The sequence below is a fragment of the Podarcis gaigeae genome (genome assembly GCF_964106915.1).
Source record: "Podarcis gaigeae genome assembly, chromosome: 14".
In the NCBI taxonomy this organism is placed as follows: Eukaryota; Metazoa; Chordata; class Lepidosauria; order Squamata; family Lacertidae; genus Podarcis; species Podarcis gaigeae.
The window spans coordinates 37,555,993-37,842,068 of NC_139690.1; the positions used below are offsets into that span (position 1 = coordinate 37,555,993).

General features: G+C 43.8%; 9 protein-coding genes and 1 long non-coding RNA gene across 46 annotated transcripts in view; 6 read left to right on the forward strand and 4 right to left on the reverse strand.

Moving 5' to 3' along the window:
• Positions 1–3,077: 3,077 nt before the first annotated feature.
• Positions 3,078–12,614, forward strand: RNPS1 (RNA binding protein with serine rich domain 1). 5 transcript variants are annotated; one of them, XM_083711164.1, is made up of 8 exons: positions 3,078–3,188; positions 6,805–6,999; positions 7,280–7,435; positions 8,283–8,474; positions 9,006–9,108; positions 9,640–9,793; positions 10,743–10,884; positions 11,659–12,614. In XM_083711164.1, the coding sequence occupies exons 2-8, from the start codon at positions 6,929–6,931 to the stop codon at positions 11,762–11,764; spliced, it is 924 nt and encodes a 307-aa protein (XP_083567290.1). In that variant the 5' UTR covers positions 3,078–3,188; positions 6,805–6,928; the 3' UTR covers positions 11,765–12,614. The 5 variants fall into 5 exon arrangements, with proteins under 5 accessions (XP_083567290.1, XP_083567293.1, XP_083567294.1 ...); XM_083711165.1 differs by having other exon boundaries at positions 3,088–3,188; positions 8,319–8,474; XM_083711166.1 differs by lacking the exon at positions 3,078–3,188 and adding an exon at positions 3,200–3,278 and having other exon boundaries at positions 8,319–8,474.
• A 1,284-nt stretch (positions 12,615–13,898) lies between these two features.
• On the forward strand, positions 13,899–37,241 carry TELO2 (telomere maintenance 2). Of its 4 annotated transcripts, none has more exons than XM_083711187.1 (22): positions 13,899–14,047; positions 14,621–14,698; positions 15,172–15,518; positions 17,233–17,510; positions 19,124–19,192; positions 20,588–20,735; positions 21,600–21,702; positions 22,254–22,322; positions 23,835–23,976; positions 24,668–24,804; positions 25,521–25,609; positions 26,208–26,315; positions 26,431–26,519; positions 28,080–28,171; positions 28,833–28,949; positions 29,257–29,328; positions 29,622–29,792; positions 30,570–30,661; positions 31,618–31,717; positions 32,972–33,036; positions 33,928–34,043; positions 36,285–37,241. In XM_083711187.1, exons 3-22 carry the CDS (start codon positions 15,187–15,189, stop codon positions 36,380–36,382), a joined length of 2,487 nt encoding a protein of 828 aa, XP_083567313.1. In that variant the 5' UTR covers positions 13,899–14,047; positions 14,621–14,698; positions 15,172–15,186; the 3' UTR covers positions 36,383–37,241. The 4 variants fall into 4 exon arrangements, with proteins under 4 accessions (XP_083567313.1, XP_083567312.1, XP_083567314.1 ...); XM_083711188.1 differs by lacking the exon at positions 13,899–14,047 and adding an exon at positions 14,183–14,424; XM_083711186.1 differs by lacking the exon at positions 14,621–14,698 and having other exon boundaries at positions 13,902–14,237.
• On the reverse strand, positions 32,459–119,264 carry IFT140 (intraflagellar transport 140). Of its 2 annotated transcripts, none has more exons than XM_083711170.1 (31): positions 119,147–119,264; positions 117,337–117,492; positions 116,277–116,498; positions 114,387–114,508; positions 112,997–113,139; positions 108,504–108,676; positions 107,413–107,504; positions 106,033–106,139; positions 104,665–104,813; positions 102,987–103,190; positions 101,475–101,547; positions 99,450–99,541; positions 98,351–98,478; positions 97,284–97,401; positions 96,221–96,351; positions 92,532–92,682; positions 91,515–91,646; positions 88,818–89,011; positions 48,707–48,884; positions 46,805–46,995; positions 46,215–46,310; positions 45,472–45,604; positions 45,160–45,303; positions 43,891–44,019; positions 41,820–42,002; positions 40,655–40,861; positions 39,849–40,061; positions 39,604–39,770; positions 38,922–39,063; positions 37,460–37,691; positions 32,459–33,201 (listed from the first exon to the last, which is right to left on the reverse strand). In XM_083711170.1, exons 2-30 carry the CDS (start codon positions 117,481–117,483, stop codon positions 37,488–37,490), a joined length of 4,365 nt encoding a protein of 1,454 aa, XP_083567296.1. In that variant the 5' UTR covers positions 117,484–117,492; positions 119,147–119,264; the 3' UTR covers positions 32,459–33,201; positions 37,460–37,487. The 2 variants fall into 2 exon arrangements, with proteins under 2 accessions (XP_083567296.1, XP_083567295.1); XM_083711169.1 differs by lacking the exon at positions 32,459–33,201 and adding an exon at positions 36,160–36,355.
• On the forward strand, positions 55,370–88,506 carry TMEM204 (transmembrane protein 204). Its single transcript, XM_083711190.1, has 3 exons — positions 55,370–56,561; positions 69,408–69,563; positions 85,395–88,506. The coding sequence occupies exons 1-3, from the start codon at positions 56,282–56,284 to the stop codon at positions 85,637–85,639; spliced, it is 681 nt and encodes a 226-aa protein (XP_083567316.1). The 5' UTR covers positions 55,370–56,281; the 3' UTR covers positions 85,640–88,506.
• Positions 84,871–85,617, reverse strand: LOC310831080. Its single transcript, XR_014557750.1, has 2 exons — positions 85,363–85,617; positions 84,871–85,068 (listed from the first exon to the last, which is right to left on the reverse strand). It is a non-coding gene; the product is annotated as an uncharacterized lncRNA (long non-coding RNA).
• A 1,312-nt stretch (positions 119,265–120,576) lies between the features above and the next one.
• Positions 120,577–161,786, forward strand: CRAMP1 (cramped chromatin regulator homolog 1). 5 transcript variants are annotated; one of them, XM_083711173.1, is made up of 21 exons: positions 120,577–120,826; positions 123,841–124,271; positions 132,210–132,403; positions 133,213–133,366; positions 134,888–134,971; positions 137,196–137,244; positions 138,613–138,698; positions 139,957–140,080; positions 140,750–140,831; positions 141,473–142,753; positions 144,146–144,320; positions 145,287–145,468; positions 146,168–146,242; positions 146,987–147,068; positions 147,867–147,971; positions 149,125–149,297; positions 150,520–150,600; positions 152,284–152,518; positions 153,090–153,254; positions 155,409–155,557; positions 157,094–161,786. In XM_083711173.1, the coding sequence occupies exons 2-21, from the start codon at positions 123,842–123,844 to the stop codon at positions 157,256–157,258; spliced, it is 4,071 nt and encodes a 1,356-aa protein (XP_083567299.1). In that variant the 5' UTR covers positions 120,577–120,826; position 123,841; the 3' UTR covers positions 157,259–161,786. The 5 variants fall into 5 exon arrangements, with proteins under 5 accessions (XP_083567299.1, XP_083567297.1, XP_083567301.1 ...); XM_083711171.1 differs by lacking the exon at positions 120,577–120,826 and adding an exon at positions 122,987–123,231; XM_083711175.1 differs by lacking the exon at positions 120,577–120,826 and adding an exon at positions 123,091–123,184.
• Positions 161,787–164,105: 2,319 nt separating this feature from the next.
• Positions 164,106–185,183, forward strand: JPT2 (Jupiter microtubule associated homolog 2). The gene is made up of 5 exons (XM_083711878.1): positions 164,106–164,264; positions 171,946–172,094; positions 173,265–173,407; positions 174,284–174,341; positions 183,157–185,183. The coding sequence occupies exons 1-5, from the start codon at positions 164,221–164,223 to the stop codon at positions 183,333–183,335; spliced, it is 573 nt and encodes a 190-aa protein (XP_083568004.1). The 5' UTR covers positions 164,106–164,220; the 3' UTR covers positions 183,336–185,183.
• Positions 185,184–185,912: 729 nt separating this feature from the next.
• Positions 185,913–202,781, reverse strand: LOC310831213 (lysosomal dipeptide transporter MFSD1-like). Its single transcript, XM_083711647.1, has 13 exons — positions 202,496–202,781; positions 200,842–200,942; positions 199,669–199,790; positions 198,523–198,578; positions 196,955–197,098; positions 196,437–196,595; positions 195,391–195,506; positions 193,851–193,951; positions 191,587–191,698; positions 190,840–190,977; positions 190,460–190,599; positions 189,872–189,983; positions 185,913–188,922 (listed from the first exon to the last, which is right to left on the reverse strand). Exons 1-13 carry the CDS (start codon positions 202,518–202,520, stop codon positions 188,809–188,811), a joined length of 1,440 nt encoding a protein of 479 aa, XP_083567773.1. The 5' UTR covers positions 202,521–202,781; the 3' UTR covers positions 185,913–188,808.
• Positions 202,782–213,450: 10,669 nt separating this feature from the next.
• Positions 213,451–283,845, forward strand: MAPK8IP3 (mitogen-activated protein kinase 8 interacting protein 3). Of its 25 annotated transcripts, none has more exons than XM_083711306.1 (33): positions 213,451–214,032; positions 224,660–224,780; positions 226,103–226,173; positions 226,495–226,586; positions 229,924–229,947; positions 233,785–233,926; positions 237,122–237,365; positions 237,717–237,816; positions 237,933–238,051; positions 242,643–242,654; positions 245,301–245,318; positions 251,526–251,583; positions 253,235–253,387; positions 254,340–254,421; positions 256,792–256,922; positions 257,769–257,825; positions 259,190–259,360; positions 260,347–260,506; positions 261,088–261,183; positions 263,407–263,568; positions 264,635–264,800; positions 266,190–266,375; positions 268,099–268,285; positions 269,054–269,176; positions 270,051–270,131; positions 271,102–271,169; positions 272,007–272,155; positions 272,730–272,901; positions 273,037–273,150; positions 275,051–275,089; positions 276,914–277,096; positions 277,534–277,677; positions 279,146–283,845. In XM_083711306.1, exons 1-33 carry the CDS (start codon positions 213,715–213,717, stop codon positions 279,265–279,267), a joined length of 4,065 nt encoding a protein of 1,354 aa, XP_083567432.1. In that variant the 5' UTR covers positions 213,451–213,714; the 3' UTR covers positions 279,268–283,845. The 25 variants fall into 25 exon arrangements, with proteins under 25 accessions (XP_083567432.1, XP_083567414.1, XP_083567436.1 ...); XM_083711288.1 differs by having other exon boundaries at positions 254,340–254,394; XM_083711310.1 differs by having other exon boundaries at positions 213,452–214,032; positions 256,771–256,922; positions 260,380–260,506.
• A 230-nt stretch (positions 283,846–284,075) lies between these two features.
• The window catches only part of NME3 (NME/NM23 nucleoside diphosphate kinase 3), a 7,537-nt gene continuing 5,536 nt past the window's right edge, over positions 284,076–286,076 (reverse strand). The window contains exon 5 of the mRNA XM_083711894.1: positions 284,076–285,618. Coding sequence (XP_083568020.1) covers positions 285,501–285,618 — 118 coding nt within the window. The 3' untranslated portion in view covers positions 284,076–285,500. The remainder of the gene's footprint in view (positions 285,619–286,076) is intronic.

The window sequence follows — 286,076 nt, forward strand, 5'->3', positions numbered from 1 at the left end:
GGAAGGAAATAGGTGCTCAGTTTAAAAGCTGAACCAGGTGTGGATCACCTTTGACCCTCCAGGTGCTGATCAACTACAAGTCCCATCAGTGCCAGCAGGCATGGCCCATGGCCAAGGACGATAGGAGTTGTAGTTCAGCAACATCGGGGGGGGGGCAAAGGTTCCTCACACCCGTTGCATGTGCCTGAGCTTTCTGTAGAAACGCCACAGGTTGCTGCTCTTGCATAACATGGCATTTCACCTGCGCTGCTTACAGTCTTACTGTTCCAGTATGTTTGTGGGGAACATTTGTTTATCCAGGTGTTGCTGCAACTACAATTGCCATCCCCCTTGGCCATGTTTAACTGGCCCTCACATAAGTTGTAATCCAGCAACCGATGGAGGGCAAAAGGCTCCCCACACCTTGTTTAGATGAAGTTATGTTACTAAAGATAAACCAATATGCTGTTATCACCCCAATCTCTTCAGCAGTGAGTTACTCCAGGGGTTCCAAGCACTTTTCCAGGGTTTGGACTCTTGAGAATGAAGGTCACTGGACACTGGTGTCTTTAGAATATGTGGCTTTATTTGCACATATATACAACCTGAGCATAATATGGAGGGGCTCACAGCATTAGTACTCCAAAATACCTTGCTCCTCGTCTAGTCACTGCTTTAGACCCACAACAGAGCAAGGTATGTATCAGTCTTCAGCTTCCAACTAACACAAATCACTCTTGACTATTGTTCGTCTAGTAGCAGCTAGGTGAGGGGATTCACAAGAAAGCTCACCTATTTGCTTCTATGGCACAAAGCAGCCTCTTTTTGCCTGTGCTAAATCATAGTACTTAGTCAGCCAAAGCCATTATATTGACAAAGGAACTAGGTTGTCAGCTTCCCCTCATAGATACAGGATCATGGTTTCAGAGGGAGAAGTTTGTGTACAGTGAGGAGTAACCCTGTGGGGGGGGGGGAAGTGGTTGTCATAAACAATGGTAAAAGTTTAGTAAAGTGGGAGTAGAAGGACACTGAGAGGGAAATGACACTTTTACATTTGAGTAAAGCAGGGATGGAAAGATACTGAGAACAAGAGTGTTGATTTTAAACAATGGCAGATGTTTCAATAGAGCGAGCAAGGGGCACCACTGTAGGCTGTGTGTGTGTGTGTGGCAGTTTAAAACAAAATTAAAGTACAGTACATTGGCTATGATAGAATGCTTCCTTCAAACCTATTTTCAGCTGGTGGGGGTACCCTATGGGCACAAATGTGCCTGCAGCTGAGACATTGGTGACCTTTAAAGTGATTATAACATTTTACATTTAATAAATAAATAAGGTCGGTTCCAAACGAATTAGCTGAACTTGGGTCCCACTGAAATTTGTCAAACAAGTTCGTCATGATTTAACTCAATTCCCACTGAAATCTCTGGGAATTTAGACTGCAATGAGGTGTGTGATGGTTGCTTGGAGGTGGCGCTGTGGGTTAAAGCCTCAGCGCCTAGGACTTGCCGATCGAAAGGTCGGCGGTTCGAATCCCTGCGGCGGGGTGCGCTCCCGCTGCTCAGTCCCAGCGCCTGCCAACCTAGCAGTTCGAAAGCACCTCCGGGTGCAAGTAGATAAATAGGGACCGCTTACCAGCGGGAAGGTAAACGGCGTTTCCGTGTGCGGCTCTGGCTCGCCAGAGCAGCGATGTCACGCTGGCCACATGACCCGGAAGTGTCTCCGGACAGCGCTGGCCCCTGGCCTCTTAAGTGAGATGGGCGCACAACCCCAGAGTCTGTCAAGACTGGCCCGTACGGGCAGGGGTACCTTTACCTTTACCTTTTAAGTAGGTTTGGTTTGTTGTACTGGACATTAGTTATGTCATGTCATTAAATTGTAACATATTCACAGGTAGCTGTGTTGGTTAGCTACCTATAAAGGGGGAAAACCCCCGAAATAACAGTGGTGTAATAACTTTTTTGGAACAAACTAAAAGTCACAAATAAGATTTTTGACTAATTCTCAGGCATGTGTGCTATGACAGAAAAAACGTAGAATCCACATGTAACAAAATACATAAATAGGTTTTAAGCAAAGACACAAAATAAAAATGTATCTGTCTGTACAATCTGCCAACTAAAGATAGCATTTCATGTATTTTATGAAGTTGACCCTACTCCATGAAAGTTCACACCAGAGTAAACACTGTTTGCCACATGCCTCTTTTATTCTGCTGTTTTAATCCCTGCCTGCTTGCCATACAGCTGCTTATTGATTACATTTTATCCTAACCTTCCCCCAAGGAATGCAGGACATTTATGAAGTATCCTATTTTATCCATGCAACAGCCTTGTGTGTGGTAGGTTAGACGCTGCCTACCGAAAGTCACAGGGTTGTTGAAAGGATAAAATTAGTAAGGGGGAAGAACAACGCATGCCACCTTGAGCTCCTTGAAGGAAGAATAACAACATTAAAGGGATCTGGGCAGGCTCTATGCATTCTCCCTTAGCCTCCTGTGCCAGGGGTCTTAGCAGGCCTTCCCACTGAGTTTATTAAAATGTTTAATGTCCAGCGAACTGGACTCCTTGGCAGGTTTTGAATAAACATTCACAATTTTTAATTGATAATAATCAGCTAAACAGTTTGAGGATCTATACAACTTTGTAACATGCAGAAAACAGCATTAGAGAAACCAAAGACTGGAACTGAGGGAAGTTGGGGTGGGTGGGGGTGGGGTTCTGTGTGGGAGGGGGGAAGGAGGAAAAAAAGGGGGGAATAAGGATGATATGTTTTTGGATAATATGTCTTGTTATAATTTTGAATTAAAAAAATGAAAAAAAAAGTTTAATGTCCAAAGTGCTAGGCGCTTGGGAAAAAATCCTGCATGAGCCAATAATCCTTTCAACTCCCATTTCCCCTTTCCGTTATCATGTTTTAAGAACAGATAAGTGGGTTGTTGTTGGATTCTCCCCACCCTCCTAAAAAACCTTCTTTTTTATCTCCATGGGGCCTTAAACTACCACAACAAAAAGGGTCGATCTGCCCCTTTAAGTGGGGACGGTAACCATGGAGATAAATGGCTACCCCGCCTCTCCTCTCCGCGCTTCCTTTCATTCGGTGACGCTATCAGCGCGCGTCGCCTAGCGGCTCTTTGCCGCTGTGTGGAAGGCGGCAATCAGTACGTCACCGTGAGCGCGACGAGGGAGCGACGGTCGGGCTCTGAGGATGTAAGTAGAGGGGAGAGACGGTAATCCGCCGCCATCTGCCCCGGTCCGGTTGCAGTTAGTCGTGACTGCGCCCGAGTGTGGCAAGAAAAGGTTCCCGGACGCTGGGGGTGGGTCTGTGAGGGAGGTCGGCCCCGCGGATGAGCTCGAGGAGCGGGGAGGCCTTGGCTGGAGGGGAGAGTTTGGGAGCCCTTAGAGGCGCTGAGTGGGGTCGGTTGACTGAAGCGGCAGAGCCGATTTGCTCCGCCCCTTCCCGTTTCCCTCTTTCTCCGCGTCGGGCGAGGAAAACTCGCCTCGCCAGCTGGGCCCAGTTGAGGAGGGGGTTCGTTTCTCTTCCCACTCCGCTCTTCTCCCTTGAGGGGTCTCCCGAACTTCCTGGAGCCCACTTTGAAAGTCTCCTTCAAGCCCCCTTATTTGCCTGACCAGCACTGTGCACATTCGAGTTGCGTCCTTCTATTATTATATTGATCGTGTTATCTGTTTTATGTTGGAAAAGATAACCCCTTATCCAAGGAAATATACAGGATGGAGTTTATGGTTCTTCTCTCCCTTACCCTCGTTTTAACCTCATAACAGCCCTGTGAGTTAGGCCTGTTGTGATCCCTCGGACTAGCCAAGGCCACTCAGTTGAGCTTTGTGACTGACCAGGGATTTAACCCTCTTGCTTCTGTAATGCTAAGTGTTGCACCACACTGGCCCCATTGGTTACCTCTTAAACCTTGGCTTCCAGCGTAGGGATTCTCAGATATGGCTTTATGTTGCAGCAATATGGTGCTTCTGCTAGTACGATTCTTACTTTTACATGTAACCTGTTGTCTGTTCAGCCAGCTTGCAGAGCTAGTACAGGATATAGCTTGTACCTGGGAAGCTCAAATTCAAATCTCTGGTCCCTCTTGGTCTTAGAGGGTGGTCTTGGTCTTAGAGGGTCTTCTTGGGATGGTGGTAGTGAAGAGCAGTAGTGTGGCAGGTGCTATTATAATTCACTTAAAATTTCATTATCAGTAGCAAAGAAATTGCCTTTCAATAATATCAGTGATTACTTAGACAAATATGCAAGTCCACTGATATGTTAAAAACACTAAGACTAAAAACATTCACTTGATTATGTACCAAGTGGCTTTTCACCACAGTGAAGTAAATGTACTGTATTGCCCAAACATAGTAAGGTATACAGGTAGCCATTCTGCTAGCTTTGTGAACATGCTGATAAGAGTCAGTTTGCAAAGTCAGTGATTCCCACAGAAAGACCTCTAGGCACTATTGAAGTTTGTACACAAAGTTTGTACACAAAGTTTTTGGGCAGCACTGGTAAGCCTGGGCTTGGTGTTCCTGGTTTTAAAGCACTGAGGATGTGATAATACAGCAGGCACAGTTCTCTCTTACTGAGGATTCACTGATTTCTCTTAACCACCAAGTTAATTCAAGACCTCTTTTAACCTGAACAGGTTCTTTCAAATCATTTTTGTACCACTTAGAGAGTGGGTCATGAAGTGTGGATATAGAGGAATAATATCTTTAATCCCATTTAATTTCTTTGTTGATGAAAACATCTGCTGGAGTACGTCCTACTGCTTCTTCTGAAAATGCTCCTGTCTGCTACATAACACAGGGCTACATTCAGCGTTGTCAAAGCAGAACGGCTAAGAAATCTGGGATATCCAGACACAGGTTTTCTGAATTTGAGTTCTTCCCTAGGGCAGGGAATATCATTACACACCTATGTTTCTACAATAGCTGTGAGTGACACAAAAGCAAGAGCTGCCTTCTTGAATGACTCGTGCAGAAACACTTAACCAGAGCTTCAAGTGAAAAGCTAAGCTTGTGGGAATAGTCTTCTGCTATAGCAGAAGCAGAGTGGTATAACAGTATGTGCTTTCCCTTATGTTTGAACTGCTTCAGGCACTTGCAATTTAAGTTACAGACACCAGTAGAATAATGGCCTGTTGGAACTTACTTTGGACCTTCCCAAAGGGTTATTTGCATAAGCACATTATACACAGTTTGTGTGTATAATGTGCCTGAGAGAAGTCTCAGCACATGAAAATGCATCTTTAATTTTAATCCATGCTGCCCTCTGTAAAATAATAGTTCCAAGTGTTAAGATGACAAAACATATTTGTCCTTCGTATGTCAAATGTACATCAAAGCAACCTTGCTCTCTCAGTGCCTGTTGAGTTACTTGAGCATAGCAGTGTACAGGAATTGAACTACAAGGATGAAAACCTTTGTTTTCAGAGTTTCCACCCATTTCCCATAGGTTGCCCTGATGCTGGTTCGCTAGAGAAAAATACATACACTTAATCTGAAATGTACAGTACCCTGTACTCTACCATTCTAAAATAGTCATTGTTTTTAATGTATGACTTTAAAACACCTTGGGTTCTATACTGAGGGGTAGAATTAAAGTACTTTAAATAAGCTATCGCCTTCTCAGTCCAGCCCACGGATTGTCCAGGAATTAGTGTGTTTCTACATCAGTAAAATTTGTCCTTTTATTCGCATCTCTGGGTTATTTGTGGGGCCTGGCTGGTGTTTTTACATGAGTAGAATGTGTGCTTTTATTTAAAATGCATCTCTGGGTTATTTGTGGGGCATAGGAATTAGTTCATTCCCCCCTCCAAATATAGTCCGGCCCACCACATGGTCTGAGGGACAGTGGACCGGCCCACGGCTGAAAAAGGTTGCTGACCCCTGGTGTAACCCATAAGGACTTCCTGTAGCTTATCTGGAATAGCCAGCAGCATTTCCAACTGAGGTTCTTTTATACCACAGATGGGAAATACCCTCCAAATTTTGTTGGCTTGCCAACTCCCATCACCCTGACCATTGGCTATGTTGGCTGGGGCTGATGGGAGTTGGAGTCCAAGAACATCTGGAAGACCACAGGTTTTACCACCCCGTTGTGTGATCTGAGGATAGGGTTTTGCGCTGTGCTTCTGCTCTGTTACATTTAATAGTCTCTGGGGGTGACCCTGGAGCTGAAATTGCAGACTTAACTGCAGCACTCTATATCAATACAAAATAAAGCTTAGCAGTAGTAATGAGAAACTGCATTAAGAATTTAGGAAGAGCAGTAGAAATCCCTATAAACAATTAAAATCTACTATAGTTTTCCTGGGACTTAAAATGCTTTCTTGCTACTACTGTACCACAATGTCCTGTTGAGGTACCTCGCTTTCTATTGCAGAGGTAGCCGACGTGGTGTTCTCCAGATGTTGCTGGACTATAACTCCAATCATCCATGAGAGTTGGCTTTGATGACAGGCCGATGGGAGTTCAATTCATATGGAGGGCACCATGTTGGCTACCACTGTCCTGTTGTAATGCTGCATATCTTAAGGAAAAGTACTAAGAAATTCAGGCTGAAAAACTCTTCTGTGCTTTGCTGTGTGTTCTTCCTCCTTTTGAAGGGTGATTAGAAAGAAAATTCAAATGCTCTGTGTAAACACACTCTTAAGTTGTTCAGCAGATGCTGTTTTCAAATGGGTAATAACAAGCCACACAGAAGATCGTGAACTATAATGCTTTGCATGAAGCTTGTGCCTTTTCTTGTGAAGTGGGTTTTCTTTTCCTCTGCCTATATGTTAACTGTCTCATATCCCTTTTATCTTGTCACTAGGCTGCTCTTTGGAGTTTATTGCATTCGCTTAGGGATCGTTTCTCAGAATCAAGGAGTTAGAAGTAAACTTTCAGATAAGTGAGCCCCCCCAAAAAAGTGCCGCTTTTGGACTCGGAAGGGGAAAATGGAGCTGTCAGGAATGAAAAAGAAGAGTTTGCTAGGAATCAAAGAAAATAATAAAAAGTCCAGCACTAGGTAATAATTGTCTGAATGTTCAAGGCCTCACCCCTCTTGGGGGATCTGTGCAGACTCCTAGGGATTTCCCATCAAGCATGAGGAATTAGAAATGCATCTTCCCTCCTTTTCATAATCTCCATATATTCCACACCATTGGCTTTCTTTCATGAAGCCGCTCCATAGTGTAAACACTGGGGATTTGTCTCTTAGCATCTTTGTAGCAGTGACATTTCTTGCTTTTGTCGCAACTGAAACTGCGGGGTTGGAAATTGAGTTTCTGAACCTTTGTACATTAAAGGGCTCCCTCTCCTACCAAGCGCAAGGACCGTACAGAAGAAAAGTCCAAGGACAGATCCAAAGACAAGCCAGCTACAAAGGAGTCAAGCGAAAAGGATCGTGGGCGCGACAAAACTCGCAAGAGGCGCAGCGCCTCCAGTGGTAGTAGCAGCACCAGGTAAGCAGATTCAGGAATTCTTGGGTTTCTGAAGGCCGTTTCAAGGACCAGGCCTTCCCAAGGATTCTTAATCGGCAGTTAAAAAATGATGCCGCCATGCTCAGACAGAGGAAACCTTTTAACTCTTCAGATGTTGGATACAGGGATGGAGTTGTGGCTGTCTCACCATGCCCTACTTGTGAGATTCCCAGGAATGTAGGGCAGTTAAGCTTGAGAACTTAAAATACGCCCCTTGATGTGAACCAGTAGGTCGGTTGTAAGTTGAGTGAAGCAGTAATGCTAAACACATACTTGACTTCAGGTCCTCTTCTCTGATTGAGATATTGGGGGTTTGTGTGTGGTTTCGTACAGGAGGTCTGTTTGCACCCTAATGATCTGTTTGGAGGGGAGGCCCTTCTTGGTGTTCATCTTTAGAAGATGTGTGTCCTGCATTTACAAAGGGGTGTGTGTGTGTTATGGGCACTTCAACTGTGGAACACCCTCCAAAGGGAGGTAATTTCAGAGACTGTTAAAACATTTTTCTTTGCCTGAGCATTTTAGATGGTGGCATTTTTAGTGGGTTGAATGGTTTTTCTCATTCTTCATTAAATTGGTTTTATAAGGTAATTGTAATTTGAGGTGAATTTTGTATATTGCTCTGAAATCTGTTTTTCGACAAAGGACCATTTATACAATAAGTGAAATGATTTAGAAAGATCATCACCTCTGCATTGGGAAGTGGCCAGGTTTGGGTTGGAACTGCAAAAGACAATGGTGTGTTCTTTCCAACACCTTCAAAAGTTATTGGGGGTTATCGGGAGAACACCCTTGCTGCCATTAGTCTCTTGCATGACACCTTCTCTGCCAGGTCTCGCTCCAGTTCCACATCCAGTTCTGGTTCTAGCTCCAGCACCGGCTCCAGCAGTGGCTCCAGCTCCTCCTCCGCGTCAAGCCGCTCTGGGAGTTCAAGCACATCCCGCAGTTCCAGCTCCAGCAGCTCATCAGGTTCTCCAAGCCCATCTCGACATCGGCACGACAACAGGAGGCGTTCCCGTTCAAAGTGAGTCTAGAGTACCGGAGGCTACTGGCTACTTTATTTCCATTGGCCTTGATAAGTGCTTCCTGTAAGACAAGGGTGGGGAACACTTTTCAGCTCAAAGGCCATGTTTCTTTCTTGGGGAGGGGCACATGCTAGCAGTGGGCCAGAGGCAGAAGTGGGTAAAATAGCAGATTGGCCTGTTCTTTGCCTTTTGAATCTCATCTTTGGGAACCTGTGTTTTATGAAAAGGATGCTTCTAAATTTCAAACTTGGTGGATAGTATCAAATAAAGGTCCCTCCAAGCCCTACTGAATTTAAGTTAAGCCTCAATAGTTACTCACTTTTAGCATAATTATTTCTTGCAAACTATAAATGGCCTGTAGTTGTTGCACAAGCCACTTTTTTTTTTTAGTAACAAATTTAGCAAAGAATACATAATAAGATCATTGGTGTTTTTTTGTCATGCTGCATTGATTGGAGTTAATGAAGAGCTTGAGTTGCAGATCCATACGTTTAAATTTTTGTTTGACACTTTTTGTTTATTTCCACCAGGTCTAAACCACCCAAGAGAGATGAAAAGGAACGGAAGAGAAGGAGTCCATCACCCAAACCTACCAAAGTACATGTTGGGAGACTCACCAGAAATGTGACAAAGGTAACAAATGCCTGTTGTTCACTCGTACCCAGAAAGAAGTAAAAAGGCCAAAGAGGGTAGGGAAACAAAAGTCCCCCAGAACCCATGGTCTGACTCAGTATAAGACAGCTTCCTGTAAGTCCATATTGAATATGAATGCTGGGAATGCTGTTGACCAAGGGTCCCTCCCAGTATTGATACACTAGATCTCTATGGGGAGAGTGCTGTTGTGCTCAGGCCCTGCTTGCGAGAGCCTTGACCCCTGTGAGAACAGTGTGCTGGACTAGATGGGCCACTGTCCTGGTCCAGCAGGCTCTTCTTATTCTCCTATAGATATAGCTGAGTAAAGTTCAGGTAACCTGGGAAGCAAAACTGTTGAAGCATTTCAATATGTAATTGAACGGTCTTCACTCTTTCTGTTCAAATCCAGTTAAAGGGGTGTGTGTGTTGCTGCTGCTTCCGCCGCTGCCCATTCAGTGTTTTGTTGTTATGAAGGTGGAAGGTAATGAACATTTGCCATGAGCGTTAAGGAGCTTGCTTTTCCTCTTCCAGGACCACATAATGGAAATATTTTCCACTTATGGAAAGCTCAAAATGATTGATATGCCAGTCGACAGACTCAACCCTCACCTCTCAAAGGGTTATGCATATGTAGAATTTGAGAATCCAGATGATGCTGAGAAGGCACTGAAGCACATGGATGGAGGTGGGTTTCAGAAGCTGGCTGCATTGTTAAGAGGTTTGACTCCTACATGACTGAAAAATCTGTAATTTGAGATGATCCCCCCATTAAAGCATTTCCCAAAAGTGATATAGGTTCTACCAGCTAGGAGGGCTCTTTGCAGAGCACACCTGAACAAAATAAGGTTCTAGATTCTTCCAAGTTTTACTCTTATAATAATACGAATATATCATTTTACCTGTATGACATCTTTTTAAAAAATCAACCTTGTCTGCCAGGAATATGGGCTGGTGGGACCTCTGCAACCACATCATGTTGGTTTCAGGCCCAAAGTGAGAAGGGTGGATCATCCTGATGAAAATGGCCCCCAAGGTAAACTGCATTCTCCAGAAAGGCAATGGACCTGTGGGCATGAGCAAAAACCTTGGAATAAGTTGGCAGCAATTATTCCTAAAGAAAGCAGAGGCTTGACCCAGGAAAAACTTGTCCCAGGAAAAATTCTCTTCGTCTAGCGATTTTTTCGTCTTGCGAAGCAAGCCCATTGACAGCTTAGCGGATTAGCGCTATTAGCGGTCTAGCGGCTTTTAGCGATCAGCTGAGAAGCGGCTTATCAGCGGAACAGCTGAGGAGCGGCTTAGCGCTTAGGGAAAGGGCAGAAAAAAGCGAGAAAAAAACGCGGGAACTCGCAAGATTTTTTCGTCTTGCGAAGCAACCCCATAGAGAAATTCGTTTAGCGAAGCGCCTCCAAAAACGGAAAACCCTTTCGTCTAGCGGGTTTTTCGTCTTGCGAGGCGTTCGTCTTGCGGGGCACCACTGTATTAATATCTCCCTCTAGGTTCCCTGCTCCCCCACACCATTGCCATAGTTTAACCTTCCCTAGTGAGCAAGAAGGCAGTGGCTACAGGGAGCCTTTGCGTCAATCCCTCACCCTGCTGAAACAAATCAACTTTCTGCTTCTGTGATCTTTAAATAGGGCAGATTGATGGTCAGGAGATCACTGCCACGGCTGTCCTGACTCCTCGGCCCAGGATGCCTCTCAGGCGTTTCTCCCCTCCGCGGAGGATGTTGCCGCCACCTCCCATGTGGCGTCGTTCTCCACCTCGCATGAGGAGAAGGTAGGTTGCCTTTGTGGAGTTGGGTAAGCTGGAGGGGCTTAGTTGTTCACAGCTGGTAGGAGCTCTGTCCGGGGAGGCAAACTCAAAAGAAGACACCTGCGGACTCAAATGGGTCACACCAAGGATGGGCAGTGAGTTACTTCCTGCATTACAGCTGATGGCGAACAAAGACTATCTCTGCACAAAGTATTTGAAGGATAGGCGCCCCCTTCCAGAGCATTAGCATGTTTGTTTGTATGCCACTTTTCCACAGCAGTGCTCAAAGTGACTCACAGCATACCAAACGTACATTAATAAATCCAGCAATTTTATTTTTAAAAATACATTAGGGGAAGGCAGGTGGAAGTACTTGCGCCATAATAGTTCCAGCATTCTCTCCCCTATAGACCTTCTCAAGTGCTCAGGGGGCATGTGTCTAAAATCTCACAACTCATTCTAAGTTTGAACATATGCCTTATATGTTTAAGTCGAGACTGATGGAATATTTTTATTGTTAATATAAGCTGATGATGTGTATTTGCAAAAATAAAACACTGTGATCTAGGAACTGAGAAAATATTTATTTTATTTAGTTATTATTATACAGTTGCTATATTGCTTTCTGCATTTGCAAAATGTTAGCATGCTGAACTGCCTTCACCCTTTAGGATATAATAACTACTCTTGAATGCTGTCGAATAAAAAGGGACTAGATAAGTGTGGATTACTTTCCATTACCATCCATTCTCCTAACTGAAGCTCTGCTCTCTTCCTCGCAACTATATTCCCTTTCAGGTCCAGGTCTCCCAGGCGCAGATCCCCAGTTCGCAGACGGTCACGATCCAGATCTCCAGGCCGCAGGCGTCATCGTAGCCGATCCAGTTCCAACTCTTCCCGATAAAATGTGGGACTTGGCAGCTCCTTGTATTTTTTTGTTCGTTTTGTTTTTTAAACTTAAAAGTGCATTCAGTTTAAAAATTGTACCTTTTAAAAATAAAAGAGGAATGAAAATAAAACGAAGGGAAAGCTGAGAAACTGAAACCTAGCCTAGTGTCTTGGGCCCAGCAGGGTGAACTGTGGACTTTTGTTGGACTTAAAGTCCTTTTTAAAGGGAGCTTTGGTTTGCAAGTTCTCAACAAGAAACATTGTTCTTTAGACATGATACTGTCTTCTTAAGTCCAGTGAAGTCTCGTTTTTAGGATATGTCAAAAATAAATTTATACTGTTGGAAGAAAGAAATGGCAGGTTGCAAGAAAACCCTCAAAAGCAAATTTAGATACGGACTGGTTCCTCTCTCCCCACTGCCACCCTCAGCTCTTAGGGATGTTGGCACACAGAAAAAATTTTCATGTTCCTTGCTGCTGGTGCATTTAACCAGCCTAAGAACTGGGGGACTAGGACTAGTGTTCCTTTTAAGGCACCCCTTCCTTTACTAAAATGTTTTTGGTGCATTGTTGACATGCTCTGTCCTTCCCAAGACCGATGTAAATGCTTTCGCTTTTAGAATATGTGAAACAAATAGGCAGAAAAGCTGTTTCTCTTGCCACCTTCCTCCTGGGGTGGAAGGTGATGTGTCTGAGACCAATTGGGATAACTAGTGTTCAGTTTGCAAAAGGCCAAGAGATTTGCAACCTATTGTACAGTCATTACTATAAAGTTTGATTTTTGTATACCTTTAGCATCTTGTAGTCATGTTGTTGGTACTTGTGTGGAATGGCAAGACTGAATAAACCAATAAGGTTTGGAATAAATGTGTATGGATTCTTTTGTAGTTGAGAAATGTGGTGGTTCTGTGTGCTTAAAATTTTACCATTGAATCCTGCAATGGGTATGCTGGTTTCTCAGCCCACTTTTCAATGAGACATCCAAATACACCATGTCTCCACCTGCTCAGAACAGGTAAATGTGTAGGACAAATAGTGTATACGACGAAGATAGGATTTTAATGTTTCAATATTCATTTAATATTGCTGTATGTTGCCTTGAGGTTTGGTGAGGGAGGTGGTATAGAAATGTTTTTAAAAGTAACAAGATATTACTAAATTTGTTACCTGCCCTGAGTTCATAAGGTGGCTTCAGCGAAAGGGCAGATAATCAGCAAGAGAAAGTCCTTAGCTGTAGACAGCTTTATTGCCTGTGCTTTCCAAGTATTTCCACACCTCTTCTTTCCTAGGTGATCATAGAATTGTAGATTTGGAAAGGGACCACAAGGGTCATCTAGTCCAAAATATGCAGGAATATTTTGCCCAATGTGGGGCTTGAACCCATGACCCTGATATTAAGAGACTCCTGCTCTACAGAATGAGCTACTCTGTGGCTTAGAAGCAGCCATTCCAGAAGCACAACCTGTCATCATGGGAGCCTCTGTTTCCCCCTGAAACAAAATAAGATTGCCAGAGGGGTTCATTTTCCGCCTTTTAGGCCACAATTAAGGGGGAGTGGGCTACACCACTGCAAGATGTAAGAAAGGTTCTGCAGGAGCTTGGTGACTTCAAAGATGAGCTAAATGTTCCACTCTGATTAATTACTTAAAATAATAATAATAATAATAATAATAATAATAATAATAATGCTGCAACTGGCAAGGCCACTTTAGAAGAGCCAGATGAGGGGCTGGTGCTCAAAACAGTCAGCAAGTCTTGGGACAGATTTCATGGTTGGGGGTAGTGGTTAAGAGTATTGGATTGGGTAGGATCCCAGGGAGCAAGATTCACTTTCCTGTTCAGCCAACTCAATAACCTACCTCACAGGATTGTTGTGAGAATAAAACCGGGGAGGGGGACGAACATACATGCCAACCTCCAAAATCCTTGGATAAAGAATGGGGTATGAATACAATAAATAAATAAAATTCAACCCAACAGTGAAACCAGATTCGGGATGTAACACACCACCCAGAGTCTCAAAAACAGGCCCTCTTCCATGCTTTGGGACTATAGAAACTTTATCATTACTGTCTCTTGAAGAAGAAGGGCGGAAGAGAAAGGGGCCGGACCGGGAGAGCGCGAGAGCTGCGAAGGGTCGCAAGAAAGATCAGCAGATTCGACAGGCTCTGCTCGAAGCGGCCGCACATAAGACAGGAGCGTCGAATCGGCTGCTGATGTTTTTAGACCAACGTATTACCCGGAGTGTTGAGGACGGACCGTAGAGAAAAGGCAGCGCAACATACAGATATAAACTTCCGGTAAAAAGCGACGCCGCTGGTGGTTCCGCCGCAATTAGGCGCCATAGAGAGCGCGAAGGAAAACTAGAATGACACGCACACACACACGAACTTCCGGTTGAGGTTCACCGGCTTGATTGGGTTTCCGGTCCACATGCCTGGAGAGTGTCTTGGGAGGTCGCTGTTAGCCGTGGCATCATTTCTGCCCTTGGTGAGGCCTCGCCCGGGGGCGAGGGGAAGGCGAGGAGGTGGGAACTTCTAAAGGCGGGAAGCGAGGGGCTGAGGCGTTTCTCCCTCACGCCGGGCGGTCCTGTTCTACACATCAGCGTGGGGATTAAGTCCCACTGAATTCAGTGAGCCTTACTTCCGAGTAGACGTGTCTTGGGTTCCGCGTTACGGTAATTTCCAGAGCAACAGCCGTGTTAGTCTTTTGCAGCAGCAAAAAGCAAAAGCAAAGCCAAGCGAAGAAATCTTGTGGCTCCTTAAATACTTAACGCGTTTACAGTATTTTGGCTTAAGCTTTTTGTGGTCGGCAGCCCATTTCGTGAGGGGCTTTCTGAGGTTGTGCTATAATAAATTTGTTATGTTTTAAAGGTGCCATGAGACTCATTGTTGCGGTGCTAAACCACTGCGTGTCTACTCAAAACTGAGTTCACTGGGGCTTATTCCTAGGTAAGCAGATAGAGGATTGCAGGCTTAGTCTGAAGTTTCCCTTAGGCCCACACAATACCTACACAGGTGGGAGCATCCTGAAGTTTTGTATTTGCATGTTTATTTAGATTTTTAAAATCCCACTCTCCGCTCCCACAAGGAGGTCAGGATCATGGTGGTTCTTATTACTTACTATGTTTATATCCCACATTTTCCACCAAGTAACTCAAGGGTACCAAGTCAGACCATTTGTCCATCTCGCTCAGTATTCTCTACTGATGGGCAGCAACTCTCCACTGTTTCAGACTTTGAGTCTGTCCCAGCCCTACCTGGAGATTCTGGGGATCGAATCTGGGACCTTCCACATACAGTGCAGAAGTTGTACCCCTGAGCCATGACCCTTCCCACTTCTTCTGTTCAGGGGATAGTAATTACCAGCTCTACTTTCTCCAACCTTGGTGGTATTACTTATCGACTTCCTTGTTGTTTTCCAGACGTGACCAGGATAAATGGATTCTGACTTGCTTCAAGTTCGCCATATAGTACAAGAAGCAATTGGCACCCTATCTGTTTCCAGAGATGGAGCCCAGATCTGTGAGACTTTGCGGACAATTAAGAGCTACCTTGGTGGAACTGAAAATCCACCCTCCGTGAAAGAGAAAGATGAATTTACTCGCAATCATTTTACTACCTTTCTGCAGTGTCTTATCAGTAACCTGAGTCTTGATTGGCTGGACCAGTTCCAATCAGATGAAGATAAGGAGTTATGGGATTGCTTTTTCTTGGAAGGACCAGCAGACCAAACTTTTATGGTTCTTTTGGACACCATCATTTCTACAGCGTAAGCATGGCTACTGTGCTGTGATCTCTAATTCTAAAACTACTTTGTTTTTAGGGTGCTCTCAGTTTAGAGGCCTGAATCCAAAGAGCCCAGTGCTAAAAGCACTTTTGCACATACAGGGAGACTGCTGATTTTTATTTCTGACAGCTGTCTTGTGCTTCATCAGATGCCACTCAACATTTCATAGCAGCTTTTTGGAGTAGGGTGTAATGTTTGAGCTGCAGTGGGAAGGAGGATCCCAAAAAGTCAAAATGCATATGCAAAGGAGTGTGTGTGTGTGTTTTAAATCCCACTTGTAGGCTCAGTTCAGATGTGATTGGAAAATCCATTATTTGGTGCTGTGTAAGTTGGCATGTAATAAGCTTTGTGCTCATAGACTGTGTCTTCTCCCTCCTAGTTTGAGTCTGGCTTGAAACCTAAGATGGGCAAACAATTACAAACTGTAGTTTCTGAGTTTGGATGTAAGGGCTAACTAGTTTGCCACAAGCCATGGAGGGAAGGCAATGCCAAGGGGCTGAGGGTGTGCCTAATCATTCAGCCATGGTTTGCCATAACATCTGAACTGAGTCATTAGCTGCATTCAGGCATAACTCTAGTATGGTTTTGCTTCATGAGAAAGAGCATGGCTAATTCTTGGTCTCGTGTGCCCTCCTCTTCAGCATTCATGAAAAGATTGAAAGCTTCTCCTTTCCCTTTAAAACTAATCGTGGATCCCTGTATGTTCTAACTTAAGAACTGAGGTTTGTCTAACTGTGGTTACTTAAAACAAACAAGATTAAAAACAATGTTTTTTAACTAGCTGCTGTTAGTGCAAACCATAGTTCACATGTTTAGAAATAACAGGTGATTGTGGTTAATTCAAAAATCAAAAGCAAAGGCTTTTGATCTTCTCATACATGCCAAGAAGTAGTGAAGAGGAGAAAGTGCATGATCCCAAGACTCATTTTCCTAATATTGAACTGTAGTTTAGTGTTATTTCTGAACCTGGTAATTGTTTCAATATACAGTACTGCATGGATAGAACCTAAATATGCTTTTATTTTACCTCTCACTTTGCAAAAGTTGCTATCATGATTGATCATAGTTTTATACCAAGAATACAATATCTACACCATAAAAAGTTAAAAATTCCCTTTTAGAAAACAATGTAGACTTGACTATTTTGCCTAATTCACACATTCTTAGGTGCAATATTTTGGGCTTCACAGAATTTTGAATCCCTTAGTAAGGGATATCATCCTGAGGTTCAAAGAAAGGAGATGTGTGGTTGCAGGAGTTATACAAGAGTTATGGGGTGAGTGTGTGGAAATAATTGTGGTGTGGATATGTTAGAGGAAGACTGAACTGCCTTTGGTCAAGGATGCTATAATTCTTTCCTGTAGTTGTGTTAGATGTTCTTTAAAATTCCTTCCAGTTCTAAAGGTGGTAGCTAACAGAAATTGATGTTCCTTAGTTGATTTCAATGGGTGTGCTTTGATTATAACTAATGTTGGATACACCCTAAAATTCTATGATTCTAGAGCAGCTTGATGGACATCTGTGAGTCCTCAATAAACATTGCTTATACATTTTCAAGCCTTTGCCCACAACCAGGAATCATAGAAAAGTGTGGTTTAAAAAACAACCACCAGAATTGCAGGTGATGATGTTATCTGTTGAGTTGCTTTTTCCATATGAATTGAAAATAAAGGCAGAAAAATACATTTCCATGCAGGCCCAGTTTCCGTCTGAATAAAGTCGTCGATGTGCTGGAGCAGTTCCTGCAGAGAGCTGGACTGTCTGCTCTGATGTGGGAAGTCTGCAAACAACAAACACAAGCTGGCCCTTCAGTGCTACAGGAGGCCATCCTCAATAAGGTGGCCTGTCTCCCTGATCACCTAGGCAACAAGCTCCAGGGAGAAAACCGGCCTGTCTTCTTACCCCAAAACTATTTCCTGCTGCTTGGTGTGGAGATGGTCCAGGTGCTGGAGAGGATCTCTGATTCACTGCGAGGTGAGATTTCACAGGATCATCATCTGCTGCTGCTTCTGCTGCTGCTGTTGCACTGACAGGTCATGGCTAAGAATAACAAGTATTTAAAACCAGTTCTGGGAGGGCAGAAGGAAGGGAAGTTAGGGGAGGCCAGAGGGAAGTTAGGGGAGGGCAGAGGGAAGGGAAGAGGACCCTTAATGAAATCTGCAAGACTTGCCCCTGCTTCCTCCCAAGTTTAGCCAAACGACAGGCTTCCCCACAACCTTTTGGAAACAATAGCTATGGAGGTGTCAGAAAATATAAAGGGGCCAGACTTTGCCTCTTGTCTTCCAAATAAAGCCGTTAACACAGGTGAAACTGGATGGCTGGTCTCAACCAAACCAAGCAATGCATAGCTGAAGACCAGATTGCTGTCCTCTGCCAGGTACATAGTTACAGAAACGGGAAGGATCCTAGCTAATGACCGTTGAGTAGAGGTAGAGGACCAAATCATGTCCTCCCTTAGTCTTTTAAAATGGAAGCAAAAGGAACCCAACACAAAAGTTAGGGTGGAGGAAGCCTCTCCCCATTTGGCTGCCTGTAATTTGAGCACTAGACAAAACAATAACTTTGAACCTACATTGGTATAGTAGGAGTATTCAAATACTTTTGAGGTTTTTGTTTTTTTAAGAATTGTTTGTTGTGGATAATTTTTTGTCTAGATACTGCTTGATGAAGAGCTCTGTGAAGACCAAACTTACAAACTGAACTTGGTCCAATAAACTATATTTGTATTTCTTGGTGCCAACACAGTGATCACAGCTATCAAACTACATTGTTACTTAAAATAATAATCTGACACCCGTATATCTTTAGGTGCATGTGAATAATTAAAGGCAGAAGGTTGTGTGTGTGTGTATGCTTGCGTGTGTGTGCAGTCCAACCAAAATAAAGCACATTTAAATCCCATTGTTGTCAGTGTGAGTCTTAGGCCTGGAGAATTCAAAAAATATTTTGCAGGTATACAGTAGTTTATTGATTTATATTGTGCCAGTGATGCAGATGGTGCTTTGCATCTATCTCTGGGTACACTGACCAGCCATGGCTCTCTGGAGTTTTTGATGAGGAACTTTTCCCGCACCCCTGGAGGGGGTGGGCCTTAGTGGTTTGCTGTGTAATCAGCTGGGTCTGTGGTCATTCATGATCTCACAGAAATGGATTAGTTTTCCTAGCCTTGAAAGGAAGGCCAACCTGTTTTGTGCAGAGCTGGCTTCTCTCAAACCTCATAACGAGGCTTTCATTGAGTAGTGAGTTTTATTCTTCTGAAAGGATTTTTCATCCTCACTTGCATGGACCCACTTTTCATTCTTCATGTTTAGCTTACTAACAGTTTGTTCTGGGTGTAAGCTTTATCTGAAGAAGTGTGCATGCACACGAAAGCTTATACCCAGGACAAACTTAGTTGGTCTCTAAGGTGCTACTGGACAATTTTTTATTTTTTTATACATAGCTCCAGGTTATTGACTTCCCCTGAGGACTTCCACTTTTATGCCAGTGCTCTGTTCATCTTTGTGGAAGCTTTGCAGCTGGAGCTTCAGTCTCAGTTCTGTGATCTGACGGATTCATCGACTAATGTGGCTTTTCTTGTATTCCAGGTCGCTTGGATTGCTCAATCTCCTTTGTGTCCCAGGTGCTAGGGAAGGTATGCATGCATGGAAGACAAAGTGAGTGCTCTTTAAAGCTTGCAGTAAGCCATAGCTTCCTTTCAACATGTCTGCTTTCAAAGTTGCTTTCTCTCTGCTCTGTCACTCTGGTTGAATCAAACTGCAGCGATTGATTATCACTTGATGTCATGATGCTTCAAAGAACCCCTATGTAGGCTGGTTAGAGTGTTGCAGTTGGTAGTGTGGTTCATATGAACATTTGAAGCAGCTTTATGGTGAGTCAGACCATTGGTCGATCTAGCTCTGCCTAGCAATCTGTCAGCAGCACTCCAAGGTCTCAAGGCAGATTTCCCTCCCACAGCCCTGTTACCTGAACTGAAGGTGCTGTGGATTGAACTTGGGACCTTATGAGTACAGATCCTGTGCCCTACAACTGCTTTATGCACCGAGTCCCCAAGCTTGGCATATCACAGGAGCTCATTTCACAAAAAACAGTCACACTCATTCTGAAGATTTAAGTGTATGTGCATAATGAAGTGGAAGAAATTACACCGTATCGTAAAAGGTATTTAGCCTCTAGAGTTACAACTCTGTGAAGATTATTGTCTTATGAGGAGGCTGGAGTCTCTGGAACCTGGAAATTTAAGCAACTTGATAATAGTGTTAGTTGATAATAACAACAAATGATGGTTTTGGGCCACTAAGGGGAGAATTCCAAGAGAGCTTTTAGCTTTACCAGATAACTTGATTTATTGTTCCAGCTGACTTGCCCTCTTTTCCCTGCACCCCACCCCATGGCTTATGAAAAGCCATTGGGTGCTCTTGCACATTACAATAAACCACGTGAGGAAGAGACAAGGAAAAACAGCTGGAATACATAATCAAGTTACCTGGTAAAGATAAACCATGGTTTATTGTGGCGTGCATGAGCTGCAGTGAACCTTGGGTTCATGTGATTCCTTCCCCCAGACTGGAGGTTAGCCACCTCTGCTATGATGAATTCTTAGAAACTGTCTAACCTATAAATGACCCAGACAGCCAGGCATGTGGCCTGGAAGAGGAACTGGATGCTAGATAAACAGGGAGCATTGGTTTGATAACCAGTTTTTCTATGATTGATCTCAACAGACATGTTGAACACTTAAGACTGAGCACTGCTTACCCCTTTTTCAGCCACTAGGAGGCAGACTTTTAAAGAACAACGCAATGGAAGGAACATATAATACCATGGTTTACAGTGGCGAGAACAATCTTATATGATGTGCGAAGGGCATTCTTATAAAAATGTTTTTGTAGCTCTCCTTCTTGAAGAACAGCAGGAAAGATCCCCCTCGTCCCACCACCCAAATTATCTTAACTACTGGCCTAAATAAATAAATAAAGAAGTAAAAAGGATGTTTGTTCTTCCCTTTCTGATTTCAAAGCAACTCCTTTTCTTCTTCTTTTGGGATGCAGAAGAAATCCTGAACGTGTTGGTGTCCCACCTGACGGATCGTACCCAGTCTGACTGCATCTGGCAGAGGATATGCTGGCGACTGGTGGAGAGTGTGCCGGATCGCTGGGTGGAACCTGTGGTCTGTGGCTTTGTTCAGGCAGCAGCAGGGTAAGCAGCCAAACCTCTGCGTGGAGCGATGGGCGCATGCCAGGCCTCCTTGTATCCTTGCAGCAGTTGAAAATGGTTCCCCCTGCACTACAAATTAGATTTCCTTTCAGCCTGCTCAGCTGTTGAAGTTTGAAAAGGAGGAAGGCTTATTTATTTCATTTATTTATTTATTTGTATGTATGCCTCCTCATAAAACACAGCCACTTACAATAAATGACTCTTTAAAACAAGCTGAATATAAGACCGTTAAAATATAAACTGAAATAACTGCAAGAAAAACACAGGTCATAGCATCTCCAAGATGTAAAACACAGACTTAAAAACTGGAGAGAACCTGGCAAGATAAGTTGTTTAGGTGGCCTGGGTAACGAGAGAGGTCTCTACCTGCCACTGAAAAGTCCACAGGGATGACACCAGGCAAGCCTTCCTGGGAAGGCAGTTCCATTACTAGGTGCCAGTACCAAAAAGGCCTTCTCTCTGGTGGTTGTCCATCTCTCTTTATTCAGTGGGAGCACCCCAATACAGCACCTGAAAAGAATCTTAAAAGTTTGGTTAGGCAGAGGCTGGTCTTTCAGACATATATGATTTGAGCAGAGAGACATCTCTCTTGCTTTTATCTGCCCTTATAGGAGGGGATAATGCTTGGCGTGCTCTGGTCCATGGGGTCACGAAGAGTTGGACCCGACTAAACGACTAAACAACATAGGAGGGGAACTTGAATTATTGCACATCTTGCTTTGCCAATACATTCCAGACTTCTATTTGTGAATCTTCTAGTGTTGTGATCCAGTTGCGATTTTAAAACAGCACCGATTTAGAAAAAAGACACTCATGGTTGAATTGTTGCTTTGTCTGTATTGCTAGACCTGCCGTGCTGTCACGATTGTTGGGGAATTTGGTTGTCAAAAGCAAGAAGGCTCAATTTGTGATGACCCAGAAGATGCTGCTGCTTCAGTATAGCTATCCGGTGAGAGTCCTTGGATGTCATTAATCAGGAGGCAAGCATGTTTGTTGGGATGGCATTATATGCTGTGTCTAAGATAGCTGACCTGTGTTTTTACAAGTTGTGATGTTGCGGTGCTTGTGCTCTTGGACTTGCAAGTACACGTTTCAGGGTGCCCCTTCTGAGGCAGGTTTGGGGAAACATAGGCCAGCAGCATCAGGAGGACATCACATTGGCTAACCCTGGTTTAAGGAAATAACCCTGCCATCCTGCTTTCTGACCGTAAATCTGTAAATTGCATTTACTGTTTTTCTTTTACAATATCAACACAATGCATATCGTAATGGTATACTGAGCATATTTGTAAATTTTACAATGACAACAAATTGGTCCACTATGAACATTCATGGTCAAGCTCCTATTCCCATATAATGATCTGAATAGTAGGTCACCCGGTTGGTTTATAGTTCATAGCTTACCAGAAGATATTGAGAGAGTTTGTTCCTTTCTCAAAGGATCTGCTGTGATTTCCATTGTTTGTCATGCGTATGAGTTCTGTGGTTTCATTAATACAGACTATGGTGCTCCAGAACCTCCTTGGTTATCTAGCCCTGGACAACATGCGGCGTCTCTTACTGATCAAGGTAAGCAGGGTGATGGTTAGCAAAATGTATTTCTATATATGTGTGAGAGAGATAACATGCAACTTGGTAGAGATCATAGGAGCACCTTCCCAGCCCTGTTATGTGTAATGTAATAAAAACACATCAGAACTACCGGTAACTTAGAATGAAAGAAGAGTGACCCCAGAGCCACTGATCTTGCCAGCCTGTGTTTCACTCCTTTTCAGTGTGCTAACAAATGAAAGGTTTAAAAGTGAGATAAATGGTGGTCATTTCAGAGTGGCCTTTCTCTTGTCAGTGGATGAGATCTTTTCATAAGGTTGGCTCTCCCACTTGTCACAAGATGCTGAATATCCTGTGCGAGAGAGGATTTTCTAGTTCTGGGGAATATTAGATGTTGATGGGGCACCATTCCACTGAAACCAAGTTGGGTTCTCCATCCTCACCTCTTCTAGTTTAGCTTGCTAGGGTGGGAAGAGGAGGCGATAATCACTAACCGACTGAAAAAGTTGGTGGGATTGCAGATGCAGCCATGTGTTCCTTCCAGCAGATTGATGAGAATGTTGTATTTTGGCTGCCCCATCTGGAGGGCAGGGGGGTTGTAGCTGGGACTGTTGCAAAGAAGGAGACACACACACCCCTTTCTCCCAAGACATCCTGAGCCCAAGCAGCAAGCTCTGCACACACTGGTGGGACTGTCTCCCTGGAGCCCAACCCTTGAGAGGAGGCCTCAGATGGCAATTCAGCCCAGATATGCAGGGCAAATATGAGGGACGCAGGTGGCGCTGTGGGTAAAACCTCAGCGCCTAGGACTTGCTGATCGTATGGTCGGCGGTTCGAATCCCCGTGGCGGGGTGAGCTCCCGTCGTTCGGTCCCAGCTCCTGCCCCCCTAGCAGTTTGAAAGCACCCTTAAGTGCAAGTAGATAAATAGGTACTGCTTTATAGCGGGAAGGTAAACGGCGTTTCCGTGTGCATCGCTGGTGCTGGCTCGCCAGAGCAGCTTCGTCACGCTGGCCATGTGACCCGGAAGTGTCTCCGGACAGCGCTGGCCCCCGGCCTCTTAAGTGAGATGGGCGCACAACCCTAGAGTCGGACACGACTGGCCCGTACGGGCAGGGGTACCTTTACCTTTACCTTTATGCAGGGCAAAGCTTTCTTAGTAAAGCACAGGGCAGATGATCCCGAGACATTAAGAGTTACTGCCTTGACTAAGAGGTTCTGTACATCTTACTCCTCCTTGACGCTGCTGGTAATTGGGGAGTCTTTACACCCCCAAATTTTGCTTCTGGATAAAAAGGGGATGATGAGAGATCTTAACCAAGCCTTTAAGAGGCATGGGTCTGGCTCCAGCAGAAGACTCCCTCATACAAAGTGGAATTGGGTTCACTGGCACTTAATGTGAAGGTGCCTCCTCTGGTGAACGAAGGGAGTCGGTCACTGCTGGGTTATCATGCTAAGAGGCCCCAAAAGGAGGCTTGTGGGGACAGGGGCAGAATGACACGTTGAACCCAACACTCAGGTTTCTAACGCAGGTTTTGAAAGAGCTGCTGGAGACCTGGGGAAGCAGCACTGCTGTGAAGCACTCCCCAGTGGAGCAGCAGCTGTACATCAGCAAGGCCATTCTGATCTGCCTCTCTCATCTGAAAGAAGCAGAAATACTGAACGACAGACAAGGTAAGGGAGAGAGAAAAGGACCAAGGATTTTAATTTTGACCCATGGGCAGAAACATGCCTTTATCTGTGGATCATTGTGCAAATCAGCCAGTATGTACCATGGATCAGTACCCAGCTGGGCTCTCCTGTTAACATTAAGGAGGTTGTGGGGTTGTTTTGTGTGGCTTCTGTCTTGTAATGTATTGGTACAAGGTTCAAGAAAAGGTACCATATACATTGTTGAGTCTATGGAAAAGGAGAAAAGAAATGGATCTCATACTATTATGTTGCTTTGTATACTTCTTAAATATACAATGGAAATTCTTTATTTTTCTGTAAAAAGCCAAAAAAGACTAGCACATTTATTATGAGTCTCCCTCATTAGATACATCATTCTTCACAATCCATAAAATCTTTGGAAGTAATACATTTTGTAGCCATTAAAGTGTTTTGTTTCTGTTTTAACCTGTTTAGTCGGCTACTCCTTTGAGTAGTGTACCCCCACCGCTAAAAAAAGAAGAAAAGGAAAGGTCAGCACTGTCTTCTTCTGCTTGCATTGGAAAGCCATAGCAGATGGTTCAAAAGATGCCGAAATATATATTTGCCCCATTGTGGAAAGCACAACACCTGCTTATCAGGTTTTAAATATGTCAGAGTTGGCTATTGTGCTTTTTGCTGAATTTTCCTGGTCGTCTTCTGCTTGTCCTTCCAGAGCTACTCACAGTCATGATGGAAGGGATGAAGTGTCACCTCGACAGCAACTTGCCAAAGATCCGCCATATAGGGATGGTTGTGGCCGAGTGCGTCAGTGCCAGGGTAATGTCTGAAGGCCCCGCTCTGAAATTTCAGGTGAGACAGCCAAGTGAACTTTCTGCCGTGTTCGGTTGTGGCAGGGAAAAAAATCCTTTAAATATGCTAGTGGAATATACCTTTGGTATTGTGTCCCAGCTTCTGCCATTTAAAATTGTTGTGTGTATATGTTTGTGTGTGTGTGACAGAGAGAATGGTTCTGTTTAAATATAATGGGAAATCAGGATTTCCCACCATGTGAACAAGTCTGTAGGAGCCTTTGCCTCTCAGGAGGAGAGCGCAAGCTTTTGCTTCTGCTTCTAGAAAGGCAACTTCTCCTTGTTAGGTCCAAACTTGGGGGACTGGTTTGCAAGACTGTGGCTTCAGATCCTGGCTTTTTTCCCCTGAAACCACAGTTGAAACAAACCATGGTCTTTCAAATCTGGTTGTAATGGGCAACTGTGGATTGTTTCAAAAATATGCAAGTGTGAGGCTTGTTCATTCATTTAGCAGGAAACTGTGGTTTCCTGTTATGTCTGAATCCAACCAACATTTAGTCGAGTCTGGCCTTGCTTTTAAGCCGGCACCTGTCTCTTGTTACAAACCTTGCGGGTCAACCTGTTTCAACCATTTTCTGAGGTGAAACAACAAGCGCCATCCCAAGAATGGACTTAGTAAATCAAATTACGTCTGCCACTTGCCTTTATGCAAGAGCCAACCTGTGTATTAGTCCCCTTATTCTATCTTAATGTTTTGCTTTGTTCTCAATGTGTTAGTATGAAGATGATGATGAGATCAGAGATTTAAAGACCTTGCTGATTCAGAGGCCAGAGCAGATTCCTGACACTGATTCCCAGAGCATTGGGTAAGTTACCTTTAGACTCCTTCAGCTTCAACTTGCACTGGCTGCTTTCTGTCATTGTTTTCTCTGCTGGAGACTTTGGCCTACTTAACACATTAAGCTAAACCATGCTCAAAACTAATCTGTGTTAATTTGTATGGTGCTAAAATACACTTTGTTGAATAAGCCAGGATTATAAACTGGTTTGATCTAACCTTGTTTCAACAAAGCATGGTTTAAGCTAACCACGGTTTGTCCCTTTCAAATGTAATCATAAACTGTGTTTGATTTAAAATAGGAAGCAGGTGTTCCCAGACCTCTCACCATGGCTATGCCAGAGGAGGGCGGTGGGTGGGGGAAGGAAAGATCACATGAGCTGAGAAGCTCACTAAAACATGATGTGGCATTCTGTGCAAATGGGATCTTTTAGTCTACATAACAGTTTTCTTATTTCTTTGTGGAGTTTCAGGACATAACGTCTGACTTTTTAGAACCCAGGCTAATTTGCAGCATGTTTACATAATAGTTATGTTTTCACCTGCTGTTGCAACTCTTTCCTATTATCAGCATAAGCAAGACTTTTCCCTCAGTTGGTAGGAACTTTTTTTTTTTGCTACTGCAGGAACAGCAGACCAGCCATGACACCAGGCACCATTCTGAAACCCAGTGTGAAACCACAGCCAAGTGCTTCTGAAGGACTGGACCAGGGGGATGACTCTGAGCTTGATAGGTATGTGGCAAAATGTTGTTGCCAAGCAAGAAGATAGATACAATGTAGGATCTTCGCACTGTGTGCATGAATCAAATCTCATTTGAGGAAGAATGTAAATTAGTTTCTTTTTCAGCGATGATGACCTCGTTCCGTATGACATGTCAGAGGACAAAGAACTGAAGAAGACCAAGGCTCCCACCTACATCCGAGACTGTATTGAAAGTAAGTGATTAGGGATAAGACGGTATGAAGTCCATAGCATTGGTCACATGACACACTAAACCATAGTTAGCATGACAAGAGCAAGTAAGAATGAGCCGCAGTGAGCTATGGGCTTCAGACTTCCCCTTCTCCTCCTCTCATTTGACCAGGAGAAACAATTTGGAAGTGTTTGTTTCCACTTTTGCTTAACTGCATTGTCCAGACCAGCAAACTGTGACTGACACGAACTGGATAGTTTCAATCAAGCAAACTTCAAACCATAGTTACTGAAGCTGGCTTGTTTAAACTAACCATAGTTAAAACTGACCACTGTTTCTGGTCTGAACAGCATAGCAAGCTGTGGTTAATCAAATACAGAAGCAAAAGCTTTGGAACTCCTTGGAGGAAGAGAGGAAATGTGCCATGCGGCTTTATCATGGTTGTTCAAGTTGTGCAAGCCTATGGTTTAGTGTGACATGTGAACTAGCTTTCTGCGATGTTTTGTTTGTTTCTATCCCACCTTTCATCCAAGAAACTGAGGACATGCTCTCAGCATGTGTTGTGTTTCCTGGTTGAAGTAAACACATTTATTGCCTGTGAAACATCCTGTGGCTTTTCTGTTGGGCTGACACATTCTATGCCTTATTTAGGGCCTCCTGCACTTCTTTACTATCTTCTGTCTCCCAGACTAGGGCAAGTCAACATGGTGCCTAACTGGTGGGGCTGGACTCCAATTCCCATCATCCCCTAACCATCGCTCATGGGCTGATGGGTGTTAGAGTCAAGCAAATTTTGGAAGGCACCTCATTGTCCCAGACCTATCTATGAAAGACTGCCACAATGATTTGCAAACCCAAATCTTTCAGTTTAAAGCATATGATTGCATGAACTTTCTGCGTAACATATCGTATTTTTCGCACCATAGGACGCACCGGACAATAGGACGCACCTTGTTTTAGAGGGGGGAGAACAACAACAAAAAAATCTCCCCCTCTCTGCCCAGCGCCCCTTTAGCAAAGCGGCAGGAGGCGCTGCACAGAGAGGGGGAGAATTTCGCCCCTCTTGTTTTCCCCCTCTAAAACAAGGGGTCGTTTAAGGTGCGTTCAGTCGCCTTCAGGCGGCTACCTTGGAAGCCTGGAGAGCGAGAGGGGTCTGTGCGCACTGACCCCTCTTGCTCTCCAGGCTTCAGGTTCCTTTCGACCTGCTCTTTGGGGCTGGCGGGGGGAATCCCACCACCAGCCCCAAAGAGCAGGTCGGGGAGCAGCGGAAAGTCGCGCAGCGGAAAGGCTGCTGCCATAGTCGCGCATCACCTCTCCAGCTGCCGTAGTCGCGCTGGAGAGGTGGCGCATGACTAAAGAGGCTCCTGCCATAGCCGCGCGTCACCTCTCCAGCCGGGAGAGGGTCGCGGGGCTGTGGCTTCTTTGCTCCATTGGACGCACACACATTTCCCCTTAATTTTTGAAGGGGAAAAAGTGCGTCCTATAGAGGGGAAAATACGGTGTATTCCTGGTACAGCATTAACTTGACTGGAGAACTGGGAAGTCAGATGCAAGCTTCCTTCTCGTCTTTTCTTTATCTCAGTCCTGACTGGTCCCGAAGATCCGGACAAGTATGAAGCCACAATGAGCACTCTGGAGACTTTGATCCGAAGGAACGTGGCAGCTGCACGAGAAGTAAATACGAACTGTGCCTCTCAGTTTGATCTTGATTCGGCTTTAGAAATAACCAGTGAGAACTTGTTGGGGCTCAGGGGCTTGTCCTTGACGAGTGAGAAATACAGGAGGGTGGTCCCTTTGCCACTGGAAGGCAATGACAGTTCTCTGTAGTTCTGGTGGCAGCAGTTGACTTCTTTGCTGTCCAAGGCAAAATAGCGTATTTGGGGTGTGTGTGGGGGGGGAGGCGCAGTTAGGACTTTAGATCATACACCCCCAAACTCGGCCCTCCAGATGTTTTGGGACTACAACTCCCATCATTATCCCTAGCTAACAGAACCAGTGGTCAGGGATGATGGGAGTTGTAGTCCCAAAACATCTGAAGGGCCAAGTTTGGGGGTGTATGCTTTAGATGATTTCCAGTTGCTCTGCACATACGTTGAAGCTCATTGACAGCTTAATCAGTCTAGGCAACCTTGGTGATCTCTTGAACACCCAACTTAGGGTGTCATGGTGGCAGCAAGAGAGGGGGACTGTCATCTGTTCCCTGCCCCCTGCAAACTTTTTATTACACTCAATGAGACCAGCTGACTCTCAACTTGACCTGCCTGAAACATCAAGCCTCTTGAACGGCTGAGACTTCAAAACACACACACATACACTCTTTGGTATTTTTGTGCAGGTGAGTGTGGAACTGGCAAAGGTCCTGCTGCATCTAGACGAGAAGAGCTACATAGAAGACTTTGTGGGGCTTCGTCAAGGTGCTCTGGTGGCCATCGCTGTCACAGACCCAACACCAGTGAGTCCTTGTGCTGTCTTTGGTTCTGACTGCAGGGGCTGAGGAGCTGCAGCTGGCCTTTCTTAGCCAGGCTCAGAGAGGGCCATTTGAGAAGCTAGCTAAGGGGCTGGTAAGACGAGGAGATTGGTAAGGTTGCACTAGGTGGACAGGGAAAGCATCTTGCTAGGAAGAAGGAAAGCCATGGGCAGAAGCACTGGAATATAGCGGTCTGTTCCTCTGCCCCTAGCTTGCCAGATTGATGGGGCAGCTTGTAAGACTAAGGAGCCACAGAACACCTCTAAACTCACCTTTGTTTTCTGTTGCCAAGGTGGCCAAGTTTCTGACCTCTGAGTTCTACTCCCTGAACTATAGTCTCCGCCAGCGCATGGACATCCTGGATGTAAGTGGCCCTTTTCCAGCATATTATAAGCAAGCCTTGCCAGAGGTAGTGTTGCATTGTAGCTAAGAGACTGAGTTACCTGTCGGAAGCTCCCCAGTTCACCCCTCACCTTTGCCATGAAGTTGTGTATATGTGAAGTTCTGACTCCCGCATCCCTTATTTTGCTATTGTAAATGGTTTCTTGTAGTTGGGACGATGCTCTGTGTTTTATATTTGCTGTCCTCGTGAAGTGAGTGGAATGCACTGCACCTCCAGGCTAGAAGCGCCTGACAACTTCTTGTCTATTCACTCAGGTGCTGGCCAGAGCAGCCCAGGAACTCTCTCAGCCCTTTTCTCCTAAAGCAAAGCAGCTTCCTAGTCTGAAACAGCCTAGCATCCAGATCCTGTCTAGCAACAGCTCTTCTCCAGACTGGCAAAAAGTTGTAGATGAAAGGATCCGAAGCAAGACCAGAAGGTTTGCAAAGGTGAAGCCAGGAAATGCAAAACTGCCTTGAGTTGCAGCAGGGGCACATCAGTGCAGACAGACAAGCTGGTCTTGTATATTCAAGGGCTTAAGGGTCTCCCACTCCATCCAAGAAATATGCTTTTCTGTTTAGTTCAGGCTTCCCAAACTTCTGGTAATGGGAGAGGCCATGCATTCACCTACCCATATGGAGTGGAGTTCTCTCTTTGTTCTGAAGGCCTTCATAGAAACTTCCTTTACTCAGCCCAGGAGAGACAGCAATCACATTCCACGAATGGGTCCTGCCCTCCACCACCAAACATCACCCACCCACCCCCCAACATCACTTGCTTTTGAGTTAAGCTGATACCACCTGAAATTCAGAAATAGATGTACTTTCCCTGTGTGGCTGAACTTGGTCATAAGATGTTGCACTGCTAACCACAAAGGTGCTTAAGCATTTCAAAAGAAACTTCCCTTTTCTTACTTACGGGCAGATGGCAACACATTTCATGTTTCAGACACCAGTGCCCTTTAAAACTGATGCTAAGCTGATTAACTATGTTTCCAAGTAATCAAATCATTACCGTGGATCTGGATTGGCATGTCTGAAATTCATAGAATCATAGAATTGAAAGGGACCCTGAGAGTCCTCACAAGGAAAACAGATTGGTCTGTTTAAGGGGGGGGGGGGGGTGGAACAAAATATTGCGTTCATGAAGCCTCTTCTGGGGTCTTCGTCAAGTCTCACTTGCTAGTGACGGTTCTCCAGCCTGACCTTTCACTTTGTTTGGAACAGGGCCAGTCCCAAGCAAAGCCACCATCTGCCCCCAACAGATTTGGTCCAGTTGCTGGTCATTTCTTTTTCCCGCTTCTTCGGAACTTTGACAGGTGAGGCCATTTGCATTTTCATGTCCCTAGGGCTGGGTTGTGTTATCAGAGGCGTGCATGGAATATATTTTGAATATCTCCTGCAACAGCACCCATTATATTCATGGCTGAAATTTAATCATTGCAGAAAAAGTAAGCTAGCAATCAACCAGGTGTGTGATTCAGGTTTGGTAGGTGCTGGGCTGTGTGTCTGTATTCCATGTTAATAAATGCACCAGGCATTTATATTTGAACAAACAAGTAGTTTAATTTAAACAGAGTACATGACTTTTTCTGTCTTTTTATTTTGCCACTCCCAACAGCTCCAAGAGCCAGAACAGTCCAAACTCTTTAAAAAGATTAAACTGTAGTTCACCTTTTCATTTGCAGGAGTGCTGTAGCAAAAATGTCCAAAGGGTGCCTTTGCACCCAGGCCCTTGGCTCCTTTTGGAATTGCTGCATGTCTGTTCTTGCTCAGCTTCTGAAAAAGGCTGTCTTGGCTCCTGGAATTTGGTTCTCTTTAGCAATAGCAGAGGGTGCCTGATGGAGAACAACTGTTCTCAGCTTTTTGTAAACAGCAATTATGATAGGAGTTGGGAGCTGCAGTTAAAGAGCAAGGCTTGCTGCTGCTTCTCCTTCTCTTTCATAATAATAATAATAATAATAATAATATTTTAACAAATAGAACAAATTGCTGTCCCAGGAAAACGTGTATATCAGGTGTCAGAAGTGTGTCTTCACACAAAGGAAACCGATGAAGGTTCTATATATACACCTGTGGGGGGGAGAATTCCCCAACCTAGGAGCTGCCACAGAGAGCGCCCTCTCCCACCTGGGCCAACTCCCTTCCCAAAACTTCTGAGGGCAGTGGAACTACCAAGAGGCTCCCTTTGCTGATCTTAAAACCTAAGGGGGGTTGCAGGGAAGGAGACCATCTTTCAGAGCCAGTTAGAACATTCTCCCTCTCTGCTTTCCAGGCCACTGACCACCTTTGACCTTTTGGGAGATGATCACCTGGTTTTGGCCCGGCTGACACACACCCTGGCAATTCTGATGTACTTCGCTGTCAACACTGTGGTGAGGATACTAGATACTCCCTTCCAAAGTACCTGAGAAGTACACAGTTGCCTGTGTTTGGCTTTTGGCATGCTGTGGCATCCCATCTTTTGCCAAAGGGAGCCAGTGAACACTTGCTTTGGCGGACAGGATGTGAGGGGGTGAAGGATCTACACATGGTGTATGCAGGGAGTTTTTGAAACTGCGTGGTCTGATTCTGGCTCTGAATTAGTAGAGACCCTTTGGTTTCAAGGCAGAAGAAGCTGCTCACCTCTCCATGCTTCACTCTGTAATTACCACTGGCTCTGGGAGTTTGCTTCCCTCTGCCCCTCTAAAATCAGGGTGGGAAAGTTGTGACCTTCCAGATGTTGCTGGACTGTAGCTTCCATCTTCCCCGACCACTAGCCATGCTTGCTGGGGCTGGGAGCATCTGGAGGGCCACAGGGTCCCTGCCCCAACTCCAAAAGCCAGGTGCTCTCAGGATTCTGCATAAGCTGCTTGGTTTCAGCACTGCAGCAATAAACCAGCAGACCTAGCAAATGCAGGTGGGTGGAATGCCCACTCTCGATATAGCTCTCAGTCACTGTTGCCTTCCCACTCTTCAAGCGCTAACATACCCGATGGCTTCCCAAGACTGAGTCCTTTATCTTTGATTGGGTCACTTGTAATTTAAAAAATAAATAAATCTAGATTCCTTGGCCTTGCAAGCAACTCCAACAATGCGTTCAATAGGGAGATATAAATACGTATCCCACAAAATAAAATAAAAAAACAAAAATTTGACAGTTTATTTAAATTTCAAATGTGAAGCTCAGTTTTTAAAATGGATGTCAATATTTCTTAAATCAGTGCATGTTGAGTTTCCCCCACTATGTACCACCTGCAGGATGTGGCGATTCCCCTGCCTCTGCCCCCAGGTACGAAGCAGTAGTGCCTTCAATTGTGGATGAGCCACTGTTTCCATTCCTGGTCTCTTAATGTTTGAATCCAGGGCAGACTTTCTGAGGGAGAGCGGAGGAGGCTGCTGATCTCAAGCAATAGCCAGCAGTACCGTTAACAGATGGCAAATTGGCTTTTCAGTACAATTCTATACCTGCTTACAAAGGAGCAAGTCCCATTGAGTTTGGCGGGGCTTACTCCAAGGAAAAGTGACTATGGGATTGCAGCCTTTGCTTATATCTTTACCATTTGGATTTTCTGCCTCAGAAAGCAAAATACCCAAAGCTAACCGTGCAATGCCTCTTCCATGGATCCCGATTTGTGTGTCTCCTCCAGGTAGCATCTGCGATGGGGAAGGCACTGCTAGAGTTCGTCTGGACCCTGCGCTTCCATGCAGACACGTGAGTTCTTGTGAGCATCGTGGTGGCAGCGGGAGGGTCCCTCTGCACCCAAAGCCAGGGAACCCAATCAAGTGGGGGAAGGAGTTTGTTCTCTTCGTCCCATTCTCACCCTTTGGGCCCCCCAGTAGTACCAAGATGCCAGAGCCAGGTGGGGAAGAGAAACGGCTACAAAAAGGGAAAGTCAGGTTGAGTAAAACTGAGGCTGAGAGAGCATTTCAAGTCACACTGCCCTCAAGTTCCTGAATGAGTCAGCCATTATCATAAGCAACACTTTCCAATGTCTGTAGTTTGAATGTGAAACTGATGCAACCTCAGGCATGAATATGTCATCATCATCATTATTATTATTATTATTATTATTATTATTATTTCATTAATATGCCCCCTATTTATTTAGGTTAAGTGTAGGTTAACTACAGTGACGATCTTGTAATGTTTATAAGTTCTGGGTTTTTAAACTATTTCGTATGGGTGTTAGTTCTTTTTCCCCTTTTTCTTCCCCCACTTTTATGTCTTGTTTTTCCCCTGTGCACTCTCTCTCCCTCCACACACACAAAAAGAATAATTTTTAAGAACCCATGTAGATGCATTAAAACCAAGGAGGGGGGAGGGACATCCCACCCATACTCTAGGAAAGTAGCTTTAGTTACAGCTTTCTTGGTGTTGTTCTTTACACTCCAAATAGCAACTAGAAGATGTGAGTGGGACAGAAATCTCCTGAGTTCAGCTCTGGGTAACTCTCGGTGCAATTCAAGCAATTAAGTTTGGTGACTGCAGCAGAAAAATGAAGCTAGCAAAGCAGAAGGCGGTGTCAAGGCCACCAGCTATCAGTTGGGTAGGGATGAGATTCCTTCCTGCTGGCTTTCACAAGGGCACTCCTTTTCCCTGCAGATATGTGCGCCAAGGGCTTTTGTCATCTGTCTCTTCCACACTCCTGAGTGTCCCTGCTGAGTGCCTTCTGGAGGACATGACGGAGGAGCTTTTAGAGACCCAAGCCTGGCTGGCAGGTGAGAAGTCACTGTGAGAGCAGGCCATTGGCAGGAGTTGTGTTGACGTCAAACCTTCTCTCACTCTCTGATATTGGCGAGAGGCAGAGAAGCTACATCCCAGGCTGGAATTTCTCTGTCCTTTTCCCCGTGTGCCAGTTTGGTCATATGAATGGGTCTATCATCCTGAGGGGTGTATGGAAGTGGGGAATTCCACTGGGCCATTTTTCTCAGCACCCTGCCCCCCACAAGCAAAGGAGAATACAACCAGTCTCCAGTCAGGAGAGGGCAGTTGAGCGTCTCCTGTGTGCCCAGAAATGCAGCCTGACTCAGATTTCATTGCTGAAGGGGCGAGTTGCTAGGAATCAAGTGCCACATATCCTGGATAAGCTCAGAATCCTTCCCATTTCTGCCCTGGGTTGCTTTCCCTCACCATTTGGATCCTGAGAGTGAGCTTCCCACGGGAGCTGGAGAGGACGTGACACCAACACAGCTAGTCTTTGATCCCTGGACTGGCTGCTAGAAATCTGTGCCCTTAAAAGGGAAAAGGGCTGCCATGGAGCCTAAAGATTCCCTCTTTTCCCATGCCATGGTATGTGTGGAGGAATAGGCTTTTGCTGTCCTCGAGCGTAGCCTGCTGAGCAATGAGTTGAGGCTAGCCTGAAGGGAGACGGGATGCATGGTCTTGGACTGATAACGCTCAGGAGGGCAACTGGACAGGTGGAGAGGAGTCTTCCTGGGCTGGTGCTAAAATCCCACATCCTCCTTCGCAGATGGAAATTTTTGTGCAATGTGAATAGGGTAGGATTTGCGTATGCAGTCAAGGTATGGAGGGCAAAGTAATCACATATATAAACATCTCCCCAACCATGATGACTAGAAACTTTGGCCTTGTGGGTAACATGTTGCCTGGCTCATGAAGCGCTATAGGCATATGGAAAGGGAAGGCAAGAGCTAGTGGCTTAGAAAATTGTGATAGCAAAGAGGTTTTGACTTTTATTTCTTCTACTGGGCTAGCCATCTGCTTCCACAGTGCACACTCTCTCGTTAAATGAGCCTTTGTTACATTGGGGCAACTGCTGATGTTAATCATTTTGGACCGCAGGCTGCCCTTAGAACTGTGTTCCATTCTGTCATTTTATAAATAGAGGGGGGCTATCTGAGTGAGTCATGTACCCAGACTGACCTAGTGCTAGGCTTCAAGCGCTTAGCTTGTGCGCACAGGATTTCCTCCCACAGACTCGCCACTCTTTCAGGCTCCCCTCTGCTCTGACATCCTGATTTCCACTTTGCAAGACTGTTAGAAATATAGAGCTGCCAGCCACCCCTCCCTCCCCCTGGTACAGTGCCTATTAGCTGCCTAGCAAGCAAAAATTCAGTAGCTGAAATTTATTCTGTCCTGGCATCTGTGTGTTGGGGGGAGGGAATGAATTGCCTGCTGCATTTAATTCTTAATATATCTGCAGCTGTATAAGGTACAAAAACCTAGCCAGAACAAGACCGACAAGCCGAGTTGATGTGCCGTATAGCACAATGCTTAAGACAAGGAATGATGCAAGTGCCGCACCAGATGCTAAGCTTTCTGTATGGTATGAGGACTATTTGTGCTTCACAGTACAAAGAAGTGCATACCTCGTTTCATAAAGTTGCGAGTTGATAAAAATGCAGCTGTACAAAGTGGCTTATTGTTGCTCATGCATTGTGCAGTTGGAAGCATACCTCTGAGTACGATGGCAGGAATTTATTTCACACACAGGTGCATGCCTGAAATGGCTTTGTGGAAGTCACCAGTTCACATAAAAGTTTTATGCAAAATGTGGATTTGTAAACTTGAGCTGGGTTTGTGTGGGAGTCAGGCTTTAAATTTGTCCTTTAAAACTAGTTTAGAGGTAAAGAATCTGAAATACTGAGCCAAAGAAGACCACGTTCCAGTGTTCCCTCAGTTACTCAGTGTTAAAACTCCTCCCATCTTTACTTGGTCCTGTGGTTAAAGAAAACAGACAGCTGCTGCAACTTTATCTTGCCAGCACCTAGTGCTGAGATGTTTTGGTTACACGGGGTAACTGTGTAAAAAAGAAATGTTGCTAAATAAAGTTTGGTCTAAAATCAAACAAGCTGGATATTTGGAGAGCTGGGGTGGGGATAACTTCCTTTTATTGTTCCTTTACTGAAGCACACTTGACAGTTCAACTAATGCTTTACAGGGATTTCCTCGAGCCATTCTTTCCTCTCCTCTTGTCTGTCTTTTCCTATTTTCTGCAGATGTTGCAGAGAAGGACCCAGATGGTGACTGCAGAAGTTTGGCACTGCAGAATCTGCTACTGATGGAAAACCTGAAGAAAAAAACTCTTGAAACGTGAAGGAGGGCATGATGATGGAGATGCCCTTTGCCTGCCCTCTGTTCAGTTGGTGGCTCAGAATCTGCCCTGTCTCTGCTTGGAGGAAAGGAAAGGAAGGAGGACACTGAGTTGTAAGCCATGGGCTTGGTAGCAGAGGGTAGTTGAGTATGCATTTGTTGTTGGTCTTTTGGTAGAGGTGCGCTGGTACTGCTGCTTTTCTGCAAACACACACTTGTGTGTGCATAGGCTGACACTGTAGCCAGGACAGGAGCAAAGAGACTATTTACTCAGTGTTCTTGAACCAGGTTAATATGAGTATGTTGCAAAGGAAAGGATCTACGCCAGCTCCTAGAACCTGTGTGTTGTTCGTCTCATCTGAGCTCTGGATAAAGCATGGGCTCTTTTTGACTTTGGGTCCTTACTGGGTATCATGCATTAACTTCTGTTTGACTTTTGTGCATGACTACAGCAGGATTCTATTGACTGATCAGGTCTGATAAAATGGCTTGAAAGTGCTGTTAACTCAGCCTAAGATGTTCACTATCAGAAGACTGGTGCACAGGTCATGTGGCTCATCTGCCAGGAGCAGATGAAGTCATTTCTCCTGGCACTATTTCACACACACTGCAAAAAGCGCACTCTCAACTTGCACTAAATGCGATCCAAGAGGAGAAGGGGGTGGGGTGAGGGAAAATGGAAGTCATGTTGGATGCTCTGTTTGATTACATCAGATTTTCAAACAATGTGTTATGAGGTCTGTTTTGGCCCAAACCTCTTGGTCTCTCATCTTTTCTGATATACAAAATTACTCAAGACATTTGTGCTTCCCAAAAATGTAATAAAAGTATTAAAATACCTGAAAGTGGGCTGAAAACAAAAATGGCTTTCTTGAACTATACATATTTTTACCACTACTAACGTGCTAAGAGATGCACAAACCTCAACAATTGGGCAGTGCATTCCAACCATAACATCTTGGAAAAAGCCAAGCATACAATATAGCTTAGAAACTGGCTTCCCACCAGTCTATTTACCCCTAATAAAATGAGGCAAGGCAATCCTCTGGCTCTCCTCTAACAGTGCAGGAATAGAAGTTACCATCTTACAGGGCCCAAGCTCAGACTGCTTAGGAAGCCTCTGCTTCATCAGCCACTTCGTCTTCCACCCCTTTCTCCTCCATGCTGTTGTGGCGAACCCTCTCTGGGGCAGTGTTTCGGCTCAGAGGAATGCCCAGCCCCCTGTGGACAGCCTCCACAGTCTGTTGGCTCACATAGTAATTGAGGTTTACGCAGGGAATCTTTTTCCGCAACTCTTCTAGGTACCGGTAGGCCTAGGGAGAACAAAAGTATGTCCTAGTCAAGGGTTGTTCTCACATGAACAGAATGGTAAAATGAACTAAAAAATCTACCTCCAGGTGACTGTGGCACTGACAAGCTATTTTAAGCTCAGACTGTAATCCGTTATCTGCTTATACCGGAACAGTGCAACAATAACCACAGATCTGAGTTGTCTTTGGGAAACCATATCCACAGGTTTTCAGCATTTGACTAAGGAGTTTTCTAATAGCTATAACCAACAGCAGAAGGGTTGTGAGATGCTGGTTTTCATTAGCTGTATGAGTGATTCCCAAGCCTCCATAATATCTAGAAATTGTATTCCTTCATGTTCATATAGCTAGAACCTGCATTAAAGGGCTGGAAGCCAAGAGACAGACTGTTTAAAGATGTTACAGTGTATAGGTAGATGTTACAGAACTGTTAGCAGTACTAGTTGGGAAACCTGGCATTAGACGGCTAATAGTCGGCGGGATCTGCCTGCAGAACAGATTTGCTGCCAGGCAGTGTCTTTCTTTTGCTTGAATTCCATGTGACTAGAGAGCACCTGGCTGTTCCAGAGCAGCAGTTCCTTTTGCCCACAGCCAGTAATTCTGCCTTCCCTATTTTACACTAGGTCATGTTGACACTTCCTGCTCTTAGCAAATGAATCATTGCATCTCCAGATGGTTCAACACAATTGTTTCCTCTGCTTGTCTGTGGCTCCCCCCTTCCTCCCCGCACACCAGGTGTTGGTAAGAGCAAAGAAAGATCCCCTGATGATAATGTTTATAAATTATATTTGGAACTGCCACCTCCTGCCATCCAACTATATAATATATAGGACTGGTTTAGACATTACACTTCTAGTGAGTTATTTTTCATTTGTGCTTCTGAGAGCTGACCTACACATTCCTAAAAGAATCACTGGAGTAAGTGGAAGATCTGCATGCCTGAATATTCCCCATTCTCACAGGTAGAAAACTAATACTTCAGGGAAGGGCTGCTCCCTGACATTCTAGCTCTCTGTGTGTAGGGAATTCTAAAAATAGATGCAAGAAAGAATTCAGTTATGCTTCTGTCCTTCTTTTCCATGCAAAATTGTATCACCACATATTATCTGTGGTGATACAATCTCACGAGAACAACATTATGTGTGGTGCTGAACATTTTGAATGGGTCTGCCCATTTCTTATCAAGGAGGCTTGTCCTTTTGGAAGACCCTTGAAAGAGCCTAGACCACTCACCATCTGGAATTCTTGGACCTGTAGGTGGTGTTCTACCAGGAAGCCGAGAACATCTCCCAGGCGGATGGCACTGTCAATGTCTGGCTCACCCAGGAGTAGCTCACACTGCCTTACTGCCTCCTTGGGATCCTCTGAATAAAGCCTAGGAAGGGGGAACATCAGACACTAAGCGCTATGGGAGAAAAGCTTTTGTTACATCATTTGCCTCTTAGTGGAAAAACTGTTTGATGCCTATCAGGTATAGAAATCTAAATACATGCATGCTCCAAGCAGTAGTATTTCCTTTCTCCTGGAATATTTTAGAAGGGACTAAGGAAGGAGCAGAAAACATAGATTGCAGGCAAGTTGAAGCACCAAAAAGCACACAAGTTTCCATCCCCACTCACAGACACCAGAGTTTTCATCATACACTGCCAAGACTCTGCCCCCACCCTTCTGTTCTTCACCAGGAATAAGAGCAGGGTTGTGTACAGTTCCGATTGGCTGGCTGCTGTGTCAATCGCAAAGCCAGCCTGATGCAGACATAGTGGGAGGAGGACCCATCCCAAGGGTAGTGAGTGTCCAGCTTATCATTCACAACCTCTTTCCTATTGAGCCCCCTGAACTGCAGACGTTCAGGATGCTTTTGACAAAGATTGTGCAGCATCCCCAATGCACAGAAGTCTTCGCTGTTTCCTCTCACCTCCGGGCCTGAATGAATCTCTTCACCAGGGCCATCTTGCTGTGGAGGAGTGCAAGTTTGCTCTCCTGCTCAACGGGGCTGCGTGTCTTCGCCTTTGACAAGCATTTGTACGCCTCGGTTAGGGCTCCCAGTGCCTTCTCATAGTTCTGGTACTCATCCACCTCCACCTGCAGAGAAAGTAAATGGGATGAACTTCACTTTCTCTTGCGCAACCCAAGCTCTGTATCTGAGGAACACTTACGCACCTGAGCACAAGCATCGTAGAAACCAGCTAAGAGGTCAAGAGCCCTCCCTTTGGTGTAAAAGCTGATGATGTTCTTCATAATCTCCGGGTCCTTGCGCCAGTCCAGGGACTGGAGATAGTTGGCAGCCATGATGTAAATCTCTCTCTGTCTGGAGACTCCAGCAAAGAACACAATCTTCTCTGTGTCTCCCGATTTGAGCAGGGCTCTCATTGCCTGCAAATGAAGGGGCAGAGTTGGTGAGGCTTGCATTTGTCTGTGGCAAACAGCAGCAGCAAGCCAGGCAGAGCTAGGAAAGAAAGATCTGCAGAATTGCATGTTTCAGTCCAAAGTTTAGGACCCCACAAAAAATTCCCATCCCCATACTCTTAGGCTAAAGACAATCAGTACATAGGGTTTTATCAGTGATAACTAGCACCTTAAATCAATATAAGCTAACAGGAAGCAAGTGCAGAAGATCAAGGACTGGGAGTAATATGTTCCTGCCACCTCATTCCTAAAGTGACAAACTGCAACATTCTGCATTATACTGTACATTACAAAAAAACAAAAAAGCTTGGGCGATGGGGAGGAGAGGTTGTCCAAGCTCCAGGTTCAGAAGTAGTAACATTTGCTGGAGAACAACAGACCTCTCTTTTCTTCTTGCCCAGTTTGTGGGCTTCCCAAAGGCATCTTCCTAGGTCCTTCTTTGGTAACTTTACCAGCCAAAGTTAATAAAAGGTGCCCTTGGCCACCAGTGCTCAGACTTCCAGAAACTTTTTACTAGCATCAGCTCCTGCCAGCAGCCACAGCAGTGCAGCACTACTTGCCTTCAGCTTGTTCCCTGACTGCGTGTACTTCTTAGTGGCCATGTGGTAATTGCCCTGCCGCATGCAGCAATCGGCAATTTGCTCCAGAAGTTCCCGTCGCAAGTCCTCTGGGACCTCTTTGGAGTCCTTTGAAATGGTCATCTTCTCAGCCATCTCCTCGGTGATGGTCAGATTCTGTGTCAGACAAAGCTGGAGAGCATCGTGGTACTGCAGGAGAGAACAAACAGAGTAAGATCTTGCAAGGTGAGGGGAGGTGGAGAGGGAGGGAAGGAGGACAATACAACTTGCCAAGCCCAAGCCCTAGGATGAGAGCATCTTTTGAAGAGCACTTTCTAACTCTGAGGGTGAGCTCTTTTTTTGGGGGGGGGAATGTACAGTGCTTCAAAGGTGATTCGTAGCAACACAATGGAAAATAAGACATCACTGAAAGAGTAACCAAAGCCAAGCCATTACAAGCTTCAGGGTGTTAGGGCCGAAAAGAAACATGATAGGAATGCACCAAGGCTCAATGCCGGGGGGGGGGGGGAGTGGAGAGAGGGAGGGAGATGGGAGTCAGATAAACTGTTTTAGCCACAAAATGGGCACTGTAGACTATCCTATATCATGATATCAAAGGTCATCAACTTTGGTTCCTCTGACATTGTTGGATTCTCTCAGCCAGTCAGGGATGATGGGAGCTGCAGTCCAGCAATATCTGGGGAACCAAAGTTGAATAGCACTGTTCTAGGCAACTTGCAATCTGAAGGGGTGTTCAGAGGTTTACTCAACAATTATGAGTTTTCACCTGGCACTTTTTGGACACCTTTTGGGTCCTCAATCTCTTCCCTAAGAAAGTGGAAGACAAATTATTTCCTCTGCCCAGCTACACAAGGCATTCAAAGTGATTCTGTTCTGTGTTGTTGTGATAGGATTCAAGGCTTAAAAGGGTAGCTATCAATTTATGATCCCAAGAAATTTCTAATCTGCCCTCCCCAAATCCTATTATACTTGAACCATTCTGCTTGCCAAATAAAGTTTTGTCCAAAGACCATGCAAAGCTTTAGTCCAGAGGAGATTTTGAGAATGTTTCCTAAAAATGGTGGTTTATGGATTGCAAGGTCGAGAACTGAGGGCATAGAGGACAAGATTGTCATTTGCTGAATGAAATGTCATATATACAGGTTACCTTTTTGGCAGCTAGCAAGAGTTCAACTGCCTTCTCGTACTGGGCATGTTCAATGAAGAAGTCAGAGCAACGAGCCAGCAGGGCTGGGTCCGACTTCTCATCCAAATCGTCAGCAATGAGCTGCAGGGCTCCAAACTGCTCTGTGGCAAAAGCCAGCTCCAGAGCCTTGGATAAGTGTCCTGCCTGTCAAAGGAGACATGAAGTTTTAGCTTCCAGATTTTTGTTATTCTTTATAATCCACTTTTCAGAAAGATTTCTTCACAGCGTGTAAACACAAATATATGCATACTGAGCATACAACAATATAAAGACAAGGTGCTTGGACTGGTCATGGCAACTGCTAGGTATGCCTCTATTATTGTCTCCCTGTGAGATGGGGAGGTGCCTGTCTGCTTGAAGGAAGCAGTGGTAAACCCACTCCTCAAGAATCCATCCCTGGATTTGGAAAATCTAAGTAACTACCAGCCAGTTGCTAATCTCCCCTCCTTCAGCAAGGTTCTTGAGTGGATGGTTGCAGACCAGAGCCAGGTGCTCTTGCAGGAAATTGATTGTCTAGATCCATTGCAATCAGGGTTCAGGCCCAGTTTTGACACATAAAACTGATATGGTATGATGTCCTCTCTTGGGAGAGGCACAGGGGAAATGTGTCTTTGTTAACTGTCCTCAACCTTTTAAACAAGTTTGTGGGAGGGAAATTATTGGTTTGTTTTTGCTTTATTACTTACTTTGTGTTCTCATTTTGTATTTTTATGATGTGAACTGCCCTATGATCTTGAAGTGCAATACACAAATTTAATGAACAACAACACCACACAGTTTTAAAACAGCCATCATCACACAGTGCGACTATGAAAACAGCATATAATTGGAATAAAAACAGCACCACAAAGCTACACACACACACATATATATGAAAACATATGTTTTCAAGGCCCACTTAAAAATGAGCAAGGACAAGTCTGCACAGCCACTGCAGTACAGAAGCCTGCCCATCAGCCACCAGGAAAGAATTATGCCTCCCACAGTACAGTGGTGCCTCGCAAGACAAAATTAATTCGTTCCGCAAGTTTTTTCTTCTTGCGAGTTTTTCGTCTTGCGAAGCACGGTTTCCCATAGGAATGCATTAAAAATCAATTAATGCGTTCCTATGGAGACCGCTTGCCAGGCTGGCGGTGCGGAGAAGGGCTTTTCTCCCCACCGCAAGCCTTCAACACAGGTACGGGAACAGAGGGGAAGGCGCACAACGCTTCTCCTCTGTTCCCGGGGCTTGCGGTGGGAGGAGGGTTTTTCCTCCCCACCGCCAACATTCAGAACAGCATTCTGAATGTTGGTGGTGGGAAGGAAAACCCTCCTCCCACCGCAAGTCTTCAGGACAGCCTTCCGAAGGCTGGCGGCGGGAGGAGGTCTCTCCGCCCCACCGCCAGCCTTCGGACAGGTACGGGAACAGAGGGGAAGGCGCGCAGCGCTTCTCCTCTGTTCCCGGGGCTTGCAGTGGGAGGAGGATTTTTCCTCCCCACCGCCAACATTCAGAACAGCATTCTGAATGTTGGCGGTGGGAAGGAAAACCCTCCTCCCACCGCAAGTCTTCAGGACAGCCATCCAAAGGCTGGCGTGGGGAGAAGGTCTCTCCGCCCCATCACCAGCCTTCGGAGGAGCCTTCCGAAGCCTGGCGGGGGGAGGAGGTCTCTCCGCCCCACCGCCAGCCTTCAAAGCAGCCTTCCGAAGGCTGGCGCGGGGAGAAGGGCTCTCCGCCCCACCGCCAGCCTTCGAAGCAGCCTTCCAAAGCCTGGTGGGGGGAGGAGGTCTCTCCGCCCCACCGCCAGCCTTCGGAGGAGGTCCAAGGACAGTGGGGAAGACGCGCTGCGCTTCCCCGCTGTCCCGGAGATTTCCCTATGGGCTTTCGTCTTGCGAAGGAACCCCTAGGGAAATTCGTTTTGCGAAGCGCCTCCAAAACGGAAAACCCTTTCGTCTAGCGGGTTTTCCGTCTTGCGAGGCGTTCGTCTTGCGGGGCACCACTGTAGTATTCATTTGCTTTGAGAAAGGGACTTCCCACAGAGACAGAAGGGCTTACCTTGTGATAGAGCATCACTGCCCTGTCCATTTGCTCCCCCTTCCCTTCGTAATAGCGGGCTGCTTCTATCATGTCTTCTGGTGAGCTGAGGAGAGCCAGGTTCATCAGCTGGTCATCCAGATTGTTCTCCTACTCCAAAAATATTTACTGTATTAGTTATGGTTGGACCTCCCACGAGGGAGGTTCCCATGAGGCAACCGCCTTAGGCAGCTGATGCTGAGAGATGGCAGCAGCAACAGTGCCTAGCTGTTCCCCCAGAGTTTCCAGCCATTGCCAAATGTTGCCACTTGGCCTCTCCTGGGTCCCTTAATCTGACTTTATAATATCTGGCATGATGAAGGATGCTTTCCTATCACCAGTGGTGAAGTAAGATTCAACTGCTATGCCAACTGGCTTCTGGCAATGCAACTGTGGGGAGGTGCCATCTTGCCCTTCACCTCAGGCAGCCGGTTATGACTCTTCTCTAGAACCTCCCTTCTCTGGGTTCCATTGCTAATGCCCACAGATAAAACTGAGAATACAAGATAAAAACCAGAAACCGAAGCATCTCATAGTTCCCAATGTTATGCAATTCCTTTGAACTGGACAATTAAATTGCTTGTTTACTATCTTAATTTCCATGTATTCAGAGTTCTAAAGAGCCAGGCAGTTAAGAAATTTTACATAATATTTATTCATTCCATTGCTAGCTTTATTCTGTGAAAGGAACCCACAGAGGTTCCTGGGTGGTCTCCTTTCTAGGCACTGACTTGCCCCAGGACTGTTTAGCTTCAAGCAAGTGCCTTCAGACCAGACCCAGGAAATAATAGCAGCAGCTCTATCGGTTTTAGCTCATGCAGATGGAATTCGGTCGTGAGGAGACAAAGCACCCTTGTAACCCTTTTGGTGTAAAGGACACATACATCTTCCTTCCAGGTTGTATCTCCACTGCCGGAAAACCGCCTTTGTTCACTACACAAACCTCAAACTTGGAAAAAGGCGATTCTCTGGCCTGCTGGCACTACTGATACTTTAATCAAAAAAGTATGGAAGAATGTTGATGACATCACATTTCCATGACTTCTCTCTAGAATCCTCAGGTTGAATGTTCTGAATAGCATCCACAACACAGGGACAATAACAACTAGCAGGGATTTGTACCTGAGAATCTGTATGTGTTTTTTGGCCCTTGTGGCTGGCTTTTCCCATTATCGCCACAGCTGTGAGTCAAAGGGCTCTCTACGGTTTCATTTGGAAACTGTTGTGATGGTGTGTGAATGCTGCATGTACCTTGCACAACCGAATAGCATTGTTAAATGCTTGTGCTCTGGTGTAGAAGTGCACAGCCTGGCTGATGTCATCATTGCTCTCATAATGACGGGCGACGTGATATGAAGCTGCCCAGTTCCCTGTTGCATTTGCTATTTCCGCTGCCTGAAATGAAAGGAGGGAGAAGAAAAACCATTATACTTACTGCCCAGGGTAAAGCATCAAATGGCTGTCAGTGCTGGAGAACTCACAGAAAGGAAGCTTAATAGCACTGAAAGAACGTATATACTGCCTTTCCTTTCTAGATGCAATAGTGAAGTGGTTCAAGCTTACCTTCTGGGTGTTACCCAGGAAACAGTGAATACGGACCATGGAAAAATAATCCTGAGCCAGTTCGTAGTATTTTAAAGCTGCATCCATGTCTGCCTGACCTTCCAGATACTGGGCCCACCACTTCCACAAGCCTCTAGAAAACGGAGAAAGGATGACTCAATTAATTGATTAAACAGTGTGCCCTACTAGATGTAAAACACAACACAGCTAGAGCACTAGCTTTGCAACAAAGCAAGCGCTCTGGCTTCTGCACAGAGGGTGCACAATCTAGATGTGAGGGACAAGACGGGGCGGAGATGTCAGAGCCTGAAAATGAGCCCCGAGGATGCTTCACCCAAGATATAGCCACTCTAGAACGCCAGTGCAATAAGGCTGACCAAGTACAAGTGGCTTATGATCACAGCCTCTGAAACAGAAGCTACTGGCATCTCAGGTGGCATGAGAAATCATTGGAGGTTTTTAAGCAGAGGCTGGATGACCATCTGTCATGGATGCTTTAGCTGAGATTCCTGCATTACATGGGGTTGGACTAAATGACCCCCGAGTTTTCTCCCAACTCTACAATTCTATGATTTATATTCACTTGACAGCAGGCCGGGAAGGAGATGGCAGAACTACTAGAAGATCTTTGTCTGGCCAGCAAATAAGACCAGAATGATCTTGCCCTCTCTACTGCAGTCACAGGGCAACTGGCAGCTGGAGCAGAGTTCAGTCTGGCATGGAGGGATCACACAAACACTCACTTATCTTTCATCTTGTTGACGTAAGACTCCAAGGCCTGTAGATCTTCTGAAAGCATTCGAGGAACCTCAAACTTGTGTGTCTCTGACTTCTCATAGCTGTGCAGGGAAACAGCATGTTTTCATTAGGTTTTCAGGGCCTAGATAGGGGCACAGGACTGGGAAAGTGGCACTGCTATGCACTGTCCTACTTATATCAACATATCAACACTGGGTCAATGGCAAGAATATGAAACAGGTGTATTAACTGAAAAAGTTCACTGCTAGGTGTTCATATGCCAACAAAACCGTATCACGACTAGGAATAGGATGCTGATGTAGCTCGGACTGCTCTAACACCAATCCTTTGCAGACACCCATAGGACTGGAGGTTGCATCCAACACGGTCATTTCCCCCTCCATTCCTCTTCCCTGGAGCACCATCGTGCATCCTCAAAATTGTCTTAAGAGGATTTGAGGTATCCTCCAGAGCAGGGGTTTTTTATGGGGGGGTGCAAGGAGAAGAGAAGAATGGGAAGTCCTGTTTTGTGAGCTGAGCCCTCTGTGCACAGAGTTGGATACAACTTTGGGTTGGGACTCAAATTAAGACTTACTAGGTCAGGGCAAGATTGCGCTCGGCTATGGCTTCCAGGTGCTTTGCATAACTGTAGTAGGTGGTGCGCAGGTGGACGCGGTCGTGAACCTCGGCTACTTCTATGGCTTTGTCCCACTGATCTGAGGCCTGGTAGAACTTGTTCAAAAGGTCATAGCGCTTGCATTGCTTATACAGTTGCTCAGCATCTTCCTGGAATGGAGATCAGACAGCTAAAGAATGAAGAGTGCTTTGGAAATTATGCAATTTTTATATGCATGTGCATATGCTTTGTACAAAAAAGAAAATGGGAATACGAAAGACAAAAATGCAACAATGAGAAATCAATTAAACAAAATCTGGATACGCGAGAGGTGAATGATGCAGAACGACAAAAGCAAAAAGTGCATTGCGCAAACAATATAATAATTATCTGATGAAAAGCAAACTAATGTGGGTGATAAAAAAAGAAAAGGAGTATTTGGCCAATAAAAATGTAAGTCCACTAATCATTATCCAAAGTGTTTAGTATAAAATAATACATTTAGTTATGTGTCTTTTTGGAATTTCTAAGTTAAAAAATGGGAATGACAATGTTGCAATTCTGAGCATTTTTGAACTCCCCTGATAGTTAGAAGAATGAAAGGAAGTAAAGTTTCAAATAAATAAATATGATATGGTACCCACACCATAAGTGATGAAAAGTACTCAACTAGCCAACCCCAACCCCCCCAATAAATCTATAATGCAGCTGAACAAGTGAGATGCCACTTGTTAATTACTAATAATTTTTATATTGTGTTTCTCATGAACTGCGGGCAGGTTCAGAGAGCAAAAATACTGATCACATTTTTGCCATTTTCATTTTCCAGTTGGACTGTCCAGGCCCAGGCAGAGGAAAGGAGTTTGTCACACTTCAGATTGCTCTCTGGTGTACAACAAACGTATTCCTTGTGATTCAGTTGGAGGGTAATGGAAATGACCTATCTTTTCAAATTGTGTTAAAGCTAGAAATAATGAGAGAATTTTGCAATGCTGCCCTAAGAAGATTGGACTAAATATATACATAAAAAAATAAGAGCAATAATGTGCAACTTTGAGACAGGCAACAACGCACTTCCAATATTGAGTAGTAGCAAGGGTTAATTAAAAGAGGAATTTGAAGAACTAATTGAGCCCACAAAGCCCAGAATAGAAGCATTATGACTGAGACAGGATGTTTAAATAAAAATAAGGAAAACGCTAAGCAATCCGACCTCTAGGTCACTTGATGAGGGAGGCGGCCTCCGCATGCTCCAGTCCAACAGGCTGAAAAAGTCTTGGCAATCTCTGAAGCAATGCCCCAGTAGAAATAAATGGAGGCTTGGGAAATGCTGCCACTCTAGAGCAGACCTTGGACTTTTAGCAAAGTGTGAAACCTACCCAGCCTTAGATGTTGGCTCATGAATTTGGGTGGGTGTGGGTGAAGTTATCAGACAAAGATCAAAGCAATATAGACAGGACATAGCAAATGTGGAGGAAGAGAGTGGGCAGCATTTGCTCTCAGCTGTCAAATAGAGCTTCTCTTCCAAAGGCAAGTTTAAAGTTTACTTTTTGTATTAAACAAGGGGTGGCTAATGGATTTTAAGCTGGACGGTCACATTTGCTGTTGACCAATTATCCGAGGGTTGCATGCCAGCGGAAGGTCTGGGGAAAGCAAAGCAGGTGCAAGAGGTCCCAATCTGCTTTAACTGCGCAGCCTGTGTTTCCCAGAATGACACAGAATCCTGCCCCAAAATAGTGGCAGTCTGGAAGTGTCTTTAGTCATCTTTTCAAAGTGCCTGTTTTTTTCCTGCTCCGACACAATTTGGGAACCGTTCATGCTCTCCAAATGGCTTAATATGAAATGAAAGAGGGTTGCTTTGAAAAAAGACACCTGACCTACCAGCATACCCAGCTGAATTGCCAACATGGCTACCCTGGCTTCCAGCTCTGGCTCTTGCTCAGCCTCCCGCAGTGCCTTGGCTCCTCTAGCATGGCCCATATTCCCCAGGCAAACTCTGGCAACATCCAGCCTTTGTGTCTTCACACACATGCGGGCCATGTTCTCCCAGACGGATTCACTGCAGGAAATAAGAATGGGTGAGGTGCTGAGAGTTGCATTTTGCAAAGGAGGAACCAATCTTGGGAAGACACCGTAGCAGCTGAACATGCCCTCATACAATACAATTAGAATACATACACACTTGGATTAAACAGTAGAAGATTCCCAAAATATTGTAAAGGCCTACGGAAGCATGGCATGAGAATCTTGCCATAAACCCACACTAGAAAGAGGGAGGTGGCTGTCCTTAAAGCAAGGCAGAGTATGTTGAGTCTTAGGGGAGGGAGCGCTGGGTTAAGTGCTGTCCTGTTGGAAATGTGAGAGCTACCTAACCTTTGAATTTAGGTTTTTAAAATACATTTTTGCCAAGGCATACCAGTAAGGGGGGGGTGGGCTGTGAAATGAGTGATTCCTACAATTTCTATACTTATTTCTGGAATTTCCTGCTTAATTCTCACCTTGCCCATCTTAGTGAAAAATGGCTAAAGCTGGCCATCCTGTTTGCTTAACAAGTGGGTGAAAGACTTTGATAGCAAGCAATTATCTGAACCAAGGCACCTCTGCCTTTAAATCACCTTAGCATTGTGTGGATGGATCATTCTGAGGAGCTGAGTATTCTGTACTCAGCTAAATTTGCGTGTGTTATATCTTTTAAGTCAGATGTGGGTGAACTCAGAATATGCCCAAATGCCTTTCAGCAGGAGTCTGGGATCAGTCTTTTTCCAAAGTCACCGAAGCTAATCATGGAGGGTCTCATGTTATATGAAAGTTATGTCAATCCTATGCAGTGCTCTACAGAGATAAACCATATCATAAATTCAGATTAACACACACCTCCTTACAGCATCCCCTTCCCAGGATTGTGCTCCAAACAGTGACACAGTGACACAGCTCCCCCCCCCCCGTTTTTTTCGCAGGGTGCAGCACCACCCCATGCTGCTGGCGGGGACCCTCCACATGTCCCAGCCCCAGCTTCTGCTCGGCAGCCCAGAAGCCAGGAGGCGGCTTGGACAAGCGTGGAGGGTGATCTCCATGCTTGCTCATCCCAGCCGCAGCTCAGCTCCCTGGCTGTGGCTAGGCTGTGGAAGCACAGAGCCCTTTGCGCGTCCTGCCTCTGCATGGTGCATGCTGGGGCGCATCACATGACAGCGCCCCCTCAATGTGGGGGGCAAGTTGGTGCCCCTGGCTTCAAGCTGGACTGTTGCAGCAACAGTGTGACCACGCCTCCACCTAAAGTTAAGTACCCTTGCCTGACGGAGTGCATGCAAGCAACCTGCAACTTCTCCTATACGGAAGTTATTGCTGTGTCTGCCTCTTCAAGCCCCTCCTGGTCCTTGGAGACAGTGGCAGAGAGGATGGAGGGGATTCTACTGGCCCAGTCATCTCAGGAACAGTCTGCTCCTGGCATGTCCTGCACCTCCTCACCTGTCTCCAACTGCTTGGCCTCTTCCCCTTCCTTCAGCCATGGCTCCTGCCTCATGGGAGGCACAAAACTCCATAAATTGTTGACCCCTTCTCCTGGATCAGTCTCAGAGCCCCCTGCCTCTGCCACACACACCTCAGAGCCCTGCCATCCCTGACACCAGATGGAATTTTGAATCAAGTTGGCAGACCAAAACATCACTTTGGCATGACTTTGCCTGTTTTTTGACATTGCTTTGACCGCCACTCAAGATATCATTGCCAAACTAGGCATGAGGGTTCCCAAGGTTGGGGCCAGGGTCATCTTTGATGTTTGGGTGCCAGACACCATTTTGAATCAAAATGTGTATTGCAAAATTCAAAGGATAATTGGACTGCAGTCTCTGCATTCATCCAGGGAAGTGTAAATCAAGTTGGTTCACTAAAAATGCAGACTGATCCTTAAGCATCTCTGCTCTTCAGAAAATGCAATTAAGATGGCAACCTAAAGGAATTAGAAGGAATGTTAATGGACAGAAGGCACAGACCTATTATCTTTAAAAATGTCTCATGGAATCTCCCTCTTGAAGGCTGCTGTTTTTGTCAGTGCAGTCTATCAAAGGCCGCTTCTTTTCCTGCTGAATATTAAGCTCAGCACCCCAAACAAAACAGAGCAAAAGTCAAATAACAACCAACTCAGCCCCCCACAGCAGACTCTGAGAATTTCCTGAGTTTATCTTTGGAACGCTACCTCACATCTGCACTTCATCAGCTAGAGCAAGAGGTCCTAACAAAGACCAGATGCAGCAAGGGGAGAAGTGATGGATTACAATATTTTCCCCCTCATTTAAAGGGGCACATCCTCAGTTTTCCACCTGTAAAATGGGAATGCAAGCTGCCCGCTTCATAGAGTTGTGAGGATGAAAGCAAAGCATTCATTTTAAAAGTGTTATGAAATAATACATTTAATTATAACAATTCCAGACTCGGATGTTTTCTTGTCATTTGCTCCCCCCCACACACACTTTATTTCTGTTTCATTCATTCAAATCAAAAGGACAGAGCATCAACTAGAAGAAGTGATGTGGGACAATTCTGCTGAAAACAGAAACTGAAGCGAAAATTGATGATGTTTGATTATTTGTCCCAAGTCCAGAATGAAAATTAAACCAGCAAACACAGCCAGTATTGCTACGGTTGCTGCTTTTATCCCACAAATGATACATAATTGATTATGTTTTCCCCTATTTAAACTGTGTTTCCTTTGCATTGAAATGGATGGGGTGGAATAACATAATGGCAACATAATCTATGTCATTAATTAACTAAATTACAGAAGTTTTGCCATAGCAAACAGCATGACAAATAATATGGATTTTGGAGGAAAATGAACTGCAGTGGAATGGAAACAGTGCTGCATGTAAAAAAACAAAGGGTGGAATGGAAAATGATGCCTTCTTACATTCCTACCTAGAAGTATAGGATATATTGCACCTTGTTCACAAAATCTCTCACTGATGTGATTGAGATGCTTTTTAGAATGGCAAATGGACTAAAGACTGAAAAAAGGGGCATCCTGAATTACCTTGTGGAACAGCAGCTCTTATAAGGCTAAAAAGTTATCTAAAACTGAGAACATTGCAGTACCTTAGTGACATATACAAGTCACAAAAACCAAGTATGTAAAAATGGACAATCAACTTCACCACTAGATGTGGGAACTAAAGAATATGACCTAATTTTGCAAGGGCTATGATTGGGCATCCTTTCTTAAAATCAATAAATCTCAACTGTCCAACGGAACGTATGCAGTTGCCTTATGCCAAGTCAGCCCATTGGTCCACCCAGATATACCACTGAGCTACAGCCCTTCTTGTTATGGACCTTACAAGAGAAAGACACCTACTCAACAGAAGGCAGCAATGCCATGTTAACACTGCGAAAGTCACTTCCCATTGAATTAAAATAAATGGGGATAGCTTTGCTGCGGGTGGGGGAAGGGAAAAAATTATCTTTTGTAGGACAAATATGCTCCAACAGATTAGCACAGAAGAACGTAATATTAAACTGTGGGGGAGAGACAACTGGTAACTGATGGGGGATTAAAAAATGATAGGGGTAAAGGGCTGTGTTTGTGACATGCCTGACAGTGATGTAACTGAGCTACCACTCAGCCACACTGATAGAAGTAGGAAGCCAAGGACTGCCATTTACCAGCAAGCTGGGTTAGTGACTTGAATGGTAATAAAATACTGATTCTCCATGCAATAGGAGCATGTGATGGGCTGGCTTTGTCTGGGTGACAGCTGCAAACAACTCCACAAACCCCAGGAAAAACCACAGTATACGTAAATGCCTGATGACTAATTTCTGCTTTCTCATTGGAAAAAAGCAACAACACAACACTAAATGTGAAGAGCCCTAATGTGGAACAGTACAAACAACTTTGTCCCCTCTACCCAGCCCCACCTGCTTCCCTCCCCAGGAGGAGACAGGAACTAGAGAAGGAAAAGTATCATCCTGTCAGGTCCCCATCAGGATGGGAGCCATATTGAAGAACTATATAGCTGAAATGGACCTCAAGATTTCCTGAGTTAAAAAAACACACCCTAGGCCGGGGCCAGGAAGAGGGCAAAGCACTATTCCCAGCTGGCTCATACTTCTCCCTCCCGCTTCCACTTTCAGAAGTAGAAACAGAAGGATGCCCAAGTCCCCAGAAACACCTTCCGCTCTGGGTTCCTCTACGGTTTGCTTCAAGCACACAAATGACAGCTGGAAATTATATGGAAGGGCCACTGTACAGCTTACTTCCATTTCTGGCGCATGTCACCAAGCTCCTGCCATACACTGGCTTCAGTCAACTTAACAGGGTGAAGTTTCTGCACGATACCTATAATAACAGGTAATAATTCCCTTAGGTTGTGCATTTGGAAAAAGCCAGGTTTTATAATTGGTTTATTTGCTGTTCACCCATGTATTTTAGCATTGCAGGAGCAAAAGCAAAGCAGATACCAAGTTATATTGGTTTTAGCTATCATTACATCCTGCAGAGAATCCTCATAGCTGTAGTTTGGTGCTGGTGCAGATCTCTGTTAGAGATCCCAAATGAGGCAGAATTTGCTGATGAAACAAATGACAGTAAAACCAATTCAGTTCTGTTGCGCAGACATCACCCCTTTCCCAGTCCATTCTACCGTCTACATATGTATGCTTATTTTTTATAAAAGAAAAAGATGGATATAAGCATCTGTTGTTTCCCAAAGAAAGCCAAGAACATCTGCAACTTGGGCTTAAAAAGATGTAATCATCACACATGTTTGGATTTAGTGAAGGATACAACTAACACAAAAAAGGAAGAAAGGCACAGAGGGTTGTATCCAATGCTGGCCCTACTATTGAAATTAATGGAAATACCTAACTTAGTTTCATTAATTTCAGTAGGCCTACTCTGAGCATAACTGAGATAGCTACAACCTTGAATATTCAAAAACTTTAAAAAGCAAAACATACTGATTTCAAGCTACAGTTACCTGCTATTCTTATTTTAACATTCTTGTAGTTCGGTGGGGGGTGGGGGAGGCAGGTCTGTGACCCTCCAGATATTGCTCCAGATCTGCCATGGATCTCAAACCCTTAGTAAATTAAGAACTTGCCCTGCATGTGAAAACAGGCTCTGGTAAATTGAGCAGACAAGACCAACATTGTGCCCAATGGTAAAGAAGGTGATTACTGCATGTGCTATAGAGGAAAGTTAGGGGCAGATGGGGCTTATCAACTGGGAAGGTAGCCCATCTGGAAGAAACACTTTGATTCTAAACGTCTGCTGCCTTGAGGGATATCTTCAGGAGAAGAGAAGGCTAAGGAGTAAACCCTACATAAATCCAGAGTTGTGTCCCTAAGACAGTTGGATGGTGCCTTGTACACATCCTTCCGTCAACTCCTGCAGCCCAGCTGGTGTCAAATGCATTGCTCTACTTTCCTCTGGACCACATGAGAGATGCCAAGAAGTGGGTATTGTTGTCTGGGCAGCCCAGGACCTCCATACACACTGCCTAGGCTTGCACTCCAAGAAGGTCACTTCGGTGCTGCTAAGGCAGCATTTTAATTTCACCCCTGTAAGTGTACTCCATTGGCCATTGAGACTGATGAATGCCATCATCTCTAAACATTAAGCCATGCTGACTGGGGACGAAGGGAGTTGGAGTCCAGCAGTATCTGGAGGGCAACAGATTGTGCACCACTGATTTAGTGTTACCACTATATTAGGAACTGTGTATAGATATGATATGAATGAGGAGCACAAGTTGCACCTTTATTTATTTATTGCTCCAATTGCCAGGTGTGTGTTTTTTACTGGATACTTCTGCCACTGTTTCATATTATTCATATACATTTCTGCTTTTGTTCTTTTTACATCTGCTGTCTGTTTTTACAAGCATTTTACTGCTTTTTACTATAGATTTATTTTGATTGAATACTTTCAGGTCATTAGCTGTTTTCAATTTTTTATGTGAAAGGCATATTTTAAAGTAAAATTAGCTTTTGCAAATAAAGGCAAGAGCTGTAGTAACACACACACACACACACACACACACACACACACACACACACACAATGGAGAAAGAGTTGCTTGACTGTCCTTAGCACTCATCAACATGACCAATTTTTGTCCTGCAAATGGAATTACTCTCATAAAGTGCACATCAGCATGATGCGATGCTAAATTTGTCTTTGGAAGACAGATACGGCAAGAGAAACTCCCAAGTGACAATTTCCCCTCACATACTTTTGGTTATTTTTCCTGTCAGTAAGCAATTAAAAAAAATAAAAATCTCCAAACTTCTTGCTTTCATTGCCAGGATCTGAGAGTTTGATTTTTAATTTTGCTTGGGAAGAGGCCCAGATAACTCTAGTCCCTGAAAAGCCTTGATTTTCCCAGTCGGGTTTCATAATTGACTCAAGCCCCAACAGCTGAATCTGGCACAGAAAAGGACCAGTAAAACTAATCCTACTAACACAATATCACTGAACTGGTTACATTTTTCTGGGAAGCAAAGGAAGAGAGAGGGAGGAGAATACTGGAATGAGGGGGGAGGCTTATGGGGGGAGGGCAGGGGAGAGAGAGAGAGAAATTGGAACTTTAGAAGTCTCCCTTAGTCTTTTTCCTTTCAGGAAACACATCCTGTTCACATCTGACTGCTGTGGCAGTGGCTCTGTTTGTTGCAGCCGGCTACGCCCTGAGGCTCACCAAAAACAGCCACAAAAACAACCATTTCCTCTCCATTGAGAGATAGGAGGAAAAAACTTCCTTGCAGCAGAGGTTCTGCTATCCTGCTTCTACCTCACACAGCCCTGACATTCGCAGAAGAACAGGGGCAGCAGAACAGATTTCCTTGGAATACACCAGCTTTCCAGGGCTCCTCGGGGAATAAGTGTTGAATTTTTCCTCAGAATCTGTCTTGGTGTTAAGAATGAATTTCTACTGCGTCTGTGGGATGCTCTGAGTTTGGGGCAGCTGTGAAACGCCTTAAGAGCTCTTGCTGCCTAACTCCTATGCAGATCTTAGTCTCTTCTCACAGCTGTGTTCCAGAAGGTTGAGGCACCCGGCACCGTTTGCAGGCGTTTTAGCCTCGACTGTCCAAGAACGCAGCACTTCCTACATCAACATTTCGCAAGTTGGTTCCAGAAAGAATGCACCTCATCTTTCAGCTCTTCACCAGCTTGGCTCTGCTCAAAGTGCAGGAAGGTGGATAAGGCACCGCTTGGGAAGACAGAACTCTGGAAGCCTCGCTTCTGCTCGTTATATGGATTGCCCCTCTCTGCCTAGTCGCTCTTTGTGCAATCAGAAACCCCCCAGGAGCTGACTTTGAGAATGAATGGTGATGTTCTCTAGCCATTCATAACTTCATCCTGCGCCTGCCTCCCATCTACAGCCCCAATTAAATGTACTGCAGCTGATCGGGACTCTTGGATCTTCTACAAAGAGAGGCTGCCAGCGGTTGATGACAGTCAGATATGACTGTCCAGAAGCTGGTAGCCACAGCTGTGTTGGTAGCTCTGGTCTCACTTATTCTCAACAACGCCGCTGCCTTTACCCCCAACTGGGTGTATCAGACCTTGGAGGATGGGCGAAAGCGCAGTGTGGGGCTGTGGAAGATGTGCTGGCTGGCAGAGAAGGGAAGAGGAGGTGCAGGCACAGGTGCCAGGCATGGGCAAGGGGCAGAGCGTGAATGTGAATCCTTGGGCTGGGGTTCGGAGCCAGCTGGGTTCCAGGAATCCCGTAGCACTGTCAAACGTAAGTCTTGATTTTCGTCATCACTGTCTATCTTGTGTTATGTAGAGAGCACCTCTCAAGTCAGGTGTCGGCACTTGACACATGGGAAGGCACTTGCCATCTCACGGCTCAACCAGAAAAGGGCTGCACACCTAAGAGAGGCTGTGGATTTCCAGCACCTCTTGAGTCTGAGCCCCAGTAAGTAAGAAAGAAAATAGAAGAGAGCGGGAAATAGAAAGCAAGTTAGGGTCATGACAATTGCACACCTGGTCTCTAGCAGGAGGTGCAAACTGGAAGTTTTGAGACACCATAAAAGTCAAACTCAAGTCTGAAACCAGGCCAAAGTGTGCACCTTTGTGGACAGGTACAACTCCAATGGGATGAGAAGCTCTCATTTGTGTCTTTGCTGTTAAATGCTTCATCTAGACCCTGCTGGTATACAATGAAGAAATGGCATAGGTAAAATTATAGCACAGAGGCAAGGAAAAAATGCAGACCTGCAGGCCCTGCGCCCAACCTTGAGTTAGAAATAAGGCCTTAGCAATGCCAAAAAAAAGGACTGAAGACTTCCTGCCAAAGTGGCATACATTTTCCCCTGTTGAGGAAGCTAAGAGGGATTGGAAAGCAATTTTAGTCAGAAGCCTGATGTAAGGGAAAGGGTTAAGCAGCGCTATCCTGTGCCCAGGTCTCATGTTGCAGATTACAGACTCCCTGGTTGTACCTTATTTTATTTTATTTTTAAAAAAGTAAAGAGAAAAACTACACATGACTTAGTGTCATGCATGGTTTTACCCTTTGTTGTGTGATTTCCAGTTCACTAGGTGGCAATACTTTGCTAGGTGTGGAGAGGGACAGTAAGCATTCAGAGATGGTGGCAGGAATATATGACCAATTAAAATACACCATATGAACTAGATACTGGGGCTGAGTGCCATGCCCCCAAATATTGAGGGGGCTGAAGTCCCCTCTGCCCCATATACTCAGCTCCACTGTGCCATTTGACGCTTTTCACTTGCAATGTCAAGGAAGGCACCTGGGATCTTCTGCTTGAAAAGCATGTGTCTACAGCCTCTTTCAGACAGCCTTCTCCAAACTCAGAAGGGGGATTCAGAATGGCTTGAGAAAATGTACTTCTCAGAAGCCGCTCTCTAACTCAGCCTCCTTTGAGGTGCATCCAGGCTGTCAGTATTTTGCGCATACCTGGAAATTTAGGTTTGTGCAATTGAACGCGATTGTAGTGTTCTGTTGCCCTAGCGCAAACTGCCTTTTTGCTGTTCGGAAGATGACTTGAAAATACACTGAAAAGTGTGAGATGAAAGAATGATTAACAGGATGATGTGTAAATGCTTCACAAGCAAATCAGGATGAATGTTTATTTTCATATAACTCCCCGCAAAGAAATCAGAATGAATGTTCAGTGAAGATCAGATCTATCCAAACCTCCTTGTAAGCTTAGTACTAGCAAATCAGGATAAACCTGCAATAAACAGTTCATCTGGACACGCCCTTATCTCAGGCAGGAGTGGGGAACTTTTGGTCCTCCAGTTGTTTCTGAACTACAGCTCTCATCCCTGGTCACACTTGCTAGCACTGATGGGAGTTGTAGTTTGGCAACATCTGGAGGACCAAACGTTCCCCACTCCTGTCTTATCTGACATAACACAATCAATTTGCCCATATTTTGCTCTTGTCAGTTAAGTTCTTATTCAATTGCTGTCACATATTGGTACCCATACGAGTCAGTATTCATTTCAAAATGTAAAATGGGCTTAAAAGTGGGACAAAAACAAGCCAGACACGTCCCCTCCCAAATTGAACCAGTTATACCCACCCAGAAGTGTTATTGAGAAAGTGATGCCACTAAGAATTGCATTCAGTGAATGGAAAGTAAGCAAGTCCAGTGAAGCAGGCTATGAGAGAGAAACAAAATTTTGCGTACTCTGCATTCCTCCCTTTCACAACTCTGCATCCAAAATAACTCAAATACTGCTACAGGTAAAGCTGAATCAGAATATACAAATCTGCATGCATTTGCTTTTTGTGCACACTGCATTCTCTCCATCTCCCTGAGTATTGGAAATCTGGCCCAGTCCTTCCCACTCCTGGCTTTTGAAATTTGATGAGATGTTTCCCACAAATAAGCCATGAAGACTAGAAACTTAAGTTGGGACAGCAGCATGTGAAGGATGTTTGTCCCACCCTAGCGATGATACTGACAAAAATGCCTCACACACTGCAATTAGTGATAGAAAGAAAGCTCTTGTTCTTAAGATGTTGAATTCTGTGCCAAAAAAGCAATTGCTGGTGAGATGTGATTGTGGAATTAATTAAATCATGCAGCCCTGCAACTGACTCATGTTCCATTTCTGTTTTGTTCATGTAAATCTTACTGAATGGTTAAGACAAGATGGGGTGGTGGGGAGGGATAAAACAAGCTTTGTTTCTAATGCTGACACAGTTTGCAGAAGAAGTGGCAGAGGAAAAACGCAAATGGTATGAGAGTCTACCAGCTCCAGAGCTTCCAGAGACTTGTTCTAGGATATCCTCTTTCCCCTCTTGCCTCCTCTGAAGAGGTGCTACCCCAACATCTCAACCTGCTTGTGACTGAGGAATCCACCCTCAGCAGATTCTCACAACAATTTTGCCTGCAGTCGGCTGCTTATTTATTTTTCCTGGCCCAGATTATATCTTAGTCCAAGATGAAGACATCATATGAGATGCTCACAGAGGGACACTCCCCTTGACACTTCATCAAGAGCCAATCAGTTAAATGCCATCAGTTTAGAAGTCCACAGTGCATGTCAGGAGTGGCTGTTGTTGCTCCTGATCACAGGGTCTTGTTACAATACTGAGAAGTCTGCATTTTACTTTTCTAAGAAAGAAAATTTTCTAGCACTCATGCTGGTACCGACAGATACATTACTGTAACATTTGTTTCAGATGTGGTTTCCAGTGTTGAACAAAGCTGTCCAACCCTGACCCAGGCCTTCCTTCAGAAAGATCTGCCTATTAATTCTGTTCTATCCTGTATCCCCTTTGTTTTTGTTTAAACCAATTCACAAACCAATAACTTACACACTAACCTCTAGTAATGCACCATATGTTGTAGACATTACTGCAAATTCATTATGCTATTTTTGTGATATTCCAATGGCATGAGAAGACTTGGTCTATTTATTTGTATCATTTAATATTCCCAATAAAGAACCTAACAAAAAGTTATTCCATAGCAGAAAGATCTGTGGTTGTACTGCTACAAAGATATGCTGTAACTCCTGTGTTAAACTGCTTCTGAAGTATAACGCAGCAATTGTCTTGGGAGGCATCTGTGTCTTTGCCATACAACGTATCTGCAAACAGCCATCCAGCCAACCAACTACACTGGTTGGTTTGCGCTCTTGGACGAAACAGAGAACAAAATGATTTTAAGAACATCTGAGGTACCCTGCTAGATCAGACTAAGGGGCTATATCTAGCCCAGCATCCTCTTTCTCAAAGTGGCAAACCTGATGCCGCTGGGAAGCCCACAAGAAGGATGTGAGGGTTATAACCCTTTCATGCTGTTGTTTTTCCTGCAACCAGCATTTACTGGCAAGTGGCCTTGGAACGTGGGGCTCCATGCAGTTATCATAGCTAACAATTGTCAATAAATCTCCATGCATTTCACTGATCCCCTGTTATGGCCATCACCGTGTTTTTTGGCAGTGAATTCCATGCATCAATGCTGTGCAGATGACCCTTCTTTTTGCATGTTCTGAATCCACAGCCAAGCAATTTCACGGGATAACTACAAGTTCTAGCATCATGTGATTTTCTAAACTTCTATCATAGCCACCCGCTGCACTTTGAGTCACTTTTTTCTAAATTATATAGCCCCAAATGGAAGGAGAAGCTTGGGTCTCCAGAAGATGCTAGACTACAATTCCCATCAGACCCAACAAGACTGGGCAACAGTCGGGGATGACTAGAGTTGCAGTCCAATAGTATATGGATGGTCACAGATTCCCAATTCTTCCTTTCCTCTTTCCTTATTTTAACTGCCTTTTTAATGGGACTGTGGCAGCTATCAATCTTGAGCAGCTCAACTAAGCCAGGTCTGCTACTTAATGCACAAGCATGAAAAGGGAGGACCATAAGGTACATTTTTTACCTCTGAAAACCAGAACAGCATGGCACAAGTAAACCTGGCAGTGACACACCCCAGCACTCTCAGAAGCCTCATGTGTCAAAAAGCAGATGCTGCACAAAAAGTCCAGAACAGTCTAAAAGCTTTGGCACACAGCCAGTGTTCAATGGATTTACACACTGACACAGAGCAAGTGTTAACTAATACACCATGTTTCATATGATACACAGAAACAGAACAGCTGACTTCTAACCTGATCTATGTCCATTTCGTGCTAGAGCACTGGCAGAGGAAGAGGCGTGTGGGAGGAGCACACCGCTCCTTGCAGCGTGATCCCAGTGGGGTGCCATTGTGACTGCTCGCCTACCCGCGCTGGGCGCCATGCCCCCGCAGGTGGCATGCCACGCCCGCAGGACATGCACCAGCCCCATCACTGTGCTAGAGGAGAAGGGGGGGGAAAACTACGCGAGAAGGTAGCCAAATTCTGCAAACTCCAAAAAAATGCAACCCAAATTAGTCTAAGGTGTTTGCACCTTTCAGTTCCACTGTGGAAGAGAATGACAAAGAAGTTTCTAATATAGCTGTACTACTGTTAAGAAGCATACAGAGCTCAAATAGAGTACCCAAAATTAACCAATTTGCATACAGCTGCTTCTTTCCACTAATTTATTCTGCTTCTGCTTTTCACAGTGGAAGATAAAGAGCTCTTCTTTTAGCTCAGGGCAAGGGAGGAAATATACACCACTGCCTCTGATCACTAGAAGGCCTCCAAAACCTCCTACTTGTCTTGTAAGGTCTCATCAGGCCTACATGGTTGTTGTTTTTTTATTAATCTAAACAGTTACATAGGTAACAGCCCTCCTTTAAAAAGAGAGGCGATATAGCATTACTTTTCAGGCACCTAATTCTTACATGTGTGGTGTGACCATATGTAGAATACAGTATACGGTATTCAGTATACAGTATATTTGGCCCTGTGTATAATCTACTTGAAGCAACAGAGACAAAACCTGGTTTATACAAGCAGTAAAATGAAGTGCTAATAAGAGGTCTAAAAGACTACAGAGAGTAGGGAGGATCAAAGCATAGAGGCAGATTTAGGGCAGTGTGACCAGTTCTGCTGCACTGGGCACCAAGCCTTAGGGTTGTTGTAGGACGCTGCAACTATAACATAGTGAATTGAACAGAACAGAAGGTGAGGGGTGCATGTGCAAAATTTTGGCCTTGTACAGGGTGCCACTGAAATTTGAAAAACCAAAGTCCACCCCTGGGATCAGCAGCAAACAGGCCCCATGATCAGCACTGACTGCCTTAGGGATAGGCAAATCTGTCAGCTTGGGTTTATCTAGGTTTCTCTTTTTTCCCATCTCTACATTTCCACATCAGATAACAAGGGGGAAAATCCATACAATTCATCAGCATTTTAGTGCAAATTTCTCCTAATCAACATAGCTACTTTGTTGTTGTTGTTGTTGTTGTTTTAAAATGCATATAGTTTCTGCAAAATTTCAGGGAGTATTTAAAAGTGCTATGCCTCATTTTTGTTTGAAGTCCATTCTATCTCCTTGAGCTTGTACTACCTTGCTGATTCTCTGCATTTGAACGTTATCCAAATACTATAACACATTAGAAGGTCCCCTCACACTGAACAAGTCTCCCATTCCTGGTCTGAAGAATTGCCTAAATCTCTTTAGATTTTTCTTTCTTTCTTTTAGAAAGCACTTGGCACTGGAGATTTTGAATGGGAAGTGGGCTTCTTTGTCAAACAGCAATCATGGTGGTTATGAATGAGCTGTTGTTGCTGCCCAGAGAGCAGGATGCTTAGACGCTATTATGATGAGTGCTGTACTCAGACAGAGAGATCGTGTCTCTGGCTGTACTTGCAAAGGAATACTGTTTAGGCATTGCAGAGTCTAAAACCAATCACGGAAAGGAAATTAAATGAGGGGGGCAGGAACAGGGGACTTGGACGATTCTCAGGGATGTTGAAGACACAGGAAACAGGCAAGTGATATGAAGCTTGTTTCTCAAAGACGCAGAGAGTAATGAAGCTATTTCCTTATTATAGCTCTTAGGGTCAAGCATGTCTAGAGGTGGGGAGTGGCCCAATATTGTGAGTGTCTACGTGACTCCCATGTTCGCTAGATATAAACATCTGTCTGTCCACAGGGTATGATTTATATAAAATACATTTTCACTATGAAATACTGGGGGGGGAGGGGAGTGGCAGCGAGGCCAGAGGTACAGCTTTGTGTGGGAAAAAGAAACTGGAAAATGTTTATAGAGGCATCAAACCAGACAATCCCAGGGATCATTAGCCATGTCTCAGATATTTCTTCTTGGAAAACAGCCAGGCAGAAACCAGAAGATACCAAAAATAGAGTTTAGCTATGATAGGCTATATTACTGAGGCCTCTGTGGTATTTGAGTGCAAACCAAAAGGATGATACAGGCAGGGTCCCAATTACGTAAACCCACATTCTTTGAACAAATCCTATGTATTTTACCACACGATTGTGTCCTAAGACAATCTGAGGCACTTTAAAACGCATCTAGCTGGTATCATCTTCACTGAAAAAGACTGGGATGCTGGTCTGTTCAATAGAAGAGTGATGAGGGAGGATTTTTCAACCATTTCCAGCCTGCTCCTTGCTATTCTTTCCAATATTAGAATATGCAAGTTGGGCAATATTTGCACAGGCCTGTGGTGGGTTTTTTCCCCTGAAGGGTTATGTTCTGATTCAGGATTGTTCTGATTGCATCTGTGGCAAGTGGAGGTTGCAGTATGTGTACAGTGCAGCTTTGTTCTTCCCCATGGAGCAAACTTCAGCAGGCAAACTAGATCAGGGAAATAATCATGCACTGAAGAAAGGCTTACACCCCCTCCCACAATGCTGCTCCTCCTATCTAATTTGGGAGCCCCTATAGATGCTTTGATCTACAAAAACACATCCAGTGTCGCTTCAGGTTTAGCATATGCGCACATGTGCACAAGATGGAAAGATGAAGTCATAATACTCTCTCAGTCACCTATGTAACCCCCCCCCCAACCTCTGCTCTTTCTTTCTGCCAATAATGGCAAAAAGAAACATTCTTAAACATAACAATATGCAAGAAATTCACACATTGCACACACACATTTTTTCATCTAAGAACACATCGCTTGTCCTGCATGGAGAAGGTTTTTAATCTTCTCTGTGAAAAGAGATAAGAAATACCATCTCCCTTTGAAAACACAAAGCTCCTTGCCTGGTGCAGCTTTAGCCAAGCATTTAAAGGCAACTGAAATACTATTTTCCAAACAAACTCTTCTGACCTGAAACTCAGCAAATCTCTTAATCTATCCCTGTAAAAAACTGGATACATGTTTGATTGCCAGGGCAACCTCTCACTGGCATAGAAAGACATAAAAATCTAGCCTTCTCCAATTCATATCACAGAGGCTCAACTTCGGGGGGTGGGGGCGGAACCAAGAGAGAGACATGCCGCAATCAGTCAGGACTGTTGACAATCATGCTACATTTATGTCTGAAACAAATTTTGCTCAACAAATTTTATTTGAAAAGAGTAACAGAATGTACACCAAAATCCCAGCTAGCTCTATCCAAAAGCAACCTTTCAGCAAATAATTCACAGTTCATTTTTCAAGTTTTAAAATAATTTCAGCCACTGAAAGAGCAAACAAGAAGATAGAGATGTATGTTTAAATCCTAAGCAGAATGAGGTTTCTAAATGAGATCATTTTTATTTAATTACACCAGCAAATCACATACTATTGTCTAATCTGACTGTTATGCATTTACAGAGCACTAATGTCCCTGAGGACATCATTTAGCATAACCAAATAAAGCCTGTGTTCATAAGTATGGAAATTAAATTAACTGTACCTGCCTTGGTCTAGTCTGGATAATAGAAATGAAAATCTGAGATGGTTTTGGAACTTGAATGCACTGTCAACTAGACCTAATTGATTTCCACTTGGTGGCTGAAGCTATGTACATTTCCATGGAAGTAAGTCCTGTTAAATTCACTGGTGTTTACTTATGAGTAAACATGCATAGTATCAGACTGCACAAAACTAATTAAAAAACAGCAACATCTGCTGTACAAGGTAAAGGTTTGAATCAGAGCTAGATGTTACAGGAGATGCATGGCTGCCGCCCAAAATATATAATGCTCTTCCCCCTCTGGCAGCATCTAGTAATACAAAAGGCATGGTATGATGTTATTACACTGGACTTTTCCTGATCCCTGCTCTCTACTTCACTGTGGCATCATGTTATCTAGTGTTACCACAAGTTATGGGAGAACTATGAAGAAGAGGTGCAGGGCTGCTGTTTCTGGTGGAAGTCACATAGCTTTCTGTAACTGGAAATAGAGTGATTTGTCTGTTTCCAGTCTGTATCAATTTTGCATGTGTCTGGCCACAAGTTTGTTCTAAACTAAACCATTTCAGGGAGGGACGAAGCTGGGCACAACATGGGCTCCTCCATGTTATGGGGTGTCCCATGCTACCTTGGTGGCACAGAAAGCTTATATACTGCAGCTGCTCCCACATTGCCAGTGTAACTTAAGGTGTTCTAAACTGAGAATACACTCACTTAAATTAAAATTATGGGTAGCCTAATTAGGAAGCAAGCAGAAGACTCTTCAGTCTATTGAGCTTATCTCTTACCTTGGTAGCTAAGCAAGAAGCAACACAATTTCCCCTTATAGCATCAGTGTCAACTTGGCCCCTTGCCTGAAAACAAAGACCACCACAAATGAATAACCACACCATAGGCCAACCCCAACCTCTCTCACCACCAAAGGAACACAAGTGAACAACAAAGAACCTGCACAAGCAACGCTGACACCAAACCCTACATATAGTAAGTAAAATAGAAACATCACCATCCGACCTCACCCCCACCCCCTCCACCTCTTTCCCCCTTTTCTTCCTAATGTCTCAACAAATGAAACAGATTTGTAAAAATGTTATGGGGGGGGGGGAATACGAGAGAGAGACATTGCACACACTTTTGTAAATCAAGAAAATCTTTAATAATAATAATAATAATAATAATAATAATAATAATAATAATAAACTTGGCCCCTTGCCCTCTGCCCTTACCAGCAGTTAGGTGGCGCTTTTAGTGCAGGCCCACTGAAAGAATTGTAGCATCACAATGATTTGTGTGCAGAGCTGAACCAGGAAGAAAGTTGTATGAGATCAGATTTGAAGGGTGGCCAGGGGCCTGGGCCTAGCCCCATAGTAGACCAGTAAGTGTTGTGTAAAAAGATGTATTTATCAATGACACAACTTTTTAGGCTGCATCCAATGGAGTTTTCTTAAACTAGCCTGTCAAGAGTGCATCTTGAGAAATGTTAGGAACAAGATGTTGAAAGAGAACTAATCATGTGGATTTCAGAGAGGAGATGTCCTGACTCTGGAACAATGCCTGGAAGTTTGCCTTACAAGTGTCTCCTTTTCAAAATAAACAAAAGTATTACCCTTCTGATACTGCATTCTCATGCTTTTAAAAGTCGTGGGTGTGACTCCTCCAAGCACAGTTGCATCTTCTAAGAAGTAAAGTGGGAAAGTATACCTTACTGGCTTACCCTTGCTTCTGAATAACAACACCATAGTTGTTGGAAATGAGCTGTTTGATGGGAGTGGTAGGCTGACTCAGAAAGATGGTTTGAAGAACAGATGGAAAGGCCCTGAACACACTGCAGCAGGGAAGACATAAAGTAGTCCAGAAAGGAGGTCTCTAGAGCACAGACAACAGAGCCAGGCTACCCAAGTCCAGGGACAGCTATATCTGGCAAGTCACAAATATTCTCACAATATGAACCTGTTCCTTCAAGGACACTACAATCCTAGTCAGAACAGGCCATTCACCTAGTTCCCAAACCACTCACCTGCAGCACCTGTCTTGTTAGCCTCAGCTTATTGCCCCTACTCAATCATTGCTGCCAGACATCAATCCAACACTTTTGCAGCCTCTTCTGATACAGATGGAATGGAGAGACAGAGCTGTGTGTTACTGGGATATTAGCGCATTGACACTCAGTATCAGAGCTTCTTGTATGGAAATCTTGATGTGGGAGTCAGGGGATCTGACATGGATCTTAAAGGAAGACTTTTCCAAATGGTTGATGCAAGAGGAATCAGGGGCTTATCAACAATGTATCATGACATATGGGAAACCCATCAACAATTAGTTTTTAATGTAGAAGGCACAGCAGATTAAAAAATTCCAAAACAAGAAGGTGGGCCCCCTGAAATACTTTTGTCAGAGTGACAACACTGAACAATAGGTTGAGATACTAATGATTACTGGCAATGCCACTGGTGATTGTGCAGAGCTAGTACAAAGTCACAAGAAAAGAAAAGGAAAAAGAGTGTTTGCAATGGTTACAAGGATGCTGTTTGTTAAGTTCGGGGTTATTATAAAGGTTGCAACAAAGTCAAAAGGAAATCATAAATGGGCAAAACAACCAGCCTTTAATGCAAAAATATTATATAGCAGAAATGTAGATGAGGAGTAAACATGCAAGTTTGCAAGAGACACGTAGCAGTTATAACAATATAACAACAATTGTCTGGGACAAGAGAGAATATATGATAGCCAGCTTCAAATATCTAAAAGGCTAGAGGATGGAGCAAAAAAAATTTCTTCTGCTCCAGAGGGTAGGATCTGAACCAATGGATTTGAGTTACAAGAAATGAGATTCCAACTAAAGATCAGGAATAACTTTCTGATAGTAAGAGCTGTTTGACAGCAGAACAGACTCCCAAGAGTTGGCCATCTGTCATGTACGATCTAGCTGAAATTCCTGCAATTCTATGATTCTATTATTCAAATGCAGTGTGCAGATACAATATCTTTAGAAAACTCAGGAACTTGTCTACTGCAAATAAAAATGGAACTACACTTTAAAGAGTATATTTAATATATAGCTCATTCTTAATCAGCGTTTTTGACTTCTAGAAATACATGTTAGAAGGGATAAATTTTGGCTCTTTTCTGCTTTTTCAATCTCATCACTTGATAGCTTTTTATAAGTGTAAGGGTTTTTGAGAGGTTTTAAAAGGTGAGGGTCCAAAAAAATTGCAGAGCCTTCTAACCCATTGCATCCTAAGATGTACATGTAGATCTATATCAGCTTCCCAGCCTCTAAAACAAGTTTTGCCCATTTTGCCTATATATATATATATTAAATGCCCACCCTAACTGAAGCCCATGCTGGTTTCATCTGTGTGCAGAGCAGATAGCAGAGACTTTAGTTAGAGGTGTGTTTGTTGGAGTGCTGCAATGTAGGGGTTCCCCCACTGCATTATAATATCTTCAAACATAGGGAAGATTACTCACATTCTTATTGTTAATACAGGAAACTGTTTCACTTCAGGTCAGACAAATTGTCCATCCAGGCCAATATTACGTACTCTATCTGCTCGCAGCTCTCCAGGTTGTTGGGATGGAAAGGGCAAATCTGTCCAGTTTGATTTCATAATTTTCTCATCTTTCTAATATTAAGCTCAGTTTTCTGCATGTCCATATCACTTGCATTTTAAAAAAGTTCTCATGAAAATTCATCAGCGAATTTCTATTATGCCCATTTTGCAAGCACTTTTCACTCCTATAATACATCTTTATATGTTATTTTCACTATTATATGAATTTTGATGCACACTTTACCCTGGTATATGCATTTTTACACATATTACTTGGCTGGACAACTACACTGTAAAAAGAAGGAAAGAAAAGTGCAATTTTCTGAAGAATGGCTACATTTTTATTCTTGTATTATCTCAGAAAATGTGAATTGGTTAGGTTCGCTTTTAAATGCAAACTGAACTGAATTTCTACCCCATTCGTAGTCTCAGAGATATTTCCCATTATTTGCTATGTGGTCCCTTTTAAACATATGGGATCAGTTTGACAAAAATAAAATTTGGATGCTTTAAAATTCTAGTTTAAGTGGTTGACCAACAATTCCACTGTACAGGAGCATTTTATAAAACAAAACTCTGATTTTGGTTCTAGAAAGGTTTCCCTTCAACTGCAGCCATTTGTACGGCAAGAAAATTCTACCTCATACCAGCAGGAAGCTAGGATGTTGCGCTGACACAGTGGTGCTTATGAATCCTAGAGGGAGAGGAAGGAAAAGGATGAAAACAGGAAATCTACCAATGAAAAGAAAATAAGGAAAAAATGTAGACCATTTCAGCAAATGCTAATCCAGTGTAAAGTATTTCCTTTTAAATAGCCACCATGGCTACTTGCATAAAAGATAAATGCACAATGTAAATACAAAAGTCAAGTATAAAACACTATAATAATTATAACGGCAACAGCCGTTCTTCTTTAAAAAAAATACCTGCATGTATAGTGGTGATATCCATAAAGATCAAGCGTGGTGGTTTTTCTAACAAATTGCGATACACTACATCAGTCAGTGAGTCTGTTTATTAATGAGGAGCGTTTTAATCCTGATCTTCAACAGGATCTCAGAACACCAGACTCCCTTTCCCATTTTTATCCTCACAGCCCACTTGAGAAGCTGAGAAATTGAAAATAACACACTTTTGTGATATTTATCTTAATCTCTTTGTCCTAACTTGTGAAGAAGTATGAGTTAAGAAATCTGGCAGCACACAAGATTTTTCAGAAGGGACTGGAAATGGTTGGCTTCTGAAGCCTTTCACATTCATGTTAATGAACTAATGCCCTTTTGCCTTTTGTTCCCCACAGTGCAGTTTGACATGATGCGAGCCTGTAACATGATTGCCACGGTGGCTCTGACAGCTGGCCAGCTCCTCTTTGTGTTGGGATTGGTAGAACTGCCCATTATCTCCCAGGATACCCAGTGGTGGGAAGAAGCCATAGCTGCGGTGTTTCAGCTTGCCAGTAAGTAATTTCTTTTTTTCAAGTACTAACTTATTAGAGTGAAATTTAACAATAAAATGTTCACAGTTCCACACTCTTTTATTCCCTGTGCACACTCAGTCCATATAGCTTGAATTTACAAGTACCTTGGCTCAAACCCACACAAAACCCTCCCTCCCACTACGTCTATTGCTGTTTCAAGTGCTCTGTAATATGGCTGAGCAAGTGCTGGTGCCGTGTATGACACTATCAGTGAAAAGCAAAAACACTACCGCCACCCCAGTGCCTGAGCCTGTTTGTGGACTTCTTGTTCATTTCTTTTTAAAAATAGCATTGGTTGTGCACTCAATCCAGTTGCACTAAATCTTCTCTCTGCCCCACATTATAAAGACCAAGTAGGAACGTGTGAAACAGTGTCACTGAACTTTTAAAAATCCTTTAAGAACTCACAGATCTGTGCAAGCATGGTAAATACAACTCAACTCTGATGCTTTCTTGGCCTCTGGAAATCCTAGCTCTAGGCTAGGATTTCTGCATTAAGAGCTACTTGTGAGCCCCCTCTTTGAGTTGGATACAGCTCTTTTCACGTTAACTCTTGCTCAGATCTCTCCTTTAATACTTCTTAGTCTGAAAGCATTGAGTTAATGATTTCGTAGAGGAGTTGAATTTAAAACAGAGATATATAATGAAGATGGTCCCTGAAAACTGTATGATCTATGGGGAATCATGTTAATCACTTGAGTAAAAACTTAATTTGTGTAAGTTTGTGTTGATTAAGGAGGGTTGTTATGCAATCTACTCAGTTTCCCCAGGTAAGCTCAACCAACCGGACTCTCCAGAGCAGATTTTGGGGGCATGCAGGAGAGGGGAGAGAAACTGGATGCCCTGTTGTCCAAGTGCATTTCCATTGTTCAAAGAGGGAGACATCATTGGATGTCGGCCCTAGTCATTTAGGACTCAAGAAAAAGGTGCTTTTCTCACTTACTATAGGCGTTAAATCAGCGATACACAAAGATAGGAAGATAATGTTTATTACTAATTACTGTGTTCATGAATTGTCATTATGATTTTCTCTTATCTATTTAACCTTTACATAGAAATTATATGGGCTGTCTCTTGCAATTTCATAGCCTTTCCACCCTGCTGTTTACAATTTTTTTTCTATGTGTGCGTCTATAAAGCAAAAATAAACATCATGCATCTGGTGAGCTCTAGTTCCCCCTAAAGCAGATACCACAATAAATCTAACCAAAAGATGCCTTCCCTTTTTCCTCTAACAATTCTTCAGGCATTCCTTCCACACTTCAACCACTTCAAATGGTTACAGCCTAGTGTTATCTGTGCTGTGTGTGTGCATTTTAAAATTTGATTTCTGCCCCCTCCCAACTGCAGTAGAACGCAATTGTAGCAGCATTTTCTCCAAGCGGACTACAAACAACCATTTTCAGAACGTGTGTGTTTAATGAAAAAGCATCCTGTTTGCATGTTATAAGGACACAAAAAGTTGCCTTATACCAGGTTAGACTCTCATTTAATCTAGTCCACTACTGTCTGACTGGCAGCAACTCTCCAGGGTCTCAGTCTTTTCTATCACATGCTATCTTGCCCTTATAACTTGAGATATCAGGGGTTGAACCTGGGACCTTCTGCATGCAAAGCAGGATAAATTCTGGATTGTATTTTGGTTTGTGTCTTAAGTAGGTGCTTCATTCATTTGCTTTTGTAAACCACATGGTAAGGAAAGCTTTCCTAACAGGCAGGATATACATTAAATAAAGAAATCCCTGTGCTCATCATATGAGTAATTTATGGGTAATTTATGCTGCCACCAGAGTGCTGGGCTTTTTTGTTGCTGTCACAAAAATCGGTGGGGAGTGGAGAACAGAATAAAAATGCTGGGCGCTGCATCATCGCCATTTCCTAAATTAATTTAATAAAATTTAATAAAATATTTTACCATAAACCAAACAGATAAAACTATATAAGGAAATTAAAATAAACATAATAATTTATTTATTTATTTATTGTTTTGATTCGAGAGTCGCTTTATTTGGTCCATTCCAAACTGATTTACAACCAACTAAACAAATAAGACACCCAACAGCATAACTGAAAAAAGAGAAGCAGCAAAACCAAAATTAAACCTTTCCCAAGGGCCAAACTGATACTCAGTTACAGCCCAAGTCCAAATTATGCTGAAATAACAGCATCTTGAATTGGTGGCAGGCAGGCAGGGAAATGACTAGATATTACAGGGCAAACAATTCCAGAAAGTGAGTACCACCACCAAGAAGACCCTGTTCTGTGTAGCTATCTGCCATATTATTATTATTACAGTGGTACCTCGCAAGACAAATGCCTCGTAAGACGAAAAACTCGCAAGACGAAAGAGTTTTTCGTTTTTTGAGTTGCTTCGCAAGACGAATTTCCCTATGGGCTTGCTTTGCAAGACGAAAACGTCTTGCAAGTTTGTTTCCTTTTTCTTAAAACCGTTAATACCCAGGGAATCCGTGCTTCGCAAGACGAAAAATTCGCAAGATGAAAAAACTCACAGAACGAATTAATTTCGTCTTGCGATGTACCACTGTATTATTATTATTATTATTATTATTATTATTCTTCAAACTGTTAGCCACCTTATAAAAGGCAGCCTCTAGGCAAATTCTCAACTATCTTAACCAGCAGCAGGATACAGAGAAGTGCGTACAATGAAGATTTAAGTGTGAAAATTTGTAGGAGAGAAGGCAGTCCTTAAATATACTCAGGTCCTCAAAACCAGCACTTTGAGCTGGTGTCAGGAAATGACTGGCAGCCAGTGATGGTGATACTATTCATTTTTCTGTGATCAAAATGGTGACGGCTTGTAAATTATATGGGACAGTATGCTTAGCACAATGGTGCACAGAGGACAAGGCAGTGGCAGAGAAAGTTGAGGGCCAGGAGACACCATAAACTGTATACAGGAAGCACAGGACAGCAAAGGATAGATCCAAAACTCAAATTCCATCCCTGAGGTTTAGGATACATTTGAACAGTGGTTCTCCAATCTGTGCAAGCCGCCTACTATTCTGGATAAGTTAAAATGCTTGGAAACCTTTCAGCTTTCCCCAACCTCAACCCCCACACTCCCTTTAAAAGCAGCCTGAAGCTCTCTACCCCACTGCTCCATCCTCCTGCTGTACAAACTACCCTCCTCCTTTTTTTTCCATGAAAAGGAAATGCATTCTGGTCCTGTTTAGATTTGTTGTTTCATTGACAAACAGTACAGAGGACAGCCGTGTGCCTTTCTTCTATCAAGGCTGCTAATTTTAGATTAGGCTGCTTTCCCCCTCTGTGCTACAGTCTGTTTTAAACACAGTCAGAGAGAGACTGAAGGGCGCCAGGATATCCCGGCACAGGAGAAGGAAATGCCTGCTGTTACCTGTTATGCAAGCTGAACCTTGAAATCCTCAGTACTGGGAGGGAAAAGGAGAGAGAGAGAGAAGCCAGAATCAGGATGCTCAATGCAATGCTGCTAAGACAGACTCAAACAAGCACTGCAATTTTGATTCTTGAGCTCAAGGTGTGAAAAGCACAATTTGGCAGCCAATAGAGTTGGGAATATCAAACTGCACTACTCCAATGCCTCTGTTTTGCAAAGATGATGCAATTTGTCCCATGAGAGGATGGAAAGTGGAGGAACATAATGCCTGCCATCAGACGCACCAATCTCCACTAGATGGGCTTCTATATTATCTACCTATTCATGATGCTTAAAAATAAATAAATGTTCCCATTCAGGAAGAAATTGATTTTGTTATTTATAACAATAGCAGAAAGAAGATAAAAGCTACAAGTAGAAAAACTGTAAAATAGTAATAAAAAAGACTTTCCACAATAGTCTTGTAATAGGTTACATGAAATACTTTTAAAAGTCTCATTAGCCTAACATAAGCCTGCACTGAAAATAAATTATTCTAGACATTCAGACGATTTGGCTGACAATTGCTGGTGCAGAACACATTTGGATACAGAGCAAAGGAGGGATGAAACCTCTGGTATGTTCATCTCAAATTCGGCCTCTTGGCATTCATTCTGTTCAGATGGGACAGATGTTGGAGGGTTAGTTTGTTTGTACAGTGGCCATATGCAGGATAGAGTTCCCTGACTGAACAGAGGAAAAACTAATGTGTTCCTTATGCTGGTTAGATTAAATGGATTTTAACAAAAGCTTTAATTGTTAAGTTAAATATCCAGAACTAAAACTTCTGGGTTAGCATATTAGCTTGCTCTTGATCTAAGGGAAGCAATATAAGGCCCACAGTCATGTCTGGCCTACACTGTCCAATGTACCATACACCATGATGCACAACAGACAAGCATATGTGCTGCCTTGGTCTGCAACTTCTATTTCTATTTTGACAGGGGATGGCCATCTGAAATAGCATGCAGTCTAAAAGGCAAACAGTGTAAAGGACTTCTGAGAAATAAGTATTTATGAAGGCTTCAATATTATTCACAGCATTAGCTTATCTTTGTTATTGGACACCAAGCTGGTATTTCATGGAACTCGCCCCACTGATTCTTCAACATTTTCTATCATAATCTCTAGCTTGGAGGGCCAACAATTTGCATGTGAAAAACTGGAGTAACAATTCGGAAGATCCTTTGTGAATTAGCCATTCCCAGTTCTCCATGCTTTAGCTTTTTCTTTTTATTCCACTCTATGGTAATTTTATAGGGATGTGGGTAGCATTGTGGGTTAAACCACAGAGCCTAGGACTTGCCGCTCAGAAGATCGGCAGTTCAAATCCCCGCAATGGGGTGAGCTCCCGTTGTTCGGTCCTAGCTCCTGCCAACCTAGCAGTTCGAAAGCACGTCAAAGTGCAAGTAGATAAATAGGTACCACTCCGGCAGGAAGGTAAACGGCGTTTCCGTGCGCTGCTCTGGTTCGCCAGAAGCGGCTTAGTCATGCTGGCCACATGACCCAGAAGCTGTACGCTGGCTCCCTCGGCCAATAAAGCGAGATGAGCGCTGCAACCCCAAAGTTGGTCACGACTGGACCTTTATGGTAATTTTGATGCCATTCAGGGAGGACTGACAGAGAGGGAGTGTGATTATTCCTCAGGGGCACCTATATTATGCATTATATAAAGTAATCACAAAAATACTCTTAAATGTTATTGCTTTTACCTTTTAAACTTAAATATATCAAAGTGTAATCCTTTGATTTACTTTGACTCTTGTTTGCATCCACCAACTTCCCCATCCACCCCCAAATCATGAAACAGTACCCGTGGGCTGGAGATAAGAGGAAGATCTGGATAGGGGAAGTGCTGTAGTTTAGTAATAGAGGAGTCTTGGACATCTCATGAGAGACCGCTGCCTGAAATCCTGGAGCTCTGCTGCCAATCTACTGAGTTAGATGGATCAATGGTCAAAGTCAGTATCCGATAGCTTCCTATGTTCCTATGACCAAACTGTATTCTGGAACATAGGAAGCTATTTCTGCTTCCCATTCATTCAGCTTGCCATCTTCCATACTAGCCTTGTCAAAAATTCTATGAAAACCTTGATCGTGAAAGCAGACTTCAGTGGAACCTTGTGTTACAGACGGGATCCATTTCAGAGGCCCATCTGTAACACAAAACTGACGCAAGCTGAAGCGCCGCGTTTGCACACACACACTGCACAATTTAGCACTTTTGCGCATGCGTGAGCGGTGAAACCCAGAAGTAACCTGTTCTGGTACTTCTGGGTTGCCGTGGGACGCAACACGAAAACATGTAACCTGAAGTGGATGCAACATGAGGTATGATTCTATACATAAAAATAAATATAGTGGTACCTCGGGTTAAGAACTTAATTCGTTCTGGAGGTCCGTTCTTAACCTGAAACTGTTCTTAACCTGAGGTACCACTTTAGCTAATGGGGCCTCCCACTGCCGCCGCACTGCTGCTATAAGATTTCTGTTCTCATCCTGAAGCAAAGTTCTTAACCTGAGGTACTATTTCTGGGTTAGCGGAGTCTGTAACCTGAAGTGTCTGTAACCCGAGGTACCACTGTACATACATTTATTCTGAAGGCAGAATTAGGGCATGTTTTATGGATGAACACACAAATGGTAGGTCTTCTCTGATAGATTGTGTCCTTATTGATGCCACACTGAAAGGGAAGAGAAGCAGGGTACAGTCTCATAAAAGGCTTGAGAAAAATGTTCACATAAAGCAATAATCTCAAAGCTTCTTCAGACACAGCACCAACACAGAACTACAATTTGAAACATTGGGACCCACTTTTTAAAAACAAAACTAAAAAAAACCCCACCATGCATGTTACCAACTTCTTGTTTCTTTCTTTAGGGTGACCATATGCATCCTGTACCCTTTAGTACTTGTACAGAAGAGAGAACTTTGGAAGGCGTTGCATGTCACGCAGGTGTGTGCCTGCTAAAATTCTTTTATACACAACTATTAAAAGATACAGGAGGCTTCAACTCTGGTCACCCATCTTCTTTAAGAAACCAAGCCAAAAATAAAGGATGGAATTGTGTCAATGCCGCTGCAGCGGTACACCTTAGGTCAGGGCATGACCAACAGTGTAGACTACACAAAATCCAAGCCAGTATCTTATTTTCATCCTGTCTTCATAGTCTGCAAACCATACAGCAGTTTCCCAATCATCACACTGAAGAGAAGTCACACTTCAGAGAGAGTTGAGTATTTCAGTCATACCTCAAATACCCCAAACATAATAATGACCTTGGCAAGCACACAGTCACTTGTCAACACTCACCACACTGACGCTTACGATGGCTCCTAGCCCTGAATCATTTTTACTTCAGCCACCTGCGTGTGTCCTTGATAGAAGTGCATCCTTTTTTCTTTTTCTTTTTAAAAAATCTAACAAAATACAACCTTAGGAAGCAGAGAGGAAGGAAAGAGTAGAGGAAGTGGTATTGCTCTGGCGGCTGCACATGGATTCACACACAGTTCCAGAACTGTGCAGCCTCACACCTTACAGGAAAGAATTGTTTGCTTTGGAAAAGCACTGTGGTGAAAATGGAAGCAGTTTTGTGCACAGAGGGTTTTGAGTAAGAGCTCATACATTTTACTTTAGAGGCTTTTCTTTATAGAGACAGAATTCTGAATAGCTTCTATGTTCTTCAAGTGGACAAGCTTTGCCTTTTACACTTGTTAAAAAAAGCCCCTGCAAATTCTGCTATCATGTACAATCAGCTTTGCTTTATTAAAAATGTTCAGGAAATTTGAAGAAGTCAACCTCACACCACTCAAATAGTCTCCCATCAGCAAACATCCTTCCAATTCCCTCCCCCAAGCAGTTTTGCAATTAAATGAAACTTTGAAAAATTAAATGAGAGCGGGGCAGGAGTCAGGGTCATATTTATGCAGAAACACATTTATATCCATAAATGAGATACACATACAACAACACCCCCCCCCCCACTAGCTGTTTCTATAAACATAAACATATGCATGGTCAGGAGAAAGTAGACCAAGAAAGTTTTTCTCCCTCTCTCAAAATGCACCCTCTACCCTGATCAGGGTCATTCAGTGTAGATAAACGGTGAGAAATCAAGGAGAGGCAGTGGTTTAGGAACCTCAGCAAGAGAGGGCTGTTGTCTTTATATTCTGCTTGTGGGCTTCCCATACGCATCTAGCTGGCCACTGTGGAAAGCAGGGTATCAGATTAGATGGGCCACTGGTCTGATCCAGCATGGCACTTCTTATATTTTATATGTGTTTCTTGAATAATCAAGCTACACTGGAAGAAGGCTTCATTATAAAAAAATATGTTTTGATGTGTTTCCCCCCAAACCAGGGGGGGAAAGAATAACTTAGATATGTTTTAAGCCAGTAATGTGTACAGAGTCCGAGGTCAAGTGAGGTTTCCATTCCAAAGAGTTTGTATTGAGCAGAGCTAATCATTATAGCTAGCCGAATAAGTAAGACCAGGCTTCCTCAACCTCCAGATGCTTTGAGACTACAATTCCCAGCATCCCTGACCACTGGTCCTGCTAGCTAGGGATCATGGGAGTTGTAGGCCAAAAACATCTGGAGGGCCAAGGTTGAGGAAGCCTGAGTAAGACAATCCTGTGTTGCAAGGAGAAAAGGGATTCTGCTTGAGGCAAGGTTGCCAGGATGTTCAACAGTGGAATTTGCTGCCAAGGAGTGTGGTGGAGTCTCCTTCTTTGGAGGTCTTTAAGCAGAGGCTTGACAATCATATGTCTGGAGTGCTCTGATGGTGTTTCCTGCTTGGCAGGGGATTGGACTCGATGGCCCTTGTGGTCTCTTCCAACTCTATGATTCTATGATTCTATGATTTCTATTCCACTTTTCTTCCAAGGAGCTCAAGGTGGCATATATGGTTCTCCCCCTCCCCATTTTACCCTTACAACAATCTGGTAAGGTAGGTGAGACTGGCTCAAGGTCGGACTGTATTAGGATTTGAACCCTGGCCCTCAGGTCCTCATCCAGCACACTGGCTCTCATTTTCAGTCCTTATGTTATACCATGATATCATTTTATTATTTAACACAAGCACGACTCTGTAGAAACAAATGAAGATAAGCTTTGAAACTGAAGTTGGCTTTCTGCCAGAATGATTCAAACAGGAAGCTCATTATTCTGATCCAAAATGTAAGTTCACAGAGCAACGTTCCCCTTCCTACTTTGCCTGCCCAACCATTGACACCATCCCCTGCAGGATTCTTCTTAACAAATGCATTATCTATTTCCTTTCCCAGTAGAAAGGCACCCTCCACCCCCACTTAATGCTGACTCGTTTTCACCAATTAACTCTTTTGGAGACACCAAAACACAAAACAAATAATGGACAATTTTTACTGAACACTGGGACAAAAACTTAGTAGGTTTTTTACACAATAAATATGCACAGATTGATTGGCCACTGTAGGACTTTTTTATAAGTGATTCTGTATTCTTCAAACTTCCCTCCAGCAGACATTTTATCCTGCTGAGAGTCTTTAGAAGAGGTGTTTCAAAAGCTTGATTTTACCCAAGAATGGAAGAACAGGTGGTCAGATGCAAAATTGTCAGCTGGATTATTCTTAGGACAGCAGCCATTCAAAAGAAGACGTTGCTTTAGGTGTCTCCCCCTCTAGGTTCTCCCAGCTGCTCCAATGATGTTGTTGGAAATGAGAAGGAGAAGGATCACATGTAAGCCCAAGCCACAGGGGCCAACTTATGAGGAAGTCTGAGGGGGCAACTGACGTTGTACATGACATCACGTCAGGCAGAGCTAAACGTAGCAGCAATGCGGCTTCAATGGCCAACAGCCCCTCCTCCTTCCCCTCCGTGACAGGAGGAGGAAGACCTGGCCACTGAATCCGTGCCACGTTTGGCTCCATGCTTTGTTTCCCCTGCCCCCTGATGTTTTGGACAGGTGGGAGTTGGTGCTGTTGGCCCAGACACAGGTCAAGTCCACAATGCTGGTTCAGAAGTGACATCATCAAAGTTTCAGATATAAATTAATTCCTAGAATTCCATCCTGGAAACTAGATTGTGAAAAAAGGGAGTTTATGGCTACTGCTGGCCTCCATTAATTTATCTAATCCCCTTTTAAAATCATCAAAACTGTTGACTACGATGTCTTATGGACGTGCATTCCATAAGTTATCATGGCTAATATTTAAATGGGATCTCTGTGTTCATAGTCACACACTCACTCTGAATAAGGGGGATTGAGGAGAAATGAGGTAGCTATCACTTTTGTGCTCTCCATTTGAGCTTCTAGAACCCAATGGATGGCAGCTGTGGGATGGGGAACCTGTGACCCTTGAGTTTTGTTGCTGTCCCATCAGTCACAGCCGGCAGCCCTACCTGTTTCTTAACTTCGATGTTTGTCTAGAACAGTTTTGGCATGCCAAACTGAACCTATATGCATCACTTTAAAATATTCTGGTGACATAAGTAACTTTTAGAGCTTCCCCACCTGCCTGGGACTTGCCATGAAATCTGAAGAGAAGAAAAGGGTGGCGTGTCATTCATTCACTGCTGTTGAGAGTTAGAGTTCAAGCAAAGGTCCTGTGAAGGGAAACAGCCTTGCTAACACAAGTGGTTTTATTTTGAGCAACACAAGGAAGTTTAGTAGCTTTCTGTGATGAATAATTAGTCCCTTACATAAAAGATGAAGAACTTGCAGAGTGCTGGCTTACGTTAGGCCAAACTTTAGTGGCTTATATAGCAAGGGTGGGAATGGGCTAGGATCAGTGGCGTAGCGTGGGGGGTGCAAGGGGTGCCAGCCGCACCGGGCGCAACATTTTTGGGGGCGCACTCGGAGCTCTCTGCCCCTACCTGGTCCTGGCTCACTCTCTCTCACAGTGCTGGCTGTGCGAATCTGATCCGAGCTGCCGGGTCGCCGCCCACTGTGGAGGGGGAGGGTGCCAGGCGTGCGTTGCGGAGCGGAGAGAGAGCGAGGGAGGGACTATCTGGGGGAGGGAAAATGCAGCGGCCGCCCAGCGCAGAGCTGAGCGCGGGAGAGAACTACATCCGACCAGCCCAGTTTTGGAGGGAAGGTGTTAGTTGTGGCGGAGCCCTGGCGCCCCGGGAGGCTGGCCGGGCCGGTAATGGGGCTGGCCGGTGGCGCCGCTGCCATCCTGCGGACAAAAGGGCTGCCGCCCCCGGCCGAGCCCCCCCCCCCCGCGAAACCAGGAGCAGCTCTCTGGTGCTCGAGGGCTTCGCAGGCCCTTCATCCCCCCTCCATTGGCGCCTCAGCCCCCAGCCCTGCCTGCGCGGCTCCTGCGTCTGGGGGCGCGCTCGCGCGGATGGGGTGCCGCTCCCCGCTTGCAAATGGTGCCCGTAAGGCCACATCAGAGACGCCCCCGGGACCCAGTTGCTGCCTTCTTCCCCGCCATGTGATTAAGCCTCGCACTACTTTGTGGCAGTGGTGTAGCGTGGGGGGTGCAGGGGGGGCCGGCCGCACCGGCCACAACATCTGGGGGTTAGGGTTAGGGGGCGCAAATCCACGGGTTAGGGGGCGCAAATTACTTGCCTTGCCCCGGGTGCTGACAACCCACGCTACGCCACTGGCTAGGATGAAAGTGATGGGGGGTGGGGGACAGAAATAGAACACAGGATTTTCATTAGAGATGGACAATTCTGTCATTTTCTGTACCATGACAGTTTTCACACTTACATATGCGTCTCACACAAACACATAGGACAGTAATGCACAAACTACAGTCACTTTTATATGGTATACAAAGAAACTAATAAAAATAATCATTTCTGCCACTTTTCCTCTGCTGATAAAACCTGACACGTGCTTAACCAAACTCCTGACGACTGGTGGAAATGAACCCCCTGCTCGATCTGTTCACTTGGAGTTAGAACTCTTTTTACAGAATTGTATCTGAGCACTTCATCACATACCTCTGCTTCAACATCTTGAGACATTTGAGGCTCATTTCTTTTGCATTTTATTTCCCCTAATTCCTGCAACACAGCTTAGGTCAGGAAAAGGAGACTGGGCTTTGGCCAGTGGAATAAACACAGCCTAGCCCTGTTGCCGCCGCACGTTACCTCTGATAACATTTGTACAGCATACTGCTTTTTGAAAAGGCAAACATAGGCCACTTTACTATCTATATAACTGAAGGTACTCCACTTTGCTTACTGAAGATATAAGTGAAGTATAGCTGTGCCTTCACACTATAATACCAATATGCTTGAATTGCTGCATGATTGCTGCATCTCTAGAAATCATTCATCACCAAATTACTTAAAGATCATAGCAAAGATTACGTCTATTTGTTCTACATTTAGATACAGAAACGTAGGGTTGGAGAGGACCAGTAATTCCAGGTTTCAGAGGAAGGCCTATAGAAATCTAGAACCAGTTCTCTAATCCCTGCACCATTATGTCAGTTGACTAGGAGAGAGAAGTACAAGGGTTCATGCTTGCTGATGAATTGCCAATAGGTGGACATTTCTTGAACTAAGGAGTCAATCAAGACTAGCCATTCTCACAAATCATCTTTGTATCTCAACCCTGGGCCAAGCCAATATCAGACACCATACCCTCCAACATTTCTTCAATGAAAATAGAGACATCCCATTTCATAATGAAAATTTTACTATTTATAATTCACACATCTTACTGGGTTGCCCCAGTCACTCTGAGCAGCTTCCAACATATATAAAAATATAATAAAACATTAAACATAAAAACCCTTCCCTTTATAGGATTGCCTTCAGATGGCTCGGGGGTTGGATAACTCTATACCCTCCACCATTTCTCCAATGAAAATAGGGACATCCTAAGGAAAAGTGGGACATTCCTGGATCAAATCAGAAAATGGGACGGCTCCTCTAAATCAGGGACGTCCCTGGAAAATAGGGACACTTGGAGGGTCTGAGACATTGCTGATGTTCTGGGCTTCTCTTTCTTATTATTACCTCCTTCAACTCCAGTCATCATTTTAACAAAACACTCACGTTTTGCTTCAAGTTAGTAGAATCACACACACCAATTGAAGCCAAAATTGTGGCAGTTGAGCTGTAAGTTGCCTGTTATATGACAGCACTTTAAGCAACACCTAGATACCACTAACAGACAGCCTATGCTTGTTCATGCTTTGTCCTTTTTTACAAGTCCCTGTAATTTTTTAAAAAGCAAAGTAGCAAAAATACTATTGAAATTCTCCAAGTTCTGTGCTTTAATTTGATTCATATCTTGAGTCAGTCTGCATTATGGCTGCAATCCAATACCCAGTGTCCTGGGATTAAACCAAAAAAAACTTAGTGGGACTTATTTCTGAGTGGACATATGTAGGACTGTGTTGCAAGTGCCCTACAATGACATCCCCCAGGGAAGAGTATGTGAAAATGTGAGGAAGGGCTATAGCTCTGAGGCAGAGCATCTATTTCACATGTAGAAGATCACAGACTCATTCCCCCAGTAATACTGAGATAGATGGATTGGATTAGTGGTATAACACAACTTCGTGTGTTCCATTTTTAAAGTACACAGGACAGCACACAAAAATTGTTGTTTCTGCAAGAGCATTTCCAGAAAAACTAGTCTGAGGGAGCAAAAGGCACTGTAAAGGACATTAGATCCAAAGGATTTAACCCATACTATACAGAAACGTGGTAACTGTGAATGAACGCTGGAGGTGGGTGGGAACCTGCTACTCCTCATAACCATCCCTTTATTTCTTGCTGGCCTTTGCAGACATTAATCCCAAGCCAGTGTATTCCAAATATTTACCAAACAAAACCAGAAAGGCTTAAACGATTTTTACAAGGCTCTATAAAAATATGACACAATGGATTTTTTTGAATCTTTCGTGAAAGGATAATTTGTACTGGACGGCACTGAAACTCAGCAAGTTTGCACGTGGAAATCTAGTTCTAGTCATCCCCCCCCCCCCAGCTGTCATATTCAAACGCAAGAATGTCTTGGTGAGCAACTCAATTTACAGGTGGACTAATCTGAGAAGTGAATGAAGGGTGGGGATAAGCTACACCCCGTTCTCCAAAGCCAAGTGCCACCAAGTCCTTATAAGATAATTGCCACATCCTCTAATCAGTTTTCTTGCCTCCAGGGCAGAAGCAGCTGGTATCTTCAGGGTACTGAATTTAGCTGAAGGGCCTCTAGTTGCTGACTCCTTTAGAAGACTCACTATTGAAGAAAACAAATCATCAAGTTCCCTTGTAGCCCTTTTTTAGGATGCAGTCACATACAATGGTCATATTGTAAGAGATGTGCAAGCAAAGCAGAGAGAGATCACCTTCTTCATGTCTGACCTGTCCTTGCCCACAAACCTAACGGAAATGGTATCTGCAGATCTTTATGTCTGTTTACGGGCCTTTGTTTATTCTAGTCTCCCATTGCAAAGGGGCCCTTTTGTCTATGTGAATTCCTTCTGTTATGGTGGTGGTTAAGGAAGTGTTTATGGGAGTAGGGGAAGCTGATTTTTTTCCTATTATGTGAGACACATTTGCCTCTTTGTATATTGTTCTTGTCAGGCTAATTAGATCTATAAATTACTTCCATCAAAAGTTAATAACTAGACCTGCAAGGGTGGAGGAGGGAAAGAGAAACTAGAATGCTGCGGTGAGGTTCATCAAGAAATAGGGCACTGCCTTAAAGGGAAGGAGGTTTTGCGACTGCATACACAACATCTTGGGGTCAGATGTTCTGGGTTCTACTGCTGACCCCATGACAGATTTCCTGCATGGCTAGACAAGTCTCCTCACCTCGGCTTCCTCATCTCTGAAACTATGAATAACCGGATATTTAGGATACATATGAAGTGGGAAGCCGCAGTGGGATTCTTTGTGTTCATAAAGATCTTCAAGAGCAGTGGGATAATGTGCTGCAGAAAGGCAAAATACTGTTGCGCTTTAAGATTAGATGTTTTCCTACCATTTCACAGGAGATTCCTAGATAAAGGAATTTCCCAGACGAAAAAAATTATTTTCCTTCTTCACAATATCCGTGATTATATAACTTCATTGAAAGCATGTGAATCCTTGTTCATGGCCTCTTGAACTAGTACCACATAGAACCAACTCCATATGGAAAGCCACTGGTGTGAATGGCTCTTTCTGTGACTCAGGCGATTTTTAACTCTGTAAGAACAGTTTCCTAGAGAGGATCAGCTGCACTGACATTGTTTAAATTTATGTGCAACACGAAACACCAAGACAGCCTGCACAATCAATCTACTAAGTAGAGATGGGTCCACACATCAAAAGAGGTAACTCATACAGGTGACTGCTTGTATTAATTGGACCCAGTACTGTCCATTGGTTTTAAAAACCTGCATAGCTGAGCTTAGAGTTTGAGGACCTTTCTACACGATTGTTTGCCAATATGTATGGGACATCCTGGATATGTGAGTTTTCAATAGGGGAACATCAGATTTTCTGAGTAGCCAAGACACAGTATTTAGTATGAGTGGGGAAATGCCAGGCTTTGGAGTGCAAAGAAAATCCCGCTGACCTTGCTGCTGATTTCTTATGGCAGTTTTGTACATTTTATTGGTACTTTAAGTGGGGTTCTTATTATTGCCTTTTTTGTATTGCTGTGATGTGGCAACTACTATGCATTCCCGCTGGAAGGAATGGCAGAGTATAAAATGGAAATAAATAAATTAGAGTAATAGCTCAGTTGGTTAGAGTGTGGTGCTGATAATGCAAAGGTTGCAGGTTTGATCCCCATATGGGACAGCTGCATATTCCTGCATTGCAGGGGGCTGGGCAAGGTGATTCTCAGGGTCCCTTCCAATCCTACAATTCTATGATAAAAGCCACAACTGGTGCTAGCTGAGTAACAGAGGCAAAACTCAGAACACAGCTTTTAAATTTAAAAACAAGATTTCATTTGAAAACCAGTGACCGGTACAATATGTGCTAAAGGCTCAGAGAAAGCGAAACTGGTTGAATGGATTTCCTTTGTGCATCTAGAAATGCACAGAGTCAAACTGGTTTCCAGTCTCCTTTTCCTACTCATTTATGTAACCTTGGTTCCAAAGTTTTACGTGTCCCTTGGCTTCCTAGAATTAAACAGAAAATTTACATTGAGTGGTATTCAATGCCAAGTTTTACTCAGAGTACACCTATCAAAATTAATGGGCCTAACTTATTCATGCTCACTAATTTCAATGGGTCTAACTTGTGATTAAAACATGAGTGATATTTAACTACTCTAGTGCCAAAATCTGGAGATATATGTTTGTGCATGCACACTTTTGCGCACATGAACCACTATCAGATGCACATTACTGGGCATGATACAAAGTTCTTTCGCAACAAGTGATTTTTCTAGAATGTCTAGATATATTACTCACATATGGCATTCTATTCTGTACGTTTCTTTCAGGTTTCGTTCTGGTCATTGGGTTGGTGACCTTCTATCGTATTGGACCCTATACCAGCCTGTCCTGGTCTTGCTACCTGAACATTGGGGCTTGTCTTCTGGCCACACTGGCTGCTGCCATTCTCATATGGAACATCCTTCACCGACGGGAGGACTGCATGGCACCCAGAGTCATCGTTATCAGTCGTACCCTGACTGCTCGATTCCGACGTGGGCTGGAGAATGACTATGTTGAGTCACCATGTTGAGAATATGTGGGTAAAAGGGGCAGACTCTTCAGCGAAGACGACATACAAAATGGACTTCTTTCTATGAAATATGCCATGTAATTTAAACATTGAAGGAAATCACTAAGTTCACTTTTCAATTAAAGAAGCCCAACATTATTACTTGGATGGGCTACATCTATATACATGTGTACATTATACACCACCTCTCCTCTCTGATGTACAGTGTAAAATATTAACAGCTTAACTATCCTGATGGAACTTCAGTCAAAAGTCAGGGATATTAAGGGTGGTGGCTTATGTACCCAAACCCAGGAAATGCATCGCAAAAAAGAGGACAAAACAGGACAGAGATTTAAATAATGTGCACCTGCTAATTTAAATGTACTGTTGCAAATTTAGAAACAATTATTATAATTAAATAGAAACACAATATATTTCACCATGGTGGGGAACAAGATGGTAACCTGTGTGTCTGCGCAAACTGCTGTCCAGGTGCTAACTGTTGATGGACAGCAACTTATAAAGCCCTCCCTGTTTTCTTTCCTTATGGTTCTTTAACTTTAAACCAGGCATGAAGTAGAACGCCCTTCAAATGGAGGATGACTTTAAGCAGAAGACTATAATCTGAGAAGTAGGGCACATGGCCATTCTAGGAAGATTCGAAATGTGGCAGATCTACCCAAGATGAGTTTTGTAGGACTGTGGAAAGGGGGAAAGATAACCCAATATTCCAAGCTTGAAACTTGGTTCAGAGAAAGTTATCCCACAATAAAAAACTTAGCTATGGAAAGTATCCTTTTTTGGATCCAATAACATAAAGCACATGAAAGAGGAAAGGAAAACTTGTTCCATGTCACATTTTCATCAACATCATTCAATTAATAATGTTTGTGTAACACATACGTTATATTAAAGAGTCAACCATCCATAATGTTAAGTGCGTTCAATCTGGTAGGAACAATTATTTCTATTTCAAAATTTTCAAACCAAAAAGCTACTGACATAATAGTAGAATTTATAAAGAATGTCAGCATTTTTTTAAGGAATGAAAGTTGAAGGTTTCAAGCTTGTCTTCTTTTAAAGCAAATGTTTCAGAAAACTTCACAAGTTATTAAACCGATGATAAAGAAGTACACCCAAAAAACCCAACACCTTGTAATGTGATCCATTTATATAGTTATGTTAATAACCACAGTCCCTCTTTTCATCACCCTAAATAGTTACCCAGTTCAAATTTTACTACTGGGCATTTTCATATTTGGTGCTGATTTGAAAGATTCACTATTGGGTATGTACGATGCCATGTTAAAAATTTATATCAGAGGTGGATTTAAGACAGTGCAACCAGTTCCACCATACTGGACACCAAGCCTAGGGGACGCTGCAGGGCATCACAACTATGGTGTAGTGAATTAAGAATGGAAGGCAAGAGGCAGGGGGGTGCTGAATTTTGGCCTCGCACAGGGCGCCACTGAAAATTTGAAAGACCAAAGTCCACCCCAGTTGAGAGACAAACTAAAGACGCTACCAGGAGGTGCAGGAGTAGGGTAGAGTTTGAGTTGAGTTTACTAGAGATAAAAGTTACTCCTTATTTATCTAACGGGAGTGCAAAAATATTGCCTTCCAACAAGCCTCATAATTCTGTTTGGCATAGCACTGACATTATTGTAAAATGGCCAGGTCCAAAACACATGGAAGAAAGAAAGGTGGGAAAAGCAGGAAGTGATATGTGTGTCACATAAAACTGAAGATGCTACATTTTTGCTATAGGCATAGCTACTGAGACAGAGAGGTCAGGATGACAGAGCTGTGAACTTATATATTTACTGTCTCTTTCTCAGAGACCTGTGTAGTATATATCTTTAAATCTGTGCTTTGATTTTTGGCGTCACCAACTCATCTTCTCCACTCCACTCCCCATCCCAATTTCATTTTCTTCACAAAGAAAATAATCAAGCTGGCTCTTGAATTTCATTACAATGTAATTTGGATGCCAAATAAGGGAGAAAGCCAAGTTTGTCACTTAAGCCCCAGCACTGCAGGACAAATGTGGACAAATTAGCGCCCATAGCACACATACAGTTATTGAGGAACTATATTTATCAAGTCAACCAATAAAAACTAGAATATCGAGATGATTAGCTTTCGTTTCAAAAATCTATTGAAATACATTTCAATAGATAGTGGTGAAACAGCAAAATGAAGAGACAAATTCATTGCTTTTTCAAAACAATCATGGGTGTAAGCTCACATGTCTGTAGGCTTAATCTGTACATTTAGCAAGTGGAAAACCTATATCAGAGTAAGAATATTAAAAAGTAAGTGCAGAATACACACTAACCATTCTTGTGTGTCTCTAGTACTATGAAACTTCATACATAAAATTATTCAAGACAATTAAAGTTATAGTTCTGTGGACACTTACCTGAACACACTGGGTCTTGCTGTTGAATAGGACTGTACTGTACCTATACTGTTGTATAGGATTGTACTGTAAATAATGCAAGTTGGAACCATGAAATGAAAATTGTGTGGGCAGGCATCTATGTGTTGAAACAAATTGTCCTTTCCTGCTCTTAATTTCCCACCACACTCCACGGCCAGCCTCCAGAATTTAACACAGAATTGTAAGGCCATCTTCCTAAGACTGCACTGAATGATCACATAATCAAAAACTGGATTTTATTTTAAAATTTGCCTGGCTTGCTTTCTGGAAAAGCTCTGTATGCTAAAAATTAAATGTGCTCTAATTAACTACCTTTAATAAAATAAAATAAAATATTGGAATATTTAAGACATGTTATTTCTGCTAATATTGCAATAGCCATACTATAATAATGTGAAATTAAAAACAAATGGTGGCTCTGTGGCCAGTTCTACTGTTATGTTTTTGAGTCATTGTGTTTGTTGTAGAGGGATAAAGTAGCCAATGTGGTTGCCCTCAAGGGAAAAAAATTCCAAGAACTGACCAAGAGGGTTTATGTTCTGCTATAGGAGCAGACAAAGCATTCCAATGACATATCTCAAACTACCTTTGAAACTTCAGAGTTTGAAAAGGATAATAATTGGGGGCTGCATTACAAGAAATATAAGCCCAAAAGTTCAATGGGCATCTGGATTTACTTACACACCTCTTTGGATCCTAGCCAGCACATACACAAATCTTGTAAAAACCAAACCAAGTTAGTGTCCCTACCTTTTGATGAGCTTGATGGATTTGAAGGCCTCATCCATATCCCCAATGGTGAGATAGAAGCTGAAGTTAAGCATAGCATCACATGTGGCCTTGTCACACTCTTCCATCCCAATGAAGTCGCGCAATGGCCGCCTGGCTACCATTTGATAGAGTGTTACCCCACTAGGCTCTGCCTCATCTTTATCAGCTTCAGGCTGAAAGGAAAACACAAGTCATATGATGAGCAGAATATCATTAGTTTTTCCCATGAAAAGAAATTCCTAAATAATTTTTAAGCCTGTGACAGCAGCTATATTCTTATCCAAAACAGTTCTTAGATTTTGAACACAGTAAAAGCCTCATATTAGCACTATACTTATTATTTTTTACCAATCTAAAAAAAGTCTTTAAAAGGAGTGCCACATGACAAAAGGAATAAACAAATCCAAAATATTTTCACAATATTTAAGGAGTACAAATAGCAACTTGCAAACCCAACCACTTTTACTTTCTGAAGATTTCATCCTTTGGGGAAAATTAAGATTGAGCTATTTGGAGCAATCTCTAGGACAAGTGACTATTGTACAACAGCAATGTGGAAGCTTTTTAAATGGTCTTCAACACAGTGACTTTGTAATATGAAAATTCTCCCACTTCCATTCATCTTTACAGCTTACAAGATAATGTAAATTCTACACTGTTTTAGAGGCCTTCGGCAGAAAAATGGCTTGTCATATAAATAAATAATGCAGCTTATGTACTGCCAAATATAAATAAATAGATACAAATGAACTGCAGGAGTTAATAGAAGACACAACACAACACAACACAACACATATTGGGAAATCCTATGGTGACTCCAAATGCAACAAAGTAATTGAGAATTCCAGTGGTGCACACCTTGATTTCACCAGTAAGTATTCTGCTCTTTTCATCAACTGCCATTAGGTAATGTGTTTACATGGGTGAATTAGGGTATGCATCAACTAGTATCAACAAAAAGGCCATGCCATATTAAATGTCACAAAAGATATCACATCATCAGATATGTGGGGGGAAATAGACAGTGAATCTTGAGTTTACTGGGCCATTGCAAGCACTTGTGAGTTGCAATTAAGGGAAGGCACTCGCACATAGACTTTTTCTCTCATGCCGCCCACCTCACTGACATCAAACCTACTTTTCTAAGCCTTCTAGGACTTTGTGCATAATCTTTAAGTAACAGGAACTGAAACAAGGAAATCCGGGTGGGGGATCCAAATTCATTTAATAAAGGCCAGCGAATGATACTTACGTAAGGTTTAAAGACAGAGCCTCTCCAAAACAACAACTATTGGCCAGCAGAAATGAAAAAGAAACAGAATGATAGGAGCAGCATTTTATTTAATAAAAAAAAGTATGTAGACAGAGTGAAGAATAAAACAGACAAAGCAGAAATAGTGACAGAAAATGCAATGAAACAGACAATCTGCCTCTGTTACAATGAGAGTATATAAACCTCAGGCATGGCAAGTATCTAAACTGCAGCTATTGAGGTCTTTCTTCTGTAATCTAGATGTGCCGTTTCACCCCAGTTATGTATAAGGAATATGTTATCACATATATTCTTGCCAAATCAGGATTTAATTTTTCTCCATTTCCAAAATGCCAATGCTCTGGGTCTTGCTCTCAATTGTAATGAAGATGGAGATCAACTGCATATCCAGTATGAGTGGTGCTCTGTGCCTCACTCAAAAATGGCAGCATGGCATTGCTCAATGTCACATCATCACTAAGACTTCCAGTTCAGTGTTAAAAAGGCAAACCAAGAAGATGGGAAGCATGTTGGTGGACTATGAACAGATTATACCATATGGAATTGGGCTGATCATGCTGCTTTTTTCTGCTACTTCCAGAGTGTCATTCTATGCACATTTGAAGAGCCCCAAATGATAGAACAGTGCAAACAAATCAAATCGCTTGTAATTTCTAGTGATTTCTTATTTGCATTGCTACTTATTTACCTCTGCTGCTGTTGGATGGAAGCTCCAAAGGATTTCATCTGCCCCCCCCCCTCCACCTACCTAGTCTAAGGTCCGGAGAGTGGATATTTATATTGTTGTTCTTCCTGGAGCCTTTATCAGTCACCCCTGAAACCAGGGAGTGGCTAGAAATTCAGACTATCCAACTGTCCAGATGGTGAAATGTCTCACTCCTTGGAGGGGGGGGGTAACATCTGGTGCTACCTGGCAGCAGTTGGCAGGTAGCATATTTTGAAGTGGAAGAAGCTATCCTCTCCTACGGTCAACATGAAACCATAAAGGAGAAGTAGCTGGAACAGCCACCACAGAAACATCAATGACTGCACAGTTAAATTACTGTACTGTCCCTCCACAGCCTTCATTAGTCACCACTGTCTTAACAAAAAACAAAACAAAACAGAACTTCATGTTTTATGTAACTTTGAATTGGAGGCTGAATTTGCTTGTTTTCCTATTCTCTTCCTATCTCTTTATACTTTTGTATCATGTGTACAAAACTGCAAGGCTGCAAGTGTATTAGATTGTAAGTCTGCTGTAATATTTGTACAGCACCCAGGAAGACATTAGGCGCTTTATAAATAATAACAGGCAAGTCTCAGTTTACCTTAACCTGGTCCAGAGAACAAAATGTTTCCTGCATGGAGACAAGGGGGAAGCTTTCAAGGATTAACTCTTTATAAACTCTTTGACCACTTACCTTTTTGGCAAAATAATAATGTGGCACCTCCATGCCCAAAAGAGACCGGTAGGCTGATGGCAATGGAAAGCGATCATGAAGCAAAAGCCCATGCTCTTCAGTACAGAAGAAGGATACGATCAAAACATCCACCTGGAAGGGGAAATTGGACACTATTTGGGTTTTATGGAGCAATATCCTTTTTACGGTTTGTTTTTATTTTCCATTTTCACTTGGCAGAGTTCTCAGTTAAACAACAGAACACACACCTGCTACGGATGGCCAAGTTACAGGGATCCTCTCTAAACTGATCATAAAGTCACACCACAAATCAGCAAAGAAAGACAGTAACAAAGCGTCCTGTATTTCAGGAACAAACCACCTCTTCACTCAACAGGGGAAGCCCCTGCAAACATTTATGTTGACATAAGCCAACCACTTTGCTGAAGAGGAGCTACAAAAACAAAACAGAGCTATATATTAGACTGCAGAACAGAGGAAGCGGCTTATACCAAGTTAAACCTCTGTTTATACATGGGATGAGGAACATTATTTCTCCTGAGGGCCACATTCCTTCAGGGGAATTTGCCACAGGCTGAATTTTTGCTGGTGGGAGGGGCTGCAGCTGGCAGTGGGTGGGGCTATAGCCCAAAGTGGGCAAGGCTATCCACAGGCAGCTGTGATCACTCAGAGATAATGGAATTCTACACATGCACAGAGATTATCCCCCTTTTAGACACTCTGCAGGTGAAGAGAAGGTGAAAAATACCTGAATCCTGGAACTGAGGAGAGACTCCTGGCTGAACCCTTCCTTATTATCAAACCCTGACAATTATTTATGCTAAACAACTTGTGAACTGCTACTGTCACAAGATTTCATACAGTCAGCCTTTTTTATTTTAAGTTTCAAGACCTTCAAGAAGGATTCCTCATGGCAACCAACTGAAGCATTCTAGCTAAACCCCTGAGCACAGAGTTAACATCAACAACCAATCCCTACAGTGCAACAAGCCAGAGGAGAATAGGAGAAAGACATACTGAGTTTTCTTCTGATTGCTGATTCTTGTCCAGGGACTGCTGACTTGGGTTCCGATCTGTTTCACACACAAAAAGCCTTGGTTCGCTTTGATCCCAAAAGTGACTAGTAGGAATACGATCACTCAGCTCTGGATATTCAGAGGTGTTTCTCCTACATGAACAACGCAGGTATAAATCCAGACCACAACTACTTGTAAAACACATTCATAATTAGTAATCAAAATATAGGGTGATTTTTTGGGGGGGGGGATGAGGTGGGGGGGAGAAACAAGCAAAAACCAGTATATGCTGGATTTGAAACTGTAACAGAATCAGATACGTGAGCTCCAGCTAATGCTACATGTGATAGATACCATCAAAGACATATTACTTAACCCTTGAGGCTATACTGACAACAGATAGCTGAGTTAGTTTTATTAAGGTAGAATGTACAGCACATTTGCAATCTAACAAAAGAACCAGGACACAGAAAGAACTCTTCTCCCCGGCAAATCCCACCCAGCATGTATCATGTACACAGCATCTTGGGCTCCATTGAGAAAATGTTGGATATAAATGGAATAATGAACAAGCAAATATAATGTCTAGGCCCAATTCACAGTTCACGTCCATTGGATCAGGGGTTCTTGAGCCAGGGATCCCTGAAGCCTGAGCTGGGACCTGCACAATCCATACCCTGAGATTCTGCAGCCACTGGGGATCTGAATCAGGATTTCTGTCCCAGGAACTCACATCCCCATTTCAACCTGTCAAGGCAGGCAATGTGGAGATGTGTCACATCCCCATTTCAACCTGTCAAGGCAGGCAATGTGGAGAGACTTTTGGCCCTATTGCCACTTCTGAAGGAAGGGTGAACTGGTTCTGGTCCTGAAGGAGTAAATGGCTTTAGTTAATTCTTAAGACAGTGGGTGGCGCTGTGGGTAAAACCTCAGTGCCTAGGGCTTGCCGATCGCATGGTCGGCGGTTCGAATCCCCGCGGCGGGGTGAGCTCCTGTCTTCGGTCCCAGCTCCTGCCCACCTAGCGGTTCGAAAGCACCCCTAAGTGCAAGTAGATAAATAGGTACCGCTTTCTAGCGGGAAGGTAAACGGCGTTTCCGTGTGCTGCACTGGTGCCGGCTCGCCAGAGCAGCTTCGTCACGCTGGCCACATGACCGGAAGTGTCTCCGGACAGCGCTGGCCCCCGGCCTCTTAAGTGAGATGGGCGCACAACCCTAGAGTCGGACACAACTGGCCCGTACGGGCAGGGGTACCTTTACCTTTAAGACTCAAGGACTGAAAGCTGCTCACCTGCAGCTCTCCATGGTGCTGCAACTAAAAGCCTCCCTTGCCCCATGGGCATCTTTGTTGAGGACAGGACAGGACAGCCCAATGCTAGCTCATTAAGAGTGCAAACGCTTACAATTAAATGATAGAACCACAGCAATAAATGCATATTCCAGAGGGAGAAAAGAAATAAGCCAACACGTAAAGGTAAAGGTAAAGGTACCCCTGCCCGTACGGGCCAGTCGTGACCGACTCTAGGGTTTGCATGCTCATCTCGCTCTAGAAGCCGGGAGCCGGTGCTGTCCGAAGACACTTCCGGGTCACGTGGCCAGCGTGACTAAGCAGCACTGGCGAGCCAGCACCAGCGCCGCGCACAGAAACGCCGTTTACCTTCCCACTAAGTAAGCGGTCCCTATTTATCTACTTGCACTTAGGGGTGCTTTTGAACCGCTAGGTGGGCAGGACCTGGGACCGAACGGCGGGAGCTCACCCCACCACACGGATTCGAACCGCCAACCTTACGATCAGCAAGTCCTAGGAACTGAGGTTTTACCCACAGCGCCACCCGCGTCCCAGTAAGCCAACACATAGGGCCAAATTATTTAATCAACTCTCTCCAGAATCTCATGAGAACATGAGGCCCACCAAATTTCAGTTAGGGTTAGTGTGTACAGATGAAAACGACTGGATGGGAACAAACCTCCCCTATAAACATTATGAAAATGATGCTGAACATTGGTTAACAGGTGATCCAGTTTTACAGTGACCCCTGGTGGACTGTTTAAATGTTTATAAACTACATTTTCATTTAAAACCATAATCAAAAGCAGCACTGAAAGCAATTCTAAAATCATAGCGATTAATATAAGAGAAAATAAAAACTAAAATTATAGATAAAGCCAACTATCAGCAACAAAACAAGTGCCAATAAAAACTTGACTAGCTGCAGATTTCTGTGCAGTTTTTTTAAAGAACAGAGTAATGTAGAAACAGGACATAATGATCTTATAGGTGAACATATGTGAAAGTGAAACTGATTCATCTATCCCTACATGGCACTACTATATAGGTAATTTATTATGGTCGGATGGCACTACTATCAAACACTATAGCTTGTTGTTTATAGCAGCTTATTCTTGTGTGAGGCAGCTTTAAACTCCCTCCGCTGGGTGAGTATAGCAGCAGTGCTATAATGCAAAACAATAAGCCAAATAAGGCAGACTCCAAATCCAACTAAATAATTAGGAATTTTGGTGGTTCTAGCTGATGATACTTACATAAGGTTTATAGACAGATCCTCTCCCAAACAACAACTACTGGCCAGCAGAAATGAAAACAAACGGAATGACAGGAGCAGCAAAATAAAATTTAGGGAGGGAACCAGCGCACACATTAATACAAGTAAAGTAGAAATAATGACAGAAAATGCAGCATGTCTTGTATGAATGGTACTGTGTACACCACCCTAAAAGAATGGCAGCATGGCATTCTTCCTTGCCACATCATTGCTACTTTATCATGGTGCTTCTTGGAGACTTCCAGTTTAGTATTGCGGTGCTAAGCCAAGAGGAAGGGAAGCATGCCAGTGGACTGGGAACAGAATATAATGCACAGAGCTGGGCTGGTACTGCTGCTTTTTCTTAGAAATGTTAAGTCCCCCTTTGTGGCAGTCACCCCTGCCATTGGGAAGAGGGAAGTGCTACAGTTACCTCTATAAGGTGATGCTCCACCCTTAGCAACCAAAACAACTGGTACCATGGGAAGAAGACATGGAGCTTAGCATTAATTGATAAACTGAAGTGATTATGCCCAGCTGCATAACAGTAAATATTGTGAAGCTTTTCAAAAGACTAGGACCCTTTATCTCTTTTGTGTAAAAAAATATTAGTGCTGTTCTGTGAACTCTTGCACAAGAGCTAGCAGAAGACTTCTCACAGACCCATTCCACAAGGGGTTGTGTATAGTATAGTACGTGAGCGTATGTACGTGTGCACGCGCGCATACACACACACACACACACACTATACCTTGGGTTACATACGCTTCAGGTTACATATGCTTCAGGTTACAGACTCCACTAACCCAGAAATATTACCTCAGGTTAAGAACTTTGCTTCAGAATGAGAACAGAAATCGTGCTCTGGCAGCAGCGGGAGGCCCCATTAGCTAAAGTGGTGCTTCAGGTTAAGAACAGTTTCAGATTAAGAACGGACCTCCGGAACAAATTAAGTACTTAACCCGAGGTACCACTGTAGTATATCAAAGAGTAAATAAGAAATATACAGGCTGTACTGTGTAACTTCTAAGTGGTCAATAAACCAGTCTTCAGGTGAGCTTGTGCAAATAATTAATGTTTTTTCCACTCTCATTAATTAATTCACATCAATAATCTCTCCCTCCACCTCAGGCTCAAAAAGCATTCTCACCCTTCAGCCTCCTGTCCAATGGAGATCATCTCCCTGGCATCCTTCTGTTGCCCAAATTGGAAATCAAACAAAGTGACTGTGTCCATTTCAATGTCATAAAAACAGATCTTGGAGTCAAGACTCCCATCAGCCTACAGAAGTATAAATAAGAGAAGTTGAACAGGAAAAGACAGCCTAATTGTCTCATTCTAGTCACTATGGTTCATAAAACCGAAGATTAATAAAAAACAATCTGGGATGGAAGAAACAGAGCAAGAAGAAAGAAATTTACAAAGCAGTAGGTGTTCTCAAACTTGGTCAAGTAGTTCCTCAAATCACATCGATTCTTGAATTACCATTGTTTTAAGGTGCATAACACACAAATTTATTTGATTTTATTTACCCATTGTAATATATGCTTGTGATATGTGTGTGTGCATATCTATCTATCTACCTAGACAGTGGAGTTTATTTGATAAGTCAAACCCATCTTAACACCAGCTTTTGGTTTCTGCCTGTACCTCCAGCATCTACAGAACTGGCAGAGTTGAAGAAATAATCCAAAGAAACATTGTACTTTGCAATCCAGAAGAGCATGGCATGGGAGAAATCTATTCTATAACATTCTGGACTCCATGTAGAAGCTTGCACTAAAATCACACTAGTAATGGAACCTGTATGGAGGTATGGAACCTGTAGCTGTTTGTCCTGCAGTGTGATACTGGCAATTTAGTGCAGATGGCTGCATTTTGGTAAAGTTGGTTCAGATGTGGTGCCAAGCCATGGCTGAGTGTTATGTGAATGACCTTTTGTGTTTGCCTGCTCCCTCAATCCCTTGTGTGTTCCATTTCTCCTGGTTTAGTGCTAGTCCTGGTTTGCAGGCAAATCATGGTTTCCCAATAAATCAGCTGAGAAATCAGAACACGAATGCACATAGGTAGTTCACAGAGCATCAAGCTATGGCTTGAACGCAGTCTGTAATAAACTGATGACAGATTCGTCCCAACAAGAGATTCATTGTTGGCCTAGCCATTCCATGCCCCATTCAGGTTTTAGTCATAGGCAAGGGACAGTCCAGACTCACCTTGTTGATGAGGATGCTAACTTTGTTGCCACTTGCGTTACACTTTACAGATGCAATCCCACTAGCGCCTGGAACCAGATCACCCAGGGCCTTGCTACTCGAGTGTGCTTTTGCCTCCCTGGGGGGAGATGAGGCAGTTAGGGCAGTCTGCTCAACAACAGCAAGCTCTTCACCAAAATTATGGGAATATGTGCATCATAATAAAATCCTCCTAGTTATCCAATTTGGTCTTAAGATAGCTGCCTTTTTGGTAACCACAAGAGTCATTTCTGGCTCATTTGTGAGTCATTTCATATATTAATTTCTCACACGACCCCCGCTTCTTTATAAGAAGCCAGTGTGTATCCTCATGTGCGATGACTTTTTTTTGCTCTGCACACACAGAGCAAAGTTCGCTGAGGCTAACTACAGGTTCCCATTGTGCCAATACTTGGCAAAACATATAATGTGCATTTATGAGAAGCATTGGCATATGTCCCATTCTCCTACAAAGCAATGATATCCACATGGTAAGTAATCTTTGAGGAGCAATCCACAGTGAGGAAGAAAATGGCTCATTATGTTATTAGTCAATATCATACCAGATGGAATTACAAGTTCTTTCCTTCCCTCACAAACTCTGCATGCCTGCTCTATGCTAGCAAGTGCAACAATGTCAACTTCTGCACTACAAGTATAAAAGAAATATCACAGAACACACCAAAAGGTATGTGACACAACCAGTACTGTGCCTGACCTACCTTAGAAGTTTCAAAAACTTCAGCATCTACAAATGTTCTACATGCTGAATCATGAAATTATACTTGAGCCATATTTTAATACAAACAGAATGATCTATGGTCATGATAATGTCTGAAGCCTCTTGCAAATTCTGAGTCACTACAGGTCATCTCTGCTACACAATTGTAATTCTTAAGAAATTCAGTTTTTATTCATTACATAAATCTATAAAACAGCAAAAATCTACCCCTCATATTTTAATGTCAAAAATAATGTTTCAATGAACCTTAAATTTTAAAAGGAACCAAAAGATATATAATCAAGTTCCATTAATTGTTTGTTTGTACCTGCGAGAAAGATCAAAGATTTTAAAGTGAGCCAGGTCTGTTCCCACAGTCAAGAAATTTCCACAGACACTCAGGAGGCATGGATTCCCTTCAGATTCAGAGAACACCAGCAGCTGCTTTACAGTGCCCTAGCAGAGAAAAAGAGCAGCAACTTTAAAACCATCACTTTCCTTTCATTGATATATTACCACAAAAGACCATTTTGACTCATTACCAAGTAGACCCACAGCGCCATATCTAACAAAGACATCAAAATGTTTGAAAAGAAAAAAGTTACCCTCCACAACTGTCCAGTTCTACCAATCTGAAACTTTAATATAAATATTAACTGTAGGATCTATCTATCTATCTATCTATCTATCTATCTATCTATCTATCTAAATATTTGGGGCCCCAGTTTCCAAAATAGATGTCTGAATGTTGTGTGTCATCAGCACACACACTCACAGGAAAGAAACAACAAATTATGAAGTATTCCACTGTCCCAGCATGGGAGTCTGGCACTTAACTTCTTACTTCTTCTGCTACAGTAGGGATGGGGAAGCTGACACCTTTCAGATGTCACTGAACTACAACTCCCTTACATTTTATTTATTTGAGTTATATCCTGCCCTTCCTCCTGATGGAGCCCTGACCACTAGCCATGCCAGTTGTGACTGATGGGAATTGGAGTCCAAGAAAATTTGGAGGTTTCTTACCTCAGTTTTACAGGGAACCATAGCACACAAATGAAATGAAATGGGGGTGGGGGGAAGAGACTGGAAAAATTAGATAGTTTTTCCCCTCAAGGTATTTCCTCCAATTGAGGAAAAATGTTGGATAGGGCAGAGATCAAGGGGAAAGGCCATTTTTTAATTAATTTTTGTGGTCCTCTGTGTCTCTACACAGGATTAGGCTGCCAAGTGCGCCTTTCTGATCTAATCATCGCCACTTTTATGTAAGCAGGTTTGGCAGGAAGGATAAACAATGACATTACTGTTAACTGGCCTGATTGTATTGATAAGACTGCCTTTGGTTCTGCTATCAAATGTCGCCCTGCCACCCTTCTTCGTGAGGCAGCCGCCTGCAATCATCCTCACATAAAAATTGGCTTGCTTACCTGCCAGGTGCGAACTTGAACACGATTTGGCTCAACTGTGTAAAGATTTTCTTCATGCATAGCCAGCACGGGGGAATCACAAGGGAAAGAACCTGCAACCACATAAGAGAGAACTTCTCCATTACAATCACAACCTATTGAAAAAACAGTTAAGAGTTCCATCCAGATGGTCCATAAAATATGTGTAATTTCCAATTAATCATCATCACATTCTTCCATCAATCAGTGTAGCACTCAGCAAAATGATCACTACTTTTCTCCTACCTTGTCTTTCATGGATTAATTCCATCCAAGATCAAATGTAAAAATGCATATGAGGCTATATTTTTAAGTACAGTGGTGCCCCGCAAGACGAATGCCTCGCTAAACGAAAAACCCGCAAGACGAAAGGGTTTTCTGATTTTTTAGCGGCTTCGCAAGACGAATTTCCCTATGGGCTTGCTTCGCAAGACGAAAGCCCATAGGGAAATCTCCGGGGACAGTGGGGAAGCGCAGCGCGCCTTCTCCTCTGTTCCCGGACCTGTCCTAAGGCTTGCGGTGGGAGGTCCGGGAACAGAGGACAAGGCGCGAAGGGCTTCTCCTCTGTTCCCGGGGCTTGCGGTGGGAGGAGGGTTTTTCCTCCCCACCGCCAACATTCAGAACAGCATTCTGAATGTTGGCGGTGGGGAGGAAAGCCCTCCTCCCACTGCAAGCCTTCAGGACAGGTCCGGGAACAGAGGGGAAGGTGCGCAGTGCTTCTCCTCTGTTCCCGGGGCTTGCGGTGGGAGGAGGGTTTTTCCTCCCCACCGCCAACATTCAGAACAGCATTCTGAATGTTGGCGGTGGGGAGGAAAGCCCTCCTCCCACCGCAAGCCTTCAGGACAGGTCCGGGAACAGAGGGGAAGGTGCGCAGCTTGCTGCCCCGCACGAGGGGCGCTCTTAAGCAGAGCGCCCCTCGCGCGGGGCCGACATTCGCCGCTTGGAGAGCCCTGCGGGGAAGTCCTGCAGGGTTCCCCAAGCTGCGAATGTCTGCGCCGCGCGAGGGGCGCTCTGCTTAAGAGCGCCCCTCGCGCGGGGCAGCAGGCTGCTATCCGCAGCTTGGAGAGCCCTCTGGACCTCTTCTGAAGGCGGGTGGGGGGCAAAAGTCTTTGTCCCCCCTGCCTGCCTTCCCGGGGGATTTTAAAATGCTGGCGGGCGGCAGCGCTGCCGCCCGCCAGCATTTTAAGATCGCCCCGGACAGCGGAGAAGGCAGGTGGGGGGGAAGCAAAGACTTTCGCCCCTCCCCCCCCCGCCGGCCTTCAGAAGAGGTCGGGGGACAGACTGTCCCCGGACCTGGTCTGAAGGCGGTTTCCATAGGAACGCATTGATTGATTTTCAATGCATTCCTATGGGAAACCGTGCTTCGCAAGACGAAAAACTCGCAAGACGAAAAGACTTGCGGAACGAATTAATTTCGTCTTGCGAGGCACCACTGTACAGCAAACTGCACTACAGAAAGTCTTTCCAGCTACTTCCTCGGCACCATATTGAATAAGGCTCCTAAGGTAGCATGGGCAGGAAAGAATATTGGATCTTACTGCACCTACTTGACTTCAATACTATTCAGAGTTTATAAAACATACAATGCCTGCTTTTTAACCAGATCCAGTAAAAAGAGCACCAGGGACGCAGCCTCCTGAACATAGTGAATTCACGTGCTCAGTCTTTGGTAATTATATTCTGCATACTTTTATGACTCTGCTGCCTCCCTGGGCCACCATTTATATAGACTGTATATGGAGAGGTACTGAGTCTCGATGTGGGAAATCTCCACTCATCACTAAGTAGTCTTGGAAAAAGCACTACCTTCCAGCACAGCCTATACCACAAGGCAAAAAAACAACAACCAACAAGCACCATAGAGAAAGGATGGATTGTAAATATTAAATACATACATACATACATACATACATACATACATACATACTTTGGCTGTATAAACATCCTCAGGGTACTTTGCATCCAACATCCACACTCACAAGTTACTCTGAAGTCCCTTCATCTTACCTGAATTTCGTGCAGTGGCAGCTGAGAGTTCGAAGATAGCAACTTGCTTTCCATTCCAGAATGCTACAGCATCCTAAGGTTTGCCACAGAATTTGTAAAAAATGCATCTTAAAACTTGTGCTTTGCAAACAGAAAATACATAAAACCAGTTTTTGCTAAATGCTACCACCCTTTACTACTAGCAACCCAGGACTAATTTATCAATAAATTGCAGTGTTATGGCAATTAATTTGTTTGAATGACAAGCCTATTTTCTATTACTTATATTTTGTTCCATAAGCAATGAAAATTCAGGAGATGACTCTATGGGGAATTAAAACCAGAATTCATTTTTTTTAAAATGTCTTCATGGAATATTCTTATACTATTATGAGAGAGATGGGGGGAGTTTTATACCAGATTAATCTGACAGTAAATATGTAAAATGAATACAAATGAATACAAATAAGAAAGCAGTGAAGGTGTTCTGCATTTTGTTGCTAGGAAAGGATGTTACACCCATACAGACAAGGCTTTGCTCTGAACTGCTAGACTTGTTTAGATGTCATACAACCCCAACAAAGATTCAAATCCACTCCCCTCTGCACCCAGGTAAATATTTATGTTAACATCAGGGGGCTAGGAAAACCCTATGGTAATTTCCCTCCCTACAGGTAACAGCAGAAGGAGGTTGGGATTTGGAGGCTAGAAAAGCCTTGCTATAGCAGTTGGTTGTCATATGCTCCCTCTCTCTTGAGGAAAACCTTGCAATTTTGTTTTTGCACAAAAGATGATAACAGAGTGCTTTCTGCACCTATATGAACTTGCCAAACAGCTGAGATTATAATTAGAGTCCCTCCTCCAGGTATCCTTGCTTGCAGAATTATCAGAGTAGCTACCAAAGAGAGGGCCTTTCCTGGGCTTCTAACCCAACTGTGGGAACCCCAAGGAAGGTCTGCCTGAAACATTTGTAGTTATCCTTTAGGCCTGTCCTGTTTACTCTAAGTTTTTGTAGTTAACTCTGGTGGCTTCATCTCATGTACAGTGGTGCCCCGCAAGACGAATGCCTCGCAAGACGAAAAACCCGCTAGACGAAAGGGTTTTCCGTTTTTCAATGCGCTTCGCAAGACGAATTTCCCTATGGGAAATTTTCGTTTTTGTCTTGCGAGTCTTGCGATTTTTTTCGCTCCCCCCTTTTTCTAAGCCGCTAAGCCGCTAATAGCCTTTTAGCCGCTAAACCTTTAATAGCCGCTAAGCCGCTAATAGCGCTAATCCGCTAAGCCGCTAATAGGGTTGCTTCGCAAGACGAAAAAAACCGCTAGACGAAGAGACTCGCGGAACAGATTATTTTCGTCTTGCGAGGCACCACTGTATTGTGTTTTTGTTTAGTTGTATGTGCTTTACTGGCTGGTGCATCCATTATCACTGCTGCTCTGCATCCATTTTTTAAAAATAAACAAACAACATATTTTCCATCCCCCAACAAAGAACCCCAACCTGACAAGAAAATCTATTGGCAGTGATGCAAGTTACCTTAGTGCAACACACTCCATTGACGTGCATGTCGATGCGAAGGTTGTCAGTCATTCCTGTGCTGAAGGAGGTAATATTGAATAGGTTTGGCGAAATTTGCACCACTGCCACTTGCTGGTGAAAGTGTGACAACATTGCCTGTTCATTAAGGATTGCTACAGAGCTGCCTGTGTTTACAGCCAACAAATTTTTTTTGGATCCCCACTAGAGACAATATGAAGAAAGAGAGATTAAGTACAAAATGTAACTCATTTTAAATAAGAAAATTAACACAATGCATTTGAACTAGAGCATTGGATTCTTAAAAAAGCATGAGCAAAAAGTGAATACCACTTACATTATTTCTTTTTTAAAATGTTAACTCAGTGAAGTTCAAAATTATATAGCAGTTTTCATGCTTGTGGATTTGGAGTGGAATGGGAATTGGCTTCTGGGCCAGCCCCAGGAGCACCTAACCAACTGGAAGCACTGATACAAGAAGAGCTGTGCTGCCACTACCCCTCTGGCCCACCCAAGGATGTCACATGGCCCTTCTTTGACTTAGGGGATTCCTGAGTGAAGTCCTAGCACAATTACAGTCTCTTCTGCTTCATGAGAGTCAATGAGTGCTAAAGCAGGTTGGACCCCTTTAAATCAAGAGGCTCCTCTCAACAAAAGCAGAGCTAGCTATTGAGATAGAGCTGTAGTTCCTATTTAAAGCTTGGTCTGAGAATGACTGCTGCTGAAGCAACATCTGTACCCATGGAGTCATTTTAAAAAAAGTTTGATCTTTTATCATGTTTTTAATATTCTGTTGGGAGCTGCCCAGAGTGGCTGGGGAAACCCAGCCACGTGGACAGGATATAAATAATAAACAAACAAATTAACTCATGGCCCTCTAGACATCCTACTCCCATCAGTGCCAGACAGCATAATCAATGTTAAGGGATGGTGCGAATTGTAGTTCAGCAACATCTGGAGAGACACAGGTTCCCCTAGAGTCTAATAGTGTGAAGAAGACTACTGTCTAGTAGTATGGAGGGGCTCTCTTTTACAGCTCATGCTCAAGGCAGCACGACTGGGCAACACTGGTTAATACTGTAACTTCTGATAAGACAGAGTATATAGAAATTTTGAAAGCAGTTCCCAAATTGTTTTAATTTTACCTGATGTGACTTCTATAGCTTACAAAACTCCTCTTATGTGGAAGGATATATCCTATGGAATTTTGATGAAAAACTAGTTGTCAGCTAATGAAATCTTATCAGATACAAAAATTTGTCATGGTTTCTGTCCTCTGTGAAATAATTTTTAAAGACAGTTGGGGAGGACTGGGAAATGTACAGATGTTTCCTTTTGCAAGTAATTCAGGAACCATGAGTCAAGTGAAACCAATGTGCCAAATAGGTCGGGAGGGGAAACCAGCAAGATTCATAAAAGTTACAGAAATCAGAGGCACACATCTGCCCAACGAGAGTCCAGCCCTACGCTACTATAATTGGACATGCAATCATATATATGCATACCTACTTAAAATAGGGGTTGGGAGAGAAGAGCAAGGAGGAAGGGTGGCAGCAGCCTGTTTCAGGCAGTTTGATCTGTGCACCAAACCTGCTTACTGTTGAACACATCCTCCATGGTACACACTATTACACCTAAATAAGCAAAAAAGTAGAAAGGAATATATTCACTGCTTTACCTGTATTTGAATTATATTCCCCTCAAGCTCAGTAGGTGCTTGAAGCTTCCAGCTGTCCTTGGCTTCCTGTGAGCAAATGCTTTGGGAAGGGGATGCCACCTTCCTCCACATAGCTATCTTCCCTCTGTCGGTGCCAGCTGATAGGAGACCTGCAAAATACACCACACTCTTCTGATCAGGTCAACATCATCATCATTTATATTGGACTATATAAAACCCAACAATCTATCACGCTCTAGCCTAAGCAATCAAGACTGTATAACACAATCCTGTGGCTCTCAAGAGGTTGTTGGATTATCATTCCCATCATCCTGTCCATACTGTCTGACACTGATGGGAGTTGTGAGTTCCAACAACACCGGGGGGGGGCACAAGTTCCCCCACCTCCGTGTAAACCTTTGCTTAGTGTATGCACTGTAAGAAGAATCCCCAAGAAAAGTAATCAGCTTTTCTCTACAGATGTGGCAATGGCAGGGAAGCTAGCAACAAGTTGTAAAAGTGAAAGGTGCATATAGAGGAGCTAGAAAAGGACAACGAGGTAATAAAGCCCTAGAGTGAGATGTGGGGTGATGAAAAGAGGAAAGGATTGAGGGAGATATAGGGAGGAGGTAGAGCTTGGAGGAAAAGGGTAGGAGAAGTAGAGAACCAAAGGATTTCAGTTTTAACATTGAAGGAGACAAGAATGGCAGCCACACATAATACTAAGCTAGCCAAATTTAATATAGTAAGTCACACACTGTACAAATAACTTGAATCTGTATTCAGGACTAAGAACACTCCATAGCCCTTGGTAAAACTTGAATGTTTGGCACACAGCACAAATGCTGCCTCCAACAGTGGCTTGGGATATTAAGGGGAAATTGATCAGTGAAGTATATTAAAAGTATCTGTACCTCCAACTGCCTTTCAGTTCTCCCCACTGCTCAGCACCTATCTCTGGCTTCTTTGCCAGCCTGGCCATATATTTCTTCCAGATTCTGAACAGCATTCAGTGTCCAAATGGCACAAAATAAAGTTTAATGCTAGCAGTAATGTATTGCTGCCCTGTTACCTGCACCGAGCATTTAGAAGTGGAAGGCCAAGGAATAATCTATGTGTGAAGGTGCATGTCCTACCTAATACCTGTTAAAATTCCTCTTACAATTCATATGTTTATTTTATAAGCTCCTTCATTCTGTTAGGGATTATTATTCCAGTAGCACAGTTCTCCAGTCACATTTATACTACATATAAGAAAGTTACATTTTAATTTCATAGCAATTTCAATAGATACTTTCCACCAAGCAGAGTGTAATTGAATGAATACCAGGGGACTGCAAATTTGAATAACTGGGTCATCAGAAGTCAATGAAAGAAGTTCTTCCTCACCTTTAGCATTGCAAAAGGAAACACAGTTGAGGCACTCTCCTATTTCAAACCCAAGCTGCTCATCCAGATCCAGTACATAGTTCTCACCTTTCTCCAAGTCCCAGAACCTACAGAGAAAGTACAGAGGAGGGTAGATAATAAATCACCTTGTCAACAGCTGGCCACAGGCACAGATCCTGCCCTCAGCTTTTCTCCTCCACATTTGCCTTTTTGGTGTAGCTTCTGCTCTTTTGTAGCAACCTTTACGCACAATGAAGTCCTCCTTGCCTCACTTAGCACTGCTCCAGGGAAGTAACAGCTAATGGTAGAACACACTATAATGGCATACTGTGCCTTATCCTGGATTGCTATGCCTTATCCTGGGGCTCTCCACATTTGGCGGGGGGGAGGGCGGCTACTACAATTCTCCCCATCCCTATCCATTGCCATGGCGTGTCAGAGACCAGGCTGAGGGAGTACAACTCTGATGAGGAATGGTGGGAGCCTACTCCTACCCCTGCTCATGGCCAGGATCCTGAAACTCCACAGGAGCAGTGGAGGAGTGTTGATTCGGAACAGTGGTTTGCTGAGGGTCACAGTTCGGAAGATAATAGTTGGGCAGAACAGTAATAAGAAGAAAGGGAAGAGAATGAGACAGCAGACTCTCTCTCACTGGAAGATGTACATCCTCTCAGTCCCAAGGCTAGGAGATTAGATAAGGTGGCTTCGCAAAAGGCTCAATGGCTGAGAAATTAGGTTGCTAGGAGATGAGAGGACAGAAGTGACTAGAGGGAAGTGGGAGGAACCTTAATTAGGAGCACCTGCACTCTGAGAATGGTTGCTTGTTCTTTTGTTGCATTCATTAAGCATTTTTGTTAGTGGTAAGAGACTGCTTTCTCTTTGTACTACGGCCAAGTGGGGAGGAAGCCAAGCTCCCAAAGCCTGACATGGTGGCTGGAGCTGATGGGAATTGTAATCCAACATCTGGAGTGCACCAGGTTGGGAAGTCTGCTATAATCCTTTTAACAACAACACTGCAGCATTTACATAGCACATTTCAAATGTTCCAAGGCCTTCACATACATTCTCCCAGTAACCCTTATGACAAATCCACAAGCTAGAACAGCATTATTATTCACATATTTGGGGGCAGAGGTTGAAGACAGGAGGCTTTCCTAAAGCCATCTAGCAAGTGTGTGGCATAGGCAAGATTTGTTGAATCTGCAGCTCACATTCTTATTGGCCCTCAATATGGTGACCCTTTAAAATGGGGGCAAATGGTTCACAATCAGGCTAAAGACACTGTTCAATGAAATTTATCTGAAAAAAGACATAGTATCTAAATAGCAACACAGCCCACAACCTGGTACTAAGCCAAGCCCCCCCTGCCAGTTTTCTTACCTGAGAACTGTTTCACCTGTTGCTGCTATAAGAAGGCTACGGTCAATCAAAATGATATCAGCGGAATGACCCATTCTTCCACTCAGCTTCACCTGATAAGTTATGCAAGGAGACAGTACTGAAAACACAAGGTACTCTCTTTGTCTTACTTGGCAGCAATGGGCTTGGGGTGGAATCATGGCAAATAATGAGGTTACTTCTCAGATAGCTCATGTTTTAAGGCTTGAATGTATGTTTTTAGGTATCAGTGTCAGTTTGCTTACAGTTGTCAGACGATTGTACAACAAAGAATCTTACAGGGATGTAAAAACTAACAAATTTATTACAGGGTGCATCTGACAAAGTAGACTCTAGTTCACAAAAACATATGCAGTAATAAATATCTTTAGTCCTCATGGAACCACAAGACTTTGTTTTTCCTGTGACAGATTAAAACAGCTATTATCTTATTAACAATCCTTCCTATGAAAGTCAGCAATTGCTGTCATTTTACAGCTAAGGGTATAAGGCTGAAAAAAACCCTGCCCAAATCACACACAGAGCTTCCTTGTAAGCAGATGATTCCTCATTTGCTTCACTGTCAGGGACAGTTCTACACTTGCAGAAGCAAGTGGGGACATCCTCCTGTTGCTCCAATTTAGGGTAAGTGTTTTGTTGACAGCTACACACTGAACGTTTTATGCTGTCTTAATATGGAGTTGGACCATTGGTCCCAATTAGGCCAATGTCTTCTCTGACTGGTAGCAGCTCAGACCAACAGGGGTCTTTCCCAGCCCTGCTACCTCACCAAGGAACATTCTTCATGTAAGACATACACCGTACTACTAAGTGTCCACTCTTAAAGTTCATGGCCAGCTGAAATACATGGCTCCAACCTAGTGCAGTGTAGCTCAGCGGACTCACTGTTTTGAGCAAGAATGTTCAAAAAGAGAGAACACTTCAAATGCTCAACTAGCATCTGGAATCCTGATTTCCACAATGTACAATAAGTTGCCTTTAAGATTCTTTTGTGCAGCCTGCAGACTAGTCAGAAAACCAAAGAATCAATTTTCTCTTTTAAATGATGTTATCATACAGCCCACGGTGCCTACCTTCAAGACCTCCTCTGCTTCTCCTTCAAGAGAAATTTTGTGAAGAGATAAGAGGAGAGTCTCCGTTATTACTACCAATATATCTTTTTCCATGAAAAGCAGCTTTTGGACTGAACTCTCTGTGGTCAATGCCTGGCTCGTTTTCCCCCTCTCGTTCACATAATGCACAGTTCCTGCAATGAAATCAAGGTTGATTGATTCTGGTACATTATAATATTACTACAGCTTAAATAAAAAGTAATACAGGATCAAGCTTATTTTGCTCAGTATCCATATTGCCACAGACTTATAATACAGCACTGTATTACAAAACAGGCTTCTCCCTTGGTTTTAGTATAGCCAGGTCATTTCAAGAGAACACTAAGTATGTCCTGACAGATATTGACTATTGCAAGTTCTTGAAATGCATCACACCAATTTACCAGAATGGAGGTTAGTGGGGGGAAACAACAACAGTACAATAGGAATTGCTTTTCTGTGCAGGTCAAGATCCAAAGCTCTTAAAGGAGGCTGGCACTACTTTAGCATTAATGCCACCTACCTTTTTCCTACCTGTATAATCTACTTTTCTATGCTTCCAAGCAAAAAAAAAAAAAAAAAGTAGAAAAGGTACCCAATAATGTCTACTGTTTGGGAAAGTGTGAACCACTATTATGTTCTTGTCAAAAATTATTATAAGGCACTTGTCAAAGGTTGGTTCATGCATTACACAAAGGGAAATAAGAATTTATTACCCAGTGAACAACAGGGAGCTATAACCATTCACATCTTCCTGTAGAATACACATATCTACAAAAAGATTTCTATCCACAGCTTACTACAATTTTATTTTATTTTATTTTACAAATGTACAGCTAAGGAATTTTAAGGACACATCTAAAATGTATTATTATTATTATTATTATTATTATTATTATTATTATTATTATTATTATTGGGTTTTTTCATCCTAAGGACCTGGGTGGGTTATAATAGTTAAACATAAGGTATCTGAAGAAGTGTGAATGCACACAAAAGCTTATACCCAGAACAAACTTAGTTGGTCTCTAAGTTGCTACTGGACAATTTTTTAATTTATTTTGATTGCTTTAGTTAAGGAATATCAAAGCACCTTGTAAACAGGTTTTAAAAGAACCATGTATGACAGGAAATTGTTATTTTTTAAAATATTTGTTTACTTCTTCACAATTTGATACCAGAAAGGGTTCTGAAGCTAACTGGTTCTTGAAAAGGATTAAAAAGAAATCTCAAAACAAACAAAGGGAACAACTATACTTTTTGTACCCTTAACACAACACAGAGAAAACATTTACAAGCAAAATTCTAAAAGCAAAGTAATTCCCTGTACTGATGGCCAGTTATTACAACTACAGAGTGGCCCCCCACTTACATAAAGCTCCTATAGAGAGATTCAAAGCTTTTAATCAGAGATCTAAAAAACAAAGAAGGCAATTAAAATGACTGAAAAGCCTAGGTGAGTGGAGCACCATTGTAAAAGCTTTAATTTGATTAGGATTCCAGGACTTTCAGGCTTGGTTTGTTTGAAAGTTCTAAGTGGCCAGGATACTGCAAGACCACCCACTGTTTCAAGATCCTTTATTAGTATAGAGGTACGGGCTGTTTGGGGGTTTTCATTGCCCTGTAGATAAAGTTTCACTGCAGAACCACACAAAGGCTCACCTGGAAAGTTTACAAGAGCTGTGCTAATATGAGGACAAAACTTATACAGTGGTGCCCCGCAAGACGAATGCCTCGCTAAACGAAAAACCCGCAAGACGAAAGGGTTTTCCGATTTTTTAGCGGCTTCGCAAGACGAATTTCCCTATGGGCTTGCTTCGCAAGACGAAAGCCCATAGGGAAATCTCCGGAGACAGCGGGGAAGCGCAGCGCGCCTTCTCCTCTGTTCCCGGACCTGTCCTAAGGCTTGCGGTGGGAGGTCCGGGAACAGAGGACAAGGCGCGAAGGGCTTCTCCTCTGTTCCCGGGGCTTGCGGTGGGAGGAGGGTTTTTCCTCCCCACCGCCAACATTCAGAACAGCATTCTGAATGTTGGCGGTGGGGAGGAAAGCCCTCCTCCCACCGCAAGCCTTCAGGACAGGTCTGGGAACAGAGGGGAAGGTGCACAGCGCTTCTCCTCTGTTCCCGGACCTGTCTTGAAGACTTGCGGTGGGAGGAAGGTTTTCCTCCCCACCGCCAACATTCAGAAGGCTGTTCTGAAGGCTGGCGGTGGGAAGAAAAGCCCTTCTCCCACGCCAGCCTTCAGAAGAGTTCCCGCCTAGGCTGCGGATAGCAGCCTGCTGCCCCGCGCGAGGGGCGCTCTTAAGCAGAGCGCCCCTCGCGCGGGGCAGCAGGCTGCTATGCGCAGCTTGGAGAGCCCTCTGGACCTCTTCTGAAGGCGGGAGGGGGGCAAAAGTCTTTGCTCCCCCCCCCCCCGCCTGCCTTCAAAAGCCGTCCGGGAGCATTTTAAAATCGCCCCGGGACAGCGGATGAATTCTCAGCTGTCCCGGGGCGATTTAAAAGCCCCCGGGAAGGCAGGCAGGGCCTTCAGAAGAGGTCCAGGACCTGCCTTCCCGGGGGCTTTTAAATTGCCCCGGGACAGCGGAGAATTCATCCGCTGTCCCGGGGCAATTTTAAAATGCTGGCGGGCGGCAGCGCTGCCGCCCGCCAGCATTTTAAGATCGCCCCGGACAGCGGAGAAGTCCTCCGCTGTCCCAGGGTTTTTAAAATGCTGGCGGGCGGCAGCGAAGGCTTCGCTGCTGCCCGCCAGCATTTTAAAATCGCCCCGGGACAGCGGAGAAGTCTCCGCTGTCCCGGGGGCTTTTAAAATGCTGGGGAACGGCAGCGAAGCCTTCGCTGCCACCTGCCAGCATTTTAAGATCGCCCCGGGACAGCGGAGAAGTCTCCGCTGTCCCGGGAAGGCAGGCGGGGGGAAGCAAAGACTTCCCCCCCCCCGCCGGTCTTCAGAAGAGGTCGGGGGACAGACTGTCCCCGGACCTGGTCTGAAGGCGATTTCCATAGGAACGCATTGATTGATTTACAATGCATTCCTATGGGAAACCGTGCTTCGCAAGACGAAAAACTCGCAAGACGAAAAGACTTGCGGAACGAATTAATTTCGTCTTGCAAGGCACCACTGTATAGGGTCTGAAAACAAAAGGCAGCAAAAAATTAATGCACCATAAAGAGACGGTAGGATAGTGTTGAAATGGGTATTTCTCACTTTCAATATCAGCAGCGTAAATGGTGGGAGACCAACATGTAGATTTTAGAGAAGTCAAATAGCTCTCCCTTACCCCCCAAGAAGCAACTGTCCCTTATAACACAAACCTGTAGACATCCAATGAAGCTGAATGTTGGAAGGTTCAGAACAGATAAAAGGAAATATTTATTCACACCGTGAGTGCAGTTAAATTATGGAACTCGCCCGCACAAGAGGAAGTGACAGCCACTAATGTGGATGGCTTTTAAAAAGGATTGGACATATTCACTGAGAAGGCTAACAATGGCTATTAGCCATGATGCCTAAACTCTACCTCCACAGTCATAGGTAGTAATGCTTCTGAAAACCTGTTATAGAAAACCACAAGAAGACAGAGTGCACTTATGTTCGGGTCCTGTTTGAAGGTTTCCCATAGATGGGTGGGCATTGTGAGAAGAGGGTACTGAACTGGATGGGCAATTTTCTTCTGTCCTTTACCTTGTTTTGGCCCACAGAAGGTATGGGAAAAGGCAAAACTTTTATGATTTAAAGATATACCTCTACTGCTTACCACTAGGTGGGGCTGTGCACCTACAAACTAAGAGACTATAAGAGAAGGTAGATGCAACAATATTGGTTTTGTCAAAAGCAAAAAAGTAAAAGAAAAAAGAGTGCTATTCGCATTTGGCATGCAGCAATAAGATGTAGACAAAACCAATATTGTGGCATCTTGTATCTCTTACAGGGGCTAATTTGGAGGTACACAGCCCCATCAAGTGGAAAGCAGTACAAGTGCGTTTTTAAATCATGCAAGATTTAGAGGTCCCTTTTTACGATGTCCTTTTCTTCTTCAGAAAGGAAATAACAGAATACAGTATAGTAAAGTTGAGTCTGATAGAAGCGAGTCTGAGGAAAGTACTTTACTGGCAGGGGTGCGACACTTTCACCTTATCAGTATTCTCCTGCAAACTTGTATTGCACTGCACCTTTAATCACAATTTTACTACTACTGTAGTCTTAAGAAATCAAATTTGATACAGTTTAACAAATACTATTATACAGTCAATAAATTCAGTCACAAAGTCTGTTTCCACAAATGATCTTTGTCTAAGAAAATAGAAATTGGAAAAAGGAGGATCTACTGATATCTTTCACCATAAGAATGGGAGAGAATTGGACCGGAAGGATCATCCAAACCATTCCTTTCAGATTTATTTTTTTACCTCCTCACAATGTATAAGCAAAGAAAGCCTCAATAAAGTGACTTTTCCCACCAGGCTACAGCAGTTTCCGTACCATCTGTCACACTGATGAAGAAGGACAGCCCTTCTTGCGGTCCCATTTTCAGAGGCATGCCCATCCCAGATTTTCTCCAGTTAAACATGTCCAGGGCCTTCTCATCTCCACTGACTGCAGCTTTTGCTAGCTGTACCAAGTCCCTGCAGGTAACAACACAGCATGTTATTTTTGGCTCCTTTCTTAGAGGAACTGTCAGAAGCAGCCATCACTTATGACAAAGGGGAAAGCCTCACTCCAGGCCTAGAGCAGAATCCCTCAAACTACTGCAAACATGATTTCCAGTATTAGCTCTTTTCCAGTATTAGCTTGTTTCTGGACGTTATTAGTAATTAAAGAAAGTACTGAAGGTTTTATGTGGCAGTTTAATTTTGTGCTAGTGGTGTGCTGAAAGTTTAATGTTCAAAAACAGTGGCTTTGCTCCCTGCCCTTCTCTTTGCTTCTGTTCTTTCTTTTTGTTTCTGTGACAAGCAGCACTTTTAATCTGCTCCAGGGCCATTTCACCTCCTGCCCCACCCCGCAATGACACTGTGGAAAGGTCAGTGCCATGGCCATCATGGCATAGTGTCCTTCCAGGGTCACTGCCAAGGATAAAAAGATGCCTGTGGGGTTAGATTACTGTAATGTGTTTCACAAAGGGCTGTTTTTGAAAATCAATCAGAAACCTCAGTTATTTCCGAATATGGCAATTTCAACAGTTCTAATCTGAGTAAAACCTAGTTGAATACCACCCCCTGGTTACCAACAAGATCTCACCACAACAAAAGAGATTTTGCTTGCTGTATGTTGACAAATCTACACTGCATTCAGAAACAACTCTCTCAGGTCTTTCATAGCTTTTGTTGCTGCTTTTTGGTATTTGTTGTTATTTTTCTTGGTTTTATTTTGCTTTTACTAAAATTTAAGTAAGACACTTTTAATGGTAAAAGCAGGAATTAAATTTTCCAGATAAATTAGAACAGAAATGGAGATTCAAAAGCGACTAACATGAGATAGGATGTTGTCAGTTGCAGGTAATGATGAACTATATCTGGACAGAGAGCAGGAGTGCAGCCAGAATAGAACTGGTGATGGGACCATGAAAGCAGAATAAAAAAGCAGGTTCATAAGAAGGCAAAGGACCTGGGCATGACACTGAAAAAGTAGATTAATTCCAATAGAGGATTTAGGAGGAAGGCAGACAACAGTAAGTAGCAAGGTCAATTAGAAGATGGAGTAGAAGCTTTAATGAACATAAATGGTGGGAGTATATGAGTTACAAAAACACTCAAAATAAGAGGAGGTCTGATCCAACATAGATACTGTTGACTGGACACTGAGGAAGTCAGCAGGTCCGATTCCACCTGTTTTCTATTGCCTACCAGAAGTCTGGCCAGAGTGTGCTACTTACTCGCCAGGAGGGGGTGGTCGGAAGATGCAGTAATTGAGATGCTTTCCATATTCATGCTTAAGCAGAGGGGGGCCCTGAACTCTACCCCGCTGGTCCATCCTCCATAACACAAGGACACCAAGCTATAAAGGTTACAAGAAAAATTAAGATAGTTGACACAATGCTTTTATTACTGGCATTTTATACTGAGAATTGTAGCGTTGTTTTAGGATTGTTTGACAAAAGCTGGAAATAAGCTAGGAAAGATAGAAAATACATTCAGAGCCAATTTGCTTTGCCACTCAGAGCACAACAGCCTGTGACATCTCCTAGCTGTGCTGCTATGTGCAAAGGTGGTAATACACATGCCAACAGCATGTGATAGAGACAATGCAAATCGGCTATTGGCATTCAGCAGAAGAGAACTTGAAGGGCTGCCCCTGCAGCAGTATGTCAAACCTGGATCCAGCCAGTGGTGGAGCTTCATGCTCCAGCACCGGGTGGGGGGGAGGCGGAGGGCGGGGGGGCGCGTGCCCTGGGGGCATGGCATGCAGCCTGTGGGGGCATGGTGCCCAGCGCGTGCAGGGGGCAGCTGCGATAGCACCCCACTGGGATCGCGCTGCCAGGGGCGCTGCGCTCCCCCCCCACTCCTCTTCCTCCACCAGTGGATTCAGCGCATTGTAGCACATGACATCAGCATACACATGACAACATTAGTCTCTGATAGCCAGTGCTAGAAAATAACCATGAACAGATTGAAAATTGCAGCTGCCATGTCATATGAGCGTCATGAATAAGCCCAAAGTTTTTCATTTCCAATTACTTTCATTTTTTTAAAGTAGCCAAGCAAAAGCCCTCTGTTCATCTACAGTGCACTGACCATTCTACATCTATGCTCAGTTTGCTAATGCATCCTCTTGGAACATGGGTGGAGTGGGCTTACAGGTACCTGCAATCTCCACGCATGCCCCACAGGCAAGTACTAACTTTCAAACAGGAAACAGACAATTTTAATAATAAAATTTTAAATCTCTGGAGCCAAAGCCACCTCCACAAACTACTATTAATGTTGTTGGGTTTTTAAAAAACCCAGAAGATCCTGATGACAACTCTCCCATATCACCTGGTTTGACCCTCGTGTTGCTCTCTTTTTCATTTTGCAGACACAAAGCAGAGAAATATCACTTTAATGTTGACAAAACAGAACAAAACAGAAACATACACTGGGCTTTTGCTTTTCAACAATACCATATATTCCTGTCTGTTCAGGACCTTCCTGCACTCTTATTTTGATACCCTTGCATTGAACAAGGAAGAGGTAACACAGCTCTTGAAAAAGCAGACAGAACGTGGTGCATGAGGCACAATGTGCTGTCACTTCAGTTAGCCACACACAACGTGCTACACACTGGCAACAGAATTCGTCACATCAACAAACCAGTCGAAATGGCACAGACTAAATGAGTCCCTCTGGGGATTGTATAGCTCAGACATTCTAAAACAACATAGACAACACCAAAAGACTGTAGGGTTGTGTCTTGAGGGGCTCCTACACTATAAAGGGACTTTTCTATTCATTTCCATATCACAGATAATTCTCAGCATTCCCACAGCAAACACAGGCCAATGGAGGTTTAGAGCTAGACAACTGTACTGTCTGCACTCTCAGAAGTCAATATAGTACGCTAGAAAAGTAGCCCTAGGTAACACAAAGTCCTATGGATTCTGGCACTTCATTCCCAATACTGGCCTCCTACTTTGTTTCCCAGTCCTTTAGAATGCCTCTTCCTATTCTTGTCCCAGGACACTGTTGCCACCTCCACATTTCTTTCAGTTTATTATACAGCTGCATGTCTGTAGTACCTATTAAAACTATGTTAATCAAAGAACCATTTTGATTTTGCTACTTACTTTGTCGCCAGAAACTAGTCGGGTGCCATTAGTACTCCAGTTTAGAATTGTAATATCAGCATTATGGTTGGAGGGTACCGCATGATGTTCCTTGTCCTGCTTGTTCACCACCACCACGTCGCCCATCTCACAGCCCACTGCCAGTATCAGTTTGGTTGGATGCCAACTGAGGCATGTGGCCTGGAAGCTTCTTTCCAAGTGTGCATCACACACATATTCTCCCTGCAAACAACACAGATCTTTTTTACATTCCTTCTTTTCAGCCTTCTGAAAAGTCAAGCATTCTGCGTTCTCCAAATAAACTGGTGTTCTACCTCCAGAGGTCATTCTAGCTCCTATCATGTTTGATACAAGAAGCCCTCCTTTTCTACCTTCCACCGAACTAATTATGTTTAAAAGAAAGTTAAAACTACACTGTAAGCTGAATTTTGTTGCTGGGTAGAATGTAGAAAAAAAGCCTATTGTTTTGCTCTGCAGTGCATAAACACACTAGGAAAAGGATATTGTTGAACTTCCTTCCAACTCCCATCAGTCGCAGGAAAGATGCTTTCTTCCTCCTACAAGTTGGGCTTTTGTAATTATTTTTAATGCTTTCTGTAAAAGTCTAACTGAAAAAACAACTAAAAAAAGGCCTCATCGTTCTTCTCAATTGAGAAAACAAAGGGTAGGCTCTTCTCTCTCTCCAGGTCTTGCAAAAGGTAGCACAGAGGATGGTGCTTTCTCTAAAGGCCCAACTTGGAAGAGGGGAAACCCTCCGTTTTCCTTTCCCAAGACAAAGTGGAAAGGAAAAGTGTTTTATATCATGTCTAATCAGAAGCCTGTGGGCAGAGTGTGTGTTCTTAAAATATTTGCACATCACCTATAAAACTTTAGACATAATAACAGCAAAGTAATAAATCCTGACGTAATTCAATGGATTTAAAGTGAACTAGGACACTGTGTATATATAACACATAAAAAACTGAGTTTAACAAAACTGAACTTCTGTATCTTTACAGATGCAGCAGTGTTCAAAGCTAGTGCAAAAAAAAGAAAAAAGAGAAAGTTTTAGAATGCTCACCTGTTCTAGAAAAATATCCACACTGCCACCAGAGTTTAAATTAATAGATGCGACAGCCAAAAATGGCTGCTGAGGGTGCCAAGCTATGTGAGAATGGCGTCCACGGGACTCGAGAGCTTCTATACGATGATCAACGTACACAGCCATGATAAAGAGCTACAACACAAACAAGTATTTAGAGACAAACTAACTGTAAAATAAGTCCTGAGCATCAATAGGAAATGTAGTCTAATCTACATATTTAAAAGTTATAAAAATTAAATATTTTTGCATTCCATTACAGTGCAAACACAAGGAATTTAAATTTATACTTTTTAAACAGTAGCCCTTCTCTCCCCACCCTACCAAGGTGAGACGTGGAGGGGGAAATGCAGCATATGTCTACCAAAGCTCATCAGTGGCATTATTTCTGCCACCCACCAGCAGGTCAGAAAAACCCTTGCTCCAGACAGGAGCTGGGAGATGTGATGTCCCCTACAAGGCACTGGATCCTGCAGGTCACTAGGTCAATCTGGTCCAGATTCACTGAGAGTAGGCTTCCCATAATGGTCCTCACAATACCTGCAGTCATCACCTACTGTGTTACTGAGTGATAGAACTCACCTTCATGTAGTCTTATTTCATTGTATTCACCCGGCACGAGGGGTGAAATACGAACTGTATAAATAACCCAGGCCAGAATGCAGATAAAATATATACTAAACCATTATTTACTTCTAGAAAGTAATGGCCAGAACAAGTAGCTGTTCTATACAGAATACTAAAAGAAGAATTTTATGGTTTTTCTAACTTAGCCAGCTCTCATCATCTGAAGGGCTGAAGAACATTGGAGCTAAAGGAGGGGAGCTTCTGAGGCCATGTCAAATGTGGCCACCATACACACTTGGGGCAAGCATGGGAATGAATACACACCAAGAGGAGAGAGGGAGATGGCTGTTGTGTAATTTAGATATGAGCCAAGTGAGGAGGGGCAATACTTTTTTGCTCTCTTATGCGTCCACCACATGTAGCATTTCCTTTTTCTTTTTTTTGCGATTCATCTTTATTGGTTTTTTACAACAGAAATGCTTACTTAACATAAGATCGCAATGTGAAGTTTCAATTTCTTGTTGATACACAAATATTTCCAAATCATAATAAAGAAAAAAACCCCAAAAATATATTCTTTGCCATTCAACTTATTGATGTTCTAATTACCTCTGACTTCCCTCCCATTCTTACTTGGTTCTTTTAAAGTTCTTGGTTGGGATGCCTATCATTGTGTATCTTAGATTGCTGGTAACCAACTCATCCCCTCACTTTTTGATGTTTCTCATTACAAGAGTTAATCTAAACCAGTCAAAATTTTAGCATTTCCAGCATGCATTGGATCCTTTCTTATACAGTACATCTTGACGAGTTTGCTGGGTGTTACGAGATACCATCCGTGGAGCATTTTAAATTCCTGCCTGGGTCTCACAGGTGTTAAAAAGGCAACCCAAAAGCCTGAGCCACAATGATTATTATTATTATTATTAAGCACAGAGAGAGAGATGCTGAAATAATAGTAAGCACAGAGAGAGACATGCTGAAACGCTCCCCATCGCCCAGCACACCCTCACACCAACTCATCGGGTCTCATCGCCAACCTGAGTGCGCACGAAAGTTACGTTTCCCTCCCTTCGCCCCCGACAGGGCCGGCCCCAGAGGCGCCAGTTCGGGCCACGGCCTTCGCGAGCAGCAACCCCCACCCCCGAGGAGCTTATCGAAAGAAGCGAGTCCAAGTTGAATCCCAGCCTGCCCCCAGCCCCACCTCGAGTTTGTCGCTTACCGGCTCACAGCGCCACCTCAGCCCGAGAGAGAGGCCTGGCGGGCCTCAAGCCCGACTCAACAAGATGCTGAGCGTTGTTACCCTTGACAACGACGGCCGTTACGGAAACACCGGACACACGGAGCCGAAGGAACGCGAAGTTTTCCGAAGGGGAACGCTTCGCGGAAATCTTCACGGAAACCCCCGAGCTCTCAACTCGCTGCCCCTTAGGTCAGTTGTGTTTCTGTAGGAGCAAGGGCGCTAGTTCCAGCTTGCTTGTAAGTAGTTTAAGTTCCTGGTGGTTTAAAAAGCTCCCTTTTCCTTAAGGCATTCCTTCTAAGGAGAGTTGAACCTCCCTTTCACTTTCTCTTCATGTGTGCAAAGAACGCGGGGGCTTTGGAGGGGGGGAAAGCAGATGGTTTGCATGCATGCATAAGGTCTCAGGTTCAATATCCGCCATCCACAGGTAAATAGAAAAATCCCAATGAAAAGCGAGAGAGGCCCTGCCGGGAGCGCAGGCAAAACTAGTGTTTATTTTTATGCTGCAAATACACACACACACACACACAACGTGCAGACTGAAGCGATATACTCAAATGAATTCTTATCGCTAAGAGTCTCGTTATAAATACTGTATGGAAATAAATTCTGCTGAATGCATAAACTGGCTCCTTTAACTCGCCCACGGATCCGAAATAATTCTGTAGTGAGCAGAAAACCACAGGAATGGCTCACAACGGGCTGGAGTTAGTATGGTTTGCAAGGCAATAGCTATGATAATTTCATCTTTTTAAAAACAGTTTTCCACGTCGCTTCCAGCTACATCAGCAAAGAATCTGTTGGCATCTTCAAGAATAACCGATTATTTACGTTCTAATGTTTCCTGAACTACAACACTGAATCTCACCAGGTGCATGAAGATGCCATAATAAAGCAGCTGCCTTTTAAGATGCCCCCAATTAAGCAGAGCATGCCTCTAATGAAGGAGGCGCTAATAATCTACCAAAACTGGCTCAATGCAAAACAGTTTTAATACTCTACTACAAGACCCTTTGTTAATGCTGCAAAACTCAACAGGCCTCTCCCTACAAAAAAATCCCACCGGCTATGTATTCCATTACCACCTGCCAGTCAAACAGGAAACTAGCCAATGGAAATGCTAGCAGGTGACACGGGCCCTTCCCCTTTACGATCGGCGCGCGTCTATTCCCTTCTAGCGAATGAGAATCTGGTTCTAACGCTTCGGCCCCTCTCCCGCCCTCCTTGCTCTTCCCTCGAATCTCGCCTCCTAACTCCCGCCTCGCCATTGGCCCAGTTCTGGTCCGGTGTCATCAGCCGCGCGCGGCGCTTCGATTGGTCACCTTTACCACCGCAGCCTCAGGCTCCGCCTTCCTGCTAGCTTCGGCCGGCCAATGAAGCGATTTGTTTGGGGTCTGTGGGGGCGTGGCCGCCTGCGCGCTCAGCCGGGCCCGTTGGGTGCTTTTCCCCAGCCCTTTGCTTCCCGCCCCTTTGCTGAGCGCGGAGGCAACGAGGAAGCGGAAGGGGACCTTATCAGTCTCCAGTGTACGAGCAAGGCGTAAGGGTGGGAGTAACAATCCAAGGGGCTGGGGAGATTTGGGCAGCGGAGCGGGACCTTTCAAGATCGGCCTTTAGGCTGCAGGGATCTGGTACCGGCGTCGCAACGGTGCATCCATGCAGCAGGTAGGACTTGGGCCCAAATGCTATTCCTTGAAGATCGCTCCTTCCCTTTCCAGGATGTGTATCGAGAAGACTTCAAATGCAACCCTAAGCTCGCGTGTTAGCTAGAAAGTGAAATGCAGTGGGACTGACTTCTGGAGAAATGTGTATCGGATTGTAGCCTCGGAGCCCCGGCTGTCGGAAGTGAGATTAGTAAAGGGCTCACTTCCTTAGAGCGGGTCTGGAGGGAAGAGATTCGTTTCCTTGGGGCGGATCTGGAGCGGTAAAGGGGCGCGGGGACGATTTAGAAGACGGCAGAAATCATTGACGTTAAACTCCTGCCCCAAAGAGAACGGGAAGGAGTGAAATCGATTGGGGATTAAGAAGGAATGATGGGAGAACTTTGGGAAGCTAAATTGTCCTTTGCAAAAAATATATTACATCAACACAGTTTGACAGGAGTGACGTGGGACCTGAAGTTGAAACTGGAAGCAGGGGGAATAATGTGGGTGGAATACTTTGCATCCGGGATGAAGCCAGGAGACACTGGACACTATTTGGGGAGAGGACGGGAGAATGGGTTGGGTATGTTGGCGTTTGTTGTTGTTTAGTCGTTTAGTCGTGTCCGACTCTTCTTGACCCCATGGACCAGAGCACGCGTTAGTAACTTTCAAACACACTAGAAGATCCAGCCTCTTTACATAATTGGGCTCTCATCCTGGATGTTGGATGTTCATTTATTTAATCATCCCTTGTGTGCAACTGAATGCTGTAAATCTTTGGTCTTTCAGCAGCACAGAATAATGAAAAAAAATCGAAAGTCTTTCAAATGTCAGGTGATCGTCATTGCCTTTCTGGCTAGTCCTGCCTTGTTTATGAAAGTTGGATACCTATTGTGTGTAAAAAAAGATGACTTTTAATTCCACATTAAATTTTATGGATTTTTAAAAATTGTGTAAACTACTGACACAACATAGAATAGCCCAAAACAATTAAAAAGTGTGCCAAGAATGTAAACTTGAAGGCTTGGGTTCCAGCTGATGCTTTCTAACAAATATATTTCACAGAACTTTTTTTTTTGGGGGGGGAGATTACTTCCATATATGTTTTAGGATTGGGTTTGAGGCAGAGAGGAGTGATTGATAGTCATATGTAATGAAACCATTATGAAACAACTGCATATCCCTTTGTAAAATGTGTAATACTGATGTTCATTTCAATGAGTGCTGCACTTTTAGTCTGAATTCTGGGATTATTTTTGTTGGTCAGTATATTTTTGGTGGTGGTGCTTGAATTTTGATTTCTGCTGTGGGAAGGAAATTGCATTTTATATAGTGCAACATGATCCTATGTCTATTTGCTCATAAGTATGTCACACTGAATTCAGTGGGACTTACTTCCAAGTAAGTGTGCACAGTTTTGTAGTGTTATTGTCCTCTATTGTACTCTTGAATTGTTACTTTTTTGAAAGTTGTTTTGGCTTTATGGTACCATGCTTTCAATCACTTTGCAATTTTTTTGAAGTTCACTAGTTTAATCTGCCTGTGCATTGTGTGTGTGTGTGTGTATGTATGTGTGAAATACAGAAAATGTCTTGTGGGTCACAGCAGAATATGCTGACATAGCATTAGGTAAACACTGAACTCAGTAATGTGAAAGTAGTAATAAAGATTTCAGTAGCATCTGAGCACATTTGTTAAACCTTCTGTAACTATTGGGCACACTGGCTGGTCACGTATGTCTTAAGGGTGGGGAACTGTTTTGAATCTGGTTTGAGTTTAGCTGCGGTTATTCCAAATGCTGAAAAACCCATGCTATAAGAAAGCAACAACAACAAAAAGTAAAAGAGAAAGAATGTCTTTAGGAAACCATAGCTCTTTCTTTAGCTATTTGAAGTGAAACCCTTAAATAACTCCCACGTTTTCAAATGCAAAACTTAAAAAAAAAATGGCGTGCAAGTGGTGCGTTTTGGGTTTGTGTTGGTTTGGTTTTGTTGTTGTTGTTTTTAAAAACAACAAGCTAATGTATTAGTTGTTGGGGTTGGCTTGGCGAGGAAAATAGACCTGGCACTCTTCTGGTTTGGAGAGGAGAAAAGTCGCCGTATTTAAGGGCGATTCGGAAAGGTGCTGAGCGATTGGGAAGTGGGTGTGTGGGGAGTTGTTGGAAATCTTTGTAGCCTTGGCCAGTCCCAGTCCTAGAGAGGCAGACACACATACACATACTCGCACACACGCTCGCTCTCTCTCGCTCTCTCGCTCACACACACTCACACGAGAGAGAGAAAGAGAGAGAGAGGGAGGGAGGAGGCGGCAGCGAAGCTGCTTGCTGCATCTAGGAATATGAATTTCCCCCCTCAGTAGGTCGGATCGCCTCGGCTCCATGGTGAGGAGAAAGAAGAGCCCCCCTGGCCCAGAAGACCCACACAATGGGTAGGATGGGGTGGGGGAGAGTCACTTTTTAGGGGACATTTCTCTCTCTCTCTATCTCTCTCATATTTTCCCCTCTCTCTTTTTGCTGGCCTCTCTCCCCGTGTGCCGCCGAGGGTGCTGCTTCCCCCCCCTCCGGCTCCTCCTTTCCGTGGCTGCCGAACGCTTCCCCCCCCCCCAAACGCCCGAGTTTGCCTCGGCGGTTTTCCTTGCCAAAGGCGCCCTTAACCTTCCCGGCGAGGGGGCAGGGGGCTGCCCGGCGGCGCTGGCTACCCTTTGGAGGGGTTCCTGGCCTCCTTCCCCCCCTTCTCTTGCTTCCCCACCACCGGCACAGGTTGTTGGGTCGGGACAAGCCAACGAAAGGGGATTTAGTAACAAACAACGGCGGCCATGTTGAGAGGAATTTCTGCAGCTAAACTTCTCCCCTCTGAAGGCAGGCTGTGTGTGTTATGTGGGTTTGCGCGTTGTGGGTTTGCATTGTGCTTCGGGGTGTTTTATATTTTTTTCCTTGTTCCTCTGAAGGGGTCTCTTGGTTGACTTTGTGCCCCCTCCCCACTTTGTCTCTGTCTCCTTCTCCTCCTCCTCCCCCCTTCCTCCTCTTCCTCCACATAGGATGACAGTGAAGCTGGGCGAAAGCAGCAGCAGCAACACCAGCACGACTACGACTGAGGAAGGCTTGAGGAAGCTGGGCAAGCGAGCAGGTGAAGAAGAGTCCCTGGAAGAAGGAGCCGGCGAAGGAGGAGAGGCAGCTCCCAGCACCAGCAGCACAAAGGAAGAAGAGGCGATCACTCAAAGCAACACTAACCGGGGGCCCTTCTTGGCAACCTCCACTTTGCCCCAAGCCCCGTCGTCCTCGTCCTCATCCTCCTCCTCCTCCGTCCAGCCTGCCCACAGCAACGACCAGCATCATTTCCTCAGGTCCAGTGTCAGACCTCAGAGCAAGAGGTTAAGGAAGGATTCTCAGGCATCCTGCACAGTTGGAGGTGGCAGCAGCAGCAGCAGCAGCAATGCAACCGCTGCTGCATCAGCAGCAAAAGGAAAAGGTACAGTATTGACCTCGCACCCCTCCTAAAACACACATGCCACAGGGAGGAAGGTGCCTTTGGCATCCGTTGCCAGTTTTGTCTCCTTGACGCCTTGCTTGGGTGATTGTTCTTGCTTTGCGTTTCTGCCACTGCTTCCGTGCTTCCCAAGGTTTTTCGCTTGATAAATCTGTAGTTTTGTTTATTCCCCATATGCATAGAAAAGGGACCAGGAGCCTATTACTAAAGGGCATTTTTTAAAAATCCCTGGAGGGGGTAGCATTGCTGCTGCAGCAAAAACAACCAAGTCTTGTGGTGCCTTAAAGACTCGCACATTTGTTATAACATCACATTTGTGGACCAGAGTCCATTTCAGCAGATGCATCTGATGAATTTGACTCTAGTTCACAAAAGATTATGCGTTAATCAGTTCGTGAATCTTTAAGGCATCACAAGATTTTGCTTTTGCTTTAACTAGCTGTGGTAAGCTTTAAAAGCCATGGTCAGTTGATTGGGGTGGGGCTATTAAGTTAGAATTGAGCTAGAGGTTTGATTCCCTGATTCCATCCTTAGTAGCTAGCATTTGGCTTTTTTTTGTCATTTCAGTTGTTACCAAATAACTAAGTAGTATTTATTGTCCTTGTCAAAAGTTTATTTGTGAAACTAGTTGTGATAAAAGATTTAATTCTGGGGCATGTTTGGTTGTGTATGACACTAAGCCATGGTTTATTGAACATTGGTTTGTTAAACCATAGTTTGTTTGATCAACCATGCCCTCTCTAGAGGCTTCACTAGGCTTTGATTACTTCTATTGAACTGCATTCTGAAGTTTAGGAACCTTGATTGTTTTAATTATTGCTTGATGTTGTATACAAACTCAGCACCTTCCTTAACCATGGTTGGTTGGTTTGTTCACTCCTACCTTAAGCACTAATTAAGTCACGAAGGCATTGGATGCTGAGAGACCTATTTTTTAACAATAACATTAATAATAATAATAATAATAATAATAATAATAATAATAATAATGAACAGAAGCACATTTCATAAGATCCTGCATATTTATGCAAACCATCTAAATGCTGGAAGATTTCTTTTAAATAAGAATTGCAGCACCCTTTATATAAATATGTATCACAGTGGTACCTCGGGTTACATATGCTTCAGGTTACATACGCTTCAGGTTAAATATGTTTCAGGTTACAGACTCCGCCAACCCAGAAATAGTATCTCGGGTTAAGAACTTTGCTTCAGGATGAGAACAGAAATCGTGCTCCCGAGGTGCGGCAGCAGCAGGAGGCCCCATTAGCTAAAGTGGTGCTTCAGGTTAAGAACAGTTTCTGGTTAAGAATGGACCTCCGGAACGAATTAAGTACTTAACCCGAGGTACCACTGTATAGAAGTCATTAATGAATATATTGATGAGAAGTCTGATGTCAAATCATATTCCTAAAGTCCAGAGGATTGATCTCACTATTTTCTCATCACACAGTTGGTTCTGTTTTAACTTACTATCAGGGCATCGAGTATAAAAGCTTGTGGATTCATTGGGGAAATAGACATTTTGACTGCCAACCCAGTAAAAGGGGGAAATGATTCCATCACATTGTGCAGAAACCCCATTTTGGTTGCTTAGTGTACAGTATTTCTCCCTTGAACTATTTCTTAAATACGCATCCATACACCAGCCCCATGAAATTTTTAGCCCCAATCCAGTGCTAGTCACACTAGTAGCCCCTTACATAGATGCTCATTCCCATCTACAACAAAAGACACACCTAGCCATATTAGTGGTGCCTAGATAAGCATCTCATAGCATATTTGCATTTTCTGTTTGTGTGCAAGCTTATCCTCCATTGGCACTCTATTGTTGAATTGGGGCATTTTCCTTTAAAAGAAGGTTTTGATAATCTGAAGTTGATCTAATTTTTATTTTATTGTTTACAATTAATGAATACATATAGGATTCAGTAGTATGCAAGCTGATCTGATTATTAGTAATAATTAGGAACATAGGAAGCTGCCTTCTATGACATTAGATGTCAAACTAGCCCAGTATTGTTCACTCTGACTGGCAATGTCTCCCAGCATCTTCAAAAGAGGTATTTCACATCACCTGCTACCTGATCCTTCTAACTGAAGATGTCAGGGATTGAACCTTGGAATCTTGTGCTCTTCCACTATGCTATGGTCCGTCTCCAGTGTTTTTTTAATTGCATTGGGCAACTTTTACCCTGTTTCTGCAGAAGCCACATTGAACTGTATGGCAGTTCTGCAGAAGTGCAGCCATGTTCTTGTGTAGTTTGTGCAGAGCTTTGCCACATGCTGTGTGTTTTTGCAGCCTTAGGAAAACTGTGCACATAGGCTCTGGAAAGCAAACAGATAGATATACAGGAAACCATTGGTTTGCATCTTGTTTTGGTTTTGCAGTCCTGTTGCTGAAGAGACAAGCTTCTTTTCAACTTACCTCTTCAGCGGTGGCAAAAATCTCAAGTAAAATTTTCTGTTTGTCCTTCTGTGTGTGAGTCCATGAGTTAGTGAATTCTGAATCCTAAATTTAAAAACGGACATATTGACTAATCTTTAAGCCTAAATTTCCATATTGCAGATGTTGATGAGTGTGATTTCCATATATGTGGCTGTGTGTGATATATCTCATAAATTAATGATACCCGTGTGAAATTCACGAACTAAACTCTCAGACAGGCATGCTTTAATACAGGGGTTGGCAAGGTTTACCTCGCCTGGCTGGTTCACTCCAGCGGAGATCCCTCCGTGGGCCGGCGCGCACGTGCACCCACAATTTCGGGCGTCTGCGCAGACGCAATTTCCTGCACCGTGGAAGCGAGTCCCTGTATTGCACTGCGCTGGTTTAGTGCAGCACGCGGAGACTCGCTGAACGGGCAGCTCAGTTTGGGGGTGGCTCGTGGGCCACTTGTGGCTCAAGGGCCTTAGGTTGCCGGCCCCTGTTTTAATAGTTCATACATTATATTTATCCATGTAAAGCTAGCTATCTGCAAAAGTGCAGCATTTTAAAGCCCCTAACAGTCTTTGGACTTTATTTCAATCAAGTAATGGAGCATCAATAAGCATTCTATAAAAAACCCAGCTTGGGTAGCTTTTTCTGTCAATGTCTTAGAGCTTTGTTTTGGCTTGATCTGATTCTACCTGCATGCAACAATAGTGGCCCCTCGTGGGAATGGACATTCCCCTTAAAAAGGACTTCTCTAGCCAGGACAGTGAGTCAGGATGAGCCTGTGATGAGGATGCATATCCAGAGGTGCTTCAGTTGTGTGTGTTCAAGCCCACTTTTGCACACCAATTTCCCTTGCCGAAACGGGATGTGTGTTAACTATTTTATCTTTCAGAATTTTAGCATATAGACCTGTGGAATGCTTTCAAAATTCGGCATACATGCTTACTTCAACTATGATACACCTGACATCACCAGATTTTTTTGTTATAGCTAGGAGAGAAATACAAAAAAAAAAAAATTGAGATTCTGCAGTAAGTGTCATGGGACACTTCTATCTGCCTTCAGCTTGCCCCTTTCTTTTCTAGAATGTATTTCCACTTCTTAGTTATCAATTTGTAGATCTCAAACAGGTTTTCCCTCTATTTCTGGATTTGTTCACAGCATCAGTGCAAGTTGCAGGCAAGGTAGAACTGCATGGCCTCCACTAGAGCCATCCTTCAGAATCCTTGCTTTGCCCTTGTGTTCTAGTGGAATTAGAAGCCATTCTTATGTTGATTTAGCAGACAAATTGTTCAGGAAGATAATTTCACATTGTTTTTCAGGGAGTGCTCCTTTCAAAATCCATATATGTGTCTTCTGGGAATGTTCAAGAGAGGTGTCAGGAGAGAACTAACGACATGCTCATTAAATCTAGTGTTTAATTTTAAGTGGTTGCTAGCTGTATCCCATTGGTTTGAGCTTGATTGTGTCTTAGTAATGAACAACCCTTAAGTGATGTGTTCTTGTGATATTTATATTTAGAGCAACCTCTGATAGGTTCGATAGCCGATTGTAAGTTTTAGAAAGTGCTAGGTTACAGTATTATTTTTATTTCAAGTATTTATATTCTGCTTTTCATCAGAAATGATTTGGAAAGCAGTTTGCAAAGTAAACTCAAAATGAGATAATGTGATACAATATGTAAAACAATAGAATATAATCAGGATTCCACTTGCTCAATGCACTTCTACTCATTGCCCACAAAAATTCCACACTCATCTTTCAATCACCCTACACACATTCACCTACTAATGCACACTCCTTCAATTTCAACTATTATGATAAAATAGAGTTAAGTGAAGAAAAATGTGGAGTACTCTATGGGATGGGGGTGAGAACTGCAGATTTCTTTACAGATTTCCTGCTGATCAAATTTTATTCACTGTTCTCCTTATTAGCCATGGCTTTTCAGTAAGATTTTTGTACTCCTTTAACTCTGATTCTGTTCACATGTATTGCTAAAATTACTGCAGTGTGTGATAACAGCAGCTCCACCCCCCCCCCCCAGGAAAATTCTGTAAATATTTCAGAACCAATAGTCAAGTGTCTTTTAAAATTTTAAACTTTTGGACATGAATTGTGAACATTTTTATCAGCATAATTTACTGTGTTTTCTGTGGTCAGGAATTGTTTCGGATCATAACCCTTCCCATCTCTGATTCATAGTTGCAAGAGATTGCTACAGATACTCATCTTGGTGTGAAGCGGGGTGAGGAATTTGTGACCCTCCAGATGCTGGACTCCAGCTTCCATCAGACTCAACCAGCATGGCCAATGGTCATGGATGATGGGTGTTGTAGTCGACAACATCAGGAAAGCACCATGTTAGCAACCCCTAGATTAGCCCTTGGCTGAATTGTTCTTATGCCTTATTTTACAGTAGTTGTGGAATGCTATTTCAGACATTTAGAATGGCTTGAAGCACAAGATGTACTGCTTTATGAAAAAAATGGCTGACAACTCACTTGGGGCGTGTTCTCAGGGGGCATTTCACTGCTGCTGAGTTCTGTTTTAGTGCTACATTTTGTACAGCTGTCTTGCCACTTTCTCTGTGTGGGTTACAAAGGCTACATCGTGCCTAACATGTAGCATGTGAAGGCACAGATTTTGTCCTGCCCTAATAGACAGCTAGTCGGTGCATCTGTACAAAAGTATCCTAGCAGTAATCTAACCTTTATGTTTACAAATCTTTGGGGCCAGAATCCGGAAAAAAAACAGGCTGATGAAATTCCATTTAGTCAGCATTAAGTATCCCATGTAGAGGATGCAATCTTGGCTTATAAAGAAAATGATACCTATTGAGTCTGTGGATTGTAAATCTCACCCTTTTAGAATTACATAACGTTTCTGCTTCATAGTTTTGAACAGGCAATGGTATAAAGCAGTGTCATCTCAGATGTATTCATATTCATTGCTAAGACCATTTGAAACCAAGATTACCTACTGATTAAGTGAGCTTTACACACACACTGTTTCAAAGTGGAAATTTTCAGGATTCTGATAGAAATCAGCAAGGTAATCATGTGCATGCCAAAGAGGTGAGTGTTGCTCACCTCTCTTTAGCACGATGTGCAGCTCCACCCTCACCCACCCAAAAGAAATTGCAAGATACAAAGTTTAGATGCTTTAAAAGGGCAATGGTTAATTCCAGAAACAGAAAAGGAATTATCCAGGAAGTTTCTTTCCAGAAGTCTGAGGGTATCTGTTGTCCCTTTGTTGTTTCTGATGTTCATTTGCTTTAAAGCGACCTGATCTTTATCTTCAAATTTTAAAAAGCAAGTTTGTCTTGCTAAAAATAAGAAGATCTTATTTTTAACATGTCTTCCTCTGGAAACTATCCAGGTTTTAGGTGTTCTTGAGTTGCTTTAACTATTGTTTGTTCAAACCTCCTCTCTACTCAGCTGAATTCTTTCATTATATTGATAGTCTCCCCTCATTGCTTTATCTCTCACTCTATCCGCCACCCTCACCCCCCCCCCAATATCTTGCAAATTATACTTCATTAATTGAACATAAAATGACATTTCCCTCTTGGCATTTTTGCACTAAGTTGGAAGGTGATACCTGTGTATTTTTAATGTGTGGTTCTATCCTTTCCTGTGTGATATGTTCTACATTTTTCATTGTTGTTTTCAGTTTGAATGACTAAACTGAATCACTGCTGGTATATACACCAGTAGATGTGGTGGTGCTGTAACAGTGATTGCACCAGATACTAATTATTTACGAGCTGGACCAGTTCTTTATACCAGTAGGCGTTGGGCCTGGCATGGTATATATCTCGATATAGCACTTTTAAATTCCACACACCCGCCCCCCAGTCAGTGCTGCATTATGAAACCAGTGTTATTATAAAAGTGTGTATTATAAAAGTAGCAGCTCTAGGCCTAGCCAGTAAGAACGTCCCCTCTAACTCTTGGAAAAACCCAGTTTTATGAAAATCATGAGCCAAGTGAGCATGTTAACCTGTTCAATAAATTTAGTACGGGCATGATCTTCGTTTTTTGAAGAAAGATAAGTCAAGTGCAGGTCTTTGTACAGAGCTCATAGATATCACTCGTTGAGAATCTCTGGTGAGCAATTTGTGAGAAAGTTATTTCTGATGAATGTGTAACATAGCTACCTTGCGAAAATTTTAGCTTCCCACCCACCCTCTTAGAAGCGTCGTGAGACACCTGGCAGGAAATGCGGCAGTTCGATTCCCTGTCACATTCTCTTGTGACCAAGAAACTTCTCTGCCAAAGCTGTAATTCTCGTCCAGTGGTGGCTTCCCCTAGGATGCCACTACATTGTGACATGTAGATGGAGACTTCTACCAGAAGTGGGCAAGTCTACTCTTTTGAGAGCCCCACCCTCCTTGGACATCACATTCAATGCATCTTGCATGCCACAGTAATGCCAAAAAGAAGTGGCATTGGGCCTACAGCCAATCTGCCATTGCATGCATTTACTTATTTTTTATTTTATTTAAAAACATTGTTACCCACCCTTCATTGATCCTGATAAATTATAAATATCTCTTTCTATAAAACAGCATGCTTTAAAAAAAAACAGAGGCAGCTAAAACAGTCACCCTTTCAGACCTAAAACGAGTAAAGAGGTGTTTGGCACCAAAATGACAACAATGTTGCTGACTGTCTTGCCCGTAAGAGGAGAGCATTCCACATACTGGGCTCCACCACAGAGAAGGCTCTGTGAAACTTGCTAACACTTTCCTCCCCAACATCCATTATAGCTTTGGAAACAAAATTTTGATGAGAAAGTATCTTTCTGGTAGGAGGATTTGTACATGCCCAAAGGAAGGATGTATGAGAGTTCCCTCTTTAGGAAGGTCTGTTGCTTTAAGAGTACTAGAAATGGGCTTAATGCATTTCAACCTCCTTATTCAGTTTTGTTATCCCAGCCCATTAATCACTTTTCCTGAATTCCTTCATAGTAACATTTGGAATCTACATAATTTCTTACCTTTATGAGATAGAAAATACAGGAATTTGCCCTTTATAATTATGGGGTAAATAACAAAGGTTTCCACTTCAAAATGTACCGTAATTTGTAGTGTCTTATGAGTAGATATGGTTAGGATTGCACAGTGAGTCCTATTGAATCCCAGGTAAGGGGTTAGGATTGCAGCCTTAGTGAACAATTGACTTAGTCAACAATAGATGACCCTTGGCATCCCTTACAATTCTATGAAAGTTTCTTTTTTTTAATCTAATATATATTTTTAACAGAATGAAACGGAAAACTTAAAAATTCTGTAGTTGTAAAAATAATAATTCTTTTTTTAAAAAAAGATTTATACTCTTGCTTTTCAATCATTGGTTTTTGAAACTCTCAAATTTTCATTATTTCTGCAGTGCTACGAAGTGTTGCTTGTGAATTATATTATGAACTTAGTCTCCTTTAACTGAGAATGTGTGTTGTGGTGGTCTTATTTACTACAGGTGCAGATAATGGCGGGAGTTCCTCTGGCAATTCATCAGGAATCTCTTCCAGCACCCCAGCTGGTAGCTCAAAATCTACTGCAAGAAACCTGGGCTCATCAGCGGGAGAAAAGGAAGAAGGCAAGAAGGTTAGACGTCAGTGGGAATCATGGAGCACCGAGGATAAGAATACTTTCTTTGAAGGCCTCTATGAGGTGGGTGTTTCGAAGATCAAAACTGGATGTTATGTTTCATTCAAAGGTTGAATACTTGAGTGCTATGTCAAAACAAGCAGAGCTCTCAATATTGCCATGGGTTCTTCTCGTGTTTGGGGTTCCAGCCCTGCCGAATTCTACTCTATTTTATTCCTCACCCTGTTTACCATATTCCCCTCCCAAAGCAGACACTTAGCATTCTGTGGCTACTTAGCATGTTCAGTTCTCATTGGGTGGGGGTATCTTCCATGAACCTAGTAGCTTTCCCTAGTCTATTGTTATCCTTTTGTGTGCTATTTTGGCTACATAAGGATTGACATCCAGGCGGTGAAATACCTTTTAGTTGTTGTTGTTTTTTTACTGAGGATAGTATAAACAATTTCCCCCCAAGTTACTTGAAACTATTATTCTCCTTTTAAGCTTCTGTGTGCATTATACCCATGCGCCTATGGTGTTGTCTGTATCTTCAAATGCTTATTCTGGGAAAGGTCATTGGACCATGATAGAGAAGATCCACAACATGCATTTAAAGCTCATCCAATGCACATTTAAAGCATGCGACCCCCCCCCCCCAAGCTATAATTCCTAGCATCCCTAACTGCAGATCCCAGTATATTGGACACTTTTGTAAAAATGCTTTCATAATTCGTTAGCTTCTGCAGATTGCCTATCAGAAGTGGGTGCGTCTGTAACTGTTAAATCCATACATCTCTGATAAACCATCTGCAACAAATGGAATAATAATTTGGACGGCTAGTTGCCCAATTTTTACATTCTGTAGAAAAGTATTGGTGTATTTGCTTTTTCAGCATGGAAAAGATTTTGAAGCAATTCAGAACAACATTGCCCTGAAGTATAAGAAGAAAAGCAAGCCAGCAAACATGGTGAAGAACAAGGAACAGGTTCGGCACTTCTACTACCGCACCTGGCACAAGATTTCCAAATACATTGACTTTGATAATGGTGAGCATACTGTTAGGTTTGGTTCTGCGGTTGGTACAAGCAGACTATACTATATTGTCCATAAACAACTTGTAGAATTGGGGAGGGTGGGGGGAACCCGCTAAGGTTATGTACCTATGCATGGTTTTCTTTTTTAAACAATTTCTTATTGGAAATTTTATTTACAACATAACACAAACCCCCCCACCCCCAACACAGAAATCTACCCCCATCAGACACAAACATAACAAACAACAAGCATAATATACAACAATACAAACAACCAAATAAAAAACTTCCTTTATCCTATGCATGGTTCTCATGCTGAAGCTGAGGAGGCTTCATCCTGGTTAGTGCCTAGAGGTAAAGGCTGGGGAACCCGTAAACTCTGCTCCCATTAGCCATTTGCCAGGGATGATGGGAGTTGTAGTCCAGCAGGATCTGGAGGGCCACAGTTTTCCCTTCCCTGCATTAAAGCTGGGCAGCATGGTGCTCCTCACCCCTTTTCCAAGGGCTCCTTACTACACTTGAGGTTTTGCACTGAAGTGTTAGACTGAAATTGAGGGAGGCAGGCATGCACTATGACAGCTTTCATCAACTTGGTGCCCTCCAGATATTTTGGATTACATAAGATCTATGCTCACATCAGACCCAAAACATCTGGAGGGCACATGCTTGACAAGGCTGCCCTAAAACCACCAACACGTTAGGGAAGTCTTCAGCTGTATGGGAAGTGCCAGCACTGTGGCAGTATGTTTCATTAAAATGACACTGCACTTCCTTTTTTTTCTATAAATGCAAATGCATTTACAATAAATTAGAACATCAGAAAAAAATCAGCAAAACATACTAAAATAGCCTAGTCCTTCAACAGTCTGCATCAGGATGACTCATTGCAGACCTTGGATGAGAAGTGTATAGCCTGGTCTGTGGGCTAAAATAGTGAAAGCCCTGCCATTGTACCATTTTGCCCTAACCTCCTTCATAGAGGCCAACTTGCATACCTTCAAAGGGCTGGATATACCCAATTTTTGAGCGCTGAATCCACCTTGAATCCACAAATCATGAACTACTGGGATTTGAGGAGTGTGCGTGTGTGCGTGTGCGTGTGTGTGTGTGTGTGTGTGAGAGAGAGAGAGAGAGAGTTTTGTATGTGTATAAAATATGAATATTTTGGAGACATCATTCCCATTAACCTGTGATTTCAAATGTGAAATCTGGTACTTGAATAGACTAGTAATTATGACGGCCCTTTTAAGTTGTTTTTTGTCCAGGTCGTTAAAATACTGGGAAAGGTGATATCTGTTCGTTAGCACATTCCATCCTAAAATCCAGCTGCAAAATACATTGGATCTTCACATTACAGCACACTTGTTGCTGTATACCAATTATACCAGTTAACTTTTGTATATATTTAGGTGTTTGTCTCAAGACCTAAGAATTCTTAGATAAGGGAGCGTTTAGTATCTGCTGGCTTAATCATTCTCTAAATGAATAGTGTTTTTCTTTTCCCTTAACACCTGTGGTTTTCTTTCTTTGCAGTGTTTTCTCAAGGGCTGAAAAAATCCTCCCTGGAGCTCTATGGCTTAATTTGTTATGGGGAGCTAAGGAAGAAGATTGGGGGCTGTAAGTACACAACATTTTAGTGCCATGAAATTAGAAAGTGTTTGGGGTTTTTTCTGTGCCGCCATGGAAGACTCCTTCCCAACTCTCCTCCCCGGATGTTTCTGGTGCCCTTATTTTTCATTATAGCTTTCTTCGAGTATTTTTCTGTGTGTCAATACTGCTTCAGAGGGAGATTTCTGAGCATAATCTTTTAGTTTGCTCTTTCATGCAGAGTACAAAACAGTAAAACATAAAATATACAAGGACACAAAAAGAAAATACAGAAGGAAGCTTCTGTTGTTTTCTGGGTGTAATTCACATACAGTGAGAGATCTGCTTGTCCCTGCATAACAGAAAGATAATGAATGTCATGTATATACGATACAGCTTCCTTCAAAATCGAAAACCTGGGGTGATGTCTGTCTTCAGATTTGGGATATAAAAATGAAATAGCTTCTGAGTACCCCATTTTGGTTTTATCTCTGTCAGCGACAGACTATAATTTTGTCTAGGCTATACAATTTTTTGTTTTTTATTTGATTTTTCTATATACTCTGGCCATACTTAACTAGCGTATCATAGAAGCTAAAATCATTGCCTTGTTTAACCTTTTAGGTAATGAAGTTTACTTTGGACAAATCAAAAGTTAAATCAGTGGTGGGAAATGTGTGGCCCTCCTGTTATTGTTGGACTCAAACTCTCCACAGGCCTCAAAGGTCGGTGCAAAGGCTCCCTGGGATTGCACTTGCAAAGGCTTGTGGGAATTGCTAGACGCTGTTTTCGCTCCATTTTTGCTGTATTTGTGCTCTTCTTAGGGCCGTTTTTTCCCCTTTTCGTGCCACTTCCGGGTTTGCAGGAATGCATCCATGCGCCGTTGCACGTGCCTTGAAGGCACATAAATAGGGAGTTGCTTGTATATTGTTCTCTTCCATGTACTGGCTTTCTCCACCTTCATTTTATCCTCATTGCCTAGCTGATGAGCTAGGCTAGCCTAAAAGTGGTGCCTGACCAAAGATCACCTACCAAGTTTCATGGCTGTATGGGGATTTGAACTTGGTTTTCCCCAATCCTAGTCCAACACCGTGACGACTGCACCACACAGATTTCAACACACACACACACACATCCTCTTGTGTGTTCAGAATACTGTAATAAGCTTGCATTCATCCCTTTGCCCAAGCCATCCATCTAAAGGTGTATATTCAGAGCAAAGCAATAAAAAGTGTGCATTTCTCCTACAGCAGAGAACAATCCTTCCTCTAGCACACACCGTTTCTTTGGTGTCTCCTCAGTGACTTTCTGAACTCCCAATTTTATTTCTTTCATAAGTATTCACATTTTGTCAGCAGGCTCTCCTGCAACAAACTTGTAAAGGCTGCAAGCTTTCCATAATACTGTGCTGCCTTGGTAACGGATTTGGTGCACATAAGACAGTTGCTTTTGCATTCTGGCTTTGTTCAGATGACATAATAAATCATGGAACATGTCTAGGTGAGCGTCAGGCTTGTGCATTCTTCTACCCCCCTTCCTTTGGCACGGCTACAAGGAGATCAGCTTTTTCTATCTTTTTTGATTAACCACAGATTGTCATATCATCCCAACAACCCGCGGTTAATCTTAACCATGGTTTGTAAAGCTGGCTTCTTTAATCAAAACTATAGTTAAAAATAACGACTCTTTAAGGTTCAGTCATGACACGTAACTGGTTAATTGAAATTACAGCTCATTACAGCTATACTAAAGGAGGTGTTAGGAGTGCAGAAACCTAGGCTTCTTCCTATCACAGTAAACCATGGCTCATGTCCAAACACAGCAAGTGGAGCCAGCCTCACTGGGGAAATTATAGCGTCTGTATTGGTAAATGCCTGACTCTTTATCCCATGTGATCCCCTTCTGTCTCCCTTCCAGTCCCCAACTCTTTCCTTTCACCTTTATGCATATATCAACCCACCATTTCCCCTTTCTCCTCCTAATCATTACTCCTCCTTTCAGAACACCTTCCTCTCACTTTCAGAAGAGGAAATTCTTTTTAAAAAATGAATTCTTATTCAAAGAGTCATGGGTTCATGTTTTTTCAGAGCTCTGTGGGATGATAGGAATATTATGTTTGTAGTTCTAATTTTTTTTTTTACTGTTTTGATGTACATGTATGTGTGTGTATACATTCTTTCGAATAGCTTCAAACCTCTTTGTTAGATGTTAGTCAAAATGACCTGCTTGATCTGTTTTTGTTTTGTACTTAAAGGTATGGATGACAAAAATGCAGCTAAACTCAATGAGCTTATTCAAGTTGGGTATGTTTTTTCTTTGCTTTTTAGCATTATCACTGTACAATGTCTAGATTTTGAGGTGCATTATTATCTCAGGTTGTGAAGCTACTCTGAACATGTCCGACCTGAAAAGCACGATGCACACAGATGTTGTTATTATTCCATCCCAGAGCTCTAAGGCAGCGATGGGGACTCCGTGGTCCTCCCAGTGTTGTTTGACTCCAACTCACATCAGCCTTAGCCAAAAAGATTAATGTTTGAGAATGATGGAAATTGTAGACCAGCAGCATCTGGAGGACTATCAAGTTCTCCACTGCTCCTCAAAGGAAATGATTTTACTACTTTAGGTGTGTTATAAAAGTGCTTTATAAGAGCAGGGAGAACTGACTAGTTTTACAGAGTTTGCTGCTGTTTCTTTGACCTTCTGAAACTACAGTTCAGAAGAAAACACTATGCTAAATTTGAGATGCTATTTTCACTTAATGAAGAACAATAAAAGTGTTACATTCTCTTGTATCCTGAAAAAAGGGTTTTAAGTCTTTCAAAGGTGCCTTAACATAATTGCAGATTTAAAGCACACACTTGCATATGTATACACACACTAGATAGACACATTACAAGTTATCGGGGTCTTTCTCACAGAGCAGCTGGTGATAGATAGCCTTATTGGCGAGGGCAATTCAACTGGAGCAGGAGTGGGTTCGTGGCATTGCCTGCCTGCTTCCCTCTCCTCCTGGGATCTTTCCCCAAGGGCAGTTGATGGTAGTTAGCCCAGTGGTAGTGAGCAGGCAGTCTAGCTGGAGTAGACTAGCTGGTGGTGATTTCTTTGCCTCCCCTTCTCACTCTGACATGTATAGGCAATTTGTTTTGCTCAGATTGTTAACAAACAGCAGGAGAAGAATAGCCCCCAAGCAACCATACTGTGCTAAGAACAAGACATCACAGTAAAAGAAAGCTCACGTGGCTGGATCTCTCCATCTGTAGTGAGTTGAATCTCCCACCCACACCCTTAGTTGGATGCAGCATGAAGTACAGCTTCTATTTCTGCTTCTCGCCATGTTGCAACATTGTTCTGCATGGCATTTGAAAGAGTACTCTCTGCAAGCGCTAATTATGTTTTCTGAAGGATCAGCACAGATGCCATATGGGTTTCACGGTGTCCCAATATGCTGAATCAGATTAGTGGACACTGGTAATTGGTGACAAGGTGAAGAAAAGTAATAGCACTGACTACAGTGTTCTGTAGGTTACTGTGGCGTTTTCTGTGGCTTCAAAACCACGGATAGTGTGATTCCTCAGTAAATCTCCCAGAAACAAGTGTTCAAGTCACATTCAGAGTTGCCGTGCATGCTTCTGGTGCTCTCAATTGTCCCATTCTTTTAACATTTCTAGGGCTACAACTGTACGCTACAAAGGGAGGAATCTTCGCATCAAAGCCCCAATGTGCAGGGCTCTGAAGAAACTCTGTGATCCAGATGGTATGTAAGAGGCTCTGAGAGAAAAAGTGGGTTGAAACAGATCACCAAGGGAGAGACCCAGTGTTAGAAACTGATATATGAAGGCTAGTAGCTAAATGGCAACTTGAATCTAGGTTATGGGCACAACAATGGAATGTCTAGGCACACTTTTTTATAACAAGAATACAAAGCTGAAAATGAATGAACTGCAGCTAAAATATTATGCTCATTTTTCACATGGTTTAGTTCTTCCCCTGCCCACCACTGTAAGAGTGTTAAGAGGGTCTCTTCTCCAGTCTTCAGAGAGTAGCTAGAAGTGAGGAGGTAGAAAAAGGTCATCCTTTCCTTCCACTCTGCAGTTTTAACCAGAACTCTTAGGCGCAATACTGCACCCAGAGCTCAGAAACTGCTCGCGCTAATGAAATTCCCTGTCGTAAAATGCGCTTAGAACAATGGGAGTTTAGGACACTGGAGAGTGGACCCATGCAGGGTTTGGTGTATGCTCTAGGGGTCGTGTGACTCCTTGAGGTGTGAGAAGGGTGTTTCTACATACACTTATGCTTTCATAAGTGGCTTGAGAGGTGACGACAAATAAATGGGCTTTGAGCTTTGTGAGGTGGTCTTTGGTGACAATAGAATTGGTTTAGGAAAGTGACTTTATTAATACATCTAATAAAACTCCATTGTGTAAAACATGGTATCGATGTTTCTCAGTCTCCTTTATGTAGTCCATTTTGTTGATGATAACAACCACTCCTCCTTTGTCTGCCTTCTTAATTATGATGCCAGTATTGTTTCTGAGGCTGTGGGTGGCCTCACACTCTGTACAGCTCAGATTGTGCAGTATATTTTGCTGATAACTTCAGCTTAGGTGCGACAGCAGAAACACCTTACGTGAAAAACTAATCCAGTGTTCCAGGCATATGGAGTGGCAGCCCAAGCAGAAGTATTGTTGTGTTTCAGTGAGCTCTCCACTGGCATGTTGAGAAGATGGTAGAATTGTATTGATGCACGACTTGGTGTCATGGCAGAAATATTTCTTGAGTCATGGATTAAAGGGTCAAAGGTTTTCTCTTGCTAGTTATTCAGTTTTAGTTAATATACGACTAAAAACCTTTTATTATTATTAGTGTTTCTGTTAGAAAATCATCTCCCCACTCCTCACCCAAGAATACTCTTACGGATAATTTCCTATGCTCTCTGGTGGATGCCAGGTGATAGGATAGCCACTTCTTATTTGTGGGAATAATTCAGGAATTTTCACTGCTTCTTCCCTCAGGCATTAGTGATGAGGAAGATCAGAAGCCGGTGCGTCTTCCACTGAAGGTCCCCGTGGAGCTGCAGCCACGGAATAATCATGCATGGGCCCGTGTGCAGAGCCTGGCCCAGAATCCACGTCTCAGGTTTGTGTGTGTGTTGTGCATAACTAAAGCTTGAGAGCTGAATTTTGAATATCATTGGCACAACCTATAGACTGTTTTAGCCACTGCTAGCAAACAAGTGACTCCATCTCCTGGATACCTGTTACTGTTTTGTATACGATGATTTGTTCATTAACGCGAATAGAGCCTGCCTTTGCACATCACAGCAAACCATAGAATGGTTTATCGTGAATGTGGAGATCATTTCTGCTTTGTTCCTCCCCTATCACAATACCTGGCATTGCATTGCATGTGAACCTGGGGATCATAGTTACTTTTGCTCCAGACACACCAACACTAAAAACAAAACCTGTCTAGTCTCATCAAGGACTGTTTGGAGCAAAGCAAACCATGATCCCCAATTCGGACATAACACTAAGCCGAGAACGGTGGCTTGATGTTCTCACAGTAGGAAAGGAGAAAAGTGGGGGGCATCTGTACATTCATAGTCAACCGTTAGCTGTGGTGGGAATGCAGCTGGTTTCTTTCCCCCTTGCTCCAATGAATGGGAAATTAGGGACTACATGCCCACCTGCAGAGAGAGGGAGTCTGTGCTTTACTTAGCTTGTACTGTGACTTCTATACTACATTGTTCGTGGGACATCATTTGCTGACTCCTCTGTGTTTTTCTTGTCTTCCATGGCTTGCCAGGATGATCGTAGAGTTGCATCGTAAGGTATCTAGCCTCATTGAGTTCCTGAAACAGAAATGGGCTCTCCATGAGGTGCGCATTGTATCCTTTTCTTGCTCAGAAATTTGTTTTGCCTTTTGATTCCGTGTTCTGGGGACAGCACTCGACATAACTAGCCTTCAGGTTCTTGAAATCCATTACTGTTCATTAGACCCTTACTGTATTTATGAGACAGGGTGCAGAATCCCAGGCCCTTGAGACCCTCTATTGGTAGGAGAGTTCCCCAGGTGATGCCCCTCACCATCCCTGCTCTGCACCCTTCCTAAGCACTCTTGCCTGACTGGAATGTATCACTGAACTGTGATCATGCTTCCTACTTACCTAGATGGTGGATGGAGAAGTGTGGGGCTGGTGTATGTGTGTTGGGGAGAAATCTCAGGGCTTTCTGTGAACAGAATGTAGACCACTATATGTTTGTACATATTTTATGGGCTAATAGCCGTAAATAAATTTGTTTGTTTATATCACACATTTTTTGTTATGCTCGCTTTTGTCCTTTGGCCCTACCCTGCACTGGCATGCAGCCCCTGGAATGTCATCCATAGGTGAATGTAGCCCTTTAGCTGAAAAAGGTTTCTTGCCTATGTTATAAAATATTTCTTTCCCACTTGGGTGTGTGGACTGTAGAGAGACTTTCTCTCCTCGTTTAAGTGTTGCTGTGTTCCTTAATGTCCTGTATTTAGCGTAAAACACTAGCAGAAAGGCAACTACAAGACTCCAGGGATTCTGAAGCAAGTGGCAGCTATTCGGAAGAGAAAGTGATGCTCCATCTCTTCCCAGGAGAGAACTGTACGCTTACACCCCTCCCTGGGGTTGCCAGGGTTGTACACTCCAAAGCTTTCTGTACAGTGCATTGGCAGGAATCCGGCCGATGCAAGCAGAATACAAAAGATTCCCTCTTGCTGCCGCCTGCCCAAATTCTAGGCATACAGAGCGGTCAGGGGACAGCCAGAGGGCAGGTGAAATACCCTCGGGGAACAGAAGGCAAGGGTGGGACCAGGGCCGAGAGCACTACAGAAGCAAGTAGAAACACTCAGTCCACATTTGAGGCAACTGCAAACGCTGAGGACTGCTCCTCAGAGGCTGGGCTTACTGAAGGAGCATCCCTGTGTCTCAGTGTTGCACATAGTCTTGATAAGCCACTGTCCGGGCTTCAAGATCTGAGTGGGAGTCTTGAAAAGCTGGTTCCCACAACCCATTGTGCTGAGGGTAGGGAGGCACCAGCTGTTGCACTGGCGACTGGGTCATCTTCTGGCAGTCCAAACTGTGACTGCGGCAGCATCCCCCCTGATTTGGAGGAGCTCTCTCTGCTTGACCCATTTCCTCGGTACATGAAATCTTGCCAGGACCTTATTGTCCCAGAGAAGTGTCTTTGCACAGATAGACTGAATGGGAAAGATTTTGCCTTGGCAGGGTACTCCCCTCCCGGGAGGCTCTCGTCTGGGAGCACAGAGGCTGGCAGCCTCAGTCCCGCACAGCTGGCAAGAGGTGGGGTGGCATTGCCCGGCTGCGGCCCATCCAGAACTGAAACTCAGGCCCTCCAGTGCTGCGGACCACAAACGGAAATGTGTGCTAAGGAGCTATCGGACATAGTAATGGAGGACTCTCAGGAGAAGCCCAGCACCTCACTGCCACCGCCGCCGCCACCACCACCACCTCAGGGACAATTGGTCGCAAAGTCTCTCAAGGATGACCCAAGCCGCCTTGTGCAACAGGTCAGAGAGGAGGGATGGAGCCTGCGGACCTCTGAGAGCCTTACCTTGGCTGAAGTCTACCTCATGATGGGCAAACCGAACAAGCTACAGCTAGAGTACGATTGGCTGTCTGTCTTGGGGCCGGAAACCCAGGATCCTGGGGAGCAGATGCCTGAATCTAAATCTGTTTCTCCATCAGCCACCTGTCACAAACAGAAACTCCTCAACTGCCTCTTAAAGCTCATCTCCACTGAAGTTAACCCCAAACCAGTAAGTATAATTTGCATTGATGCTAAGAACCACCAAATTAAGTATAATTTGCATTGATGCTAAGAACCACAGTTTTTGGTCCTCAAAAATGCACAAAGGGGTTAATTTCAGGAAGAAGGCAAGGGATAAGGGGGATTTTGGGTACACCCTGGAGAGACCTTCCTGTTTTTTATTTCTGCCTTATAAAGAACAGCAGGGTAACTGCTGCTCTTCAGCTACTTTTTGGGAGTAGCTTATAGACATTAAGCCTCATAGCAAAAATTAAGAGTGGTTTTTAGAGTACTTTCCAACGTGGTAGTGCCCATAGTTCTGTGGAGCTCTGATTCATATGGCCTCCTGCCCCTCATCTGGTGTTCTCTTTCCTCTTTTGACTGCCTTCACGGTGCTTTAGAGAAGGAAGAGACCACTTCCACCCTTCCAACCCCACTGTATCTCTCTGCTGCCAGTCAGCTCACAGCTTGGGAAAGGGAGCCCAGCTCTGTGCCCAGCAAAGGGACTAGCAGGCCATATTCTGCAATAAAGTCCCTCAGCAAGGAGACATGGAGGGCCTGGAAGTTCCATTGCACTGTGCTGCAGCCTCCATTGGAGGGACCTCTACCATTGCCCTCCAGCAGCCATAGGGTGCTGGGAAATGTCCTCTGCATGACTATGAAAGAGAATATGAGAATGAGTGCTTTGGGTTTGCTTGACACAAGACTGGAGGAGATAAAATTTTCAGAATACATATTTTTTTCTACTATAATGTTAATGGCTGCTTATGTTTCTTAGCTGCTCCTCCTCATAAACTGACAAACCCCAAGAGATGCTAAGTTACTTATAGTGCAGCAGAATTAGCTCCATTTGCAGCAAATTTTACAAAGAAAATTTAAATTGTAATTACTGTCTACATAAAATCTGTACTTCTAATATACCAAACGTGGTAATTTTATGACAACCCAAATTATGCATGATACATTTTATGCTCCTAAAATAACAAAGTGGTTTTCAATCTGTAAAGAGTGTGAAAAAGAATCATTGGCTGTTTTTTTGTTTCCCCCGCAATTTCTGTCTCCTCCCCCCACCAAAAAAAAGAGAAAAAGATTCCCACCCTCTTGACCATGGTTTCAAAATTTCCAGAAATTTTACAGGTAGGATAAAGTGAAAAGGAGTGGTGGGTCTTTTTGATGTTGCTGGATTGCAGCTTCCATCATCCCTGACCATGGGCCATGCTGTCTCCTTGCTGATGGGAGGTGGAATCCAACAACATCAGCAAGACCACATTTTCCCCACCCCGGTGATAACACAAAGCTTGCATAGACACACTTCCCATATCTATGGCAACGTCCTCCTCCTCCCCCCACTTTCTTCCAGCATGCAGCTGTTGGGATTCAACCATTTTCTCGTTCTTTTCAGATCCCTGAAATGAACTCTGTTGCAACATCTCCCATAAAGCCCACTCAAGAGGAGCATGCTCTGACCCCTCCTGGCAAGGTTATTGCCGTCAGCACCCGGAGTCCAGGCTGTGCACGCAATCAGCCTGCCCTTCACAAGAAAACCTTTCCCCCCAGTATCACCTCCAGTTCCTCAGGTGAGTCAGTTGTTGAGATGAACTGGTTCTGTGTAACCCTAAGACAAAGTATTAGTTTTCAACATTTCTACCATTCAGGAAAGCATTGGTCTGCCATGGACTCCTGACACATCTGTCACAGAATCTCTCTGTTTGCAGGGGACTCCAGAAATGTTCTAGGCTGCATGCTCACTTCACACAGGGTGCAGGTTTAAGTGGGCTTGGCTGTTGTCCTGCATAAACATAGAAAGCATTCTGACCCCATACCCTGCTGCTGCTCATGATAGATGAATATTGGAAAAGTTGGACAAGTTGTCTTTCAGGGAAGCTTCTCTGCTTTTACTGATCTTTTTTTGAGGAACCTTGTTAAGCTTCTGGGGATTTTTCTGCAGAAAAATTGCAGACTAGTTGAGATTGTCTGTGCTTGCTTGATTTGTTTTTCTGATGTTGATGGCGATAGAGGCTATTTTGACCAAGGCCAAAACCAGCCTAACAAGGCCCTAGCTTGGACCCATGATTTTCATTATATACTGCTGCAGTCTATTTATATTTCACTTTAAAATCATCAGTTATAAAGGGGCTCTTCTCAGTGACCTGGCCCATGATTTTCATAATACCGTGCTGCTTTGTTGAACAGGAAAAAAGCATAAGTGGTCCACAGGGATCCCAATAGCCCCTGTGTATCCATTGAGCTGTAGGTCTGTACTCTGAGGGAAGACAACTGATTTTATCTCAAAGATGAAGCAGGAATAATGTGGTGGGGGTTTTGCGCAGGGGGTCCCTTCCAACTCTGTAGTTCTGTGATTCCTCAGCTGTTTGTTCCATGAAACGTCATGATAAGGCTACTCAGTTTCTGAATAATTTGGCTCACCCTCCCTAACAACAAATGTGGATTGGTGGAAGAATTCTTTGCCTCCAAAGATTTCTAATTGGAAATTGCACTTGACTAATTCCCATGAATGCTTGTATTTTTATTGACCCTACCAGGTTTGAGAAATCACTCTGGACCTCTCTTGGTGGCTGGTCCTTCAGGTTCCGCGAGTGCAGATGCAGATGGTGGCCTCTTTGCTGTTCCCACAACTCTCCCACCCAACAGCAGGCATGGGAAGCTTTTCTTGCAAAGTAAAGAAGCAGAGCTAACCTTCCGGCAGCGCTTGGATACAATCAGTGTAAGATTTATTTATTTATTACGGTATATGTTGAACTGTAAGGTGCGCAGATGTGATCAGGGTGCTCATAAGGAATAAATACAGCTGCCCCCAAAACTTGCAGATCAAGAGAGAATTTATTCCATGCCACAAACCAAGTCACCCTGTTCTACAGCATTTCGATTTTGGAAATGCTTTACCTTCCTAATCTGTTTTAGAAGGCCCTGGAGTTAGGCTGATCTGTGTATGGTAAAAAGCTTGGTTGTAGGGACACAAGGCGGGTTTCAGCCTAGAAGGCAACTAACCCATTACATGGTGCTCTTTTGCTTCACTGTTTCTTTATAAATGGGGGTTGAAATGCTCAAGTCCTCCTACATACCCCACAGGCAGAAGCATTCAGCTTTCAATGAGCTGCCTCTGGTGTGGGGAGCCACCACTACCCTAGAGTTCTGACCTGCCTCATGTGCAGCAACAGGGTCTGCACTGTCTGCTGCTTTTGGTTCAGGCACCTTCAGCCTGAACTTCCCTTCTCTAGATTACCTGCATAGGATGGGTGGAGAGCCATGGGGAAGCAGGTGTTCAAGAGTAAAGAGAAGGTGCATTAACACAATGTATCCCTGCCAATCTAGGCTGCACTTTTTAGGTGGCTAACAAAGCCTCCAGGCTCATGCCTGATGAGCAAAATGATGTGTGTTACAAGTTCCCTTTGTTTCTCTTCAGATGCAATCTGATTTCTTCTTGCCAAAGCCGAGGAAACTACATAACAGACATCTGCGAAAACCACTGGTAGTACAGGTCAGTGGAAAGACTAGTTGAAATGTATCTCTTGCATGTCGGGTAGTTTCATCTAGTAGTTTTCATATGACCTTTTTTCTTTTCTCTCCATCCACATGGAGAGTTCCTACTATTTCCTGCTATTCAATGGTCTGCTTTTTATTGTGCAAACATTGCCAGAGACTCTCAACTAGTGCTAGCTGTTTCAGTATGTGTTTCAAATGGGACTCATGTGAATACTTGCAAGGAAATGTTGGGAAACCAGAGAAAGCATTTCTTTATCATGTCAGATGGGTCAGTGTGCGAGACCTGCATCTTCTTAGAACTCATTGCTGGTGTTTGATTCTGACATCGTAAAGGCATGCATCTTTGACCATCCTCTAGTGCAAGAATGAGGAACCTTTTCCCACCCAAGAGCCCCATTCCCTTTTGGGCAGCCATGCACAAGCTGCATGCCAGTGGTAAAACCAGAGGCAAAAGTGGGTAGAGCACTATCCCTAGTCTAGTGTGTGATGGAAAAAATTAATGTTGGTAGCACCCCTGAAGCATCATAAATGTACCATATGATGCTTTTCCCTGTGGTCATGTGGGAGATATCCAGGATACCTGTCCTAGCCCCACCCCAACCTAGGAGATAGAGGGAAACATGGTCTAGGATCCTAAAATGTTGCCTGCATGACCAGCAGAGGATCATTCATGGTAAGTTGCCAGTGCTGCATTTCCTAAGTTGTTCTTTTTAAAGGCATCTTGCCTTGCCTTTTTCAGAGAACGCTGCTACCCAGGCCATCTGGAAATTCCTCCCAGCACGTCTGTTCCTTCTCCATCTTATCAAACTCTTCTGCAACAGGTGAGCTTCAACTGTACATACTCCAAATAGGGTGTTTAGTTTACTCTATGAAAGACTAGTGAAATACTCTTCCACTAGTTTTAGCCCCTCCCTCCCTACCAATGAACCCTTCTATCCATGGAGTATTTTACAGCCCTTTCTGTGTTTTACCACCCCAACAGCCCTGCAAGGTAGGACACTATTTTACTTGCTGCTGCATGTGAATGCAACCTCCTCTCTGAGGAACCTGGAATAGCAAGCACACTTGCAGGGAAGTAAGCCCCATGGAAATCTGTGGATCCTGTTTCTCAGCAAATTCTGCATCATTAACACCCCTGTGAAGTGTGTAAAGATTAGAGGTTCACAAGACTTGAATATTTTGAGGACGTAAGCTTGTGTTCCTCCTATTTCTTGCCTATAGTTCCACTTAATTTCACAGAGTTCTTCCTCTCATGCAGAAGGACAATCTTGTCAGTAAAAACATTGAAATGGATTTGCTTTGACAGTAGACATGACACTTTGTTGTGGACTCTCCTTTGCTGGAGGTTTTTAAGCAGAAGTTGGATGGCCATATGTCATGGATGCTTCAGTTGAGATTCCTGCATTGCAGGGCGTTGGACTTTATGACTCTCGGGATCTCTTCCAATACTAGAAATCTATGATTATTGTAGGTGCCATTTGCAGTAAATGGTCCTGTCTTCTGTATGTCCCACTGGGGAGAGAATGAGAACTGGCCATAAGGAGAGGCATAGCTCTTTGGCTGTCTATTACAATGTTTCCCACCTTTAAAAAAAATTCATGCTTTTACTTCGTTTTTAGGAAGAGGATCTTTTCGGCCGATCCAGTCTTCACTTACGAAAGCAGCTGTTTCCCGTCCCATTGTTCCCAAGGTCCTTCCAGCTCAAGCCACCAACCATCTGTCCAGTAGGTTTCTCCTTGGAAGGCGGTGGTTCGGGGAGGGCGGGTTTAGCAGGAATGTTATGGTAGCTATAATGACAGAAGCGACTACTCTTAATCATTTTACAGCCATGAATTTTGTCGTCTCTCCCCTTCTCTGATTTCCTGTTGCACTCAATAAGTACAAGTTTAGATTTTCAACTAGAACGTAGATGTCTTCATCTAGCAGAAGCAGGAGTGCCTGCCCTGAGAGGCTGAGCCGCAACAGTAGCCTTCTAGCAGTCAGGTCACTGGGTTGTATCCAGTACTAGTTCTCCTTGGATTAGACCCATTGAAAATAATGGAAATGGCTAACTTGGGTCCATTAATTTCCATGGGTCTACTCTGAGTAAAACCAAGTTGCATACACATAACTGCTATTCCTCTCACAGAACTACAATTCACAGAGTGGTTTAATAACCAATCCGTCTTTCCAGGGCACTCTTGAGAACTGTAGCTCTTGGAAGGGGAATAGGGGTCTCCTAACAACTCTCAACTCCCTTAACAAATGCCATTCCCGGGATTCCTTGGGGAGAAGGGGAACAGCCATTGGAAGTGGAACAATACTGCTTTAAATGTCTAGTGCAGATGGGGCCATCTGATTTTAGGTTTGGGGAGGCATTTAGATGGCAAAGGTGTGGATGATGGCTCCAGATTTTGTAGAGCAACCACCCACAACAATGTACCACCGGATTGCTTTCCTGCTTGCTACATAGTTATTGAATATAGTACGTACATTTTCATTCTCACAGGATATGCGTCCCTAGATGATAATGGATAAGATTGTATCCTTTAAATTTAATAACACTCCTTTCAAGCTGCTGGAATTCATACCAGTACAGACCTCAGAACTAATAGGACCAAAGGCATAATTACCTGCAAGATATATCAAGTTGAAAACCAAAGGGAACACTGAAATTTTTGCTCCTATATGTTGAACTGAAAATTTGAGATAAAAGGCGCTGAATTGGTGATCTGTATTAATAATTCAGTGTCAGAAAGAATTACTAAAAATAACTTCAGCACATATCAACTCCTACAGAAAAGCTGTTAAGACCTATTGCCCATGTATAAGACAGCAGTTTGACTTCGTGGATTGCTGAAAGAAGATTCCTCTTAGCTTTCTGTTCTTTGTTCAAAGGTGCTATTGACTTAGCAGCCCAAAGTGCTGGTATTATTCCTGGCAGTCCTTTGCCTGTTCTGGATACTGAAGGCCTGTCGGGCGTATCCCCACTGTCACCGGATGCAGTGACCGCGGTGGTTTCAGGGCAAGATTCAACAGCGGCACATCACAATGGAGGCTCCATCGTTGCGGTCAGTTTTCTTTTCTCTTAAGGCCTACAAAGGTTTTATTCTTGTAGAACTGATTCTAGGCTATTGCTGGATAGAACCTTGCAATGTGCCTGATATCACCCAACATCGCTGTGACGGCTTGTCTATTATTTTCTCCCTCCATTGGACCTGAAGTCAAAGAGTTTGATGCTTATTTAAAATCAAAGTGTGAAATTCAGCATTTCACTCCCTCCTCTTACTACTTTATTCTGTAATTTTCTAGACTGTTCAGCATTAACAGCAACAAAAAGCATGAGCAGTACACAAAATAAAATGCGGCATGAAATAAAACATAACATATAAATGGTATAGAAACAATAAAGTACAAAAAACCTCAACCTTAGGGGTAAGGAAAGGCGTGAACTCAGGGTGAAATGGCTCAAGATAATAAGTTTCCTCCAAGAATGTGCAGCTAAACTCTCATTACCATCTGAAGTACCTTGCCCAGAAAGAGGGCATTTTCAACTGGACAATATTTGTCAAGAAGCTTAGGGTCCTCTGCAGTACACAGTTACCTTCATTGTGTACATTCCTAGTCAACAACACGTTGCCCCTCTGGGGAACCTGTAGCACTCTGGATGATGTTGGACTACAGCTCCCATCATCCTTTACCATTGACCATACTGACTAGGGCTCATGGCCGTGATGTCATCTGATGGGCTGGATTAAATCCTGTGTTAACTGCACATGCCTGTTCCCAACAGGCACACAAAGTCAAACAGAGAAGAATTTCACTCCACTTATCCTGCACAGTTCAGCTTGCAAACTGCTTCCTTTGTTCAGCAGCACCTGACATCAGGTTATAAGTGGCTGGCCTGTGTACCTGTCAGATTTGGCCAGTAAGGACAATCCTGATAAGGATTTGGCCCGTGGAGCCAAAAAGGTTCCCCAACCCTCCTGCAAACCATGCATTCCCCTCCTTCCATGCCATCCAGTGTCTTGGATTTTCCCAGCATGTTCTGAAATTCTGGCAGGAAAATTCTCATGGGGCGAGCGTGTTACAATTGATACGTAAAACTGTTTCAGCAAATCTAAATTCTGAATTTGGATTTCTTTGGCAAGGTGGATTTTGCTGGGACAGGAACTGAATAAATCTAGTCCCCATGAGAGCAGTGGAGCAAGCACATCACAGCCTGCCCTTGTTAAATATGTATTCTCCATCCCCTGAAAGTCTGATTTGGTCATTCTTGGTTGCACTTTCCAGGGCTCAAGCAGCGAGTGTCAGGTTCCATTTCTTGGCTTACCACCATGCTCTGAGCAGGAGGCAATCCCAGATGGTTTCCAGGTAAAATGCAAGCTTTTTGATTGACAACTACTTGACCTTCAGGGTGACAAATACTTTTTTCTTTTCTGCTGCATATCAGTGCTTTATGTGAAACCCAGAGTTGAGCTTCCTGGGGTATGTTTATGAAAGGTCACAGTCCATCACACTTTCGCTGCGTGAGAATTGTATGTAGGCACCTTGTTAGAAGCTTTCGTCCATTTAGCAGAGTTTCTGGGAAACAGTGGTCAGCAGTTGAAGTTACACTTTGAGATGAAACACTCACAGTCAAGTGATTTATTGCTTGACCGGTCATAAATGCATCACGGTGGCACCATTTACAATCTTTATAGCAATAGCTGTAATGGCATACTTAAGTTTCAGTCCCACTTTCTCTTTAGCAACGACGTAGGCAATGACACAGTCCATCACAATGTTTTCCTGAATATGAATTGTCATTGTGGAAGCTATTGCAGTCAGAAAGTGGAGACACGTCAGCCTGGGGTCCACTGACTTGCCTCCTGCTTGGTTCCACACTTTGCACTAAGGAACTTTGTTTCTGAATGCTGTTCCTTTGCTCTCTTATAGAAGGACAGGACATGAAACAGCCAGGCAGATGTCTCATTCCAATCCACCATCCTATGTATACCAGGAAATCCTTGCAGGCAGTTATAGAAGGGCAGCACAAAACTTTGATAGCCATAGGGACACTTGTTTTAATACCAAACATGATTTCCTCTCTGCTTTCAATGTGCTTTAGAAACATAATATTTGTTGACTGATTTAAGTGCTCTCACTGCATGTACGTACGTACACACATGTGTGCATATATACATATACACATGCAGGGTGGTAGTGATCGAGAGTGTAAACAATGATACCCAAAGGCCATCTGTCATGTTATGCAGAGCTCGTATATATGTATATATATTTATATGTGATGAGCATAGTGACTGCTGCAGCACTAGCAATTGGCAATAACTCTAGCAGTGCGAGATTCCAGGGGTCTTGGCACTTAACCCAGATTTGTGCTTCCTTTGGAATAAGGAACAGTGGAAGCTATGGTGTCTTTATGATACATGGTTTTATTTATACACATTTATAATCTGATTCTACAGTGGTGGGATTTCCAGCATTCACATCTCAAGAGGGACTTGCTTCCTACAGAAGCACAGCATTGGATTCAAAGGCAGCCAAACAGGCATCTCTTATGTCTCTTTCTCAGCTTTTTCTAGCCAGCCAGCCAAGAGTTCTGGGAGATCTGATTTCTACCATAACCAATGTTCACTTTTGGCAGTGTTCACTTTTTGTTGCCCTGACCCCAGTTTTTTCTGATCCATAGGTATCAGTTTTCCCATATGTAAAATCAGAAGTTATAGTGACAATATGTCTGTGCCAGATAGGAAAGAGGGGCATAGATGGGCAGTTTACCATGACAATAGCTCATTGGTTGGCTGCACACTTTGCATGCAGAGGATCCCAGGTTCAGTCCTTGGTATCTGCAGGTAGATGGTGCTAAGTAAGGTGGACCAATTCTATCATTCAATTTTAGAAAGCTTTCTGTGTTCAAAGTAATATAGGCAGAATTGCTAACTCCTAGCTTGATTGATTCCTATGCCTTTAAAAGCAAAGTAGCAGTGCAACAATTTCAGAAAATGTATACAAATAATGACTTAGAAATATTATTATATCTGCTTGCTGCCACAGGGAGCACCTGTCCTTTCTCTACCAGAACTGCCAAAAACCTCTCTCCAGAATGGTCTCGCCACTCCTCCGCTCCCCTCATCTGATGCTTCTGGTACCCATTTGTCTCCTCCCAATGTCTCTGCTTTATTGGATATCTCTCTTCCTGGACCCCCTGAGGATGTTCTGTCTCAAGGAGAACCTGCTACTCAGATCAGTGACTCTATCATTGAAATAGCAATCAGCTCTGGTCAATATGGTAAGAGATGAAACTAATCTAAATAGCTAATCAGCGGTTAAGCATCCAAAAAAAATGTTACAGCTCTGATTCTGTCAGGATTTTTAGTAGAGGAATGTTCTCTTGAAAGTCAGCTGTGCATTTTTACACATACTTCTGTGTCTCTGGCAGAGCTGTTTTTAAACTCTTTGGATTTAACTCAGCAGATGTTCTTGATGGAATTCCATCTTAATTTTGACAGTAGATCATGGAAGCATTTCCTTTGACCCCTCCCTGAGTCAAGGAGAATAGCACTTGTTTAGGCCTCTTAAAATTGGGCCTCTCACTATTGCCCCATTTAGATTCAAAGCCAGGCAGATCAAGGGACAAGTTTTTGTAAGTTCTGCAGTAGGGAGTTGTGTTGACCATTGTTGCTGCTCTGCTATGGTTGGGAGGGGGTAATTTGGACATCTTGTCCCCTGTGTGGCCCACATCAAGCATTTGTTTGGATTAAGTCAGGAAGGAAGTCATATCTGTGTGCAGTGCCTACGCTTCCTTAAGGACACAGTCTCCAACTGTTTGTCATACGGAATTGGTCACTTTCTTTTAATAGGCGAGAATGTTCCTCTGTCCCCAGCAAAGCTGAATGGCAGTGACGGCTCGAAAAGTCTTCCATCCCCTTCCTGCAGCCCCCAGCAGAACTGGATTGCCTCTCCTAGTCATGATCCACAGTGGTACCCCAACGATTCCACAGACTCTTCCCTCAGCAGCTTATTTTGTGAGTAGTACTGCTCAGGGGATTACATTGGTTGTAATCTGGACTTTTTTACTGGACTTACAGTTCTCCCCCCTCCCCCCTTCTTTCTCCTGAGGGTAGGGGTTGTCAGCTTTGTTCATTGCCAAAGCTCATGCTCTAGACGACCCAGCTGAAATAAATGTAGTGAAAAACGTCAACATACATTTTCATGAACATGGGTGAAAGTCACACGGGGATTGTGCCAGTCCATGTGGTAGGCTAGGGCAGTGGCGTAGCGTGGGGGGTGTAGGGGGGGCGGCCGCACTGGCCGCAACATCTGGGGGTTAGGGGGCGCAAATCCACGGGTTAGGGGTGCAAATTACTTGCCTTGCCCCGGGTGCTGACAACCCACGCTACGCCACTGGGCTAGGGGAATGGCAGGAGCAATGGTACCAGTGACACAATCCAAGCCCAGGATTGCTATGACACTGTTGCAAACGACTGTAACTTTGTACACCTTTCCCCCATTGCCCCTACTACTACTGTTTCCCTCATTGTATTTATAAAATTATTTATTGAAACAGAGTATTGTGGAGTTGGGAGGGATCTTGGGGGTTATCTAGTCCAACCCCCTGCAATGCAGGAATCTTTCGCCTAACATAGGGCTTCATCCCATGACCCTGAAATTAAGAGCCTCATGCTCTACCAACTGAGCTATCCCTGTCCTACTATTCACAAAATAATTTTACAACAATTGTACATAAAACCATATGAAAGTTTAAAATATGAGGTCAGTTAACTATTACAAAATGATATTTTCTTAACTGGCAGCACAGAAAAGTTTTGAACAGGCACTTAAAGGTTGAAACAGAAGGCACCTGCTGAATATTAGCAGAGCATTCTGCAGTACTGGGGTGACGACACTAGAAGCTCAATTTCTTGTTGCTGTCAAATGAGCCTCACTAACTTGGGGAACAACTAACGGTGCTCTTGCAGGTGATCTCAGTGATTGAGTTGGGATAGAAGGATTTAAGCCAGTGATGGCCAAACTTGGCCCTCCAGCTGTTTTGGGATTACAACTCCCCTCATCCCTAACTAAGAGGACCAGTGGTCAGGGATGATGGGAATTGTAGTCCCAAAACACCTGGGGGGCCAAGTTTGGCCATCACTGATAAGGTAATCTGGACCTAAGTAGTCCAGGGCTTTATAAATTAATTTAAGGACCTTGCACCTGTCTCAGTAGTAGATGAGTAGCCAAGTGCATATGTTTTAACAATTGTGTCACATGTTCTCAGCTAGATGCCCCCATCAGGAATCTGGCTGCCACGTTCTTCAGCAGGAGCTTCCAAATCATGACCAAGCGCAGTCCCATATAGAGCTTATTGAAGTAATCCAGCTTCAAGGTTACCAAGACAAGGACTATCCATGTCAAGCTATCCATGTCCAGGAATAGCCATTGCTGGCAAAACAGACAAAGCTGGCAAAAGGCACTCTAAGCCACAAAAGACACTTGGACCTCTAGTGATGGAGATGTTTCCAGGAATTCCCTCAAAATATGCACCTCCTCCTTCAAACGGAGTGCAATCCAATCCAAAATGGGTGGTTTGCCTCTTCCAGAGAACCACCCACGCAAAGAGCACTCATCTTCTCAGGATTCAAATACAGCTTGTTGGCACTTATCTATGAATTTTTATTTCATTATTGATTATTACTGTTTAATCACATATTTAGCAATGCCTGTATCTACCATCCAAATGCAGTCTTTAAATGAACGAAGAGAGTCACAGCCAGCCCATAAATATTACTCCCTCAGAATCCTGAAAATGCCAATTCTGAAAGCTGAGCACATTGGCACTTACTTGTCTTGCCAGAAACTTGAAGGTTTGCTTGGTTAGTTTTTCCTAATCAAAAATTGTGTTATTTACAGTATCAAGTAATGTATTATGTGAGGTACATAATACTATACCAATGATGTGCATATTGATACGTTAGTATATGTCTGAAACATTCTGCATCCCCTGCAGTTGAGGAAGTAAATTTTTTTAGGGTTTTGCCCAGTTAAATCGAGTACACACATCCTGATTATATGTTTGAAAGTGGGTAAATAGCTTGTAGGAAGCTCTTTGCACCTCCCCCATCCCTCAAACCTAGCAATTAAAATACTGACTGGCTGACTTTATCGTTTTGTTTTTACAGCAAGCTTCCTTTCCCCAGAAAAGGGACGGAAAATGCTGCCAACCTCTACTAGTAGTAACACAAGCAGCACCTCCTTATTGGGACCGAGTCTGCTGGATGGAAACTCGCGGGACTCTTTTGTGTCCCGGTCCCTGGCAGATGTAGCTGAGGTACGTCCATACTTAATTGGTGCAATGCTGTGCCAGCCTTCAGCTGAAAGAGGGGATAGTAGTCTTGTGACACTTAGCGTAGAAGTATTTTTTCCAGACTTCCCCCTTTCCAGGTGATCAATCAAAGCTCGTGCTATAATTGCATTTTAACCTTTGAAGGGTAAAATCCACAAATCCTGATGCAAAGTGAGCATCTCCTATGTACATAATGGAAAAGATGGTATTTCCCAGCAGCAAAATACTGTTTTTGAGTGCAATAATGGAAAAATACAGTAATTGCTGTAACAGAAGTTCCATCTTCTTCAGGGAAAACCTCCGGATCTTGCACAATGAATTAGCAATCCAGCTAATTTGTTCTGTTGGAAATAGCTAAGGAGAGGAATTTCCCCACCACAACCATTTAATAATAGGACCAAGGCTGGTGACACAGAATTGGTAAAGTGCAGTTGCTTCCCTTTTTAGTTGCTGGAGAGTGCACTGAATGGATGAATGGATGTGCGGGTTCGGCATGTGACTCAGCCTTTCCTATTTAGTATTTAACACAAAACTAAGAATTCCAGTAATCTCTGTATTCTTTTTTTGATCTCCCCAGTGGAGGAAGGCATCCTCCCACTTGCTTTAATTTGCAGGGTTTATTAGATTTGGAATACTCATAACTGTTTGGCATAGAAATAATGGCCTTTTCCTCTTCTGGCCATATCTGTTCTGCAGCGGCAGGAATTAGGACAAGCTCTGCTGTCATTTCCCATTAATTTTCATTTATTTCACATATTTGTAAACCACCGTTCAAGACTATAGGCTTCCTAAGGCAGATTACATCAATAACTTTGGAATGCTCCCCAATGCACAGCATCACCACCAACCCACATACAAACACAGCTCCCTCAGGGAAAAGAGTTCTAGTCTTCCACTGTGTTGGGTTCTCTTGTGCATTTGGGAAGCTTTTGACTTAGCAGGATTTCCAAAGCTGTGAGCTGCTCACCTGAACTCTGCCCTAGTACTGTAATTTATTTATCTATTTGATTTATTGCCTGCCACTCACCTTGTTACAATGATTTTAAAATACAGTAGTTAAAACAGATTACAATCAAGGCAGTGGGGTGGGTCCTAAAATGAAAATCTCGGGTGTCAAAGGCCAGGTTAAAGAGATGCATCTTCAACATGGTATGAAAACTACATAATGCAGATGTCAAACACAGCAGGGAGGGATGGCCTATTTTCCTGAACATGTGGGTCGCCCCCTGCTGGAACATAATAAAATGCACAAATCTGCAGATTTTTCTCATGTCCCACTTTATATCTTGCTCTCCAGTCTCTAAACTCGAGCATTATAGGCAGAGTGTAGTCATAGCACAGATTTTGGATGTGCTCAGTGCAACATCCAGGATTTACTTTTCCCTGCTGAGTACACCCAACCTGGCCTATGTTCAGTTTAGCTTCTCCAGACTTTCTGATATGTCCAAGCAAAAGTGGCAAGACCTAAACTGTAAATAACCTACCCTCTCTTTTCTCCCCCATCCCCTTCTTTGCTTCTAGATAGTAGATTCCCAGCTGGCTTGCATGATGAATGAGAACAGTATAGATTACATATCTCGTTTCAACGACCTTGCCCAGGAGCTGTCAATACCTGAGCCAAACCGCCGAGAGATCCACTTTGATGGAGGAAGTGATGGCCCTCCCATTGGTGACCTCTCTCAGTGAGCACATTCACCCAGCTGGCTGGTGGAAACCATTGAACTAGCTATGTAACCTGGAGAGAAGTGATGTCATAGCTATGCAGTGGATACTTTTGTTGTCCTGATTAGAGCATGCCTCATAAGAAGATCAGTGTTGTCTTCAACAGTCTACAGTTCCTGGAATGTGCAATACGCTAGGAACAATACAACTGGGAGCAGTATTATAGGAAATGACATGTGTAAGCTGATTACAGTACTAGTGGAGTTTACAAGACAGCCCCGGATTTATGCTCTGGGCAAGAAATCCAACAAGCTATGTTTTTATACAGTAAACCAAACCCTTGTTGTCATATCCACATTTAAGCTGGAGGGTGGGGGTGATAAGATGGTATGCTATTTTTTTAATCTTTTTTTTAAAAAAAAAATGAATGAATATACTCCTCTCTTGGTCTATCACAATTGGCATTGCTGACCAGTCAGTCAGATTGATAATTCCTTGCACTTTCCTGTCAGGCAGCAGTTAATACCACTTTGCTTTTACCAGAATTCCTTTTGGACTCACTCGCATTCATCAACATTCCAGCATGGCGTGAAAAGTGCTGTGTCTGTTCCTACTTTAGAAAGAAAAACTGGAGTAGGATCTGAGAGCCCCTTAAGAATGCTCCTTTCCTTATTCTTGTAGATGGGTGTGGTGTGCCGGTGTGCCCGTGCACATGTGTGTGCACATGAATATACACACACCACCTTAACCAGCATCCCTTTGGCTGATTCTGCTTGCTTGCTTTTAGTTTTAATTTTACTCCCCAAGGGCTCTTAATATTCCATTTTTCTCTTGAAGACTAGAAACTTTTTCAGGAGGCTCTCTAACCTCACTCCCAGTTCATTCTCTTTCCCCTTGTTAACTTCTCTGCATATTTTCCTCCTTCCCTTTTAAATATTCACTTGCTTTATCTTATGAATTCTGCAAGAAGAAAGCATTTTACAGTACTCTTTCCTGTGGCAGTAGAAAGGTAATGATTTTACTTTGTCCAGCAAATGAGGTGAGAAAGCTGCTATTCCACTTTTGTAAAGTTAATTCCCACATGGCAGTTCAAGTTGTTCAGCTCCTTCATGAAAGCCTATATAAATTGCATTCTTTAGGATATGCTATTCACTTGTGGGTAATGGGAAACCTTTAATCAATACTAGTGTGAAATTAAGCAGATTTTAAAAAAATACTAGCTGGAACTCTGCTTTGCAAAGATGCCCTGTTCTCTGGTGATAACCCCTCACCCTTTACTGTCTTTATCAAGCATTAGATGGGAAAGTGACTTTGGAAGCCTGCCCACAGTGGTGAGGTGGTCTCACCAGAATGACTTTCCCTGGCAAAGGGACCTAAAAGTCACTGCCAATTTCCAGTGGTTCCTGCATTTCTGGAACCAGAATCAGGACCCATTTTCTGAAACTGTTCCTGAATCATTCTATCTTCAAGGGCAGTCAAGCAGTCTGCTAGTATATTTCCAAGCTCTGCATATTTGCAGAACTGGAAAGGCTGTCCTAGGTTTAAAGACTTAATTTGTGTTATATTTGTGTTCTTCTCTTGAATGGCTGAGCTCATCACCTGAACAGGAAACTGTCCACAACTTCAGTTTTCGTAGGAGAATATCAGAATCATGTATACTTTCGTGGGATTATCATAGCATTGTCCTTCCCTGACATCATTGTCGTTTTTTGCAAATAATCCCTCTTTCTAGGATTCTGCCATGGTTACTTAGGAGCACACATTCTTGCCATCCCCTGTTACTGATTATCAGACTAGTGGTCCAGCAGTTTTGAAAGCCCCATACAGAGCTCTTTGTGTGCTGGGGCTTGCTTATTCTCTTCTAAAAGCAGACAGAATGTTTTGTAAAATGCAGTGATGCATTCATGTGAGTGTGTGAAGGCTTTTCATTATAGAAGAAAATTTGGACTCTGTGTGTATGGTGATTTTTGATTATGCATTTAGCAACATGGCCTAGATACCGCTGTGCCAAAACATGCTTATTCTACCTGTCTGCATATTTTTTTTGCAGGAGCATTTCAGGCAGAGCCCATTTTCTGATCCGTCCTTGAAATGTTATCAGTTCTATCGTCCATAAAAGGCCTTTGTTCATAAGAGACATTGCCTGTGGACATTTACGTTAATTCGTTATAGGTCTGCAGGTGTGGGTGGGTTGGTTTTTTAATGAAATCATTCTTAACATTCTGTTTCTGATGTAGGGAGCCATTGGCCCTCCAGGTGTTGCTGAACTGCAGTTCCCATCACCCCTATCCATTGGCCATACTTGTTGGGACTGATGGGTGTATAGTTCAGAATCATCTGTTCTCTTTGATTATCGTCTCTTACGCCCCACCATTTCCATTCCTCCTATTTCTAAAAGGATGGATTTGTAGCAAGCTTATGAATCCCTCCATGTGCCCAGATTATTTACCAGCCTTACAGCTTAATGGGATCTGCAAATTTGTCCCTTGTGTGCTGACAGATTTACCTTCTGCCACCAGCTTCCTCCGTTTGAGAAAAGATAGAATGTTGTGTCATAGCTATTTTTATCAATGACGAGGCCTGCAGATTTTAATATCCTTTGTTGCCTAAAACAGAACCAGAGCATCAGAAAAGTAGACAGAACAAGGAGCCAATTGTCCAATTCTAAACAGTTATGTAGTAAAGTTTCTATATCAACTCCTCTTTCTCCCAAAGTATTTTTCCCATGCAAATTCAGTTTCTAAATTCGTGCTAATCACCTTTCCAGTTTCTAAAGATAGGAGTCCATAGAGATTATAAACACTGGCCATTTGGCCTTTTATCTTGCATATAAAATTACATGAACAATTAAGATTGTGCACTTGAAATAAAAAACCAATAATAATGTTTAACTTTGAGTCAGTAACTGCTGCTATTCTTCAATGAAGCATTAGTAATGTGTCCATTTTGGATCTTTCTGGTGTTGAGTTACCAAAGCATCCATACATTTGAGACACAACATTGATTCTAGGGCTGCCACTGACTTTTTGAATGCAGGAGTTGGTTTTGAATTGTACTGTTTCAGCCCCTTTGAACTAATAATGAACTTTTACTTTGTTTGAAACTTGCTGAAATGTATTTTTGTTTGAAACTTGCTGAAATGTATTTTGAGACAAACTATCTGCAGACCCAACTACTTTGAAGGTGAATTGTCCTCTTGCCTTACCTTCACATTTGCCTGAGGCATTGAGAGAAGGTTGTTCTGTGGATATAGCTGGTTTCCATTCATGAGTGAGGTTCCTGAAAAACTATATGCTTCAGTTTTTTTCTGCTATCACATGGTTTGTTAACAGGTGTATTATAAATTGGTCTACTTCCTAGTATATATGCAGTGAAGAAAAATATGTCTTGTAGACCAGGGATAGGGAATCTCTGGCCTTCCATGCTGGATGCCATCTGACATCATCCCTGACCATTCATTGGCCATGCTACCTGGGCTGGTGTGAGTTGTAACATCTGGAGGGCCACAGCTTCCCCATCACTATTGTAGATCCACAGAATAGGGCACTGGGAATCAGATACTAATATTCCTAGCCTGAAAATTTTTAAAAGAAGAATACAACCTAATTTATTGGCCAGATTCTGAGTGTCTATATTGCTTCTGCATTGCATTTTGATAGGCCAGTTAACTCCTCTGAATATTTTTCTGTAATCACTAGCATAGAACTTAACAGTAACTTCATTCCACAAAGTCCATTGAAATTAACAAAAATTTCGGAGGAGCAAATTCCCTATGAATTGTGTCCAAACAACACGGTGGTTGTTTTTTTAAAGCAAAGTTGTTTAAAGTTGGCATTACACAACCTTTTTCATTATCACTCTCCTATCTTTAATGCTTTCCAGCCAGCAACTTAGGTCAAATCATATCAGCCAAGATGTCTTGTCCATTGACTTTTTGACTTGACAGTTGGATTTTAGTATTTCATTTTGGGTTTACTTTTTTAATGACATGCACGCATATGCGCGCGCGCACACACACACACACACAGAAGTTGGATACATTTGTAAGGAAAATACTGCACTTTTGAGTTACCGAGCCCTTTTAAAAACTCAATTCTCCAGATTTCCCAGTGATCTGTAAATGCTAAACAAGTGAAAACGTTTGCAGGCACTACAGCAGTAAGTTATCATTAGTTGCCAAAATGTGATAACTGGCTTTAGAGCTTGTGGGTTTGACAGCAGACTTTGTTGCTGTATATTTTAATAATAGTTAAGCCATATCATCTAAAGGTTTTCTGTCTTGTTTTGAGATGTGAATTTGTTTTATAGATAATAAATATACATATATAGTGTATGTATAAAGCAAGAATGCCTGTCCTTAACTGATTATTTTTTTGTACCATATTGTAAATTATATTATTTATTCTTTACCAATTTTTGGAAAAGGAAAAGGTGTTTGGGTTATTTAATATAATATACAAAAGCTGTTAACTTCTTCTGTTTTCAATTTTCAATTCAACTTGTAAAGTTGTTTTTATGATTGTGCATAAATACATACTAATCCTTGGTCTAAGTCATAGGTTTGCTGTCATTTTTACCCTAAGCACTGATAGATTTTCTTCTGACTGGGAATATGACTTGAACCGCTACCTCAGTGGAACAGGGGGGAAATAAGTCCTCTAAATGTTATGTACTTAGATCTGTGTAGTGGCAAACACCCATCCTTAGATTACAGGCCCTTCAAGTTACCCTACCTATTTTTATGTTTGGGGCTGAGCTCCAATACTTACATAGCCAAAATGGCACCACCCATGCACAGTATATTTGGAGGGTTCCCAAGGTTTGCAGAAGAACAATAAGTCTTTTGGAGGAGAAAAATTCTTGGGGGGTCCCCAAAATCAGCGTGATGAGGACCAAGAATGCACAGTGTCCACGGAATGCTGATTGAAGAGAAACCAATAAATGAGGGGAAATAGAGCATCCTGTACAAGGGTCCATGGCTCGCTGAAGGGAATCCTGAACAGGAGTTTCACTGAACACCATTTTGTTACAATTCAGTTTTAAATTTTCTGGCACTCAAGGCTGGATTATTGACAACAGCAAGAAATATCTGCAGCTTGAGGGAAAAGGGTGATGGGGGAGCATATTGTATAGTATACGGTAATCTGTGTTGCACATCCAAACTGTTAGCAGTGCACTATCATCTACACTTGCAATCAAAATTATTCAACCCTCATTGCAAATCAGGTTTATTATCAAAATATACACTTTCATCTGTTTGCAATGAGCAAATCATACAAAAGCGATTTAAATAGCTCAACATAATGGATGCTTCAAGTAGTTTCCCCAAATTCAGCTGAAATTGCAACACAGACTTCTCCAGTCTCACTATTATTCAACCCCCTGAACAGAATCCCACCCAAAAGCACAAATACAACAGGTGTTGTCTCAAGGGCTTCATTGTTTGTATCCGTTGTGTTGAGCTATTTCAGTTGCTTTTGTTTGATTTGCTCATTGCAAACAGCTGAAAGTGTGTAGATTTTGATAATAAACCTGATTTGCAATGGGGGTTGAATAATTTTGATTGCAACTACCTTCCCTCAAAACCCCACAGTTGCATCTAAAGGCTTTACAAAGGACTGACAAAGGACATAAATACTATGGCTAACTGGTCCTATGGATAGTTTTATTTGCAGTATATAACTAAGTTAGGTCCATTAATTTCAGTAGGTCTGCTCTGAATTAAACTTAGTTGAATATGTCCTTATATATGGGATGGTTTCTTCCAAGCCGCTTGAGTTTCATACAAAGAAAAGCAATGTATACGTTTTAAAATACACAAATAAATGAATCCTAATAAGTGAACCTCTTAAGAGTAACTTAGCCTGTAGCCTTTTCAATTACACTCCCGCCCCAAGGAAGCGAATGCTGAGAAGCTGACCAGGGCTCTTCAAACCTTAAAGACCATTGCCATTCGCTGCCTTCTTCCAGACCAACGAGTGCTGGAGATATATGGAATGGCAGTCTTGTCTTCTTTGACAATCACTCGTAGCTGAGTAAGATTGTCTTCCATAAACACAGTTTTAACAATGAGTCCGTAAGTGACTGTGGAGGCCAATTCTGGACCCACACATCCTTCCACAGTGGGGACATTTGTTTCCGGGTGGGAGTTGATCACGGCGTGGATTTGCCAAGCGTGCCTTCCTTTTAGCACGTTTCTCCCTTGCGTCCTGAGTTCAAGTGTCTTCAAAACCCATGACACCTTTGGTAAAGGCTGTTCTCCAATTGGAGCACTCACAGGCAAGTGTTTCCCAATTGTTGGTGTTTATACTACATTTTTTAAGACAGTCTTTACGCCTCTTTTGTTGACCACCAGCATTACACTTTCCATTTTTAAGTCCGGAATAGAGTAGTTCCTTTGGAAGAAGTTAATCAGGCATCCACACAACATGACCAGTCCAACAAAGTTGATGTTGAAGAATCATTGCTTCAACACTGGTGATCTTTGCTTCTGGTATTAGTTCTCCTGTCTTCCCAAGTGATGTGTAACAATTTTCGGAGACACCGTTGATGGAATCTTTTGAGGAGTTGGAGATGGTGTTTATAAATGGTCCATGTTTCACAAGCATACAGTAAGGCTGGTAGTACAATAGCTTTGCAAACAAGCATTTTGGTTTCCCTGCGAATGTCCCGGTCCTCAAACACTCTGCACTTCAATTCACTCCTTCCAATGAGAGCGCTAAAAACTCCGCCCGCGCTTCAGGCATCTCGCCCCTTCTCCCCGCCCCCAAACCCCATCCTTGTATTGCGCTCATTGGGCACAGATCACCGAGTCGTCGGTTGGTTGGCTGGCCGTGAGCGGCGGCTCCAACGGCCAATCGGCTTTCAAAGACCGCCCGGGCGCCCTGCCTGAAGAATCACAAGCGCGGAGCTCTAGCTCCGCTCGCAGTTGAGGAGCGCGTTGCTTAGCATCCGCTAGGCCGTTGGTCGCCGCCGTTCCCGCCACCATGTTTCAGGGACCCGAGACCGACTCGGCGAAACCCAGCTCGAGGTAAATGTGCTCGTTCCTCTGAGGAAGGGCGGCCTTCGCTTCGTGGGGGGGAGGGGGAGGGGAGGAGACGCCGGACGCCGGGGTCCCTCGCTCCGTTTCCCGCCCTTGTGGCTGAGGGGAGGCTCCTCAGGGGCGGAAGCTGGTAACTTGGCGGAGCCACCTCGCTGCAAACGAGGGGGGGGGGGAGAGAACGCCGTTTTCTAAGGGCATGTTGTGGGTTGTAAAAGCAGACCGCGGCGGACGCTTTCGATTCGAATTAAAGCCGTGCGTTTCCAGTTCGGCCTCGCTGCGCTTTCAGAGTGGGGGTGGGGGTGTGGCAATATGCCGGTTCAGGTAGGAGGCCTTCTGGTGCCGTCGGAAACCGGATTTCTTACCTAACGCTGAGGCGGCAATATTTTGCAGGCATACATGGGAGTAACCCTGATGAAATCGCCGGGCTTGCTTCTGAGTAAATGACTTCTGTAAGGGGTGTGGCGGAGGTTTTGGGGTTTTTTTCGTTTTGTTTTAAAGAGAACAAAAGCTTTTATAGTGCCCGCCCTTTTCACTAGCCTGCTCAAACAAAATAAAGGAGGGTAATACTTATATTTCTGGGTGGTGTTTTATTTTTAAAAATGTCTTGCCTGTCTCTTTCCCCCCAGCAGAAAAACTTAAGGTGACTGACGAAAATTTTAAATACGGAATCTGAATGCACCAAATCAAGGCAACAATGCTGATCCACATTGTTTGGCAGTCATAAGGATTCTAGTGATAATGTATGGTGCTGTTTCTGAACTCCCCTCTGAAATGCTATACTGTATACGCAGATGGAAACTTAATGTGTTCACACCCAAAATGCTGTATTAAACATCCCAAAGCCTGTCTGAGGAAGAAAGTACAGCACTGATGCCTGGAATTAGCTTTGTTGTGGTTGCAACTGGAGTAGTATTTATTATAAGGTGTCCTGCCTTTCTTCTGCTTCCTCTGGCCATGCCCGTGTGTAGGTGGAATGAGTTGGTTTTGATTTTGCCTATTCTTGGAGGCTATCAATGGATTTGTCCTTGTCTGGAGCATGTATTGCATATAAATGAAATTGATTCAGGTTACCGGGAGAGAAGAAACCAACTGCTCTGAGTTAGACCTCTTACTACTTCCACTGGATCTCATTTTTACCTGTGGTCTAGTATAGTAATCACTTGGATTGCTTTGAATGCTGAACTCACTTTGTGAATTAACCACCCCGTGTGTGTGTGTGTGTGTGTGTGTGTGTGTGAGAGAGAGAGAGAGAGAGAGAGTGTGTGTGATATGCTCATTTGACAATTCATTTATATGTCACATTTATTGTGCAAGAATCACATAGCTTTTATTAGTAGGTCCCTATAATTTCTGACTGTCCTCGCCTAAGAGACTTGGGAGTTGCTGAAACCTGGCTGCTGATAGGCTTCTATTCAGTTCATGCAAAATGTTTTCCTAAGAGAAGATAGTTTGCCACATAACTCAGTATATGATGCAATATGGCCTAGATGATGTCAGATGTACTGACTGCCCTACCCAGGTCTTCCAAATAAATACTAACTCTACTAGACCACACTGGGTCTTCTCTGAACTTTGTTTGCTGTGTCTGTCCATGTGCATTGCTTTGTATGCAGAACACTTTGGTCCCTATAAGCTGGAAGTGTCTTGGGACTCAAACACTGGTTTCTATAATGGCAGTGGAACTATTGTAGCAGCGATTGTTTTACATGCTAAGGTAACCTTCCCCAGGAATCTAGTCAAGAGTTGTAGTCTAAAGCATCTGGTGGGTGCCAGTTAAGGGAAGGCTGCTGTAGGGTGTGCATTCAATTAGTGGCTGCAGTGTCCAATCCCAAGTACCACCAACTCTATTCATATCAGTAGCTATGCTAGAAGGTACAGAGTTGTGTATATGGAAGAAGTAATGCCTTTAGGTATATGATTTGTTGGCATTTAGTGTGTGTGTGTGTGTGTGTGTGTGTGTGTGTGAGAGAGAGAGAGAGAGAGAGAGAGAGAGAGAGATGGGCTAGTCTCCTACTTCACAATTACTTAATCTCAAAGTGGCCCTGATTGATTGCTGACCTAAACTTCAATGCAGCTGCTTAATCTCCAAAATAAACATTGAATATTTTAATTGTACATGGATTGGCGATTAGAATTGTAAGTGCCTATATATTTCTACTATTGCCATGATATGTAACTTCATGGAGGTGGATCAGTCTGTTGAGATTTGAATAACAGACTCATTAGCACTCCTCCTCCTCCTTTTGGAGCCCTTTGGGGTTTAATAATTCATGCCACCCAGTGTTTCAGAATAGATTTTTGCTGTAGGAGGTGGCTGCTGTGCTTAAAGGGCACCAGACCGCACTGTCTGGTATGATTTTTTTTCAGGAAGGCTCCGTTGTGACACCAGGCTCTGTTTTCCAGAAGCCAAAACTCATTTCGAAGTCAACATCTTGCTGCATTACTCTGCCTTTAGAGAGTTTTGCTTCTTACCAGAGACATAAAATATTAATTCTAAAACTGCCTATTAATCTCTGCTTCAACCAACCTAGAGTTCTTGACTTTTCTCATGAAGAAATAACCTTGGAGAAAACCTGGATTCTGTATCTCCTCTCCTCCATCCCCATAACTTAAACCAGCATATGTAGACAGACTTTGATAACAATGGATTACTTAAATCAAATCTTGCCACCTGAACACACACTAGTTAGAAAGTAGTGTATCATTTGAGTGACATCATTATTTTGGATATCAATGATTATTTTTTTAAAAAATTGCCTAGATGTCCTTTTGCACAAGGTGACTCATCATAATGTAACAATATATGCATACTGAATTGGTGTCAGGAAGAATTTTGAAATTTAGTGGATTTTTTACATTATCAGAATGCTCAAGGAACTTACTCTTGGTGTTTGCAATACTGTGAGGACATCATGCTTCTTGAAAGCACAAGGGATTGGGATTGAATTTTCTGACTCAGGGCTCAGCCCTGGAATACATGAGGTAAGAGATTTAAGAAGAGCCTGCTGGAGCAGGGCAGGGGCTGACCAGATGCCTGTGGGAAACTCACAAGCAGAATTTGAGCACACAAGAACTCTCCTCTCTTGTGGGTTTCCAGCAACAGGTATTCAAAAGCGTTGCTGCCTCCAAGTGCAGAGGCAGAGCATAGCCATTATGGCAACTAGTCCTTGATAGCCCTCACTCCCATGAATTTCTCCAATCCTTCAAAGCTATCTAGGTTGATGGCCATCACTGCCTCCTGTGGGAGCAATGGCCGTAGTTTAACTGTTGTGAATCTTCTAACATTAAGCTTCATTAGATGTCCATGAGAAAACCTTGTCTCTATTCACTTTCTCCATGCCGTGCATAATTTTATAAACTTTTATTGTATTACCTCTTACCGTATTTTTCCATGTATAAGACTATATTTTTTCCTAAATTTTTAAAGTTTAAAATAAGAGGTTGTCTTATACACAGATAATGCATTTTCTTAATTTTGAGTCCCAAAAAATAGGGGGCGTCTTATAAATGGAGAAATATGGCACTTGCCTTTTTTCTGAACTAAAAATTCCTTGGATCATTTTGGTTGCTGTTTTCTGAACCATTTTGAGGTGAGGTGACCAGAACTGTGCACAGTATTCCAAATGCAATCACACCATAGATTTGTGTAAGGGCATTATGATTTTGGTAGCTTATTTAAAATTCCTTTCCTAATACTCTCTAGCATAAAATTCACTTTTTTCACTACTGCTGTTCACTGGGTTGACATTTTCATTGAACTATCTATTACAACCCCAATATCTCATTTTGGGCCCATTACTGCCAGTTCAGACCACATGCATGTATATGTGTAAATAAGATCCCCCCCCCCAACATGCACCACTTTAATCTAGTTTACCCGGAATTGCATTTGCCATTTTACTGCCCATTCAGTCAGTTTGGAAAAGTTCTTTTGGAGCTTTTCATAATCTGTCTTTCTTTCATTGGCCCTGAATGATTTAGTATACACTTGGCCACCTCACTTCTCACTATCAACTCTAGGTTGTTTATGAACATGTTAAAAAGCACAGGTTGCAATACCAATCCTTGGGGGAACTCCACTTTCTACATCTTTGCTTCGTCCAATTTAAAAAATTTGTAGTCCACAAGACGATCCCTCCCCTTATTCCTTGATGGCTAAGCTTCCTGAGGAGACCTTAGTGAGGTACTGGTTCAGGTACTGGGATCTACCCTATTTCTTCCATTGTCAAGACACAGGCAAATAATTCATTCAACTTCTCCATATCCTCCTTTCACATTCCTTTTACCACCTTGTCATCCAGTGTTCGAACTGTCTTTCTAGATGGTTTCCTGATACCAGTTTATTTAAAGAACTCCTTGTTGGTCTTAATATTTTTAGCAGTATGGTCCTCAGAATTTTTTTTTTAAAGCATTCCTTACTTGCACTTTTTTGCTCAAGTTTTTGTTCCTTTTTGTTCTCTTCAGAATTGTGTATGCAGTAGCATTTCCAGCTAAAGAGGAACAGTCTGCCACTACCTTCATAGGATATGGCAAAGAAGAAATGGGTTCTATATGCAGTACAATAATCACATCAATAAAACTTCAAATTAAAAAAAATCACTAAAATTGGCAGTCATTAAAGAGCAGCAGAGTTCTGTATTAAAAGTCTATTTAAAATGAAAATATTTCAGCCTGGGAGACAGTATGAGACCTTGTCTCCCCATAGAATGTTGGATGGAACAGAAGTCTCCCAGCATCACCTTCTGGGACTGATCTTCCAAGAATGTAAGGAGCCACTGTAAAACAATATGCCAGTCTTCCCAGCTTCCTCAGCAGGATAGTGTTTCATCACCAAGGTGACTAAGGCACTTTCCGTTCCAAGGAAAAAACCTTGTACAGAGTGATATTTCCTAAAGGTTACCTGGATCTAAACCTTACTACTTCAGGAGGGAATTCATCGCAGCCTCTTTCCAGGACTGTAGGAACCACCCCCTTTCCTCAAGCAATTTGGGATTTGTGTGTCAACTAGTGTCAAACAGCCTATATTGCTGAAAGGACTTGTGGTGCTCATCGTATGATGCTTTCTTTCTGAATTTGTTTCTGCTTCTTGAAAATATTCATGCAGAATTTGCAATGAAAACCCTCTCTGTTGTGTATACAGTGTGTATCTTCAGTCAGGCACACTCATGTTACTGTTGCAATGCTTGGAACTGTGGTGTTGGAACAGTGCCTAAATGTGTAGTTCACTGATCTCAGATATGATACTGACGCTTTTAATCAGACAGCCTTTTGTGGTCCAAAATGCAATCTTCAAGTATTTATTTTCATTTATTTTGTTTTTGCATTTATATCCAATGTTTCCTCCAGGGAGGTTAGAGGACGTATTTGGCTCTCCCTCTCCCTATTTTATTCTTTCAACCAGCCTTTGAGGCTGAGAGATGGTGATTGACCCAAGGTCCCCTTTGTGAACTCAAATCCTAGTGAGGATTTGAACCCTGAGTGATGTCCTAGTCCAACACTCTAAACCAGCCTTCACCAACAAAGCCATTTGCTAGCTGGAGCTGATGGGGATTGTTGAAACCAAAGCTAAATTATTGGCACGAGACTGCCAAGCACTGCATTGCCAGTTGAGAAAGTTTGAATTTAAATTGCATGAGTGATTCTGTTATCTCCTTTTGATGAAGAGAGGTGATGACCACTGCAGACTTGTTTGCATTATGGCATGTTGAAAGAAAGCAGCAGTAACTTAGAAGCAGAATGATACAGTGGAACCTCGGGTTGCGGACATAATCCATGACAGAGGCACATCTGCAACCCGCAGCGTTCGTAACCTGCAGTGCCGCATCTGCACACGCGCATGACGTGATTTGGTGCTTCTGCGCATGCGGCGAAACCTGGGAGTAACCCTTTCTGGTACTTCCAGGTTTCTCACGGTCCGCAACCTGAAAACACATAACCTGAAGCGTTTGTAACCCGAGCTACCACTGTATTCTTAGTTTATTCCTCCCCACCCCCACCCAACCCTTTATTCAAGCACTCCGATTGCACAGGAAATTCTCTTCCATGACTTTTGGAGAGCAAAGGTTTTATGGTCTGGAATGCCATATAGCTGTGTCTCAAAATCTGAACACATTCTTGTCTCCTTCCTGGCAAATGATACAAGAAACATCTTTTCCCCCACCTTCTTCCTTGAATTAGTCTATCAACTTCCATTGTATTGTGAAATTGCTTCAAGAGTGCAAATGTTTGCATAGATATTGACTACTTGTATGGAACCATACTTAAGTCAGCAATATAGGGTCAAAACTTGTAGTTTTGTTGTGCATGTATTGTACTGAGTGGCTGTCCTAGCTACCTCTTATCTGGTCATTCACAATGCATTCTTTAATGTCATTTGCATTCCGTTCCCTGTAAACCTTGGCCTTGTTCTGGAATGTTTCTTTCCACAGAAAGCTGAATAACAGATTGCAACAGTCTTAACAATATGTGTATATGCTGCTGTGCTAGTCACATAACACCACCAGGCAATAGAAGCACTGGTGTTGGACTGGTGTAAATTAAGATTGTCTATTTCTTGAGATGCCCTTATTTTGGCTGGTGAGATCTGGGGTTTATTTGTTTTTTGGTCTCAGTGTCATATTCAGATTTTGAACTCCATATCTCTTAGCAACTTTTGAGAAATCTAAGCCAATACAAACCCCTAATCTGTTATAACTGTTCCTTTTCCCAAATGCAGCAGTCAAATATCTCATATTTTAATTAAAAATGCTTTTGGATGGAGATAATAATAATCCAGTAAACTAATAACAAAAAAAACTTCATATACAGCTTGGCATACTTGGTAGACTTCAAAATGGAAATAATTTTAATAAGCCTATAAAAGGGTGTGGACAAGTTTGTAAGGAGTAAATGCATTCACTCTTGTTCAGTTTGAATTGGGGTGTGGTAATGACCTCACCCAACAATGGGAAAATATCCATCAAGAAGCATCAAGCCAAACTGCTTATTGGTGCCTGATATGCTTTGCACAGACCTAGTTTGGGGATTCTTTTTTCTTTGTGTCGAGAAGTATCTACAGTTACAAATTATTTGCCCTCTTTAAACTTATCCTGACCACCATATTCTTTATGCATTTAAGCTAGGGGTAGGCAACCTAAGGCCCATGGGCCACAAGCAACCCATTGGGGTTGTTTAACTGGCCCACGAGCCGCCCCCAAACCAAAGCGTCTGCTCAGTGAGTCCCCGTGTGCTGTGCTAAACCGCTGCAGTGCGGCGTGGGGACTCGCTTCTGTGACGCTGGAAATTGCGTCTGCGCAGGTGCCGGGAATCGTGTATGCTCAGGCGCTGGAAATTGCGCAGGCGCTCACAATCCAGCCCACGGAGGGATCTCTGCTGGAGTGAACCGGCCCAGGCGAGGTAAACCTTGCAGACCCCAAATTGGAGCAAAGCATTTAAGCAAAGCTTAACTTTGTAGAGACAAAGTTAATAGGATGTGTAGGCTGACGGTATGCAACATTTGAACCATTAAGTTCTTCCTACTCACAGAGTTATTTCCTTCCCCTCTCTCATAACCTTTGGATAAATCTCTCCATAGACTTGTCTGGTTGCACATTGCCTGTTTTCACTTATATAATTCAGACTGGACGCTATCTGTGCTCGTGGCTGACTATCATTTATTTTCTGTAAACAGGGTCCTGCAACCTCCTGGAGGAAGCTCCAGCAATCTCTTTGGAAGCCCAGAAGATGTCAACTCCTCTTTCAGGCCGCACAGAATGACATCTAACATATTTGGAGGAGCTGAAGAAACTCCGAACGTTTCAAAGAGAACAAACCCTCCAGGTGAGAGTCATCTTCCTGAGAAACTCTATGTAAGGGAGTGGCAGGTTTGGCTTTGCCTGCGAATACATAACCTATACTTTGTCCTTCTCTATTCTAGCAGAGTTTTACCATATTGTATCACCATTGAAAGCCTCTGTATGTTTCAGACTATCCTTGTTAATCAAAGACGTGCTTAGGTTGTGCTCAGCCAATATTTTGCATGCAAGAGATGAATTGCACTGCTTTGCTAACTGATGTAATTCAGCCTGACAAACAGATGTTTTATCAGTTTGCACAATCTTGCCGTATAGATTGCATCTTACAAATGTAGATTGCAAGTGTGTGCTTTGGCAGAGGGGGACCAAACCAGTAATTCAACCCTGGAAAGGCTGCATAATAAAACTTGATGAAAATGATCATTTAAATATGGTGGCAACAGATTGCAGTGCATACCACCCTCATCCAAATACCACTGTTGTGCCGAGGATGTGGTAAGATATGGTGTTTGATCTCATACCACCTAGGCTGGCTGATATTAAAAGCGCAGGTTTATAATTGATATTGGGCTTCTAAATGTTGAGGTGTGTGGGATGTAGGACTCAAGCTTTCTGTTTATGGTAGTAACATATCAACTTTCAGCTGTGGTATTTAGACAGTGCTGCATTAAATAGTGGCTTAGGCAAAAGCAGTTCTTGGCACTCTCCCAGTGAACAAAGAGGTTACTTTTTAATAAATTGTATAAAGCAATTTGAACAATGGGCTTCAGTTTTAGAGCATGAAGGTGAGTCAAAATATTTCTAGAAGCTTGTCCATGCATGTTCATTTCCATACTGCTGGTGTCTGCATCCACTTGCAAATACTGTTGCAGCATATAGCTGTTCTTATTGCAGTATTGTGTCACATTGGAAATCAAGTGGAATAAACGTTCCTGGAATGATTCCATGCATAACAAATGCTAGTCAGTGCTAGCTGGGCAGCTTGTCTAGCAGTGGAACCTTTTACATATTACACATCTTCAGAATAGGTTTGGTTGATTCCCAGCCTATTAGGTTAAAAGTCAGTGCACATTGTACAGGGAATTAAAAATACAAACAATGCTGATAATGGACTGACTCCTGGAGCTTATCATGAGCTACCTGGAAGAATCTGAAGAAGTTCTTAGTAACTTCCATTAGTACTACTGTCTTGCAGGTGGGAAGGACAGTGGAATATTTGAGGACCATAAACCTAATCCTTCTCGTCATCTTACAAATCCACCTGGTGGAAAAACAAGCAATATTTTTGGGTCTCCACAGCCTGTCGACATTGTCAAAGCTCACCCAAACAAACCCAAGGTATTGTAGATTTTGCCCATTTCCTTTTCCTTTTTTCTTTTTAATAAAGCCACAGGAGAACTCAGATCAGATCTTAGGAAGAACGATCTGTGTAAATGAAGCAGCCATGCATTCATTTGTATAATTGAGGTTGCTGAATCTGGGGGCCCTTGGTATGGAATTGAGAAGCTTTTGATTCATTCCATTCATTCCTGATCATGCTGACCCAGCCTTCTGTCCACTGTAAAGTGTTGAATTAGATTGCACATCTATCTAGTAGAAATGTTCTTATAATAAGCAGAATCCCTTCTGCCTCGTGTGGAAGACAACCCTGCAGAAATGCTAGCTACTGTTAGTTTCTGTTTGCCACTGTGCAGCTGCTTAGAGTCACAAGACTGTTTACATTCCAGAGACATTCCAGGCTGTTTGAAGTCTCACGGAAGACAGGAGACGCATGTGACGTTACTGGTTTCCTGTTCCTTTGTTTAGTTCAGTTGCTCTGTGCCTTTCACAGAGAGAGGATGTGTTTTCTGTCTGCAAAGTAAGAAATAAAGTATAGCAATGTAGCCATAAATCTCATCACTTCCGCGTGCTGCTTTGATTCTCTGCTGAATGGGAATGTGCCTGGAGCCTCATCAAAGGCTCAGGTCGTTAATCACATCGCAGGGCATTTCCGAAGGACTTGGCCGAAGGAAGATGAGCTTTACCAGCTCGGTCGAATGCAGATTCCAACAGCTACGTGCTAGAAGTTCTGCCCTTCAAAAAAGAGAGTGGTAGCAGAAATTGCTTGCCTTTCTTGCTTGAAGGAAGCCTAAGCAAACCTAGAGTTGCTTTTTTTTAAAGGGGCAATACATTCCCACAGAACTTGGTTTTTTAAAAGTGTTTTTCCCCTTACAGGATCATGCTGTTATCCTGAATGACAGAGGGGATGTGCCACAAGAACAAAAACCAAAAGGTAAGTGGAACAAGTTTTCTGGGAAGCAGAGGATTTCTAAAGCATGGATTGTCTTTTAAAACCAGTATGAAATCAAAACAGAATGAAAAGCTAAGAGCAGAATGAAAAACATTTTCATACATATAAAAGTCAGGTGTAACACATCCGATCCACTGAAAGACGCCAAAAATATCTAAAACTCTCCAGACTAAGGGACAAAAGCCAGGGTATAAAGAAACATTCTTATCAGGTGCCTGAAAGTAAATAGTGATAGTGGGGACTTCCGGTCGGTGCCAGCGCTTAATGGCGGTCCTCCCTTCGAGCTCCGGAGGAGGACTGCTTCACGAGTTCGGGTCTGACCGCTACGGCGAAGCGGGGACCCCCAAAAATCACAGGCGCAGAAGCCTGTGAGCAAGGAGACTCGGTGGGCACCATTTGCACCCCCCTTTACTGCAAAAGAGCCTTTTTAAAGGCTCCGGAGCGGCATCGGCTGTGCGTGCGGTGCTGAGAGTCGCTACCCAGCCCGTGAAGTGAAGCCGCGTCGCCATGAGCGGAGAGCGCCGATTCCTTCCTGAAATTGGAAACTGAATTTGAATGCCCGTAAGTAGGATTGAAAGGCTTATTGGGATTTTAAACTTCATTTAAAAATCTGGCCGGAAACGGGAAAGGTAATAATTAAGGAAGTCTGCCTTTCCCGGACTGCATGACAGCTAAAGCAACGAAACTACAAAGCTGCAATTGGGTGAAAAATTGACTTGGAAATTGTAACCTGGACATTGAACTTGAACCTCCCCCTAGCAAGCAGGAGCTAGGGGGAAGATAAGTGGATTTTGTTTAACCTGCATGGAAGAAGTAAAGGGAAAAAGAGTTTTCTGCCGTCTTAGACTCTTGGAACGGACTGCCTGAATAGGGCACCAAGACAGTGAACTGTCATCTGAGATTTGCTACAAAGTTGGGACTTTATTTGTTACAAGTTTGATACTTTCACTTGAAACTATTAACAGACAGTTTTGATACATTGGAGGATTGTTGCTAAAAACTTTTTCTTTGGAGACTTTCCGTTTCTTTGTTCTCGTGTTTATTGGATACTTTGAATTACTCCCTCTAGAGGGCTGAGGGGTAACAGTTGCAAAACAGACTGTAAAAAAAAACAAGTCAGTGGATTTTTCCATCTAAAAGCTGCGCCTGTGGGAACGACCTTGGGACATGAGTGGCCCACCAGAAGAGATAACAACAAGAGCTAAAAGTAAAATTGCACAAAAGAAAAGGGGCTCAATATCAAGCCTACTGCCAGCAGGTGCAGCCGGGCAGGAAAAAGTGACAAATATACCCATGGATCCAGTGACACAAGCATTACTTAAAATAAATGAATCTTTAGAAGTTTTGACAAAGCAGAGTACGGAAAATACCAAACAGTTGACAGAACTTTCAACAAAACTAGATCTGAATACTAAAAGTATTACATCTAACACAGAAACTATAAATAAATTGATTGAAGAGAATGCCATAACTCGGAAAATTGCTGAAGAAGCTAAAACTACTGCTGAAACTACACAGGAGAAATTGGCACCAGTCTGTAAAAAGTTGGATGAACATGATGCGACTTTGTCTTTGTGGGACCTACAGAGGAAAGAGAGAAATCTGAGATTAAGATTAGTCCCTGAAAGTGAAAAAGATAACTTGGTGGACTTTCTCACAAAAGAGTTTTCGGAATTTTGGCAGGTAAACCTGAAGGAAGAAGAATTTAAGATAACAGCGGCCTTCAGACTGGGCAAGAGACAAAACAGAAAGACCCCAAAGGATTGTCTGATAACTTTAAGATCCAAAGAGGAAAGAGACAAAATATTAAATCTACATTACCAGAAAACTTTAGAGATCGAAGACGCTTATGTGCAGATCTACAAGGACATCCCTAAATACATTCTGGAGGCGAGAACTCATTACAAAGACCTGGTTGACCTGCTGAAAAGCAACAATCTACCTTTCAGGTGGGAATTTCCACAAGGTTTGTCCTTCAACTACAAAGGAAAGAAAGTAAAAATAAGAACAGTGCAAGACAAAGAACAATTCCTGCAAAGAAACGAGGAGGATCTTCAGAAGGGAGTGGTGGAACGGACTTCAGAAGCAGATATTCTAAATTTAACATTTGGACTGAAACCACAGACAGAGGAAGAACAGAAGCAGGGAGCAGCTGGAGGAGGGACTAACTAAACAACAAGATGTCTCTGCAATTTCTAAGTTGGAACTGAAATGGCTTGAACCTTCCCAGAAAAAGGTGTGAGGTTTTTCACATCTTGAAAAGAGAACAATTGGACTTGATTTGCTTACAAGAAACCCACGTGACCAGGGCACACAGAAAACTGCTTATAAATAAAAGATTAGGACAAGAATTCATTTCATCAGACAAAGTTAAGAAAAGAGGAGTGGTGATCTACGCAAAGGAAAAGTTGGCCCCAAAGCTGATTTTTAAAGATGAACAAGGAAGATTTTTGGCAATTGAAATACAAGTCCAAGGAGAAAAAAATTTTGACAGTCGGAATTTATGCACCAAACGAAGGGAAGGCAGAATTCTTCAAGAAGTTGCATGTGACTTTAATGGACCATTTGGATTATAATGTAATTATGATGGGAGATATGAATGGTCCACAAACATGGACAAAGCACAAAGACAGGTGGTCTCCAAGGATGGGAGATTACCAAAGACTTTCTTTGAAATGACTGAAAATATGGATTTGATTGACATTTGGAGAACAAGGAACCCTCTGGAAAGAGAGGGAACCTTTTTCTCTGAAGCAAATATGACATGGACAAGAATTGACCAAATATGGGTTACTAGTGGGATGGCTCCAAAGATAAAAAAAGTAGAAATCTGCCCAAAGACTTGCTCCGACCATAACGTCGTAAAGATGGAGATGAAATTGACAACAGCTGGCTCCTTTAGATGGAGAATGAATGACACCCTATTTAGAGATGAAGAGATCTACAAGAAGGCCCAAAAAACTTTGAAAGACTATTTTGAGATAAATCTGAGGACAGATGTCGAGAAAAGAATAATTTGGGACGCAAGTAAAGCCGTGATGCGAGGTTTCCTAATACAACAGAATTCTTTAAAGAGGAAGAAACAAAATGAGAAGAAAGATAAGATCCTGGAAAAGATGAAAGAAGGAGAAAAGAAATTGAGGTCAAAACCAAAGTCTCATGAGATTTTAAGAGAAATTAAGTTTTACCAGATGCAGTACATGGAACTGATGAATCAAGAGATAGAATGGAAAATTAAGCAAATGAGACAAAGGACATTTGAATCAGCAGACAAATGTGGGAAACTTCTAGCATGGCAATTGAAGAAGAGACAAAAATTGAACACAGTTACAAGTTTGGAAGTGGAAGGAAAGAATATTTATAAACCAAACGAGATCAGTAACTGTTTTCAGAGTTACTTTAGAAGATTATATGCAAGAGGGCCGGAGAATGAAGGAGAAATAGACGGTTTTCTTAAGAAATATGGTTTACAAAAGATTTCACAACAAAGTACAATGGTTTTGAATGAGAAAATAACAGAACAAGAAATAGAGGGTGCCATTCAAAATATGCAACTAGGGAAATCTCCAGGACCAGATGGGTTGACCTCCAGATATTACAAGGCTTTGAAGGAATGGTTAGTACAACCGCTGAAGGAGGTCTGCAATGAAATTTTAGAGGGGGAAAAGGCACCGGAATCGTGGAAAGAAGCATTTATTACACTTATACCAAAAACTGAGACTGAAAAGAACCAGATAAAGAACTACCGCCCTATATCATTACTTAATGTGGATTATAAAATATTTGCTGACATTTTGGCAAAAAGATTGAAGAAGGTGTTGGTGGAAGAGATTCACAAGGACCAGGCTGGCTTTCTCCCAGGGAGACATTTGTCAGACAATGTGAGAAATATAATTGACATTATGGAATTGCTAGAAGTCAACATTAACACGAAGGCGGTATTGATATTTGTGGATGCGGAGAAAGCTTTTGATAACATTTCCTGGAATTTTATGAAGAAGAATCTCCATGGGATGGGGGTAGGCCAAAGATTTGAAAATGGTATAGGTGCAATATATTCTGAACAAAAAGCGAAATTAATTGTGAACAATGTGGTTACTGAAGAACTTCCAATAGAAAAAGGGACACGACAGGGGTGCCCAATATCCCCACTACTTTTTATATCTGTCCTGGAGGTTTTGTTAAATATGATCAGGGGGGACCAGCTGCTTAAAGGAATTCAGGTTGGAGCTAAACAATACAAATTGAGGGCCTTTGCAGATGACTTAGTTTTAACTTTACAACAGCCAGACACTAGTACGAAAAGAGTTTTAGAACTAATTCAAGCTTTTGGTCATGTAGCAGGATTTAAGTTGAATAAGCAAAAAACTAAAGTTTTGGAGAAAAACTTAACGAATGCTGAAAAAGAGAGATTTCAAAGTGAAACTGGATTAATGGTGGCAAAGAAAGTGAAATATTTGGGGATTAACATGACATCTAAGAATGTGAACCTATTTAAAGATAACTATGATAAATGTTGGACAGAGATAAAGAAAGATCTAGAAATATGGTCAAGTTTGAGACTTTCCTTGTTAGGCCGAATTGCTGTAATTAAGATGAATGTATTGCCTAGAATGTTATTCTTGTTCCAAACATTACAGATTGTTGATAGAATGGACTGTTTCAAGAAGTGGCAGAAAGATATATCTAAATTTGTCTGGCAGGGCAAAAAGCCCAGAATAAAATTTAAGATATTAACTGATGCAAAAGATAGAGGGGGGTTTGCCCTGCCGGACTTAAAACTGTACTATGAATCGGCAGCTTTCTGCTGGTTGAAAGACTGGCTACTTCTTGAGAATACAGACATTTTGGATTTGGAAGGGTTTGATAATAGATTCGGTTGGCATGCATATATATGGTATGACAAGGTAAAAACTCATAAAGGATTTAAAAACCATATTGTCAGGAAAGCACTATATAATGTTTGGATTCGATATAAAGATTTGCTGGAAAATAAAACCCCTAGGTGGTTGTCACCAATGGAAGCTAAGGAGGTGAAAAAACTTAATATGGAATCGAAATGGCCAAAATATTGTGAAATATTGGAGCAAGAGAGTGGAAAAATCAAATTACAGAATTTTGAGAAAATGAAGTCTAAGGTACGAGATTGGCTTCATTACTACCAAATAATGGAAGTGTTCAAACAAGACAGGAAAATTGGCTTCCAGGTGGAGAGATCAAAATTAGAAACAGAACTGTTAGAACCCAATACTAAGAATTTGTCAAGAATGTATAACCTGCTGTTGAAATGGAATACACTAGATGAGACAGTTAAATCAGCTATGATTAAGTGGGCACAAGACATTGATCATGATATTATGTTTGCTGACTGGGAACAGTTATGGACCACCGGCATAAAATTTACGGCATGTAATGCCTTAAGAGAAAATATTATGAAAATGATTTACAGGTGGTACATGACCCCAGTCAAGCTTGCAAAAATTTATCATCTGCCCAATAATAAATGTTGGAAATGTAATGAGGCTGAAGGTACCTTCTACCACCTCTGGTGGACTTGCCCGAGGATTAAGGCCTTTTGGGAAATGATTTATAATGAAATTAAGAAGGTACTTAAATGTACTTTTCATAAGAAACCAGAGGCATTTCTCCTGGGCATGGTCGGCCAACTGGTGTCTAAGAAGGACAGGACGTTTTTTATGTATGCTACCACAGCAGCAAGGATTCTTTTAGCAAAGTATTGGAAGACACAAGAACTACCCACATTGGAAGAATGGCAGACGAAGGTGATTGACTATATGGGACTTGCAGAGATGACCGGCAGAATCTGTGACCAAGAAAAAGAGACGGTGGAAGAAGACTGGAAGAAATTTAAAGTATATCTTAAGAATTGTTGTAAAATTGAAGAGTGCTAAAATGTCAAGGGAAAAGAAAATATTGAATTATAGCTGTAATTGATTAAGTATGAGAAGAAGCTAGAAAAAAGAAAATAAGTAATTAGACAATTGGTGTGAGGAGTTGTTGAAAAAATCTCAAAACAGGGATGCAGAAAAGGGGAGGTAAGGGGAAGTCTGAGAAGGTTATGAAAAAGAGGTTTGAAATTATACATGTTTATATGTTTTGTTTGTTTGTGTATTGTGTGTTGTTTTGTTTTTAAATCTGTGTTGAAAAAACCAATAAAAAATTATATATATAAAAAAATGAAAGTAAATAGTGATAGTGTCAGGCTGTAGGTCACTTTGGGACACTCTGTGTGTCAAAAGTAACAAGTAATAATAGTGTGTGCAAGCAAGACTTCTGTGGCTGATCTTGAGGCCCCAGAAAGCTCGTAATTGTAGGCATTCTGTCAACTGCAGATGCCTAATACAGCTTGTGGGTGGCTATAGGGAGATAGAATCTAGACAAACATCGAGGTCTTAACCTATCTCTTCAGTATATGTGGAATGAACAAAATTCCTGGGAGGCTTGTTAAAACGAGATTTATCAGAATCTACAAAAAACACTTTTAGGTTGAAGAGGGTTTTTTTATTTTCCAAAGAAACCAATCTTTGGTATGTTAACTTTCTAATGGAAAAATGACTTGGTCAGCTGCTGGATCTGTCAGCAGCTCCTTAGATGCTAGTTACCCACAGTTACAGCATTCAGTGCCATAAGTAGAAAAGCAAGAAGCTCTTTGGAATGAACTAAGAGTCCTTTAAATGCTTCAGCAAAATAGTCAGATTCTTCAGAAATCTTCAGCTTTACAACAGCTTGAATTTGCGCTGAAATATTACTGAGAATTTTTTATTTCTGTCACAAGAAATTGAATATGAAAATGCACTTCTGACTGCAATTTTTTAATATATGGATGTGATGTACAAGGTGCCATATATTGCCTGGCTGTTATCTTGAAGGGCAGTTCTTTTAGATTTGAACAGTTTGACCAAATGACTTAGAAACTCAAAGTTAATCCAGATCCCTTAAGGGATGTCTCCCATTTTCCCTTTGTAGGTAAAAATCCCATCAGAAGCAGATGCATTCAATAAATTGACAAGCTTGCATTGTTTTCAACTTTGTTGTCCAATAATTCCTTACTAATTTGGCTGAGGATCTTTTAAAATGTGGAGAATGAAATGGATTTGAAGTGGATTTGCTTGGCTTATTTTGTGTGTGTGTACAGTACAACCTCTACTTACCACTGCCCCACTTGCGAGCAACCCAACTCGCGACTGCGGCAAACCTGGAAGTAAATACCGGGTTTGCTGCAATTTGTGCACGCGCAGAAGCGGCTGCTGCCATCTGCACACACGCAGAATGGCGGCGCCGCCGAATGTGCACACGCAGAACGGAGTTTCTCCCAGCAACCCGGATCAACTCATTAATGGACCTCCGGAAAGGATTCCATACGTGAGTAGAGGTTTCACTATACCTGTAAAAAGTTACAATTTGAAGAGATCCCTGCATCTGAATTTCCTTTAAAAAAACAACCCTGTACAGTGGTGCCTCGCAAGACGAAATTAATTCGTTACGCAAGTTTTTTCGTCTTGCGAGTTTTTCGTCTTGCGAAGCACGGTTTCCCATAGGAATGCATTAAAAATCAATTAATGCGTTCCTATGGAAACCGCCTTCAGACCAGGTCCGGGACAGTCTGTCCCCCGACCTATTCTGAAGGCTGGGGGGGGGGGGACAAGGGCTTTTCTTCCCACCCCCAGCATTTTAAAAATCCCCGGGACAGCATTTTAAAATGCTGGCGGGCGGCAGCAAAGGCTTCGCTGCCGCCCGCCAGCATTTAAAAATCGCCCCGGGACAGCGGAGGACTTCTCCGCTGTCCCGGGGCGATTTAAAAGCCCCCGGGAAGGCAGGCAGGGGGGACAAAGACTTTTGCCCCCCACCAGCCTTCAGAAGAGGTCCTGGACCTCTTCTGAAGGCGGGCGGGGGGCAAAGGTCTTTGCTCCCCTGTGCTTGCCTTCCCGGGAGAGCGGAAAGTCTTTGCTCCCCCCCTTCAAAAGCAGTCCGGGACAGAGGAGAAACACGCTGCGTTTCTGAAGGCTGGCGGGGGGCGAAAGTCTTTGCTCCCCTCCGCCTGCCTTCAAAAGCCGTCCGCTCTTAAAAGCCCCCGGGAAGGCAGGCAGGGGGGACAAAGACCTTTGTCCAGGACCTCTTCTGAAGGCTGGCGGGGGGCAAAAGTCTTTGCTCCCCCGTGCCTGCCTTCCCGGGAGAGCGGACAGCTTTTGAAGGCAGGCGGAGGGGAGCAAAGACTTTCCGCTCTCCCGGGAAGGCAGGCACGGGGGAGCAAAGACTTTTGCCCCCCGCCAGCCTTCGGAAGAGGTCCTGGATTTTTTCCTCCTCTAAAAACTATGTGCGTGTTATGGTCGGGTGCGTGTTATAGAGCGAAAAATACGGTATTTAGTGTGTGTCTATCTGCAGTTGTGACTGTATCTGTTCCTTAAAGGCCTGGGAATGGTCTTCACACACTTTCATAATACTTTTTTTGTCCCCATTATAGTGGCCTGCTTGGTGGGCTGATTTAATACATTTTTTTAAAGGAGTTTGTGTGTGTGCATGTGTTCAGTACTGGGTGCCCTTCCATGCTCCTTGTAAAGCTTTTTTAGCAGAGTATTCTAGGGAGCAGCATTTCACAATTCTTCCGCAGCATACATGACATAACTATCACCTTGTTAACATGGAAATGGAGTGCTAACTGGGGGCTGAACGAAGTGCAGCCGGGTAAAATACATGTAATGCAAGCTATAATTGTCATAAGACTGGGTGAATATTCTGGCATGGCCACCTGATAACATATCTTAATTTACAATTACAGAAGACCAAAGACCACAGGTGGAAGATACAAGTGAAAAGAGAGAGCCACAGAAGAAGGAGAGCACCAAAGAGCCTGGACCCAAAATAGATGATCATGAGCCCAGGCTGGGGCCACGGCCACGATCACACAACAAAGTCCTCAACCCTCCTGGGGGCAAATCCAGCATTGCCTTCTATTAAGAAAAGTGTTCTCTTCCCTTCCCCCTCCCCACAATGGAGTCAGCACAGAAACAGTTTTCAAGGTTTGAGCCAGAAGTTTAGCCTCCTGCTGCTTGAAGAAAGAGCCACTTAGTGGTTTGGCATGTTCAGTATGTGGCAGAAGTTAGCTTGAGCTTCTCTGGCTTTTAAAGTTGCAGTACAGACTTCTGAGAGTACCCTGAGCTCATGCACTTCCAATGCAGAATATTGCTTTCTTGATGCACAGATTAGGTAATATAGCCCTGAGGGGATTTTATTTGTGCTGGATAAGGAGGAAGGCTGGTCTAAACTCTGACTAAAGATCCTCCTGAACTGTGGACTAGAACTGCCCTTTGTCATCTTGTAAGGGAGAACCTTACTAAGCAAGCAGATCCTCTTCTGGGGAGTAATTGTAGTCAAAATGTATTGTGCAAGAATTCATTTTTTGAACTCTTGAAAGTCTTCAACCTTTTGGCTAGTTAAGGAAGTTGCAAGTTGAATGACAATATATTTGCAGTTGTGGATGGCACGGAATGATCTGAAAATTCAGCCAAACCACTCTTGTCTATAATCAGACCTTGAATCTTGTCCAATGAGATGGTTAAGAATTCTACCCCATAATTAGCCTCCAACAGAAGCTGTTTGTACTCAAGGTTCTTTCTGCCCTATAAGTGTCTAGTCTTATCTAATTCTGTGCTGACTCTGTTAGACTATTTGCCTTCCCTCCTTATTGACCACTTCGTCCTATAATTTGGATAGTTTTCAACTCCTCTTCCCCAGAAACAGCACCTATGCTGAGTGAGGCTGCAGCTGCTGTGCTGCCCACCCTATTCTTCTAGTTCTCCCCACCTTGCCCACCACCAGTACTTCAGAATTAAAAGTCCTGATTGTAGCAGGCAGAGGAGAACCTGGAGAAAGGCTGCAGAGGCTGGAGCCCTGGTTATTGCAGTTAAAAGTATAAATAACATATTGGTGACCCCATCTGGAAGCACGGACTATCCCTCCTGGTTACTTCTCTGCATTGTAGCTGCCTTGAGACTTCTGTTTGTCTCTTTCACTCACTCCATCCAATTGGGGATGGTTCCTGGATTTTTGCAATACAATACTCCTGGTGCACAGACTTCAGATTTTTTTGCAATAACTTTGTATTGTTTTCTGGAATTCCATTATGTGGGTTTAGGGGGTGGGAGGGGCACTTAAACTTCATGTGTTTATCACGATACGATTCCTGACCAGCTGTACTTTAAGACTTGTTCTTTTTTTAAAACATCAAGTGCAGTGGCTTGCCTTTAGAACTCCCATTATATACAGAAGTTCATCAGGCTTGCCAAAGAACTAGTGGCCTTTCTTGCAAAATGGTTCTAGGTACCAGAAGAAAACATTTTGCGAATGAGTTCTGAGAAACAAGCTCTGTGCCAGATATTAAAAGTAGTTTGGAGTTCTGTCCAAGTTATTGTTTTGACTAAAAAGTCACCTCTACTGGGGAAGAAAAATTATTCATTGCCATTCTTAAAAAATGGGAAGAGTTGGCTCAAACTTGCTTCTCTGGCACTATTTGCATTGTGTTATGGACTTCCTCTTGTCTAAAGCATCAAGCTTTACCTGGGGCTGAAGTATTAAAAGGTGCATTTTCACCAGTGCCTCTGTTTTGGATAGCAGTTTTCCAGCAAAGCCTTAAATTATTACTGATTTAATTATACCTGTGCCATTATTTTTCTCAAGGGGTGCCTGGGGAGTACACTACGTATCCAGAAAGGATACTTTTATTATTAAAAAAGGTGGGGGTTAATGAAAATTCAGAATGTGTTGAATCATGTACTACTCAATAAACAGCTGCATTTTGTCACTTCATTATCGTGTGCCAAGGCTGTGAGTCCTAATAGTGTTCTTTTGCATCTTAAATCACCTTGTGTGTTTAAATCACTAATACTGAGATATGTGGACTACCAAATGTCCCATTAAAATAACTCTGGTGGACATATTTATATAGTGCCATCCATCTGTACTGTACTGGGTAATTTTAAGCAAAAAGTAAATACAATTCCCTGTCTTGACAAGTTTGTAATGAAATTATGGATGAATGCATCCATTTCTTGGCAGAGAATAAAATTCAAATATTGTTTGAAATAGAAAGTATCTTAATTCAGAATCAAGAAATTCAGGTATCTGTCTCTACAATCAACACTTGTAAGGAGGGCATTTTCTAGTTGGAAGTTGCCACACCTGTGGTTCAAGCCCAGACTCGTGCTATCATTCTTCTAAATGACATTTCTCTGTTCCATCAAAACCATCCTCTCAAAAAATCCATCTCTTCTGTGAAGCATGTTTGGCACAACCTCTTCAATTCCTACTGTGCCTTAGCCCAAATACTTGCAACTGAATGAACTGCATATCATTTGTTTACCTCATCCCCATCCTTCTTCAGTTTCCCCTTTGTCAACTTTGTAAGCATCTTAGAAAAGGGACCTATCCTTTTGTACTCAGTGAAGCGCCATCCAATTTGGCTATGCAAGTTATTAGAAGAGTTCCCCGTGCTTTGCTGTGTAAATTCACTGATGCCAGTACTATTGCAAGAAAAAGTAAACAGAATACTCAGAACTTTATTTTGTGTATTATTGGCCAGTGAAGTGGTATTGTCATTAGCTATGCTACAGTGATATGAAACCCTTTACTGACTAGTTTTCACCTTAACCCCTACCTCAACATCTTTGTAGCAGGTTACAGTATAAATAGTCCATTTGCTAAATATATATACTCTATGCAAAGAGGGGAATGTTTTTTTACCTCCTTCACTTTTTAATATTGCTAACAGAATGTTTCTTTTGCAGTAAAATACCTTAAGGTTGACTCAGTCTTCAATCGCTAGGAAAGAAGTGTTGACTTTATTGGATTCATTTCTGTACCATCTGTTCTGTCCTCACATTAGCTGAAGATAGTAGCTGCCTTTCAATACAATTATCTGGTTGCCTACAGATGGTTCCTAATTTGACCTCTCAGCAACATTAAGCAATACTCTTTTCTCCAGTACTTGAAAATGAGCAGTGTTGTCATTAAGTTAATCAACTTGTGCTAGTGATTTAATACTGGTGTGGTCACACAACTTCAAGGAAATCATTTAAGAAATATTAAAAATCTTTTAATTCCTTTCTCCTAGTGGCGTTAGCAAGCCAAAATCAGCATTCTGTTAATGTTGTTGCAGTATAGCGTAGAAATTCCTGTACATAGGTGTAAAAAGAGATATTGTGGCAAAGGGGGAAAGACTGGAAGTTGTTCTGGGTAGAGTACTACATTTTTAACTTGTTTTATTAATCTGACAAGCCTCCTTGAGGCTTCTAAGAATCAAAGTACTGCCCTGCTTCAGATTTTTCTGTAGCCTTATGACCAAAAATATGACCTACACTTTTCCTATAAATTTATGTTTACATTAATAAACTCTAGTACCAAAGAAGGATAATGTTGGTAATAGCTGCCACCTTACCCATTGCTGGAGTAGGAATATTTAGTGATGTACTTTATTCCTTTTGGAAGACTTGGAAGTATTTTCTCCGTAACAGTCCTGTGTTAGTAATACTGATGTGGTGTGTGCTGGAAAGCTACATGAGCACAAAAGCCCCAACTCTTTGGACATCAGCAGAGCAAGAACTTCATAGGAGGTATGGAAAAAATACTTTACTCCAAGCACAGTATTGTTGGTGGAAGCTCTCTCCATATGGGCATTTGCAGACTGGGCAAGGCCCAAATTCATGCAATAGGTAAGACCCACTAGGTGAAAACTTATTAAACTGAGGGCATTCATCAAATGCAGCTTTCTAAACAATTTTTACTGCAGAGCAGAGATAACTAACCTGTAGTATTCCATATATTGTTGAATTGCTAGTAGTTGGGCATAATGGGAGCTGTAATCCACCAATAATCTAGACAGCCACAGATTCTACCACTCCTGGTATTATAGATATGTTATTCAAATAGCTGACAGCCAACATTATCCATGTAAAAGCCTGGGATGAAAGCCAAGAAGTTGTTTTTCCAGTACATGTTGTGTTGCTGGCTCCACACCAAGCTCTTGAATGTAATCATGGATAAGTTTTGGCAAGATTTAATAGCCTGAAGGAAGGTGCTAGCATTATCCGTTTCACAGAATCACAGAACTGTAGAGTTGGAAGGGAGCCCAAGGGTCATCTAGTCCAACTCCCAGCAATGCAAGAATGTAGGAATTTGCAGGCAGGCAACCAACTCACTGAAAACTTCTCCATTGGGGATCTTGATCAATTTGCACTTATGTTTGTCAAGAATTCTAAAACCATCAAATAAGTAAAGTATTCCTTTTCATCCACTGCATGTGCATGTATGACTTATATACTAATAGCAAGCTCACTCTCCAGTTGTCCATCTAAGCACTACAAGAGGCAGATAGTAGCAGCTTGACGGAAAATGCTAAGGAGTGGATGCGCAGTAGAGTAGCCATCTTGGGATGGAATAAAGTGTTCTGGAAAAGGGCATGGCTGACTGCAACCCTAACAGTGCATAGTTACAACTACCACAAGGTGTAGTGATAGCCCTTTCCTCCGTAGTCTCCCTCACTTTCAGACGCAGTTTGCCTCTGAATGGCAACTGCCAGGAATGACAGGCAGAGAGAACACTCTTGTGCTCAGGTGATGCTTGTGGGCTTCCCATAAACATCTGGCTAGTCACTGTGAGAACGGAATACAGGACTGGAGGGGCCTTTGGACAGACCTAGCAAGGGCTGCTCTTGCTGTCTTATAACCTTGAACTGGAGCAGTCCACATTGCAGTATTTTGCTGGACTCCTATTTCTTATTTTTGCTAACATCAAGGAATCAGTGTGCGTATACACCCAAGTTTTGTTTGGGGCCTCTGTCATAGAAAACGGATTAGGTCAAGACATGGGCATGAACCAGCATGAAATAATATTGACTCCTATTCATTCCATAGCTTTTTGAGGTTCACGTTCGCCAAGAGATTGTGCCACATTTGAAGGGGATGTCCACATTACCTGCAAACACAATAACAGGATAGATACCTAGGCCTGCAGCAGAGATTCTTAGAAGACATGTTTTGAATATCCCAATGCTTAAGTGGGTCTTATATGATAAAGATGTAACTTGCAAATTTACTCACTGAATTCCCATTGATTTCAGTAGGATTTGACTTCCATTAGTTTTTCAAACTACAACATGCAGAAAAATTCTGCCTGTACGGGAGAGCCAGGAAATAACTGTCCTCTTGTTGAAGTATTCTTCTATGACCGCACTTAAACAGCTCCAGTGCCCAAGAGGCAGTATTACAGGCTTTTTTGGCACATGGCAGATTTGTAGAACCTCATAGTGTAAGATTTCCCTTTCGTTCCTAACATAAGCCCAACTTACATGTATACGAGGGCCTAAAAAGGGACTGTAAGTTGGACTTGTGTTTAGATTCCTTAATGAAATATTAGACAGTAGCCTACAGAGGGCTTCCTAGTTGATGGATCCTTCATCTTCCACCTCACTGAGGAGTGGAGCTGTGTCTACAGGCTGCCTGGCAGGCTCCTCTGTTGATGAGCGCTTTGTTGAACGGTTCAATGTTCCACCCTAGAAAAAGAAGTCAGGAAAATGAAACTGGGCATTAGTTTGTGGTTTTGGAATCTCGCTGTCAGCTGGGGTGCTAGACTATGGTTTTTCCAAACCCTCTTTCACCACCATATAAAGCAGGAATCACATTCTATCAGGTCTGCCTGAGAAGCGTTACCTCCTGGTCATAATTACACCCTAGTGGCCTTATTCAGGGAAGTTGGTCGCAATGACAGCAGCAGCAGCAGAGAACTGGGGAGAAGGTTTAACATCATATCTGCCACCACCCACAAGCCAGATCAATTTTGGTTACCCCTAGCAGCAAGAGGTAAAGGCTGCAAGCTCCTCATCTCTATTTTAAATAAAGTAATTAGCAGTAATAACTGGAGTCAGGCTGGGTCTGTCTAAAGTTAAGACTCATTTGTTTAGCGACCTGCTTCCCCTCTTGCTCTACAGTTCTCTCATGAAAAAGGTGCTTTAGAACCAAAACCAACTCCCTGTAACATTTATTTCTTACTAGAAAATGCAGCAAGACAAAATCCTCCATTTCTGGATACAGTGTGGAACCTCGTGGCTTTGCATAAAGTCATTCAATGTTTTCTTAATTAGCAACAAGTGAATTTTTAAAAACCAACGTGCAGTGATATTGTTTTGCTAGGATTTCGGGTTACCTGCACAACAGCATCTTTGCTGGGGGACCCTGACTTATTAGCGTATGGCATAAAGAATGAGAGAGGACCAAAAATCAAAAGAAAGGGGCAGAACTCTGCTGCCACCACCAGTCTTCTTAATGGCCCAGTTTGGGGTTCTGAAATTTTAGCCAACCTTGGCTGTGCATTATGATGCTTTCCTTAGGAAATCTTTGGGACAGAACCTCTTTTTTTATTTAAAAAGGAAAGATATTATCAGGTAGGAATGTGGAACAGAATAAGGCTTCTTTATGGCAAATGCCCCAAATACTGATCCTTACCTGCTTCTTGTCCACTATGTTGAGGCTGATGGAGGCAACAATGCAAGCAATGGTGTTTGCCAGCATGAAGACCATCATCTGTTGCCATCGCCACAATGGGATCTTTAACTCACTGCAAGGTAAATAATAATAAATGTACATATGGCAAACAAGACAGCCAACTGCTTGAGAATTTAGATCCCCTCATGTAGTAGGGTTGCCATATTTCAAGAAGTGAAAATCTGGAATTATTAATTTCTGGCCAAAGTTGTGGGCTGCTTTTTTTTCCCTTTTTCAAAATCTGCCCTCACCCAAAATTGAAGTTTTTTGGAAATTCGTCAAAAATTCAACACTTCTGATGTGGGCTGCCATATGTTTGGGTTTCCCCAGACATTTTAACTGGTTTCCGAAAATTCAACCCAGATGCCATTTTTGACACGAATTGCGGAAATATGGCAGCCCAATCATGTAAGACATGTGCAAAATAATGTAATCCCATGGCTAAGCCTTGGAGCAACATGGGATCTGGGGTTCGGGAGTGATGGTGACAATGGTGTCATTTTTTTGACGGCACAACTGTGAGGAAGGAAGAAAAGCAGCTATTCTCACCTCGACTTCGTTCCCAGAATCCGCCCCACAATCACATTAGAGAGGCCAATTCCAATCATCTGTACGGATGTTGCAAGCCCCATGGCTGTTCCCAAGGTTGCCTGGGGGACCACAAGGGGGATAGAGGGCCACATGCTAGCCTGTTAAGAGGTGATTGAAACAACAGAAACAGTGAGAAAATAGGTGATTTGAGAAGAAAGACTGTTAAACTAGGGGGAATGGGTTTTTTCAGCTTCAGCTTTTGTTTCCAACCATGTACCTAAAAGAGGGAACATGGAAACTTCGTCTAATGAGGCAGGCGCTAGGTAGATGATGTAGAACCTATCCCATGTATTCTAGGGAAGCAGAAATGGGGAGATATCACATTTATGATGGCTTACTGCTGCAAAGGAGTAGGTAATGCCCAGCCAGATGGTAGAGACAAGTGGAGGAACGAACGTGAAAGCCAAGAGGGCAAAGACGGGCAAAGTCAGCACTGCGCAGCCAACTGCAAATACACCTCTCAGTCCAACATAATCCTGAAAAATGAAAAAAAGTAATAATTCTACATACACTGCTGTAATGCTTGGCGATCTGCTTGGTTGTCTAAAATGCCGTAGTTTTCCGTGTATAAGACGAGGTTTTTTTCTTATAATGTCAGAAATGGGGTTGGTTACTGCCGCGAGCAGGAGATTTTTAGTGGTGATTGGGCAGGTGATTGGTGGCTGCAGCAAATGCTGCTGTCGATTGGCGGCTGATGTTGGCGAGCGGGCAGATGATTGGCGGAATTGGTGACGCGTGCAACACCAATTGTCAGTCTGGGCAACCCCTCCACCCAAAGCTCAACAACTGTGGGCAAGCCTCCCCCCTTTTCTTAATTTTGTGTCCCCCAAAATAGGGCGTCTTATACATGGAAAAATACAGTACATTGTAAGGCTTTTTAAATATATATATAAAAGCAATCCAATCTATGATGTGATCTAACTTGCGGTCAGGTTCCAAAACCCAGCCCTCCTCATTTCGATTTGCAAAATCCTGCTACTCCACTGGAATAGCTGAATGTGCAGCTCTTGCCCTGCAGAAACCATGTCAAGGAATTCCAACCCCCACCCAAGCGTTACACCAAAGCCAGTGACACAAGTACTTACGATCAGTATGCCGACTGCCGCTGAGAGAACAAGGGAGCTGTCGTAAACCGCCCCAGCAATGTAAGCAGCTGCCTGTTGGGTATAGCCAGGATACTTATCTTGGATAAACTTGCTGGAAAGGGTTGCAGGAGAGAGAACCCCATTAAGATTCTAGATCACATGACAGAAAGATTTCCTTTTTATCCATATGGAAACAATTGAGTTCTTCTGCCTTGCTTTTTTCCAAGAGCCTCTGCAGACAAATGGCCACTTCTGCACCATATATTTTAAGTACTGTTTAACAGTCGTGGCTTCCCCCAGGGAATCCTGCAGCTTCCTAAGCGTTCTGAGAGCTATTAGGAGACCCTCATTCCCTTATAAAGCTACAATTGCTAGAGCTCCCTGAGAATAAAAACAACGTTGTTTGGTAAACTGGCCTTCTGCCCAGGGCTGATCAGAGCTATGGCACAACAGCATCTAGAGGCCATCACATTGGCTACCCCTGCCGTAGACCATGTCTGTGCCCAGAGAGTCTTTAAATCCCTAGCCAAACTCCTGTTCTGCTTTGCACTTACCTAATATTGGGGTGCTATCAGGGCAGGACTTGAGGCAGACGTCAAAAGAATGAGGTGGAAGCCCCCCAAAACACAGCATGGCTAGCTTGCCACATTTCATAGTAAGTGGTGTAACACACATGACCATCTAAAGACAACAACCTCCCTTTAAAAAAAAGACCCATTAAGTCCAGAGTCTAAAATTGTCTCACTGTACCAATGGCTTAACGTCACATCTCAACCCCTCCAATCAATACACGTTTTGCTGATGTACTGTAGAAAAGCAGTGCAGGAAATCTGCCAAGGTCACAGCATTTTAAGGTGGAGTCAGAAAGAATGAGATCCAAATCTCCCAAGACAAGGGAAAAGAGCCCCAGCCTGTGTATCTGAGGAAGCTGCAATACGACCCAAGAGCTGCCATGTAGGGCACTTTGAAGACCAAGCACAGCCCAAGAAGCTGGCCGGGTGCAAGGGGGCTTTTTGGCTGCAGCCACTCAGGATGTCTTGAAAAGAGGACTCTTTCTAGAATTAATGACTTCTGAAAGCTCTGCAAAGGTATCAGGCCTTTGGTATCTACCCTCCCACTTGAGGAAGAGGAGGAGTTCTTGCTGCTGTTGTTATTAGGATTTATCTCCCATCCTTGAAGAACTTTCCTGAATCAGCTTACCTGACATAGTAATGAGATGAGGTGTGTCTATCTCCCTCATTATTGGCTTAGCAAGAATTTTAAAACATCCCCGTTTACCCAGACATTTGATGGCTACAATGCACTGTTCCTGAGGTCACTGGCTGAGAGAATGTATTTAATGTTTTAGAATGTTTTTTTCTGTTTTAGAATGCTTTTTTAAAAAAAAACAATGTATATGGTTTTGACTATACAGTGGTACCTCGGGTTACATACGCTTCAGGCTACATACACTTCAGGCTACAGACTCCGCTAACCCAGAAATAATACCTCGGGTTAACAACTTTGCTTCAGGATGAGAACAGAAATTGTGCTCCGGCGGCGTGGCAGCAGCAGGAGGCCCCATTAGCTAAAGTGGTGCTTCAGGTTAAGAACAGTTTCAGGTTAAGAACGGACCTCTGGAACGAATAAAGTACGTAACCAGAGGTACCACTGTATTTTGAAATCACCGAGGTGGTTCATAAGACATTGAAAGACACTCTTCTGATAATCATCTCATGCAACAGAAGCAAAAATCCAGACCTTAATCTACCCTGGTTCCAAGCCATAAAGTACTTTGAAGCAGGGATGGGGAACCCTGCAAACCTCCAGATGTTGGACTCCCAACTGGCACCAGCCAGCATGGCTAGTGATACAGGAGTTGTAGCTGGCAACACTTGGCCACAGGCTCTTCATCCCTGCTTTGAAGGTGTGCACCAGTACTTTGAACTGGTCCCAGAAATGGACCAGTAGCCAGTGCAGCCATTAAATCACAGTTCATCCTACAAGTTTTAAGTCCCAACAGGAATGGTATTGATTTGCCAACAGGGAATACTTTGGAAACTAATAATCCTGAACCCTTCTAGGCCTAGTTTGTTCTAGGGCCACATATGAGAACCAGATTGGCAAGGCAGAGCCAGCCAAAACTAATGTAGTAGAGGGGACTCTGCTGAGTTTGGGCCATTCTGCCCACATCTCACTTATTAACATTCATACATTCCTGCTTCAACTAAACCTCAGCATTGGGGACGAGTCACTAAATAAAACCACCACAGTAAACCATTTACCTGGCATCCGCCACGAAAGGAAAAACCCCGTTGTAGAAAAACATGATGGTCAGGACCAGGAGCCAATAGCGAAGTGGTAGGTGTCGAACATCCTGAACCCGCTGCCAATTAGAGAAAAATAAAATGCACATCATAGAATCACAGAGTTGGAGGGTCTTTTTCAACTATCTGGTTCACCTCACTGCTCCATGCAGGAGATCCAGATATAAAAAGTCTCAAGCAGATGACTGTCATTGGTTCAGTTGTCAGTCTGCTCCTAAGAGGTTTCCTGTAACTTACGCAAATGGCACCATGTCCTCGTCCAAAACTCTGAAGGTTAAAAGCTCCAGGGCAGGGATGAGGAATCTGTGGCCCTTCAGGTGTCCCTGGACTACAATTCCCATCATTCCTCACCACTGGTCATGCCAGCTCTGGCTGATGGGACGTGAAGTCCAACATTACCTAAAGGGCCTCAGGTCTTCCATCCCTGCTCTAGGGCTCAATTTTCACCACTACTACCTAAGGAAAGAGGATCACCACACAGATTATTATTATACCTTTTTAGTCAGGAAGGATAAAAACGGAAATATTCTGTGACAACACGAGTTCAGGGACAGAGCAGGTATCATATCATAGACTCTGTTTCCCAGTTTCCTTTATTTTTAAAAATCAATTATGTAAAACTTGGGATGTTATTAACATTCATACATTCCTGCTTCAACTAAACCTCAGCATTGGGTTTACAAAATATGTATTTTGGGGCGCTAAGCTGTGGATTACTTAGCCTGTGCATAAATCCAGCACTAAGCCTAGTGCAGCATTGAGGTTTCATTCAAATCTGGCTCTGGCAGTTCATGCCAGTAGTAGAAGAAGAAGAGTTTGGATTTGATATCCCGCCTTTCACCCCCCTTCAGGAGTCTCAAAGCGGCTAACATTCTCCTTTCCCTTCCTCCCCCACAACAAACACTCTGTGAGGTGAGTGGGGCTGAGGCTTCAGAGAAGTGTGACTAGCCCAAGGTCACCCAGCAGCTGCAGTGGAGGAGCAGAGACGCGAACCTGGTTCCCTGGTTCCGCTCTTAACCACTACACCACACTGGCTCTCAGTATCTTTACAGCCTGTGTTAGGGGCTCCCTACATTGAATGTAGTGGGGAAAGAGACCTTTCCTGTTCTTCTAGTAATAAACCAACAGTGCATGAAGCTGCAGAGCAAAAAAGGGTCCCCACAAACAAGATTACATCATGCCATGGCTATGAGAACCAAAACTCCAGGTCACTGTTGACTCAAATCAGGGTCCAAATTCGTGGTGCTGTCCTAGATGGGCCAAACAGCTGCCAGTCAAACATACTTGATGGGCAAAAAGCTTTCAGGGTCACAGGCACACCACCCCCTCTTTGCAGAGAAAGAAAATTGGGGAGCTACAGCTTGGAGACTTTTGCTAAAAGGCACCTGCTCCCTCTCCTGGCTGCCAGTGATAAATGAGGCTCTCGGGCTTTGCACACAAAGCTCACAATGGAAAAACAAGCATGTATGTGGCTCAATGCAACTTCTGCCTCACGTACCACTTTCTTGGACTCTTGCTGGATAACTCCATCCAATCCGAGCTGCTTCATGCCCACCTTGTCCAGCACACTGACAACGACAGCAGAAAGAAAGCCCAGGACACATAACAAAGTCCCTGCAGGCAGAGAGGAACGACTGATGGGTGGAACTGTGATCACTGGAACGCTTTAAGGGTGTGTTAGACAAGAACATGGTTTGGGGTTCATTTGGGGACAGGAAGCCCAGCTAATTGAAAAAAAAAATGCTAGAGAGGTGAAACTGGCAAGGATCTTCTCCACCCACAACACACACACACATCTTTTAGCTAGTCAGTTATGGTCGTCTTTGCAGGATGACCACCCCTACTGGCACCAAAGCACAATTCCTACTTGGAAGTGCATTAAGAGTTGCATTGTTCATCACCACTGATGCCATAGGGCGCTAGTGTATGTAGCTGCCTGCACACTCATGCAGCCACATTCCAGACAGCATTTCACATTGCAACGGGCCTAATAACCAAGTCAAGAATCATATTGTGTCCGGCAACAAGGATTGCTACTTCCTATTGGCGAAAAATATGGTATTTTGGACATAGAAGTGCTTGCTTGAGGGATGACACAGTGTATTTGCTGCAATATAAACTGACCTTCTTGAAAGGCTCCATTTCAGGGAAATTTAAGGCCCGGGGGGGGGGCAACACAGCCTCCCAGGCCTCTCTATAAAGCCCCTGGGACTCTCCCCAGACCGCACACTCTCTCTAGTCACATCTCTCACCAGCCCTGCTTGAGTTTGTTTGTTTTGGTCTGGCTGGAACGTTCCCTGGGACTCTGATAATGCTTCTTGTTTTGCCAGGACGGAGCATAGAGCAGAGAGAGTGCGAGTATATGTAGAAAACGGCCTACTGTACAAAGGGAAAATTCATGTTCGCTGTTCTGACCACTTTTGCCTCTGACCACACTGACCACTGGTATGTGGGCCGTAGAAAGTTGTCCAGAATGAAATGTGACCCTCCGGCTGAAAATGGTTCTCGGCCCCTGCTACAGAGGCAAGCTGACATGAAACTCACCTCCCCAGAGAGTCCACTGGATGCCAAAGTGACTTTCAAACTGCTGGGTGAAGAAGAAGTTGAGGACACTTCCGAGCCGGGAAAAGGAGAGTGTTAGCCCAAACGCCAGAGCCAACTCCTTCCCCTTGAACCAGAAGGCTGTGATACGATTCTGCACAACTCAAAAAGCAGAAAAGACAGCAGTGTTATTAAGTGATTTCATGAAAAAGATAGATGCTGAAAATGGAGAAGAGTTGATAACCTATAGCCCATATTTTCATAAAATACTCAAGGTAGTGAACAGAAGAGTCACACACACAAAAAAAAAGCTAAATGTGAAACCACGTGAACACTAGGAGAAGGGAAAAGACCAGAAATGGAAACCAGAGTGTCTCCAATCAGCAGCACAGACATTTATCCGTGAAAAACACATATGACTTTGGATTCCCCGATTCCCCAAGGCAATGCACAGCAATTAAAATCTACAAAATTAAGCCACCCCTGTCTTAACTGAAAAAAGGATTTCTTTCTCTCCTTACTTGTTAGTGACCCGTTTCCAGAGCCGAAAAGCAACCTGCCCGTCAGCATCAGCGGCAAGAGATACGGAGTTCCTCTGAAGTGAGAGCCCAAAGCAAATATGGACGATCCCAGGACAGTGAGGAAAGAGAAGAGAAATACACCAACTAGGGAAGAAGAAGATGGAAGAAGTTCATTAAATCAAGGCAAATGGGCTTTTAACAACTATGCAAACTGGAGGAGTAAGAGGAGGCCAGTTCTTGGATCCAGGTCTATGACTATTTCGATAAGACTTGAGCACACAATGCCTGTCTATTAATTGGAATGGCATCCAACAGGGAAACATTACTGGCCCATTTTGCCGGTCTCTGGTTCACTGCAAACGGGCACACCTCAGTGAACACTCTTCCCGTGATATTGTGTAATCCAATGGGCTGGGGCCCATTTCAAATGGCAGGGCAGAAGGCAGGAGGCCAAAGGTTTGTGAAGCCAGAGCAAAGTGGAGACAAAGCCAATGACAGGTAACTGCAGCTCTGTCCTCATCATCCTCCCTCCTGAATCCCACAAGGGCAACACTGAGACTAAGGAAGAGGAAGTTGACAACCAGTGCTACCTCCTGGGGTGGTTGTAAGAAAGAACAGGTGGAGGATGAGCTGAGGGCAGACTGAGTTGGCCAGTCACTGCCCCATTCTCTCTAATGGGCTAGCCTCCGCTAATCCAAACTTCAGATGTGTTGAGCTGGGAAACAGCACACCTGGAGAACCACTGGCAGAGGAAATCCCACACTGGCAGAAATACACTCTGCCAGCTTCAGTGTCTCCTGAACTGGGGTTTGGACACAGTGGCTTTTAATAATGATAATTTACTATTCGCACCCCACCCATCTGGCTGGGTTTCCCCAGCCATTCTGAGAGGCTCCCAACAGAATATTAAAAATGCAATGAAACATCAGTCATTAAAAACTTCCCTAAACAGGGCTGCCTTCAGATGTCTTCTAAAAGTCAGATAGTTGTTTATTTCGTTGACATCTGATGGGAGGGTGTTCTACAGGGAGGCCACCACTACTGAAAAGGCCCTCTGCCTGGTTCCCTGTAACCTCACTTCCTGCAGTGAAGGAACCGCCAGAAGACCCTCAGAGCTGGACCTCAGTATCTGGGCTGAATGGGGGTGGAGACGCTCCCTCAGGTATACTGGTAAGCTGGTGTATCACCAGTGGGCACCTTCCCACAGTTTGGGTTGTTCTGTTAAATGCTGGCATCAACCATAAACTGTGCACAGATATATTCCAATTCACACAGGTTTATTCGAATGCACACACCTTTCTAAAACAGCTTCAAAGGTTTCCAGTTTGTTTCTGGGCCCAATTCAAAGTGCTCATATTAGTGTTTCAAGCCCTAAATGACTTAGGCCGCCAAGTATACTGGGTGCCGCATAAGAAAAAGTCCAGTTTTGCATCCTTGCCAACTGCGTCACAGAAAACAAATGGAAAACAAAGGAGCACACAGAATGGATTCACCAGATGACCTCTGAAAGCAAGAAGTCAAGTGGGGAGGGCGAACAATCAGCCATAGTTCAACGCCTCAGAACTTACAGCGATTTCCCAGTTTGTCAATTAAAAAGCCAGCCATGATCACCACCAGTGCATTGCTATGGGAAACAAAAGAAAAATGGAGTTATTGGTTTTTTTTATTTAAAAAAATGTGTTTGCTTTTACTTATTTCCTGTTTCTGTGTTAGAAGAGCCCTGCTGGAGCAGACCAAAGGCCCATCTAGTCTAACATCCAGCTCCCACAGTAACCAACCACATGCCCTATGCAAAGCCCGCAAACAGGACTTGAGTACATAGCACCCTCTGAATCTGGTACTCAGATGCATACCAGCCCAGATTAAAGCTCAGCTGGTAGAGCATAAGACTCTTGATTTCAGGGTTGTGGGTTTGAGCCTCACGTTGGGCAAAAATATTCCTGCATTACAAGGGGCTGGACTTGATGATCCTTGTAGTCCCTTCCAGCTCTACAGTTCTATGACTGGAGAACACTACACTTCTACACTTGTGATTCCCACTACCTGGTACTCAGATACATGCTACCTCTGACAGGAGAACACAATCAACATTGTTAGTAGCCACTGACAGCCTTTCCCATATACATCCCCACATATACATAGATAAAAGATAAATATAAAACTAGGCATTTAATGGAGGGGGTGTTTGCTCAGTGAAGTACAGTGGTACCTCGGGTTAAGTACTTAATTCGTTCTGGAGGTCCGTACTTAACCTGAAACTGTTCTTAACCTGAAGCACCACTTTAGCTAATGGGGCCTCCCGCTGCCACTGTGCCGCCGGAGCACGATTTCTGTTCTCATCCTGAAGCAAAGTTCTTAACCTGAAGCACTATTTCTGGGTTAGCAGAGTGTGTAACCTGAAGCGTAGGTAACCTGAAGCATATGTAACCTGAGGTACCACTGTACCCCTCTACACTCTGCCAAACCTTACTGCAGCTGCATTTAATGGAGGGGAGAGCTTCACTGAGTTACTGGCCAAATGGCACTGTGAAGCATACATGCACGCATGTATGCGCACACACACACAAAATTAAACAGCTTGCATGGACCACCTGCCCCCCATGCTACTTCCTCACTTGCCTGTCTGCCATTTGTCACGCTGGAGCTGGCCTATCAATAGCCCCTGATAGCCTTACTTTTTAATGTATATAGGAAGATATAGAAGAATGACTTACGTCCAGGCATAGATAGCATACAGAAGATTGTACTCTTCAGGCGTCATTCCCAGGCCTTCCACACAGTCAGTTCCATTATGCCCTGTGCCATTGTGGTGCGTGCCATTGGGACAGGTTAGGTTCTATAATAACAAGTCAGAGTAAAAGGAAGTGAGTTCCAGAAATAAACAAGGGGTTGAGTAGGTGGACATCTGGATTCAGCCATTCCAAGACACCCAGCTGCCTGTTTTGCCTTAGGTGGCTAGTGTTCTTTATCTATTTCCTAAGATTATTTCATATAGAAAACTCTTAGGACTCTTGGGAATCATTGGTAGGGAGTAGGAACTGGTTGGCCCTCATACAAAAGGAGGAAAATGACTTTAAATGGTTGGAGAAGACATATACTTTTAGGACAGGCCAGTGCCACAGCTCAGCAACCGATCAGTGCTCTGCATGCAAAAGATTCCAGGTCTATCTCTACTTAAAGGATCTTAGCTGACAGAGTTGGAGAGCTGAGAGAGACCTTCACCTTGTATCTTGTTCCCTTCCCAACACTAAACCAGTGTTCTGTGACCACTGGGCCATTCAGTCCTGATTGGGAAGCTTTGTGGAGTTCTGCAAACCTTTATTGTCTCCCTGGAGCGTGCCAGTACCTCTCCTTTAAATGGTACCACTTTGGCCACTCAAAGAACTGAGTTTTCTATTAGTACATATGATGATAAACCTATCCTCAGCCATGAATCCTTCTAATCCAGGGATGAGACACCTCATGTTGCTGGACTACAATTCCCACAATCATCCCTGACCATTGCTCATGCTGGCTGAGGCTGATGAGGTTGGTGTCCAACATCTGGGAAGTCATGTGTTCCCCACCCCTGATGTCTAAAGTACTCCAACTGAAGATGAATTCCAGGTCTGTTGCATTTTGGACAAAGATGTACAAATCTAGTCTGTAGAAACTGTGACAGCATTTAAACTCTCAGTTTTGCTTGAGTCCTGGAGGCAACAATAATAATTCCAACATATATGATCTTCAGCTGTGGAAACAGCTCTCTTCTTTGACCTGGTCAGCTTGAAAAGACTTTGGCTCAGAGACATTTTGTATTTATACCCCACCAACCCATTTTGTCTCAAGACAGCAGTCAATATGACCTTTTACAGGATACTGTTGCTCATTCCCACTTAAGCACTTACCCCTTGAAACTGCTCTTGCAAAACACTGGGGATATCAAAGCAGAAGTAAGAGCCAAAGGTCAGGAGACAATTGAAGAAGAGCACAAGGAATCTGTAGTAAGCTGCAGAAAAAAATGAACATAAGGCAAAAGTTGCAAAACTAAGGGAGGGGAAAAGTCTCACAGATGGCAATTTTACCCATGATTGTGTTTCACAATTACAATTTGCAATGAAACAATTGATACTAAGGCAGTTGTGACCCACTTGGAAATTGTGGGCTGTAGCTGATGTTAGTTCTACTCAAGAGTAGACTTCTTGAAATTAATAGCCATGGCTAACTTAGGTACATTAATTCCAAAGGGAAACCCAGCCAGATGGGCTGGGTATAAATAATAAGTTGTTGTTGTTGTTGTTGTTGTTGTTGTTGTTGTTGTTATTAAGGGTCTAAGGTAAAGGTAAAGGGACCCCTGACCGTTAGGTCCAGTCGTGACCGACTCTGGGGTTGCGGCGCTCATCTCACTTTACTGGCCAAGGGAGCCGGCGTACAGCTTCCGGGTCATGTGGCCAGCATGACTAAGCCGCTTCTGGCGAACCAGTGCAGCACATGGAAACGCCGTTTACCTTCCCGCCGGAGCGGTACCTATTTATCTACCTGCTCTGGTGTGCTTTTGAACTGCTAGGTTGGCAGGAGCTGGGACCAAGCAACAGGAGCTCACCCCGTTGTGGGGATTCGAACCGCCGACCTTCTGATCGGCAAGTCCTAGGCTCTGTGGTTTAACCCACAGCGCCACCCACATCCCTTATTAGGGGTCTACTTTTAAGTAAAACTAAGCTGGATAGAACACTGTTTTTGCTTGCTAACATAATTATGGGACCACTTAAATCACCACCCTGAAAGCAGCTAATATGTTCACATCAAATATTGCAGTGTCTTTCAATGGGACCCTACTATCATGTGGTTCCCTGGCAGAGATAAGAGGTGGGGCAGGAATCACAGAAAGAAACTTCACATTGACCACTGCAAAGCTTATAATTTGCATGTGCATGCAGGGGTGCATTTGTTGCAGGTTTATTTTGAATTTTTATTGGGAGTTTCAATATACATTTTCCTAGGTTTTAATATTTGACAGGACATCAAGTTAAGAAGCAGAATATAAATCTTCATGTAAATACGATATTGGGCTCAAGCTGGAACCACAGAAACAGACTCAGTGGAGCAAGAGAGAAGCAAGGACTCCCTAAAGGCAAAGGCAAAACACAGAAACACAGCCCCTCTAAAATGACCGTCAGGCGATATTCAGTGGGGGAAGGGGGAGAAAATCTGCCCACCACGCCACTCAGCCCGTAAGAAATTCAGTGTAGAGGCAAGGAGGAAGGCTTAAGCAGGGCTTGAGTACAAGACATTATTTTTAACGCCCGGAGACGTGTGTAAAAAAAAGAAGGGCCTCCAGGCAAGCGATCAAGAGGTCGATTCTGAGCTTGGGCAGTGAACCTCTGAGCATGTGCAAAGAGCCTCGCACGCGCGCTCTTCAGTTCTCTATTAACGGGAGGAAGGACCGTGATTTCCTCTTTCTCTTATTGGCAATTAAGCAAAAGAAGAGCGGGGAGGGAAGGAAACGCATATTCCGTCACGTGCCCTAACGACGGTCACGTGACAGGCGCGGCTCGCGCTCACCTTTCTCGGCTGCCGCCTCCGCCATGGCTTTTTTCAGTTTTGGCGGCTGCTGCTTCCTCCGCTAGTTTCAGCTCACCGCGACGAACCGGAGTCTCCGCCCCTCTTCGCTCGGGCCACGCCCCTCCGCTCGGGCCAGACACCGGCCGGCACTGCCTGGCACTCAGACTCCGCCCACCGCCGCTCGCTTTTCTGCCTTTGTCTCGCCAGCCCAGCCCATGTCTCCTCTTGAGTGACAACCCGCCCTCCAGCTCCGCCTACTGCTGCCGAAGCTGGGCGGGCGCTCACCACCCAGCTTGGCGACGACGCCAACAAATCCGCTCGCGTCTTTCCTCACCCACTGAGCTTTCCTCTCTGCTTCGGCAGGCCTGAGAGCCACGCCCCTCCCGAGAAGGAGCTCGGGTCTCTCTGTTTCGCCTGTGGGCCTGTCACTCTCCCCTCTCCTGCCCCTCCTTAGTGAAGTGTGCATGCACACGAAAGCTAATAATAATAATAATAATTATTATTATTTATCATTTATACCCCTCCCATCTGGCTGAGTTTCCCCAGCCACTTTGGGTGGCTTCCAATCGAGTGTTAAAAATAATACAGCATCAAATATTAAAAACTTCCCTAAACAGAGCTGCCTTCAGATTTCTTTTAAAGAGAAGATAGCTACTTATTTCCTTCACATCTGAAGGGAGGGCGTTCCACAGGGTGGGTGCCACTACTGAGAAGGCCCTCTGTCTGGTTCCCTGTAACCCCACTTCTCGCAATAAGAAGAAACTTAGTTGGTCTCTAGGGTGCTACTGGACATTTATTTTATTTTTTTATATATTTCACCCGCGCTCTCAGGTTGGCCTCCTCTGAGGCCTGAGGGAATAATAATAGTAATTTATTATTTATACCCCGCCCATCTGGCTGGGTTTCCCCAGCCACTCTGGGCGGCTTCCAACAAAATATTAAAAATACAATAAAACATACATTTAAAAACTTCCCTAAACAGGGCTGCCTTCAGATGTCTTCTAAAAGTCCGATAGTTGTTTATTTCTTTGACATCTGAAGGGAGGGCGTTCCACAGGGCAGGCGCCACTACTGAGAAGGCCCTCTGCCTGGTTCCCTGCAACCTCACTTCTTGCAGTGAGGGAACTGCCAGAAGGCCCTCGGAACTGGACCTCAGTGTCTGGGCTGAACGATGGAGGTGGAGATGCTCCTTCAGATATACGGGGCCGAGGCCGTTTGGGGCTTTAAAGGAAGATCGCCGTCTCTTGTGGGAGGCGGTGTGGGTGCTCCTGGTCTCGCCCATGAATATTTGTCAGTCTGTTTGGTTGTAAGTCGCTTTGGTTTGCCCTGTGAAAGAAAAAGCGATGAAGGAATTTAATAAATAATAACAATCTTTTTTAAAAAAAAATTACCACACCCTAACTCCTGAATGCCAAACTGTATGATCAGTACACTTCATCTGTTCTTTCTTTTTTTTTGCACTTAATTCTCCTTTGACCTCACTGTTTACACACATACACCCCGCACCAAAGCGACCTTGGGAACAGCGTCATTTTTATCAGAGCAACTGATGAAATCTGGAGCTGAAACGTTTTGTAAAGAAGGTAAAATTTCTGTTGTGTTAGTCACTGTTAGTCTGTCTTCCACTGACCAAAACCAAATGAGCGTCTGGGCTAAAAACATCTTATTCTGAAGTGGCATTTATATCCATTTCCATAAGTGCTGCAAAGTGTGGGTAGGAAAAGCGAGAGCCTTCCCCCCCCCCCCAATATCGCCCTGCACTGAAATGAAATCTGAAAGGACAAACATGTCCACGTGCCTCACTGAAATTGTGAGGGAGTCTTTAAAAATCACTGGTTTTCAATGGCTTCTCTGCCTTTTGGGTTAAGAGCAAGTGTAAAAACCACTGGTTTGAATTCAGTAGTACGGTAATACTAAAGTAACATGCGTATTGCTCTGTGAATTGTCATTTTAGGATGAATAATGTGCTGTTAGGTACAAAACAAGGGAGTGTGTGGAAGTGGATCCCATGTTGCAGGTTGGGAGTCAGAGGTGGATCTCGGGTCTGTACCAGGTGCTGCTGAAATAAATATATGATTTCAGTGATTAACGGTATCCTACTAGGATCGAAAACAAATGAGTCTGAAGTTACGTTTGATGCCTTCATTACTGTTTGATGCCTTCCTCCAATCCAGGAACCACACCTCTGCTTCCTCCCCTCTGAAATTCTTCCTGAATTTTCAGCTTTTATTTCGTAAAATAAATCTCTAGCAGACATCTAAGTTTTGCTGTTTTTGATGCCTGCTAAATACTTTCTTTTTTCAGCAAGCCTGTCCAGATTTTTTAAAAATAGTTTTTAAAAAATTATGTGGATTTTATCTGTGTTGTTAAATTGTCTGCTTACTCTTAATGTTGGCTAGTTTTATAAGTATTTTTGATTAAAATTATACTATTTTATGTAAACCACTTAGATATTTACTCATTTTTGTTACATAATCTATAAATGTTGCTAAATAAACTAACTAACTAACAAAATAAATATTCTTTATTAATTTTAGTGCATAACCAATACAATTACAGTATATTTCAACAACTTTTCTTATCTGTATTTTCTCCATCTCCATTTATTCCACAACTTTCTTTCTCACCTTCAACACAGTCTTTCTCATTTCAGATCCTAGGACTAGGTCAAAGTTCCTCTCAGTTAAAACGTCAGACCTTTTAACAAGCTTCTTACACAGTAAACCACCTTTCATATTGCAATGAAGAGATCAGTTGAAAGGCCTGAATGAGGAAGAGTGGGAAGGAGAGAATGACTAAGAGATAGGGAGACAGAAAAAGGAAACAGAGGAGGGGGAATCACATCAGATTAACCTAAACAAACAGTGCAACCTTATGCATATGAAGTACTGACTAGTAGCAGCTCCGCAGGATTTCAGGCAATATTCTTCCCCCACAGCCTTACCTGGAGATGCCAGGGTTATTGGATATATTTATTGCAGGCATAGGCAAACTCGGCCCTCCAAATGTTTTGGGACTACAACTCCCATCACCCCTGACCACTGGTCCTGTTAGTTAGGGATGATGGGACTTGTAGTCCCAAAACATCTAGAGGGCTGAGTTTGCCTATGCCTGATTTATTGGATAGATTTCTAGCCTGCCTTTCAGGGCATGTTGTCATCACACAAAATAAAAATAAAATAAAAATAAAAGTATAAAATAAAACATAAAATAATTATCAATGCAACCATTAAATAAAGCAATTTCCAGTTTCCATTTACAACTTACAATTACGCAACAGCAGCTAAACAACATTTTCAAGCAAAACAAATGAACTACTGTAAATGTGAACTGGATTAAAAAAATTCTCTCTTTTAAAAAAAAACCAACAAAAAATGAACAGAAATAATGGTGCCCTATATACTCCTGAAGAGGAAGTTTGAAAGATATCAGGCTATCCTGGAAAAGGTGCTGTCTTTCCTGGTAGTAGATCTTTACCCAAAGAGCAACCAACATCTTGCCTTTAACAGCAATAGCTTGCAAGGATCTTGCAAAGTAAATTAATATACCATCCAGCACATGAATCAAAATCATTCAAAATGTAGAATGGGGGGTGTGGCTCTTTAAGTCATCATTGATATGAGGGCAGGGTTGTTGCAAGCACATTCCTATTTTCATCCATGAAATGTTGGGGGGCATGGATGATATTCAAACATCTATATCTTTTTCAGTTCCTGTGTCTGCCCCTTTTACTTTTGGAAATATAAAGAAGAGCATCAAAGCACTATGCCAAATTGTTGTTCTCTATTAAATAAATTTACTCCAGGCTTCCAGCATTCTGGCCAATGAGTGCAAAGGCGGTGGGATAACTGACAAGTCAAATGATTCCTTGTTACATCATTAACAGTTTACAATTTTACAATTTTCAATATTTAACGTTACTTATATTCCAGTTGTTCTACAGTGAATGACCCTCTGCATGTAGACTTCCCTTCCCACCTCCATTACACAATTTCTGGCCAAGGTATTAGATCAGTGGTGGCTGGTGCCCATTGGAAATAATACAGCAGAGGTGGGAAGACCAACACTAGGTGGCGCCAGAGCCAATGACAGGCAGAGCCACCCACTGACTGGTTGCAAATATGAGGACAGGCCAGTAGGGACTGGCTGAGGACAGACTGAGGCTGGTGGGGGTAGTAACCCATTCTCCCTAAAGGACCATCCCCCACTGGCTTTCATGGAGCTTGGATTGACTACAGCATTTACAGAGCCCCTGTGATGATGATAATTTAATGAAGCTGTTTAAGAATGCTCTGCTAGGACATGGTGGTTGTTTTTAATTCCCTTTAAATCCTTTAATTGTGCCCTCTCTATCCTTTGGAACATTATTGTAGTGAAGAAAAGTTCACTACATATCTAGTCCCTGTGTTTCTTTGTTCTAAAAGGCCTTATTAATTTGCACCCCCTATCTGAATTCTACAACCAAAATACTTAGTATTGGATGCAGAAATCTGATGTAGCAGGTTCCAATGAAGTTCCAGCTAAGTCCCTGGTTGTAGAATTCAATAGGTGGTGCAAACCAATCTGGTCCTTACCTTAAAACAGAAATATTTGGCCCTCCAGCTGTTGCTGAACTACAACCCCCATTAGCTCAAGCAAATATAGCCAATGGCCAGGGACAATTGGAGTTGTAGTTCAATTTCTGATGGGCCAAAGGTTCCACATGCCAACAGGACTGCCTGGTCCTGGTCCACTGTATGTGGATTGGGGCCCTGCATCCCTTCCCCCCAAATATATTGGCAAGAATTGCTTAAGAACATTGTTAATGTAGCCTAGCCTACCTCACAGGGCTGTTCCAAAGATAAAAAGGGAAGAGGGGAGGAAAAGCAAGATACAAATATATGTCATTTACAGATCACATAAAGCAAAATAAACATGCATGAAGGCAGAAAAGTAGCCCCACCTACTGCTTTAACTGCAACATTTTTATGGTCTTAATAAATGCAGTAAAATACCACACCACTTCTGATAAATAACAAAAATGCAAAAAATAAAAAATCCAAGTATGTGCAGTTTCAGCCTAGGCTACCTCACAGGGCTGTTGTGAAAATAAAAATACAATGTACACAGCCTTGAGCTCCTGTGAGGAAAAGCAAGATACAAATATACAACAAGAAGCAACAACAGTGCCACAACTCCCTGCAACATGTGCTCTTTTTTTGCCAACCTTGATTAACAAAGGATCCTTGTGAATTCCATGCCAGCCTTAAAGAAACACAAAGTCCAGTTATGTAGTTAACTTTTTTTAACCGGGGAAAGCAGGAACACCAGCATTCTGCTAACTAAATTGATTTCCCACAAACATATTCCAATTCCATGTGACCCTTCTTCTTCTTCTTCTTCTCCTCCTCTTTCAAGAGGGAATTCCCCCATCTCTGCTCTGCCTTGTTCCTGGAGATGGATGCTGCTTATTTGCTGTTTCATCCTGGTCTGATGACTCACATTCTGCATCTCAGGGCCCCAGTAGGTGAAGCAAGGCTAGAGAAAGGAGGTGGAGCAGCTGTGAGGGAAGCTTTCCTCTGTCAACCCCAGACCTGCTTAAATATTGCACAGCCCCCAACTGAGCAAACCTCTCCCCCTAGTGTCACTTCACGCATCATAGCTGATCGGCAAGGAGAGCTCTAGCCAGATGATGTCATCGCTCATCCTTCTGTGCCTCTGTTGTGTCTCTGTTGTATTTAGAAGCCGACCTACGTGTAAAGCTACACGTTAAGAAAGCAGCACGGGGTTCCCAATTGCGTGGATTTATTTAAAAAGCAATTGGGAAGTGGGTTGTACTCTTGCAGGCTAGAATCATCACTCCTGATGCTGTGAGGTTCTGATTCCCCATCTGCTTGCAAGGCAGGGGAGCTGTCCAACAGGGCAAGAACCCAAGGCAAGGCTGCTGAGGCAGCAAGGGAGCTGTCCAGCCATGTAGAGTTTGTGGAAAGAGGTGGATCTGATCAGAACAGGACCTTGCACTAGGAAAATCCAGGCAGACACTGAATGCAGTCTTTTTGGTGCCAGGATATTGTCTGAAGGCACATGTTGTAGCCACCTTGCTGAAAGTAAGTAGGCCTAGATCTGGCCGATTACCTGCATGGGAAACCCCTGGATGCTGCCTTAAGTTATATCATGGAAGAATGGTGGGGTATAAGTGTAATCATAATGGCTATAATAAATCAGTTTTGCTTTTTTGTTTTGTTTTGTTTAAAAACACACACTAGAAAACCATGCAAATGCTGTTTAGGAAAGGCAAAAAAACCCCAAAACAAATCAGCATAGACATCAGGAGTAATGATCCCTGTTTCTAGTCACCTTCAGTTCTGGGGTACAGGGACTTTACTTCTGCTTACATCCATCCTATAAATGCACTGTGCTGTTATATAATTCTACCAGGCTACAGCAGAGGAAAAGATAGGCTTGTGGGCTCACTGCATTGGCTCTGTCAAGAGACCAGGTCAATCGGGCCCCTCTTTTCCCTTGCCTACTCTATCAGGCTACAGGAGGTATAGAAATAGGAAGCACCCATCAGCTCAAGTGTGAACCAAGCTCCGTTTGGGTCATCATCTCCCAGAAGTCAAGCTGGCCATCATAAGAACTTTGGAATAATTTTAGGAACAGGTGCCTGAGTTTGCTTGTATTCCTCTTTCCTTTTGTGTTATGCCCTTTAGCTTGTAAGCCTACAGGCAGGGACTGTTTTGTTTGTCATTGATACTATTTAGGCTACCTGCTCTGGGAGATTTTTCCACTGAAGAATGAGCTAACATCCTCTATTGGCCAATATCCGGGAAATGAAGGAGATCTAGATGAACTGCTGCCAATCCATAGTCACACCAGAAAAATATTTTCTTTTTTTCTTTAGCACATTTATTTATCTGAGAGGAAATTAGTGGATGTAGAAACTTTTCCAGCGGAAAAAAGGGGGGGCATAAATAAGCAAGCAGAAAACAAAATTGCCTAAGAGCTTTGTGGCACCATTGCTGCCATAAGCGTGCTGGTAATTAGTGCAATACAGTACAATACTGGCATAAAGAAATCTTCTGTGATGGCTATAGTTGTCCACTTGGTGTTATTTAACAGCTTCCGTGGAGGCTTCCCTGTCTGATAAGACCAGGAGGAACATGCTGCTCTATAAAAAGAAGGTCAAGGGAAGGTCTTTATAATAACAGCCACAAGCGGAGTGAAGATTTGTAACAAATTATAGAGAACCCATTGCCAGCTTGATCCTGGTCAGGGCTGAGCTGAAAGCAGCCTTTCAGCTGGAACTGAGAATGAAGCTGGAGAGGTAGAACAAGAAGGCAAAGACAGAGCCAGAAGAGATAATAATCACCTAGTCCTAGGCAAACTCCCGGCCTGAGGAAGAGGTCCATATAGCAGGGTTCAAGAACACAAGGGTCACAATTGCTTCTGGGCAACTATTTCTGGACCCAAATTCGTATTATCTATTTTTTGTTTTGTACACTGCTCAGTTTTATTTACGATATACAGTTGTGTTTTCATTCAATTTTTCTGTAGTTTTAAGGGAATTTTATTAAACGTTGCATCTGGATTGTTTTTATGTAAATTACTTAGAGATATTTTTTTTTATCGTGTTAAGTAGTATTCAGTCCCCAAAAATAAATGCAACAAATTCAAATTCCTTTCTTCAGTGGCCATGTTCATTTGGGGCACTTGGGAGGAACAAGAAAAACATCCTCCCATATTCTTTACAATAAATTTAATCCAGAAATTTACAGCAGACAGCCTGACATCTAAAAAAGCAGGGCTCAGACATCCCTTCTGCATAGCTCTAGGCAGATCCATCCCTTGTCTTGAATAGAATATGTTTTAGAGTGCTATTAGGAGCAACTAAGAGATCTCTCCTGAGATTTCTTGCAAGCTTCTGCCTCTCTCTTCATTCCTTTTTCCTTCCTCAGACCAGAACACTGAAGCTCACATTACAACTCTACCCAAACCTTTCTAATGCCTCATTGATTAGTCATTAGAGAGGTTGGGGGATGGATTTTATTGCAGGGCGCTTGACATGCTACTCCTGATCTTTCCAGAGATGGCACAGAGAATCTCTCAGCTGATGCTCTTTATTTTATTGTTTGCTTCACAGTTTTGGTTGCTGTTATATGAAACAGAGGTATACACCTCTGTGTATAAGTCACGCAACTAGGAAATGTGTATTTTTTGTCAGTGTTAAGTGACATAGAAGGCTATTAATGTGACCTTGCATAGTAGGATTTTGAATGGGAAATGGCAGTGCCAGATACAGGGTTTATTTTGGGGGGTTGGGGGAGGGTCTTGATCAAGATGCCTTCAGTAGCCTTCCTTCTCTATGATTCCTTGATTTCTGTCTTAAGGCTTTAAAGGTAAATTGAGCCTTTAGAATTATCTATTGGAATACTAAGGTAAAGATACAGTCAATCCCAACACATGATCAGGGGAAATATACACTAGTTATAGATAAAGTGGCTCATTAGTCTAAACAAATTAAGATATAACTATATGACTGAATGTAATGAATATATGTAGGTGACAGAATAACAAAGTAAAACAGAATGATTTCTGTGGTGTGCAGTTAGTTTTTCAATACTTTCTTAAATGTAAAGCTTGGTCATTAGTGTTTTCCTTAAGCTATTGTAGTTTCTGTTACTCTTGGTCTTCCTATTATATTTGTTATTATTGTCGGTACCATGAAGATTTATTACGTTATTATAGTTATTTTTATAGAAGGCATTAAAATAAATAAAAATAAAGGTAAATTGAGAGTATAACTGAAATGTCAGCCAGTATGGATCCAACAGCACCACAGTAATATGCTCTGACTGACCAAATGTAGGCAAGTACAGTGGTACCTTGGTTTACAACCATAATCCGTTCCGAAGTTCCGGTTGTAAACCAAAACAGGTTGTAACCCAAGGCGTGCTTTCGCCAATGGGGCCTCCCCCCAAAAATGGGTTGTAATCCCCAAAAAAAGGGTTGTAACCCAAAAAAAGGGACACACACTTCCGGGTTTGACGTGGTTGTAATCCAAAACGGTTGCAAACCAAGGTACCACTGTATCTGGAATTTTGCACCATCTGAAGTTACCAGATCCTTTTTTGAGGGCAGTCCCACAAACAACACATCACAGTAGTCTATATTAGAGGTTCCTAAAACATTAATGATCAAGGCCTGGGCTGTCTTCTGTGGGAAATTGCACACCTGACACACCAGCTGAAGTTGGAGAAACATACTGCAGCAAACATATTGGGATGTGAAGTAGGGTCTGGTTGGAAGATGAATGCTCGCACCATGCAACCAGTGGCTGAGGGCATTTAAGAGGTGGATTGATCATATGATGTCTCCAGACTGACAGTATTTGTGGGAAGGATTCATGCACACACGGGGAATTGTAGTTTTGTGAAATCAAAGTGGAATTAAGTCATCTGTCACACAATAAATCCACTTTTAAGGAAGGATGGACTTTTTCGGTTAGCAAAGTGAAAGTGAATTGCATTAAAAAGTGTTTAATGAATGAACAATTAGTGGGAAGCTGTACAAATGTCCTATAAGCAGGTCAGCATGACTGCCCACCTTATTTTTGTGTGTTTGTAAGTTGTTTTTAACTGTTTTTAACATTGTGTTTTAATTGTTGTAGTCTTCTCTAGAACCTTAGAGTGAAGGATGGGTAATTAATAACAATAATTGTTGCGTAACCTTCCTACACACAAATCAGACTGAATTTTCAATAAAGATCAGAAATTATCTAACCTCCACATAAATTTTGGGCAAGCAAATCAGGTTGAATCTGCAATAAAGAGGTTCTCTGATGGAGACCAAAATATCTCCATCAAGTGAACTATGTATCAATTTGCTTCCCATGCAGAAACTCAGTTATGAGACACAAAAAGTTAAAAAGCAGGGGGCAGGTTACCTCTGAAGATGTGTAGAACGGCTTTCAGCTTTCACTGAGTAATTGCAACCAGTTCACACACATTAGATTTAGTGGAAGGGATTCTAGGTTAGAGATTATTATTTTCATACAGGGTTCAGCCTCATTTGTCTCTCTGAAGGCATTAAGCATCCTTAATAAAGCATATGGAAGACCCGACCACACATTGGGACCTGTTTATATGTTTATCAGATGGAAATATTTTGCAATTGGGTTTTTGTCGTGGAGTAGTTAAAATGTGTTGTATTATGTGTAATGCATGAATTCTGTGGTTGAAATGATTATTTATATACTTAAAGAATTTATACCCCCCCCCTCTAAACAACTATATAAGCATATGGTTTTGTGCACTGCTTAGGCTCCTGATTTAAGAATGTGGACTTAACTGCACTGATATAATGCATGGGAATTCTACAATGCGTTTTAAAATAATAATAATAATAATAATAATAATAATAATAATAATAATGCCCAACTTTATCCCCACAGGGATAAATTCACCCACAGAATGATCTTCATAGCAATCTATCCTGTGTCCACTCCGAAGCAAATCCTACCAGGCTGAATGAAGCTTACTTAGTGAGTATTAGGTGGTGATTCTTCCAAATCCGTATCTCATTTGCAGCTCAGTAAATGGGAGTTTGGGGATATTATGCCGTGTACCTAAAATGTAACCAATTAAATATTATACAGGCACACGGATTTAAAAAAAAAAAATAGCAAGCAGGCTAGTCCTCATTTCCCCCTGTCCTTTGCCCGTCGCAAAGAGAGCTGTGCGGCAGCATTATTCTGGATCTGCGCGCCCGCTCCCCGATTATAAATACGGCCACAGCTCAGGCCAGCCTAGTAACGATGAAAACCTATTCCATATTGGAGCGAAGGAAGGAGGGATGCGCACGGGAAATCCGATTGTAAACCCACCTTTCTTCCTTCTCTCCGTCCCTCCACCCCCGCCCCCGCCTCCCACTAGCAGCCTGGCCGCAGCGGCGTCTCTGGTGCTGATGCGCCTGTGCGCGCAAGGCAGGGAGAGGAGAGGCGACGGCAACGGGAGTGGCCAGTGGCGCAGGGCAAGCGACGTTGGGCAGAGCCGAGCCGAGCGCTGGGGAGGCGGAGGCCGAAGCGGGAGGCGCAGGAGCAGCATCAGCACCGCCGCCGCCGCCGCCATCCATCTTCTGCAAGCCGACGGAGCAGGTGCCGCTGTCGGTGGGAGCGCCTTCTATCCGCGGCGCGGGGCTCGTCGCTCAGCGAAGGAGGAGGAGGAGGCGGTGGCGCCAAGATGTTGGAGATCCAGCTGGACGATGGCGGCGTCGGGGGCTACCCGGGCGACGACTACTGCTCGGGCTCGGTGATGTCGGAGCGGGTGTCGGGCCTGGCCAACAGCATCTACCGCGAGTTCGAGCGCCTCATCCGCTGCTACGACGAGGAGGTGGTCAAGGAGCTGATGCCGCTGGTGGTGACGGTGCTGGAGAACCTCGACTCGGTGCTCACCGACAACCAGGAGCACGAGGTGGAGCTGGAGCTTCTGCGCGAGGACAACGAGCAGCTGCTCACGCAGTACGAGCGGGAGAAGGCGCTGCGCAAGCAGGCCGAGGAGGTGAGCCCCAGAGAGAGAGAGGGAGACCCCTGCGGGCGACGCGCCTGCAGCGGGGAAAGGGTGGGGGTGGGGGGCGGAGAGGCCGCGGCGCGCGCAACGAGGGCGCAGCGCTGGGCCAGGCCAAGGCGAGGACCCACCAAGGCCGACGCAGCCCTCCTGCTCCCGAGCAGCTTCATAGGCAAGAGTGGTGTTGCCGTGGCCCAGATCTGGGCAGGAGGATGGATTTCTGGAGCTCAGGCCCAGCTCATGTGGATTGTACTGTACTTGGGATTCATCACCTACTAATAGTAGATTATTATTATTTTTAGTAGCAGTAGTAGTGTTACTATTATTCTGCAGCTGCATGGGATTTGCCATCCAAGGGACAGATCCAGGACCTGCTTAGCTGCAGCAGATTCTCCAGGATGATGAAATGTTCTGTAGATCCTTTGCTGGGCTCCTTAAAAAAACAAAGCAAAAAACCCATGAGAAAGGGTTAGGAATAAGCCACGGCTTGTTCTGTCTTGGCTGAAGAGAAGGGGGAAAGGAGAAACCCACTGGAATCTGGCAAATGCATTGGAGCTCTGTGGATTAAGTTTCTTGAAATGGGAAAGGGACAGAGGGGAGACTTTGTTGACACCCAGGTTTCTTTTACGAGACTCCAGGAGACATTAAAAAACCCGTTGGAATCTGTCCAGAGTGGGATGGGTGGAGGGAGGTGAAGCAAAGATCCAATGCAGTGAAGATGCTGCAGGGATACTTTCCATGGAATGCTGTGTGCAAAATACTTTCCTTTGCAACCTGCCACCCATCCCCACCAAGTAAATTACCTACTGTTCCTCCTGATCCCCTCCCTAAAATAGTCTGCCCTATTGGTTGGGACCTTGTCCCTGTCCGGGTCCTTATTATCTCTCTCCCTTTTGTATCCTAGTGCCAATCTTCCCCAGCCTGGTGCTTTCCATTTGTCTTTGGACCGCAACTCCCATCAACACTTTTCCCTGGGGCTGATGGGATTTGTAGTCCAAAACAACTGGAGGTCACCAGCTTGGGGGAAGGTGTGCCTAGGATAGCTGTGCCCACCTGCCTCCCCTTTCCATCAGCCCTTGGCAACCAGCCATGTACCTCTGCTACTCATACACCAATTCCTGTGCCAAGATGAGATAAATCTATCGCTAGACCCCAGAAAGTCACCCTGCTGGCTTCTCCCCTGCTTTTCTGTTTTTTCTAGTTTTTAATTCCCAGCAGTTCAGTTTGCCCTCTGGGCGATCTCTTACCCTCCATCCCGCCAACCATTTGTTGGTGAAAGGAGAGGAGGGGAGACTTGTGTGGCACACTGCTAGGCCCTGGAAGTGCCAGCCTCTGTTATCTTTAATTCCCGCCCTTGTGTGGTGCAAAGGGGGTGTTTGTAAATGCCATGGAAGTGGACCCAAGTGCCAAAGTTGCTCTGCTTGTTATTGGCTGGTGTGGCAGGACTGGAATTGCTCTTGGTTGATTTCATAGTGATTTGCTGTAGATTTGCAAGTTCTTTTGACTCCCATTTTTTTAACAGCAGCAACAACAGCCAGTGTGGCCTAGTGGTTAGAGTGTTGGACTAGGGCCTCGTGGACCAGGGTTTTAATCCCCAAGTCTCTCTGGGTGACCTTGAGCCAGTTGCTGTCTCTCAGCTGAAGCTACCTTGCAGGGTTATTATGAGTATAAAATGGGGAGGGGGGAGAACTGTATACACTATGGTTGGGGGATTATTATTATTTAGTTTGAAGGCTGCACTCTCTTCTGGGCAACCTTCCAAGGGTTGCATGTCAGTGGTGGGCATGGGCAAAAGTGGGGGGAGAAGTTAATGTAGATTTTACCTTTGTACAGTAGCCTAGTTTCTACACACATGCACACCCCCTTCTATCTTCCATCCAGGTAAGTAAAGAAGCAATATCAGGCAAATTCCAGCTGGGCAAAAATAGACTTGGGGTGCAAAGGCATGAGGTGACCCACTCAAGTTGCACACCACCCTGAGCTTCTTGAAGGGAAGTTGAATATAAATGTAATACTAAGTAAAAATAATCAAAGTTGTTTTTTTAAAAAAACATTTCTCTCCTTCCTCAATTAAGATACTGAAACAAGGCTGTATACACTCTATACACTGAAAGCACAGTCAAAGCACATTCTTTCCCTCAAATAATTCTGGGCACTGAAGTTCGTTAAGGGTTTCTGGGAATTGTAACTCTGTGGGGGTTCTTTGAGAGAAATAATGTGCTTCAGATGTGCTTTAAAGGTATAGTGTGTACACATCCAAAGAGAGTTTTTTAAGGTGGGAGACAATGACTGGATTTTTGTGTGGAAAGAATTATGAACTCAGTTCTGGTATGGAAAACCAATTCCTGGTCTTAAACATATGCTCAGTTTTTTCCTGGTTCTTAATTTCTAGTTCTAAGGGTATATCTGCTTCTGTAGCCAAAATGGCCACCCATTTGTATATAAGAATGCCTCCAAAGCAGCAGAATGAGGGAAACCCTAATGCAGGTGAGGGGAGATTTTAATCTTTCAGATATTCAGCAACTACAATTCTCTTCAGCTCCAGCAAACATGGCCAACGGGCCAGGGAGAATAGTCACTGTAGTTCAGCAACAGCTGGAGGGCCCAAGGTTCTCTACACCTGCCCCAAGTTTCTAGAAGTGCAAAATATATTTTTGAGGGGGGAAGCCTTGAGGGAGGAGCCTCTGCCCACCCCAAAGCAGCCTAAAGAAGACTGAACATGCTCAGTGGCCATAGAATGCTGATTGACTGTGGAGGGGGACAGATGGAATGGAACCCCTGGAATCTCAAGTGGGAGTATTCAATGCTGCAACGTTTTGTTGTGGGTCCCACTTGTTATTTTTAGAGTGTGCTTTCCTTGATGTTTTAATTTGAGGAGGCCCACTAGAGCTGGGAGGTCGGGAGTTTTCTATGCCAAGGATACAGTCCGGCTGGAGGGCAAATTCTCTTTGCATCATCAGCCTCGGATGCCTCTTTCCCTTACATCAATTGTCAGGCCATTTTTTTGGTCCTTTGGGCTGATGCCTGGTCTTCTGGCATCACTTCACAGTTTAAGAAGGATGTTGACAAGCTGGAAAGTGTGCAGAAAAGGCGACCGAGAGGATTCTGCACTGCAGGGGGTTGGACTAAATAACTCTTGTGTCCCTTCCAGCTACATGTCTATGATTCTATGACTATGATAAGGGGTCTGGAGTTCACGTCATATGAAGAATGGTTGAGGGAGTTGGTTAGGTTTAGCCTGGAGAAGAGAAGACTGAGAGGTGATATGATAGGCATCTTCAAATTTGTGAAGGGCTGTCATGTGGAAGATGCAGCAAGCTTGTTTTCTCCCGCTCTGGAGGGTAGGAATTCAACCAATGGATTCAAGTTTAAATAAAGGAGATTTTGACTAAGCATTAGGAAGAACTTTCTGATGGTAAGAGCTGTTGGACAACGGAAAAGACTACCTGGGAAGGTGGTGGACTCCCCCTCCCTGGAGGTTTTAAAGCAGAGGTTTGATCAGAGATCAGGTCATCTGTCAGAGATTCTTTAGCTGTGATTCCTTTATTGCAGGGGGTTGGACCAGATGACCCTCAGTGTTCCTTCCAGCTCTATGATTCTGTGGTTCTACATGGCAGTGTGGCAAGGACCAAGATGGGGCAGCTGTGAACTGATGTACAGGAAGGCTGAAATAGAATGAGAACAAAATAATTCTCTTTGGTATTTATATAAAAGCACTTCTGTCAGTGATGTGCTTTGCCAGCTGTTTAATCCCAGGCATATTCATAAAGGTAAAGGTAAAGGTACCCCTGCCCGTACGGGCCAGTCTTGACAGACTCTGGGGTTGTGCGCCCATCTCACTTAAGAGGCCAGGGGCCAGCGCTGTCCGGAGACACTTCCGGGTCACGTGGCCAGCGTGACATCGCTGCTCTGGCGAGCCAGAGCCGCACACGGAAACGCCGTTTACCTTCCCGCTGGTAAGCGGTCCCTATTTATCTACTTGCACCCGGAGGTGCTTTCGAACTGCTAGGTTGGCAGGCGCTGGGACCGAGCAGCGGGAGCGCACCCCGCCGCAGGGATTTGAACCGCCGACCTTTCGATCGGCAAGTCCTAGGCGCTGAGGCTTTAACCCACAGCGCCACCTGCGTCCCATAGGCATATTCATACAATTCCTTTAATCTTATCTAAATTAGAAACAGCTCATCAGATTTCCCCTCCCCATCCTGAGAACCATAGCCTTTTCATATTTTTAATAGTTATTATCTTCCATAGAAGGAGAGATCAAAACTATTAGAGTCACAATCCAACCAAAGTTGAACTGAGTGGTTGAATTTATTTCTGAGTAGACATAGGATAGTGCTGTTTAAAGATTTCATTGTTTTCAGTGGGAGAAAGAGTGGGGTTTTGTAACAGTACAACCCTATGACTGTTTACTCAAAAGTAAGTCCCGCTCTATTCAGTGGGCCTTGCTGTTAGGCAACTGTCCTAGAATTGCAGTCTCTTGTGGGAATCAGTGGGACATAGGACGTCCTGAATTTTGGCTAGATCAGGCCTGAAGGTGCTTTCAGCTGAGAGAAGAGGTGGCTAAGGATTAACGAGTTAATACTGAGAAGTACAGAGAATGAATGGAGATAGGGGATTCATGTGTACTTTCTATCAAATACATTTTATGTGTCTTGATCAGAGTTCAATAACCTATTCCAGTGAGACAAAAACACTCAGTGTGCAAAGCTGGGCCAATGAGGGGTGTGGTTTGGGGAGAGTTCTGAGGGCCAGTTCTGAGAGGCCTGGAGGGCCACATTTGTTCCCCAGCCCTGATGTGCCCCACGCCTGCTTTTAACCAATTCATTGTTTGCCAAAGCTGTTCCAAATCATTACACTGTCAAAAATGACGAACAGGGAAAGGACAACTCGGCTGTGGGACTGGCATCCTGCATTTTTGCATACTCCCAAAGTACATGGGAAACTGTAGTCTAATGTGGAGGTTAGCAGAGCATGGAGTACAGTGGCCGAGTTGTCATCTCTGTCCAAAACTGGCCAAAGCTGGCAAACCAGCCATAGCTGGAAATAGGCACTCCTAGCTGTAGAGGCTACCTGAATTTCCAGGGGCAATGTCGGATCAAGTAGGAATCCCAAGCTATGGACCTGTTCTCTTCCAGAAGGATGCAACCATGTCCATAGCTGACTACCACACCATATGGCACCAGTTTTGAAAGATGTGCCCTGGCTACTGGTCCAGATTCAGGGTTCTGGAACTCAGAAATATGAAACCTCCATCTTGTCTGCATTCAGTTTCAATTTGTTGGTCCATGTCCAAAGTTGAAGCTCCCAGAGCAAAGATTGTTGTTTTTTGCAGCCTTACATTTTAGCTATTGGAAGGGAAAACCCCCACAATTTCCAATTCCTAAGTAGCATCAAATTGATTAGGCATGCAGGTGGCTATGCCCTCATGATTTTTCCATCTTTCGATACTTAATGTATAGCAGTATCACAAAGTTTGTGGCTGCTTTTCAGGTGCTCTTTGTATGAGGTTAACCTTGCATTGTCATTCTACAACTGATGCCAAGCTATAGTTGGCGGACATATTACTTTTACTCTTTTTTTGCAGTACAGTGGTACCTCGGGTTAAGAATTTAATTCGTTCTGGAGGTCCGTTCTTAACCTGAAACTGTTCTTAACCTGAGGTACCACTTTAGCTAATGTGGCCTTCCGCTGCTGCCACACTGCCACCCCGCGATTTCTGTTCTCATCCTGAAGCAAAGTTCTTAACCTGAGGTACTATTTCTGGGTTAGCAGTCTGTAACCTAAAGCGTCTGTAACCCGAGGTACCACTGTTTTTATTGTTGTGATTTTGAAGCTTTCCAAATGTGGGAAATCTCAAATCAGACCCTGAGAAATACCAGTTTCACAAGAGACAGAAGTGTATGCAGGGTTTTTCAAAAAACATGCTTCCCTACCTGCAGTCTTTGATTGGTCTTTGGAGAAAAGATGATGGAGGGCACAGACATTGTTTGCACATCAGTTTAAACCAGGGGTGAGCAACCTTTCTTCACCTTCGCATTCTAGGGGCCATATGCCAGAAGCAAAAGTGGGTGAAGCAACGGGTGTCAGTTTTCTTACACATCTCTCTGGAAGCCAGAAGCATAATAAGGTTTCAAGGTCAAATTCAAAACTCTCAAGGAGGGTGTAAATCTGGGCTGGTGAAAGGTGTGGCCATGGAGAGCATGTGGTCTAGGGAGAGTCCTGAGGGCCAGAGAGAGAGTCCTGAGGGCCACATCCTATCACCAGACCTGAGGTGCCCCATCCCTACTTTAAAAATATAATTTGGCTTAACTATGGTTTAAAAGTGTACTGGTGCACAGGGCTAAAATTGCTGGCCCTTAAATCCTCACTCACTGCAGACCCAGTCTTGTGGTTTTTGTCTCTCCAAAAAAAAGCCACAAGCAGTAATCCAAGAACAAGCCTTGGCTACAGCTTGTGGTTTGTTTGGAGAGGAACAAACCATGAACCTGGATTAGGATGAAACGTTAAACCAAATCATGACTTGTCTCAGTAGGAGCAGGGGAGGAGTGCAGCACCCATGATTTTCTCTCTGGGCACCAGAGCACTTGCACGTTCACCATTAAACCATAGTTAAGTTTAATATTTAATACAGACATTTTAGATGTTTACACCCGTTTAGGGTAGCAGGCAGCCGTGTCCATTTCCAGGCTACTCCATTCCATTTCTCTTTCTGGTTTTTATTCCACTCCCATTTACAGGTACTTGCTGTTGTGTGGACACTTGGGAATGCTTGGGGTCCCCCATTGTGGTGGGGGAATCAAACCCTGAAAGATGTGAAGGGACTTTTTCTGATTAATGACAGTTTGATTGACTCATATCTCAGGTTCTACAAATGCTAGAAACTTAGCCTTTTTTAAAAAAAATGAAAGCTGAGGATTATGATGAGGGTGGCAGTCCTTGCTGCATCCCTGCTGGACTCCCATGAGGAGAACATACGTTATTCTTACCATAATAGAATTGATTATAATTGGAAATGGCTTTTGGAGGAAGATGTACTGTTGGACTGGCATGCAGTAGTTATTCTTATGATATCTTAAAAGTAGGGAGTGGGTGGGATTTTTTAAAATTAGTTTTCCTGGCAAGAAAGGAAGAGCTTTAGAGCGCCACGATTTTACTGCATATGTCTGTGAGGCCTTTATGGAAATCAATGTGAGGTCAAGCAGTTGATGAAGCTTTATGGAGTTGTTACGCTTGCTGATTTAGAATCACAGAAGAGAAAGCTAAGTAAGAGCAAGGGAGTCCGTTAATGCGTTCCGTGTCTGAGTTAACATCTTTTGCATCCTCAGGGCAGTAGCATTCACTTCAGATTTTTGTTCTGAGGATTTTTTAAAAAGAGTTCTTCACATTTATATCCCACCTTTCCCCATAGCAAAACTAATGAAGAGCTTTGTGGGCTAATTCTTGCAGCCATCCATGCATGGTGAGGTATCTTTTTTAATAAAAGGAATAATTTTTATTAAAGGTTTTCTTGGTTTACAAAAGTACTTGCATTCTCTCTTTTCTCAGGTTGTGGGGTCTTTTCTACAGATCAGTTACATTTGATTTGAGACATTAGTGTTGTAAGCAATATCTTTTCTATTGGTTCACCCTGCACAGATTCCACCATGATTTGTACATAGTGCTTGGTGACCGAGTGGGACATATTGGAGTGGTTGGGTGAATGGTGGATGTTTGTGTATATGGGTGAACGTGTGGGAGCAGAATGGGGTGGGTGACATTGACTGAATACTAGTGTATGTTTTGTGTAGGCAGACTTTGGGTAGATGTGTAGTATTTTGAGAGCCACTGGCTGTGTACATTTAAAATGCATGCACACACAACAATCCTGGGAACTGTAATTCTCCTGTCACTGAGCTACAATTTCCAGCACCCTTAACAAATTGTTGTTCCCAGAATTCTTGGGCTGGGGGAACTTGCTTTAAATGCATGGTGTATATGCAGCCAGGATGTGCCTTGGCAAAAGAGAGGCTGAAGAGAGAAGGATCCCTGTCTCTAAACATGTTTCAAAATGTGCTGCTAAGTTTTTCGTTTTTATTTTGGATTTTGGAGTTTGGATTTATGTTCAGAATGGAGGTGGCTGATTGCATGGAAAGCTAGTGTGTTGTTGTTTTGGGGTTAGATAGGAACATAGGACACTACCTTGCACCAGGTCAGAGCAGGTGTCAGTTTAGCAGAGTGTTGCCTTTTCTGATTGCAAGCAACTCTCCAGGGTCTCTGGCAGAAGTCCTTCCCATTATGTATGGTTCCAGTGTGATCAGCTTCATGCACTGTCCGTTTTTGTACATGACACACAATAGACCCTTATGAAGAAGATGCTTTCGCTGCCCATAAATATCGCAATGCATCGAGCAATTCCTGCTTGCTTCTAAATTATTTATTTGCACTTCATTCTGCTTGCCAAGATGGCATTTGTTGGTTTTCATCTCTGGGCTTTGCCTTGCATGTTCACAGGGATAGCACTCTCAGCAGTTTTTTGTTTGGCTTGGGTTGTAAAATTGTTGCTTTTTGTTATGAAGGCTCTCCTGTGCAAGAGGGCAAAACCAAAACCTATTCACACACGAACACATACACAAACGTCACTGATCTGTTCTAGTTGCTCAGCAGTCACTAAGGCTTGAACTATTTCTTACCAAAGTGTGCAAAGCTCATAACTTAAGTTTTCAATCCAACTGGGTTAAAAACCACTTACAGTGGTACCTCGGGTTAAGTACTTAATTCGTTCCAGAGGTCCATTCTTAACCTGAAACTGTTCTTAACCTAAAGCACCGCTTTAGCTAATGGGGCCTCCTGCTGCTGCTGTGCCGCCGGAGCATGATTTCTGTTCTCGTCCTGAAGCAAAGTTCTTAACCTGAGGTACTATTTCTGGGTTAGCGGAGTGTGTAACCTGAAGCGTCTGTAACCCAAGGTACCACTGTACTTAACTTTTGAAAGGATAAAATACGTAGGGTAAAGGAGTTTGATACATGTTTTTAAAAGTATTATATGTGAATATATCCTAAGCATAAATGTCTCTTATAAACATTAACATACTGGGTGGCCAGATAAACAAATTGGCCCTAGAGCTTCTGCTTATTAGGGTTGCCAACTTATTAAAATCATGCAAGATGCATTTTAATCATGATAACATGATGGTGAACCAGCGGTTGTAAATTGTACCTTTGTACAGTGGGCTGGTTTCTGCACACACTTGCACTCCCCTCTCCATCCTGTGTCTGGGCAACCCAGAGGCAATGCCAAATTTTAAGGCAAAAACTCTTAAGGGAAGTGTAATGCTGGGCTGGTGAGAGGTGTTGCCTGTGGAGAATTCTGAGGACTCTCCATTTGGCCCCTACCCTTATCATAAACCATACTTTCTGGTGGGGAAACAAACCACAGGCTTAGCATTGTGGCCTTATGTTTAGATTTGCTGCAAACAAGCCGTTGATCTGAATCCAAGGTTTATTGTTTTGTTTAGAAAAAAACCACGAGTGCTGGTGCAGACATAAAACTGTGCCGCTCTGTGGTTTGCTGAAGAAAAGGAGGAGCAGAGTGGATGTGTTTGAGCTTGCGCACAGACTTATTGAGCACCTTTCTGACTGCTGCAGGGAGCTGCGCAAGGCCCCATATCTGCTATGAAGGACTTACCAGTAGATTAGGGATGGGGCCCCCTGTAGCCTTCCTGTCATTGCGGGACTCCCAGTTCCCATCATCGCTAGCCAACGTGGTCAGTGGTTAGGGATTATGGGAGATGTAGCCCAACAACATATGAAGGGTCACAGGCCCTAGATCTGCTAGTCACCTTTGGAAGCTCAAATGGCTGTGGGAGAACCTGGTTTGGCCCAAGAGATTTTGCCTGAGGGGAACAGCAAATGACTCCCACGGCACTTCCATGTTCAAGACAGACCAAGTTAGGCCCCATCTGCATTTTACATTTCAGGAAGTATCCTACCACTTGTAACAGTCATGGCTCCCCCAAAATAATCCTGGGAACTGTAGTTTGCGAAGGGTCCTGAGAGTTGTTAGGAGAGTCTTACTCCCCTCACATGAGCTATAGTTCCCAGAGCTACCTGGGAGGAGAGCTTGGTTGTTAATCCACACTGGGTTATAATCACAAATTGATGTGGAAATGTAACAAACTGAATTTTAGACTGGAAAGTGAAAGAAACTGAAATTGACAACTTTTCCTAATGAGGCTATCAGGCTGGCCCTAATAACGTCTCTTTATTACATACAGTACTGGAATGATAATTTCTTTTAATACGGAACTGCATGTCCCCCCCCTTATTTTTAAATTGTAATTATATTGTTTAGTTTTCTGAGGAGGAGGATGCTTAATAATACAGTATCATTGTATTTCTTCTCCTAAGCCTCTCTTTGCTATAACACCTCTGAGGACCAGCTCAAGTGACACCAGTCCTCTCATAAGACAGCACCACTTCAGTTTTCACATGGTCAGATGTTTAGGTGGAAGTGTCCCTGTGTGTGACACATCAGAGAAGACACCCCTTCAATCCTGTTACAGTGTCCATTTGATAGCTGTAATTTTCCACTTACATACATCACGTTTTTCTGTTTGATTTTTTTTTTTTGGCCCATGTAGAAGTTCATTGAATTTGAAGATGCACTGGAGCAGGAGAAGAAGGAATTGCAGATACAGGTTGAGCACCTTGAATTTCAAACACGGCAGCTGGAGTTAAAGGCCAAAAACTACGCAGACCAGAGTAAGTGAAAATCATGTGCACGGTTTGTCTGAAGTTCTGTGAATCATACACAAGTTGTGTTGAATTCAATAGGTGTTTGTCCATACCTGCGGTTCTCCCAATGACATTGGACACCAGCTCCCATCAGCACCAGCCAGTATTGCCAAAGGTCAGGGATGATGGGAGTTGTAGTCCAACAGTACATGGAGGTCTACAGGTTACAAATCTCTTCTAAAGCATTTACTGTTTTTAAAAATCTTCTATTCTAGGTGACCACAAAATATCTGGAGGGAAGAGGGAGCCAGTATTGCTTTTGCCATTCTGTGCTCACACACATACACACCCGTCTGAGCCAGTAAAATGGATCATCTTGAAATCGCTTATTTTTTCACAGGGCTTATTTTAACCACCACTATCAAGTCACAGATCACACCAGTCTTTGTTGACTGAACCATAAAGTTTATGGATCCAGTGCTTTACAGCTCTGCCATGGGAGAAAAGTACCGATTAAAGGCATGGATACTTATGGATTCTCATATTTTTCAAGAGATCCCCCTCAAAACCACCATCAAATCATAGTCTGCACCAGTGTTTACAGATGTGCCATGTGATCTGTTGGTTCTGCTGTTGTCATCCTTGTGAAGAACCACGAGGATCTATACCTTGGATTATAATTTCTATGGCAAATCCTGAAGTGCAGTTTTTAGTGTGTAGTCCTACCAACGCAAGCTCTAATTTGATGGTGGGTTTTCAGGGAACCTGCATACAATCATGCGACTTCATCAGGATCGGCTCCAGTCCTACTAAACCCTATGAAAAGCCAGAGACAGAGTTTGTCCATTTTTGGATCTAGGAGAGACGCAGTCAGAAAGGGTGGTGCCTAAGACACTGTTTCAAAATTCCAAATGGGCTCTAAAAGGTTGCTGACTGATGATCTATGCTATCCAGGGTTTCAGACTGAAGGCCCTTAGCTTAGAGGAAAGGAACAAGCTCTGCAGTCAAAAGATTCTGGATTCCATTCCTCATGTCTACAGTTGGAAAGGACTCCTGTCTAAAACACTGGACCGTTGCTGCCAGTCAGTGTTGGTTATACTGAGCTTGATGAACTAATGGCCTGACTCCATGAAACAGCTTCCTAGCTTGAGTCTTCCTAGACCTACCTAGAGGTGTCAGTGATTCAACCTTCAGCCTGTCACGCCTCGGCCATAAGCACTGAGCTACAAATGGCATTCTTGTGCTTGCACCCTCATTCCTTTTGGTGTTTCCATGTTCACCCCTCCTGGAGATGATAGATAAAAAAATTTATCTTTCTCTCCTTTCTCCCTTTTATTTTCAATGAACAGTTTCCAGGTTGGAAGAGCGTGAATCAGAAATGAAGAAAGAGTACAATGCTCTTCACCAGCGTCACACAGAGGTAAGTTGTCATTTCAGAGGGATAAAAAATCCTTTTCAAACTATTTGCATAAGAAGTGGAGAAGGGCACAGATAGAGGAAGAGAGCTCTGCAAGCCTGTAATGCTATAAATTCTGCTCACTCTTGACACTGGTGCTCAATTAATTTCTGCTTTGGGCCAGCTGCTTTTCCTAGAGCAAACGTTTCCCACAACATCGCTGGCTTTTCCGATCTTTAAGGACATCCCTTTCTTTGAAAGAAATGGTTGTCCAGAAAATAAAATGTTGGGATGTTCAGTCTTCATTTTGGCCCTTCATTTTGCATTTCCCCGCTTCTTTCGCAGATGATCCAGACCTACGTGGAACACATTGAGCGATCCAAGATGCAGCAAGTTGCTGGAAATAGTCAGAATGAGAGTGGACTACCTGGAAGGAGGTAATGCTGCACCTTGGCTTTGTACCTGGAAAACAAAACAAAACAAAACTCAGATGACTTCTGAACTGTGAATATATGTTTTAGGAGGAAGGCACTGACCCAGTCTCTTGTGCTCTCTGAGTGACCAAAAGTAGCAGTAGCTGATCTCTTTTATGGCTGGTGTCCCTAAGTTTGATTGCAAACCATTCTTCTTCTATAATAATAATAATAATAATAATAATAATAATAATAAATCCACTCTTCACCCTGAGGTCCCAGAGTGGGTTACAATAAGTAAAATGCAATATTAAAAACAGTTTAAAATAACTTAAAATCACAGAAATAAGGTGAGTCCTAAACATGGGTCCTGGGAACAGCCAATGAATCAGTCTGCTGCTTTGATCCTCAGCTAGCTCCGAGTGTGCTGGATGTGATAGGAGCAATTCAGGAGAAGAATGGGAGTTAGGTGACAAACTGGATCTGAGGTCCCAGGGCTTTATCAAAAAGTGGTGAAGGGAGGGTGTTGTTTGAAGCAGAAGGAGTTGTTAGGGGAGTGCTGAACCCTTCCCCCGAGCTGTGGTTTTCCCCTCCCCAACAACCTTCATATTCCCCCCCCACAAGATAACACACAGGGGGCTAGAGCTTCCTCATCTCTGTCTTATGCAGTTGTGTTCAACCTTGGGTCTCCATATGTTGTTGGACTACAACTCCCCTCCTCAGCCAGTGTAGCCAACATTCAGGGTTGATGGGAGTTGTAGTCCAATAACCTCTGGGGACCACTTTAATAGACAAATAAGGGAGAGATCTGTGATTGGGGTGTGCGTTTGTGTCTCTTGCATTTTGTTTGTTTACCGACCAACCATTTGCTGAGATAAGTGAAACAATGGCAACACCAGTTTCTTGCTCTGTATTAGACAAGTTATCCATCTTTTTAAAGCCCCTTTGGGCACTGGTGGGTGGCTTGCTTCCTTGGAAGAGAGAAGACTATGCCTTGGAGTCTCCCTTAACCAGCTTTCCAGAGTCAAGGAGGCTTTTCCTTCATTCCAGCCTGCGCTTTGTACACACATGGCTCAAGAGCTGCAAACCTGCTTCACCATAAACCTTCCCCCTGCTTGCTCTCCATATAGCTTTTGTGTCTCCATCTGCTTAGCCTCTTAGGCCCCATCTGCACGATGCATATAAAGCACTACGATACCACTTTAAACAGTCATGGCATCCCTCAAAGAGTCCTGGGAAGAGTCCCATTCCCCTCACAGAGCTGCAATTCCCAGAGATTCCTGGGAAGGGGAATTAATTGTTAACTCATTCTTGGGACTCTGTGAGGGGAATAGGAGTCTTCTAACAACTCTCAGCACCCTACAGTTCCCAAGATTCTTTGAGAGAAGCCATGACTGTTTACCACTTTAAATCTACAATGCAGATGGGGCCTTAGAGAGGTGAGAACATGTTGTAGACTTCATGTGTGTTTGTGATGCAGCGTGCCTTGCCGCTCTCTAGATTGTTTTTGTGTATTGTTGCACTTTTGTATGCCTTTGGATTTCTTGTTTTCAGCCCCACCTCCAGCTCTCAACTCAGAGTTGGTGAGAGAACCAGGAGATTCTCTCCCTACCTTAGAGGTGCGGCAGGGAGGTTATGGCAATTAGAGTTTTGGGGAGGTTGTCAGTAGGACAATCCAACATTCACTAACCCTTCTTGAAGACCTTCACAGCTTGGGACTCTGGTACCTGAAGAACCACTTGTCCACATCTGCTCACCTGAAAGCTATGGGTTTCACCAGAGGCTCTTCTCCAAGCCCCTCCCTTGCCATCAGAGGTGCAGTGGAGTGGTTACTGAGGAATGGGGCTCCCTGACTGTTGAATGCTCACCTGGCCCCAGGCACCTCCTTTGCTGTACTCTTGGCCCCAAAGACCTTTGCATTGCACCAAGCTTTTAACTCCATTCTGTTTTTTCTGGGTTATATCCAACGTTATTCCTATGCAGAGCAGATGCATATAAATTAATAGGAGTGACTAACTTTGACCCATTAATTTGAGCTTTGAGTAGAACTTAGTTGCCTACAGTCCTCTGTCATTTTTATGCTGCTTATGTTTGCTTTATCTCTGCTGGTGTGCTTTTTTGCTTTTCTTTTAAAAAGCTCTGTGTGAGTTGGGCTATCCCAGATCTTGCTGGACTACAACTCCCATCATCCCTGACCATTGACCCTACTGGGTGGGGCTGATGGGAGTTGGAATCCAACAAAAGTGCAAAGTGCCAAAAGCCCACCCCCCATCTCTGTTTTAAATGCTGTTGCTTTTGATGCTTCTGTTTTCAATTGCTTTTTATTGTTTATTTTAATTATTTGTTGTCTACTGTGGGAACTCCACTGATGGAGTGTGTTAAAAAAAAAAAAGCAAACACTCACTTACCCCCTTTTTAAAAAAATCACAATATGGAGACAGCCATCAGCCAGCTATGCGACTGGGGCTGCCACTTTCCCCAGTTACTGAAGTTGCAGGAAAATTTTGCATTCCAGACTGTGTTAGGTGACATCTGCACCATACATCTAAAGCACTATGATACCACTTTCACAGACATGGCACCTCCCAAAGAATCATGGGAACTGTAGCTTGTTAAGGGTGTGTTGAAGGTTTTTAAGAGGCCCCTATTCTCCTGAGCTACAGTTCCCAGAGGTCCCTGGGAAGAGGGATCGGTTGTTAAAACCACTCTGACCTACCAAAATGAATGAATAAATAATATTCTGCACGATGCTAATTTTGCAATGGACGGATCGTTATGCAGATTTTTGCATGCCTGCCTACATTTGCTTGCTTTGCAGTATGATTTCTGTTAGAGATAGTGAAGTACTATGTGAGGCAATAAAGCCCTCACTTTTGGAGAGCTTGTTCAGCCACCCCATCCCTGACGTGGCTTCTGAAATCTCATGAGGCCTTGCTTATGTATTTTCTTTACTGGCTTGAGGAACAGAAACTGCTCCCTAATCCTTTTTTAAAACTGGAGGTAAGTTTTAAGGCAGTGCCAGAAGGATGTTCCTGATAGCACCAGGCAGGGGTGAGCATTCTGCAGTTGGGGAGCTACATCTGCAAAGGCCCTCTCCCTCTCTTGCCACCCTCCAAACCTCCCTCACTGGACTGTATGTATCACCATTGTGTGTTCCAGACTCACTGCATGTTCGTTAGGCTGGGTGTTTTATGTGTGCCAATGTCTCAATCTCCTCAGGTGAGCATTTCTGTGAGCACATAACGACGTTTGTGTGTGTGTGTGTGCTTGCATGACTGTTGCACTCTAATGGTTATTCTCTTGTCTTGCTTCTTGTGCCGTTGCCTTTCTTGTGTGGGCTGCTCTCTGTTTGTCACTTCAGTCACCGCCAGTCATGGAGGAAAAGGTAATTTGGGAGAATCTGTATCTGTTGGGTTGGGAGCTCTTTGCGGGGGGAGTAGCTGTGACCATCAACAGCGCTTTTGCTGTTTTGTGTTGATGTGAGACAAGCTGGTGAGTCGAGGCAGGGCAGCCTATTTCCCTAGGCTCTAAAGAGGCAGAGGAAATGGTCTCAGGTCACACCAACATATGTTTGACGAAGAACAGGGTCCATCATTTGAACTGGGCATCGCTGCAGCACCTGATATCCTCACACAGCAACCAGGGCCACACCTGCACCATACATTTAAAGCCGTATTATACCGTTTTAATAATCGTGGCTGCCCTCAAAGAATCTTGGGAATTGTACTTTGTTAAAAGTGCTGAGAGTTGTTAGGAGACACCCCTATTCATGTCACAGAGGTACAATTTCCAGAGTGGCTTAGCAATTACTCTCTCTTGGGGAATCCTGGGAATTGTAGCCTTCTGGGGGGAATAGGGGTCTCCTAACAACTCCCAGCACCCTTTAAAAAACTACAATTCCCAGGATGTTTTGAGAAAAACCATGACTGTTAAAGTGGTATCATTGTGCTTTAAATTTATAATGCAGGTGTGGCCTCGGATTCCACTGCCATAGTAGGGCCTACCGAAACCAGTGACTGCCTTTGGCTTTCCATCCTTCCTAATGCCCGACGCCTGGGATTACAGAGTGGTAGCAGACGCCAGCTGGGAAGCTGCAATTTAAAAAGGCCCATAATGCCCCAGAGCAGCTCTCTGTCAGGGCATTGTGGGTAATTGCAATGAAGAGCAGTTCATAGCTGCCCGCTGCCTACAAGCTCACTTGGTGGGGCTGGGGTCCGTTGGTGCCAGTGGGGCCATGGAGGCTACTTTCCCATGGTGCCCTCACACTTGGCGCTAGTTCAAATCCTGACAAGGTCACTGCAACAGGTAGACTTGCAGTGCATCTAGGAAGAGCAAGGTGTCCTTGGAGCAGAGGTGGGCCACCTTTCCCCCCTGAGGGCCACCTGTAGTCTGGGTGTGGCGGGGGGAGGAAAGCATTTGACAGGTAGTTTACTTCTAACAGTCTTAGATTTTGTCAGGCATTCAAGCCTAAGGTTAGAGATCAAAGACAGGAAACTGCAAGCAAGCTGGAGTCAAACTTCAGACAGATCCAGGAAGTTCACAGGCCTAAAAGCCTTTGTAACTTGTCCCGGGCAATGGATTGGCCTTTCACTGTCACCTGACATCCCTGACCATGAAGATTATGGGCTTTTTATGTGAGCCTGTTGGCAAGAATTATGCCCACAGCACCCCATTCAGCAGTTCATATTAAGAGGAGCTAACAACAGGCTATCTCATATCAAAACCAACAGTGAAAGGAGAAGTGATAAAGCTTGAACAAAATTGAACTGCGGGTGATGCTGTGGTCTAAACCACTGAGCCTAGGGCTTGCCGATCAGAAGGTCGGCGGTTCAAATCTCCACGATGGGGTGAGATCCCGTTGCTTGGTCCCTGCTCCTGCCAACCTAGCAGTTCAAAAGCACATCAAAGTGCAAGTAGATAAATAGATACCACTCCGGCGGGAAGGTAAACGGCGTTTCCGTGCGCTGCTCTGGTTCGGCAGAAGCGGCTTAGTCATGCTTTGCCACATGTCCCGGAAGCTGTCTGCAGACAAATGCCAGCTCCCTCTGCCTATAGAGCGAGATGAGTGCCACAATCCCAGAGTCGTCCATGACTGGACCTAATGGTCAGGGTCCCTTTACCTTTACCAACCTCCTTTAATGAAGCCTGGCCAAGCATGTTATATCACTATACACAAATGCTGCTAAGATCACCAAATAAAAGCCCCTCTTTAGTCTGAGACACATGTACCTGGCTCCCACTGGGACCCTCATTATAGCATCAAAAGAGTTGCTTCCCTCCCAGGATAAATAGTAAATTCAGAGGTGGGTTGTGGTTGGCTCTGGGTGATGTCAAAGCCTTCTTCACCCATATCGTAGTCCCAGTCCAGAATCACCGCCCCCCACCAAGCAAAAACGACTTGCTTTTAAAAAACACACACAGGCAAATGCAAAGATTCATATAAGGTAATGTGTGGCCTTATCCATTATTTTTTTCCTGGAAACTACTGGCAATCAGTTTCCTTGACTGATCCCAATTTATCTGAGTGGGGGGAGAAATCCCTCCCCCTACTCAAGTGTTGGATGCACCAGCACAGAAATTCATGTCTTCAAGCGAGAAAATGTCCTGTTGGGCAATTTTGTCACCATTTTCCCACCCCCATGCCCACCTACAATAAAATTTGTTTGTCTCCACACACACACACACACACACACACACACACACACACACATCCTTTTGCTGGTTTGACTTCTCACCCTCAAAGGAGTTTGAGCATGTCTCACCTGCCCTTGCGTTCACTGCCTTTGCTCTTTGGATTTCCGGGGTTTTTGAGTTCCATTACAGCAGTTTCACACAAGGTCACAAGCAGACTGCTTGTAACTGCCTCTCAGCTGGATCCCTGGGGAAATGGTTTTCTGTGTTCAGCAGAAGCGGTGATCCATACCAGGAACAGCAGGGAAAAGGCTTGAGGCTTTGCTGCAGCACCAGCTTTGGCATAAGCTCAAAGAAGCTCAAGTGCAGTTAAGGCTGCCAGTCTATAGAGTGTTGCATGAAACTCCACCTCCGCTCCCTGCTCAATTCATGCTGGAAGAAAAGTGTTTTGCAAGTTCAAAGCTGCCCTACTCCTCTTGCCAACATAGAGGTTCTAGGCTGAGGATAGGGAACCTCTGGCATGAGGTTGGAATTCGCTTCCCATCAGCTCCAGCCACCATGGCCAACAGTCAGGAATGCATTTTTATTTTATTTTTAATTTATTCAAAGTTATATACCGATTGAAACTATCAGTAAAAGCAGCAAAAAACCAAACCAACCAACAAACAAACAACAAACAAAAAACTCATGAGACTGTAGTGACAGCAATGGATCTAAACTGAACACCTATTCCTTCAGAGGAAGTGCAGTTCCATCTAGGGCAGGTACCAAACCCAATTCCTGGGGTTGATGTTGTGTGAATCTTGTGCTGAAAGGTTTAAAATTCCACACCAGGAAATACAGAATTTTGTGAGTAGTACAAACCACGCAGATTTGCATTATGTCTCTCTATTTTTCATAAATTATTCCACAGTTTTATTCATTCATTTGCCTTTTTGTATAATCAGGTCTGGTTTGACTTCAGAAGGATTGTTGCTCACTGGTGCAGAGCACACACTTTGCATGCCAATGATCCATAATTCAATCTCTGGTATCTTCAGGTAGAGCCAGGAAATACTCTTTCCTGAGACCCAGGAGAGCTGCTGCCAATCAGCATAGACCAGGGGTAGCCAACATGGCAGCCTCCAGGTGTTGCTGTACTACAACTCCCATAATCCCTGGCCATGCTAGCTGGAGCTGATGGGAAGTTCCCCAACATCTGGAGGGCACAAAATTGGGTTACCCTGGTGTAGACAGTGTTGACCTAGATGGACTATTGTTCTGCTCTGGTATAAGGCAGCTTCCTATCCACTATTCATGGAACTATGCAGGTGCCAGTGCCTCCAACTGCTGCAAAATGTATACATACTTTTGAGCATATTTTCACACTCATATGTCTGGAAACTTGGTGTCTGTTTTTTAAAAGGACTTTCCACTTCTCAATCTTATGGGAATGTTAATGGGTTGTCCTTGGGATACTTGGCCCACTGTTAACTATGATGGGTTTGTTTTGCTGCTTTCTCTATGTCAAGAATCTGCTGGTTTCCTAACTCTTTCCCATGCTCTCTCTTTCTCTCCTTCTCTCTCTCTGACTTTCCTTTTCTGTCTCTAGCATGAAGAGGCGTCCCAATTCTCTGAACATCCCCCTCACAGATGACATGGTACGTGGGCAGGTGGGCGCCAAGATCGCCCCCGCAGTGGACCACTGGCATCTGAGTGACCTCGGCCAGCTGCAGTCCAACTCCGGCTACAAGGTTTTTCTAACACCATCATGGAAGCGAGGGCATCCTTGCCTACTTGTCAGCAGCACCTCCATCAGGACAGAGAGACCTCTGTGTGTCTGTAACCCTTTGCAGCTCATAGCCATTTCTTTGCTGATGCTTTGCTCAGCTAAACTCCTGTGTGTGATGAGTGTTCTTTTGCTAAAGGTTTTTTTTTTCGGCCTGGGGCAGCAGTATTTTAACATTCGCCCATCAGCTAGCATACACTGAAGGTGCTTCCATCAGGACGATTTATTATGGACTCGATGTTGCCCCTGCTCAGAATTTCTTTTTGCAGTCTCCATGTTGTCCTAAAAATACTACCCCGTGCTTTTTCTTCATATAATCATATAAGCCAGATTTACTCTTACCCCACAGAAAATCCAATTTTAAAAAACCCATTATATATCTGCAGTTATTGGTGTGCCAGCTCCTTGGCATAAATTGTTTGGTGGGTGGTTTGTTACATGCATGGCAATGCATAAATGGCTTCCCTCAAAAATCGTATCAGGAGTCCCCTATTTCTGACATAGAGCTCCAATTTCCATGTTTCCCCAGGAAGATGGACTGATTATTAAACTACTCTGGAATTGTAGCTCTGTAAGGGGCAATGGGGGATGCGGGTGGTGCTGTGGGTTAAACCTCAGAGCCTAGGGCTTGCTGATCAGAAGGCTGGCGGTGAGAATCCCCGCAACGGGGTGAGCTCCCATTGCTCGGTCCCTGCTCCTGCCAACCTAGCAGTTCGAAAGCACGTCAAAGTGCAAGTAGATAAATAGGTACTGCTCTGGCAGGAAGGTAAACGGCGTTTCCGTGTGTTGCTCTGGTTCGCCAGAAGCGGCTTAGTCATGCTGGCCACATGACCCGAAAGCTGTATGCCGGCTCCCTCGGCCAATAAAGCGAGATGAGCGCCACAACCCCAAAGTCGTCGCGACTGGACCTAACGGTCAGGGGTCCCTTTACCTTTACCCTTAAGGGAGAATGGAGTCTCCTAACAACTCTCAGCATCTTTAACAAACTACAGTTCCTAGGATGCTTTATTGGGAAGCCTTGTAATATTTAGTCTAAATCCTTTTTGTTGTACCTTTTCTTGTAATCCTGACCTGGATTTCTTCTCCTCTCTGCCGCTGCCTTTTGTTAAGAAGGAGATATGCTATGCCCTGTGCCTTTAAACCATTCATGGCTTTCTGCCCCACAACAAAAAAAAGGTTCCCTGAAGTTGGAAATCCAGTATTGCTCACATACTTGGTAACAAGGCTTTGTTGGGGTTGCCATATTTCTCCTCCCAAAATAGCGATTTTAAGGCTTTGGAGCTGTTTCCACTGCTTTTTTCATTGTGTTGCCATACATCCAGGTTTTCCCAGACATTTTGCCAATTTGGCTAAATCCCCACCCCTATCCCTGCCACCATTTTTACATCCAAAAACCAGCACATCAGGAATTTTCCTGACATATGGCAAGCCTATGCTTTGTTCTCTAGTTGGCAAGGTGCAAACAAAATATCATCTCGGTGTTGTGCAAACAACATCCGGCACTAGTAAAACCATTAGGGAAATGAATGTAATGTTAGTAGAGAATGCACCACTGTCAAATTACATTACTCTGGTTTTTTAGTCTTTGATGGTCCCTTTGTGATAGGATTTCTGCTGCTAGTTTGTTCTTGTTACACACCTGAAAACAATTGGTATCTAAGACCATATAGGTTACTTGAAGCTCACCAGCACAGTATATACAGGACTTGAAATTCTGCTGCTCATTAAAGCATGGCATCCTTGCCTTTAAGAATGTATGGCTGCAAAGGGTTAAGTGGCCGTCTTTTCACAGTCTCCATTGTCATTTTGCTATGCTCTGTATGTGTGTATGCGCGTGCATGTGTCAGCTGTGTAAGTATAGCTGGGCTTGCAGTAAGGGAATCCTTCTAGACTAGTGTTAACAAGATCACCCCTGGCCTTGAAGAAATCGCCATTCTGTAAATGGCCTGAACAAAAGCTAAGAGTTCAGTGGTGCTTCTTGTGTTCTTACTTAAGTGGCAGGGATTTGGTGTAGAAGTCAGAAGTGCCTCTAGAAAAGAGGGTCCCCTTTCCTCCAGGGCTAGTCCATTGCTGGCACTGGTCCCACAGTGGTTCCTATCAGCCATGAAGATAGCTGGAGGATGACTCCACATGGTTCCTGCAGTGGCCAAATATGGTCCTCATCCAGTCTCCTAAAAACGAACTATGTTCTATGGTCCTAGAACATCAATGGGGAACCTGTGGCCCTCCAGATGTTTGGGTGAATAGGTATGGTTTTGTGTAAATGTGTGTCTTTGTTTCAGTTGTGCTGCTTTTCGGATGTGCGTATGTGCTCTTGTTTTTAAAAGTCCTGTCACTAGTGACGATCCCTTGACTGGATCCTTTGGCTTGTTTGCTTCTGTAGTTTGCCCCTAAACAATGAGTCCAGCATTTGGTCATAATTATGAACCTTGCCACATCGGGGCAAACTGCCAGTGTGATCTAGTGAGCAGAGAGGTTTGGTGCCTTCTGACTGTGTGGTTGATTGTTCCTTATCTAATAAGCAAGGGTCAAATTATAACTCAGGAAGATGGGATTCACTAGCACCCATAGACGACACAAGGCCTCCAACACATTGTGGCTCTTTGTGGGCCATTATTCACCATTAAGCACTCAGGCCAAGGGGTGAGCCAAACATATGACAAAAAAATCTGAGGCGTTCTGGAGGGAAAAGGAAAAAAGAGGATGTTACGTGAGGATATTAGGTATCAGAGAATAAAACACATAAACTAAACATGACTTTTCTTAAGCAGCATAGTGAATCTTAAAAGCTGCTAACGGGCCATTAAAAATCTTGGGAGAATTACAATATTTTTGTATGGTCTAATTAAATTTATCCTTCACAACAAGGTAGGTTTGGTTAATGGTGACTTGCCCGAGGGCACCCACTTCTCTTGATTGCTAAATGGAGACTTGAACCTGGCTGTTTATAAAAGTCCAGACACAACATTCTAAACCACTGCACCACACTGGCCCTCATTTTTGTAGTGGCCGTTATAGGCTTTTTAGTGCATAGTGCTCGTATATCACAATGCTACAAGGCAGCCGCCTGACCAGTAAATGGGAGGACAAATTAACTGATACATGTGATTGCCTCTCCATCCCTTCTCTTCCCACCCCCTCCAAACTGCTGTGCCCCTAGTGCCCGCCTGATGAAATGTCTGAGTCTGGACAGTCCTCGGCAGCTGCTACGCCCAGCACCACGGGAACAAAATCCAACACGCCCACCTCGTCCGTGCCCTCTGCTGCTGTCACCCCCCTGAATGAGAGCCTTCAGCCCATGAATGACTACATCACGTCAAAGAACAACAAGCGGTCGCGGGAGAAACGGAATAGTAGAAATATGGAAGTCCAGGTCGCCCAAGAGACGAGGAACGTGAGCATCGGTATGGCTGGCTGAGAAACTTCTAACTTGTTTCCTATAGGAATGTGGGATGTGGACATAACATGCTAAGAAGGAATTATTATCCCATAATGGTGTAAATTAGCATATTCCTTATTTTTAGGGCTGCAATTAGATTGCGGTGCCCAGGGTTGAGCAATGGACTGCCTCTTCAACCTAGCTAAGTGTGTGGATGAAGAATTGTTGGTGGCTGCACGAGATCTCTGCTGTTCTCTTTGGGTTGTCACCAATATCCTCCTTGATAAATGGAGGTGCAAATGCCCACCCTTGATCTGAAATGTTGGTTTGGTCTTCTTGACTATGAATATTTCCCTCTTTGCATTCCATCCTACAGGGATGGGGAGCAGCGATGAGGGGTCAGATTTTCAAGATATCGATTCTACTCCAGAGCTGGATATGTGCCAGGATCCCAGGCTGGAACGCACAGGAAACAGGTTTGGGTGCAGACATTCCCTTTCTCTAGGCATGCTGCCCATGAGTGCAGAATGCAGCTTTTATTCATTTCGTGCCAGTCTGCAGCATTTCCATTCTTTTTCTCTTTGCATGACAGCCCTACTCAGGGGATCGTGAACAAAGCCTTCGGCATCAACACCGACTCGCTGTACACGGAACTTACTGAAGTTGGCTCGGAAGCCATTGGCGATGTGGATGAAGGAGCAGACCTCCTAGGTAAAGCCTGCTTCAGGAGTGCTGCTTTTGAAATTCTTATCTTATTTATCACAACAGCCCTTTGAGGTAGAGTAGCTGGAGAGATAATTAGGTAAAGAGCTGGAAGAAGTCATGTAAGTCATTATGGTCTAGAGCAGGGATAGCCAACAGCTTCCCAATATACGATATCTTTATTGTCATTGTCCCATGCAGAACAATGAAACTGGAAAACTACATAAAACATTCAAAACCCCCTAAAAACTCTGAAACCCCATTTTAAAATACACTATAATATAAAGACCCCTTATGCTGCGTTTAGAACCAGAATTGCATTTGCGTAGAAACTGTTTCTCAGGCGGCTAGTCCTGGCCTTTATAACCCTATACCTTCTTCCAGAAGGCAGAAGCTGAAAGAGATAATTTCCGGGGTGTGTACTATCCTGCGCTATCTCTGCCGCTTTCTTATGTCACCTGACAGCATAGATTTGATCCAAGGTGGGAAGAGTGCACCCAATTATTCTCTCTGCAGTCTTTACAACCCTGGACAGCATTGTTTTTTCCCTGGCCGTGCAGCTCCCAAACCACACACACAGACCATAAGTTAATACCTTCAGTTGTTGTAATCTAACTCCCATCATCCCTAACCATTGGCCAGGCTGGCTGGGGCTGATGGAAGCCCAGCAACATCAGGAGGGCACTGTGTTGGCTAACCCTGCTCTAGATAAGATGCAGAGATTGTGGTGATCAGATGTGATCAGCAAACATTGGGATGAAATAGAAAGGGCATTTCCCTCTGAATCATAGAATTGTAGAGTTGGACGTGACCCCAAGGGTCATCTAGTCCAACCCCCTGCGATGCAGGAATCTTGACTAAAGGATCCATGACAGATGACGACCCAGCCTCTGTTTAAATACCCCCAATGAATGAGAGGCTACCACCTTCTGAGGTTCCACTGCCAAACAGCTCTTACTGTCAGAAAGTTCTTCCTAATGTTTAGTCGAACTTTCTTTCCCTGTCATTTATATGCATGTAGTCCACAGAATTCTGTGACGTTTATGCAAATTAAAGCAGAGTTACATAAATTATTTTGCCTAATTTACTCTGCTATTTTAGACTTGGAGGAGGAGCCATGTAGGGCACTGTAGGGCACAGATGCCTTTCTATGCTCTGATTCCTGGGAATCTCGCCTTATGGTTTTGCTTCTGAGATTTCACCTCATATTGCCCACATCCTTTCAGGCATACTGCTTCCCAACTGTAAGGAATATAAACTTTTTAATGAACTGATTTTGGAAAAATGAATTCTGTGATCAAAATTGTGTTCTGTAGTTTTTCTTCCCCACGTGAGGAATTGCAGTCTACACATGGCCGACAACGACCCTGAGAAGTAAACAGTGTCAAATAAAATTAATAGTTTACCTGCTATATTGCCAAGCAAAGGAACAAGTAGACCAGCTAATAAATGTTACATTGATAGCCAGAAAAGTAGAATGCAGAATTATCAATGCCCAGAAGTCTTATTTAGCTGTCACTTCCAAAACTTTAATTTCCTTTCCTCATCTTGAGTCCTTGTCACACACCAAATATATTTCCATGCTCAAATTCATGCTCACTACCACAGGTTCACTCCCTCTCCCCTGCAACATTCCCAGTGAACATGGCTAGATCATGTATCACCATTTACGTTATCATTATTTCATTAGCTAAATTTATACTGTACCTATTCATTGGCCTGCTCAAGGGTAGCGCACCAAATCAGTATTGCCAAAAGCAATGGCAACAGTCAGATGAAAATCATGGGTTGTATCCAGCTAAGGCCAAATTTAATCCATACATGCACTATGATAGCACTTTGAACAGTCATGAGCTATGGGAAACTGTAGTTTCTTTAGTGTGTTGAGAATTGTTAGCAAAACTCTATGCCCCACACAGGGCAACAGTTCCCAGAATGGTTTAACAACCAATCCCTCTTCACAGGAACTCTTGGAATTGTAGCTCTGTAACAAATCTCGGTACTTTTTAACAAACGACAGTTCCCAGGATTCTTTGGGCTATGACTGTTTAAGGTGCCATGAGAGTGCTTTAAATGTGTGAATGTGGCTCAGGTTTTAGTCAGAGAAGACCCATTGGATTGTGTCCAGTGCTAGTCCTGCTCATAGTAGACTCACTGAAAGTAATGGACATTAGGACACGTTGGGTGTGCTAATTTCAGTGGGTGTACTCTGCATAGAACTTAATTGGATTCAAGCCATCAAAATTAATGGAGTGAGATGTTAATCATGTCCATTATTTTCCAGGGGTATTCTCTGAGTAGAACTAGCATTGAATACCACTGAATGGTTATATCAAATTAGGGCTTAACACAAATACCCCCAAATTTTGTGCTTCTGTGGCCATTTTGGGGGGATGACATTGACCTTCAGGACCCCCCCCCATTCCCCCACTGGTGGCCGCCATTGTTATGTGATGTTTGTCATTCCTCCCCGCCTCCCAAACACAGTGACCCAGAACAAGGGGCATTGTTTGGGTGGGATGGGAGGAAATGGTGGTTTGGTCACTGGAGGAAGTATTCTGATGTGGCTGCTTGTTTAGCCCTGTAATGGCTAGACTAATATCTTTTTTCTTTTCATTATCTGACCAGAATCTAAGCGGGCTGGGTGATTAGCCAATCAAGAATAGCTGTGGCTCCTCAGAGAATGGGGGGGGGGCAGGGCAACAACTTAAATTTTACTCCTAGGAGGCCAGACTATTTTGGCGTGTAAAACTTATCTTTACCTCAACTAAAAGGGGATATTTGGTGATGAGAGGAACCCGAAGGATGTGCAAATGGTAAGTGTTATGAATTGCCTATCTTAAAGCAGAGGAGATTCAATTCAGAGCTTAATACTGTCACGCAGGCCTGCTCAGCTTGCATCCCACTGAGCCAAAGGCAGCCTACCAGCATTGCACATAGCCCACCGCCGGTTCAAGGAGCCTCCTGTTTTTACTGCTTTTCTTACAATTGCATACCATTCCCTTCACACAAAAATGGGCAGGGACAATAGCCCATTGGTAGAGCACCTGCTTTACATGCAGAAAGTCCCAGGTTCAATGCTTGGCATCTACAGATAGGGCTAGAATAGACCTCTGTGTGAAACCCTGGAAAGCAGCTTCCAGTCAGTGTAGAAAATGCGGAGCTGCATGGACCAAGGGCCTGATGTGGTTGGTATAAGGCAGCTTCCAGAAAGAGCTGTGGCTCAGTGATAAAGCATCTTATTTGCATGCAGAAGTTCCCAGGTTCAATCCTGTGATGGCCTGCGACTTGGGCTCGGACTCGGAGCCAAAGGAGTCTCAGTCAGCACCGGATCCTCTGCCTCAGTCTGCACAGGTTTCCCTGATTCTGAATAGCCCCAGTCTGCAGAGGTTTCCCTGCAACAAGCACCAACTGGGCCGAGTCAGGGGCCTGAGCCTGCCCTGGCTCCAGATGCAGGGATTACCTCATTGCCTTCAACTGGGCAATCACTTACATATGCTCCACTACCAGTTGAGTCAGGAGAGGCTGAGGCGGCCTCTGGGTCTAGTAACCCACCAACATCTCCCAAGCTGCAGAGACTGAGGTCTGAAAGAAGGAGAGACCTGAGAACTCGCAGGAGGAGTGCTCGCCTTCAGGCGAGACAGGGAGGTGAGTCACTGGGGGACCCTGACAGAGATAAAAGGCTTGCTGGAGCAATGCTGCTCTTCGCCAGAACCTGCCTGTGATCCTGTGCCTGACCTTGCCTGGTTTCCTGCCTCGTGTCCTGCCTTGGCCCTGCCGGACTAACTCCATGCAGAACCCTTAGATTCGGGATCGGACCTGGACCGCGTTACTCAGGTCACCCCCGGGCCCAGCACAAGTCCCCAGCACCTCCAACATGGGGTTGCACATGTTCCTATTCTGAAACCAAGGAGAGCCGGTTACCAGTCATCACAGGCAGTACTGAACAGAAATGGACTAATGGTCAGACTCGGTATAAAGTAACTTCCTATGTTCCTCTGAGAGCTGCTGCCAGACAGAGCCAACAGTACTAGGCTAAATTGGCCAACTGTTAGACCTGGGTTAAGGCCATTTCCATTTTAAGGCATTAGGGCCATGATCCAATTCCTGTTGGGCTGTGTTTGATTTAGTGGGTCTCAAGCTGTGCCAGCTTTCATGAATTTTTGGAAAGGCTACATAGAGCGCTGCAGATGGTCGTAAGCATTCCAACAAATTAGGTTATTCAGAATACGTCTTTATTATACCATTTGCCATGGTTGAGAAGACAAGGCTTAAGTCAGGGTTCGTAGGAAGTCTCCAGGCTCCTCACTTATATCCTCATCTGGGGGGGGGGGGTGATTTCCTCACCCTCATACTCTCAAATGTCCCATATGTAGATTCACACCATTTGCAGTCCATAGCAGGTCCTGTCTTTACTATTTCATGCCTTTTGACATTGAAATGGCAAGATCATTGTTAATTTTTTGTTTCTCTTTTTAAAAAATCCAGATTTTTTTTTGTTGGTTTCGGTCACTGATTGACTCTTTTTCTTTCCTTCCCCCCAATTCCTTCCCCCCTACCCCATCCTGTATCTCTGTGCTTCGCTGGACATGGCCCATAGGGGAGTTTTCAGGTGTGTATCTCTCCTCTGTTCAGATTCTCTGTTTCCTCCAATTTTTCTTTCTTCCTGCTCCTTCCCCCTTTCTTGAATTTTAAATTAAATGATGTGGGTACACACATGTGATACTCCCCTGCTGTTGTCCAATCACGGTTGGCTTTGCGGACTTTGTCCCGCCTTTCCCTTGTTTGATTGGCTTGCGTGACTTAAGGTTCCGAACCCAATTGAACATTCTCTGCTTTTTGCTCACATGTTACATTGCGGTAAGCTTTATTTCTAACCCCTACCCCCGGCTTTCTGCAGCCTCACTCCACAATCTGCTTTTTTTTTACCTCCCTCTTTGAATCCTAGGGTAGAAGGTGGGAAACCATCTGTTACTTCATGTTTCCTATAAAGTGGGATTTTCCCTTCCTTTTAGGGCAGGCAGTGAACCCAAGTGTGGGTTCTTCATTCAGAGAGTGAGCTAAAGATAGGAGGTTTATCCAATTTGCTGATTCCATTAATAATTAGTCCTTTCCCTCCCTCAGGATGGCTGCTGGGGTAAGAGAAGGTTTGGGACTCAGTGCTTGCAGGATGGGGGCTGAGCTCTCAAGTTTCGCAGCTTGTAAGTTTGGAAAAGGCTGAGATGGTCAGTCAAAAGTTCTAGCTGAAAGAGAAGTGTTAGAAGGGCATCTTTTCTAGAGGAACTTGCTTAAATCAGTGGTGCAGTTAGCTAATTTAAGACTCTAGGCCAGGGATGGAGATCCTGATGTTGTTGAACCACCACCTCCCATCACATGGAAGGCCTATAGCTCAGTGGTAGAACATCTGCTTTGCATGCAGACTATTTCTGGGTCAATCACTGGCATCTCCAGGTAGGGCTGCGAGACACTCCTGCCTGGAAACCTGGAGAGCTACTGCCAGTCAGCATAGATGATACTGAGCTAAGTGGATTAGTATACGGTGACTTCCTAGATTACTATCCCTGACCAATGGCCGTGAAGGCTGAGGCTGATGGGAGTTGGAGTCCAACAAAATGGACCACATGGTTCTCCAGCCCTGCTCTCTATAGACAATTATCTTATTGGAGTAGGGTAGCTCTTTAGATGGTATTGTGCATTGACATCACTTCCTTCAGAATGTGGAAAGTCTGCCCTGTTGTGTTAGGAGGCTCATTCTGCTGAGAGGGCCCCATGGCCTCTACCCTAAAATCCTGCCTTGACAGCACCACTGGCTTAAGTGGTACAGACTGGACAGTTTCCCTGGATACAGTTGTGGTCCCCATCTCAGGAGGATATCCTGGAACTGGAAAAGTTTCCAGAAAGCAGAAACAAAACCATGACAGGTCTGGAACATTTCCTCATATATAATATAAAGAAAGCTTAAAGCATTTGAGGCTTCGGAGTTTTTAAGATAAAGATGGGCAAAGGTTCAGGGAGCACAAAGGACAAGAAAGAGGTTTATGAAATGCTTCAGTAGATAGAGGGAATTTCTGGAAACTTTCTTCGGTTAGCTATGTTTGCTTTCGTATTGTTTCGGAGAGTGTGAATTTGATAAATTTGACTTTGAACGTGAACTGAATTGAATTTCTCCCCATTCCTGTTGGCCACACATGATTGCCTGTCAATTTGTGAGCACATTGGGTGTGCACATTTAGTATCATTTCCAAAATTGGAGCATCCGCACTTTCCTCCAGGGCTCTCCCAGTAAGGGTGGAAAATTAGGTGGGGTTTTTTTTACATGTAAATGTTCATTGTAGTCATGCTTGAAATGTTCGCGGAAGGGCCATAGCTCTGTGATAGAGCATCTGCTCTGCATGCAGAAACTCCTCTGAGTTCAAGCTCCAGTATCTCTGCATAGGGTTGAGAACGTCCTCACCTAAAATCCTGAAGAGCCACTGCCAATCAGTGTAGACAGTATTGAGCTAGACGGACCAATGATCGGACTCAGTATAAGGCAACTTCTTATTACTGAGTTGTATGACATGTAAACGCAATCCTTTGTGAAAAACGTGTCCAGTTTTGACTGAAGGAGAAAGAAAGAGAAGGGGTGTGTTTGTCTGCATTGGGTTGCAAAAGTTCCCTTCCTTTGATAATACCAGTCTACCTCTGCTGAAGAACTCTTTACCCTGGACCCGGCCCAGTGCAAATAGGAAATAGATCCATTTCCTTTAAACATTTATTATTTGCTGCCAACCCAAGATTGCTGCCTTTTTTTCAGGCATCCGTCCAGTTGAAAATCAGATTCAGGGTCTCCCAACAGCCCCTTTGCCCCAATTTTACTGTCCTCTCCTCCTGTTTTTCCCCTTAACCTGACCCATCCATGCTGTTGCTTTGGTTCCCTTCCGTAGAGGATGAGAGTCCCAAAGGACCTTTACCTATCCACAGAGGATAATAAGGATGGAACCAGGAGTTGCTAACTTGATCTGTTCATTCATTCAAAATCTGAGACTTTCTTCCCTGCTTAGCTGGATCAGAGGCAGAGAGTGGTTCTTGCTGCAGCATAACTAATTTCCTTGCACGTACGTGCTAAGAGAGCACCACCGTTTTGCTGTTTACAGATTTGTATTTAATGGCTGCTTTTTTCTCTCCCTTTCTTCCCCTATTTTTCTCTTCTTTGTCCCTATCTCTTTCTGTACCCCTGACCCCACCCCTCTTTTCTCATATGGAATGACTTTCATAGTGCGGGATGATTTCTTTGGTAAGGCCAAGGCCTTTTTTAAACATATGGGTGTTCTCCCCCTTTCTGTTCATTCAGCATCTCTTCATCCTTTTTTTTCTTCTCCTCTTTTTTTTCTTCTGGGATTTCTTGGGACTCTCTTTTGTTTCTTTCCCGTGATGGTGATGGTGTTGCTTTGTTGAGAAGAAGTAGGTGATTCTTCCGTCACCCATTGTTTGGGACAGATTCTTTTCTGTTTGGGGATGTAGGTGGTTATTCACTTTGATGTTTCAAACAGCTTGCAGGATGCAGGTCAAGAAATATGGCTGTGAAATGTAATGCATTTCCTGGTTATTTTTTTCTGGGAACTGTAAACAAACACATATAGCACTCTTGATGGAAATATTCTATATACACAATTGACTCGACCACACTTCACTTAGGTTGCTATGGGAGCCAGGGCTTCTTATAACATTCCAGACACACAATTCAATGTGCTGCTTTTCATGTTTTGAAAACCCTTAGCTTAGAAACCACTTTGTATTCAGAAGAAAAGACTAGCCCTGGCCTTTTTTTTTTTTTTTTTTACCTGAACCACTAACTTTCTAGAAGCAAGGAGCACTCAGTTGTGGCTTCTTCCCAACTGTATTTTGAAGCGGTAAGAGGGGGATGTTGGCAGGTGCCATCATCATTATTATTCTAATTATTATTATTATCATTATTATTAGACAAATTCATAGACTGCTTCATGCCCAAAGTTGGTATGTGGGGGAGATAAGCAAATGGCCCACTAGCCAGATCCAGTCCTGCAGTACGGAATTGGCTATACACCTGAAGTGCCATTGCACATCCAGCATTGCACAACTGCCATGCCTTCACTCTCCAGCTATTGCTCTGTACTTGGCTCCAGTTCCTGGACTGCAGTGTTCTGGTAAAAACCAAAGTAGATTCTGAAATCTACCTGTTTGACATGCTTGTTGTAGTCTGCTAAAAAACAACCAAAAAAACCTAAAAGATCTTGTGCCAAGAAAAAGAAACGTAAAAGTAATGCAAGCCAGCAAAACTGCATATATTCACTCAGGTTGTATAATTTAACTACTCATAGCCTTGGGCCTGAGCAAAGGTCTTTGCAAAGTATTGACACCTGCTCTTAACTGTCAAATATCTGAGCTTCCGCTGTTCCATGCTTGTGATAACCACCAGGCATTCTTCATACAGTTTCAAGCCTATTTTTGCAGTCTTAAGGGCTACAAATTTGCTAAAGCGGCGAGATTTGCAGTATTCTCTGCTCTGTTATAGATTGATGCAGTCTTGTGATTTTCATATTTCCGATTCAGAAATTCTGACTTCAGCATATATCCTGTAGGCTCAGGATGATTTCCATTATTTCTGAAAGAACAACAGACCTTGCCTCTTTGCAGTATGTTTTGATTTTTGAGACCAAGTATCTCCAGTTATCCAGGGACAGAAAATACCCTGCAGCCACATTGCCCAGGCACCTAAAAACTGGTGCTAGTGCCTTGAAATATTCACCCCCACCAACCTGCAGACCTTGGCAAATCAGTGTGTAAAAAAGATGCTATTTACATTTCCCCTTCTCACAGCAGCTGGGATATAAAAGGTCATACCATATTTTCTTTCATTTTTTAAGTGTACTCCTATTTCAAATGTACACCAAGAAACATAATGTGGGAATGAAACACATGCATGTGTCATGCAGGTACACAAATCGAGTACCTGGGTTTGGCAGTGCCTCCATGTGGAGTCTACATGAAATGGACTGAATGTCAGTGAAATGTGCAGAGTGACCTATAGTTTGCCTTCAGACTAGGATTCTTAATCTCCATTATTGCATTTAAGTTTGTATTTTTGTTCTCTGCCCCAATAGACAGTATGAAGATCCCATGCTGCCTGAAACATCAGAAGTGATTTATTTCTTCCTGTCTTATTGATGGTTGTAGTGTTTTTTTTTTCCTTTCTCTATATCTATCTAACTTTATTTTTTTAAAAAAAAAACAAACACCTGCTGCTTCTTTGCCATTCTCGCTGGGAAACTTGCCTCTGCCATCATCAACCCGTCCCATCTCATTGTTGGGAAGAAGGTCTGTGTACTTGCCTGAGTGTGTTGTGCTGTATTCTCACTTCCTGTACACTGCCATGACTCTCTTTTTTAAGCGTTTCATTTGTACTGAGTGTGTGTTTGTCGCTTTCAACAAAAGCAAGCAGAACGAACAGCGTAAAAGCATGTTTCTCTACACAGTGTGAAGTGGATGCGTGCGTGAATGTTGAAAGCATCCGTGGGTTCATGAGAACAGTTGAAATGAGACTAGGTAACTAAACATTTCCCTTCCATTCTGTAATGGAAGGAAATTCTAGTCCCCCTATACTGCACTCTCAACATTTGGGATGGAGGCTATCCTTAACTTTGGCTGCAAACACACCCTAAATTTAAAGCACGTGTATTCCCCTAGATAATCCTGTGAAGTGTTGTTAAAGTGTGTGCTGGGAACTACAGTTCCCAAGGTTCTTTGGGGAAAGCCATGTGCTTTAAATGTATGGGATGTATGCAGCCTTCGTAAGGGCACCCAGTGAGTTTTGCAGTGAAGCAGGGATTCGTACTCTAGACCTGGCTCTTTTTTGCTTCCTGTTCTGCATTGGCAACTTTCATGCACAAAAGCAGCAATAGCCAAAGAAGGGTTCAAACCAGGCAGGAGGAACCTGTGGCCTGCCAGTTGCTGCTGAACTGCCATCTAAATTGTAAATCTAATATATTATCTATAGTCTATCTATCTATCATCTATCTATCTATCTATCTATCTATCTATCTATCTATCTATCATCTATCTATCTATCTATCTATCTATCTATCTATCTATCTATCTATATCTACAGTGGTACCTCGGGTTACATACGCTTCAGGTTACATACATTTCAGGTTACACACTCCGCTAATCTAGAAATAGTGCTTCAGGTTAAGAACTTTGTTTCAGGATGAGAACAGAAATTGGGCTCTGGCGGCGCAGCGGCAGCAGGAGGCCCCATTAGCTAAAGTGGTGCTTCAGGTTAAGAACAGTTTCAGGTTAAGAACAGACCTCCAGAACAAATTAAGTACTTAACCCGAGGTACCACTCTATCTATCATCTATCTATCTATCTATCTATCTATCTATCTATCATCTCCCACCTTTTCCCCTAATAGAACTCAAGGTAGCTTAGAGATTAAAAAAAAAGAAGTGCTAAAAGTTCAGGGTTGTTTTAAAAAACCAAAAATGATTGTGAAGCGCTCCAAAAGTATCTGTCAAAACTGAGGGAATGAGCAGTAAAATGGCAAGTGCAATTCAGCGTAAACAGTTATAAAGTGATGAATGTTGTCCCCCCAAAATATGATTACATTCGTAACTCCCATTATTCTCCTTCAGCATAGCTGATGGTCAGGCAAGATGGAAGTTGTAGTCCAGCAACATTTGGAAGGCCACAAGTTTTACACCCCGACCTACTAACTGTCTTTAGGATAATGTCATATGTGGGGGGAAACCCAAAGTTTGTGTAAGATGTATCTAAACTTTCACAAATAGTGCATTTGCCAGATGAACAGAGCTGGAATAGTGATCTGATTTCTCTAGAATTACCTTCACCAACTTACTGCACTCCAGATGATTTGGATAACAGCCGTCATCAGCCCCAGCCGGATGGGAGTTGTAGTCTAAAACATCTGGAGGGCAACAAGTTGGGGAAAGCTGCTGTAGAGTGTGCATGTTTAACAAGTGTATTGAGTATGTGGCCAATAGTAAGATTTCATTCTTCCTCCTGTCCTTCATCTTCCCAGCAACAACTCCATAAAACTAAAAAGATGAGAGGAGGGAATGGCAGCCTAGTCTCATATATGGAGCTTGCTGCAGTAGTTATGGAGACTAAGGTCACTTCCCACATCTGTCCTTGCAAAACTGGGAAGTGTAGTTCTGTGAGGGGAGCCAGTGATCTATAAGAGAATTCTTAGCCCCCTTGTCAAGCTACAGTTCCCAGCACTCTTTGGAAGGGGCAACATGATAGTTAAATGGAGTGCTAATATATCCACAAAGTGGGAAAGACTCAATTGGGATTTTTTTTTTCATAACAGCAGTATAACATTTCAGAGCTGACCTCACTAGCGAGCCCCTCTACTCTTCCCTTACCCACCAAAGAGCCAGTGTGGTGTAGTGGTTAAGAGCGGTGGACTCATAATCTGGTGAACCGAGTTTGCTTCCCCACTCCTCCACATGCAGCTGCTGGGTGACCTTGGGCCAGTCACACTTCTTTGAAGTCTCTCAGCCCCACTCACCTCACAGAGTGTTTGTTGTGGGAGAGGAAGGGAAAGGAGAATGTTAGCCGCTTTGAGACTCCTTAGGGTAGTGATAAAGCGGGATATCAAATCCAAACTCTTCTTCTTCTTCAAACCTCTTCAGAGATAGTTTCCTTGTGATGTCTAGCTGGGGTTGGATTCTTCCACAGTGGTGCGGCACTAATCTGCATAGAAGTTCAGGGGAAGTCAGACAGTTAAGCTTCACTGTGTGACATTAGGTACTTCCAATGAAACAGTTGGCCCAACGGCAAAGTCTTTAAAGTTTCCCTTGGTCGTTGGCAACCTAGAGACCAGAAACTAGTGACTAGGAGGACTGAAATACGTGACAGATGATCAAATTAGATCAGAGCTGGTCCTTGGATAAACAGAAGAAAGTGGATGAGGAGATGTTTTTCTCCCTCTCTCATCATGCTTGGGGCCATTCAATGAAGTTGAATGTTGGAAGATTCAGGACAAACTCACATAAGAGGTATTAATGGCCACCAACTTGGTGTAAAAGAGGATTAATGGAGGATGAGGCTATTTAGGGCTACTAGCCATGATGGCTATGCTTCTGTCTCCCCTGTTGGAGGCACTATGCCTCTGAATACCAGTTGTTGGGAACTGCTGGTGGGAAGAGTGCTGTTCTGCTCAGGTCCTGCTTTTGGGCTTCCCAGAGGCATGTGGTTGGTTGGCCACCATAAGAGCAGGATACTGGACTAGGTGGGCCAACAGGGATTTTCTTTTCTTTTCTTTTCTTTTCTTAACTTGCATCAAGTGGCTTCTATCCACGAATCAAAGTTGACCTGCAAGGGTGGAGGTCTGTTTCACTAGTATGTTCCTTGCAGGGAATGCACTGGCCGAACAGCACCCAGCAGAACTGGAGAGGGTTTAGTTGTGTTCTACTTTGCTAGCATGTTCCCCCACAGGGATCACACATGCAAAGAAGCACCCAGCATGATTGAACCCTGCCCATCAGCTGACAACACCCAGTGATACCAGCTGATTGACAGGTGGTGTGGTTTTGGGAAAATGGCTTCACAGGTCAAATTCAACTCCCCGGCAGGCTAAGATTGGTGCACGAGCTGGACTTTCTCTACCCCTGCACTAATCGTTACCCTAAATTAGCTGTGCATAATTTTGAACTTTGCTAATAACTCGCTGTGCTCATGGCTTGTGCTCTTGAATTTAGATTGAAAACAAGCAGGGTTGTGCGAAACAGAGGAGTTGAGTGACTCGCTCATTGGCTGGGCCTGTTCAAAAAGGTTTTAACACATTATAGTGGGGTGGGTCCAGCTTTTAAGTCTAAGGGCTTATGCACAATTACCTTTCCTCCACTCTTTCCAGGCACAGTCCACAATTTCAAGCTCTGGGTCTAAGCACTCCCCCCCTTTTTTATTTTGCTCTGGACCTTTCCTCTTGAAAACCCATTCTTTCAAGCTCAATCGGAGCAAATGTCAATCCACAGAAAACCTGAATTGCTGTTTGTTCCAGTTCAGCCTTAAAGAGCTGTTTTTTTGTGGGGAAAGCTTAGGGCAAAACAAACAAACAAAAACTGCTTGCCCATAGAGTGTTAATGTACAGATCTCTGCCTGGAAAGTGTGGGACAAAAGTTGAGTGTGGATAAGCCCTAAGAATAGCCATTTTAGTGCAGTTGTTTCTTCTGTCCCATCTCCTAAAGGAAGTCTCTGTACTTGAGTGAATGCATCCGTCTGCGTTTTCAGAAATGTTTGCTTCTGTTCCGTGACCTCGACAGGGCGAGTGGCGCTTTGCACTGTGCAGCAAAACATACGTTGCAGGCTCTCGAACTACGAGGCTGCTTCTCCTAAGTAAGAATTGGCCAGCAAAGCATAAGGCTTAAATCTTTCCAGAGGGTGCAGATCAAAATTGTGTGTTGCCTCGTGTTTTATTTTTTCTTTTCCACCCCTCCAGGGATGGGCAAAGAAGTGGGGAACCTGTTGATGGAGAACACACAGCTACTGGAAACAAAGTAAGACACCAGCTCATGCTCTAGAAATACTTTGCTTGCTTGCTTAGGTGTATGGCATGGACATGGTTGACTTCAGAGGACATTTGTGTCTTGCCACTTTGCTTGCTAGCATTTTGGTGACCACCAACTTAGAAGGCTTAAAAAAAGGATTAGACAAATTCATGTATAAGGGTATCAGTGGCTACTAGCCTTGATGGCTGTGTTCCACTGTTAGTAGTAGCATGTCTCTGATAATTGCAGGAAGAACATCCAGGCAATGGTTCTTAAGAGGGTTGAGAATTGTTTCTGAGAGGGGTCACTTCTAGGGGTGTGGTGAGAAATTAAATAGGGGATCTCACAAAGGCAGTGAGCAATGTCCAGCCACTTTTGATTGATGGGGTCTGTGTGGAGAGGGTAACAACGTTCAGATTTTTGGGCATTGAATTACAAGAGGATCTGTCCTGGAGTGTCAACACAAGGGGGCTTGTGAAGAAGGTGCAGCAGAGACTGTACTTTTTGAGAATTCTAAGGAAAAACCATCTTCCACAGAAACTGCTGCTTGCCTTCTATCACTGTGCCATTGAGAGCGTGCTCACTTATGGCTTATGTCTGTGGTACGGAAGCTGTACTACCCAGGACAGGATGGGGTTGTGCAGAGTTGTTAAGGCAGCAGAGAGCATTGTTGGCTGCCCACTCTCCACCTTAGGGCAGATTTATGCCACAAGGTGCCATAGGAAGGCACTGGACATAGTAAAAGATCCATCGCATCCTGGTCACTGTCTCTTCGAGCTCCTGTCGTCGGGACGGAGATACAGGACGATGAAGACAAGAATGAGCCGTCTTAAGAACAGCTTCTTCTCCAGAGCGATCTCGGCCCTGAATGGGAAGCCTGGACTTTGAAAGTCATCTAATCTTCCTTGCTGTATTATACTTTATTGTTTTAATTAGTGTTTTTATAGTTGTTTTGATTTTGTGTGGAGTGCCCTACCTGGGTGGATGGAGCAGCCAAGTAATTTCGTTGTCCCCAAGAGGGGGCAATGACAATAAAGATATTATTATTATTATTATTATTATTATTATACTTGGTTTTTGCCAACAGAATCAGTGCTTCCCACAGAAAAGTCTCCGTACAACCTACCATACTGTAAAATCCATACAAATGCAGTTCAAAACAGCAAATTCATAACAAATACAACAGCAATATTGCACTAAATGAGATTGAGTGTTTGTTGGGTGGAGCGGAGGGAGGCTCCGTTAATTTCATTGTACACAGGTTGTACATTGACGATAAAGGTATTATTATTAGTAATAGCATCTGCAATAATCATGAAGAAACAAAGCGCCCTTTCCCCCACACAACACAAGGATGATTGACAAGGGAACTAAATATTGTTATGCAAGAACCACAATTCCTAAGAAAGTAAAAACTTCTTCAGGGTGCAGGGTGAAATTCCCTGGGAAACCAGAGCCTACTACCCAAAAGCCCATTCTCTCTCTCTCACTGCTGTCCTCTAGACTAGGGTTGTAAGAAGGCATTGCTTTTAATCCTCCCCTATATTCATCACAGGCTTCACTAACTCTACTGTAGTTAATCTTCCACCAAAATGATGTTATCCACCTCGCTATCTGCTGTGGCACATACGTTTTTCTTTTCCTTTCCCCTATCCTAAAGAAATGCTCTGAACATAGTGAAGAACGATTTAATTGCAAAGGTAGACCAGCTCACCGGGGAGCAGGAGGTGTTGAAAGGTGAGCTTGAAGCAGCAAAGCAAGCGAAAGCCAAGATGGAAGCTAGGATCAAGGAACTCGAAGAGGAACTGAAAAGGTGAGTGTCCTGCTGCTGCTTGAGCAGTTTCCTCAGCTATGGGTAGGCAAGTCATTCGGGACAAAAAAAGAAGGCTGGTGGATGCTAGATTCCAAGGTGATCTGTAGGGCAGCACTAGGGCTACCCTGGCTATTGTCACAACAACACTCGGAGGCCCACAAGTTCTCCCCCTGACCCCTGTGCTAAATGGACCCTCCCACAGCACCACATCCCAGATCTTCATGAGCAAAAGCAAACCTGCAGGAGAGCCAACTGTGATCCTTCTGTACACATCACATTTGGTATGGCTCTCTCTACATGCCACAGTCAAACAAAGAGTTCAGGTGGATATTGCTGTATGAAAAACGAGGTGGACAAATCAACTCTTAATGTTGGTGCTTCACATTCTTGTTCTTGTATTAACACCCCCCCCCCACACACATTTGTAGCTGTTAGCAGAAATGGTCCAGTTTGCATTTTTTGGGGAGTAGGGGTTCGGAATGAAGTATTACTGCCTTCTTTTTTTAACATATATGGATTGGGTGTGTGTGTTTTTTATCCTTGGTTGTTGCCCTGGGCTGCTCACATAAAGCCAGATGTTCCCCTCGCCTCCTAAACTTTCTGTAGCAAATGTAGCAAAATGGCCTAGCTAGGGTAGCCATACTTCCAGATTTTCCTGGACGTTACCAAAATTTCAGTGGTGGAAGTGATGTTGGGGGCGGGAGCGGGGGAGAGCATTTCTAAAAAGCAGTGGTTTGTCCTGGATTTTTGGCAAAATAACCAAAAAATTGCTTGGGTCATTTCTCAAAAACAACTTTGACTTTTTTCAGCAATTTGTTTGTGTCTGGATTTTCACTTCTTGAAAGATGGCAGCCCTAGTGAGCAACTGAGGCCCAGGACAGCGTACCCCTGCCAAGAGGGGCTGCTCGTTTAGCCTCTTCCTTTCTTTGATGTTCTTTGCTCTGTTTTCTAGAGTGAAATCCGAAGTGATCGTTGCCCGTCGAGAGCCCAAAGAAGAGGTGGAGGATGTAAGCAGCTATCTCTGTACAGAATTGGTATATTACATTATTAAAATGCTTAGGGAAGGAGGGTTTTTTGCGGGAATGGGGGGTTTTCTTCCTCACTTACTTGAACACTGACACCAAAGTGCATATTTTATCATCCTCAGGTGTGTGGAGCAGCCCAAAGAGGCTGTTCTCTTTGGGTTGTCACCACATCCATGACTACCGCAGCCTGGGTATAATCATATCAAAATGGAAGTACTGGATGCCACTGCAGTCCTAACCACACTTACCTGGGAGCAAGCCCCATTGAGATCAGTAAGACTTGCTTCGGAGTAGACACGGTTAGGATTGCACCATTAGGGTCAGATTACCCTTATATATGTGTTTTCTCCCCCACAAATAGTCTCTGGTATGGGGAAGGTAGGGGACCTTAAGTCTTTGCCTCCCTCATTGTGGTCCTAAACCAAATCTCCCTTGTACATGCTAACATGGGGAGGAACATAGGAAGCTGACTTATCTGCAGTTAGGTGACTGGTCCTCCTAGATCAGGGCTTAGCCACACTTCCTTTTTGCCCCATTCTTTCCAGGTCTGCACTTAAACGCTCTATGTCCAAGTGTGGGTTTGTTTTTTGCTTTTTGCCCTGGAGTTTCTCCCCATGAAAACCTGCTCTTTAGCGCCCAATCAGAGCAAATGTCAATTCGGGTTTTCTGCAAATTGCTGTTTACTCTGACTGAGCTTTAAAGAGAAGGTTTGCACTGGGGAAAGTTGTGGGACAACAGCAATCACATCTCTCACTACCGCTGAGCACCATGTTCCTTCCTACCCAGAAAATTCCATCAGAATGAGGTTGGGAAAACATTGCTTTCTGCTCCCATGCAATCACTCTGATGACATCATCCCCAAAGCTAGTTTAGGATGAGGGCAGAAACAGGAAGTAGTGTGTCCTGTCCTCACTCATCTTCTGGGTTACAAGGAGCTTCACAGAAAAATTACACGAACCATCTGCAGTGAGTGTGAATGCCGTGCTGATATGTGGGACAAACATTTCCCCTCGACACACACAACCTCCACATACACGTTCCTTGTTGCTAAAATGCCTCCCTAAACTTTGCAGCGTATGACAAAGTTGGGTGTGTATTTTAGCTCTTATAGCTGGTCTCCTAGCTACCCAGCAATGCTTCCTGCAACCTCCTGATCAGCAGCCTGTTAGCCTTTAGCACTCACTGTTGGGACGGATGAAAGGGGCTGCATTTCGAACCTGTCCCTTCTCTCTATGCTGTCAGTGGTCACTGGGATCTCCCCCAGAGAATCATCCAGATAATGAGTATGACCAGGTAAGCTCAGCCATGCTGGGTAAGAAGGTCCAAGCCTTCTTCCGCAATAGAATAAGCAGCTCTTCCCTCAGTCTCCCACCACATGTGTTTTGGGGACTTCTTTGTAGAGAAAGGCAGGCTGATTTTAATCCTGTGAGCTACTAATGTGTGTTTCAGTGCTGACTTGCTACTGCGGTTGATATGCCCATGCAGGCACCCTTAGTTCTGATGTAGAATTACCTATTCATTCTGATCTTCGGGTGAAGACAGGCATAGCACTTTTGAGAGTGGCAGAGATTGCTTGAATTCACTTTTGACTTCCTGATCTACACATGCATGATTCTTCTTTTCTATGATTCTTCTTTTCTGGGAGAGGGAAACTAGAGCTTTGTACGTTTCTGGCATATCGGGGGAAAGAAACTCTGGGTAGTTGCCTGTTGTCTAGTCTGTGAAGTCATTACCTCCCCAGGTCCCCAGAACAATTTTGAAATGGTTTCGGGGGGGAATTACGAGATTGTTTTTTGGTAATGTGAAGGGTGAACAAAAAAGCTTACAAAAGCATATAAATTTCCAATTTATTTAAAAATATATATATAGAAAGATGGGCAATCTTTATGAATCATGACAGGGGGAGGAATAAGACTGAATTCATGCCACGGGTGCATTACTGCTTTGGCCACTGTTAAAACTGTTACTTCTGCCTTCTCCCTTAAATAATCCTCCACTTTTGCATTATATTACACTGTTTACAAATTAGGCTTCCTCCTGTTGCAGGAAGTTTGGCTATGCATGGGCTTAATATGAGTTGCCTAACCCATATTAACACTTCGCTCCTAACAGCAGGCTAGTTAGACTTGGATGCTAACGAGCATTACCTTGGAGGCTTGCAGAACACGAATTAGCTTTTCGCTCATCACTTCTCCAGATGTCACATTTTCGTCGCTTATATGAAGTTGTAGTTAGATTCTCTTTGCTAAAATTAACTGGGGGGGGGGTACACCTGGAAGAAGCTAACAATTGATGCTTTAGTCTCCTGGCTTCATACTTTACTAACCTTAATCCCCTTCCATTTCCCATTGGTTGAAGCCGTCCTCCTCCCCTCTGCAGGACAACATTCCCATAGCTCAGCGCCGGCGGTTCACCCGCGTGGAGATGGCCCGGGTCTTGATGGAGCGCAACCAATACAAGGAGAGGTTGATGGAGCTGCAGGAGGCTGTCAGGTGGACCGAGATGATCAGGTATTGGGGGTGTGTGCTTTATTATAGCAGCATCGTAAAAGTGTTGAGAGGAACCTAGCAGGTGGGCTAGAGGTGCTCTGTGGTTCTGGAGTACCAGCACCCTGATCACCTCCGCATCAGACAAAAAACCCAGTGGGTTTCTAACTCTCATTGGCTAGGTCTAAATGTATTCCAGCACCTCAAGAATCTTAGTGTTCATTTGAAAAAGAAGAAATGCAAAAACCCAATTATAACCTTTACATGTGGCTTCATCTCATGTAATTGGGTTAGGGATTGCAGCCTTAACCTCTGGACTATTATTATTTGTTCGTATGCTTGGTTTTAATGTGGGGTTTGTTTGTTTTTTTGCATTGTAAGTAACTTGAGAGACTTTCGTGGGAAAAGCAACAAATAAATATAAATAAAATAAAAGAGTTGCTTGCTTTTGTAGTGTGCAAGAGTTATGTATGATGTGGTTTATGCTGGATTGCGTTATGATTAGGTGAGGGTTGTTGCATTCAAGTATATTCTATGCATAATGTTTTTATCATGCGTTTGTTCTGTTATACCTAATGATGATGAACGTATATAATGATCTGTATTGTGCTTGATCTATTGATTTATATGGATGCTCATTTTTATTTTTATTTTACAAATTTATAAAAATTCTATTTACTGTAACTGTTTCAAGGCTTTCACTTTCTTTTTGCTTCCGGCCTTTATTGCATATGTCATTTGTAGCTGAATCCTGAAACCAACAGGCATACCAGTCCTCAGATCCCCAAATTAACCTTTTTGCCATTTTTTTTTTGGTCCGCTCATCTGTTGTCCAGCCGTTTAATAATTATCTATTTTATTTGTTCACAGAGCCTCTCGGGAGCACCCTTCTGTCCAGGAGAAAAAGAAATCTACTATTTGGCAATTGTAAGTAGTGTGTTTGCTTGTGAACTGTGAAATGCAGAAGGACGTGTGCAGTAGCGACTTTTCTGTACAGTCAAGTAAAAGCACAGTAATTCTACCAGTTAATTTTACTGACAAAGTTGCATATTTGGATGTGAGAAGGGAGGTAACATCACTGGTGCGATAGATAGCCTGTGCTGACTCTTGACATTCTTTATGTTTAAACCTTGCACATTCCATCAGATGAGGGTGTGTGAAGACAACTTCAACTCACCCAGCACTTTCGGGTAGCTGCTGGGGCTCCAGAGTTTCCAAAAAGCACATCACCGAAACATCCTTCTCTGTCCTCTGTAGCTGCAAACTCTCATTTTAAATTTCCCATTGTGCCACAGAACACCACTGTGTTGAGTGCTGCAGAGCATTATGGGAAGTTTAAAAAGATGGCTTCCAAGGTGCTAGCTGATCGTGTCAGGTAAAGAAGGAGCCTCCAAGATGGTACTTAGCCAAGACCACTCTCAATCAAAGGGAATAAATAAAATATTAAAGATGAGCAGTTGTGGCAGCGTGCTGCTTCACATCCTCCAGCAACCCTGGGATTAGATGGATGGGGTCTTCAAATTCAGAAGATGTGGCTTTCGGATAGGGTTGAACTCTGGTCCACTAAGTATTGCTTAAATATAATTCCTGATCATTGTCCACACTGGTTGGGGCTGATGGGTATTGTCATCCAACAGCATAAGGAGTGCCACAGTTTCCCCACCTGATCATTTTCAGACTCATGCATGCAAACAGCAGGTGAAGTGCCAAATTTATTATTAAAACCCAAACATGGTACAACTCCTTGCCTCATCCCATGTCAGGAAGTTCTCTAATGTTTAGTTGGAGCAACTTTCCAGTAACTTCCATATAGAATTCTTTCTGTTTCTCATTTTTCCCGTTTTAAATTCAGTTCTCATTTTTGCTGCAATTTGCACTTTTAAAAAATCCTCTTGAATACTCATCAGTATTTTAGTGCGCATTTCTCATAATAGATATATATTTTTGGATACAGTTTTGATGAATATGCACATTTTTGCAAGCAGTTTTTCCTAAGACTTAAGTATTTTGTATGTTATCTTCACTAATAGATAACATCTATTTTTATGCATTTTTATACATTGTTTGGTTGGAGAACTGCACTGCAAAATTCCAAGAAGTGTGAATTTCAAAGAGTTGCTGTGTTTTGATTTATGTATTGGGTCTGAGAAGCGTGAATTAGGTAGTTTCTCATTAAAGTGCACACAAATAATGCCCCCCAATTCAAACTCCTGTACCTCGTTTCTTCTTCTTTGGGATTAACAATACAAAACTCATGATTTAACACTCTTGGCTTCCTTCTTTCTCTCCAGCTTCAGCCGCCTGTTCAGCTCCTCCTCCAGTCCTCCACCTGCCAAAAGGAGTTACCCATCAGTGAACATCCATTACAAATCTCCCACAGCAGCTGGGTTCAGCCAGCGCCGTAGCCACACTATGTGCCAGATCTCTGCTGGGAATCGCACCCTTGAGTTCTTCCCGGATGAGTGAGTTCATCGACCACTTTGGCTAAAGTTCCTGCTGTGGCTTGTCCTAGTTGCTTGGCGGAAACCCAGAAAGTATAGCTTCAAAGCATGTGCTGACCAGATTTTGACAAGGCTGGACATAGTCAGTGGCTGCTTGGAATTCAGCGTCCTGCAAATCTCCTTTTCATTACTTTATAATAATAAGAATATTTCAGGGAAAACTTAAGAATGAACAAGATAGTGAAGCACATCAAAGTAAAGAGGGGAACACATTTTGCGTCTTAATATTTATTCAAATATTTGCCCTGAAAAAGACAACATTCTTGTTAAAGAAGAGAGGAAGACATGCATAAATTGGACATATCTATATATTGCCTCCAATGTTATTTTTACTCAGAGTAAACCCATGAAAATAATAGGCCTGGCTTAGTCACGTTCATTCATTTCAATGGATCTCTGAGTAGAACTAAATAGCACATCAGAACCCTAATAGTAAAAAGGGGCTGTCTTTGATTCTCACAGAACCAAGGTTTTGACGAATGCTTTTTGGGTGGATTTTCATCCTCGGTGGATTTTTAGCACCCGGTGTTGGTCAGGAATTCTAAGGACCACCTCCAATCAGTTTAGTTGGGGAATCAATAATTAAAATCAGTGCAGTTCAGAAAGGTTCATTCCACCTTCTTGATTCAAAATGGTGTCCAAGTGTATCCAAACCTAGAAAAAAGAAACCCAGCATCGTGGTTTCAGAATCTATTGTGCAAAAATTGGCCATTCTATCCGAAGAGGTGTCCAAATGCCTAGAGAACAGATTTAAAAAAAAATACTTACTAAAATATATAGTAGGAGATCTCCTTGGTTGACTGCCATAGCTTCCCCCCCTGTTTTGTGTGTATTATTGACTGAGCTTCAACCACTCTCTCTCTTTTTCCTCTCACTCCGTGAATCTCTGTCTTTCTGCTGCCACGGCAATGCTTCCTTGACCCTCTGCCTCTCGTTTCTAACCATAGATTGAGAAGTAACACTGTTGCGTCTCTCCTCAGTGACTGTACGTCATCCGCACGTCGCGAACAGAAGCGCGAACAGTACCGCCAAGTCCGGGAGCACGTGCGGAATGATGACGGTCGCTTGCAGGCCTGTGGCTGGAGCCTGCCCGCCAAATACAAGCAGGTAGGCCTCGTTCATCGAGAGGCAAGAGAGGTGAAGTTGAATTTGTGGAAATGTTTTCCACAACGACTACAAAAGTCCTGGTGTTGATTTACGGCAAGAATAATATGCAGTCATTAAAATACGTATGCTGTAACATCATTGGGGCCGAGAAGGGGTGTCCAATCGTCTGGGCAACCCAGGACCGCCATGCACATTGCCCAGGCTTGCACCCCAGGGAAGTCACTTCAGTGCTGCTAACTCAGTGGTTTGACTTCACCTCCCGAGGTGCACTTCATTGTCACTTGAGACAGATGGATGCCAACAATTAACCTGTGGGCACTATCAAAATTGTCCATTAGCATATGAACTAAATAACTTTATAGTTGCCACATGTGTGTTACATGTGTGCCACGTGTGTGTGTGTGTGTGTGTGTGTGTGTGTGTGTGTGTGTTATTTTTCCTGGTTGGCCACTGAAAGGAACAGGTTGTTGGACAAAATGGCCCTTTGATGTGCTCTTTGTATGCTCTTACTCAGTTTGGCAGCTGGAAATCACATTTTGGTTGAGAGTTGAATCACGTCCTGTCCTTTCTGTCCCCAATAGCTGAGTCCCAATGGTGGCCAAGAGGACAACCGGATGAAAAATGTCCCAGTGCCTGTGTATTGCCGCCCACTAGTGGAAAAGGATCCTACCATGAAGGTAAGTGTCACATATGTGCAAAAGCTTCCCATTCCTTTTAGCAGATAGTTCTGTCGTTGCTGAACGTTGCGTCACAAGTTCAGGCATGCCTTCATGTGAATAATCTACTTGTCGAACAGAAGTGACGAAGATGTCCCAACAGTTGCTGCTCCCTCCTGCCAAGCTTTTTAAGGCAAGGCAAGCTCAGTCTCGGGGCTCTCTTGCCCTACAAGCCTACTGTGCGCACACATGATGCACACTTCATCTGGGAGGATGCATCTGATTCCAGCTGTGAAGGCAGTGCTTGTTTCCTGGCAATGAGTCTGTGTGCTTCCCCATTGCCTCCAGCTCCACCCCCAGCTCCTTGTCTACTCTCTTGCTGGCCAAAGTCCTCCCACTTCCCTGATGATGCCCTACATTCCACCAGGGGCAGAGGAGAGCCAGCAGATCTGCTTCTCCCTCTCTGACATCTAGAGTTCCAAAGGGAGGGGCTCTCCCCCCCATTCCCGGGTGCCAGCCTTACAGCACCCACTGTTTATCTCTCCTTCTCTGTTTTCCTCCTCCTCTTCCTGATTTATCTGGGGTTGCCAAGCCATGCCAGATTCTGATGGAGCGAAGGAGCCTGTGATGGGAGCTTTCTACACAGATAATAGTAGTCCTGGTTTGGATAGATATACCGTATTTTTCGCTCTATAACACACACCTGACCATAACACGCACATCGTTTTTAGAGGAGGAAAACAAGGGAAAAAACATTCTGAATGAAACAGTGGATGTATCATTTTTGTGCTTCATGCTGTAGCCACAGACATGTGATCTGATGGTGAATTTGGGGTGACCCAATGCAAGAATCCTGAGAATCCCTGTGGATTCATGCTTTGTAACCACATTTTTGCACCAATGCAGCCCGAGGCAACAGTGGGTGCATGATTTTTTTGGTGCAGGCTGTAGCCATGGACATGCTATGTGATCTGATGGTGAATTTGGGGTGACCCAATGCAAAGATCCTGAGAATCCCTGTGGATCCATGCTTTGTAACCACATTTTTGCACCATTGCAGCCCCAGGCAACAGTGGGTGCGTGATTTTTTTGGTGCAGGCTGTAGCCATGGACATGCTATGTGATCTGATGGTGAATTTGGGGTGACCCAATGCAAAGATCCTGAGGATCCATGTGGATCCATGCTTTTTAACCATGTTTTTGCACCATTGCAGCCCCAGGCAACAGTGGGTGCGTGATTTGGGGGGGGGGGGCAGGCTGTAGCCATGGACATGCTATGTGATCTGATGGTGAATTTGGGGTGACCCAGTGCAAAGATCCTGAGGATCCATGTGGATCTATGCTTTGTAACCACATTTTAAGTGAGGAGCGAAGGAAAAACAAAGAAGGGACATGAGAGGGGTGTGCAGAGAAGCAGCTGGCTAAGAATGCAGGAGAGGGATTTAACGGGAGGGAGGAAAGAAAGGCAAAAGTTTTCCCCCACCCAAGCCAGCCATATCTCTCTCTCTCTCTCTCTCTCTCTCTCTCTCTCTCTCTCTCTCTCCCTCTCTCTCTCTCTCTCCCTCCCTCCCTCTCTCTCCCTCTCTCTCCCTCCCCCCCTCTCTCCCTCCCCCCCTCTCTCTTCCTCTCCCCCAGCAGTACCGGAGCACAGAGACGACACTTTTCCCTCTGCTTGCCTGGAGGGGAGGGGCTTTCCCTGCTCTTTGTTCCGTTTCAGCAAACACAGCAACGAAACAGAGGAGGGTGGGCAGTAAGACTCTGAGGCAGAAAGCAGGAAAGCAGCCGCTTCCTCTTTTCAGGTTTCCCTTCTCCGTGAAGCGCGATTTGATTTTTGCCTGCTTTTTCTGCTCCAGGGACCACACATTCGCTCTATAACATGCACAGACATTTCCCCTTCCTTTTTAGGAGAAAAAATCTGCGTGTTATAGAGGGAAAAATACAGTAGTCGTGTTTCCTTTTCACGGGTATCTAGTATGTTTCCGTGCTGGTTCACATTCCTAAGACTCCTCAACCTTTGTTGTGGAGGTCCAGTGGCACAGAGGTCTCTAGAGCTGTACCCTCACTTACAGCATTCCCTTAGGATAGATCATTGGGTTTGTGCTGAATTCTGATCTATTGCAGATCATATCTGAGAATGAAGACACTGCAAAGATGATCAAGACATGCCAAGTGGCTCATGTCTTTCTACCCCACCCCATAAAAAAATATCTGCTCTTCTTCAAACTCCTTTCTTTGCCTTTTTAGTTGTGGTGTGCAGCTGGTGTCAACTTGACAGGTTGGAAGCCTGTGGAACCAGATACTGGAAATGGGCAGAAACCAGATCCAGGATGTGATCCTCTCACTTGTGACCGAGAAGCAGAAGGAGAGAGCACCAAGAGTAATCACACATCACCGGAAAAGAAAAAGGTTGGGGAGGAGAGCTGTCCATTTCTCCCACTTTCCTGCTTATACATTTAAGTGTAACTTCCTGAGCTATTTTTCATAAGCTGGATACACAGCAAAGCAACAATCATGCGCTCTAACATCAATTTGGCATTCAACATGCTTTTATAATGAAGCATTTGTGGTTCTACAGGATATATATGGTACCTGGGCTGCACTTAGATGAGAAAGGGGCTACTGTACATTTTGAACAAGATGCAAATACCAGCCATGGGGCAGGGGAGCTATTCTGATCAGGGGCACAGTGGGGGCAAAGGGTTAAATCCCAGCAATCCCTTTTTATGGTGGGGATCCCTCAGCAGTTATTTAGGTGTTTTGAATCCATAGAATTGCTAATAACATGAATAGCACAGTCCTAAAAATAACACAGAGGGAGGCGATTGTAAATCATCTTGCCCAGAGACATTGGCAGTCTTAAACATCTGTGAGACCCTGTGATCATATAGAAGCCCAACAGGTATGGGAAATCTCAGGAACTGGGGCTCAGTGTGGCCCTCTAAGCTTCTTTCTCACACCAGCTACCCCTGCTACTCATGCTGCTTCGCATTCCTTGAGTGTTTTTGCCCTTGAGCACCAATACTGCCTTTTGCTTGCCTGGATAGAGAAACAGGTATTTAGAAACAGCCCTACTGTACAAAACTAACACTTACATCCAGTGCTCCTCCTAGTTTTACCCCAGGCCCTCTGAAGGTTGCCCAAAAAAGGAATGCAGCCTTTGAGCTAAGAAAAGGTTCCCCACTCATACCCTAGAAATTCATTGTGAATATGCTTTTGCACTCAGTGCCTCCCTGCCTCCTGCATTCCATGCTGGAGCGAGAGCCAGGTGCTAAGACAAACTGCGAGTGAAACCTGTTCCCTGTCCCTGGGGTGAACTTGCAAGGATAATTACCCTCAATCATCCTTGTTTTTCCTTTGCCAATGATCTCCCGCTGTCGTGGGAGCTGCCTCCATTAAGGCAGACTGGAACCGGAAGCCTTCGCACCCGCCACATTCTCTCCCTCTCCCTCTCTGCATTTTTGCTGTTCTGCAGGCCAGAGAGTTGCACGAGATGGATGCCACATCCAGCAGAGTGTGGATCCTCACGAGCACCTTGTCTACAAGCAAAGTTGTGATCATAGATGCCAACCAGCCAGGGACGGTGGTGGATCATTTCACCGTATGCAATGCTCACGTCCTTTGCATCTCCAGCATTCCAGGTAAGTGAATGACTCACCATAGCAGTTCAGGTGCTGTTTCCAAAGCTGGCAAGCCCACAGGGAAGGAGATCGCAACCTAGAATATGAAAAGGATCTTGCTAATTCCACCCATAAGGCAGGTATTTTAAAAACCATAAGTCGTGCACACTTGAAATGTGGTACTGTAGTGAATCAGGGTTTGTGTATTGGCCCTGGGGCTGGGCTCTCTCAGCCCTGCTCTCACTCACTCGTCCACATATGGAGAGATGTAAACAAACATATAACCTCTCTTCTATGGGCAGAGGAGAAATTATGTCTGGTTAAGGGTTTTAATGTGAACCTATATAAATCACACTTTCTGAAACAGTATGCAGATCAAAACATAGCCTATTCTGAAGAAAAGAAACAGAAACATAGCTATCCTTTCAAATTTAAGCTCCTCTGAATTTTGTTATGCAGTTCTCCCCTGAAAAAATGTGTTAAAAAAATTGTATATTAGAGGAAAGGGTGCATAAAAATTAATTAAAATAACATACAAAGCACATGTTTTGCAAAGAGTATGACTATCAGTCAAAAGTGCATGCAGAATGTATATTAGGAGAAAATTGCACTGAAATGCTGCTTAATTTTCATGAGTACTCTTTTTAAAGAAAAGCACATTAAAAAAATTACTGCAGAACTGTGAGCTTAAGCTTGGAAAAGTTAGAATGAAAGAAAACAGAACTGATGAATTTGGCCTACTCCCCTCCATACACAAATGCGCACATACACATGCGCACACAGAGACTCTTTTCCCCCACAAAAAGCCAAACCTCCTTAAAACAACAACCATAATAGAAAACAAATGCTAGCAATACTTGCAGCTGTCAGGGTAAAGGCCAAGCTAGACATGACATTAGGTGCGTGTTTGCATTGAACATGTACGTTTTTAAAAATACAAATAGTTGCCGTGGAACGGGGCTGATAATAGGATTCATTTTATGAAACAATGTTTCTTAACAGTTTTGCATAAATGTATTGTATTGGGACAAAATTCCACCCCACATCCCTTATGAATGTCAACGTATAAATAGCAGTCATGATTTTAGTATTGCTTTGGAATATACCAGTCATCCACATTCATTCATTTGATTTCATTGCCTGATTGTTTCACATTAAAACATAATGAAGCAACGTAACAATAATAATAAAAAAATTCAAGTCCAATGCAGATAACCGTCTGAGATTAAAAATCTTCACTTAAAAGACTTCATGGGAAAGGAAGATCTTTAGTAGGCAGAAGTATAATTTTAGCGTGAGCAAGGAGCATTATTGGAACTTGGCACAACTTGGCCTGACATGCTGATAAGGCTGTTGAGCACAGACATTGCATACAGTGACCCAGGAGGCTTTCCTTTCCCTTCTTTGCAGCGGCCTGTGACACTGACTATCCTCCTGGAGAAATCTTTCTGGAAGGGGACATAAATCCCGAAGAGTCCTCTGAAACCGACGGCGTCTTGGCGGGCATCACCCTGGTGGGCTGTGCGACCCGGTGCAATGTGCCCAGCAGCAACTGCTCATCCCGCGGAGACACTCCAGTGCTGGATAAAGGACAGAGTATGTCTCAGGTCACCATATGAGTATGTCAGTGAAGGGTTGGTTCAGCTTTTCTTCTTTAAATGCACCCATTTTACAGGTTTCAATGAAAAGGCTTCAAATTCAACTATATGGGGCAAACACAGAGCAGTCAAATGACCCCAACACGTAATGAAATCGTGATGTCCACAAACGTCTTTCCCAGCGTAAATAATGGGAATATTTCCTGTTCATCAGAGAGGGAGGGAAAAAGTTGGGGGAAAGGAGAAAAGAATGACGGGAAAGACAAAAGAAGGGGAGGAGCTGACAGATGTGTGTGTGTGTATAAAGCTTGAGTTTGACTGAAATCTTAAAACATGTTGCCACTACAGAGTAAGTACAGTGGTACCTCAGGTTACAGACGCTTCAGGTTACAGACTCCACTAACCCAGAAATAGTACCTCGGGTTAAGAACTTCAGGATGAGAACAGAAATTGCATGGCGGTGGCACGGCAGCAGTGGGAGGTCCCATTAGCTAAAGTGGTACCTCAGGTTAAGAACAGTTTCAGGTTAAGAACGGACCTCCGGAACGAATTAAGTTCTTAACCCGAGGTACCACTGTACTATTAAAAGATTAACTTCTGAGTAAACATCACTGACTTGAATAGGATTTATTGTGAGTGCTGCTAAAAAGGCAGGTTATCTGAATTCAGCCGGGAAATGATAGTAAATCTTCTTTGCCTTCTGGAAAACCCCCTTTGTGGAAATTATCATAGTTCTGTTCAGCAATATGCTCCTTCACAGGGTGTTAGCTGTGGGAAAATGATTGCTTGTACATAAGAGCATGAGCAAAGTTCTTATTATTGCAGGGTGATTTCATAGCTAAAAGCATCCTTGGAGCATGAACAGCGCGTGAATAGCTGTCCCAAATGATTGGTCCACGTAACATAGCCTGATCGTCTGCGTGGTCTAGTGTGATGGCCCTTATCTGCTGGCTGAGAACAAGTTGCATTCCTTGTATTTTGTATCTTTCTGACTTTACACAATAAAGGCTGTGCTGCAGCAGCTCTAAGGCAGCCAGATTTCTTCAACCCATCTCTGTGTGAGACTGATTCTTACTGATGGCGAGCAGGATCTCGTCAGTTAGCCACATCCACACCATATTGAAAGCACTCTTATACCACTTTAACCGTCACGGCTCTCCCCAAATAATCCTGGCGCCTGTGGTTTGTTAAGGATGCTGAGAGTTGTTCCCCCACAGAGCTGCAATTCCCTGCACCCGTAACAAACTACAGCTCCCAGGATTCCTTGGGGGGAAGCCATGACTTTTAAAGCTGTTTATGGTGAGGCGTCAGAGGTCCTTATATTTGTGGTGGAAGGAAAGGGACGATGGAGTAGAGGTATGACATCAACTCCAGCCAAGCCAAATCCCAGTAGGGAGAAGGTTCTGGCAGGCTTCATAGTGAGGGGTGAAGCCTTAGGATACATCTACCCAATGCCCCAATGAGGGACTACTGGGTTGTATTCAGCGGGGAAATAAAAGTGTGATGTGACACCTTGTCCTTCATAAAAACAACTGTGGTTGCAAGCTATGTGTGGGAAGGAGGAGAAGGGCATGGATACAGGGTCTTTGCGGGGAGGGGGGTTCCCATGGAAGCCCAACAAGCAGTCAGCTGATACTGCAGCTGGCTGTTCATCTGATGGACATAACCTGCTTTCTCTGCATCCCATCTCTTGCCTTTTCCTTCTGCTTTCCTGCCTTCAGATGAGGTGCCTGCCGTGAGCAACGGCAAGATCAACCAGTCTCAGTCCACCGAAGAAGCGACAGAAGCTACAGAGGTGCCAGAGAATGGGGTACACGAAATGGAGCCAGCCCAAGTCCGCCCGGGCCCCCTTACGGAACATGTGTTTACAGACCCAACCCCAGTTCAAGTGCCTGTGAGGCAAAACAGGTAGGGGGAATGCTCCTTAAAGCCTGCTCTTCCTTGTCTTGAACGAGGAGGCTTATTAATTCAGGACAGACCACAGAAAGTATTTAATTAAAGAATTCACTCCTCTCAATACATAGCGATGGCCTCCAACTTGGGTGGCTTTAAGAGGGAATTAGATGTATTCATGTGGGATAAGGCTATCAATGCCTATTAGTCACAAAGGCTATGTTCTACCTCTAGTGTCTGAGGCAGGGTACCTCTTAAGACCAGCTGCTGGGAGCTGCAGGAGGAGGACATGTTGTTGTACCCAGGTCCTGCTTGCAGCCTTCCCATAAGCCCATTATGAGAATGGGATCCTGGGACAAGGTGGGCCTTGGGCCTGTTCCAACAGGGCTCTTCTTACATTCCTATCAGTTTTATTGACAGTCCAAGAGAGGGGCCTGGAGAAATCACGTCAGTGCTGCTAATACAGCAAAAACAACATGGGAGGCAGTAGTTGCAAGATATTAGTATCTGCAGCCACAGCAGCAGCTGTGATTCTCCAGCGGTCTGACTTCACCTCCAGAGATGCTCTCTCTCCATTGAATTCCAGCAGTTTTTAAAACCATTTCCCACATAGCCTCCGAGGCAGCTAACAAACCGAATGAAAATGACGCAAAATGGAGTGCAAACATTTAAGGCAGAACCATGTTAAGAATCGGTTAACAAACTTGCCTCTAGCAAAGCAAAAGTAATATTTTTTCAGTTTATTGCATAGCCCCAACCTGTAGTGTGTTTTCCCCTCCACAGTGAAAACGGGCAGCCAAAGATGGAGTCGAGCACAGCAGCCCAGGAGCAAGAGGCAAATGGAAACGCCGCTGGCACTACCACAAGCGCTGCCCCTACCATGTGGCTGGGAGCACAGAATGGCTGGTATGTCTCTCTAGCCCACAGTGGTGGCTTGACGAACCATTGATAACGTCGGTCTCTAGTCTCCAGGCAAGAAGCATTGAAAACAGCATAGTGCAAGGCAGAATGATGGAATAATTGGGTTCAGAGCAAAAGCAAATCCCCCCCCCCCAGGTGAAACCACTTCTTAGCACAGAGTTGGGGGACCTGTGTCAGTCTAGATGTTGATATATTCCAACTCCCAACAGAGCTAGCCAGCGTGGGGGTGTTAATGGGAGTCTCAGTCCAACAACATCTGGAAGAAATTAGGTCCCCAACCCCATATTAGAACTTGCAGGGGAATCTGCCAGTAATGTGACTTACTGTCAGGGTCCAGCATGGGGCAGAGAGGCCATTCTGCAAACAATCAGATGTTGGGGTCTTGGGGTGCAAAGCTGGCTGTCAGTCCAGGGGCCCCAGATATGAGTAGTTTAGTCCCAGGCAATTGGAGGCTGACTTCCAAAAGCAACAACCAGATCAGGTGGGCAGGTAGGCTAATTCAAGGCAGGCTGGGAGGTCAGATAGAGGAAGCATCACATTGCACAGTCCAAGCAGTGAAGCACACCGCCCAGAACTGAGAGGCAAGCTTTGAAGCAGAGGTTTCACAGGGCCTGGTAGAAGACGATTGGTCAGCTGATGGGCTGCTCGGTTAGGCTCCATTCCTGGCATCTCTAGGTATGACTGGGGAAATCCCGTCTGAAATTGTGGATAGCTGCTGCCAGTCAGTGTAGACAACACTGGGCTAGATGGACCAATGACTCTGACACAGTGTAAGGCAGCTTCCTGCACACTGCTTTATGGCCCAGTTTGGTGTGGGGCTCGGGGACCATATTGCCTAACTAAGCTACCTTTCCCCCAGGTTGTATGTGCACTCAGCAGTCTCAAACTGGAAGAAATGTCTACACTCAATCAAGCTGAAGGATTCAGTGCTGAGCCTGGTGTAAGTAGAGATGCTGAACTTGGTGTCTATGAACTGATATATAATCAACTATGGATATTCACATATTTTAGAAAACTTGCTTGTCTGGTCAGTAGAGGGACTGTATCTCTATAGAAGAGCACCTGTGTCACATGGAGAAGGTCCAGATTCAGTCCTTGGCATCTCCTGCTTTAAAAAGTGCCTGGTGGTGGTGGGTTATGGGAAAATCCCTCTACCTAATACCTTGGAGAGCCAGCACTAGTTCAGAGCTGATAGCAGCACTCAGCTGGACAGACGATATAGGAAAGCAGCTTTCTATAAAGGGGGAAAGGACCGCAGCTCAGTTGTAGAGTGCATGGTTCTTATGCAGAAGATCTTGGGCTCAGTTCCTTCCTGTTAAAAGGGAATCAGTTGGTGTGAAATATCTCTTCCTGAGACCCTGCCAGTTAGAGGGGATGCTACTAGGCTAAATAGGCAAATCATCTGACCCTGGTAGAAAGCAATTTCCCATGTTCCATATTCCATATTTGCATTAGACATCATGGAATTTTAGAGTTGGGAGGCACTCCGAGGGTCATCTAGTCCAACCTCCTGCAATGCAGGAATTGTACCATGGAACTTCATTCTCCCCCAAGATTCCCAAAATATTTAAATTATGTAAACCAAGGGCTGAAGAGTCATACCACCCATCTCCCTGAAGAAACCAGAACCAGCAGAAATCCTGCTCAGCCCCCAACAGCACAATCTTCTGACAGTTCAAAAGGCCTTGCCAATGACCCTAAGGGGCTAGAAACATTTCTTTTTTGTTTTAATTTGAGAGCTTAGATCACCAAGACGTTCAATTCATTGCCTGTTTCCTGTGCTTGCATGGTGCGATCATACAATATTACTGAACTCACAGCTGTTGTTCATGTTCCTGCACAGTGTTATTACACGTCACTGCCTTGCTTTGAAACTAATCCTCCCCCCCCCCAATCCTATGTACATTCAGGCACGTGAAAGGACGTGTTCTAGTGGCTCTGGCTGATGGAACCCTAGCCATATTCCATCGAGGAGAAGGTAGGTCCAACATTTGGGGAATGATGTAGTTTTGCTGTAAATCTGGGGAAAGACCTTGCAGTTAGATCTGGGAAATCAGAATTGGTGGGATTCAAAGGGACAAGTTTTCCTTCCATGGAAGCTTTCCTCCTGGTTAGAGGAGTAGAGGTTTTTTTGGGGAGGGTATAGGATTTCAGTTGGAACCACACGGGGTCAAAGTGTTAAAGCCCTTCCTCCTGCATACCACAGTTCTGATCCCGCTACCTGTAGAGCAAGCTTCCATAGAATCAAGAGAATTGCAGAGTCAGAAGGATGCAGGAATCACAGCTAAAGAATCCCTAACAGATGGCCAGCCAATCTCCGTTTCAAAACCTCACATATAGTTTGACCCTGACTTATCTGCATATCCTAACTAACAGAACCTGGCAATCAAAAGAGGTTTTAGTACATGCCGCAGAAGCTTGGGAAATCCCAGTTTTCCAATGTACAAATATGAAAGCGTTCTAGATTTGCTTCTCCCCAGTCCAGCCCACATGGGTGGAGGAGAGCAAGAGCACCCCTGCTTTGGTTATTTTTCTTCCCTTGACCCTTGTTACTCAAGCAAGACTTGAACTGAAACAGGAAGCCCTCTTATACTCCTTCCTGTCCAAGAGCATCCAATGGGCAGTGGTGGGTGGAGTCTGTCCAGGGTCTGAAAGTACTTCCCTGAGAAGCTGCCCCCTGCAGTTCAGTGGCTCACCACACAGGGCAGCGGTCCACAGATCCCAGAAACACCTGATACATCAAGACCACTGAGAAGCAAACCAGTCCTCTCTACCCATCGTCTTCCTTCCTTCTTTCCTGTGCGTTTATCTCTAGACGGTCAGTGGGACCTCAGCAATTACCATCTCATGGACCTGGGTCACACACACCATTCTATTCGCTGCATGGCTGTGGTGTATGACCGAGTGTGGTGCGGCTACAAGAACAAAATCCACGTCATCCAGCCCAAAACGATGCAGATAGAGGTATGGCGAGGGTGTCTCTGAATGAAGGAACATGGCAGAAAATCTAGGAATGCTTTCTAACTAAAAGTACTGTTGGGATTGAAAGTGTTTATTGGCTCATTCATCAATGAAGGCTTTGGGTGGCTAATTCATATGAGCCTGTTTTAATCAAAAAGGTCAAGATTTTTTACTGGGGAAACTGCAATTTAAGGGCACCAATTTTTTATTGCTAAGATTCTCTCATTTGGGGTGGAGGAGGCATCCAACGGAATTGGGTAGTCGGGATTTGCCAATGTGGTAGCTGTCTTACACCTGGAGAGACCTTCTCTGACCTTCAAAGGCTTCCCTCCCCAGCTGAAGGAAGCAGGCATGGTTCCCTCCTATTTTATCCTGTGAGGATAAAACAATCCTGTGAGGTAGGTTAGGAGGAGAGATAGTAAACAACCAGATCCAACTGAGTTTTGGGGTCAGGGCACCAGACTCTCAGCCTGAGAAGAAGTGCTATTTCCTGAACGATGACTCTGGCGATTAAGTAAGAGGGGCAAGCATTGTGGAAACCCTGAGCATATTTCCCTTTTCTCCATGCCCTTTCCAGAAGTCCTTTGATGCCCACCCTCGCCGGGAGAGCCAGATCCGACAGCTGGCTTGGATTGGGGACGGCGTTTGGGTTTCCATCCGCCTGGATTCTACACTGAGGCTGTACCACGCTCACACCCATCAGCACCTCCAGGATGTAGACATTGAGCCCTATGTCAGCAAAATGTTAGGTAAATGAAACAGCACGAGAGACGGCCCTTTGGAGCAGGGGTGGGGACTAGTGCTGTTTGAATGAATGAATATGATCTTGGCCTTTTCAGTGACCTACACTACTCTAACTAACTCTGTTTGTGCCTCTTATCCAGGCACTGGAAAGCTGGGTTTCTCATTTGTGCGGATTACAGCGTTACTCATTGCTGGCAACCGTCTGTGGGTAGGGACAGGCAATGGTGTTGTCATTTCCATCCCTTTGACGGAGAGTAAGTGGACTCCATTTTCATTTCTTCTGCTCTATGCGTTTTGCTCTGTATGTGATTTTCTCAAACTGCTTCCCCCTCCTAGCAAGAGGATTTTCCGTGTGTGGATTCCAGCCCTTCACACAAGCTGACCCAAATCCAGCAGACTTTGCTTTTTGTTTTTAAAGCTTGCATTCATCCAGCTCTTAATTCGTTGCAGCGAAGTTTGCGCAACGAATATCCATTGCAGATTGTGCTTATCACAGAGGCAAATGTTAAGCTTACGAGCAAATGCATCTAAAGAAGGCCCATTGGTTATTCTTTTCTTTTTTTTAATGAAAAGTAAGTGTCACATCCAGTATTAGTCCTACTCTGAGTAGACCCATTGGCATTACTGGACCTAACTTAGTCACGTTCATTCATTTCATTGGGTCTACCCTGAGAAAAAACCCAATGGGTCTACTCTGGGTGAATGTTAGATGGCTACAACCCCAGATTTGGAATGCATGATTTTGAAAGGAGGGCTAGTGTGGGAGTGTGCTTAATTCCACCTCCCCAGTGTCTTAACGCACAACTGCTTTTCCCTCTGCAAGGGATTTGAATACAAACATCTGCAATGCCACATGCATAATGCAATGTATATTTTTTGCTTTTCTGTACCTGACTTCCCCGGACGCAGGTGGCGCTGTGGGTTAAAGCCTCAGCGCCTAGGACTTGCCGATCGAAAGGTCGGCGGTTCGAATCCCTGCGGCGGGGTGCGCTCCCGCTGCTCGGTCCCAGCGCCTGCCAACCTAGCAGTTCGAAAGCACCCCCGGGTGCAAGTAGATAAATAGGGACCGCTTACCAGCGGGAAGGTAAACGGCGTTTCCGTGTGCAGCTCTGGCTCGCCAGAGCAGCGATGTCACACTGGCCACGTGACCCGGAAGTGTCTCCGGACAGCGCTGGCCCCTGGCCTCTTGAGTGAGATGGGCGCACAACCCCAGAGTCTGTCAAGACTGGCCTGTACCGGCAGGGGTACCTTTACCTTTACCTTACCTGACTTCCCGAGGCCTTTGTATTTTTCCAGTATGTCTTTTATGTGACATGCTGCAGCTGACAATGTTTTCAGAATGGGGTCCTTTGCAAAGTAATTTAGCTATGAGACACCAGTGTGGTGTGGCAGCTGAGTGAGGTGGTGCAAATAATGTGGTTGGTCATAAGTTTAGAGATCTAGAGACAGCTCTGAGCACAAAGGTTCCCAAACTATGGGACACAAACTCTCCAAGATCTGCAAAAGAGGTGCGTTGGGTTTTTTCTCAGACCAGAGATAAAGTGGACATGTAGGGGGAGAGAGTTATGATATTTGTTTGAAGGAACTTGGGGCAAGGCAATAAACTCCAAGAGAGCTGTTCCCAATCACAGTAGACAGTTCTGGACTAAACATACAAGGAGCCTGAACTGGTTTAAGGCAGCATCCTCTGTTCCTAAATCATGATGGGTTTGGGGCTAATGCCAGTTTTCTGGTCTTCTGTCATTTGGCAAGTCCAGTGGAATGTGCCCTCCTGTCCTCTAGGGGGCATGTGTTCCATCAGAGGATCCATGGAGAACAAGGGATGGGTCCCAGTCACTGCATGTGGCTTCCCACCTCAGAGGTGACACCTAGTGGTGCAAAATGGAGGTGCAAAGCAGTACTCTGGGTGGATAATTCTCTGACTTCTAAGCACCTGTTGCTGAGACAGCATTTAGTATCAAGTCTCTTAATATTTTATTATCTGGCTGTAATGCTGTGCCTCTTGTTAAAAGAAACATATGCATTTTTGCAAAGGAACTAAATGTCAATGTGCTCCTTTTGCTGCTGCTTCCAGTAATTGCTGTTTTCTTCTCTTCCCTAACCTGTGGCCTCTGTTCCTATTTTCCCCTGCTCTCCCTCGCTTCCTCCTCCTAGCTGTAGTCCTCCACCGAGGTCAGCTCCTTGGGCTCAGGGGTAAGTCCAAGACCTCTTTCCATCTAGATTCCAGATGCCATCCTATATCTAACCCACTGACTTCTCCATCCTTTAATCCATCCGCTCACTTTTCTTCCTCTGCCTATTCATTCATTCATTCATTCACCTCTCATTTTCATTTGAAATTGCCAAAAAAATGTAAGAGTGGAAATGTTCTTGTGAATCCATGTTAGGAATGTTGAGCAGATCATCACTTCTGAAGGTCCCCCTTGCATGTTAAAATTTCAGAACCTTTAAACCAGTTCCTTTCTGCTTATATCTCGTGATGAAAGAAGGTGATGTAGCAGAAATGTGGTCACATGCCTAGGAATTCTTAACATAGCCATACATTTAAACAGAACAAATTAAAAACAAAACCTCCCACAAGTAGTTCTTGAACCACTTCAGAAGACAGATTGGAAATTGCATGTGAGGACAGTGACATCCCTGCCACTGGCAAAACAGTGCTGAGTGCTCCTGGGTTTCCCCCATTCCAAACATGTCAAATGATTTGAAATATTTGAAAGCGCATCCTTAATCCAGCCACTTTTATTTTGAAAACAAAGCTGAAGCTGACATGGGGCCCCCAATGTGGAAAATATCCCTAACCAGATTGGGTGTCAGTTTCCTGTTTATAATCACTCCCTTCCTGGATGTGATTTGCCCCCAAAGGTACTTTTTGCAGTGAACTGTAGCTAAGGGTGGCAAAAGGCTGGGGTGGGGAGGGTAGAATTTCAGCAGGAAACTCATCAAGATGTTTTCCAGACTGCAGTTGCTTTTCTTCAAAAAATACAACCGGCCAATTTAAGCATCCTTTTACAGACCCCTGTGTAATGTACCTCTGGGTCAGTTCAGCAAACCTCCTGCAGAATAGCTCCCCTCCCCACTGGCAGAGGAAGGGGGTGTGGTAGGTGTGGTCTGCCCCAGGTGTCATCCCTGAGGGGGGTGACATCGCCCCCCCACCCCCCTGGGATGCTAGCCCCGTCCCCACAGGCGGCTAGCCCTGCCTCCGGGTACACAGTATATGCACTCCTCCAGGTGCCAGAGCAGCTAGCTCCACCTCTGCTCCTCCCCCACCTTCTTGGAGCTCTCCCTAGCAGAACAAAAGGGACACTTTTTAAAAAATTGAAAGCAATGAAACCACTTCCAGACCAGCCATATTTCTCTTTACAAGTGTTAAATATGCTTTTGGAAATCTTTGTCTCAACTCATGGAGCTATACTTCCCAGGGCTTTCTGGGGAGAGAAGAGACGGATTCTTTATTATGTGGTCCTAGTCCTGATAGAACCAAACAAAATAAAACCAACAACCATATAAGTAGAATATCATAACATACAAAATACATTAGAATGGGTTGTAATACATTGGTGATATAAAATATCAGGGATATCCAAGTCTGCTCCTTTTAGAAAAACTTGATGCAAGAGAGGAGAGAAACAAACATATTTATCAACACACAGTGCTCTGTAGGCTCTACCTCAGGATATGGCTCTAAGTAAATCTTTTTATACTAATTACCCCCAGTAAGATGTTTATTCTCCAGGAGAACACCGTAAGATCTAAAATGTACTAGCTTGAGCTATGATCCAAAATCTTAAAATGAGATGTTATTTTTTCAAGGGTAGGCGACATTTTAAAAGTTGCTAGAAGCAGTCCAGATTGTCAAGCCAGATGTTACTGGACTTTCCCTCTGACAGTTGGACAGGAGAAGGAATTCATGGCACTAACACTTTGTAGGATAATTAAACCAGTTTAGCCATGTGTGGTGCCCTTACATTTCCCCCTCCTTATTGCTTGCTTTTAATTTGTGTGTGTTGCCTTCAGCCAATAAGACATCCCCAACATCTGGAGAAGGGAACCGGCCTGGCGGGATCATCCACGTGTACGGCAGCGACGACAGCAATGACAAGTCTGCCAGCAGTTTTATCCCTTACTGCTCCATGGCTCAAGCCCAGCTCTGCTTCCATGGCCACCGTGACGCGGTCAAATTCTTTGTCTCTGTGCCTGGTAAGCAGAACATCTAAAGTACTCCATGAATGCAATTCTGTCAGTGCATCATTATGCTGAGAGCTTATTGTGAAACCTGAAGGCTTATGCAGAATTCTGAGGCTCTTTCCATTGCAATGGCCTTTCCTATGATGTTCAAGAACATCTTAAGAATCGCCCTGCTGGATCAAGTCCAGGGCATAGCTATCTGGCCCAGCATCCTTTTCTCACTGGGGTCAACCACATGTCCCAGTGAGAAACCCAAAAGGACTTGAGTGCAAACAGCATTCTCGCCATGGGTGATTCCCAGTAACTTTTGGGGCCATTCTGCCAGTGACATTGGACGCAAGACCCATCAGGATGATAGTAGTGTTGATAGCCTTATCCTCTGTCATTTTGGTTGCCCAAAGCTCAGTAGTATATCTCAGCTGCTCAGAACAAGCTCTGGATTCTTTCAGGTAACGTTCTGGCAACACTGAACGGGAGTGTGCTAGACAGCCCCTCCGAGAACCCCAGCACAGCCACCATCGAGGCTGAGGGCCAGAAGCTGAAGAACGTCCTGGTGCTCAGTGGTGGGGAAGGGTACATTGACTTCCGGATTGGTGAGTTCTTTTACATATATATCCTCATTGTGCAGAGCAGCTATGAGTAAAGGACAAGCTAGCGCAGAGTGGCTAAGGAAGAAATTTCTATTATTATTTATTGAATTTATATACCGCCCTATACCTGGAGGTCTCAGAGCAGTTCACAGAATAAAATCAAGATATGAAACCACAAAAGACCTAATAAAAATAAAACAACAACCCAATAGCCCCCCCCAAAAAAACCCACATTTTAAATCGGATCAACCAAAAGCCTGGTTAAAAAGGAACCTGGCACCTCAAGGTGTGTAATGAAGGCGCCAGGCGAACTTCCCTGGGGAGAGCATTCCACAGAAGGGGAGCCACTGCAGAGAAGGCCCCGTTCTCGTGTTGCTACCCTCTGGACCTCTCAAGGGGGCAACACATGAAGAAGGGCCTCAGAAGATGATCTCAGGGTCCAGGTAGGTGCATATGGAAAGAGGCGGTCCTTGCAGTATTGGGGTCCTGAGCCGTTTAAGACTTTATAGGTCTAAACCAGCGCTTTGAATTGTACCCAGAAGCTAATTGGTAGCCAGTGCAGTTGGACCAGGATCAGTGCAATAATGCTCAAACCGTCTTGCTCTGATGAGCAACCTGGCCGCTGAATTCTGCACTAGCTGAAGTTTCCGAACTGTCTTCAGAGGCATATCACATTCATATGTACCACTTTAAGCATGTCCTGTAGTTTAGGGGTTCTGAGTTGTCCTGCCGTTGTCCATAGCTGGTGCAAAGAGCCCTGATTTTGATTGGGATTGCGGCAGGGACGAAGGGATGAATGGCCCTTCTCTCCATGCCACAGTCCCCCTCTGATTCATACTTCCCTCTCACATCATCTATTTGTTAAAAGAAAAAGCAACCACACCATGGCAAACATCCGTTTGGCCCTTTGAGAGTTACAGCACAGGAAATTCTGCTTCCATCCTTTCCTCTGCCACAGACTCAGCAGTTCCCCAACTCCCCTGCTTGCACAGACCACTTAGAAGTTGCTGAGAGTCTTGGTGGATCACTTTAGTGATTTTTTTGACCTGTTGTAGCAATGGAAATGTGCTGCGCTAAATAAGGTGTGTTTTTTAATTGTATTTTTAATTGCTTCTGTAATTATCTCATTTCTTATTGCACTACAATAAAAAGAAGCAATAAAACCACAATTAAAAATCAGTATGAATATGTAATGCAGACACACCATGGATGACCTGAATCAAGCTTTCTGCTCAGGAGAACTAGATGAATTTAGACCTCTCCCACTCCGCAGCTCTCCATTTGCAGAACTTGAATAACTTGGGTCTACAGAGTTGGGGTAAAGATTATAATGATGTATGCAAAGCACTCTCAGGCATCTAAAGATGCTATGTAAATGGTACCAGTTACTAATGATTGGGAGGCCCGCTTGGTGGAGCTTTGGTGCTTCCATGTTCTTCTCTTCCATTCATTGTACAAGGTCTCTCCACAGGTGATGGAGAAGATGACGAGACGGAGGAAAACGCAGGAGAAGCCACCCAAGTCAAGCCCATCCTCTCCAAGGCTGAACGGAGCCACATCATTGTGTGGCAAGTTTCCTACATCCCCGAATGAGCTACTCTTGTATTTTCTTTTTCTGCCAATTATAACTCTCTCCCCTCTGATCCCCCCCAAACTCCCGGAATGCCAGTATGTACATACCAGAACTCCTGCATTTCTCCTACTGCTGGAAAACCAAGGTCCCAGACAACCAACCGCAGCAGCTCCTGCACTGGATAGCGGCTCCCTCCCTCATCTAACCTCCAAACTTGCAGCTTTCATCTTGGGCCTGCATGCTTTGTAAAACGGCTGGGTTACTGCCAGCTTTCCAAAGGGGGAGAACCATGGCAATGAAGGCCCCTCCGCAACCAAGTGAGGCAACGAGAGATGCACAGGCAGAGCGGACTTGGCTTGGACGAGGTTTTCAAGACGGTCCCCTCCCTCCTTCCTTCATCTGCCTGCATGGAAGAACTAAGATGTTTGCCGGCTCTTGCCCCTGCCCACTTCACCACCACGGAGGCAGCGCTGACGGCATGCACTGGTCTGCAAACCAGGACTAGAGAGATGGATCCCATTATAACAAAGCGAACATTCCAACCTCGTCTCCTTCGCTGTCTCTCTATGGGACCTGCTCACAGGGGATTATCTGGGATAAATTGGGAGGTTGGGAATCCAAAAGAGCGTATGGATGCGTTTGGGAAGACTTTGGTATGGAAGTCAACAGCGGGGTGTCAGTGCCCAGAGACGGACCACAGGCACATGATGGGCTTCCACCGCTGAAGCTGTTTAGATCTGGGCCTGGGCACTTAAAATCAGAACTCAAGTCGGTAGAGCATGAGACTTTTAATCTCAGGGTCATGGGTTTGAACCCCACGTTGGGGTTTTGCAGGAGGTTATGATCCCTTCCAACTTACACTTCTGTGATTCTATTTATGGGAGACCTCTTTGAGAGTCCCAGTGTGCCCAGTTCTGAACTCCTTAGAGGAAGGGGAAGATTCAAGCCTAACAAATATCATAGATAATAATTCAGGTTAGAGGCACAATTGGTAGACTTGAAGGTGGGGTGGGCATCTCCAGCTCTTTGTAGCAGTGGGTGGTGTGCTGATGGAGAGGAAGGCAATATGTATGTCTAGCTGGTATGTGGAGAGTCATTGAAAGAACTGGGAAGTCCTCTGCTGCTGAAAGGCCACCAAGGTGTGCTTTGTGCTCCTTTACCTTGTGCTGCTCCACTAGGGCCCCAATGGAGACGGGGGTGTTGCATACGGCTATCAAGAGGTATTCAAATGTATCTTGCAGGCAATTCAGGAAAGCAAGCAGTCAAGATGGAGACTAGGCCCCTCCCTCTCCATGACATATATTGAAACCAATGAAAGCAGACTTGGACTTGGGGGAGATGAAGCAAGGCAGTCGGTGGAGAGGTATGTGCTTGGGGAGGATGGGCTGGGGAAGAGTGGAAATGAAGAAACGGGGAAACAAGCTGAGAAGAAGACATTGGTCCTTTGTTAAGCGGCTTCCAGAAGCAGCAAGAGAGGAAGCAGAGATGGTCTTGTTGGGAGAGGATGTTGAGAAAGCAGCGCCCACAGCTGTGGCATGCAAGTTAGGGCGCTGCCACTCTGCTGGCTGCTCACCAGGTTAGTGGCAGGTGTGCACACTCATAACACACATCCCACCTGTTGCTCCCCTTCTCTTGCCCCCACCCTGCCATATCTAGTGGCAGCTCCATCCCAGCCAGTGAGCCCCGTCTCATGCATCGTGACTCGGCACCAGTGACTGGGAGTGGATTGCTGCTTGAGATGAAGTTGTAAACAGCTGGTCCTCTGGGATATAAGGAGGTTTCTGCCGTAGGCAGTTCAGAGGCTGATGAACTTTAAAGGCTGTGGGAGGAAGCAGCAGGAAGAAGCCCAGAAATGTTAAGTGCTCTTAACATCTTATTTAAATCTCACAGAACCTTTCACGTTTTAATTTTCTTTGAAGCCAGGGGAGACCAAGGTTTTTCAGAGAGGGAGGTGGGTCTTCCTTAGAAAGAGAGAGAGAAAGACAGAAGGGGGGGCAACTTCCTGGCAGTTCTTGGTAGAGTCAAAGCTTGGGACTGCCCACGTGCCCTTTCTTTGTGCGCTTTGTAGCAGAGGGAGATTATTGCAGGCTTTTTTCTTTCTTTTTGCATCTCTCAGGCCTCCTCTGCCTGCCTCTGTGGGCAATGTTTTCTTTCTCCATGCCTGAATGAGGTCTGAGAAAACATAGACTAAAAAGGAAGTCCAGTCATAGTCTGAACAGCTTGTGGGGAAGCTTGCCCCAATCCAGTCAACCGTACCATGCTGTGAGCTTAATCCCCTTTCTTGTGTGCTGAGAGTAGTAGCTTGGGTACGGCAGGCACACAAGCACCATGGCACACATATCAAATGCCTTACAGCTCCATTCCTTAACACCTGGCCACAAGCTGGACCTGTGCAGGGACCCCTACTCTAATGTGTGGTTTTATGTCACTTGCTTACTCAAAGCCACCCAGAGCCACAGAATGTACACACAGATGAAAGAAATATGGCAAAGGCTGAAAAGGTCTGTGGGTTCCGCACAACAAACCAAGATGAAGAAAAAACAAGAAAGAGACGTTAAGCGGTAAAGCTGGTGGGTGGGGAGGACGTTGTGACTTGCAAGTCGACATTGTTGATCTCTGACCCATAATTTTTCGCCAAGAGCAGGAGAGAGGAAATCTAGAAGGCTAGTGAAGTCATTGGGGTAGTTTGATTTGAAAGAGCACAAAATGTGGTTAAGTAGCTGCAGCAAGGCTTGTGATCAAATTGGGGCTTTATTCATGATGAGAAAGAGAGTGAGGCTTACAGGGTAGGTAGCAAAGGCGGAGGGAACAGGTATCAGGAGCAGAGCATCTGCTTTGCAGGAAGAAGATTCAGTCCCTGCCATCTCCAGTTTAAAAAATGATCAAGAAGAGAGCGGGTGGTGGGAAAGATCTCTTCATAAGACTCTGAGCAGCCACTGCCAGTCAGTCTACATGGTACTGGGCAAAATGGAAAGTCTCAGCTGCTGTAAAAGCAGCTTCCTAGGTTCTCTTATTTTTATTCTGTCCATTAAGTTTCCAGATTTCAGGCCACTCTCGGTCTTAGGCCTTACCCTACCAGACATACCTGGAGGTGACACACTAGGGAGATATCAACAATTTCACTGAGCGCAGCTAACACTTGTTATTTTCCATGTCACAAGGAGGTCCTAACCCTTTGGGGTTGGCTTTTCAGTAAACAAGGAGCCAGACCACCTCCTGATAGTGCTCCTACGGAAAGGGTTTTGTTTCCCAATGCCAGCATATCCTAGCTGTTTTCTAGACTACTGATGAAATAATAGTGTGCAGGAGAGAGAAGAGCAGATTGTTAAGACACTCTTTCATTATTTCAATCTTGTACCACTTGCTCTGAAGTGGGGGAGAGGGGAACTGGGAAGGCGACACAGGGCCTGTAGCTCACAGGTAGAATATCTGCCTTACATGCAAAAGGTCCTGGGTTATAAATAAAAGCCCTGATGTCTCCAGGTAGAGTTGGGGAAAGCTCCTGCCTGTCAGTGTAGACAATACTAAGCTAGATGGACTACTCGCCTGACTATTCTTATGCTTCCTATGTTCTTATTTTGTTCAGTCTGTTCTGGGGGTGAAATACCTTTTGGAGGGGCTGGGAGGAAACTAACGTGACCTGGAGAGCAACCTGACAACAGCAGAGCCTGGGAGGAGAGAGAAAGGAAAGTGGGATTTTTAAAAGTGAGGACCGGTGGGGTGGGCAGCTTTGACTTAGGCACTACTTAGCAATGGTGCAGCTAGGTGGTTTTAGACTCTGGCCTTAATGGTCTCCCAGCCCGGCAGAACTTTAGATGGGAACATGTATTGCTTCACTTACCGCATTTCTGAAGTAAGCTGTATTGGGGGGAGGGCGCCTGCTCATTCTGCTGAATTGGGTCTGGGTCCCATAACTTCTGCCCCCAAAGCCCTACCCCTACAGCACCACTGCAGTTTAGAGGGCGAGCGTGTGGCGTCTGACAGGGTGCCACGGTTTTAAAACTGATCTACCTGTTGCCAAAAGACCCGAGAGCAGGATTACTTCCTCATGCAGAACTGAACCAAGGTATGGTCTTTTTAAAACAAAAACAACAGATACAACTGCAAAGCCTCCAGCAGTTCTCAGTTCCCAGCATTTATTAGTCAGGATACTGCTCCTTTTGCCTCCCCTGCCTACAAATATATGCCCAAAGAACCTTTCACAGTTTGAAGTTACGTTTTCATTGAAAAGAAGCACATGTTCAAGGTGGGGGGGGACGCGGGGGGAGGGAGAGGCGTAGCTATGGGGAGAAAGCCTCACAGTGCTGGCTGTTGACTCCTGATAGCTACCTGCCGGCAAGATAAAAGCTGATTTGACTTACAGACACCTCCCCGCCACATCTCCACTGTGATGTATGTAAAGTTAACTTGTATGTTATAAAAGGAATTTTTTTAAAGTGTCTTAAGGCCTGTCAACTCTGCTGTTTTGGTCTAAAGATGTAAAGAGACTGCTGTATGAAAAAAACAACCCCACTCTCCCTATGCTTTGTCCCTTATACGCTATCCAAAAGATGACCATATCTGTTCTGTATGTAATAAAAAAAAATGTGTTAACATCACAGATTTGAGAGCATTGATAAACACACACTAGAAGTGGTATTTTTAAGGAGCTACTGCCATGACGTTTATTGCATCTTTTGATGGTGCACACCCAAGTGATGGGGCGGGGGGGGGGGGTCACCTGCAACAATATGGTGCAAGTATGAAGTGCCCTTGTTCTGTACTCCCAGCCAGCCATCCACACCCTTTTCCAAGATACACCACCCTGACATACACAGAGTAAAAACGATTGCCTTTTCCCAAAATTTATTTTACAAAAGCAAAAAGCAGCCAGTATTTAAAAAGTAGCCCTGTACATATTTATAGATGTAAACAATCTCCTTTTGGGAAATATCTGGAAGAACAGTAACATGCAGTGGGATGAAAGATCCCAGAGGAAAACACAGGAACCATGATAGCCTAGGAACAATACTTCTCCAGCCAGATCCCAACTTAATGGGATTTGGCTGTTTCCACTCTATCAGAGGCCTCCTGAAATGCCATCTTCCGCTCCCAAATCCCAGCATTCTGTTCCTACTGAATAGTTGTCAGCTGTGAATAAGATTATTTAAAAAAAAACAACACAGGTGGACAGTGGTCCTAAATGTTGTTGGACTCCAACTCCCATCAGCTCCAGACAGCATGGCCAACAGTCAGAGGTGATGGAGGCTCCAACATCTGGAGACCTGAATATTTGCCATCCCTAAGATAAAACATGCACTAAAGCAGCTTTCCCCCCCCCCCCACCGTCCTGGACTATTGGAGAAAGTGGGGCAGGTATGAGATACGAGCAGCGTGAATTCTGCATTTCAAGTCATTGCCCAAAAAGAAATTGCATTCACTAGAGAGAGAGCAGGACGTAACAGCAGCTGTATAAGCCCTGTTGCTCAAACACCGGATATTGCTAGCTGCGAGCAATTGTTTGTATTTGCTGCTGCTTAAGTAAAGCGAAACAGCACAGCTCCCCTTGCTTCTGTCTTATTTGACGTTTCCTTTTGGAAAGAGCAGGGGCAGCAGGCTGGATCTGTATTTCCCCCACCCTTCCCATGGGCCAAGTTGGGAAAGTAGGAAGGGCCAGCCACCTGATGTCGCAATTACGTTGGGTGGCCTATTTTCACCTGGGTGGTTTGAAATAAAACTCTTGTGGCCAGAGGCATGGTGCTTTGCAACCCCAAAGATGCTGCGGCTAGCAGGATGCAAGCCCAGGCAATCCGCTGACTAGGACTGCAAAGTTGGGTCTGTGCCCTGTAGCTAGTAAAACTGTGACCTAACCAAGTGGGGTAGTCTTTGTAGGCTTGGATTGGGAGGCAGCAGGAAAACCACTAATGAAGCCCTTTGAAAATACATTCTAAAAGTGAGAAAAGAGAACTGGAATCCCCTTGGTGTGTGCTTTTCCATATTGGTTTAATAGTGCAGATTTCTCTAATATTGCCCCCCAAAGGCTATAATTGGGGGCTGGGGAGGCAGGGAGAAAGGGAATTAAGTTACTAGCTGTTAAACTGACATGATACGTTTGTTCAGATCTAAAATACTCCCGCCCTTTCTCTTCCCCACCCAATTCAACAAAAGAAGAAAGCTACCCAGGGGGATCCCAGATAAGCTGAAAGGGAATGGACGGGTTTGTGCAGTGCCTTTGTGACAGCAGCAGAGGGGGCGAGGCTTCAGCTGCTCTGCCTTACTCATAAATCCAGTGATCTGCACTGTCTTCCCAACAGGCCAGTTCATCTGTGCGGAACCAGAGCAAGATCTCTCGCTGGGCGCTCTCCACTGAATCGCTCCCGTGGATCACATTCCTGTAGGAAAAAGGAACAAGTATATCCCACCGTGCAGCTGGATGCATTGTGCCACAGTTAACTAAGTTCTTGTGCAGTCGGGCATATATGAGTACGATGAGCTAGGTTTCAGCTTAGGGCTTTATATGCAAAGGTCCCAAGTTCAATTGCCAGGTACAGAAAAAGCTCCTGCCAAATCCCGGAGAGCTACTGTGATAGGCCAGATGGACAAATGATGTGACTGGTCACATTCACACCATACATTTAAAGTGCTGCGATTCCACTTTAAGCCGTCATTGCTTTCTCCCAAAGACTGTTGGGAAACTGTTCGTGGTGCTGAGAGGAGACCCCCCGATTCCCCTCACAGAGCTACTGTTCTCAGAGAGGTCTAATCATAAATCCCTCTTCAAAGGAAACTGGGAATTGTAGCTCTGCAAGGGGAATAGGGCTCTCCAAAGAACTATCAGCACCCTTGACTT

Bases quoted from the DNA above. Each gene is read 5' to 3' on its own strand.
- MAPK8IP3 (XM_083711287.1), top strand. From the start codon at position 213,715: ATGTTGGAGATCCAGCTGGACGATGGCGGCGTCGGGGGCTACCCGGGC. The intron at 233,927-237,121 runs GTTTTTCTAACA...CTGTGCCCCTAG, and splicing joins AGTCCAACTCCGGCTACAAG to TGCCCGCCTGATGAAATGTC. The intron at 237,817-237,932 runs GTTTGGGTGCAG...TTTGCATGACAG, and splicing joins CTGGAACGCACAGGAAACAG to CCCTACTCAGGGGATCGTGA.
- TELO2 (XM_083711187.1), top strand. From the start codon at position 15,187: ATGGATTCTGACTTGCTTCAAGTTCGCCATATAGTACAAGAAGCAATT. The intron at 15,519-17,232 runs GTAAGCATGGCT...ATTTCCATGCAG, and splicing joins GACACCATCATTTCTACAGC to GCCCAGTTTCCGTCTGAATA. The intron at 29,329-29,621 runs GTAAGTGGCCCT...CTATTCACTCAG, and splicing joins AGCGCATGGACATCCTGGAT to GTGCTGGCCAGAGCAGCCCA.
- TMEM204 (XM_083711190.1), top strand. From the start codon at position 56,282: ATGACTGTCCAGAAGCTGGTAGCCACAGCTGTGTTGGTAGCTCTGGTC. The intron at 56,562-69,407 runs GTAAGTCTTGAT...TGTTCCCCACAG, and splicing joins ATCCCGTAGCACTGTCAAAC to TGCAGTTTGACATGATGCGA. The intron at 69,564-85,394 runs GTAAGTAATTTC...CGTTTCTTTCAG, and splicing joins TGCGGTGTTTCAGCTTGCCA to GTTTCGTTCTGGTCATTGGG.
- IFT140 (XM_083711170.1), bottom strand. From the start codon at position 117,483: ATGGCTGTGTACGTTGATCATCGTATAGAAGCTCTCGAGTCCCGTGGA. The intron at 104,814-106,032 runs GTGAGGAAGAAC...TGTATTTTGCAG, and splicing joins TTCCTTTTGCAATGCTAAAG to GTCTCCTATCAGCTGGCACC. The intron at 96,352-97,283 runs GTGAGTCTGGAC...ATACTTCTGTAG, and splicing joins TTAGCATCCTCATCAACAAG to GCTGATGGGAGTCTTGACTC.
- JPT2 (XM_083711878.1), top strand. From the start codon at position 164,221: ATGTTTCAGGGACCCGAGACCGACTCGGCGAAACCCAGCTCGAG. The intron at 172,095-173,264 runs GTGAGAGTCATC...ACTGTCTTGCAG, and splicing joins AAAGAGAACAAACCCTCCAG to GTGGGAAGGACAGTGGAATA. The intron at 173,408-174,283 runs GTATTGTAGATT...TTCCCCTTACAG, and splicing joins CTCACCCAAACAAACCCAAG to GATCATGCTGTTATCCTGAA.
- LOC310831213 (XM_083711647.1), bottom strand. From the start codon at position 202,520: ATGGCGGAGGCGGCAGCCGAGAAAG. The intron at 197,099-198,522 runs GTAAGTTCTGAG...CTTCTTCCCTAG, and splicing joins TGACAAACTGGGAAATCGCT to TTGGTGTATTTCTCTTCTCT. The intron at 193,952-195,390 runs GTACGTGAGGCA...TCTAATTGGCAG, and splicing joins AGCAAGAGTCCAAGAAAGTG to CGGGTTCAGGATGTTCGACA.
- RNPS1 (XM_083711164.1), top strand. From the start codon at position 6,929: ATGGAGCTGTCAGGAATGAAAAAGAAGAGTTTGCTAGGAATCAAAGAA. The intron at 7,000-7,279 runs GTAATAATTGTC...TGTACATTAAAG, and splicing joins AATAAAAAGTCCAGCACTAG to GGCTCCCTCTCCTACCAAGC. The intron at 10,885-11,658 runs GTAGGTTGCCTT...ATTCCCTTTCAG, and splicing joins CCACCTCGCATGAGGAGAAG to GTCCAGGTCTCCCAGGCGCA.
- CRAMP1 (XM_083711171.1), top strand. From the start codon at position 123,182: ATGGTGAGGAGAAAGAAGAGCCCCCCTGGCCCAGAAGACCCACACAAT. The intron at 132,404-133,212 runs GTGGGTGTTTCG...TTGCTTTTTCAG, and splicing joins TCTTTGAAGGCCTCTATGAG to CATGGAAAAGATTTTGAAGC. The intron at 137,245-138,612 runs GTATGTTTTTTC...TAACATTTCTAG, and splicing joins AATGAGCTTATTCAAGTTGG to GGCTACAACTGTACGCTACA.